This window comes from Mauremys reevesii, linkage group 4, assembly GCF_016161935.1.
Source record: "Mauremys reevesii isolate NIE-2019 linkage group 4, ASM1616193v1, whole genome shotgun sequence".
Lineage (NCBI taxonomy): Eukaryota > Metazoa > Chordata > Testudines > Geoemydidae > Mauremys > Mauremys reevesii.
Window position 1 is genome coordinate 101,362,363 of NC_052626.1, and position 288,358 is coordinate 101,650,720.

Sequence of the window (288,358 nt, forward strand, 5' to 3'; positions counted from 1 at the left end):
ATGCTCCCTACTAATGATTCTTTTGCTGACTTTCACAACAGACTCTCTCATGACTGGGACAGTGTACAGACTGGTTTAGGAAAATCTTAATCTGCAGGGCTGCCTAGTGTGACAACTTAAAAACATGAGCGAGAACATGAACAACATGGAGTCCAAAATGGTATCTAGATTTTCCAATCTGAATGCTGAAATAGCTGTGGACACTTGGCTGGATGGCTAACCAAATAGAGAAGCTATTGAGTAGTGTACAGTCAGTCATGCACTTCAGAATGCTTAGGGCAGTGGCTCTCAACCTTTCCAGACTACTGTACCCGGGGCTGGCTCCAAGTTTTTTGCCGCCCCAAGCAAAAAATTTTTCCCGTGCCCCACGAGCCCTGCCCCAATTTCACCCCTTCCCCGCCCCTTCCCAACCCCTTCTCCAAATCCCTGGCCCTGCCTCCTCCCCCGGGTGCACCGCATTTCCCCTCCTACCCCTTCCTCCCAGGCAAGCCTGGGAGGGAGGTGGGAGAAGCGGAGCGGCAGCATGCTCGGGGGAGAAGGTGGAGGTGAGCTTTGGGGCGACCGGTTCCTCTGCCCCCCCCCGGGTTACTTCCTGCGGCCCTCCTCGTGCCCCCCACTGCCGCAGCTCACCTCTGCTCCACCTGCTCCCCTTAGCGTGCCGCCGCCGGTCTGCTTCTCCCCCCTCCCTCCCAGGCTTGCCGCTAAACAGCTGATTTGCGCAGCAAGCCTGGGAGGGAGGAGGGAGAAGCGGAGCAGCGGCACGCTCGGGGGAGCAGGCGGAGGTGAGCTTTGGGAGGAGTGGTTCCTCTGCCCCCCCCAGGTTACTTCCTGAGGCCCTCCCCGCGCCTCCCACCACCGCAGCTCACCTCTGCTCTGCCTGCTCCCCTGAGCGTGCCGCTGCTTGTCTGCGTCTCCCCCTTTCCAGGAGCGGCGCCAGAGTTTTTGGCACCCTAGGCGGGGGTCCTTCCACGCTCCCAGTCGTTGGCAGCAATTCTGCGGTGGGGGGGTCCGTCCGCACTCCTGGTCTTCAGGACACTTCGGCGGCGGGCCCTGGAGCGAGTGAAGTACCCGCCGCAGAATTGCAGCTGAAGACCCGGAGTGTGGAAGGATCCCCCGCTACCGAATTGCTGCCGAGGGCAGCAAAATGCCGCCCCCACAAATCCTGGTGCCCTAGGCAACCGCCTAGGTCGCCTAAATGGAAGCACCGGCCCTGCCCCTTTCCTCCCAGGCTTGCTGCAAAACTGCTGATTTGCATGGCAAGTCTGGGAGAGAGCGGGGAGAAGCGGAGTGGCGGCGCGCTCGGGGGAGCAGGCGGCAGTGGAGCGGAGCTGAGCTGGGGGGGAGCGGTTCCTCTGCCCCCCCTGGGTTACTTCCTGCGGCCCTCCCTGTGCCCCCCCACTGCCGCAGCTCACCTCTACTCAGGGCCGGTTCCCAGCTTTTTGCACCCCAAGCAAAAAAAAAAAAAAAAGGAGCTGGAGTGCTGCCCCTTGGAAAGTGCTGCCCCCAGCACATGCTTGGAGCGCTGGTGCCTAGAGCCGGCCCTGACTGTACCCCTTGCAGATGTCTGATTTGTCTTTCATACCTCAAATTTCATCTCTCTTACACACTGATCAGATCGAAGAGTTCCCAGTCAGCTATGCTGGGTCCTCTCTTTCTTCACACAGATAACAACAACTCCTCTGCTGAGAGAGCTCTGCATCGTTGCAGGTGCCAGGAGCCCGCCCGATCCAGCCAGCCAGGATTTCAAAGTGCCCCAGACAGGAAAATGAATCAAAATTCTTCCGGTCATTTCCGTGTGGCTGGTCAGAGAATCCGTCTCGACTGCTGTGTGGTTAAAGTCCTAGTGTAGACCAGGCCTTAAAAACTACTTGCTTACAAAATCAGATATAAAAATTCAAAAGTGTCACAACACACTATTACTGAGAAATTGCTTATTTTCTCATTTTTACAATATAATTTTAAAATAAATTGATTAGAATATAAATACTGTACTTACATTTCAGTGTATAATATATACAGCAGTATAAACATGTCATTGTCTGAATGAAATTTTAGTTTGTACTGACTTCACTAGTGCTTTTTCCATAGCCTGTTGTAAAACTAGGCAAATATCTAGATGAGTTGATGTACCCCCCGGAAGACCTCTGGGTACCCCCTGGGGTATACGTACCCTTGGTTGAGAACCACTGGCTTAGGGAACTTACTTGAACAGATAGCTGCCAGTCTTGCCTAGCTCATGCAATATAAGAAAGTCAGCGACACAAGGAGATAAATATGGTGCTGTCAGTATCCTCTATCATTACTTCTCACACACAATAACTACATCATTCACCTCCAAACCTCTGCCAACCTTCAGGTGATGTAGCTTCAGTGTGACCACTGCACTGCATTCAGTGTCCAATCCATGTATCTGTTGCATTCTAGCCCTGTGGTACATGACCACCCTCCTACCTCCCTTGCAGTGTTTCACTTGGTAGCTCTCTTAGGCTTGTCCTGCCAGTCTCCCATAGGACAAACAGAAATCTGGCATCTTAGGCTTTGAAGGTTTTCAAGTATACATGCTAGAGGACTGCCACAGACATTGGTGAAAAGAAATCAAAGTGAGTGGCAACCAGACTGAAGCTGCTGTCTCTGAGAATCTGATGTTAGCTGCAGCAGGGAGGCGTCTTTGTCTTAATACAGGAAGATTATTAAAAAAAAGTGAAAATCAATATGAATGATTTAATATGTAGCAACCTTCACAAAACTGGTCATCACAGTTCATGGTGACAGAAAATATTGTTTTGAAAATACCTAATAAACATATTGTGTCTTTGTATCCAACTATTGGCTTCATGATTGCTTGTAGATCATGGAACGTCAGCTTAACATTGTATAGTGGACTTCTGGATATATTAGTTGTCTGGGAAATTTACTGTGAATCCCACCCTGTGAGTTCTGCAAAGATACTCTATTCATTTACCTACCGTTGGCTTTTCAGCTAGGATGACAGTGAATGGGTGAGAAGGGGGAATTCTATATCCAAATTTTCATTAGAGAGCAGAAATGACGTTCACATTTTCCTCATTATTTGGCTTTGTGTTGGTTCTCGTAGTCATAGTAACAGGTCAGCATTGATTTAACAGGACCATTAGCACTAATAATTACTGAAGTGAGTTGCTCTGGTGTTTTATAGGTCCTTGGCCATAAGGGGGTTGGAATGGGACTCATATATTCAGAGAATAACAGATTGTCAAAGGGCTCCTGAGCTTGATGCAAATTCTGGCATGGCTATTTCAGTTACTATTCAGCGCTCTTGAAATGCAAATAGTAGAATACTTATCACAGACTCTTCCTGCAGATACCTTCCTTCCTTGGTACCAAGTCCATTTGTTTTTTGACCATCTGCTACAACCCGAAGCTGTCAAGGATTGCTAAGGTTGAATTTGTCTTGTCTTGGAATGAGACAATGGTGTAATACCTGCTTGGGATGAGTTTTATACACATACCTGTCTGCCTAACTAATGGGGTCAAGCAGATCTACCAACAATAAATAGATTCTCTTCTTGATAACATGTCTGTAAGAGACACAAATATTCAACCCCTTAAATAAAATGCAGTCAGAGTTCATACATATAAATATATTTATGTTATTGTTTAAAAGTAAAAGTTAACTCTAAAAATACCACGAATTAGACCATATGAGTATGTAGGCTATTCCATAGGCAGGAGGGCTGGCTTTGCCACATGGATAAAATGTTCTATGATGCTCACCTTATGTGCATCATGATAGCTTTATGCTCCTGAAATCTGGTTTCTATCTGTGGTCATTAGGCTTTTCCCATGCGTTCAGAGGGACAAGGTCCTGAAAATGACCTTCTCATAAGCAAACTAGGAAAATATAGCCTAGTTTATATAGACAAAACTACTATAAGATGGGTGAACAACTGGTTGGAAAACTATACTCATAGTAGTTATTAATGGTTCATTGTCAAACTGGAAGGGCATATTGAATGAGGTCCCACAGAGTTCTGTCCTGGGTCTGGTTCTTTTCAATATCTTCATAAATGATTTGGATAATGAGAGAAAGAATACACTTATAAAATATGTGGATGATAGCAAACTGGGAGGGATTGTAAGTGCTTTGGAGGACAGGATTAGAATTTGAAATGACTTTGAGAAACTGAAGAAAGGATCTGAAATAAATAGGATGAAATTCAATAAGGACAAATGCAATATACTACACTTAAGAAGGAACAACCAATTGCACAAATAGAAAATGAGAAATGACTGCCTAGGAAGGAGTACTGCACAAAAGGATCTAGGGTTATGGTTGGATCTGGGGGGTGGGGGACATAACAATCATCAAGTATGTAAAAACTTGTTTTGAAGAGAAGGGTGACAAGTTGTTTTCCATATCCACTGAGGACACGACAAGAAGTAATGGCCTTAAATTGCAGATGTAGGTTAGACATTAGGAAAAACCTCCCAACTGTGAGGGCAGTTAAGCACTGGAGCAAATTACCTAGGGAGGTTGTGGAATATCTGTCATGGAGGTTTTTAAGAACAGGTTAGATAAACACCTGTCAGTGATGATCTAGATAATACTTAGTCCTGCCTCAGTGCAGGAGACTGCACTAGATGATCTATCGAGTTCCCTCCGAGTCCTACATTTCTATGATCTTCTGGGACAGCACTCATTAGTTTCGGCCTTTTGACCAATAATCCCACATGGGGAAGTGTACAGATATGCATCACTACTCAGTTTAGGGTAAACTACAAATGTCTGTGGAATCTCTAGACCTAACATTTACAGCTGAGTTTCTTAACTCAAGTTAATTGACACATACAAGCAGGACTTCAAGCTCTAGTCTCGACAAAACCTGGGAAAATTGATCTTCTCATACCTCCAATGTTGTGTTCTTCCTGAGACCTTTAAAGGCCACTAAGGTTATTTAAGACAGTATAGGCAAGCTGAGAAACTGTCTCCACCCAGCAACATGTGGCTTCTGGGGAGTGTTGATTAAAATTCACCCCATCCTAGCTTAGCATGCAACTGTGTCAATCATTTTAGTTTTGATTTTGTAAAAAATAAGAGAATATCACATTGCAGTACGAGCATATTGATTTCTCTATTGTACAAAAGTCACTGGCTTATTTCACCTTTAAATACAACAAATACAAACATAATATGTTTACCTAATAGCAAGTCAAGCAGTAACATAGCACAAGTTGAGCATTTATAGGAGTTATCCAGTATGCAATATTTGTGGCATGTTGTGCTTGTGAAGAGAGGCCAACTTTGAAAGGTTCAGATTCAAATCTGCACACACTTGAACCCCAAAACATCTTTAAACTATTTCAGAGCAGTTTAATATTTTATTAAATGTTATATTTCCCAGGAAAAGCTTTCATTGGGAATACTTTTACTTTTTGTGTTGTTTTTAATTAATTTCTGTTTCTAATTTCTGTCTGTTTCCAGCCTCTCTTCATTTAATTCATTTGCTATATTGACCTCAACCTGTGTGACTTGTTCATTGAAATCCTCTAGGGAGGATCAGTATCAGGTCTAATAAGACTGCTGTCACTTTACACCAAGCAGAAAGTAAATGTTTCATTTGTTAAATGGACTGGTAGAAAACATTGTCTATTTCTACCATCCTCATTATTCTTCTAGGCAAAATGTTTTACTTTTATGTGGCTGAGAGTGGATAAAATAGATTTGGAGCTGCAGATTTTAGTGTCTTGAATGAAGACTTACGTAAGACTTTTCTCTTTTTTTATGTATCAGTTGTAATGAAATATGATCAGAGCAACAGAATAGGGTCTAGTTGTAATGAAGTTTCTTGTGTTTCCACTAATAAGATAAGTGATACAGTATATAAGAGACAAACTGTGAATTTCTGTTCCAAAAGAAACTGCAGAGGAAGATATAAAGAATGCAAGATTATTAAATCGAACTGTAGACTGTTAATGTAGGGCCCAATCTTGCTACCACTGGTCAATGGGAATTTTGCCATGGACTTCGTGGTCAGCAGGATCGGCCTTTGTATTTTTCTTTGTAGTCTGTTACATATATTTACTACTTCACTTGTATTTTGTGATCTCAGACAAATGGCTGCATTTAATTGGTGGATTCCATTTATAAATACGTTTGTAAAGTGCTTTGTGGTTCTTCTGGGTGAAAGATGCTTTGTGGACAGAAATTATCATCATTCATGGTTTTAATACAGCATCTTACATTGTATTTTATTTATGATTTTATATATGAAAATGAAACCTGGGAACATCACAAACTTTGTAATAGAGTATCATATTTGAGTATTTTAAGATTTTTTTTCTAGAAAAAGATGAGACTTAATGTTTAATATGAATGAAGCTAAAGGATGTTTTACTTTTATATCAACTCTACTTGGTAATCAGTTTGGGCCAGCTTTTCAGCTGCACCAAAGCAGCACTCCTCACAGGGTGAGGTGCCATGCAAAGGTGGTTTTAAGCCACTCTTCTCAGTGCTTAATTTGTAATGAAAGAGGTGCTCAGAGTTCAAGCAATTTGGTTGCCATGGGTCATGCAATTTTTTTACTTTCATAACTTATGCGGCAAACCAAGAGGTGCCAGGGCTATGAACTGCCACCCCTAGAGGTGCCTGGGCTCAGCCCTGGTAAACCCTGGCACAAAATTAATCACTGGATCTTCCTCTGATTCTGTGGCTAATTTATGGTGGCATCAGACAAGCCCCAATGTGAAGTAGAGCAGCCTCAGGGCTGCATATAAAAGCCAGGGCCGGTGTTAAGGGGTAGCAAGCCAGGCAATTGCCCAGGACCCCATGCCACAGGCACTGTGAAGTTAAGTTGCTCAGGGCCCCGGACTTCAGCCCCATGCAGTGGGACTTCGGCTTTCTGCCCTGGGCCCCAGCAAGTCTAACACTGGTCCTGCTTGGTGGACCCCCGAAACCTGTTCGTGACACACCCTGGTTGAGAACCACTGCCTTAAACCAAAATGAACTTTTTAAATGCATTCACTGTATTATATGTGTCCCATTATGGTTTGAGTACCTCTTAATCTATATGGCACTTTTTACTATATATAAAATAATGTAACTACAGTGAGTGCATTTAAAAAGTTCATTCTGGTATAAGGGATATTACATCTGCTAGCAATATCCTTTCTAGTTAAAATTATAAATATGGGAAATACCATTTATTATTTCCATTATGGTAGCATTTAGAGTCCTTGATTGGGGATCAGGGACCCATTGTGTTAGATAATATACATACGTTATAGAGGGAGCTGGCAGCAACACTCATATTCAGGTTGCCTAATGTTTCCCATTACAAAACATTCTGACAACCTTTTTGTTTTGAGAAGCTCTCACATCTCCATTGTTTGAAGCTGGCTTTTGAAATTTGGCTGAAGAGAAGCCTGCAGGGTAAAAAATGACTTTTCTTTGTCCCATTAAATTCTGTTCAGGTTTAGCTGAGTTGTACACTGTTAAAAATTACATTTCCCTTCTCTTGTGCCTGCCATTATGTTTCCATGCACAAAAATCCACATTTGCACATACAAATTGCAAGTGTATGTTCCCATTTGGGGTTATGTATGCAAATAATTAGGCAAGGAAAATTGTAGGGTCTGGTGCACATCTAGAGACCAGTTGAATTACTTTGGAATTTTTGGAATTTGTACAGTGATCAAATAGCGTTTTAGTTTATTAGTGTATTTTAACAAAACACAGAATAGATGGATCGTAAAAAATTCAGACAGAAACCTGGAATCTATTTCATGTGAGCAGGAAACTCTAGTCAAGAATTTTCTTGGGATTGTTACAGGTGAAAGCTGTTAGCTAAGGGATCTTGCATTGTCAGTCAAGCAGAAGACTGTAAATTCACTTGGCCGCTTCTATGAATATTTAATTACTTATACAAAGTGGAACAGTTTCAGCAGGAGACATTTAGAGCAAGTCACCCAGAATGCCATGTAGGTCTGTGGTTCGGGCACTCACCTACAATGAGAAAGATCCCAAATTAAAGTCCCTGCACTGAATTAGGTGGACTAATGACATGAGCCCTTGTTTTCCATATCTCAGATGAGTGGTCTAATACTAGGTCTCTAGATTATAAGGGGAGCTCCTCCTCCTCTGACTCCTGTTTTGTGAATGGTGTTACTAGATTTCCTTATCTTATAATAAAAAAGCTGTTAAAATGCCTGATATCAGAACATGTTTTGTTTGACCTAAAACAATTTTTTTGTTTGTTTTGATGAGCAAGCAAAAATATTTTCTGATTGATCTGAAACAAATTTTTGTTTTCAGTTCAGCCAGTGACCCTAAACATTGATTATTTGCACAGCTCCACTTCCAGTGCTCCTCAGCTAAGGAGCAATGAGGACAATCATGCTATTCTCTTCCTTCAGTTTGGTCAGTAAACTCAAACACAATGCCAGGTGTCTTGATTCCCCACAGTCTTTTCAATGTGTCATGCAGAGCAATGGGGAGGACCTGGAATGGAGGGAGAATGAAATGTTTTTGTGAGAGTCCCAGTTATTTTGTATAAATTAAACAATGTAATATCTCAGATTTTGCTTCTGGAGGCGCCAATTCAGGAAAGCACTTAACTGTGTACTCCAATCTATGCTTACTAAGATCCAAGAGTGGGTGTTTAAGTCTCATTGACTTCAAAAGCTGTTAATCATGTTCTTAATGTTCAAGCATAAGTGTTAGAACTGTCTTGACTATGAAAGTTTTCTGAATTGTGGCCAAAGTTGTGATAAGTGGGTTTAAAACAAGCAACACTTTGTAATATATATATTTTCTTTTTTTAAATAACACCATCAAGACAGGTAGGCCTAAAATTTAACCTGCCATTCATATGTTGATTCATGGAGCAAGTATGATACAAGATTGGAAGGAGGTCTCAAGTGGGGTTCCACAGGGATCCATTCTGAGTCCAGTGTTATTTAGCATCTTTATTAATGATCTGGATGTAAAATAGAGAGCACAGTGATCAAATTTGCAGATGACACAAAGCTAGCAGGGGGTTGCAAACAGTTTGGAGGATAGAGCTAAAATTCAAAGGGATCTTGATAAATTGGAGAACTGGTCAATAGAGAACAAAATGTAAAGTGCTACACTTTGAGAAGAAAAACCAAATGCAAAAATACAGAATGGGGATAACTGGCTTGGCAACAGCACTGCTGAAAAGAACCTGGGAGTTGTGGTGGATCACAACCTCAACATAAGTCAACAATGCAATGCTGTTGCATAAAAGCAAATGCAATTTTGGGTTGCATTAACAGAAGCATAGCATGCAAGTCTTTGGAAGTGATAGACTTCTCTACTTGGAGCTGATAAGACCTCAGCTGGAGTACTGTGTCCAGTTTTGGTCACCAATGTATAAAAAGGAGGTAGAGAAACTGGAAATGGTCCACAGGAGAGTGACAAAGATGATCAAAGGGATGGAATGCAAGTCATATGAGCGAAGGCTGAAGGAACTGTGTATGTTTAAGGAGATTAAGGCGGGACATGACAGTGGTCTCCAAATACTTGAAAGGCTGACAAAAAAGATGGAGAATAGTTGTTCTCTCTTGTGACAGAGGGCAGGACAAGAGCAATTCGTTCAAACTACAGCATAGGAGATTTAGAATAAGTTTCAGGAAAAACTTCCTAATTGTAAGAACAGTAGGACAATGGAACAGGGTGCCTAGGGAGGTTGTGGAAGCTCCTTCACTGGAGGTTTTCAAAAGAAGGCTCAATAGCCATCTGTCTTGGAGGATTTTTTGTGTCTAAACCATCCATCTTGGCAGGGGGTTAGACTAGATCAGTGGTTGTCAACCTTTCCAGACTACTGTAAACCTTTCAGGTGTCTGATTCGTCTTGCGTACCCTAAGTTTCACCTCACTTTAAAACTCTCTGGCCCCCCAGCTCTGAAGGCAGAGCCACTGTGAGCAGCAGCACAGAAGTAAGGGTGGCAATACCATACCACTCCACCCTTACTTCTGCACTGCTGCTGGCTGTGACGCTGCCTTCAGAACTAGACAGCCGGAGAGCAGTGGAGTGCTCATGCTGTTTGCGGCTCAGCAGGACTATTTTTTTAATCCCACTCCTGTCCCATCCCACAGTACCCACTCCTGCTTTGTTCATTGAATTTTCATCCTGCTTCCGCTGTTATGGCAGTGGGTCCTGCAGGACCTGCGGGACCCCAATCCTGCTGCAGGGCTCTAGAGCCTGTTGTAAAACTAAGCAAATAAGATGAGTTGACGTACCTCCTGGAAGACCTCTGCATACCCCTGGTTGAGAACCACTGGACTAGATGACCCTTGTGGTCCCTTCTAACCCTATGGTTCTATGATTCTAAGTGTCCTCCCTCTCTTAGCCTGCTATGTTGTTGTTAACCAGTAGGATATTGAAAGCAAAGTTGGTGCATGAATCACCTGAAGCATATACTTTTCCATGGCTTCTCTGCTTGGCAAACCTCATTCTTGTGCTAAATTAGCCCCCAATCCAGCATACACACACACTTAATTTTACACATGTAAGTAGTCCCATTGGCTTCAACATTTGAAAAGTAGGATTCGTAGACATTAAAATCCTGCCTGATTGCAGTAATGAAACTATTAGGCAGAACCAATTGATACTGAGACCCTCAGTATTTTGGTTGCTGGGTGGTTTTAGTAGCCTGTGATAGATAGGCAGTCAGACTAGATGATCTGGTGGTTCCTTCAGGCCTTAAACTCTATGACTCTAGCCACAAACGTTCAGCAATTGTGAGTCAGGCCCCTGAAATGATCAGGAGATAGACTTAAAACTCATGTAACTAAAACCAAACAATCATTGGCTCTGTTCTTTCTGTTTGCCTTGGGTTTTTTTCCCCAGCTTTTCTCCACTACCACAATGGTTAGAACCTTTTTTTTTAAAGATGAAAGCTGTAATGCTCAGATAATTGCATGATTTCAGGAGCTAAGGCTTTAAAGGCAAATATTGTGAGACTTGCAATGTAAAGAGCTGGCAATGCTTCCCAAAGCTGTCACATATGCATGTTTTGCATCAAACAGAAACCCATCACTTTGGGTTTATTGTTAGCTGGCAATGTGTCACAAAGGCCCTAATTTTCAGGAAATAGAGGTCCACTTACTTTGCTCATGCAATAACTATGATATATAGTACTAAAGTTTCAAAAGGGCTGAAGACTGGTCTCTCTTTTGGAAGGCTCCTATTGCCCTTGCAACCCCCCCCCCCCCAAAAAAAAACCCACACAAAACCACCAACCCCCACCCCCCACAAAACCAGGCACAATTGTTGTATGCACTTGGGCTTGTCTACACAGGGAAGTCAGTGCACAGCAAGCTAGAGTGTGAATTTACAGCACACTGGATACTCTGCACTAACTCATAAGAACATAAGAATGGCCACACTGGGTCAGACCAATGGTCCATCTAGTCCAGTATCCTGTCTACCGATAGTGGCCAATGCCAGGTGCCCTAGAGGGAATGAACAGAACAGGTAATCATCAAGTGATCCATCCCCTGTTGCCCACTCCCAGCTTCTGGCAAACAGAGGCTAGGGACACTGTCCCTGCCCATCCTGGCTAATAGCCATTGATGGACCTATCCTCCATGAATTTATCAAGTTCTTTTTTGAACCCTGTTATAGTTTTGGCCTTCACAAAAACATCACTCACCATATGGACACTTACTGCGCAGTAAAAGTGCCCGTGGTCAGTTTAGCTTAGTATGCTTTAAAGTGTATTACTGACGATTGCCTGAGTCAGCCTGAGCTTCAGTCTCCCACCAGCTGGACTCCTGTGGAGCCCCACTGGAATTTTCAGTTCACTCCTGGAGAGCGCAGGTTATGTTTCTATTCCTGCCTTTAAGATAGAAAGGGAATTCCCCTGGGACACTGCAGCCGTAGCTGATGCAGTAAAGTGCAAATTACAGGGCTTGATCTTGCTCAGAAATAGAAATTTTCTTTTAAATCAGAATCCTCCCCCCACCACCACTATTTTGTTACATCTTGGCACCACGAGGGCAGAAATTCAGCACTTGGCAGATCTGTATAGTGGAGCATAAAGTTTTACTCTAGAATGATGGATTGCATCCCTTTATGTCAGTATGTGTCTTTTGTGTTTGGTTGCTTTCTGTGAATGGAGAACAGCAGTAATGTGCTGGGGGAGAATGGCATTCATGTCTCCAAATCCATTTATACATGTAGGATCGCACTTTGAAATAAGGAGGCCTGAGATCCAGGTGCAAAAACATGTACCCAGCTGTATATGTAACCAGGTGTTTAAACTCCTACCGGTACACAAATGCAGAAACTGCAACGGAATGCACATTTTTGCAATTACAAATGGGCATCTGCCATTAAAACTTTGCTCCATCATGTCCTTTGCTGACATAGAACTGATTTGGTAACAAATGCAAGCTGCACCCAACCTATCTGTGTGCTGCCAGCTACTGAACTTTCACACACAAACCAGTGCAGACTACTTCTGAAATATGAAAGCAAGCTGCATAAGATAAGAAATATTCTCTTTTGATTGTAGTCCTGCTAATGGAATGTCATGACCCCCTCTCCCCACTGTGATATCCAAAAGAGAAGAATCACAGTTTCTAGTGGGTTCTGGCCACATTTTAAAACATTTTTTACCCACAAAACTACTCCTCAAAATTATTTGCTTTTTCTACAGGACACAGTCCAGATATCATTCTTGTAAATTTAAGAATATTATCCTGCTTCTGTTGGTTTGTGGGATGAGCATGTTGTCTACATACTTGGTAAAGGCTCCCCCTCAGAGCTAGGTTGGTTTATGAATGCCTGGTAAATGACTGGCAAACTAGTTCCATAGAAAGGATGATAATCCTGCCTAGAGAAGAAATAGAATAATGGTTCAGGGCTAGATTGTGACTCAAATTTGGCATCAGTGAGAAGGAATCAGAAACCTTATTGACTCCTTTATGCAGGATCCCTGTACCTGGGGTCATCCTTCTCCAGGTAGGTATCTCTTGCAGCCGTCAGGGACTGTTTTGAAAATTTGAAATGATCGTCTCTTTAATCTTTGATACCTTTGTTAGTGTTAGAAGATGTGAAACAATTTACATTGTTGCTTTTGTATCTGTTTTTATTATAATTTTATTTGCCATTTAAAATACCTGATTGCATGAAATTGGGTAAAAAAAAATAGTAAATAAACAGTATTTAAAACAAAACAAAAATTACTTAGCACTGTGAAATTACCTACCATTCACCAAAGGCCGGCCACAATCTAATCTGCTTGAAAATAGAAACATTAAATTAATCAGATCTATTTCTATGGAAAATAAATGAGGCAATTATTATCACATGAATAGATTGTTCTTTTAGAAAATTGTTTTGCATCACTGTTGAGTCAAGCACTCATTTATGTAATCTCGTAATGAAAGGACTCTATGAGCAGCCAAAACACTGATTTTAGAATAGGCTGAAAACTTCTAGTTCTTTTTATAAAAGCAAATGCAGTGAGTCGGAAGGGAGTGGAGAAGGAAGGGATTATATCAGGAAAATAGTTAAGAGCTAGAAATTTTTTTGGTCATTTTTAATGAATAATAAGAATAGTGAATAGGCTGGTGAAAAATCTGATAAAAGGCCTGTACATGAGGAATTTTCACACTGCCTCAAGTTTTCTTTGTTAGAAATATAATCAGCTAGGCTAGAAAGTTCTTTCCAATTTTGACTGTATTACATTAACTTTCCCCCACCCCCACCCAGTCTTCTAACTAAAACTGAGGAAATGGGCACATAGATAATTGGCCTGAAGAAAATGAGGTGAGGCCACGAAAGGGGATGGTGTGTGTGTGCGGGGAATAATACACTGTACATACAGCACTATCTTAGTTTAAAGGTTTTACCACCTATTATATTTTATCAACTATTAAATACACTATGTAAATATAAAAATGTTAAACTACAAAACTCACAAAAAGTACTCAAGTGCGGTGGGGTGCACCTAATTTTCTTCTTTGAGAGGGTTACTGGCCTACTGGATGAAGTGGGGTGGGTGGGAATGTAGACATGATATATCTTGATTTTAGTAAGGCTTTTGACACAGTCCCACATGAAATTCTTCTAAGAAATCTAGGGAAATGTAGTCTAGATTAAATTACTATCCGGTGGGTGTACAACTGGGTGAAAGACTGTATTCAAAGATTAGTTATCAATAATAGTGTTTTTAAGTAAATTACTTATTACAGACCATATACTGCCACCCTAACTCACAAGCATTGTACCTGATTCTAGGTTGAGGTGACAGAACTGGTCCTATGGTTGTGACAAAGTATATGTATTGTAGCATTGGAGGAATATGAGCATAAGAACAGCCATACTGGGTCAGACCAAAGGTCCATCTAGCCCAGTATCCCGTCTTCCAACAGTGGCCAATGCCAGGTGCCCCAGAGGGAATGAACAGAACAGGTAATCATCAAGAGATCCATCCCCATCGCTCATTCCCATGAGGTGAGAGCACATTGTCTTAAAAAACAACAACACCCCAAAAACTTCAGTGCAGCCAGACCCTTCATAAGCAGTGCCTGCCTCCCTAATAGCTGCTACAGGCAACCTCACCCCAACAGAACAGTTTGTTTCAGTGTCCATTCCCCTTGCCTCTCTCTCAAATCACACCACCTGCAACCCAACTAATGGGGAAAGGGACTATTTAGAAGGAGGAACATGTGAAGTTCTCTATATCTTGGTTCTACAGGTTTTAAAACATGGAGGCCATAGTATTTCATGCCTAATAATAGAAACAAAAGCACACTGATATTTCAAAGGAATTAACACGATCTTTTAACTCTTTGATTACTGTGGGTTTTAATTAGCATTCTTGAATAACCCAGGTATTGATGATACTTTGCAATTGTAGTGGCATCCATTAAAAAAAATCCACTTTTCCCAACACTTGCTGCACCAGAGCATCTGACCTACCAGTTATATCCATATACTTAGAATGGGGAAATAAACTGTGGTATGTCAGGTACTGTAGCACAGGGCGTGTTAGGAAATACATTGGCATTTTTATGGTGGCTGTTGTCCTGGGCTAAATTCTCCTGTGCCTGAATGGAGGATTTGACCCTCTGAAGTGCCTTCAATTTGGAGATCTCAGAATGTGGCAAAATTTAATTAAAACTTAATATACTTTCGTGAGGACGTACAAAGACACCATAATAGAGGCCCAACTTCAATGTATACCCCAAATTAAGAAACACAGTAAAAGAACTAAAAAAAGAGCCATCGTGGCTGAACAACCATGTAAAAGAAGCAGTGAGAGATAAAAAGACTTCCTTTAAAAAGTGGAAGTCAAATCCTAGTGAGGCAAATAGAAAGGAGCACAAACACTGCCAACTTAAGTGCAAGAGTGTAATAAGAAAAGCCAAAGAGGAGTTTGAAGAACGGCTTGCCAAAAACTCCAAAGGTAATAACAAAATGTTTTTTAAGTACATCAGAAGCAGGAAGCCTGCTAAACAACCAGTGGGGCCCCTTGACGATCAAAATACAAAAGGAGCACTTAAAGACGATAAAGTCATTGCGGAGAAACTAAATGGATTCTTTGCTTCAGTCTTCCCGGCTGAGGATTTTAGGGAGATTCCCAAACCTGAGCCGGCTTTTGTAGGTGACAAATCTGAGGAACTGTCACAGATTGAAGTGTCACTAGAGGAGGTTTTAGAATTAATTGATAAACTCAACATTAACAAGTCACCGGGACCAGATGGCATTCACCCAAGAGTTCTGAAAGAACTCAAATGTGAAGTTGCGGAACTATTAACTAAGATTTGTAACCTGTCCTTTAAATCGGCTTCGGTACCCAATGACTGGAAGTTAGCTAATGTAACGCCAATATTTAAAAAGGACTCTAGGGGTGATCCCGGCAATTAAAGACAGGTAAGTCTAACGTCGGTACTGGGCAAATTAGTCGAAACAATAGTTAAAAATAAAATTGTCAGACACATAGAAAAACATAAACTGTTGAGCAATAGTCAACATGGTTTCTGTAAAGGGAAATCGTGTCTTACTAATCTATTAGAGTTCTTTGAAGGGGACAACAAACATGTGGACAAGGGGGATCCGGTGGACATAGTGTACTTAGATTTCCAGAAAGCCTTTGACAAGGTCCCTCACCAAAGGCTCTTACGTAAATTAAGCTGTTATGGGATAAAAGGGAAGGTCCTTTCATGGATTGAGAACTGATTAAAAGACAGGGAACAAAGGGTAGGAATTAATGTTAAATTCTCAGAATGGAGAGGGGTAACTAGTGGTGTTCCCCAAGGGTCAATCCTAGGACCAATCCTATTCAATTTATTCATAAATGATCTGGAGAAAGGGGTAAACAGTGAGGTGGCAAAGTTTGCAGATGATACTAAACTACTCAAGATAGTTAAGACCAAAGCAGATTGTGAAGAACTTCAAAAAGATCTCACAAAACTAAGTGATTGGGCAACAAAATGGCAACTGAAATTTAATGTAGATAAATGTAAAGTAATGCACATTGGAAAAAATAACCCCAACTATACATACAATATGATGGGGGCTAATTTAGCTATAACAAGTCAGGAAAAAGATCTTGGCGTCATTGTGGATAGTTCTCTGAAGATGTCCACGCAGTGTGCAGAGGCGGTCAAAAAAGCAAACAGGATGTTAGGAATCATTAAAAAGGGGATAGAGAATAAGACTGAGAATATATTATTGCCCTTATATAAATGCATGGTACGCCCACATCTCAAATACTGTGTACAGATGTGGTCTCCTCACCTCAAAAAAGATATTCTAGCACTAGAAAAGATTCAGAAAAGGGCAACTAAAATGATTAGGGGTTTGGAGAGGGTCCCATACAAGGAAAGATTAAAGAGGCTAGGACTCTTCAGCTTGGAAAAGAGAAGACTAAGGGGGGACATGATAGAGGTATATAAAATCATGAGTGATGTTGAGAAAGTGGATAAGGAAAAGTTATTTACTTATTCCCACAATACAAGAACTAGGGGTCACCAAATGAAATTAATAGGCAGCAGGTTTAAAACAAATAAAAGGAAGTTCTTCACGCAGCGCACAGTCAACTTGTGGAACTCTTTACCTGAAGAGGTTGTGAAGGCTAGGACTATAACAATGTTTAAAAGGGAACTGGATAAATTCATGGTGGCTAAGTCCATAAATGGCTATTAGCCAGGATGGGTAAGAATGGTGACCCTAGCCTCTGTTCGTCAGAGGATGGAGATGGATGGCAGGAGAGAGATCACTTGATCATTGCCTGTTAGGTTCACTCCCTCTGGGGCACCTGGCATTGGCCACTGTCGGTAGACAGATACTGGGCTAGATGGACCTTTGGTCTGACCCGGTACGGCCGTTCTTATGTTCTTATGTACCAAATGGGTCAACTGAAGCAAAAACAGGTTCAGTGATGTGCCCAAAGTCACTAACACAGCTGGGGATAAAAGTCAGGACTCCTGATGCCCAGTCCTCTGCTCTAATTAAACAGCATTCTTGAATGCTGAACTTAGAGTAAGTAAGTTTGTAGTTAGACTAACTGCTTGCTGGATCTGTTACTGCAGCATGCTGCTCCTTTGTGAGTTCTCAAATAGGAAAGAACATGCTGCAATATTTTTTTCTGATCTGCTCTTTGACTTCATGGAATTTGCAGAGAATAAAAATTAAAACATGTATATGTGACATCTGAAAGCAAAACAACAGTAATCCCTGCCTTTCCCTTATGTCATGAGTTTATTGTTTAATTTTTCAGGCAATGTAAAATCTGTATGTGGCACATCGAAAGCAGAGAGAGGTGTTTCATTAGTGTCTGCTTTCTGATGTACTGATCTTGATCATTTGAGGGTAATGGGAAATTCAGGGCATTTACAGATGGATTTGGATGTGGAAGAAGTGAGCAAAAATAGATATAATATAAAATACACAAGAGGATTATAAATCCCTATGCCTTTTACTAGCAGACTTAACTGGGGATGTGCAAAAGTCATGCCAATCTTCACTTTGCTTGAAGCCATACAAGAGAACAACTAGCGTTAAACCTTTAACGTATACAGCTTTCTACTCTTGTGGATGGGTTAAGTCATACTAGCTTTTTTTATTTTTATTTTTAAATAAGAGATGATCTTTGGTTATGGATGTTGATTTTACAGGTCAGTGTACACATGTAACAAGATTACTGTACCCTAGCACCCCAAAGGTCTGAGGGTTCATGTTCTAGAATCATAGAAATGTAGGCAGGAAGTGCAAGAAACCATCAACTCCAGCCTCCTGTGCTGAGGCAGGACCAAATAAACCTAGACCTGTCTTGACTAGTGTTTGTCCAATCTGTTTTTAAAAACCTCCAATGATGGGGATTTGACAACCTCCTTTCGAAGCCTACCCCAGAACTTACCCACCCTTAGAATTAGAAAGTTTTTCCTAATATCTAACCTAAATCTCCCTTGCTGCAGAGTAAGCCCATTACTGCTTGTCTTGCCTTAAGTGTTAGTAAAGAACAAATGATCACCACCCTTTTTAGAACAACCCTTAGCAGTATTCTTTTCTCAAGACCAAACATGCCCAGTTTTTTAACCATTCCACATAGGTCATGTTTTCTAAACCTTTTATCATACTCTCTCTAATTTATACACATCTTTCCTAAGGTGAGGTGGCCAGAACTGGACACAGTACTCTAGCCGAGACCTCCCCAGTGCTGAGTTGAGTGGGACAATTACCTCCCTGGTCTTACATATGACCCTCCTGTTAACTCAGAACACTAGTAGCCTTTTTTTGCAGCTATTGACTCATATTCAGTTTGTGATCCACTATAACCTCCAGATCCCCTTCAGTACTAGCCAATTATTCTCCATTTTGTAGTTGTGCATTTGATTTTCCTTCTTAACTGAAGTACTTTGCACTTGTCTTTACTGAATTTTTTTCATGTTGAATTCAGACCAGTTCTGCAAATCATCAAGGTTGTTGTAAATTCTAATCCTAACCTCCAAAGTCCTTGGTGCCATCTTCACCTTTTATAATCATACTCTCCACTCTATTATCCAAGTCATTAATGAAAATATTGAATAGTACTGGACCTAGGACTGAGCCCTGCAGGACCCCACTAGATACAGCTTCACAGGTTGATAGCCAAACATTGATAACTAGTCTCTGAATACAGTCTTTTAACCAGTTGTGAACCCACCTTATAGTAATTTCATCTAGACTACATTTCCTTAGTTTGATACAGTCAAGTGAGACTGTATCAAAAGCCTTCCTTAAATCAAGATATATCATGTCTACTGCTTCCCTCCTATCCACTAGGCCAGTAAGCCTGTCAAAGGCTGGTTTGGGACAATTTGCATGGATTTATCAAGCCATGCTGGCTATTCCTTATAATTCTGTTATCCTCTATGTGCTTACAAACTGATTGTTTTAATAATTTGGTTCAGTATCTTTCCAGGTATTGAAGTTAGGCTGACTAGTCTATAATTCCCCATGTCCTCTTTGTTCTCCTTTTTAAATATTTGTCCTTCTCCAGTCGTCTGGGACCATACCTGTCCTTCCTGAGTTCTCAAAGATAATTGCTGACAGTTTTGCAGTTGCTTCAGGTAGTTCCTTAGGTATCTTAGGATGGATTTCATCAGGCCCCGCTTACTTGAATACATCTAACTTATCTAACTATTATTTAACCCTATTTTGGCTTCCATTCCATTCCCCCTTGTTAGTAATATTATTTGTGTTGACTATGTGGTCACAATTAAACCTTTTACTGAAGACTGAAGCAAAATAGGCATTAAGCACCTCAGCCTTCCTGATGTCATCAGTTATTAGCTCTCCTTTCCTGTTAAATAGAGAACCTACAATTTCCTTTGTCTTTCTCTTTCTCCTATTGTATTTAAAGAATCTATTATTGTCTTTTATGTTCCTTGGTAGATGTAACTCATTCTGAGACTTAGCCTTTCTGATTTTGTCCCTACATGCTTGTATTATTCTTTTGTACTCCTCCTTAGTAATTCATCCGTTTCCACTTTTTTAGGATTCCTTTTTGATTTTCAGGTAATTAAGGTGCTCCTGATGGACTATACTGGTCTCTTATTATTGTTCCTATCTTTCCTTTGCATCTGAGTAGTTTTCAAGTGTGCCTTTAATGTTGTCTCCTTGAGAAACTGCCAGCTCTCCTGAACTCCTTAGTCCTTTCATTTTCTTTCCCTGGGACTTTACCTACCAGTTCTCTGAGTTTGTTAAAGTCTGCTTTTTTGAAGTCCATTGTCCTTATTCTGTAGCTGTCACACCTTCCTTTCTTTATATCATTTCATGATGACTTTCATCCAAATTGCCTTCTACTATCTGATTTGTTACCTATTGGTCCCAGTTGGTCAGAATCAAGTCTAAAATGGCTGTCCCTCTGGTTACTGCTGCCACTTTCAAAAAAAAAAGTTGTCCCCAATAGATTCTAAGAACTTACTGAAACTTTTGTGTTTTGCCGTTTTACTTTTCCAACAGATGCCTTGGTAGTTAAAGTTCCCCAATGCTACCAGGCCTCATGTTTTTTGTTTATGTCAGAAAAGATGCATGGACATATCCACAGACATGCTCAAACATTGTAATGTCTTCTCAAGTGGCCAAAGACTTTGACTGTTTTCCTTTCCCTCTTTTGAAGGTAGAAACTTTCTCCTGGATAGTCAATGAGCTCTTAATCTTCTTCAGATTAAGAGTCAGACCCAAATCATAGTTGTATTTCAACAATATGCTGTTAATTTAAGGAAGGATTTTATTTTATTTATTTCCCTATGTGTAGCCTGCACAAAGCCTGGCTGTGAACCCTAATTAACATGATCAGAGACAGGTAGCAAATAGTCCTTTTAGAAAATCCTCTTTCTTCTTTTCCAGGGTTGCACTTTGGAGCTCACATCTGTCTTATTTCTCCAACCCCCTATATGATAGCCCCTCCTCCCCCTGAAAGTAGCTGGGACTTTCATAATGAAGTTATCTGATATTTACAAATTCTTTTTCACTTCTCCAGTGTCCAGCACCATTATATCCCCGACATAGATTTGTCCTGCTGTACTTTTGGGCTGTGCTAGATGCTTGCATGCTCCCAGGTAGAAGAGAGCTTGCAGATGCCTTGCAGTGCTGCAGTCCCACATGTGGGGATCACACATAATGTTTTACACTCTGATGGAAGCCATGTAAAACTGGGTTAAATTTAGCCACCCCTCTAGAACTAGTAAAAACTAACGAATTATTTTGATTGAATGGGAGCCTCGTTGGCAGTGTTTACTGTGTGCTAGTATTCTATATAGCCTTCTAATTTTTATGGCAAGAAAAACAGGACAAAGAATTTAAGATCTCTGTTCTGTAGTTGCTTTAGTGCAGTGACCCAGGGCAGCTATGTGGTACTCCTCACTCAGGGCCAATAGCATTATTATAATCTCACCTTAAATGTTGTGCAAATAGGTCAAAAAGCATCGCATGCATGAACTGAAGATACAAAAGGTGTTAGAGGATATTTGACAAATATGAATTCTTACAATAAATCATACTCTTCTGAAATATAATAAAAGTGTAACAGCTTTTGGAAGAGAAAAGGACTTAGGAGAAAGTCAGAAGAGTTTGAAGACTGAGCAGCTGATCAAATTTAGCACAAATCATCTTCATCAAAAGAAGGCCTTCCTAATTTTGTGATGGATTTCAAGTCAATATGTTCAGTTTATCTTCTGCAATAAGTGCAGATCCAGGGATTTTCAGGCTTGAAACAGATGATTAATATTGGTATGCTGGAGTTGGTGTTTACAGCACAGAAATAAATATTTCAAAAATAAGTTCAAGATACTGCTTTAAAAATTCCTGGATGTAAGCTTGAATAGTTTTAGTTTATCACAGCTCTATTGTGGAACAATACAATCCAAACTTTAAAGTGATTAAATGTGCTGTCAGAAATTATTCATAATACTGTGTGACTAGATCAGACACTTTTAAACAAATGTTGCTGTTATGCCATTTGACCTTGTGCGAGTAGTCCCATGGAAACTGTACCAGGGTGGCTTGCCCAGGGGCTGGAGAGTTTGGGGCTAAACCAGCTCTGATTACAGGATGAGCCTCACCTGGATTGAATCAGCTGCTCCCAGGATAAAGAGAGTAGGCAGTTGCTGGGAAGTTCAGGAAATTGTCTTTAGGGTGGTAGAGAATCAGCAGGGGGAAAAGAACAGGAAAGCAGAAGACATTTCTCCAGGTAGGGAGTCCTAGGAGAGACCCTGCCCAAGAAGCAGTGGAGAGATGCTGTTAGGGAGGACTCTGGGGTGAGGGTTGCATGAATTTGTATTTTGTTTTGAAAGCCTTTGTGTTGGACTACTGGAAAAGAGAGAGAGAACTAGGGTTGGGGCCTGCATAGCCTCTGTGTACCTGGGATCCTAGTTAGTCAGTCCTCTCCTGGGGGATGTTAGAATTATTTTGTGAATTCTTAAGGGGCCCCTGAAGAAATGGGATGGCCAGAGGGGTAGTGTTCACTAGAGTGATCTCTGCCCATGATGGGGTGCTCAATAGGTAATCAGTGGCCAGACATAAGGAAAGGTTTGCAAGTTTGTGACCTTTGTACTTGTTCTGCTTGGCTTCTTGTGCTTTGTTTTGTTTTTGCTAGCACTATAATACCAGTGACTAGTGCCATGGTCTGCTGATCACTAGTGTAATATTAAATAATATGTCCCTGTTGGGTGGGTAGGTAACATTATCTCTACTTTACATTGGAGAAACTGCTGCATAGAAGGCTGTGACTGCTTTTAGCATCAAGGGGAGTCAGTGCTAAAACTTGGTATTAGAACTTGGGGCTTTCTGGCAGCTTCCTTGTCTTGTGCTCTGATCACTAGATATTGTCTTGACTAAATATGTAGGCAAACAAGGCTTTTGGCTGTTACAAAACTGGGAAAAACATGGAGAGGGAGAACTTTGATTTTTTTTTCCATTTTATCGTAGTTTTCCACAGAAGTATCAATTGCCATTGATGTATTGTCCAAACATCACTTTTGTCCAAATAACTTGTACAGATACAAACTTTCAGGGTTCAAACCCTGAATAACCAGCTTGTCAGCAATAGTGTTACTTTCATTCCTCCACACAGAGGCTTGGCATTGCCTACATGTCTTAACACACTGTTCTCTCTTCTCCCCTCTCCCCTCACCCCCGAGACACTTTGCTGCTTGTCCTCTGGCCTTGTTAGTAAGTGGTCCAAGGAAAATCTGTAGAGAATTTATGGGCCAGCTGCAGAGAACAAAACACAGATCACCGGAAGCATTTCCGGTTTGTCCTCCTATGTTTCCTTATTTTCTCTTCACTATGAATTGATTGTGAGATGCTGAACACTTCTTCTGTGGTGCTCAGTGCCCTCAATTCCCATTGACATCAGTGCGCTCTGCTCTCCCCCTTTATTTCTTCTGCTCTTTATCTCAACTTGTTTTCCCTTCACCTTCTCTCTCCTCCTTCTCTTTTCTCTCCTCCCCCGTTAGTTACCCCACCTCCATAAGACCTGAATGTGCCATCTGTTTTTAAAACACATATTTTATTCAATTTCTGTTCTGGACCCCAGATGTGGTGGTACTATGAAATTATGGATTGTGCTTATGCCATTAAAACAGTGGGAAGGTGTGGAAAACATTTCTATAGCTCATTTCATATAAAACAAAGTGAATTGCTGCATCTGACCTTTACATAGTTTTTGTGAAACTTGATTTATCCATGTTTTCACATCTTGTGGTGTTCCATTTACTGTAATGGTCTTATCTGAGAATTATGTCCAGACATGGTGGAATAGAGAAATCACACATTTGGTGTAAACTGGAAGTTAGTTCTAATGCTGTGAAATTTTTGAACTTGGTGAAATCTTGTCTGGCAAGGTCTTGTCCGGTAAGCAGCTGTATAGTTCTGAAAATATCCAGTGCATTTGCCAGTCTTGACAGTCCAGGGAATCAGATTTGTTCTAGCCATAGGAGAATGTGTGTGTCAAGGAATATTGAAAAGCAAGAAATGTTAATGAAAGGAACTTGATCAGTTGTAACCCTTTTAAGACGATAGAGCAGTCAGAGTTGCTGAATCCTGGCTGATTTCAAGGCTAGGGCATGTCAAATTAATAATCAAAAGGGGGGAACAAGGGCTTACATACCCATTCGCAAAGCAAATGGATTACAAACTGTATTTTGTAATACATTAGAATTTGCTTAACTATTACAGCCTTGTGGAAACTTGCCAAACGATTATCCTAACTCTCAACAGGTTTTCATACTTTATAACAATGCCCAGGCAAGGGATATAACATATGCACAAGACAGGATTAAGATAAATCGGTGTGCAGTTATCTGCAGTAACACCCAGAGGTCACAAATGAAATTGGAGTCCCATTGTGCTAAACACTGTAGAGACCCACAGTACAAGAAAGTCCCTGTCCTGGAGAGCTTGTAGTTTAAATAGACAAGACAGGCAAAGTGTCAGAGATAAGTATCCCTATCTGCATTTTATAGATAGGAAGATGAGGTACAGAGTGGCTAAGATTCTGCTTTTGCTGCATTGGAAGTCCTCTTTATTCACTGAAGAACATGCTTGAATCTCCTTGAAGTAAATAGGACTTAAGTACCTGGTTACATGGTTTATTGCATAAGCACTTTGATTTGGGGCCTAAGTAAGTTGCCTAAGGTCACACAAGAAATCTGAGGTGGAACCAGGAATTGAGCTCATATCTTCTCAGTTCCAGCCCAGTACTGTAACCACAACACCAGTTGTCTTCTTGATTCTGGAAGATACTGAGCACTCTGGTCCAGAGGTAGATTTACAGTGAAACACAGGGTGCCCTGGCAAGGCCAATGACAGGGGACCCCAGGGCCGGGCAGCTGCGGGGGCAGAAGCTTGGTCCTGCTGGCTCCTGCTTCAGGCTCTGGCCTCACCGGCAGCCAAGCTCCCCCAGCCCCTGCCTCCTCTCCTGAGCCTGCTGCATTCCCACCCCTCCTCCGCCCTCCCTGTACTGCTCCCGCCCCCAAACAGCTGTTTGCGGGAGCTCAGGTGGCTCTGGGGGCCACAACATGCTCAGGGGAGGAGGCGGAGAAGAGGTGGGGGCGAGGCCTTAGGGAAGAGGGTGGAATGGGGGCAGGGCAGAGCAATGGTGCAGCCCCCGCACTCTCCCTACACATACCCGCCCTCCTGATGTGAGCTGCTCAGAGCAGGGGGCTGGGGTGGGGCAGGAGGCTAGGAGCACCCCCATGACTCCAGCACACACCTTCTGTCCTGACTCTTGCACCCCCTCACTTGCCCCCTGCCCTCCTTGACTTCTGCACCCCTCTCACATCCCCATCCCTGAGCACTGAAGTGGAGCTACTGCACCCCTCCATGTTCCCACCTGTACCCCTCACATCAAATGGGAGCTGCCCCAGGTAAGTGTTCCCCACCTCAACCCCCTATTCCAGCCCTGAGCCCCCTCCCGCACCCTAACTCCTGGCCAAACCCTGTACCCCAACCCCCAGGCTGCTCCTGCATCATAATTTCCTGGCCAGACCCCACACCCCAATGCTTTTTTTACTTTTTTTTTTTTTTTAAATAAAGTGATCTTATCCAAAGCACTTCACAATAGCTAGCTAACGGTACAAACAATATTTGGAAAGATCACTAAGTGGTCTGCCAAGACCCTCAGCGATTTTTTTTTTTCAAGTGGTCTGTGGAAAAATAAGTTAGACTACAAAAACAATCAAGGTACCTCACTTTATTTTCATTTACTTCCTATTAATTATAGGAGGAGGAATGAAAAATGGGGGCAGAGGGAGATGCGGGAGTGGGTTTTTTTTCTTCTTGGCTGGGTCCCAAGGAGAGGCCCCAAAAACAAAGTTGAGCACAGGGCCCCACTAACTCTAAATCCTCCACTGCTCTGGTCCCAATCCAGCAAAGCACTTATGAAAGTACCTAACTCTAACCTGAGTAGTTCTATTTGCTTTGCTAGGACTGTGCACATGATTAAAGTTAAAGGAAAGTGAAGTGCTTTCCTAGATTCAAGCTCAGCTTCTTATAGGACTGAACTCCAGGAGATCTTATAACCTGATTCAGTGACAATTAAACCAACTCTAGATATGTGCTATTTATTTTAATTATTCCCTCTCTGAATCCTTCACCTCCTTCATAACATGAACATACCATTTTCTTTAGTTTTTTCCCCTTCTTTTGAGCCTGAAACAATTTAATTTTGTACAAGATTGCAAACAGAGTGAAGATCCCCTGTTGCCTCTCAATATTTTTGACATACAATCAACCTGATTCAAAGTCATAATAAAAAGCCGAAAAACACCACATAACTGATGAGAAATTCCATAGGGAGAGAACTTTTTGTTGTTCATATTGCAATTCCTTCTCTATACAGGCTTATTGAACAATCTGGGAGAACAGGAACTAAGCTTATGGACTGATTGTACTGCCTCACTTGTACTTAATATGAAGCAAAAGAAAAAATAACACAAATCTACCAATAATTGATCTTAGTGTTCTTTTTCTGAAACAAAGGTATTCAAATAGAGGCTTGTAGCAAACCTTCATAAATGATGCATAGTCATGCTAGAAAATAGGTGCTGTTGTACCTGATTCCTCTTACATTTTACTATTCCATTACCCAACCTCCTATGTCACAGAGTGACAATACCATTTTTCTTTTGTGAACGTCCTTCATTGTGTGTATGTATTATTGAAGAAGGCATCTAAAGATTGGATGATAAATACTGTATGCAATTAATTTTTCAAAAGGCATTTGTTATTAGCATAAACTAGTTGGATTAAATGTCAATAACCACTGAGTGACTCTGCAACATTGAGAAACATATGTTCCCGCTGTGCTGCAAGGTTGGAAACTGGACCAAGGATGAGGCAGCTCTACAAATTAGGGAGGAGAAGAACTGGGTCAGAGTTAGGCTCTCTGCTAGTTTGGATGGAGCTTCTGAGCCTCCCTACTTTATTCATCTCCTACCCCACATCTTCACAAAGTGGTTGAGGGTCTCCTTGGGCCAGGAAGGGGGGTGGGGAGAAAAAGAGAGAGATACAGTAGTTTCCCAAGTGGCAGAGGAATATTAGCCAGCTGAATGGATTTTTGTGCCAGCTTTTGGCACTCTTACTAAATAAGTATCAGATCAAAAGATTGATGGACTTTAGATTAACAATTCCCTATTCAGAGGCTGGTCCAGTGAAGAAGCCAAAAGGGGGCCTGTGACAGAGAACGTGTAATTAGATGTGTAAATATATATCTATTAAACACTGATCTAGTAATCTGTAGCCAGTTGTACACACACCCATTTCTTCCCTCATTTGCCCAAAAAATCAGAGTCCAGAATCTGATGAGTGGCCTTAATCACATTACAGAGCCGCCTGTAGTTTGCGTTGACATAAATATTCAAAAGGGATGAATTGGGCCTTGCATTTCTTTTCTAAAATTGTGCTTCAGAGTGTAAGAGCAACCTTGAGACTGCTTAAACTTACACAAGGGGCTAGGAATGCCCCTGGGTGGCATCAGATTACAATGAGTATAATGGGAGTTTAAAGCCATTTGCGTCCCACGTGCAGGGCTATTGTTTGAGGCTAGCTCTACATTGGTGGGTGGGGTGGCGAGTCGACCTAAGATACGCCAACTTCAGCTATGCAAAAAGTGTAGCTGAAGTCGGTGTATCTTAGGTTGATTTACCTGGCCATGAGGACAGCGGCGAGTCAACCGCTGCTGCTCCCCCGTCGACTCCGCTTCCACCTCTTGTACACGGTGGAGTTCCGGAGTCAATGGCAAAGTGATCGGGGATCGATTTTATTGCGTCTACACTAGATGCGATAAATCGATCCCCACCTGCCAGATCGGCAGGTAGTGTAGACATACCCTGAGAGTCATCACATCCCTTATGTATAAATGAGGAAAGTGCTGTTCTTTGTTTGCTGCTAGGTAATGCTGCTATTTGTATTTCCGAAGTATTGCCAGCCTGAGCCTCTGTAAATCTGTGGTAGAAATTAATAGTTCTAAAATTAAATAAATAAAACCCTGCAACCTGGGGTACGTTCAACTAAGGATTAAGGGAGGGGCGCAGGTAGGCAATGAAGTTTGTTTGAATCCAAAGAATATTTGCTACTCCCTACTCTTCCTATTACCAATGGAAAGCTGTGTGTTACAAGTTTGAAACCTGTATCAAATACTCAGAGGGGAAAGAGAGGGGGAGAGAAAAGAGTCTTAATTTTTAACAAAGTGCAAATGCATTCATCTGCTTCCTGGCATGTTTGTTTCTTTGGCAATGGTGACTGTGTCTCACAACTACTCCTTGATATTACCTTTATAGCTACTCTTTCATGTTCTCCCTCTTCAGTGGCTAATGCAAAAATATTTGAACCTTCTGGGCTAAATAACTGCTAAGGAGTTGAGTGGACACCATCAATGCTCAAGCATTGTGGAGAGAGGTGATGTGCCCATGGAAGGCATAATGCATCCTGGGGAGAGCATGCTGGGCAGTGGCATTTGCTACATCCACCTCTTCCACAGTGCAGCCCTGCCAGTGTACAGGGAATGCATGAGGGGAAGAGTCCACTGAAAGCCCTACTGACTGCTTCAGAGGCAGCCATTGTGCACTCCCAACCACAGCGTCTGTTTCAACACATCTTAACCGAGATCATAGTGGCTCACGGGATAAATGCCTGGTTGTTCAGTGGCCCAGTCTGAGCCTGTTTAGAAAACAGATTGCTGGGACGATGCAACGTCTAACCCACTAAATGACAGCAACACTTTCTGTACAAGGTAATTCAGTGTTGCAACTGATGCTCTAGCCTGTGCATATGTCAATTTAGTTTGGAAACAGCTGTGCATGGCAGCTGCTAGCGAGAAGCATGCTAGCTTCTCTGCTGGTTTTGTTCTCTGACTCCTAGAAACTGTTTTTTGTTTTAATATAAAATTAAACATTTTGTTTCAGACAAATCAAATATGACTTGTTCATCATTAGTTAAATAAAAGAATCTTAGAACATAAGAATGGCCGTACCGGGTCAGACCAAAGGTCCATCTAGCCCAGTATCTGTCTACCGACAGTGGCCAATGCCAGGTGCCCCAGAGGGAGTGAACCTAACAGGCAATGATCAAGTGATCTCTCTCCTGCCATCCATCTCCATCCTCTGACGAACAGAGGCTAGGGACACCATTCTTACCCATCCTGGCTAATAGCCATTTATGGACTTAGCCACCATGAATTTATCCAGTTCCCTTTTAAACATTGTTATAGTCCTAGCCTTCACAATCTCCTCAGGTAAGGAGTTCCACAAGTTGACTGTGCACTGTGTGAAGAAGAACTTCCTTTTATTTGTTTTAAACCTGCTGCCTATTAATTTCATTTGGTGACCCCTAGTTCTTGTATTATGGGAATAAGTAAATAACTTTTCCTTATCCACTTTCTCAACATCACTCATGATTTTATATACCTCTATCATATCCCCCCCTTAGTCTCCTCTTTTCCAAGCTGAAGAGTCCTAGCCTCTTTAATCTTTCCTCGTATGGGACCCTCTCCAAACCCCTAATCATTTTAGTTGCCCTTTTCTGAATCTTTTCTAGTGCTAGAATATCTTTTTTGAGATGAGAAGACCACATCTGTACACAGTATTCGAGGTGTGGGCGTACCATGGATTTATATAAGGGCAATAATATATTCTCAGTCTTATTCTCTATCCCCTTTTTAATGATTCCTAACATCCTGTTTGCTTTTTTGACCGCCTCCGCACACTGCGTGGACATCTTCAGAGAACTATCCACGATGACTCCAAGATCTTTTTCCTGACTCGTTGTAGCTAAATTAGCCCCCATCATATTGTATGTATAGTTGGGGTTATTTTTTCCAATGTGCATTACTTTACATTTATCTACATTAAATTTCATTTGCCATTTTGTTGCCCAATCACTTAGTTTTGTGAGATCTTTTTGAAGTTCTTCACAATCTGCTTTGGTCTTAACTATCTTGAGTAGTTTAGTATCATCTGCAAACTTTGCCACCTCACTGTTTACCCCTTTCTCCAGATCATTTATGAATAAATTGAATAGGATTGGTCCTAGGACTGACCCTTGGGGAACACCACTAGTTACCGCTCTTCATTCTGAGAATTTACCATTAATTCCTACCCTTTGTTCCCTGTCTTTTAACCAGTTCTCAATCCATGAAAGGACCTTTCCTTTTATCCCATGACAGCTTAATTTACGTAAGAGCCTTTGGTGAGGGACCTTGTCAAAGGCTTTCTGGAAATCTAAGTACACTATGTTCACTGGATTCCCCCTTGTCCACATGTTTGTTGACCCCTTCAAAGAACTCTAATGGATTAGTAAGACACGATTTCCCTTTACAGAAACCATGTTGACTATTGCTCAACAGTTTGTTTTCCTATGTGTCTGACAATTTTATTTTTAACTATTGTTTCGACTAATTTGCCCGGTACCAACGTTAGACTTACCGGTCTGTAATTGCCGGGATCACCTCTAGAGCCCTTTTTAAATATTGGCGTTACATTAGCTAACTTCCAGTCATTGGGTACTGAAGCCGATTTAAAGGACAGGTTACAAATCTTAGTTAATAGTTCTGCAACTTCACATTTGAGTTCTTTCAGAACTCTTGGGTGAATGCCATCTGGTCCCGGTGACTTGTTAATGTTGAGTTTATCAATTAATTCTAAAACCTCCTCTAGTGACACTTCAATCTGTGACAGTTCCTCAGATTTGTCACCTACAAAAGCCAGCTCAGGTTTGGGAATCTCCCTAACATCCTCAGCCGTGAAGACTGAAGCAAAGAATCCCTTTAGTTTCTCCGCAATGACTTTATTGTCTTTAAGCACTCCTTTTGTATTTCGATCGTCAAGGGGCCCCACTGGTTGTTTAGCAGGCTTCCTGCTTCTGATGTACTTAAAAAACATTTTGTTATTACCTTTGGAGTTTTTGGCAAGCTGTTCTTCAAACTCCTCTTTGGCTTTTCTTATTACACTCTTGCACTTAAGTTGGCAGTGTTTGTGCTCCTTTCTATTTCCCTCACTAGGATTTGACTTCCACTTTTTAAAGGAAGTCTTTTTATCTCTCACTGCTTCTTTTACATGGTTGTTAAGCCACGGTGGCTCTTTTTTAGTTCTTTTACTGTGTTTCTTAATTTGGGGTATACATTGAAGTTGGGCCTCTATTATGGTGTCTTTAAAAAGGGCCCACGCAATTTGCAGGGATTTCACTTTAGTCACTGTACCTTTTAAATTTTGTTTAACTAACCCCCTCATTTTTGAATAGTTCCCCCTTTTGAAATTAAATGCCACAGTGTTGGGCTGTTGAGGTGTTCTTCCCACCACAGGGATGTTGAATGCTATTGTATTATGGTCACTATTTCCAAGCGGTCCTGCTATAGTTACCTTTTGGACCAGCTCCTGTGCTCCACTCAGGATTAAATCTAGAGTTGCCTCTCCCCTTGTGGGTTCCCGTACCAGCTGCTCCATGAAGCAGTCATTTAAAGTATCGAGAAATTTTATCTCTGCATTTATCTCAGTCTTTTAGTCTGATTAGCTTTTAGTCCCATATGCTGGACACGCTTGCAATCTTTGCAATGTGAGGTCAACAGTAAAGTGAAATCCCAGTCTATAGCACAAGAAAAATATTACCTGCTATCACAGTTACTTTGTATTTTGTTTCAGTTTTCTTCAATTAAGAGCAATTAGTTTTACTAGGACAGAAATGAAAGTGACACTTACTAATTAAATATTAATTGGTTTTGAAGTTAAAAGTGCCTTCTTTGATCAAAAGCAGCCATCAGTGTTTTGCCAATTTGTCATGTTTACTTTTGGATGAAGTGGGTTTTTTTTGTTTTTTTTTAATTCTATTTTATTGATTGACGTCACAAACATAATCCACAAGACAGATTAAAGATTAAAACAATTGTTATGCTGCATTTCCTCCATTTAAAAAAAAAACATTTTACCAACTACATACCCGTCAAATTGTACTCCACTGTGAAAACAAACAAAACCCAATGGGCTTTGTTGCAAGGATAGGTTCCTGGGTTAGTGTTTTTGTTGTGTTGTGTGTGGTTGCTGGTGAATATTTGCTTCAGATTTGGGGGCTGTCCGTAAGCAAGGACTGGCCTGTCTCCCAAGATCTGGGAGAGTGATGGATCGTCCTTCAGGATAGGTTGTAGATCCTTGATGATGCACTGGAGAGGTTTTAGTTGGGGGCTGAAGGTGATGGCTAGTGGTGTTCTGTTACTTTCAGCCCCCAAACCTGAAGCAAATACTCACCAGAAACCACACACCAAAAACACTAACCCAGGAACCTATCCTTGCAACAAAGCCCATTGCCAACTCTGTCCACATATCTATTCAGGGGATATTATCATAGGACCTAATCACATCAGCCACACTATCAGAGGCTCATTCACCTGCACATCTACCAATGTGATATATGCCATCATGTGCCAGCAATGCCCCTCTGCCATATACATTGGCCAAACCGGACAGTCTCTACATAGAAGAATAAATGGACACAAATCAGAAGTCAAGAATTATAACATTGAAAAACCAGTTGGAGAACACTTCAATCTCCCTGGCCACTCGATTACAGATCTAATAGTCTCAATATTACAACAAAAAAACCCTTCAAAAATAGACTCCCAATTCAGCAGTCTCTCGTTGAATTAGCTTGCAAATTGGACACCATTGAATTAGGCTTGAATAAAGACTGGGAGTGGATGGGTCATTACACAAAGTAAAACTATTTCCCCATGCTTATTTCCCCCCCCCACACACACACACAGTTCCTCACATCTTCTTGTCAATTGCTGGAAATGGGCTATTTTCATTACCACTACAAACAGTTCTTTTTCTCTCCTGCTGATAATAGCTCATCTTAACTGATCACTGTCCTTATAGTGTGTATGGTAACACCCATTGTTTCATGGTGTGTGTGTGTGTTTTTATATATATAATATAAAAATATTCCTACTGTATTTTCCACTGCATGCATCCGATGAAGTGGGCTGTAGCCCACGAAAGCTTATGCTCACATAAATTTGTTAGTCTCTAAGGTGCCACAAGTATTTTTTGCGGATACAGACTAACACGGCTGCTACTCAGAAAATGAGTTAGAAATCATCAATAAATGTTAAGAAAATGGTGAGGCAATGTCATGTACTGGCATCACTTGATTTTCTGGCTACAAAGTCTGAAACATGTCTGTCCTGAGCAATGCTTTGGGGCTGACAAGGAAGTAGAAGGGAAGCTGGTGGGAAGCTGAGCTTTCAATGATTTCAAGTGGGTACAGTACAGAAGGTAAAAAAAACTTGAGAGAATATTTGTCTCTGGAACCTGGCATTTTGAAACCCAGGATATTCCATGGTATTCTTAAACTACAACCTTCCTATTCTCAGGCTAACCAGCTAGGAACTCAGATGGTATAAAGTGGCATAGGAGCTGTCCATAAATTGCATAATTTTTGGTGATTTTTAAAACCGCCCACTTCTAACATTTTTATAACACTGAAACAAATGTAAAATTAACAATCCACCCACCTCTGAAGGTGGTCCATATTATATGGACAGCCCCATAGTTCTGACTTCTATTTCGGAATGCAACCTGGTGGCTAGCAACGTCATATAATTAGAGGGAGGCTGTAGACTCCCCATAGGGTTGATTCTTGCCTTCCATTAGGAATCAGACTCTTCTTTTTTTTGGCCTTGCACTTCCACTTCAAATGTTGTATGTGTGGTCTGAGATACTTTGGTAACCATGTATTTATGATGTCTGTTTTTCCTGAGTCATAGGTGTTAAGCACACCTAAAATATACTTCTGATGCTTTTTACCATGTCTTCTCAGAGAAGGCTTGTGTTAGAAACTTCAGTTTAGATTTATATGGGTCTGTTTTGATTTGTATTTTTGCACGACCTTGTGCGTGGGACCTATTCTGATTTTTGAGGAGCTTTTTTGAGACATTATTAACTGGTGAATTAGGAAGAGCAGAATGATCTATTGGGTTTTTAAAGAGCCCCCAAGGACTAGCAGAGACCTAATCTTTTATTGCATATGTTCAAATGTTTGTTTAATGCTTAACTCTAAATTCTTTGTTTTCTAATGGTGGCTTTTTGATTAACTACAAAATTCTGATAGGATTCCACCCCCCTATTCTTGAAGAATACATGAGGCACTTCTTAAATTCCAATCTATTGTTTGGAGTAATGTTGCAGTGGTGGCTACTAGATAGAGATGGAGAAGACCTAGTAAACTAACTTCTGTATCCTTGAGGGGGCCACTTAGGGATCTGGGGCAAAAATTGGTCCTGCTAGTGAAGGCAGGGGGCTGGACTTGATGACCTTTCGAGGTCCCTTCCAGTTCTAGGAGATTGGTATATCTCCAATTATTACCTTATTACCTAATTACAACTGGTGAAGCAAGAATATGGAAACAGGAATGGTCTGAGAGAGCTAAAGTATTTTTTCTGTTTGTTTTTGTTTTCAATGATCAGAATCTAATTCATGTGTTCAGTGCTAAGATTTTTCAGATCAAGGATCTATACTGTCAAGCACACACAACGTACAGGATTTCAGTTGCTGTGAGTGCCGATAGGGCAATCATCATCTTACTACAAACACTCTTATTGAAGATCAGTTTAGATGAAATGTTTCTCTGCTTTTTATGGTAGTCCACATACTGGAATAAACAGTTTATGGCTGCTGGAGTCTGGAATTAGTTACATCCCAGAAAGTTGCTGGACTGGCAACCCAACTTCCACACCTTCGAACACCTTTTTACAAAAACTGAACTACTTTGTTTTATTGAATAGACGTAACATCCACTTATTATTCTAAAGTTTCATATGTTTTGGAAATTTGCCCGCATTACAGCCATCATTGGCTAGCTTTTGGTGTAGCTGTGGCAGTATATTCCCCTACCAGAATAGGGATGGGCAGCAGCATAAAACTCTGAGATAGTGTAGGCAGGCAAAGCAGCTACTAGCATCAGAGAAGCTTACCCTTGCTTGAAAGAAGAGTAGGCTGCACCTCTGCTTGTAGTGGCAGCTACACCAGTGATTGGTCACTGATGGCTGCGATCCAGGGCAAAACCAAATCTAAATCTTTATTTGAGCCCATGGAAAATGCAAGAGTTCAGAACAGTTTGTGTACAGCTGAGATAGTCATGTTGCGAGGAAAAAGGGAAAAACCTGAAAAATAACAATTAACCCCTGGTCTTTGGCTTATTTGATCTACAGCATCTTGAGAAATGCATTATTTAGAGTTTTGGTCTGATTTCTTTTTTCCCCTAGCACTGTGCCAGTCCCAGAGCCCCATGCAAAATGAATGAGACAAATTAACTTGACATGTCAATACTAAGGAAGTGGTTTCCTTAGGCCTTGTCTACACTACAAGACTATTTCGAATCAACTTAGTTCGAATTTGTGGATTCGACCTTATGAAGTCGAATTTGTGTATCCATACTAAATACACTAATTCGAATTTCTGAGTCCACATTCACAGGGCCAGCGTCGACTTTGGAAGCGGTGCACTGTGGGAAGCTATCCCACAGTTCCCACAGTCCCCGCTGCCCATTGGAATGCTGGGTAGAGCCCCCAATGCCTGCTGGGGGGAGAAATGTGTCGAGGGTGGTTTTGGGTAAGTGTAGTCATTGAACCGTCAATCACAACCTCCCTCCCTCCCTCCTTGAAAGCGCCTGCGGGCAATCTGTTCGTGCACTTTTCTGGTCAGTGACAGCGCAGATGCCACAGCACTGCAAGCATGGAGCCCGCTGCGATCATCGCCGTTTTCTCCTCCTTGCACTTTATCATCCACCTCTTCCACAGTCAGCTGCTGAGAAATTGGGCTACTTTTCAATGGTGCTGCAAGCACTGGGGGACCATAGGGGACGTTTTACAAACATCAACGTCGGGTGGCCGGGCAAGGTTCATGATGCGTGTGTTTTCAGGAACTGTGGGCTGCTCAGACGCCTGCAGGAAGGTAGTTTCTTCCCGGACCACGAAATAACTGTTGTGGATGTGCAGATGCCTATAGTCATCCTCGGGGACCCAGCCTGCCCGCTAATGCACTTGCTCATGAAGCCCTATACAGGTGCCTGGGACAGCGACAAGGAACTCTTCAAATACCAGTGAGCAGCGTGACCTGTGACTGTTCAGTTTCTTTACAGAGAAGCTGAACCTGCCCCTGTTTCTTTACCCAGTTACTGTTGACTCTCCGGTTACATACCCCGTTCACCCCGTTACCCCCACTTCCAGCACACGTGTAAAAATAAAATACATGTCCCATTATTACTTAACAAAGGTTTCTTTATTCATGACTTTTCATGAAAGAGTTGAAACTGGGACGCAGGCTGTGCTGGGTAGGGTGCGCGGTGATGTAAAGACCGCCTTTAAACTCAAGGAATGACAGGCTCCTGCTCCTAGAGCGGTCCGCAGTGCCGGAATGCTTCTTTCAACGGAGCCTGCCATCCCTCTTTATGGAATTCTGTGTGTGGGCGGATATGTGACCTTGTGGTGGAGGAGGACGGATACAGATTCCTCAGCTGCGTGACTCAGCGGTCCAGGACAAGGACCGCTGTATAAGATCTGTAACCGCCCTCCCCCGCTGCAAAGTCACATCTCCCCCGCCCACACAGATCCTGGAAACCATCTCCAAAAACCGACCAGGGTGCCTACTGACTGCACCGTGTGTGTGACCCGCTGCTGATCCTGCCCCCGTGTCTGTACCCTGGGAAAGGTGACTGTCCTATGCAATTAACCACCCTCTTCCCCACGCCCCCCATTCAAACACAGTCTTCTTTGAAAAAACATAACGGAAACAGTAATTAACAGCAAAGCATTTTTATTAATTAAGTAGACAGTTAGGGGATGGGACTGGGATTGGGACTACTGTGAGTCTGGAAGTGAAGGACTTCGGCAAATGTAGGGTATGAGAGCTTTTGGGTACTTGAGCACTGTGCTGTGGTGCAGTGACAGTATTCACGTCCCCGGCCGCCCCTCCTCCCGATTATTTTCAGTGAGGGGGGTATGGGACTTTGTGGCAGGGGAGTGCGGTTGCAGATACACTGCAGGGTGTCTCTGTCCTCCTGCGGTCCTGCAGAACATCCACAAGGCGCCTGAGCATGTCCGTTTGCTCCCTCACTAGTCCAAGCAGCGTTTCAGTCGCCTGCTTGTCTTCCTCACGCCACCTGTCCTCCCGTTCGCTGTGTGAGCGCTGGCACAGAGAGACGGTCTCCCTCCACTGGCTCTGCTGGTCTGCCTCTGCTAGGTAGCAGCCCATACGTTCCTTGAACATCTTGTCCCTTGTCTTTTTCTTTCGCCGCCTAATCTTTGCCAGCCTCTGCGAGGGGGATGCTGTGGCAGGTCTGGAGACAGTGGAAGCTGTGAGATGGGAAACAGGGAGTGAATTCCTTGCAAAGATACATTTTTGCGAACAATTAACTGAGTCTAGGCTGTCTCTGTGAATTCTGGATTGAGACCCCTGTGCCTGCTGGGGCACAAATCATTTTCGCGGTGGATTCTGGGTAAATGTCGCCAGTCATTCCTTCCTCCGGGAAAGCAACGGCAGACAATCATTTCAAGCCCGTTTTCCCAGAATTGCCCTGGCATACGCCATAGTGTGGCAACCATGGACACTGTTTTGCCTTTTGTGTATGTCACCGTATGTGTACTAGATGCCGCTGACAGAGGCGGGCCAGCAGCGCTACACAGCAGCATGCTTTTGCTTTTGCATGACAGCAGAGATGGTTACCAGCCATATTGTACCATCTACCATACCATAAACTGGTAATAAGATGGTAATAAGATGGGCATGGTTACCTGTCCTTTTGCACTGCACCATTTGCTGCTGTCATAAGTGCCCCTGGCCGAGCAGCCAGGGACGCAAAAGCAAAAATTGGGAATGACTCCCTGAGTCAATCCCTCCTTTTTGGTATCTAAAAATAGAATCAGTCCTGCCTAGATTATGGGCAAGTGTACTAGAGAACCACTGTATCATAGAACCAGAGAGCACAGCTGCTCTGTGTCCAATCCTGCATAAATTATGAGCTGTATGCTATTCACAGGGGGTGCTCCTGCAACAACACCACCTGTTCATTCCGTTCTTACCCCAGTCTTCCTGGGCTACCATACCATTGTCCCCCCACTTGTTTGATGAAGTAATAAAGAATGCAGGAATAAGACACAGTGACTTGTTTGTGAGAAATGAGTGGAAGGAAGCCTCCAGCTGCAATGATAGTCCAGGCAGGACATTAAGGAGTGTGGATGAAGGAGCCCATCATCCCTCTGCTAGTCCAGGGGCAATTGAATCTTTTATTTACAATGAAGGGTGGGGGCTGATGGAGCTCAGCCCCCTGTTTGCAATGATGAGGACGGTTACCAGCCATATTGCACCATCTGCCATCAAAAATTAGGGACAGGCGCCCTTGATCGACCTTACTGATGCTAGTCGGCATGGTTACCAGCCCTTTTGCACTGCCCCATGTGCCAATAGGCTGATGATGAGGACGGATACCCATCTTTTTGTACCATCAGCCATCCATAGTGTGGGGGGAGCAAGGATGTTGGTGTTGAGTGCTGCACCATCGCGTCTATCTGCAGCATTCAGTAAAGATAAGGTGACATGTAAAAGAGTCAACAGAGGATTGTTTTCACTTCTGGTGGTGGGTGGGGTGTGTGCGCAAATTGCCGAACTATGCTCTGACCCACCGCAGACACTGTGTTTGACCCTAGAAGCATTTGGACCTCATCCAAGAATGCAAATACTTTTCGGAGACAGCAGGAACTGTGGGATACCTTGCGTCCTCATTCCCCCCTCCCTCCATGAGCGTCCATTATATTCTTTGGCTTTCCGTTACGCTTGTCACGCAGCTGCGTGCTGAGTCTGTGCTATGCCGTCTGTCCGTAGATTTTTTAAAAATACTTTGGACCAGGCGTAAAATTACAGTAATTACCCTAATTAGATGCAGGAGTCTCCGAGCGAGATCACCCTGAGGAGGGTCACTGAAGGAGATAGAGAGCGCATGCTGCGTGAAAGCTAGCATGAACCAGGGCCCGATGCAGCCGTGCTCGGGGAGGCAGTGCTCCCTGAGTACCTCATGAAAGCCTTGCGCGGAAAACTGTGCTACCACGGAGCACCCAATAAGGCAGCTCTCCCCAGGAACCTCCTGCTGATGCTTTTCGATTAACGCAAGGAGAGCTTCGTGGAGATCTCCAAGGATGATTTCTGTTCTATCCCCATATCTAGAGAGACCTCCTTTTCACACAGTTAAGATTCCTGTTATATTAAGAATAAAAGTTAACATGGTTAAAGCACTTACCGACTGCTCCTTCCCCTGATTCAGGGTCTGGGTTAATGGCCGGGGAGGGTTGTTGGGGGATCTCTGTGACGGTGATGAATAGATCCTGGCTGTCGGGGAAACCAGCGTTGTAAGCGCTCTCGCCTGCCTCGTCCTCCACAAACCCTTCCTCATCTTCCCCATCCGCAAACATCACCGAGGAACTGGCCGTCGACACTGTCCCATCGTCAGAGTCCACGGTCACTGGTGGGGCAGTGGTGGCAGGCTCCGTAGCATCCGTTTGCCGCTTTGATTTTTTGGTAGCCTTGTCTGGGGTCCTTCATTTTCACGTGGTGCTGCGTTGCATCCCGCCTGTATCCTCTGTCTCTCATGGCTTTGGAGACCTTCTCGTAGGTCTTCGCATTCCCTGTTTTGGAGCGCAGCTCCGAAAGCACAGACTCCTCGCCCCACACACCGATCAGATCGAAGAGTTCCCAGTCAGTCTATGCTGGGTCCCTCTTTCTATTCACAGATAACATGAACTCCTCTGCTGGAGAGCTCTGCATCGTTGCAGGTGCTGCGGAGCTCGCCCCGATGTCCAGCCAGGACGTCAGATTCAAAGTGCCCAGACAGAAAAATGAATTCAAATTTTCCCGGGTCATTTCCTGTGTGGCTGGTCAGAGAATCCAAGCTCGGACTGCTGTCCAGAGCGTCAACAGAGTGGTGCACTGTGGGATAGCTCCCGGAGCTACTAAGTTCGATTTGCATCCACACCTAGCCTAATTCGAGCTAGCCATGTCGAATTTAGCGTTACTCCACCTGTCGGGGTGGAGTACCAAATTCGAACTAAAGAGCCCTCTAGTTTGAATTAAATGGCTTCCTGGTGTGGACGGTTGAGCGGTTAGTTCGAATTAACACTGCTAAATTAGAATTAAAGTCCTAGTGTAGACCAGGCCTTAGAAATGATAACCATATGAAAGCTATAAATGCTGAGACCCAAAAGCTGACTTGAATATATGGATGTGGGCCCAGGACAAAGAGAAATAGGATGTGTTTACCCACTAAAGGAAAATCAGGCTGCTTCTAGGCAGCTGGCTGAAACACAAACTAAGAATTCCTATAGATATTCCTTATTTTTAAGCACTATGTGAAGCTCCTGGTACCTGTGAACATAAGGAATCTGGAAGAGTTTATTACAATTGCTAGTTTCATACTTAATCATCCTCATAGCTTGAAAGATTTAGGGGATGCATTTTCAAGAGTAGCTTTCCTTTGGGTGGTGTCACCTGTGCCTGTAGTTTTATACCACCGATCACTTGTGGGTGCAAATCTGAGTTGTTGGCATGGGTGGCGACTACTATAGGCTGGGAGAGGCTGTGCATCCCCAAACAGCCAGGCGTGGCTCTGCCCATACTCTGCCACCAGATCCCCTCCTTCTGCTTCCACTCCACATGGCCACTCCAGTCTCTCTGTGGGGTGGCCCCGGCTCAGGCTGCGCCACTCACCCTCCTGACACTCCAGAGCTGGGGGTGGGGGCAGTGGTTGCACTGCCCGCCCTCCCATCACACTAGGACCACGCCACCTGTTCCAGGGCTGGTGGGGGGGAGGCTGGAGGCACTTTGGGGCTGGGAGGGGCTAGCCTGGGGTGGTGGCTGGAGGCTTCAATGTGGGAGGGCTCTGGGCTCCGGCGGGGGGGTGCAGGAGTGGGACCTCAGGTGGAAGGGATGGGGCTGGGGGGCTAGTCTCCCCCAGCCAGCGGTTCACATGCCCTCCCCCACCCCATGGTAGTTGAACCTTTTCTCTTCTATTCCATTCTATATAGGTGGTTATACCACACTCATCACCATAGTATCTGAGTGCATTCCAATAGTTCAAGCAACATGACTACATGACTGTCATGTGGTGTTTGTTCTCTCATCTTCTTGCCAGAGGAAGAAGCATGTAGAGTGTCTTATTTTGGACTCTCTCTCTGTGTATCTGATTGCAGGTGCAAATTAGTTTATACAATTACTCAAATGTGTGTCCACAATTTATCTTGTAGGTGCAAAAATGGAAGTACAAATTGTGCCTGTAAACAAGGAATTCTGGCTTTAGCCTACTTGAAAATATAACCTAAAATGTATACTGGATAAAACTTGGGTGCCACACTGCAGGAAACAATCCTGCACTAATTTGGCATTGGGACTAGATGACTTACTCTGTTAGTTTTAATCTTCAGCTTCTATAATTCTGCTACCTTCAATACACATGCATAATTTCCTTGAAGGGGGAAAAATATAAGCTCTACTCTTATTACTTTGAATTCGACTAATTGCCCTTTAACTCTCTCAAATGAGTTTCAACCCTTTTCTGCTGTTTTTGTACTGTCCCCAGATCTTGCTGAAGCCGGATAAACTGATGTACAATAAATATTCAGATTTATGAAGATTCTTTATTAAACAGGGATGTTTGGTCCAATTAAAACACATAATGTACTAATGACTGTAGATGATGAGGAGGGCCTGCAGGCTACATACAGTGTTATATACAATAGTCCGTGGTTTCAGATTTTGCCTTAAGATTTGAGTTCTTAGGGCCAGCAGGACCTGGAGGAATCATGGAAACAACATATTCAACCTTCAGTGAGAGGGAGAAACTTGCATCAGCTTCAAGTGACCTCCTCTCTTTGGCTGAAGGAACAGAATGGATGGCACTCCAATATAACTGCTTCAATATGGGGCCTTTGTGGGAGAGGATGGACAACAACAAAGGCATAGTGGCACCACTCTTTTAAACAGCCTTTGAAAAGTGTCACACATCTCACATGAGGTGCATTTGGTAGCCCTGTCATACCTGTTTATACCCCAGGATAGCCTCACGTTTTATGTGGTATAAGATGGCTACAAGGGAAAAAACCTGCAGTTGGCGATCACACCACAGCCCACTGTGGCACTATGTTCAGAGTGCCAGGCAATCTCTCTGCTTCTCCTCTATCTGCTCCCCAAAGAGGTGGAGGTAATCACTGGTAGGGAGCAAAGGGCAGGGACACAATGGGGGAGACTAAAAAATATCCTAATACGAGAGCCCAGTCTGTCTTAAACCACAGACACTTGCAAGGGAGAACAGCAGCAGGCTGCAAAAAAAAACAAAAAAACAAAACAGGTGCCAGGCTTCCATCTTAGCCTGTGGTGGAACTCTTAAAACATTACACAGGCTTCTAGTGGCTAAACCCCAGAACTGCAAGTACGGTAATTATAATTAAAAATAGGGAGAGGCTAAGGAGTGTTCCAGATTCCTACACACCTCTGCAATCTTCCAGATCTCCTGTTGCCTCACAATAACCTCCCCTAAGACTGACTCTCTTCGTCACCAACAACAACCCTCTCAGATTCTCCTCCCCCACCTACTCTCACACAATTCTCCCATGCTGTCCCCTACCCCAATTGTCACTCTTTCACACTCTTTCCTACAGCATCCCTCTTCCCCAGCCTCTGATGCCGCAGCTCCCTTTAGTATCCACTCGCTTCTGAGGCATGCAGGGAACTGAATCTTGCCTCCCCCACAGCTGCTGGGGAGTCTGAGGAGAAATTCAGTTACATTCGCTCCATCAAGAAATTCATCAGCTCTGTTAAAATCAATAGTAACTTCTGAGTTAGAATATTTGAAACAGCTTCTCAGCTGCTTGAGGGAAGATCAGTAAACACTCTCTATAGAAAGTCCTGTGCTACCTAGTAGAAAGTCTGCTCCAGTTAATTACAAACCACCAGGCAAGCTTTACAGTTGAAGCAGTGGCTGTTCAGTATAAATGTATTAAATTCCCTTCCAGATAGCTAAAATGCTAGACACTGAACAGATGCCAGGTATGGACCAAGTTCTAGATGGACTACTTCTAGGAATGTTGGATTCTTCATGGGGTAACTTATTTAGGTTGATTCTCAGCAGTTTAGAGAGCAACTGATATGGAAAATTATCCAATTTTAATAGTAATATTAATATCTATGGATGCCATAGGTGCCAACCTTTTGAAGGCAATCCATAAGGACACTTGGAAGGAAACACAGGGATGTGTGTAAATATATTAACCATTGAAATGCACTAGAAATGGATATTTTTTGAGAGGTGGTGTGGGGTAGAACAGAATGATAAAGTTAAAATGTTTGCTTAAGATATGGATTTTTCCCTAGGAAAAAAAGGACATGTGCATCTATATATTATAAATAGTTAGGGGCTTATCTTTATTTCCAGTAGTTAATTTAGTGGTTGAAATTTGCTCCAGGCTAAAACTTGTAATAGAACATCAACATGTAAGCACTTAAAAAAAACAACAACCCCCCACCCCCCCAACAACTGCATGAAAAAACAAGGAAAGCTGTTTGGAATGTAAAAATCATTAAAATACAGGCTTGATGCATTTTGCCCTTCTTTAAGGCCAGTATGGTTTGGGATTTTCAGTGTGGGTTTTTAAATGACATTTAGCATGCTAACTGTGGCTGACAGATGCTCACATAGTTGCTAAAATCACTACCTTGGGATAGGAGTGGACTGGCTCAGTCACTAGCTAGGATGCTACAGTAGAAGTATAGAATAGAAGAGTCTTATCTCTTAATACAGATTCCACCCCCTTCCACTTCAGACCTGAACCATGTTCCTTTTCAATGTAGATATCTTCCTCTAAGCCCTCTCTCCTCCCAAGTGACCAAGAGCATTTAGGCACCTTCTTACCTCCAGTGATTAATTTATAATGAAAGAGGTGTTGGGGCTCAAGAAATTAGGTGCTGGGACTCAAGCAATTTTTTTACTCACATAACTGCCCTGCCAAGCCCAGGGGTGTCTGGACTATGATACTGACAAGCCTAGAGGTACTGGGCCTCAGCCCTGGCACAAATGAAGCACTGATTACCAACAATGCCAACAAATACTCATTGTTCCCCACTGTAAATGCTGGGTGGGTGCAGATAGGTGGTGCTAGCAAGTGGTGGCTGAGAGGACGGACATTGGCTGGTAGTGAGCAAAATGGTTGTCTGCTTGTTTTAGGGATCTGCAGTCTAGGGAGTAGCTCTTTAAAACACAATTAAGCTCCAGTTTAGTGGGAATTGAGATTCTGCCCCATTGTCCATTTAGGTTTTTTCTTTTCTTTTTCCATTGACGTTCTTTCTGTAGGTTGTTGGTAACTAAATATAGCCAGACCCAGTAATTTAGTAAATTAGGGAGACAGCCTAAAATGGGACAGGCAGTATTGTATAATTAGAGACATCTTATTATACAGATATAGGAGCTTTGCCATTAGCCTCAACGTTATGAAAGCTAGAGAACAACTTAGTTAAAAATCTTGTGAAAAGAAAACTTATACTAACAAGCAGAGCTTGACAATTTATATTCATCAGGGGTGTGCTAAACATCAATAAAGGAGTCTGTTCTCTATATGACATGGGTGAATCAGCCCCTCTGCCTCCACTAATGTTAATAGGAACATTCGTTACATACCCGCATTGGAATGGAAAAATAATTTAATCCTACTTTGTACTTGTATAGAACCTTTCAACTGAGAATGTTAGTGTTTTACAAACATTGATTAATTATGCCTTAAGTCTCTTTAAAGTAGGGTAGATGAGAAGTAATGTATCTATTTTAGCAATGAGAAACTGAGGCATAGCAATGATAAGTGCTTTGCCCAGGGACACAGTGAATCATCAGCAAAGCTGGGAATAGGAATTGTGACTGCTCTGAAAAGACTGAGTTCAGCACCCTCTCTGGCCCCTTGAGTCAGGAGAAGATGTAGACTAACCCCAATCTAAATAATCCATTTTAAAAAGCGATATCTGTGCTTTTGAAAATGTTTACATGCTGTATTATTGGTTAGATTCTCAGCTGAAATTCTGTGGCAGAAAATAGCTAGAAAGGCAGAGTAATTGGCCAATTGACGATTTGCCCAGCATAGGGAAATCTCTGATCTCCTTTTGGGCTGTGTGTTCTGTGCTGAACCTCCATGAGTCACAGCACAGAATCACTCCTCTGTGAGCACAGTCCAGTTTGAAAAAGGACTGTATGGAACACCTAAACAGCTCCCTTTCAAAACTTGTGTGTGTATGTGTATGTGTGTGTATATATATATATAATAACGGAATGTGTAGTTAGTCTTTTAAACACAGTTTGCATATGCAAATCAAATTAGTTATTTACAATTAAATCTTAATCCCTCAGTTGTCCCATAGATCCCTGTGGACATCTGGAGCAACTTCAAAATTAGGTAAATAGGTTAATCATTGGGTGGAATTTTTGTGTGAAATACATAATTAAAAATGTGAAGTGAAGTCTAAGGCTGTCTTTTTCTCTTTTTTTGCTATGGTGTTTTTGTTTTTCCGTACAGCACTAAAAATGTACTTTTTATGAAAAACTAACCAGATGAAGAGTGAGTTTGCAATTTGGTTCAACTCCAATGCCTTTCAGGCAGGTAGCTTACTAAAAACAGTAACTGTAGAAAACTTCAGAGGATCGTCAAATTTAAAAAAGCTAACTCAGAAAGCCACTTCCTCATGCACTAAAGGACATGTCAGCAGATATAGGATATGTTTAGTCTCAGTGTAGTAAAAAGAACAAGGAAGACATTGTGTGGACAGTATAATTTGGAGAAAGCCACTTCACAGATTGGAGGAACAGTGCATTTTGCTAAGGTCTAGTAACAGTTACTTGAAAATGAGGGGCTTTTGAAATTCTGGAGACGGTAACCGAGCACTAGATCCTCAGCTAATGTAAATGTGCATAGCTCTATTGACGTCAGTGGTGCGGGGCTGGTTTACTCTAGCTGAGGATCTGGGCTGGGGCTCCAAACTGAACTCGTTGCTTCTGGTAGAGCTAGAGACTAGAATGAGAGAAATCCTTCCTAGAAGGAAAAACCAAGAGGCAAAAATAAACTATCTACCAAAAATAAATAGTTGAGGCCCATTCAGAGCCAAAGCACTCTTAGGGACAAAGTTAGAGACTGCGAGCCCATTAGTCTTGTGAACAGTGTGACAAGTAGTTTTGGACTCCTGCTACTCAGAACAACAAAGCGCTAGCACAATTCACTGTAGTCTTATTTATCACAAGCCAGGATGAAGTTAAATATATCCATATGGATAACCAGACTGTGGAGCCCTTACTCACCTTGGTGACCGTTTGCTCACACAAATAGTCCCATTGAAATGAATAGCTCTACTTGCAGAAGTATGTGCCCACCAAAGATGTTAGGGCTCCACCATCAGGGGCGGCTCTAGGAATTTGTCCAAGCAGGGCGGTGCGCCGCGGGGGGCGCGCTGCCAGTCGCCGGTCCTGCGGCTCCGGGGGACCTCTTGCAGACGTGCCTGCAGGGTCCCGCGGCTCCGGTGGACCTCCCGCAGGCATGACTGCGGAAGGTCCGCTGGAGCCGCCTGCCAGCAAAATGCCGCCCCAAGCACGTGCTTGACGTGCTGGGGTCTGGAGCCGGCCCTGTCCGCCATCATGGCCCTATGTAAAAACAACAATGAAGTGGATAGAGAAATTAACCAGTCCAGACTTTTGTGTGTTTTTTTTTTAACATCCACCCTTGGACTGGTGAATGAAGCCAGCTGCAATAGTAGTTTTGTGGTCTGTTGCCCCAGTCACTGGACACCTTGTCATTTTTCTGGCATGAACAGATGCAACTCCCATTGACTTAATGAGAGTTGCACCTGCTTATGCAATTGATGAATTTAGCCAGCTACCTACAGCAAAATTAAATGCAGTAACAGTTCAGCCAAAGACAAAGTGTTCTTCCATATGATTCTACATATTCTACCCATTCTACAGCCCTTCACCCTCAGAAACATGCATGCTTGGCTTGGGCTTGTTCATGGTTTCCTCTTTGTCAGGGCTGGCTCCAGGTTTTTTGTTGCCCCAAGCAAAAAAAAACCCCAACCAACTAAAAAAAATAACCGGAGTGCCGCCCCTTGAAAAGTGCTGCCCCAAGCACATGCTTGGAACGCTGGTGCCTAGAGCTGGCCCTGCTCTTTATCAGTATATTAAAATCCAGAAATAGTCAAACATTTGCTATCCTAATTTATTCTGGGTGATGGTTACATTGTGAAAAACAGATTTCCTGTGCCTCCCTCCAAAGCTCCATTGGTTGGATGCTGACTTGGAATAAGTGTCTGCAAAAGGGAGTAAAAACCCTGCTTATAGCCCTAGAGGAGCTATCTTGGATCCAGGTGCAGAGGAATCGGCAGGGCTACTCATCCACTTACTCTCTTCTGCAGAGCAAGTGTGTGAGGGCAGGGCAGGAAGTGGGCAGAGCCTTGGTTCTAGCCCCTCTACTTGCTGGCCACAATAGTTGAATCACTGTGTGTAATGGTGGGAATTGCAGTTTACTTGAGCCACCCCTAGCCTCTCCAGGAGCAAGAAGGAAAAAGGGGAAGAACTGTGACAACATCCCTTGCTCAGTGTCTAAAGTCCTGATCCCAAAGCAGCAATCCTTCTGTGGCTTTTATTGAACACTAAATTGACCTAGAGCTTGTTCAGAATTTTTTTCATCTGAGGGTGGTTTTTTTTGTTTTGTTTTTGTTTTCTTGGAACCTCCTTCATTTGTGAGCCAAACGAAGTTGACCTTGTCTGATATTTCACAAAGGAAGTTTATTTTGTTTTCTCTATTTCACAGAGTAGAATTTTTCAAAAGTGCCCAAATGATTGTCTGTCTCATTAGTCTCATTTTCAAAAGTGATATAGGACATTTAAGAGTCTAATTCTCACTGAAAATCAGTAAAATGTAGGCTCCTAAGTGTCTGTCACTTTTGAAAATGGGACTTAGGCACTTGGGTTAAAATTTTTCAGAAACATCTATGCATTTATTTTAAAATGTTTATAATAAAGCAATGATCTAAGATAATTATTAGAATCCTCTTTATATTATGGCATCTTATTTTTGGAGTGGGTAGAATTTATAATACAGAAACAGAAGTCATGACATTTCAGTGTCTTACACAATGTTTACAGTAATAATCTGATGCTGACAACTATTGTGGAGTGTATTAAACAATTGATTCTGAAAGATTGAAATCCCCACCTAGTTCCTTGCACACTCCTGTTTTGCCATGTCAAACAAAACAAAATAAATACCACATTTCCTTTCATCTAATTGAATAATTTACTGTAAATAGCTGTGATTTACTTTGAGCAATAGGGGATCATTAGCCAAATGGATGTGAGTAAGTCATGGCTTTAATGCGTTAGAGGGTCTAAAATGGAATCATCTAAATGGGACCATCAATACAGCATGCTGAATTAAGTCATAAGCACTTAAAACTTCAAATCCTCTTTCTTGTAAATTACATATTCCCTCACGGAAAGAGAATTCAGAATTCACTTAAAATATGGCATCTTTGTTTCAAAGCTTTTTGATGAATAAGAGTACAATTTATGTGACGTGACTGGTAGGTGTAACATTGTTTTGGATTTCCCTCATTGCCTTTGCTTTTGCCACTGAGGAAGATTCTTGCTTGTAAGCAGATACTTGTGCTGACTAATATTGGCTGGATTCCCTAAGTAAGAAGAGATGTGCAGGTAATAAAATCTTACCTTGACTTTTATGGGCTAATTATCGGCAAAGTTTCAGGTTGTGTTTGTATGTATGAAAGAACCTAATACAAGACAGGTCCCAGTCGATTTACTTAACTCTTGCCATGCAAGGAGTTTTGGATCCAATTTGGCTCCTATTGAAGTCAATGGCAAGACTTGCAGTTGCTTTAATGAGAGGTCAGACTGGCTTCCCCCATCCCTCCAAACACAGGTTTCTGGTTTCCAGTGCAAATAGCATGAGGCGCTGTTCTTGTGGTATTTTCAGCTAGAACTGGATGCAGAAATTTTAGCAATCTCTAGGAAGCCTAAGCAGGAGAAGCCGGAGTCAAACAGAATTTTGAATGATTTGGCCAGAGTTCCTTTGAGGGCTCTGGACCAAAAGTATTAAAGAACTTCACTCAAATTTCAGTTTCAAATTCTGAATAATAAGCCATTAAACCATATGTAAAAGTTTTGAGGAGCATAGAAACATAGGAATTACCATACCTGATCAGACTCAAGGTCCACTTAGTCCAGTATCCAGTCTTTAACCATGGCAAGTACCAGATGTGTCAGAGAAAGGTGTAAGAACACTGAGGTAGGAAGACGTACATAAGACCTCTTCCTGATCTCTAATAAATAGATTGGCTTAAGCCCTGAAACATGAAGTCACTATCCTTTCCAATTTTTTATCATTTAATTGTGATAACTTGGGGTATTCTTATTCATGATCCATTTTGAATCTTGCTATGTTCCTGGCATCAATAATATCCTGTGGCAATGAGTTCCATGTCTAATTACTCACTGTGTGAAAAAGCATTTCCTTTTATCAGTTTTCAATTTCCCATCTTTTAATTTAATTGTCCCCTTGTTAATATGTTACAAGACAAGGAGAACAGAAGTTCCTGATTTAATGTCTCTCTACCATTCATTATATTGGGTACTTTTATCATCTCCCCTCTTATGTCTTTCTACAGTAAACAATCCATTTTTTCAATCTCTTTTTCATAAGTGAGTTTTCCCATGACACCGATCATTTTCATCTCCTGTTTCTTAACCCCTCCTAATTTTTTCATTAAAACTTGGTCAATTTTGAATAAGTAGTAAAACATATTAAACTGATGTTTGTGGACTTCCTGTGACCTGCGGGGGGAAAGCATGATATTTTTTCCCTAAATTTCATCAACTTCTCTTAGCTCTGATATGCAATTCTACTATGTCATTTGGGTGGTGAGAAAATAGAATTCTTTAGGAGAGATGCCAGAGTACTATCACTTAGTGTAGAAGCATAGAGAGGTTAACTAACTTGTTCAAGGCCACATAGTAAATAGTGTGAAAACTAGGAAGAGAGTTTTAGGACCCCTCATTCTCAGTCCCTAGCCCTAATCATTGACCCATGTTTCCTGTGGTTGATTTTTTTCTTTCTTTCTTTTTTCTTGTTGATTTGCCTTTTCCAGCTGAAACTCTCCAGGTTCTGCTTTTGAGCTGCTTTCACATTTATTGGATGAGTCATGAGTCAAAAGCTCTGACTAGTAGTTGTATCATGAGTAATGCTTACCTCTTTCTTTGGCTCTCTTTTAGTGGGCTTTTTAATTAAAAGAAGAATCAGTTTTTGCTATTGTAATGGACAGTTAGATGGCTGAGTCTCAGAACTGATTTACGTTTACCGCTGCAGTAACTTTAATGTTTTCTTCAGTTTAAGGATATTCTTTCTTGCTAGCCTTTATAGGTCATAGCTGTCTGTTTCTGTTCCTTAAATCAATAAGGACCAGAAATACCATGTGAGAGCTGAAAATATTTCCAGTCCCATATGCACAATGGGGCAAATCCTGAAGCTTTTAGTGAGGCAAAAAACATTTAAGTCCATACAAATTTTGCATGAGTGAGTATTGAGTAAAAATGGAATAATGACTTCTAGATTTAATCAGTTACACTTCTGATTTTTTTTGTCTTTAAACTAGGGACCAAAGGTTGTGGGGTTTTTTGTTGTTGTTTTAATCTAGATATGCTGGAAAGTCAACACAATAACTTACACGATCTTATAACAATTATGAGTGAGGCACATTGTAGACCTGTTACTTGAAACTATCCTATTAAATATTCCACCATAATATTGGGTGGAAGTGAAAATAACTATGAAGTGATTTCATATTCTAATGAGAGGATGGAGTGAAAGCTGTAGAATAAAGACAATGGATTACAAAACAAGCAGACTTTAACAGACTCAGAGAACTGGTAGATAAGGTCCCTGTGCACTACCTTGTGAAGGACAGAGGAGGTGGGATGCCTGAGGATCTAACTCTTTGGCACAGACTTAAAAATATAAATGAAGTCATATTATACTTTATATAAAGTAGAGTTATAACCACTAGGAAATGTCAGTTTTGCTTAGAAGCTCTCTGAAGGAGAGGTTAATTAAATTAATAAATGAAATGAACAAGAAATAAAAATAGCATTTAAATGTTAGCTGTGGGCTCAAACATTTACATTCATATGCTCTCAAGCAGATTCACTAATCTTGTCAGGTTTTTCTTCCTTACTCTGCCATTGCATGGCTGTGAATTGTCAAGTTTTTCCCAACCTAAGAGAACAACTTTCTGTACAACTAACTCATTTTGCTATTTCACATTTACATATGGCATCCTGTAAGGCAAGGTTAGGGGGGTGTTTATATTGGATCTTGCTGACAAAATCAATTTCTCCAATGAATCCCTACTAAGAAAGTTGGTTTCTTTGCAAGTGTGCAGCATGAGCTCTTTATACCTGTAGAAGTGGGTATGGAAATTCGGGCCGTCGATTAATCGTGATTAACACACAAAAAATCATAATTAAAAAAATGAATCTATTTTTAGTGGCACTGTTAAACAATAGAATACCAATTTAAATTTATTAAATATCTTTGGATGTTTTTCTACATTTTCAAATATATTGATTTCAATTACTACACAGAATATGAAGTGTACACTGCTCACTTTATTTATTACAAATATTTGCACTCTAAAAACGATAAACAAAAGAAATAGTATTTTTCAATTCACCTCATACAAGTACTGTAGTGCAATCTATCATGAAAGTTGAACTTACAAATATAGAATTATATACAAAAAACCCTCCTTTTTTATTTTTCAATATAAAATTTTAGAGCCTACAACTCCACTCAGTCCTTCTTCTTATTCAGCCAATTGCTAAGACAAACACATTTGTTCATATTTATGGGAGATAATGCTGCCCACTTCTTATTTACAATGTCACCAGAAAGTGAGAACATGCATTTGCAAGGTATTTATGTGCCAGATATGCTAAACATCTGTATGCCCCTTCATGCTTCGGCCACCATTCCAGAGGACATGCTTACATGCTGATGACGCTTGTTAAAAGAATGCGTTAATTAAATTTGTGACTGAACTTCTTGGGGGCGAATTAAAACAGGAGTACTTGTGGCACCTTAAAGACTAACAAATTTATTTTAGCATGAGCTTTCGTGAGCTACAGCTCACTTCTTCGGATGCATAGAATGGAACACACAGACAGGAGATATTTATACATACAGAGAACATGAAAAGGTGGAAGTATGCATAACAGGAAAAGTCTAATCAATTGAGATGAGCTGTCATCAGCAGGAGGAAAAAAAACTTTTTGAAGTGATAATTAAGATGGCCCATAGAAGATGTGAGGAGAACTTAACATAGGGAAATAGATTCAACTAGAGTAATGACCCAACCATTCCCAGTCTCTGTTTAGGCCAGAGTTAATTGTATCTAATTTGCATATTAATTCGAGTTCAGCGGTTTCTCTTTGGAGTCTGTTTTTGAAGTTTTTTTGTTGCAAAATTGCCATCTTCAAGTCTGTCACTGAGCGGTTAGAGAGGTTGAAGTGTTCTCCCACTGGTTTTTGAATGTTATGATTCCTGATGTCAGATTTGTGTCCATTTATTCTTTTGCGTAGAAACTGTCCTGTTTGGCCAATGTACATGGCAGAGGGGCATTGCTGGCACATGATGGCATATATCACGTTGGTAGTTGTGCAGGTGTATGAGCCCCTGATGGCGTGTCTGATGTGATTAGGTCCTGTGATGGTGTCACTTGAATGGATATGTGGACAGAGCTGGCATCGGGCTTTGTTTCAAGGATAAGTTCCTGGGTTAGTGTTTATGTTGTATGGCGTGCGGTTGCTGGTGAGTATTTGGGGGAGAATTGTATGTCACCAGCTCTATTTTACCTGCTTTCATATATAATAGTCTCGGATGATGACTCAGCACACGTTCATTTTAAGAAAACTTTTGCTGCAGATTTGACAAAATGCAAAGAAGGTACCAATGTGCGATTTCTAAAGATAGCTGCAGCACTCGACCCAAGATTTAAGAATCTGAAGTGCCTTTCAAAATCTGAGGGACGAGGTGTGGAGCATGCTTTCAGAAGTCTTAAAAGAGCAACACTCCAATGCAGAAACTACAGAACCCGAACCACCAAAAAAGAAAATCAACCTTCTGCTGGTGGCATCTGACTCAGATGATGAGAATGAACATGCATCGGTCTGCACTACTTTGGATTGTTATCAAGCAGAACTTGTCATCAGCATGGGCGTATGTCCACTGGAATGGTGGTTGGAGCATGAAGGAACAGATGAATCTTTAGCGCAGGAAGCATTAGCTCCTGCAAATGTAAACAAACTTGTTTGTCTGAGCAATTGGCTGAACGAGAAATAGGACTGAGTGGACTTGTAGGCTCTAAAATTTAACATTGTTTTATTTTTCAATGCACTTATTTTTGTATATAATTCTATATTTGTAAGTTCAACTTTCATGATAGATTGCACTACAGTACTTATATTAGGTGAATTGAAAAATGCTTTTCTTTTTTTTTACAGTGCATATATTTAATCAAAAATAAATATAAAGTGAGCACTATAGACTTTTTTTATTTGAAAATGTAGAAAACCAAAAATATTTAAATGGTATTCTATTGTTTAACAGTACAATTCATCGTGATTAATTTTTTAATCGCTTGACAGATCTAATGGAAATAGATATCAGATACATCTCTAGGTTCCTTTAGCATTAGGAGGAAGGATCTTAAAGGGAATAAGGAGCTGAATATCCATTCGTGCTTCATGGTACATCTGCATTGCTAGCCATTTGTTGTATTAACAGAGTAAGAGTGCCTGCAGCCAAGGAAGGAATAAAGATATAGTGCACATGTTTTTCTTCCATTGTCTACTGCAGTTTTTATAAAACTGAAGTTTAAAAACTTGGTGGCTTAAAAGTTCCCAAGTCTAAATGCACTGGGTTGGTGGTGGTGTTGCAAATGTACAAAGCTAAAACTCCTGATGACCCTAATGTTGTGGACTCTGATGATTTAGTCACAAGTCTTGCAACATTTGGTGTTTTTTATTTTAATACTCCAGCTCCCGGAGGAACTTCATTAGGCAAGAACCTGAGCTTTCACTTTTTAAAAAATGTAAAGTTTCTAGCTCTCATGGTTGTGGAGAAAAGCTTGAAAGTATGACCTCAGTGCACCATAAAGGCTAAGAAACCAAAGATGGTAATTTTTAAAAAAAAGTATTCTCCTTGAAACTCTTATGACTTTTTTTTAATCCAATCATGATTTCTTTTTTTGCAGGTGGGGGGCAGATTCATTATTTTTGCTTTCTCATATGTTGAACATATGAGCACTGGAGAACACAGCTGTGTGTTAGTTTATTCATATGAACCTGCCATTCTTTGGCTCAACTATATCTAGTATCTTTTGTGGTAATAAGTACCGGTGATGGCCTCTTACAACTAAAAAAAGCATCATGTCAGTATTGAAGGCAGCTATCGTTTTCATTTCCTAGGCCATGAACTAAGGTTTTGAGCTTTGGAGGCTCTCGGTACATGTCACTTCAGTGTCTTGATTGAACTGGTTTCCTCTTGTCATTAAATCTGATTCCTCTGAATTCAGCTGAAATGTCTTATTAGCAGAAGGTAACTTTTTGACACTGATTGTATATTTTCTTCCTTATTAACTTGTGAAGAAAGTCTCTGGTTTTTTTTTCTTTTCCTTGCTTTTTCACACTGAAAAGAAGAATAAATAAAACCAACAACAAAGGCACTGGAGTTTATTGCTGGATGCAAACAACCTGTTCTATTGATACAGTAAACTGCTTTTAGCCCTCCAGCTGGTCTTCCTTACCATATTAAGTTTTAGGTGGATGTGTCAGTATTTGGTCTGAGACTTATTTCAAGAGTTTTCAAGCTAATATCAAAAAGGAGCAATCGGATATTAATGCTGCAAAATGAAAATATTTGTGATAGCTTGCAAATATTTTTAAAATGCCACCACTATTTACCATGCAATACCATGTAATACTTCCAATAAAGACTGTGGAGGGGGACTGTGACCTGAATTAATATAGTATTATTTTTTCATCTTTTAAAAATCTGTCTTAAATGTCAGATCATTTTCAGTGTGTTTAGAGGAATCTGAATGTAATCAGGAAGGATGTCTTTCAGACAGCATCAGTGAAGAACAGCAGCTGGTATTAAGTGAGCTGAAATCTTCTGATTATGCATGATCCCCTTTCTGTGGAGAGATGCAGGGGCATTCCTATCCTCTTTGCTTTGCAGGTAGTGAGCAGTTCACATAGGGCCTGATTCTGCCATCCATATTTATGCTGAGAAAGAGGCTAGTCTTGTGGCTAAGGTATAGGAGATTGAGATTCAGGAGAATTTGGTTTCAGTTTCTGACTTTCAGAAGCTTCTTGTGTAATTTTGGGGGAAGTCATTTAATTTCCCTATCTCAGTTCCTCTGAAGTTTTTTTTTATTGCATAAAAAGTTGTGGGAGCTTAAGTGACTTTATCACAATATCAATAAAGCCATATTAAAAATACTCACTGAGATACTTAGTGATATTTAGATAATTCAGTTTTAGTTTAGGAATCTCATATCAGCAATAGGTGACATCAATGAATTATAAGGACAATATTCTGTTGATTCCTAGAAGAAAATGAGAGGTGTAAAATGTGAACTAACGTGTATATGTTTTTATTTTATATTACAATAGTGCCTAGAGGCCTCCAATGAAATTGGGCTACACTGGGCTAGGTGCCGTACATGTACATGGGAGAGACCGTCCCTGACCCAAAGAGTTCACAGTGTTAACAGAGAAGGAGTGAGAGGCTAAACAGACTTGTGTGCAGTCACTCAGTGACAGAGCTGGAAATAGAAGCCAGGCAGTGCCAGTCCTTCACTTCTCCCAAGTGGTTGTCCCTGCCTTTTAACTGATATCTGTCATGGAGGGTGCAAGGATCCATCCTCCCCATTCTTTTCTTGTGCACCCTACACAATGACCAGGGAGAACTGCAGTCCCTGAACTTCAGACATTTCACACTGTTGTGAAGAGGGTGTCCAAGTGGAGCATGGTCCCTCCTCCCTCCAGGCAGAGTGCATGCGCTAGGGGACAAGTTGCAAGTGTTTGGGGTTCCTACTTAGAGCTCTGGCTAAACATTCTAGTTTAACCTTAAGTGACCATGTTTCTAATACTGTTTCTCACTATAAATCATTCTGCATAAGTTATTCCAGTACAAATGAGGGATCTGAACTTGTCAGCTCAGTGTTTCCTATGAGGCACTCTTTATCCTCAGCTTCTTTTGTTTCCATGTAAGTTGAGGGTAGACAGCACCTAATATTTTATAGGTCAGAGACCTAAATTCTGCTATCTAGCCATATCTCTGGGAATTTTTATGGCAGAAAATATAACCCAAGTCAGAAGATTGACAGTTTGCAAACTTCAGCTGAGAGAAAGGGGGTGCACGTACCTGCTGCATGAACCTCTTTCAAAGTAAGAAGCCATTATCTAGAGTAGAGTTGCCCTCATTTTGAGCTTTAGTGTTGGGAATCATTATTGAAAGAGGTGATGTCAAAAGAACATACTTATATTCTTCCATTAAGATAGAAAGAGGAAAGCATTATACAGTCAATCAATCACAAGGCAGTGTGTTGCTAGAAAAAGCTGCACAGCTCAGCACTTTCTGAGAACAACCTATATTAGTATAGGTATGAAAACTAATAAACACTTTAATGCAGTGATTATTGAGCACTTAAAAAAACAAACAAATGCAGCAGCAAGTGGCAATCTATTTATTTGATACTGAACCGCAAAAGTAAATTCTTTGTCACTGAAATTTTAATTACTAGAAACATGGCTGGTAATCATTCCCTCCACTCCCCCACATTGCTGTATATTTTATAAATGTGTATACCCCTCCTAGTAGAGGAGATCTCTCTGAGTAATGAGCTAAAAATGCCAAGGGAAGAAGCTGAATTTACTGGAAGTTTTGAAGTGTGTGTATGTGAGGTTAGGGCTCTGGCTCTTTGTCTAAATTTTTTTTGCTTGGACAAAGATGCAATATGGAAGAAGTCACACACATCCCTGTTTCTTACCATATTAAAATATATTTAATATCTGGAAAGCCTATTATAGAGACATTTAAACCTAAGCTATATGGAAAGGAAAAATTGTGTGCTGGCAAAGGAACTGACTAGATGAGATGACAGGCCTTTTTTTTGTCTGCAATATCTATAGACATAGGCTTAGTTTATTATGTTAGGTCAGGCAATCTGGGCCTTCACTCTTACTGGAATCAAAAGGCAGCATGAACCTCTTAACTTTCACTTTTTTTAAAAAAAGGTAAACCTTGTGGTTGCAGTGGAAAAACTAGAAAATGTGAAGCGAGAGCCCTGTAAAGGCTCAAAAACCAGAAGGCAAATATAAAGAATCCAAACTTATTATTTAAAACCTCATTACTTTTAGGCCAATATTATTACTTTTGGGGGGGGGGGTCTGCTTCACTACTATCTTTCTAATGCTCGGGTTTGTTGATATTGTACTTCTCAACCCAGTGCAGGATCTGGAGGTATTTGTTTCTTGTGTGTAATTAGCAGGATGACCTGTTTCTGTTGTGCTGGATTTTCTCTGCCTCTCTTCTTTCTTTGAGTCCTCAGAAGAAAATATCTAATTCAGAACCCCAAACACAGAACTAACTGTGCAGAACATCATCAAATAGTGTTCGTTTCTCCATTTGACGTTGGAACGATGGTGTGTCAATCAATGAAGAGTCCAAAAATGCTTGCTACAAGTTTGGTATAAGATCTGATACTCAAGAGGCATGTTGATAGGGTAATTATTCTCCTGTACAAGTTTCTAATTTATTATCCTGTTTACTGCCTACTTGGCAGCGGAGAGCCAGTCCAAGGCCACTTAGCCTCTAACATACCCAAACATGCTCATGTGCCAAATTCCCACAGCATGTAATGAAAGAAATAGTGGCGGTCCAGAAGAAATATGCATGGTGCAGGAGGGACAAGGGGAGAAATGTGTTGTGCCCTCAAAAGGTACACTGCCATTGTAGAGGAATAATTAATCTTTATGCAGAGATTGACTTGTAATGTTGCCAAGGCCAGTGCAAGCTTGGTTATTGGTTTTGAAAGTAATTAATACTGCTAAAGATCTATGTAAACCTGACACTGTTCTTCTCCCCTTCCCTCCTTTAAAAGTGTGTTTTTGCATTCCAGGGAGTGTCTGTGTATATATCCATGTTCTTGTGTGGCCACCATCACTATACCATTTCAGCACACCTTCTGCTGGACCCTCAAGTTTTTCTTGTTTGTTCTTGATTTTATTCCTCCTTATATTTTGTGGGCTCACAAACTGACTTATTCTGTTTTTGCTTTCACCAATGGAGTTATTCCTCATTTACACTAAAGTAAATGGATTCACAGCAGTATAAAACTGGTATGAACAGCATTAGCCAGTACTAGCATTCTAAGTCTTGAAGTGGACAGTAGAAAGAACTAATGATGAATCCTATCTATTGTTACAGAGGACAGAATGCATACATACTTTCCTCCACCTCTCTGACTAATTTACGCAAACTAACAGTACATAAGTACTGTCACAATACTGCCCTTAATTTGATTTGTGGCATTCTATTAGCAGATCTTCTTCTGTGTATCAGGAGAATAGTGACTAATGATTCCCAGATTTTCAGTAGTATAAAAGGAGGACAGACACTCTTTAGGATTTTTCCTTTATTATGATGTAACAACCATTCTGATTAATCAAATGATATCTGGTCTACAATGACTTTCAGCTGTGGATGAAGGCTTGTTATCCCCAGGTTAGCCAGGCTCTTTATGAGATTAGCTTCCTACAAATCCAAGGATATTAATAACGGAGGGTGAAAAAATTGTTCTCTCTGAAAATGAAGAATGATGCTCTGTATTTTAAAATACTCTTTTTAATGTTGAGGTTACAGCTGACACTGGAGTTCATGGACTTGACTTCTGATTTAGGTCTTCAGAAGGGTGGATGTCCTGGCATTGTGACTTCAGAAATGGCACTTAATTGTATCAGTTTCAGTACCTCCACTTTCCAGCACATCCTTTTGAGAGGGGAGAACTTTCTTAAGACTATTTCAGTTTGAGGAACTCTCTGCCATAACTGTGAGAAAGGAACATAAGAGTGGCCCTATTGAGTCAAACCAAAGATCCCTTTAGCCCAGTATCCTGTCTTCCGACAATGACCAATGCCCGATGCCCCAGAGGGAACGAACAGAACAAGTAATCATCAAGAGATCCATCCCCTGTAGCCCATTTCCCAGCTTCTGACAAAACCAGGACCTGATTACATTTCTGTAGTCTTTTTTCCTAAAATAGAATCTAGATTATTAGATTCTTTCTAAATTTCTAGTTGATCCCTCAGTGTTCCAAGCTGGGAGATTGCCATTCTGAAAGCCTTTATTTTTCCATGTTCTCTCTTGGATACTGTTGTTTATCAGCTAATGTTAATGGTCAAGTTTTGGGCATCTCTCTTCTGAAGGACCAAAACAGTAATTCAATCAACTGCAAAAAAGCCATGATTCCTAGTTCTAGCTTATCAGCTATTTTTAGAACAAGATTAATCTCATGGTAATCAACTTAATGTACTATATTTATCAACATTAGCTTATGTTGGGATACTCACACTGGCAAAATTATATTTCTAACCTTGGCATAAATATTGCATGATGGGGAGAGAACTTGTACTGGGAGATGTGATGTGCTGCAAGTTATTGAGTGAAAATAATTTTCCCCTCATGTTTTTGCTCTACCTGTAGTGTAGGAGACATCTCTGGTCTGCTAAAGCCACTTGGTGCTGTGTATGCTGCTACACAGTGCTAAATGGCCAGATAGTCCCAACTGAGAATTTCCATTGTGTAGGGAAATCTCTGCTGCCATAGAACTGGTAGAGGTTGCATAGTTGCCTCCTACATGACTTCCCCTTATGCTAGGGGTTTGTGGGTGGCTAGAGTGTGTTAGGGGTGAGGTAGAGCTTTGCTCCCCTGTGCCTATTTCTCCACTGGCGCTCCAGCTCTAACGTACGTATGGGCTGGGGGACCTTGAATCAGGAAGTTGTATTTGGCTTTCTGTGGCTGCATCTCTTCACTATATAGGGCCTGAATGCTTTAGGGCAAACACGCTACCTGTCACTCTGCAAGCACAAGACTAGAAGGCCAAGTCTTTCATTGATGATTGAGTTTTTATAGGTGATTTCTATGTGCTGTCTATATCGTTTTCTTTTTCATGATAGTCTTTTTTTTCTTTGAAAATACTTTAGCTGACAAGTGTTTGATGGGAATGCAATGTGGCTTGTGATCTTCATATTCCCATCTGTTAGTAAACATGAGGAAACAGTGTCTTACAATGTTTGGCACTGAGGTCACATCTACACACACAGTTGCGCTGAAATAACTACACCGGTTGTAATTCACACCATGTCTTATTTCAGCACAAGTCTGGGTGTGGACACTTATTTCACAATCCAAGTGTCCTATTTCAGTGTTGGTAAGTCAATCTTTTACTTTTACAGGGAGTCCTTGGACTTGCGATGCCCGACTTATGTCGGATGCCACCCACGGCGCTTTTCAATTGGCTGCCTGTTTTGCCCCTAACATGCTTGTTTCGCCCTTAAGATGCTCAATTTGCATAAAGTTCTCTTGAAATCACTTCCTGGTTGCATTTATACTGGTATGGAGCTGGAAGGGGTCACTTCTGATTGGCTTTGAGGCAGCAGGGCAGCTTGTTGCAGAGTAGGATTGCCGCTTGTTTTTGATTGACTGAGCCCAGGGCCAGGAGCCACTCAGAAAGCCTGAACAATGATTGGCTGAGGCTCAGCATGTGTGCTGTCTCCCTGGCTTTCTGAGCCTGTGCTGCCGGCATTCTGAGTAGCATACGTGAGTTTGTTTGTTTGAATGCTGTTCACAAATTCAGTGTACAGTAAATACATTGTTGCAATATTAGTCATCTATAATTCATTTAGTACAAAAATCTGGGTTATTATGGTGAAAATAGTGTATCAAGCCTTGGTTCAGGAACCAATTCCCCCTTCATACCATTGATTCCTATGGGAAAAGCGGTTTTGACTTGCAACATTTTGACTTACAACGCAATTTTGAAGAACAAATTGTGTCATAAGTCCAAGGACTCCCTGTACTTTGACTGTGAAATAAGTGTCCACACCCACACGTGTGCTGAAATAACAAACGGTGCGAATTACAACCAATTAAGTTTTGGTGCAAATTTGCAGTACCCGTTGCAGTCAATAGAAAGCCTCCTGTTGACCTCAGTAGGCCTTGGATTTAAGCCTGAATGAGTGTATGAAGTAAAATGTTTCCTAAGTATCCTGCTACAGATTTAATGTTTTTTTTTAAAAAACAAGATTTGTGAATGCAGCTCCACTTTGCTATTAATATTAGAAACACTGCATATTGTAGGTTTTATTGGTTCAGGAAAGCACTTAAGCAGATGCTTAAGTCCCATTGAAATCATTGAACTTAAACACATGCTTAAGTGCTTTCCTGAGCCAGGACCTTAGTATCACAAGATGTTATATGAACAGGAGTTATCCCATACTATGCCTCCAGTAAAACCTCTAATTTTCAGTGTTTCTAGTATTAGTAGTAGCAAAGTGGAGAGACGCTCCATGAATCTTTTATTTATTTAAAAACACTGTAGCAGGATACTAATGAAAGTGGGTCTAAATTATTTTCATCTAGTTGATTATATCCATAGGACAGATTATTCTACAATGGTTAATAAAGAGAAAAGACCTTTAAAATAAAAAATAGAAAACTCTACAATTTGTTTATAATAAATCTTAAAGCACCACTGAATCCCAAGTTGACAGATGGGTGTCATATACACAGATATTAAGGTGCTTAGAAATTTGTTCCTACTATGATAACATATTATCAATATAAACATGACCAACAAGACAAATAAAAAATAATTAGATTAGATTAAGAATATAAGCATTTATAGGACCTTTTCAAAAAGACAGCTAGGTACTTAAAATGGTTTTATTTCTAGTAGTATTCTAATTTTGCCTTAATGAAATGTTAACTTCCAGTAACTACTTTACTCATTCATAAGAAGTGGCAGCACATCTGTTAATATCACAAAGATTTTCATACAGGTGGGATGTGTGTTTTTTATTTATATATATATATATATTTATTTATTTTGTGGTAATTATGAATAGATCAAAAAATCACAAGAACAACTTTCAAATGGACTTTGGGGAGAAAAAACATTGAAATGGGACTTCAGGCACTGCTTGCAGACCAGCAATTGTGAGTGTTATGAAAAATCGCCCCAGGAAGCAGAGGGGTGTGTGTGTGTGAGAGAGAGAGAGAGAGAGACATTTTTAAGTTGAATTTAGTATTAGTGAAAAGTGCTGGATTGTCAACTCTGAGAGGAAACAATTTCGCAATTGTGTAGCTACAGAAAAAGCCAAGACATCAACAGTGCAAGCATAGCAGAGGCAGGACAAGTTGCCCTGAGAATGTGTTTCAGCCTTTCAAAGAAATACAGGATGTGTTCTTGACATGGGAGATAATGCGTACATACATTTTTGCTAGCACCACTGCATCTGTACCCTTTTGTGCCTAGAGTCTTTAATTCAAACAAGATTTAAGTGGGTGGGGGGTGTTAGATTTTTGGTCTTGATTAGAGTGTTTAATGTATAAGACTAAATGTTTGATATGCTAAAGGCTCTCTGGTTATGGCTTGGCTTTAGGTGATATTTCTGGGGACATTTGCAATGCCATCCATTTTAGGAGATGTTGCCTTTAGGATTACAGCTGGTCAGAATGGTTCCTCCTCCCCCCCATCCTGCCCAAGTGGGAAAACTTCAAAAATATTTTTGTTTACTTTTTAATTAAATCAAATCCCCAAAGATTTGGATTGGGAAATAGTACTGTGGTATCACATGGGAGGTGCAGTTTGGGTGCCTCAAGCTCGCATTCTCTTCTGTGGGTCAGGCTTCCCAGCTGGACTTCATCTCCCATGATGTGCCACAGCTGGGGGACTCCTATGAAGCATTATAGTGAGCTAGCAAAAGGTGAGACCATGTTTCTTCATGGGAGATGTAATCCAGTCAGGGAGCCTGAGCAGTAGAGGAAAATGAATCATAGAATATCAGGGTTAAAAGGGACCTCAGAAGATCATCCAGTCCAAAGCAGGACCAATCCCCTGACAGATTTTTGCCCCCAATCCCTAAATGGCCTGCTCAAGGATTGAACTTGCAATCGTGGGTTTAGGAGGCCAGTGCTCAAACCACTGAGTTATTCCTCCCCCCAATGTATGAGACCACAGGAGACACTCAACCTACTCCTCTCAGGAGGCACTGTGGTGGCATTTTGGAGTGGAAACATTTTGGCTTTTGGCCAAAACCAAGCCATTTAGATTTTTAGCCATAAACCAGAAACTTTCCAATTCTTGAGTCTTCATTTTTTGTTGAAAACATGAAAATTTCCTGGGTGAGCAGATGCTTTCAGCAAAAATGTGTTGAGTGGAAAACCCAATTTTCCTTTGAAAAACCAGTTTTGATGGATAATTTCTGACCAGCCTGAGGGCTGACATGCAGGGCCGGCGCAACCCATTAGGCGACCTAGGCGGTCGCCTAGGACACTGACATTTGGGGGGCGGTGATCGCGGCGGCCGGATGTTTGGCCGCTGTGGTTGTTGGCGGTATTTCGGGGGTGGGACCTTCTGCTGCCTCCGTCGGGGGCGGGACCTTCTGCTGCCTAGGGCGCCAAAAAGGCTGCCGGCGCTCCTGCTCACATGACATAAAGCACAGCTAACAGCCATTCACATTGTGAAGGGACAGACTACATTGTAGGTGGCAGAATATACAGCTTGCCCACGGGATTCTCAACACTCCATTTGTATGGAAGTAGGAGTATCACTCACGTGTGTTCAGCTCATTACTCAGAGATTGTAGAATTGCCTGCCTGCCAAAGAACTGTAGCTTGTCACATTAAATCATGACCTGTGTATGCATTTTTATTAAGGCTTGAATTAAGCATTTAACCACAGCCCAGTGTAAGGGGTCATCTGGCACTTCACCATCCCAGGAGAACAATGAGGCACAATCCCTGTCAGGGTTGCTTGGAACACAGGGGAAATGCACACCCCGAAGCAGCTCATGGGACCATGCAGCATGCTCCCCTTTCCAAACCTGGCCAATATTAACTTGAGCTTTAAGACATTTTTTTTGGTCTGGGGATAGGGGCTACATTCTAGTGATATGTAACTTGATATACAAACAAGGATCTCTTTAAATCTGTGAAGTGCTCGGGGATTCTTTAGGGATCTAGAAATAGCTTTTCATTAAAGACTCCCAGGGCATGATCTAAATATGTATTTTGTGGATGGATAGCTCAAATGTTTATAGGTTTTTAATGTCTAAAGAAAATTAGACTGCAATGACCAGGTCTGTGTCTATGTATGTATGTATACATATGTATATATCTATGTATGTATATATAGCTGATTACTGCTAATGGACTAGATCAGAGCCTCTCGTGTGTGTAAAGGTTCCCTCCGTTGGCTGAGCTAATGAAGCAGCTGCATTAGCTTGCCAGACAGAGGCCTTTGCCTTTGTGTTGGGAGCCAAAAAATGCGAATTCTATTTCTGATATCCATAATGTGAGTTCAGACGCAGTCTGTTAGAAAAGGGGTCTCTCAGTTCTTTACAAATGTTTTTAGTATTTAGGTTTATAGAGAGGAAACTTGACCTTGAAGATCAAGATTTTGAGCAATATTTTATTTCCTTGATTAAAAATGTGCTCAGCACCAATATGAATGAAGTATTTCCAGTAAAACTAAATTTACAGTTATTTATATTAGCTGTCCTTAAATTTGTTTTGGTTGAAGAGGTAAAAATTACTAAACTCTTTTTGTATTGCTAAATAAATATGATTGGATTTTTTTCTGCACTTTTCATGGTTGTATGGCAGAGCCCCTAATGTCAAAAGACTCATTAATCCTGTTTCCCAAGTCAAGATATATCTCAGAAGAGATTTATGTTTTAATATGTATGAGCAATGTAGGGGCAGCTTATTAAGCTTTAAGCAATCTTGTTTTAAGATGGAACTTCTTCAGACTGACAATTCTTTAAAATCAGAGTATTCAATAATAGTTAAACCACTGATTGTTTTATGCTATTCTATTTGCAGTATATTCCTTTGCCATCTTTTAAAAGTAGACTCATTATTTCCAGGAAAAAGTGTGTGTGTTAAGTTACACAATACCACAGATTGTTTGGGAATTATTGGATGAAGTAGGTGAATCACTTTGGCTATAACTTTTATTGATTCAGGACAATATTTGTGGATTTTGCCATACCAATCCTGCATAAAGCAAGGAAATGCATTAGGAATGAGATGAGTTTGTTAGGAAAGAGGCTGAGGCCCACACTTAATGTCAATTAAGAGCAATTTGGAGTGGCAAGTTTTGTAAATGCCAGCTGAACTTTATTTACAGAGCATAACCAATAACCAGCTGATGTGCTACCAAAATTCCACTAGGGGATCTTTCAAATGTTTTGCGTTAGTTTGTGAATACATATGACATGCCTTGGGTAAAATGTTTTCTACCTGACCAAAAGCCACCAATCCCATATCCTTCCCTGGCACATCTCAGAAAATGCATCTGTTTGTTTCACATTGTTTCTCCCCCACCCCAATCCACCAATGTTCACCCCCCGCTCCTTCTGACCACCATTCTTCACTCCCTGTCACCTCAAATAGGCTCTTCTATGTGGTTTCCCAAACAGCAGCAGTTCATCTTAGGCCTCATGAGTTTGATGGGGAGTGGGTTCCCTCTAGTGGTGGGTTGGATGGTTACTTAGGGTTATATGTCTCTCTTGATTCCTGAGTGGGGCAGACCTCCTTTGACTGTTGGTAGTCTCACCTAGTCAGAGACTGGGGGGGAGGGGGGGACTGTCTCCCCCTTCTTTGCAAAAAGCAAACACTTCCTTTTGCTTTCCCTTTTTTGCACAAGTATCTGTAGACCAATGTGGAATTGGCCCTAGTATGATTTTTTTTTTTAAGCTGCCAGTTCCCCCATGCCCCTCCCACCCCAAATGATGAAAAACCATTACAAATTGCTAAACCACTGTGTATGGAAAGAAATGTAACAAAAATACAAGTTGATAGTGTGGCCTGTTTTGGGGGGTGGGGGAGGAGGAAGGGCGGAGAGAGCATGTGCTGAGCCTAGTGGCCTGCTAAGCAAGGCTGACACTTTCTTAAGGAGGCTTTGGCCCCTCATCTCTTCAGGAGCCCTTAACTGGGGAGGAGGGGTTACTCAGGGAGAAAAGAGATGGCTTTTGAAATCCCTGAAGTGGCTAGAGGAGCTAGTGGCCAGGAGAGAGGACTCCCCCCAGTTCTCTCTCCCCCTGCAGCAGCACCCTGGGACTCTCGTCTTTCATAGCCTAGCTAGGGCTACAGAGAGATGGCCGCTGGGGCTGGGAGAGACTTGCGTCTCTCCTTGACTGCCACACACAGCCCAGCTGGGGCTGGGAAGGATGCCCCAAACTTAGTCCCCACCCCCACCTGACACCACCCACCCCCTATTTCCACCACCACCTCACCTTCTATGTCTTCTCCAGGGTCCAGAAGACACCTAATTAGTGGAGCCATGCCTGTGTGGCTCCACTAATTAGGTGCATGGCCCTACATTTCCTCTTGTGCGGCCACTTAGGCACAAACTTTAGAGAGAACATAGCTGGGGAGAAGCTTGTGATCCTGGTACACTTACCTTTCCCTATTTCATGGGTACCTAGGGGAGAGGGACTAGAGTCCAAATTTAGGCTGCCAGGTAAGAAATTAAAGTCCAGGACTCCCATGGTACATTCTCTGAAGTGCTTCTAGTTCCACATTCAAGATAGGCAGAGCCACAGAGTCTCAATGTGTGGCTGATATGATGATATTTGGAGGAGGGATTTAGGTTTATTAGGAACTGGGAAACCTTTTGAGAAAAGAGGAGGCTATACAGGATGTGTGGGCTCCACTTAAACCAAAATGGAAGCAGATTGATGGCATGCAGAATCAAAAAGCTCAGAGAGGAGTTTTTTAAACTAAGGGCTGGGGGAAAGCTGACGGGTGCTGAGGAGCATGTAGTTTGGATAGAGAGATCCCTTAGGGGAGGGCCTATTTATGGGGATTCTCTATATCTTAATAAAGAGGAGAGGATAGAAGTTTATAAAATACAGGTAGGGGCTTAAGAGAAACAGTCAAATGAAGAGTCCCAGTCATCATATGAAGGCAGACAACTAAATATTGACACATTTTATAAGTGCTTGCATACAAATGCAAGAAGTCTAAATAGTAAGATGGGTGAACTTGAGTAACTTATATTAAATAATATTGATCTAATAGGCATCACAGAAACTTGATGGAATGATGATGATCAACGCGACATGGTAATACCAGGGTACAAAATATAATAGAGTAGTTCATGCTGGTGGGGGAGTGACACTATATGTGAAAGCATTACATTGAATATAGTAAAAATCTTAAACGACTCAAACTATACCATAGAGATTCTATGGGTAGAAATTCCATGCTTGAATAATAAGAGTATAGCAGTACGGCTACACTACCGACCACTTGACCAATATGGTGATTATGAAATGCTGAGGGAGACTAGAGAGATTATAAAAATAGAACTCAATAATGATGAATTTCAAATATTTTCATATCGACTGGGTACATGTCACCTTAGAACGTGATGCAGAGATTAAAAGTTCTAAACCACATAAATGACTGCTTCTTGAAGCAGCTAGTCCTCAAACCACAAGTGGCACACAGGATATCATCGAAGTGGTGAATGTGGCAGGGAGGGAAGGAATACTAAAGAAGCTAATCTCAATAGCATTTAACTTCAAAAAGAGAACTATAAAAAATGAGGACGCTAGTTAAATGGAAATTAAGAGTGAAATGCCTGCAAACCGCATGAAAAGTTTTCAAAAACACCATAATAGAGGCTCAAATTTGAACCTATATTCCAAATAAAAAAGCAGACCAAAAACATGCCACCATGGCTGAACAACAGAGTAAAGAAGGCAGTTAGAGGCAACAGACATTCTTTAAAAATTGGAAGACACATTCTACTGAGGAAAATAGAAAAGAGCATAAACTCTGGCAAATGAAGTGTTAAAGTACAATTCGGCAGGCCAAAAGAGAATATGAGCAGCAACTACCAAAAGACAAACTAACAGCAACAAATTGTTTAAGTACATCAGAAGTAGGAATCTAGCCAATCAATTTGTGGGGCCATTGGATGATTTAATGTGCTAAAGGAGCACTCAGGTAGGCAAGGCTGTTGTGGAAGCAGCTGGCATTGGTCACTGTTAAACGATGGGATACTGGGCTAGATGGACCATTGTTCTCATCCAGTATGGCCATTCTTATGTTAACACTTATCATTAGACGTCAGGGGCCTATCCTACCCACTCCTTTAATACGTACAAATGTACATATCTATGCATGCTGCTAAAACAGTGTTAACATACTGCCTGAGCTGATCCTTCACACAATAGCCTGATGCATTGTAATCGGAGTCCGCTGTCTCTGGGAGATCCTGGGATGTAATTTCTGTGAGGGAGAAGGGGGGCGGCTGGGTAATGGCCCTGTGTCACTTCACAGCCCCCATACTAGTATAATGTTCCTTACAAGTAACTCTTTGTGCTGTGCAATAATGCAAGAATCTCATGAGCACAGTAATCCTATGTGTTCTACAATGTTATGTACTTTCTGGCCTGACTCTCTGCCAGAGCAATGCGAAGCATTCTTAGTGTAGAGGAGAATCCGGCCCTTTGAGTTGTTCTCAACGGATTATTTTGCTACATAATTGAATATTATTACTGTATGCCAAAAGAGTGGTTTGACACTTGATTGTACCATATCAGTCTGACTTTCTGCTGTTTTGATTTATTTATTTTATTTTAGATTTTCTGGCATATGAAGAAGTACAGACTGAGAAGCATGGCTTGTCAAGGTGATAACTACTTAGATTCCCTTCCACTGCCAGTTCAGCGGTAAGAGCTGATGTAATGTGTAGTCAGTGCTTTATTGTGTGATGTTATAATTAACATCTAAAAATATATAATATCTCTTCTATGCTAAATAGAGTTAAATTGTAGGATTGTGGAATATAAGATTGATCGGTAGTTAGAAGGGATAATTATGTATTAGGCATGTAAGTAAGTAGGGTTGAAACGCAATGCCTACAGGGTGAGGCCTGTAAGATTTTTAGCTTAGTCATATTAGGCCACAGGATTAAGAAATGCTTGACGTAAGTAAATACTAAAGAATGACCCTATGCCACAAGATTACAGGGGAAAAGACGTACCAATGGATGATATTGCAAAAAATGAACAGAGTAAATTTTTGTTTACAAGATACCCACTAGTCACATTTTTCTAATAGTGCACCCTGCAGTTAGGGTATATCTGTGCATAAATGCTAGTGAGGTATAGTCCTATGCCATTATAAAAAGAGGGTGCCCAGATTAGGAAAATTGAACTTTGTGGGGAAATTCCTGCAGGAACCATCCTGCTACTGATGACCAATCCATGAGACCCATCAGACCCTAACGCTTAGGGTGACCAGATGCCCTGATTTTATAGGGACAGTCCCAATATTTGGGGCTGTCTTATATAGGTGCCTAATAGCCCCCCCTACCTTCCACCCCAATTTTTTCACCCTTGTGTGGATGTGAGTATAACTATATTTCTAAGTTGTGCATAGGTCTGTATAGAATTTCTATATGTTTGTAACCACTTTAATTGTAACTTTAATGAAACTTGTAAAATGGACTAAACCTTGAATTTGTGAAATGTATGTGTGGTCATTATCCTTGCTTTTTATGTGTTCCTAGAGACGCTAAACCTGAAGCAAGTAGCAAAAGTGTCTTTCACTCTAAGCTTGAAACTGTAGCCACCAGAGCTGAACCCATGGTGATGTAATACCACATTACAAAATTCACTTAAAATAAAAGAAAAGGCTGCAGATGTCATACACATGTGAGCTAAGATAAACACTGAGTACTATATCTGAAGTCCAATTGCTCTGGTTTGGCTCAATGAGTTTCTCTGTGGATCAAAACATCAGAACTTGGACGTTAATTTGGTTTTGTGGCTCCAGGTTTAAAAAAGCATACATACAAAGAGCTGAGTATGTATGTGTAATCTGGGTTGCATTCATGCAAAGCTATTAGTAAATCTCCTATTCCATGTGTGCAGTTTGGTGTTTTGAGCATACAATTTGGTTGCTTATAAAGAGAGCATGAATTAAGTTTTTTTAAATGTCGGACTATATTTGTAGCAGTAATATAGCCGTTTCAATTACTTTATAGTATCACAATCTGATTAGTGGCTCATAGTGATGAAAGTCACCATAATGAATGGTACCCTATTTAGACTGCTGAAAACCCAACTATAGAAGTAGTTGATCATTCCTAACCTCAGTGAAAATGACATTGAATTTGTTCAGATATTTCTTGTATAACCCACACCCACTCAGTGAGTGCTCTGTCCTCCTCTAATGGTAGCTGAGCCAAATGTAGAGGTGGTTTAAGAATCCTGAAACAGTGAAACTCTTTCAGAAATGTCTGGTCTCTTGTGTGGGTTTTTGTTGGTTTTGGGGTTTCTTTAAACGTTGCTGATAAGGTTTGTTCTGGTAAGAAAAAGGAGAGGGAGAGTATGATGGAGGAGGGAGAATGGATTGCAGTCTGTCATAATCATAACAAGACCAAAAGAGTGGCAAGTGTTTCAAAGGATGCTAAAGTAACACAAAAGACATACATAAAATGAAAGGCGAATGTGAAAGAAGGGGGTTGGTATTGGGGAAGGAAAAATACTGGGTGGGTGGGTGGGGGTGGAGGGAGGAGGGCAAACAGCTCATACTACTTACTCATGTGTGTGGGTTGAGTGCACAATAAGGTCCAAGGATGGTGCAAAACAGTCTTCCCAATTTGAAAACCACAATATAATGGCTTTAATGGGTGGGATTTAAACAGAGTTGTGAAACAATTGATGTGGACTTGTAAAAGGATTAATATAGACAGAATAGTGTTAAATGAGGACTGAGTCAGGTTTCAGAATAACACTTAGTTCACTAATAAGAAATAGGCTGTTATAACGAGCCTATAGCCTGGTTTGCATGCCTGTCTCAGGATTCCGGCTTTGTATTCGTGTGTGTGAGAGAGAATTGTGTTAACCAACAGAAAATGTGGCACTGTATTGTGTTATGTGAGGCATTTTAAAATAGAAATATGATTTTTTATAAAGAGTTGAACTCTTTATAACCCAACACCCCACCAGGAGTCTGTAAGACCGCTTTTTAAAATGTATTTTGTTTCCACAATGGTCAATTTAGTACTGATATTCTCTTAAGGATAGAGAATACCACGTCCAATCTTTGTGCATCCTCAACTGCTATTAAAGTCACTAATTACATTGAATGTGCAAGAATTCAGGACAGGCCCTTAAATTGTGTTCCTGTCCTGTTTAAATTGTTTACTCTGTTTTTCACTCCACTATGATTTTGTGGGAAATCACAGTTTGGTTTGGGAAGTCCCTGGTGTATTGAGTCACCTCGGTAGTGGTTTTCTAGCATACTGTTAGACCTATCTTCTCTAATTGACATCTGGTTTGATATATACAATACTTTGTGTATAGTTTATCTCCAAAGAAAACCTAAAAGAGAAAAACAAAACCACTATTATAGAAATCTATTTTCCATCTCTCTAAGTTAAGAACACATAGTGACCAATATGAGTTTTATGAGCGAAAACATTCAGAAGTAAATTTTAATGATCCCTCTTTCAGTTAGCGTTGTTTAAATGGTTTACAGAACTATCATTAGGTTTAATATGAAACACTATTCCTTTTAAGGGAATAGAGAAAAATGTTTCATGCAGATGCCATTTTCAGAGTGATAGTCACGGCCAGTTCAATACAGCTTGTTTTTGCTGTATATTCCTTAAATATGCTTGATAGACTGCTGTAATGTCTCAGCTTAGCTTTTGAAAACTCCTGATTGATGGGAACTATTTTCCATCAATCTTTCTCTCTCAGAAATTTTACTGCATTTGAATTCTCTCCATGTTTCTAGGGAATTCTTCCAAGTAGGGAGGTATTGGAAGATATTGATTTTCCCCCCTGCCCACATGGTAATGAAGTAAAATACAAAAGGCTGATTAAACCTCATGCTGCAGCCACACTTTTTCCATCATATCTGTGGCTTTTTGCAAAGCTCCTTATGGATGGTAAACTGTTACCATGAGCTCAAGAGATTTAAAGAGGACATAATGTCAGACTCACTGGTGGTTGTTAGCATGGCAAATACAGAATACCTAAACATACTTTCATGTTATAAAATGCATAATGAGAAATTGCCTACATTTAAAAACAAACCCAAGAAACCTATTTTGTGCATTGGAACCTCATCTGCTAGGATAGACTCTTTTATGTTTGGCCTCGGCTCTCCTCACAGAGGCTAATCTGCTTGTATTCAATTTAAGCAATTTAATTTCATAGGGTGTAATCTTCCCCTGGTTGGAGATCCTCACTCCTACTTTATGCTAAAATGGTCTATCGGGGCCCTAAAAGCCCTGTATCTGACTGGGGGAAGATTCTCCAGGTGTAGGAATCATGGAAGACAGCCATAAGGCTGCTTCCGGAGGACCCAATCCCAAAACCTGGTAGGAGGTGTCTTGGTAGTGTGGCTGTGGCCCACAGCACCATGTAGATTCTGGGCAGTACTGTGGCCCATAGGGTCGGCCCAGGGAAGGCTTAGACTGGGGCTGCCTAAATTACTTTAGGGGCCTCTCCAGACCTTTGAACAGCCAGGATCTGGAGGATACAAAGTGATTGAAGCTATGTTGGCCTTTGTCCTCCTCCTTGGAGTGTGAGTTCTGTTCTGCCCATTTTAGCTCCCCTGAAATTCAAAGTGGGTTGAAGGCACTTTGCCTTCCTGACTGCAGAAACTTAAGCAGTTCAGGAATGTTTAATACAAGGTTTGAATATGCTTTTAGTTCTAAAAATGAAATGTGACCCTAGAGATGAATTAGTCATGTTTGTACTTTGCTTTGGAATTATAAAGGGCAATATATTGTATTATATAAATAAAGAAGTTTTATTCAAAGGTCAGGAGTTAGTGTGTGAGTACTCTGGCCAGAAAAAAAAACTATCCAACACCCATGGGAGCAGGTGGCATATCTTCATTTTGCAATTGGTTTAAATCTTGGCTCTGAACACCATGTTATAATACCGTTTTCAGTCCATAGTGTCTTGCACCTGAAGCTCTCAAAGCACCTTACTAATATGAACAAATGTAAACTTCAACCCTGTGACTTAGATGAATATTGTATCCCTGCTTTACAGAGGAGAAAACCAAGGTTCAGTGGACAATCATTTTATATTTGGGTACCTAAGGTTAGTTAGTTAACTCTAATGACTTCTGAAAATCACGCTGCCTTTTCCTAGATGTAGTCCCACAAATGCAAAAAGTTTACTGTTAAGTGATTTGCCCAGAGTCACAAAGGAAGTCCATGGCAGAACCAGGAATAGATTGCAAGTTTCCTGATTCCCAGTCCTCTCTTTAACCAAAAGGCAATCCTTCCTCTCTTTGTTGGATGTTCTTCCTTTCTTTGTTAGACTAATGAACAGAGCCCTAAGAAGGAACAATACAAATAAGGTCACTCCATGCATATTTATAGCCTTGTGCTGCTCTCGAAAATGTACTCTGTACCAGCAGTATTCTGATAATTTATCTAAGGAAGCTGCTTAAGCATGATTGGTCTTATGACAGAATAGTTAGTTTGGCTCTCAGCTCTTTTTAAAATCTAGAGTTAATGCTTTAACTTATTCCAGTTATCTTAACTTATTTACCTGGGTTTTTTTCATGGTTGCATTAGAGTTTATCTATTGGTGTTCCCTTGTATGTTTATACAGTAGGTGAATGTAGCTATATAAACTTAATTTATAAAGAATCTGTATTAATTACTAGTGAAAGGAGCTATGTAAACTCTTAGTGATGATAATAGATCCATGGCTGTATGTCACATAATGCCAATCACCAAAAACTGTGAGCTTGCTGGAAAAAACAGGAGGAACATGCCATTAAACGTTAAGACCTTCATTATCATGGATTGTGCTGAATTAATGGAAAACTTGGCCCCAGGAGTTTTCAGCCACCTCAACTCGGTGTCTAAAATTGTACCCATAATTTTGCATGTGAAAACAAATGCTGGATCATTTCTCGTATGGGCCATGTCTCGCGACACACCTTCAGTCATGTGACTTCCAAGATGCATCATGCAGCTTGGTCAGAGGGGAGCCTACACTGAACTATGGGCCAGATGACCCAGCTCATAGGCAAGAATGGGGACCAAAACTACAATTCTCATGAGACAATGTGGCACAATTGGGAAATGCAGTTTAATGCTGAACTGACTTTTTAAACAAAACTTTTCAGGTCAAGTCAAATGTAGGGATAGACCTTATTACTAATGCCAAAATGGTTAATAAAATTATAAATTATTGTAATGTTAGGTAAAAACAAGATTGCATTTGCACTTACTGAATTTTAAAAGATACTTACGATTACTTTCATGCAGATGATGTTTGGAAAATGTTAGCTCACATTAGCATGTCTTTGGTTCCTTACTTCATTAAATGAAACGTTTTAGCTAATTAAATAAATTTCTAGAGAAATCTCTGCTTTCTGTTAACAGGTATCAGATGTTAACAGGTGCAATGACAGGTATCAGAAATGTTTGAGGATAACACCTCCTTAGCCATAAATCCATATTTTTACCTCCAGTGTATTTACATTGATTCTGAGATATAGCCTTTATATAATTCTATTTTGCTTAATCATTCTATATTTCTTTTATACAGTGTTTGCAAGATGTAAATAAGTGTTTTTCTTGTACAAAATGGGAATAATGGTAAAAATCTGAGATACAATGGAGACGGGGGCAGTATAAGAACCTATATAGAATAGAATTTGCTAATTCTGTTTGAGTCAGAGGCCTTAAGAATTATATAGTTCAAATTCAGTTTAATGAACTTGGTGCAGCCTGTGCACACTTGAACAAAGTCTTTTTTCTCTCTCTCCTGAGATCATTGGATTTGAGAAATGAGAAACCTAATGAGCCTTCCAACAATGTGTGCTTGACTCTGCATTCCTTAGCAAACATAACACATGGTGTAGGGAAATGGAATGGTTCTGTCTTTTGCCCTTGCCATCTTGGTATATAAGCATCTCACATAAAAGTGGATTTATGTAGTATTCCCTCTAATTTTTCCCTCCCATGTGTGGAATGAATTTTGTGATGTGCATCGATATGGAGGTGATGTGGAGGTGATTGGTGGAATTCATGTGGCAGGGTGGGTCCGAGAGGTTCAGAGTGTGGGATGCAGGGGAGGGAGTGAGGGATCTGCCTGGGGGTGTGGGCTCTGGCTGGGAGGGAGGCGGGGATGAGGGGATCAGGGCTGGGGCAGAGGGTTGGGGTATGTGTGGGCTCTGGCTGGGGGTGCAGGGTCTGGGGTGGGGATGAGGGATTTGGGGTGCAGTGGGGCTCCCTGGGCCTACAGTGGGGAACCCCTCCACCAGCTCTCTCTCCCCCGGCCGCGGCAAGTCCAGGCTGGGCAGGGTCAGGGCCGAGGAAGGGGCACCACAGCAGGTCTGGGGCTTGGGGAGAGGCATCTCTCTTCACAGCCCTGAGCACCTGTGAGGCGCTTAATAGGCAGCTGCATGGCTGCATGGCTATGCAGCTTAGAGGGAATTTAGGAACACCCTTGTAAAGTAGGGTAGTACTATGTTCCCTGTTTACTGATGGAGACCTGAGACAGAATTAGATGATGTGACTTGCCCAAGGTCACCCAGAAAATCTGTGGTATATTAGGATTTGAACTAAGGTGCCCTGCCTACTAGTCCAGTGCCGTCATTACAAGACCATTCTTCCTCATAGCTATTACTTATGCTGTTTTCGTGTTCTGTGCATAAATGTAGGCCTTCACTTTCTAACACCATATTTCCAGCCTTCGAAGCATTAAACTTGCTTTTAAAAGAAATTGTTAATGAAATTAGAAATACTTCAGGTGTTTGCCAGCTGCTACAGCCTCTACTGAAGACTAGTGATTCTGCATGTGCCATGCATTGGAGCATTTTCTGCTTGTTAGGAGACTAATATGGTATAGATGAGAGGGGAATTTGACATCCTGAGTTTCTACACCTGCTGCCCGGGTGGAAATAATTTGCAGTGTTAGTCATTGTAACAGTTGTTTGTCTGCTGTGCAGTCACTCTCCAGGCCAGCACTTGATTCATTCTCTCTTTTTTTTTTTTTTTTTTTTTTGTTAAAGTATAGTGAGGTTTTTAAAGTTGGTTTAGACCCTGATAATGTCTCTTCCTTAAAACGGGAGGCAACACTTTGTTCCGAAAGCATTACTGAAAAGTTTGAATGAATCACCCTATTCAAACACCTACCAGTGTTGTTTTTAAGTGGTTGCATATTCCCAGCAGACAGATTTTCTTCAGACATGTATTTATTCCAACCACTCATCTTTGCTCACAGCATTATATTGGACAGGGGTCAGCTGAGGTACTGAGTCAAAAACCTTGTTTAATCCAAGTGTGCACTTTGTCACATACTGATATCTCAGGCCAGTCCATGTTTTTAAACCAGAATTTTCTGGTATTTTAATATGACTATATATATAAACAACTGAAAATACTAATTTTAAAGGTCACCTGAAAACAAAAATTTGCCCTATTTTGTAGGCCTGAGAGGGTTTTTTTATAAGTCTTTCTCTGCTTGTTCTTAACATTAAAAATTCAGGTCTTGGCTATCCTGGAAGATGCTTCCTGGATCATAGAGGAGATGGTTGGATTATGAAATCAAAAGTGCCAGGGAAGTGATTTAATTGAAGGGGAAGCAAATTTTATAGACTGTTTAAAATTATTTGAAACAGATCTTCAACTGGTGTAAATCAGCATAGCTCTATTTAGTGCAGATACATTAGTTTACCACCAATGAGGATCTAGCCCTTTAGGTTTTTGTTTACACCTCTTTAACTACAACTGTTGAGAGATAATTTTCTTTGTTAATTTCAATACAGCCCTCAAATGAGAGCTGAGAACTTCAGATACACATTAGAGTCATCCAAGAACTATTGATGGTCAAATTTAAAAAAGGCCGGAGTATTCATGTTAGCTCAGACAAATTTCCAAAATATCAGGTCCTTAACTGTGGGTTAGAAACTGCATGGGAAGCATCAGAAAAATAAGCTCTCACAGGATTTCTGGTTCTTATTCATTTCATCCACATCGAAAATAGTGATTTTTTTTATGTTGTTTTGATCCTGCCTCTGCAGTATCTATTTAGGGTTGGGACACATGAAATGGCAATAAAAACAAACACCGCCTTTTAAAAGTGAACTAAGTCTTGTTGGAAGTTTTGCAGAATTTTGGGCAACAGGTTTTTTTCGTATCTTATTTCTTCCAGACATTCCTAGTTCATTCAGCTAACTACTTTCTTAGGGACCAGTCCCACAACTTTCAATCAATGAGTAATCCACACTGACATAAATTGTCCTGTTAATTTTTGGGGGACTATTCACAAAAATAGGGGTTTGCAGGATCAGGCTCATGGTGTGTATTTCATTCAGATATTCCTCATCTTTGTCCCTTCCCCTTCTTTTTCCTCACCACCAACTCCCTTTAGAGGTTGTAATTCTCCCATTTACTCCATCTCTGTATGTCATTTGCACTGAGATACTATTGCTCTGTTCCTTGTGCCCCTTCCCTTTATCTTTATCCTATCCCTGAAGCCCTGTCCTTCTCTCCAGCCCCCAACTCCCAAGAATGTCCCAATGATTCAGAAAATATGCAAGCAAATGAACAGTTTGATATGTTCTGAATTCTATCAATATTCAGCAAAGCACTTATGTACATTTTATATACAAATACATGCTTAAGTGCTTTGAATCAGGGCCCATATGTACATACAAGTGCTTATAAACCTATTTCAGCCACCTACTATAAGCGCTTAATTCTTTTTGAAAGTTCTATAGCACCCATTATTGTAATAAAGTGTTTTCAGTACCTAACATTTTCACCCATGTCTGAAACTTAGGCTCCCTATCTCAAAAGTACCTGTGTGTATTTGCTATCTGCATTTTACAGGCTAGTTATCATGTGTAGTTGTTGTCTAGCTAATGAGAGAGCAGAATCCCTGACCATCAATACAGCCTTCCCTTGGATAAAATCAGGGATGAGTATTTAATGATTTTTTAAAAATCATTTTGTATGAATATGTAAAAAAAATATGAGACATACACAGTGTATAAAGTAAAATAGATTAGAGTTGAAAGCAGCCTAATATTTAGTATTTTTAATATTGTATTTTATTTTAAAATGCTGCATAATCCCCATTCTTTTTTGATGTAGTAAGATTTTTGTTATACAGCTCTGTTCTGTTGGTTGTTCTGTTGTGGTTGTGGTTTTAAATACTGTTCAGGAATAAAATGTTTACTTGAGAATTGAAAATGTTCTTGCAAAAGCCTATTTTGTAATAAATCCTAGAAATAGTATTTCATAGGAAAAAGAGGATACTATATTAGTTACATGACAGCTATGTTTTGGTGACAGGAATTCTGTTCAATTATAGAATGGCTTGAGTGACTAATGAAACAAGGATAAAAGGTCATTGAATGAGGTATCATTTCATGTTGATTTATCTTATAACAATTCCAACTAAGAATTTTATAGCCACAGAAAGGGAGCTTGATTTATAGTGAATAAAATTTTTCCCATTCCAAGGATTTAAAACTCACCTGCAACAAAAATATGAAATCCAGATCATGCTCTTTTTTTTCTTTTGCTTTTTTTAAAGTTTTACATAATTACCCATATATGCACCCTTTTGGAATTGCAGTGTGTAGTATAGCATGTTTTGTGAAGCCAGAGGAAAAGTTAAACAAAGTAGAGACCATGTCAAGAGATCCTCCATTGGCTGACAGGAAGCTGGAAAAAGAGACCATTTTCATCCATGGGTCAAATGTCCCAATCAGTAACTGTATTCAGCATTTTAAAGTTTAGGTCAGCATCTTGGCCTATGGGCAGTAAATAATTACCTTTCACTGGTACTGACTGCAGTTTTGGTTGTATCAAGTTGCCAGACAGTAGGATTTTTCCTAATCTTGTCTTTTATACTTATACCCCTATAACTTTAAATCAAGTTGCGTAACATAAGTTGTTATGGAAGCTCTAAGAAGTAATATGAGATAAAGCTTAAATGATGTCGTACAATAGAAATCACAAGAATGCCTGGCTTTTAATTTGAAGGTTGAAATCATCAATGGTTAAAACTGAAGCTTAAGCAACTTTGTCTTTTCACTCATTAATTAATTCCATTCTTGTGGAAAGGTTCTCTTTTGTGTTAATTCAATTCCTCTCATCAGGTTTACATTCATCAATTTTTTTGGTTATTTGAGGTAAATTGATCTTAAAGGGGAAAAAAAAAAGTTAAACCAAACACTAACTTTCATTTCAGATAACAGAGATCAATTTTACCCTGAAATCCTGTGGTCAGTGACAATAGCACATTTCATAGACATGTTGCAGCAATCAATTTAACATTGGTATGAGCCATATCATGTTATTTTGTTGTCTTCAAAACATACCTTCAGAAATGTGGAAATCTATATATTTCTTTTTTTCTTTTTTGTCCTACAAACAATGAGGCAATAGTAGCCTTGATTTGCTTGATAAACTCGATTCTAGCATGAACCTAGTATCCTTTTGAGAGTTATCCCTGAAATTTGTGGCTCTCAAACTGTGGTCCTCATGGTTTAATAATTGATTCAGTATTTTAACTGGCAGGTCTCTATTCAATGTAAGTTCATTTTGTTTTTTTCATATAGGTGTTTGTCGTGACACTTTTTTTTATCCCTTCTGTAAACACCCTGGGTGGTATTACAGATCTTTTGCACTGAAGTAGCAACACAGTCTTGTCTAAATAAGCTTTTATGACAGGGGTCTCCTTGAGTCTCTCTTCTGGCCATCCTCATCCTCTGGCTTTGGCTCAAACTGTAACTTTTAGAGCACACAACTTCAAATTTTCCTCAGTAGCTTCATGAGCTTTCTGAAGTATCCATACATTATCTGTGGTGTTTTGCAGTTGTTTTCACCCTCATTTCCCTCATATTTGCTTTTCAGTAGCATCTTTCAGGAAGGCTCTTGAACAGGTATCTAGACATCAGCCACTCACACTGGTTTTCCTTGTCTGTGTGCTATTTTCAGAGCACAGTTTTGCAACCAGATCATTAACCTCTCTGTATGGGGTTATGCCATGTGTGGGATTTCTCATTATTGTTTGTGTCTAATATTGTAGATGACGCACTACCTGACACAGATGCTTTTCATTTTTTTTCAGTCTTTCAAATGCTTCTGTTGTAGTTAGAGCACTATAGATTTCATATCACAGCTATTCTGTGAGGCCTTTGGTAACACAAAGGCATATGGAAATAGTTTTGGGATACATTTAGTTAGTCACAGATTTTTTTTCCCAATTTTTTTATGAAGTTGTATTTGTCCTCTTAAATTCTTTGCTTTTAACTCAAATCTGGTTTGTCTTCCCTGCGTAATTATTATTGTAAGTATTTAAACTTTTCTTACATCTGTGTAGCATCAGGAGTTAAATGTTTCTTTACCTCTTGTTTGTTCCCAGTGCCACTGTATCCTTAATATATGTAAGGAGATCTCTCACATTGAATATGAAGGCATAGAATGAAGAAACCCTGTTGGATATCACAGAATTAAATTTAGAGACAATTGTGTGTGCTTGATTTTGGTATATTGGTACCGTGTGATTTCTCTGTCCTATACAGCTTCACTGCTTCAAACTCCTATTAAATTCTGAATCCTGTAATAAACACAGTGATATTCAGTCTCAAAAGCACCACAGCCATACGTGGCTCTTTCGGGCCATGAATGTGGCTCTTCTATAGTGTAGTGAGCACTGATTGCGGGAATGCTCCATTGGTCTTAATGTGTTAAGTGTAGTGAGAGGATGTGCTGCTTCTTCAAGGAGCGATAAAGGGCTGGAGGTAGAGAAGGGGTAGAGTAGCAAGAAGGCACAGACTATCTTCATTGTGAAGCTTGAGGCTGTCTTGTGATAATTTTTGTTGTGATCTGTTATCAATATCTGATGATGCAAAATCAGATTGTTGCACTTTGAATGTTTGTGTGCCTATAGAACTTTAGTCAGTGATCAACTTTTCCAGGCTTAACACGCAGTTCAACAACAATGGTTTTAAAAACATCCAGGTTCTAGTGAACAGCGCAGGACTCTTGACACCCAGACCTAGATACTACTCCTTTCTCTCCCACTGTATCTAACCTTGGGCAAATCACTTAACCGCTCTGTTTGTTTTTCCCATATGTAATACAGGGATAATAGTTGCCTATTTCACACGGTTGTTGTGAGATTTGCTTACTGTCTGTGGTGTGCTCTGAGATGCAAGTGCAATAGAAATGAATACTATTCTACTGGCAAGAAACTGTGTGCTATAGTTCCTTCTATCTTCCTTTAAATATAAAGAATCATATTTCATTTGTTGCCTTTATCAAGCTTAGCTACACTGTTCTTATCACATGCTTAATATAATTGAAATAATGCTTGACTGTCTGTCTGGAATGATCACAGAGCACCATGATTTCTCTCCTGATCAAGTCACTTGGAGTGTTGCCATTGATTTCAATGGCTCCAGGATTTAGGGTGACCAGATAGCAAGTGTGAAAAATCAGGACGGGGAAGGAGGGTAAATAGGGGTGTGTGTGTGTGTGTGTTATATATATAATATATATATATATATATATATATATATATATATATATATAATATATATATATATATATATATATATATATATAAAACAAAGCCCCGGATATCAGGATCATCCCTATAAAATCGGGACATCTGGTCACCCTACTGGGATTTCACTCTGGTTTTTAGGACCATGCCTTGTTTGAGCAGTTGACACTGGCCTGGAGATGGCTGCACAATAGCTCTCCACCTTGTAATTTTTAAGACACATTATTCCACTCTGATTCTTAAGATCTCTTTGGAGATATTTTTAATATGATTTGTCCTACTTGTCATCTCACCTATTTATTTATTACAAATACTTGTACTGTATTGTGTTAAATAGAATATTTGTAGCCTTTAATTCACATTTTTCCCTTTAGGGAATGGCTTCCTGACATAATTGCCTGATCTCTCTTAATTTGGCTCATTTGCTGGCTGGGGATGGTGAGGAGGATCTTTATAATCAGTTGTTGAGTTACCTGTAATGAGCAAGTTTAAGAAAGAGATGAGAGAACAATGCCACAACCTTGTAAATGGGTTTCTTGCTTTTTCTCTTTTTCACAAACAGGCTAGTAGCCTTAAGAAATGTGTTGGTTTGACCCCATTTCTAGTCTCATTAAATTCCCTGGTGTCTGTTAGCTATTGGCTTTCCCAGCTCATATTACCCCTTAGGGAATTGGAGTGATGGACTAGATAACACACAGGAGTTTAATATTAACAGAAATGTGCTAGCTACCAGTATCATTTCATTGTATTTGTTACTTGCAATATTTAGGGTATGCTGTGATGAAGAATATGTATGTAGACTTGAATAAGACTCTCTGTGTGTGTGTGTGTGTGTGTGTGTGTGTGTGTATGATTATAGAAGCCTGGTTTTAAACAAATGTTTGTGCTGTTGTATTGATGTTCACTGTGCTTTCTCCATTAACTAGAATGGGAGTCAGATCAGGAGCAAAACGAATGCTTGCTAGATAGGAACAAAACATGTGAACAAAATCTAACACATGGAAAAGCTTCGGTGGAAGAGGGATGGAAAACATCACTGAAAAGCAACGTGGGATTCAGTGGCTAGTTAAATTGTTGTAAGGCAAAAAAATTCTCAACTTCATTGTCAATGAGAACCTCAGCTGGGCACATGTAGGGCACAAATGTTTGATTCTTCATTTGTTGTATCCTGTTTAAAAATAACGCTCCACTTCACTTTGAAACACATGATTTAAGAAGTAAATGATATTGAAAAATGCAAAAAAATTACTTTGATACTCACTGGTGGGTTGGGAAAGACAAATGCATCCGGTGTATCCAGGTAGTCAAATAAAAGAAATAATCAGAAGGCAAGATGCACTTCCCCCACAACTGTGAAGGGTAACTTTTATTTGTAAATAGCTTTTATACAGTTAGAAACAAAGCTCTGAACACTTGGATTGAATACTAAACTTTAAAGTTTCAGTGTCTTGGGACAGCTCGCCAGTTGTATCAGAGTTCTCCTTGGTGCTGCTGGTGGGAGGGCAGAGGTGGTTTTAAGCCACTGTTAGGGTCTCCAATCCCTGGGCCTGCCAGTGAGGGGGCCCTGCAGGGGAGTCACTGGAGTACTGTGTGCCCTGGCTATGTCCTGATAGGCCTCTTAGTGCCAGGTCTATACCAGCTTGATATTCCCTCATACCGGGGGGAAACTCAGCTGTTCTCTTAGGAAACCGAGTAAGGATGTTGCCCTCTCTAGGGTATTTGTTAGCCGTGTGACCAGAGCAGGTTCTGGGAGTCAGGAAATTACTTTCTTTTGAAAGTATGGCACTTTTGTGACTTCATAGTTGGAAAATAAGTTCATACATGTAACAAGCCTCTTCTTTGCTGAGTGCAAAATTATTTCAACTTCTAAACACAGGAAATGCCTTCTAGTGTATCAGCTCAACCCCTTGCAAATGTACATTCCCCTTAGTACATTTTGTTCAGTCTGGTTTTAAATATCCTAACAGAGCTTCCATCACTTCCCTTTGGAGACTATTCCACATGTTAATTGATTTTACTGTCCAGAACTTCTTCCTGATATTCAGCCTATCTTTTCCCTTCATTTCACTACTCTGAACTGTCTCTGATTAAATCTTCACTCTCCTTAATGGCTATGCCCTTCAAATATTTATAGACTTATCTTGACCTGGGTTGATCTTGAGAGAGAGAGAGATATTTTGATGCATAGTGTTTTAGCTTATTGTGTCCTGGGTCAAACTCTGATGGGGGTGTGGGGAGGGGACTGACCCAAAAAAACCCATGAAGAAAAATAAATAATTGTTCTCAGTGTTTCCTAATTTCAGTGATTCCAGCTATGAGGATCTCCTGAAGCACTGGGCCTGACCTCTGGTCCAGATGCCTGAGTGAGGTGCTTCAGAGAACTTGTGGACCTTTAATACCTAGAGTTGAATAAATGATGGAAAGCAAAACATGAATAATTTTTTCAGTGAATTTTGTGATTTTTTTAAACTGAAATATTCACAAACTTATTTTCATTGTTTGCTCAGCTCTAAAACCAACATTTTTCAAATTTGAGTGCATAAAATCTGATGCCTCAATCTTTTTATTATTGAGGCATTTAAATAAGTGATCTGATATTGAGAGGTGCTGAGCATTCATAGCTCCCAATATAGTCAATAAAAGTTGTGGTTGTTTCAACACCTTTGGTGATCACAATATTTTTGTTTAGGTGCCCAACTTAGGCACCAATTTTGAAAATTTTGGCTGAAGTGCTTAGATCTGTAGTTATAAAGAATATGCAACTTCCAGTCTCTGGTCATGATCAACAATTTTATTATCAGGGCATGGGGCATTTCCCTCTGAACTAAGGATGCTGACATGGGAATCAAAGTGCTTCCTTAGACTTGTTTTGTTTGTGTTTTTTTTAGTTTTAGGGATTTATTTTAAAAAAAAGCAGCAGGTGCTAATTTCTCCACTCATCAGAACTCTGCCAGTGACACTGAAAACTTGAGCACTGGGTATGTGTGTTATGCTCTGACAGTGAACCAGGCAATGATTAAACCGGAATGTACTCAGGGCTTTGGAGGGGAAAGGGTCTAACATCATGTCACTCTCATCTAAGACGCTAGAAATGAACTGGAAACAAATCTTTTCAATCTGTCACTGTCAAGATAAGTGCACGAATCAATCCCCAACCAGTTCCCTCTCCACTGAGAGTCAGTCAGACTGTGCAGCCTTCTGGGGTTTATTATCAGATAGGAGGCTGGTCTCATTAATTTTTCATAAGATATGTTTTGTGGTTTATCTTCTCACATGTGAAAAGAGTCTGCCTGAGTTCTTTCAAGTGGACTGCTACATGACCCTACTATAACCTATGGTGGCAATGTGAAAGTCACATTGTTTTTTTATTGTTTTGGTCAAAGCATGTATTCATCTTAACATTGTATTAGTAGCATTTATCTTAAGCTGTGGTCTCAATTTCCAAACACAAGCACTTAAGCAGGATCTTCAGCTATGGCATTTGAGCATTTAAATTGACATTTAGGTATGTAAATGGGCTTTTACCGATTTTGGGATTCTAGGATAAGTGTGTATTTGGGCTTCCATTTAAAATGGAAGCCCAAGTTGGAGAAGCTGGGCCTAATTCATCACAGCACTTTGCCCCATCACACTAACTGCAAAGCACCACACGTGTAAGGAACCTGGAGAATATCCCCATTGCTCGGTGCCTTTATGCCAGCGAAGTGCCATCTCTGTGGGCATTCCGAGGTAGGCGTGGCTGGAGGCAGCATGTCTGGGGATTTGACGTCCCTGAAATGTCCCATAGGGGCTGCAGCTATAGTGGGTGCATGTTAAGGCAGCTGTTTGGGCTACTTTAGCTTATTTTGAGCTCTGAGCTGGCCCCCAGCAGCTCCTCAGTAGAGAAGGCACAAATTCCCTCCCCTCTGTCCGTGTGCTGGTGATAGTGCAGGGATAAATCTGGCCCCACGTCTTCATGAGGTCAGATGCTGGAGTCATAAAACTTACTATCCCATGTAATGCTAGACAAGAGTTATAATTATAACCATCCCTCTCACAGTCTTCATTATTTTTGTGAGCTTCTGCAGTGTGTGTAAGATGATATTGCTTTCAATCTACAAGTGAATGCCCACAGATTTCTGTGTATAGACCCAGAGCAGTATTTGAGGCCTTTAGGTAGTTGTTTTGACAATTTATTTTAAATTAACGAAAGTAAGAAATATCACTTCAATATTTTTCTCCTCTTTCTATTTTGATGTAACACAGTTGTATTTAAAGACAAGACTCCAATACATTGTACAATACTTCTGTATAGGTTCATTCATACTGTAATAGCACAGGTTAATTGCAATCAGTGCAAGCAGCAAAATCTGTGTGGGGACTTACAAAAATGTAAATCATGTGTTTCCAGAACAGCTGCCCTGAGCTTTGACAAATGAGTGTATAAAAAATAGAAGATTCCCATGCCCTCCAGCAACCTCTACCAAACTCTTCCTCCAGCCCTATTATCCACCTTTATCTCTTGTGTTTTCATTCTTACTTTGAGGGATTCATTCTTTTCCATATTCTCCTTTCTTTTCTTTTGGGTTTTTGATCCCAACCCTCTGCCAGGGAAAGTTTCTGTCTCTCTCTCCTTTTGCAGCTTCTTACAAGTGATAGTTTTGCTACAGACTTAGACTGATGGATTCAATTGCTGAGAAATGGTTTATAAGAACAAGCTGAACAGCGTAACAAAAACATCATATATGGATATGGGTTGTGTATATATTTCTCTCACTCACACACTCTCACACACACACACAGTTAATTTTCCCTTGAGATAACCTTACCTAGTAATCTCAGCATTTGCAATGTGTTCTATAATTAGTAAGTCTGGCAAAAAACTTCAAATGAAATATTTCCCCCTCTCGAAAATGGGGTGTTGTTGAGATTTTTCTACTCAAATTGTTTTATAGCAGAATTTTCTATTGGGGGTGGGTGGGAAATACAAACAATGTTTTTTTGTTTGTTTGTTTTGGGTCAACATTAAACTGTGTCCACCTGAGCTGTAGTTCTGGGTCTCATGCCCCCATTCTCCACAATGGTCATTGTTCCCCAGCTTGACTACATCTCCCATGATTCAATCTGGTCTTTCTCTGTGGCTGAGCTGAGCAATCATGTAACTCCTAGTATGTGATGTGGTGACACTGGCATTTTTGACCAATTCTACTCCTGACACTCTCAAACATATGGTCTCTCAGGCACACTCAGTGTCTGCCACTTCCTGCCCCTCTTTTTTTTAATCTATAGTTCTGAGTGTAAGGGGCAGTTCCACAAAGAGCTTTGAGACTTATTGCCAGTTGTTGTGGGAATAATGTCTAGTGTTTAACTTATTTGTTTCCACACACAGCTACCAATCACACTTGGATTAGAGCACAACAGCATTGTACTCCCAGAATTGTCTTTATAATTTATTTACATGCAGGAGAAATCTAAACCAGTTAGGTTTTAGATCTCCTAAAGCTTTAGCAATGAAATCAGTCTATTATTATTAGAGGTCTCTGTATCTCCTGGGAGCTTGTTAGGACAAGCTTTCAGACTTCAAGCAGATAAATATGTCATGGTTTAGCTAATTGACTGTGGTTACACAAAAGAAGAAATGTTAGGTTTAGGACATCAAGTGAAGCCTTTTCTGTCAGAATGTCAAAGATGGTGTATCCTCTAATAATATGAGCAATGTAAACTGACAACATCTGCAATGCTCCTTGTTCTTTATACCACTCTCTAAGTATGAAGACAGGGCAGACAAGTATAGCGTCTATGCAGCAAGACAATATTTCCAGAACTGAACAATGTACGACTAAGACTAGCTCCTTACTTGGACAAGCATGAATAAAATGAAAAGAAATAGTTATGTGAGAATTATTTCCAGGAAAAAAATTGCAAAAACATGATGGGAACCTTAGTGCGCCCCCCCCCCAAAAAAAGCTGTACTTCATACTCTTATGGGCAAGGGTTCTGAACTATTTGGTATCTCATTGGCCTAGTGTTCTCTTCAGTTACTTTCTGTGACAGGATGCTTGATTCTTCTTTTGCATCTAGAAATAGCTCAGTAAGCTCAGGGTATAAGAGTCATGCCTTCTTGTTTTGGGAACACTGCTTTAGTATTCATTTAATACAATATATATTGTCTGTGTAAAATATATTTATAATCATTCTAAAAAAATTAGAAACACCAGAACGTAATACAAAGTGTGTGTATGAGTGTATTGCGATAGGAGGGGACAAAACTGGCTTCCTCTGAATAGAGGAACAGTGCACCTCCCTAACCCTCTCTTCAGCAGCAGTAGGACTGGTAACATTGCTGCTTAATGATGCATGCTACTTTACCTTATTTTGGGATATAACCTGAATAATGCAGTCTGAGGCATATCAAACCTTTTTAAAATCTTTGGGCATGGCTATACTTGCAGATGTAGAGTGCTGTGAGTTAAACCCACCTTCATAGAGCGCAGTAGGGAAAGCGCTGCAGTCTGTCCACACTGACAGCTTCAAGCGCACTAGCGTGGCCACATTTGCGGCACTTGCAGCGGCATTGGGAGCGGTGCACTATGAGCAGCTATCCCAGCATGCAAGTGACTGAAATGTTTTTTTCAAATGGGGGGTGGGTGGGATGGAGTGTGACAGGGAGGGTGTTGTGTGTATGTGGGGGGACTGGGTTTTTGGGGTGCTGAGAGTGTGTCAGCATGCTGTCTTGTAAGTTCAGACCCCTCTCTCTCACTCGAAGCAAACAGTAAATGTTTGCTTTCTCTCGGAGCTGATCAGCAGCCAGCTTCTCCGAAATGGAGCTTTTGAAAGGGCATTTCTGCAGCCGATTTCACAACAATGACAAGAATGGCCACTTGACTTAAGGAGATTATAGGATGTTTCTGGAGGCTGATCACAGCGCAGTAACACAACACCTCATTCACACTGGTGCCACAGCGCTCCAGTCGGGGCGCAGCAAACATTATTCCACTTGCCGAGGTGGAGTACCAGCAGTGCTGTAGTGGTGGAGTCAGTGCTCTACATGCCTTGCCAGTGTAGACAGGGATTGAGCAAGGGCACCCAGGGCTTCTTTATTGCGCTGTAACTCACAAGTGTAGCCAAGGCCTTTAGTGTTCAGATGAGACTTGCCTAAGGTTTGATGGGGCAGGAGAGAAAGGAAAACTAAACCAAAATTCCATGTTGTGTATCTTTGTCAGACAGCGGGCAAAGTACAGGTAGAAGACATAAAATGAGGTTTTTACAGATTCATAACAGCACAGCACACCACGCTAATTTACTGACCAACTCCTATACAAAGTAGCAAGTGAAACTTAAAGAGCAGTAAAAATCCACTGAGATTTTCACTGTTGTACCTGCTGCTTTTGCCATATTTGTGTAATTGCCTCTCTGTATCCTGCCTTACAAATGGACATTTAAGTTTCTGCATTGTTGGCTACTGGAAATTGACTGAATTAATATCCCATCGCATTAGGACTGAAAAACACTTCTTTAACCTCTCCACCTCAAAACAAGCATTAACCTACAGATGACAACAGAACAATACTAAAATGCTAGTGAAATCAGTGCTATCATATAAGTAGAAGAAGAAATTACTTTATTTCAGTCATTATGATTCACTTCTAGAATATTGTTGTAGGAACTTGAATATCCTCATCAAAATATGGTTTACGCAACCAGTTCTCTTCTCTTAACTTTAGAGCAGGGAGATTCAATCATCTTGTTTCTTTTTAGAATGGTGGCTCTTTCAAATGGGTCACCCATATGTTGGGTTTATTTTTAATGCAACTTCTCTTTTGATCGGATTGGAAAGTTCCAGGCCATCTCGGTTCTAAGCTAGATGGGCCTAATGCTCCAGTTGCAAATGTTCCCAAATATAGTTAGATTAGGAGTCTGGAGGGTTTTGTTTGCTCCATATAGAGAAATAGGTCAGCAGACAACTTTGGCTCTGGATTGCACAGGTGGGCAGAACTTGGCTTGCAGGATCTGGTGATGTGTGAGCTTGGCTTTGAGACCCCAGATTGACTTTGCAGGATTGGCAGCTGCAGAAGAAACACACAGAGCATTTTACTTGTGAACTGAAAAAACTTTGATCTGGAATCACTGAGAGACTGTAAGCTTGCACTTTATGAAGTTGTCTTTGTATGAAATCACTTAGTACTGTACAACCACACTTTAATTGTCAATTCACATACTCAAATGCAGAAAGGGGACTTTAAATCAGAGGTACACAAACTTGAAAACTGGGTCCACTCAGTGTCTTCATACAATCAAACCAAATATTATTTTATCTACTGTTTGCATTAGGGTAGATCCAAGAATTCCCAACCAAGATGAAAGGTAAGCACACTGCAAACATATAGTCAGATGTTTCCTGCCTTGGATCTTACATCCAATAGAGAAGACAGGCAAGGGGTGGGAGAAAGGAAGTATTACTATCTCCATTTAATAAACCATTAAATTTCTTTCACTTGTCAATTATATTAACTTAAGATATATTTCAGGAAGCTGCTGCTTTTATTTACAGAATTTTAAATAAAAAGATTCCAGTAGCTAAAGCTGCCAATATAATAAATTTAAAGTTATAAAACATTCCCCTGCTTCCAGCTGTTGTTCATTTTCACATATAGCAACACAAAATCCCAGAGCCACTTATTCCCTAATTGTTTTTAATGCAAAATACAGTTCTCATAGAAAATACCTGTTTGTTTGGTGTCAGAGGCTAATTCATTGAACCTGATGATGTATTGTTGCAAGACAATGGTGTTCACTACAACTTCGCTCCTCTTTGCTGCTTCCGAGGTCCTTTTTATGGGCAGTAATACAGAATTTATTATAACTGCATATATAATTAGCAAGGGATAATTGTCTTAATTCGTATACTGCTTCCAGAATATTTTTTCTGAAAAACATCATTGTTCCCTTTTTAATGTGCTACAGAATGTTGAGCCTGCATACCCTTATGAATCATGGATAACTCATTTGTATCAGAGATTCACTGAGAATGACCCAAACCCTGCTCTTGCTAAATGAAGAGGAATAAATAGATATGTCGCTTCATCCTGCTCACTAAGAGGAAAGCCTCCATTCTTGCTATCGTTTGAAACATTTCCCTGGCTCCCCATAAAGACCACCTGGTTCTGTCCTCATTACATCAGTACATTAGTCCCTACACCCACTCCCTTCTGAATGTAGGGATTGGCACCCACACTGCAGGGCTCTTGTCATCAAGATTTGTTCTTTTTCCCCTACTCCAGTGCTGCTGCAAATAGCAAAGAGGTGAAAAGTCTTCACTAATGAAATGCTTCAGAGGAATGAGCAGTTTGAGGGACCCCTCTACCACCTACCTTTTGCTTTTACCAGGTAAATGCCAGCCTGGCATTGCTTTCCTGATCTCAGTGGATTCTAATTCTGAACCCCGTTGAAGAACAAATTATGCCAGACCAACCTATTTTCTGTCTTTGACAGGGTTACTGGCCTAATGGATAGGGGGAAAGCAGTAGACCTTTTAATAAGGTCTTTGTCACATTGCCATCTGACAAACTAGGGAAATGTGGTCTAGTTTGTTATAAGGTGAGTGCACAACTGCTTGAAAGAACATTCTCCAAGAGTAGTTGTCATTGGTTCACTGCCAGACTGGGAGAGTATATGTAATAGGGACCCACAAGGGTCAGTCTGGGTCAGTGGCTAGTCAATATTTTCATTAATGACTTGGATAATGAAGTGGAGAATATGCTTTTAAAATGTGTGGGCAACAGCAAGCTGAGAGGGGTTGCAAGCAATTAGGAGGACAGGATTAGAATTCTAAAGGACCTGGAGAATTGGTCTGAATTTAACGATGAAATTCAGTAAAGAAAGGGGCAAAGTACTTCATTTATGAAGGAAAAATCAAATGCACAGCTACCAAATGTGGAATAAATGGCTTAGGTGGTGGTAGTGCTGAAAAGTATCTGGGGATTGTAGCGGATCACGAATTGAATGTGAGTCAACAGTGTGGTGCAGTTGCGAAAAAAGCAAATATCAGTCTGGGGTGCATTAACAGGAGTGTTGTATGTAAGACACAGATGGTAATTGTCCCACTGTACATCAATAAGGCCTTGATTCAGCAAAGAACTTAGCCATGTGCTTTGCTGAGTTAGCACGTATATGCTTATTCTAGTGGTGCTGCTGCTCAGCTAAAGTTAAAGTTCTTAGTTCACCAGAGGTTACTACACCAACACTTGGGGACTTTTGGGATGCTAGTTGTCTCTAGTTTACCTTGTCCATTTAAATGCTAACACTCTTCTAACAGCTTTTAAAAATACAGAGAATATCTTTATATAGCTACCCTCTTTGCTTTCCTTCAATTATTTATTGGATACATTTGATCAGGGATGTTGACCAGCAGATGGGGATGAAGCTCCAAACCCATTCTGGTCTCATCTGTAAACTCTACAGACTTTCTGTAAACAGGGCCAGTCCTTCATTCCTTAAGGTAATTCAGTCTTTACTTAAGTAACATAAGGTTGAGGACACAAAATGAGTAAAAACCGAGAAGTGAGCTAATGCTGACACTCATAACTCATGTCATTATGCTTTTAAAAGAAGGCACGAATTACATTATTGCTGTTATAATGCTACAAATGAAGGTGGATAAAAAGAAAAGTCAGGAGGGGGGGCATTTGTAGCAAGATTTTGTAGGAGCTTTTGTAAGTTTCTAAGTGGGCTCTTCTTGGTGATATGACTGATGGGCAGCCCCACAGTCTGAACCTCCAAACGTTGTACAACATTGTCCCCCTTTCTCTCCCCCACACAATTCCTCTCCCCCTCCTGCACACAAAGGGGTTTTCTCTGTACCTTAAGGCATGTTGTCTTTGTGGAGTTACCAAGTGACTTGGCTCCAACTGTTGCTATTAGCTGATCACCAATAGGGGTGGTCAGGAGATGTGGTCCTCTGCACTGTTGCTAGCTGCTCTATGAGGAGAGCAACTGGATGTTCTTCTCTTCCTGTTGCTGGTCTTGCAAATCTTTCCTGTATAATGTTTGGGGTAGGAGCAGCTACTGGCTGGTAGGTCTTCGTAGCCTATGCTGAGCTCTGATTTTTTTTGCCTGTCCCTTTTATGTGCATGTAATAAACCTCTATCTGTGACCACATCTGGTAATGATACTCAAAGATTTTCAACCACAAGACCTGCCTTGCAATGTGCCCTGAATATCATCAAACTCTGACGCTGATGAACCTTGTGGGGAACAGATTCTGGGGTCCACAGCCTTCCACTTTGCCTGCCCTGGCCCTAGCAGCCAAAAACAAATCTAGGACTGGGCAGCTCCAGTATCTCAGCCGATATCTACTGATGACTGAAGGATGAACAGAGGGGCCATCTTCCATTTACATGAGTAGCCCTATGTAGAACCCATTGTAATAATCTGGTCTCAAGATGGCAAAGATATAAAAAAAACAAAGTCTGTGTTCTGAGTAAAGTTAATCATATGCATAAGTCTTTTCAAGATTAGAACCTAAATGTGGCTCTGTTGTGGTCTACTCATCAAAGTGAATGAATTGAAAATTCATTCTTACAGTGTCTCTTCCTTATGTTCTCCAGTGAGCCAGTGATTCTCTAATGTAAACTTTTCTGGGGGGAATAATTTACAATGAAGAAGTCACGGAAAATATAAAAACATAAGTGCTTTAAGGAGAAAGTTTATAAGTTGTAATAACTGGAAGAATTATCCTGAAACTCACATATTTTGCAGCAATTAGTATTGAAATAATGTAACCAAAATGATAACTTATCTATTGCCTTTTGGATATATGTAATAATGCTGTATTTAATTTGACACTGACATGTATATGAATGGGGTTTAATGGTTGAATAGTTTGCTTTTCCTTATAAGCAAAAGAGTCCTAGAAAATGTCTCACTGCATAGGTCTAGATTTCACAATCAGCTTCTTAATTTGGTCTCTTTAGATTTGATTAATAACACTATAAATACTGCATACATCAATCCCCCACACATCTCAGACCCAATCTATTAGGAAGCTTTTATAATAGCTGTTATACAGCTACAGCTTTTATAATATTTTTTTTCTGTAATCTTTAAGAAAACCTTGATAACAAAAAATAAAATTGGTTTGTCTTGACATACACTGTGGTAGTGATCACACCTTTGCTGTTTCCCACACTCTTAATAGTGATTTAAGCCTACTGCCACATTAAACAATGGTGTTAAAGGGTAAATGGTATTGTCATTGACTAACTTAAATAATGTGGTGTTTACCATCTACCTCAAGGGACTCCTCTGATTTCAAAGCATCATAACCTTTCAGTAAGTGCTGTTGTTTTGGGAAAAGGTTAGCTGGTTCTTATCTTTATTGCCTTTTAATCATCTCTCTGAATAGAGGCCAGCAGACTTAATAGATATAAGGAGCAAGCAGCCACTGAGTCAAATAAAAATATATTCATACATAGGTATGTAAAGGATGGACAGCAGTGTCTCATTTAAAATAAAAAATAATTAATAGATGCTAATAATCAGCCTTCAAGACCAGAAAGTATCTCAATTTACCTTTTTTTCTACAGAAACCTCAGACCAATTTAGAGTTACATAATGCTGTGCGGTGAGTTGACAAACATGTTGAAGTTACAGCTGGGTGGATATCAAAATGTTTTTTTTAAACAAACTCATTTGATAAAAATAAAAACAGAAAACCCAATCCCTGTGAATTTGCTTTGGTGGTATTTCAAGCCCCTTTCTTTGCTTTTCATGAACATTCAAACAAGGGGAATTTTTGTTAGCAAGGATAATCCCCAAAAGAGGTGTCAGAAATAGTTGTATGGATGCATTTGCACAAATATTCATAATGAAAATTTCTATAGCCATTTCAGCTTTCTTTGCTAGGAAAAAGGTATATTCTGAACTCCAAGGTTAGCTAACTTGAGTTAACTAATATGAGGTAAAATCCTAGTGAAGCTGAAAAAGTTTAGTTTTCACATGAGCTCCCACGTCGAGTTAAAGACTAGGAGAGAGAAAATGGGTGAAGTAATAATTTCTATTGGACCAACTTCTGTTGGTGAGAGAGACTAGCTTTCAAGCTTACCCAGAGCTCTTGTGTGGACAAATCCCTCCACTGGATCCCAGTCTGCTTCTGTTGCCGGTACTAAGGCCTTAATTTTCAGGGCATCAGCAGGTCAGAATCTAGTTCTATCCGTCAATGCCTGCATCTCCAGCCATGACTCCCTGAGATGGCTACACTTTCTCAGAGAAACGTCGCTAATGAAGCCTAGAAGAAGCAGATGAGAACCTAAGATGTTGGAGAATGCTACAAGGGTGTTTGGCCATTGAATAAACTTCCAGAGGAGATTAGATTAAGTAGAGTCTGGGCATTTTAGGGAATGTTCTAAGAAGCCTCCTCTCCATTAAAGCTTTCCTATCACAACCAGAATGGTGTTAAAAACTATAATAGATCTAAAACCTAACAGAGCTTGCAGTAACCAGAGAAGAGAGGGGACCAGAAAACTCCATGAAGTCTACTAGAGAGATCTGCTATGTGGATCAATTTGCCTGGCAAGTGCTTAGATACTGCAGTGAAGTATGCTATAGACAATGCTTTAAGATGGAAGGGGGACAGGTACAAAAACCACATACAAACAAGAGTAGTCTGAACTGTACATATCAATCATTCCAATAGGCATGATTACATACTCTACCTGAGGATCCATAATACAAACAAACTGTACTAAGCATAACCAAACTATACCTCACAGCAACTTTTGGTTAGTGACATCAAATGCAGTTGGGGTACAATGACTTTTGCCTTATAAAGGTTTCCAGTATTAGGGCTAAAGAATAGTCTTCATAGGAACAGTCCCACTGAAATTAGTGTGATTACTTGTGTCAAGAAAATGAGCAGGATTTTGCCCCCTGTGTGTTCTTAAGGATATGTTTCCCTGAAAGTAATAAGTGAAAAGTTTGCTGTTCTTTATCTCCAAGTAGCTACTAGGTTGTGGTTTTTTTTTACAAATCCTATTTTTAAAATTTATTTTGACATTATTTTAATTTCCATGTATATAAATTTAAGAACTAGCAGTAATGCAAGCTGAAGATCTTTCCTGATGTAAAATCCAACCAATTTACATATTTACAGTGTGATTTTTTCAAAAGCCTAAGTGTTGGCCAGCTTTGCCCTCACTGAAGTCAATCAGAATTTTATCATTTACTTTAATGAAAACAAAGTTAGGCTGATGGTGAGTGCTTTTGAAATTCCCACCACTTTACATAATTTTCCTCTCTTCCAAATGGATGATTTATTTTCTGTTAAAGAGAATACGAATGATTCTCTGTTTTAGCTGACTATTTGTCATTTTCAGGTTTCGTCCCGTGAGTGCAAAATGTAGTAACAGTCATTTGTACTCAGTAAAGAGAAATTTAATCAGTACATTCTATAGTCCAAAAAATGAAAAATGCATTTTGCAGGTCAAATGAACCTGTACTGTGTGTCATGCAAATGACTTATGTAGTTATAAATCAAACTTTTAAAAAATCATTATTTTTGTCAATTAGGATGTCTTTATTCATATCTAATAAAGGAAAGAGAAACTATACATAGTAACAAGAATAAGAAAGCCACAATCAACCATGTGATGCAATTACACAATATTCAATTCAAAGCTGAATAAAATGAAGATCTTAAACAGCAGCAGACTGTAAAGTCTAAAATTAAAAAGCAGTGGTATTAAACGTGGCAATGTGGGAATTGTGATAGAACAGATCAATAATTTCTCTCTCCTGGTATCTTGTTTCCAATACTGGCCTATATTGAATAATTCCAGGGCGACTCTCCTCCCAATACATACATACCTAGTGTACCAGGTTGCTTATGCAGCACTGTTATACCACAGTGGAGGACACTTTTTTTTCCCCTGAGTCCAGCTGCTGATCAGCGTATACCCTGAGGCATGAGAATTGATGATGGTCATGTCATTTTTATCTTAGCTAATGTAATTGCAGATTCTAGTCTTACAGCAAGACTTTATGTAATGACAGTGCGGGGGCATTCATATTTTGATGAGTGTAGTATAAATGCTTAGATAGGTATATAGCTAGAAAAAACTACAAGAGTTAATTCAAACTTTCCTTAATTATTTCTAGGGTAGCAGCTTCTGAACACAGCCAGCTGCAAAATGTAACCAGTGGTCAGACTAGCAAGGAAAGAAAAATGGTGGGGCCCTCTTGAAGTCTCCATCAAACCCCAAGAATAGGTACAGGAACTCCTCACTTAAAGTTGTCCTGGTTAACATTGTTTCGATGTTACGTTGCTGATCAATTAGGGAACATGCTTGTTTAACGTTGTGAAATGCTCCCTTGTAACATGGTTTGGCAGCCGCCTGTTTTATCCACTGCTTGCAGGAAGAGCAGCCTGTTGCAGTTAGCTGGTGGGTAGTTGGAACCAGGGTGGACCAGCAGCCCCCCATCAGCTCCCCACTCTCCTAAATTCCCTGCACAGCAGCTGTCTCTCCCCCCACTGCCATGTTCTGCTCCTGCCCTCTGCCTTGGAGCTGCTCCCAGAGACTTCTGCTTGCTGTACGGAGGGGAAGAATGGAAGAAGGGGGCTAATGTCAGGGTGTCTCCCCCTCCCCCCTGCTCCTGCACCCTCCTTACCCCATCTTCCATAGAGCAGGGGGGGACACACAAGGGAGGGAAGGAGCTTCTAGGCAGTAGCTGCCTTCTCAGGTCTCAGCAAGTTGATTTAATTAGCAAGGCAGTGTACTTAAGTCTGGGGTCAGCTACTTAAAGGGGAAATGCACATTTTTTTTTCTCTCACACACAGGTGTGTGTCTCTGCCCTCCCTCCTTTCCTGATGCCTTGTAGAGTGTTGAGAGTTAACCTTTGAGGGCTCAGTCAATTGCTAGTTCATTTAGCAGTAAGGCATTCCCTGGGAAATATCCCATCCTCTGACTCCTCCACCTCAACCAAGCTTCACAATCATCATCACTGTGTACCACTATTAAACTGTTTGTTTAAAACTTGTACTGTGTGTGTGTGTGTGTCTTTTGACTGGTAGAAAAAAATTTCCCTGGAACCCAACCCCCTCATTTACATTAATTCTTATGGGGAAATTGGATTCGCTTACCATCATTTCGCTTAAAGTCGCATTTTTCAGGAACATAACTATAACGTTAAGTGAGGAGTTCCTGTATATGTTTCTGATAGAATTGAAGTCTCTGTGCCTCATCAAGTCCAATCTGGCCTGCACTAGAAACAGAACTGAGGGAAATGCAGTTCTGTTCTTGAGACAAATCACTGAAATATTTAGGGACCAATCTTTAGCTGGTGTGAATCAACATAGGTCTAATTGACTCCAGTGTAGCTACACTAATTTGCCTCGGCTGAGGAGCTGACCTTTATGCCGTGTAAAGAAGCGTATATTTTGAAAGTGTGTTATGTAGGTGAAATTTTAGGTTCAGTTAGCTATGCCAGTTATAGGTTCCTGTGTTGCTTTTATAGTTACAAAAATACAATCTGCAGTGCATTGTCCAACCATAATAGTTATGAACAGGGCACAAACACGGTTGTATCCTTTTTTAAATATTAGAATGTGGATCTGTGCACATTTTCAAAAATATACATTTCTTCTCCTTTTGTCTTTTCCCAGAATATCTTTCATTCAGGTTATTATATTCCATAAAATAGCTTTTTACTGCCCTTGTATATTTAAATGTTTTGAAATTGACTTGTTTTTCAGCTCTGTACCTCTGTTCTTACTTTTTAAACTTGCTTTGGTGGTGCAGGGAGTTCCATGCAGGTTTCTTCCCTGCTGGTTTTTGCTAAAATGCGAATTATTTGTTTCTGCAATCTCCTCCCCGTGTGGTGATGCCAAGTGGTTGTCTCTTCCCCATGTTGACTTGATGGTCTTGTTTACCTTCTATTAAAATTGCTCTCCCATTGTCTCATTGTACACTAGAAATACCTTTTTCAGGTGACAGAACCACATTCCTTTGTTTGGGGTGGGGTACCTTCAGTGCTGCCTGGCAGACACACTTTGATAACATAATTTCCAATATAGCTGTAATCTTGAATTTGAGCTTCATACCTACACCACCCAATAATATTAATGATCAGTACATTGTTAACTATATCTAGAAGGTGTCATTAGTAAGTTGGGATACACTGAACTGGTCAGGCCAGCTGAAACTTACTCGCCAATATCAGTGAGCCTCTTGCATTGGGCTACTGCTAGAGTCATTTATACTGATCAGGACAGTGAAGACCCAATGGTGTAATGGTGGATCCTGGGGTTCCAGGAAACAGTGGGGCTGCCAATGGAAACCACACACTAGGAAACCTTTCCTCGAGCAGCCATAATGGTGAAGCTCACACTTTTCAGTCCACTTGCTCCCATGGAAAAACAATGTCCAAGAAAGGTGTGGCAGTCTCAAGCCATCTGCATTCACCAGTCCTAAACACATTTTGGTAATTTCAAATGTAAACATTTCATTCCACTTCTAGAATCTTTTATCTCACTGTTGTAACAATCCTGGATTTTACCAGTAGCCTCGAGGACCCCCTATCCCACTGCTTTTAGCCTAAACAATTCTGTTTGTACCAGATTTATCTCCAATTTTTGCTGAATTTCATAAACAATTTTATGTAGCAGGCTGAGGTGGACTCTTGTTGCCTTGGTCAACTTACAGTATAGGCCTCTGAACAATAGCAGTCCCATTGTACCTCAGTGAGATCAGAGTAGGATACAGTTTGATATGAGGAATAGACTCTGTCCCTTATCGATTTTTGTTTTCTGTTCTTGCATGTGCATTAGTCCAGGCTGTATATAGTGAAGTAGATGGAAAGCCCCTTAACACGCAGTGCTTCCAGTCTACATGTAAAATCAAGAGACCCCCACATTTGTGCTCAATCCACACGCATTGCTACCACAAAACTGTGTAGGTATCTTTTATTTCAGTTTCCTATGCCTCCATATAAACTCTCTCAACCATTTTTCCAGATCACATAGAAGCCTTTCAGGTTTATTTCATGACTCATACAGAAGCATTAACCTGCTGACTTGGTAATTAGTGAAAGAAGCAGTTGTTTTTAATTTGCATTGTAAAATATTTTGTTCATAATAATTCATCAGGTATTTTGATGTGTATACAGCTTAGTTATACTAATATATAATGGTACAGCACTTGTGGTACATCAGTCATATCCATTAAATGTAGGGCCTGATCCTGTTTCCATTGAAGCTAGGCAATGTGTTACCATAGGGCTGGTCCACACTAAGAAGCGGGGTCGAACTAGGGTACGCAAATTCAGCTACGTGAATAGCGTAGCTGAATTCGAAGTACCCTAGTTCGAACTACTCACCCGTCCAGACGCCGAGGAATCGAAGTCCGCGGCTCCAAGGTCGACTCCGCCACCGCCTTTTGCAGTGGTGGAGTACCAGAGTTCGAACTATCGCTTCCGGAGTTCGAACTATCGCGTCCAGCTTAGACGCGATAGTTCGAACTCCGAGAAGTCGAACTCACCGTGTCGACCCGGCTCGTAAGTGTAGACTAGCCCATAGAGAGAGTACAGTGGCACCAGGATCAACTTCATAGTGGGAAGCTTTCAGAAACATCTCCAGAAGGATATTTGAGGAAGGCAATCTCTTTTAAAACAATCATTAGACATTCGTTCCTCCTATGCCACTTACACATTGGGCAGTCCAGGTCCTGCATTGATCAGTCCCTCGATAGCTGTGGTACTTTTCCCCAGGTGATGCCACCATATACACTATCCTCTGCCACTGTCTTCCACCAATTCTCTCATCTTCCATACAGTGTACATGTCCCAGTCACGTGAGCATTTTTTCTTTATTTTCTAATATGTCCTGCTCTGCCTGCTCTTACTCTCACATTTATTATTTTGACTTTCCATGAACTGTGTAGTATCTTCCTCATCCATCTGTGATGAGCAGCCTCCACTCTCTTTTTGTTAGTTACTGTCAGTGGCCAAATCTCTACTCTGTACAGTAGCATGCTCAATACAATAACAAATGAATTTAAAACACTGGTGACATTCAAAACTGTAAATTTATTATTTAACAGGCCAATATTTTTGGTTCAGTAATTTATTTGCCCAGGAAAGCTTGGCCAGGGTGTAAAATGACTTGTTTTAATTGTAAGCCATGTGTCTGCCTCTATCATACTACAGAGTTCACTGATGCACCAAATGAAGTAGCTTCACCAAGGACTCACACAGTGAATCGACTGTTTTACAAGAGGCTACGGCTGGCTTCCATTATTTTATTCTGTAACTATTACATCCTGTGGCCTCCATGCTGTTCCCGTTACCAGGAGATTTCTGCCTCTACTGAGAGTCCATCAGTGCTCTTAAGAAGACATATTTCTGAAATGCACAAAAGTCACCATAGTAATTGTTTTAATTTATAAGTTTTCACTATGAGCCCTTTTGAAAGGATCTAATTTTAGATGGGTGTATCTAGCCAAATACTACTAAAATAGTATTCAGCTGCCCAGAATTGTCTATTTTTATGCAAAATGTATACAATTTTGTGAGGGGAGGGAGGACAGATTGTTTCAATTTCTAAGGAGCATACATTCCACATATGATCCATATTTATTTGTACTTTAGCTACGATGTTTCCTTTAGACTTAACACATCTCACCTTGAGCTGTTTGGTTTTTTAGATCAAGGTTTTTTATTTACTAGTAGGAAAGTCCACATATTCATTACAATGGGTCTTACACCTGCTTACAGCTTACTGGAGGCAGAACCAGACCTGTCAATTAAGGCAGGTTGGTATTGTCCACACCCTTGAAGACCCAGCCAGATTAATTTGCCTCTCCCACCTGCAAGAAGGCTTTAGCAAACCTTCTGCTTGGAAGAACGAGAAAACAAAACCACTGAAAAGACGTATCTTTCATTCTCAATGTTGAGTTTATTGGTGGTATGAGGCTGTTATTTAACCTCAGGGGCTCTACAAAAAGATTGTTGGAAGCCCTCTTCTGATACTGTGGTGGCTGCCTTGCTTCTCAACTCTACAGCAATGGGGAGAAATCCCTCCTGAGACCTAAATCTTGTACTGAATGCCCTGACTAAGCATCCTTTATCTAAACTTATGTGAACATGCCCTTTTCTCTAGTGGGGAAGTCTGAAGATGCAACCCATGAGGCACAAAGATTATAGTTCTGAGGAACACTTAAACAGTCACATTTTCCTTAATTTTCTTCATGGGCACTGTGTGCGCATGTGCAACATATGTTTTCCAGTATCTGAGGTGAAATTTGGTAATTCTATACATTTATTTAGTTATCTAACTTGAAGTAGTCTTCCAAAGCAACCCTTGGTGTTAGTTTTATACAGCTTTCTTCAGTTCACATGGAACACTGGAGTACTCTGTTGCTGCGTTATTTTACATAAACTAGTATTAGTTGCAAGGCTTTTGTTAGCTGAAAAATACATGTCTGACAAAACACTTCAGAGTGAATGACTGACAGGTGTTTTATTATAGTAAAAAGTAGGTAAAAATGCAAAAACAAAAGTAAGATACAAAAGCTTAGTTGGCATGTTACATTTCTTCAATGATACTCTTCAGCACAGCTAATCCATTTAAATTCTTCTCATTATATTTGTATTTCAATATCTTTTCACAGATGTCTCTAATATTTGATTTTTGTTGCTCCTAATTGTATCCTTGAATCAGAAAGGTGCAGAGCACCACCAATCGGAATTGAGGGTGTTTACCCCTTCTTAGGAAGAGCTAAGCATCTCATAGGACTGGACTCTATTTTTATACATCATCTAAATCTGGCTTCTCTACAAATTTACTTTTGATCTCAGTGTTCTAAGGAATGTATTTCTCACCTGCCTCCATTCCCCAAACTTTGTTTTGTGTGTATGTAGGTCTCATGAAGATTGAGAGTCTAACAGCTCTTACTTGCTATAAGACAAGTATGGACTTGTATTGGTCTGTATCAGCCTATTGGTTTCACTTCTGAGAAGGCCACTGCTTGTCTGTTATTTCACTAATAAAATAACTTTTTGACTCTAATCTTAATTTCAGCTAATAATAGAATAGTATACAGTAGTGATTTCAGCTAATGCCCGGCTATAGACAAATCATACCCCCCTTTGGAGATCTGTATGACTCTAATGTGGAAGTGGTTTATAGGTGGTCAAAATCTCTATTTGGAATATGAAACATGTCACTTTCATAATGCAGCCAAATTAATTCTTCTTTTAGTTGATTTTTTTTTGAGATCCATCCTTATGGGAAGTTTTATCCCCATATTCTATTCATGAAGGCTGTATCTAAATTGATTCAGATCTTTCATCTGATTGTTTTCTTTTTCACTACACTTTAGCATGCACTTAATTCAGGTGGATTCCGTGCAGCGTTGGATGGAGGACTTGAAGTTGATGACGGATTGTGAATGTATGTGTATTCTTCAGTCCAAACCAATCAGCACAGAGGAGGATGCACAGAGTGAACTTATCCTTTCATCACAACATAGTGCATATGATAACTTACAATTATTGTTAAAAAGAGCTTGGATCATAAGCACGGAGTTGACCAGGATTGCTCAAAAACTAGAGAAGAACAGATGGCAGAGAGTTCACAGCATGACAGTAAGAGTCAATTGTCACGTACGTTCAATGATAAATGAATACAATAGCTTCACTAGAAATTCCTCAGAAGAAATGCACCAGGTACGACTATTTCTTCAATATTGATTTGTTTGTCAATTTGAATTTATAAACTATATTTAGAATTTGGGAGTGGATCGATCTGGTGAGGGCAACCTTTGTATTTTTTTATTACAATAATGGCAAATCATCTGAACAGTGAGAGAGACTCCATATTTCAGAACCATCCAATCCCCCTGTGGGTGTGTAAACAAACATGTCTTATGTTTGGATCAGTGTTTTTATGGGCCTGATTCTGCCACCTTTACTTATGTCGAGTAGTTCACTCCATGTGGACTACTGAAATTGAGTCTTATTTTCAGTTAAGATGTAGAAAATGTTCTTATGGGACTGGCTTAGCTTCTGTTTTTATCTCTATTACAATTAACCACAGGTGACAATAAAAAGGGAAATTAAAAAAATTGGTGTTCACAAAATATCTTCTTGACTATTTCTAATTTACTGTAATCAAGTGTTTTTCTCTTATTGAAAGAGGATATATCTTGGATACATTATTTCAAAAATATTTTTGCCTTTTTTTCCCCCCCTGCAGTTTGAAAAACTTTTAATTGAAAAATGTTCGGAATTTACAGCAGTCACAGAAAGGTAACTTAAATTTCCTGAACTGGATAGTCAGTTTTGCTTCCTAATTATTGGTTACAAGTTGTGGCAATTTTAATGAGGGAGGCAAATCCAACTAACACTTATTGAACGTTTAATTGAGCATGTGCAGCTTTCATTAAAAAGCCCTCTGATTATTGGGCCATCGGTGCCTTGAGTTAGGTAAAAAGCTTTTTACAGATGCAGACTAACATGGCTACCCCTCTGATACTTAGCTATATCCGTATTTAGACCCTGATCTTTCGTTAGGATCTGTTGCTGAACAGGAAACTTGGCATAGCACAAGGATCAATGCAGTGTATTGTGATGCTTTACACCCTCAGGGCTTTAGGCACTGAGGGTGAAAAACTTGCTCTATTGAAATCAATAACAAAACTACCATTGACTTCAGTTGGACCTGGATTTCAAGCTAAGTTTTAAATATGCAGTCCTCGTTCATGTTTGAAAACAATGATACCACATGTTCATGTACTGCTGCAAGTTTTTTTGTTAGTCTGTTCCCTAAGCACAGATATGCATTCACTTGTGTTAGTTAAATTAGAGTCACTGATATAAGCACCATACAACATTGTTAAAGTGAGAGTTGTGAAAGAATTCTTCTCATGCTGATGCCCTGATTCTAACAGAACTTTCCTTGTTTGCACAGTCGTGCCAATCAATAGTCTCATTTGATTTACTTTAAACACTGAGCCTGTCACTCATCTTGGGGCATCTTTGGGAAAAAACCATAATGTATAATTACCAGAAAATAGAAAATGTGTTTCTTGAACACTGTTGTTCTTCATGTGTGTCCTAGAGCAGGGTTTCTCAAACAGGGGTCTCTGCTTGTGTAGGGAAAGCACCTGGCGGGCTGGGTCGGTGTGTTTACTTGCCCTGTCTGCAGATTCAGCCAATTGCGGCTCCTACTGTCTGCGGATCACTGCTCCGGGCCAATGGGAGCTGCTGGAAGCAGCGCCTCTGATGGGGTAGACAAACCCCACACTGCAGCGCAAGGGATTAAGGAACAGCTTTGGGGCCCAGGCAGCCCTGCCCAGACATATCTGCAGGGCTTGCACAAGCTGGAGGCTGGGCTTTAAAAGGGGGAGCAGAGCAGCTCGGAGTCAGGCAGTGGAAGGGAGCAGACAGCTGATCTGAGTAGAAAGGACTGCCCAGGAGCTCACTGCCTGGGACCTGACAACACAGATCTGTGCAAACACACAAAGGAGAAGCAGGAAACAGAGTGTGCAGGTCAGAGACTTGATTGAAGTGATTTAGTCTGGGAAGCTGAAGGAGACCAAAGTAGGAAGTGGTCAGGGGAGGCAGCAGCTTACCTCCCCAAGGTGTTGGGTGTAGCCACCCCTGGGCTCCCCTACTCACTCCAAAAGAACAATACAACAAGAGCCTTCACTTCCAGCGAGAGGGAAGCTGGAAAAGACACCGACTGTTCAAAGGCCCAGCCCCGAATGCTCCTGTACTAAAAGGAAGGACTGGAAACCATTGGGGTGGGGGCACTGAAGGACAGGACTGTGCTTCAACAGGGAAATGTAGTGTCAACTATCACCTGGCCACTAGGCCAACTGTCAGTTTCAGTTGTTCATCTTCTACAGCCCCATTGACTTCAGTCAGAGCTGTAAATGTTGAGCACTTCTAAAAATCAGGCCATTTGTGCATCTGCTTCAATTTATATGGGCTATGGGTGGTGGATGGGAAGTGGTGAGGTTAAAAGAACTGCTGAAGGGAGTGGAAACAGGGGTGTTGAATGACCGAACTGTTTATTGCTTTGCTTTTTCTGGGTTTTGTTGGTTGCATATATGATCTACCAATCTTAATTCAAGTGAATGAGGTTTTTTTGTGGGAGAATATTATATAACCCCCCTGGCCCCTCTGCCAGCTGCTTTCAGACCTGAACCCCCTCCTGCACCCCAGCTCCTTGCCCCAGGTCGGAACCCCCTCCCATACCCTAACTCCCTCCAAGACCCTGCTCCCCAAGACCCTGCTCCCCAATGCCCTGCCCTAGCCCCGAGCCACCTCCTGGACCTCAAACTCCTCATATCTGGCCCCATCGCAGAGCCCACACTCCCAACTGGAGCCCACACCCCATTCTGCACCCCTGCCCCAGCCCTGAGCCACCTCTTGCACCTCAAACCCCCCATTTCTGGCCCCAGCCCAGAGCCCGCACCCCCCAGCCGGAGCCCTCACCAGCTCCTGCACCCCAACCACCTGCCCATTCCCAATGAAAGTGAGTGAGGGTGGGGAAAGCAAGTGACGGGAGGAGGGAGATGGAGTGAGCAGGGGGCAGGGCCTCAGGTAGGGGTGGGGTGAGGGTGTTTGGTTTTGTGCGATTAGAAAGTTGTCATCCCTAATCCCATCAGATTTCATAAGATAAGCAGAGTTGGGCCTTGTCAATAATACTCAGCTAAGATATCCAAAGACAACTAAAGTGCTCTAAGAAGTTGTGCGCATGATCTGTAGATCTCTCTAGTCTTTGTCTGTATGAAAATTATGCCCCTCCACAGTGCTAGGAGGAACTGTACAAATGGAGGTGCAATCTTTTAGATTTGATACAAAATTGAGACCCTGACTATTTGTGGCTGTTCGAATATCTAATGACATATTAGACAAGAGTAAGGATGTTAACCCTGGTAATCTGCCCCAAATATTTGGATAATATTTCTTATTGTTGGCATAAAGAATGTTGTTGTTGTTTAAAAATAATTTGGCTACCTAAATTCTCCTTGTATGTGTAAAAGTTATTCTTCATCTTCCCTCGTCAAAACTGTAGACAAGTATCAGAGGGGTAGCGTGTTAGTCTGGATCTGTAAAAGCAGCAAAGAGTCCTGTGGCACCTTATAGACTAACAGACGTTTTGGAGCATGAGCTTTCGTGGGTGAATACATCTGACGAAGTGGGTATTCGCCCACGAAAGCTCATACTCCAAAACATCTGTTAGTCTATAAGGTGCCACAGGACTCTTTGCTGCTTCTGTAGACAAGTGTTGTTGGACACAGAATGGCTGTTGCATTCAATCCTTGAGGTTGCTATATTTCCGTAGTGGTAAGAGGGCTAATTTCTGCTCTCAGGTACACCATTTTAAACTCAGACTAACTCCATTGACAGGGACAATTTGACTCAGACTTATTAGGGCCTAGATCCTGCTTCCATTTAAAATATGGGAAATTAAACTTATTGTGAAAAAATGTGGCTCTGCAAATAGAGGATGTAAGTACCTACAACTGAAATGCAGACACCTCAGGGTGGATCGCAGCAGTCATTTGATGCACAACACCACTAAGCTTTAGTCAACAGTGGGTGGAGTTACTTTGGATATATCCCAGTGTACTTGAAAGCAGAATTTGTCAGTCTATGAAGTGCATTATGAACCTGTTAGATATTAATTTATAATATTATCATTTTGCCTTCTTCCTTACCTTCGACAGACAAGACTTTGCTAAAAGCCTTTTCTGACGTTAACTATAATAAGGCTGCACCTTGATTTGAACAGTTGAATCTTCATTATTAACATTTGTGCAACATAAAGTGCTTGGTTGGCTCAATCAGCTAGATAAAGGTGGTGCCTAATGTGTGTATTTTTCTCATTAGTTTCCTTTCCATTCTTTTCAGGTGCATACAAACTGAAGACGAGCGGACATTACAGTCCATGAAATCTTGTATTAATGAAACATTAACCACAGTCGCACAGTATTTCGGCCAGTTGATAGAATTGGCCTTAACATATGAGATACAGGTCAGTAAAAATTGAATGCGTTTTTTTAAACATTGTATTGAAGGTGAGTGTTTTTTTGGAATGGTGGAAGTAAAATATTTACAGCCCTCAGTCCCTACAAACCTGAGGTTGGTGCTTCAAGCATCCTGAAAACAGTTCCAATTTTGTTTTGAGACAGAACATCCCACAGGCCCTGAAAGTAACCTATTCAAGTCTTCACATAGCCCATCACTGGTCAGACCCTTCTTTGATTTCATGCACACTTAGTTTTTCCAGAGCACCAGTATCCTTCACTTTCTCTGTTCATTGATCTGGTTCTGATGTCCGCAACAAAATGATCATGTGGCTGCCTGAGTTGATCACAATCTGCTGTCAGGCTCTCTTCAGTTTAAAGGAGCTGACCTCTGGGCAGAGTCCAAATAGTGATTCCGTGCAATGGATCTGCTTCCACTCTTGTTGTTGTTATGCTTATTACAATAGTGCCTAAGGACCAACCAAGAATGGGGCCCCAATGTGCAAGGCACCGTACAGAGTAGTAAAAAGGGTAGAACACACAAGCAGAGTAATATGAGGGGTGGGCTTAGGAGTGGATCAGCTAACTAGAAAGAGAAGGTAGATGAAAGGGATGGGGAGGGGTTAAGAGGGGCAGGTATGGAAGACAGGTGAGGAGACACTGAGGGAGAGGGGAAGATGGGATTGGTGAAAACGTCCAATCGGCACAGGACAGTCAAAACCGTGGGAAGTTCTCTGAATGTCCCTGCATTGACTGTGTCTGCCCCTACCAGACGGAATCTTCAGCTCCTCTCTGCCGTTTTTTTCCTCACGGCCATGTGATGGGAAGGTGGGGAGGTGCCATGTGGGTCCTAGTGCCCCCAGAGCATCCATGGTCTCTCCTGCACAGTTCTGGGTCAAGGGGGGTGCTGGGGAGGAAGACTGGCTCCAGTGGGGCCCCATTTTATAATCTTCTGCCAGGGGAGCAGTCCCTGCTTTTGGCTCCTACTGGCTGGAGTTGCTGGCTGGCTCCTCTCCGCAGGTTTTCCCCACAAGGCCACATCTGTCCTAGACTTTAGGCTCTAGTGAGTGAAATATGTAATTGTGTATGAGATAAACAAGCCCATTCTTTCTTTTCCCTTCCCCATTTAATCACCTTTTGGAAATATAAGGACTGGGACTCTGGCATTGGACTGGGATTACATAGTTTAAATCTAGGGTAAATAAATATGTATTGTAGTATTTGTGCATACTTCAGAAGCTGATGCTAATACAGCCCAGAAACATTATGTTTTCACTGCAGAAAAGGAACATGAAGGCTGAGAATGGAGGAAATAGTTATAGTACTTTGAATACTTTGCCAAAATTAAATTGCTTCTGTGCTCTAATTTAGAGCAGAATTTAACTTGTTGTCTTAAGAGATTCAAACCCATTATGGCCTGTTTGTTACATTCCTCTCTTTCAAATATCTTAGTTTTAAAACAGATTGTTGCCCAGGAAAGGGGAAGCTAGAGAAGCGATTTTCAGCATCCCAGAGCTAAGTCAAGGTAACAAGCTGCCTGTTGTTGAGCTTTAGTTATGGTTTATGGGAACCATACGTAATGCCACAAATGATTCCAAGCATAAATAGCTGTGTAAATAATTTGTCATTATTTCAATTTAGCAAATAAAGTAACTAGCAAATAAAGTAACTCAGAGAGGTGTTTGCAGCCTCTGTGTGATTCTACAGCTGGTGCTCCCTACCTGTGTGTGTGTGCTGCCAGATGCCAGAAAGCCTGATTCAGCAAAACAGAGAGAGGGAGACCAGGCTAGTGGAGCAGGTGGGCTGAATGAAATCCCAGTGCATCAGGTAGCATCCCAGAAGGGGGGGTCCAATCCATCACAGTTAATGTTAAATTGTAAAATAATAGGTTCTGTGGCTTTCTAAGAAGACTTTTTGGGCAGTGGGGCTAAAAGTTAAAGACAGAAATACAGCCTGTTGAAGAGAAGAGAACTGAATTTTGGCTCATAAGCTATAAATGTGGGATTTTTCTCTGCACTTCTTCCAAAGATATGAGAAAAATAAAAATACATAGCTCCTTTCTTAAAGACTATTATCAGTGTGTATTTCTTCTTTGTAATGATAACATGCACTGGTGGAGAGAACAACATTAAATGTAGCATCATGGAGTCTCTACTCTTTTAACAACCCCCTTAATCTGCACAAATGCAATGGTACACATGCAAAACCAAGATAACAATTTAAAAAGAAAATGTGTATTTAATCAATTACGTTTACTGGAGACTTAATCAGTGGTTTTTCTGTCACAGGGCCATGCACTGACCCGTGAGACTTCCTTCATAGTTTGAGGGTAGTTAATAGATCTTAGCAGAATCCTATTTAGAACTGTGGAGCCTAGAAGAGGAAAAGACCTGTTAGGTCAGTAGTCTGCAGCATTACTCTGGCGTAAAAATAGGCGATTCATAGCATTATGTCAGTTATGAGCTAAGCAAATTAATCACCCTTTGCAAATCATAGAATAATTCCATGCTAAATCAAATAATGTTCTCCCAAATAATTGCAGTGCTCTTTGCTCAGTATGTTAAATGTATTATTTTCATTAATAGAGATCTACATATAAAGAGGTGTAGAGGCAAATTCTACCCTCAGTTCCATCTATGCAGTTGAAATAAATATGGTAATCCAATGTTAATAAGGGCAGAATTTGGCCCATACAATGTCTTCCTCTCTCTGTCCCTTCACTGTGTGATTAGTAACTTTGAAACTGGTTAAACTGACTAGATTCAGTTACTCCAACCTAAAAGAAAAACCTCAGCTCTCCCCCCTTGATTCTTCTTATTGGAAGTAACTGGTGTTTATTATCTTTTTGTGTTGCACAGAATCTTGTGAGACAAATAAACTCATCAGATAATATATATATCACAGAATCATCTACCATTGGTTTATTCAGCCTTACCCAAGAGGGTGCTCAATTGTGCCGCATCATAGCTAAGGTAAGGTGCACACAAATTCATTCAATGTAGAGTTAACTGGCTATTTTTTGTTATAGTTGCAATGATCCAGAGGTTTCCCAAGTATTGGGGGTGCAATGTTGGGGAAGCTACTTCCTGTTCTTAGAGCAATCCAGAAGTAAATCTAGAACTAGATTAATTACCATGTATTATGGGAATGGTTGGTTTAGAGTTACTAACTGGGCATTTATGATAAACATACTGTACAGATTGTAATATGAAATTTTATAGTGCAGCAGGCTGGTACTTTTTATTTCAGCGAATCCAGTTTAATGAAAAAAAATTTTACTTTAAGAAACCATGTTTTTCTTCTGTTATTTAAAAATATCAAAAAAGACAGACATACAGTGGAGTGTCAGCTGGGTAGAGGATGGCACAGATGCTGTTGCATTGCAGGTGTCATGGAACATGTGACCCTATCTCAGTACTGACATTTTAAGTGTAATTGTGGTATTCATAATATAGCTATTTATGTAGGAGTTGAATTTTTCATGAGGCGCTAATTCAATATTTTCCCCCTTAAATTTCCATCTGTGGGGCTAGAAGAGCTAAATGGTAATGATGTAATTCTAAACCTTCCTGAAATAGGCCATGAGCCAGTCTGAACACAAATGGAGCACAGCATGTTCGTTAAGGGGATAATTAGATCACATCACTGTGTTATGATGTCAACCCAGAAGAACCAGCCTTACTGGGGGGGAGGGATAGCTCAGTGGTTTGAGCATTGGCCTGCTTAAACCAAGGGTTGTGAGTTCAATCCTTGAGGGGGCTATTTGGGGATTGGTTCTGCTTTGAGCAGAGGGTTGGACTAGATGATCTCTTGAGGTCCCTTCCACCCCCAATAACCTATGATTCTACTGGAACCCAGCCTTATTACTGGCACATGAATTGGCTAGAGAGGGCTGGCTGCTTTCCTGTATGGCTAACCTTCTGCTGTCTATTCTCTAGGGATAGGCTTTTGTTGAGTTACAGGTTCTTTTGGGCTTCTTAGTAGTGTACACTCCCATTGTCACCACCCCAAACACTGTGTATTAGGCATTAGAGTGACCTCTGTAATTTATAACATACTGTCCACTGGAATTTTATGCTTCAGTGCCCTTATTTTACTCCAGTACAGCATTTTGAAAATTCACCTTGTGCCATTCAAAAAATCATATGCCATATACAACCCCAGTCTATACACAACTTCCATTGCTATCAGTGGGAATTCTGCCATGGACTGAAGGATATCTGAGAATAAAGGGATCTGTTGTTCCCTTGATATTCAGACCTAGCACCTGTTAATATTTATAAAACTTACATGGATGTACCAAGAGGAGAAATTAGCTGTGGATATCTTACATTTATTATGTGTTTTGCTTAACTATTTAATTCCATAAGCCATTACAAGAATAACTCCAGGCAGTTTTGTAGTAAGTTATCTTTTGCTACATGACAACACTTGAATTCCAGTTGGATCAAGATATTTTTTCTTATCGGGTATAAAAGGAGTATCATCTTCTTTTGAGACATATTGATTGATAAAACTCTGAATTTCTGGATGTATGTCTGAATTTAACTGATAACATCATTTTCAACATGAAAGGGCAATAGACATATGCAGAACTCAATTTTATCTGTCAATCATTTTAGCAGCTTTTAGAAACATTTGGCATCAATAAAGAGTAGGCTTAAAATGTTTAGTTTTTAAAACTGAAGATGCATTGTAAGGTATAGATACTAGAACTCTACTTGAAGTCCCAAAAGGAGTTTCAAGGAAGAGTGCTAGTTTATGACTAGAGTGAAGACCAGTATACTGTCAAAAGAACTAAAAACCTGTATTTATAAATTTGTTCTCAAATCTACAAGAAAATTAATAACCCCAGGAGAAGATATGTCTTTTAAGAAACTCATGGCCGAATCAATAATACATGAACCCCAAAAGAGTTTGAGTGACTTCAAATTAAAGTAAAAACAATTACTGGTATAGTTTATCAATGAAAGTGGAGGCTTGAGCTATGTATGTTGATATCCTATGCTATTTGTAAAATTAATTGATGCCAATTTCTCTAACATACTTGTTCATGATTTGCCAATATTTATATGGATCCTGAAAAAGTAACTTAGGGTCTGATCCAAAGCTCACAGACGTCAATGAAAATACTTCCAGTGGGTTGGGCACTAATAGACTTTACAAAAAACAGTTTTATTAGTTTTATTTTGTTAGCCTCATTGCAGTTCATTTTCTCCTACAACCTAGTATAATATACTTATCTTGTATCACTTAATTAACTTTATTTAAATGCTTGAGTTAAATGTTTAACTCAATAGCTCTGCAAAATATCAAGAGGAACATGTGTGCTAGTATATTTATATGAACATTGAGCAACATCTTTACTTTAAAATGTAATGGAGAATAGTATCCCCTCTGCTCCCCAAAATTGGCAAAGATGCATCTGCATAGAGCCCAGTGGAGGGATGAAAACAACCCATTTCATGCAGAATGGCTTTTTCACACAAAGAAGATTCTATTGGCATGTAATAATACTAACACCTAACTCTCATACAGCACTTTTCATCAGCAAATCTCAAAGTGATTCACAATTTTTTATGTGTTTATCCTCACAACACAGCGCTGTGAGGAAGGGAAGTATTATTATCCCCATTTTTACAGATGGAGAACTAAGGGCTTGTCTCCACTTACCGTGGATCAACACTGTGTCGATTGATCCACAGGAGGTCGATTTAGTGGGTCTGGTGAAGACCCGCTAAATCAACAGCTGATCGCTCTCCTGTCGACTCTGGTACTCCACCGGAATGAGAAGCATAAGGTAAGTTGACAGGAGAGTTTCTCCCATCGACCCAGCACGGTGTAGGCACTGCAATAAGTCGGCCCAAAGAGTACGTTGATTCCAGCTATGTGAATAACATAGCTGGAGTTGCGTAACTTAGGTCAACTTAGCCCCATAGTGTAGACCTTCCCTAAGTTAAGGCACAGAAAGGCTAAATAACTTACCCAAAGACACAGGAAATCTGAGGTAGATTTTGAGGGTGAAAAGAAACCTTATATCTACTCTAAATGAGCAGCCAAGCATTCCCTCAATGTGAGGGAATCCCCAGCTGATATAAGCCAGCATAGCAAACTACGTCATCTCCTCCTTCACTTCCTGGGGCAGGAATTGTACTGCGAGTGGGAGAAGATGTTTCACGGGCTGAAGCACACTGTGCTCTGTAGATTGTTACTGTCATAATGGCCTCTCAGGAGACTTATAAGCTGGCTCAAGTGCCTCCTTTGGCTCCTAGCCAGTCCCAGGATTATTGAGCAGAAAGTTAGCTTAAAGCCACCTTTTGCCTTCTGTCCTTGTTAATGAGAATTTTAAGGTTTTCTATGGTGCTTCTGGAAATTCTGCTGTCATTTAGCTGCCTCAGTTCAGTCTGCTCTAACTAGAGATTGTTTCTCTAATGAACATTGCAGAGCATATTAGAACTGAAGTGATTACCTGCAGCTATCAGTATTAGTTATTCAAGGGATAAGAGGGCAAAGTATGTCACAGCTTTATAGAGGAAAAGCTGCACACTCTAAAATGCAGCCATTTGGCTGGGTTTCAAATGCAACCCAACATTTGTATGTTACTGTGATGTACTCAATGAATTACTCAGTCCAATGACTGTCCATCCTTTAAGGAAGCAGAACCATTAGTATGGTCTGATCTAAAAATCCATAGTTGAAATGTTGCCAAGTTTGTTTTAGTAACCTATCAAATTATTTAGAGATCTCCTGTAGACAGCACTAACTGCACATTGAGTTTGGGCTTAATGTTATCAAAATAAACATTTATTTTAAAAGTCCAATCTTATCTCTACAATTGTGAAAGGAAATGCTAACAAGATGATGCAGGCACATTTAGTGTAATGTTACAAACGTACATTGTACGTTTGGGCTGATGCGGTGTTACTCAGCAGTTACTTCTACTAGTGCAAAATGGCTGTAAAATGATGATCTTCAGTTTTGGTAGCATTTGACACCCAAATTGCACTGGTGTTAAAGACTACACAAGGTGCAGGGCAGTAGTGAATCGGGCCCTGTGTATGTTCACTTAAAAGAAAAAAGTGTTATGAATGTCCCCTAATATATAGTAAATACAGCAATCTGAATACCATATAAATTTTTAAACCACGACATGCACACAAATATGTGCACATGTATTAAAAAGGGCTAAAGTGCCATGGAAGAAAATAAAATGTCAATTTACCAAAAGCTAAGATGGATATATAGTGAAAATAATATTTCTCACATAGTTGTTGTTTGTATTTTTAAATGAATTCACTTTGGCTTTATTTGCACCCCTTTGTGTGCCATTTACTACTACAGATACTCATGGAAAATGTTTTTTAAGCTTTTGTGTTTTGAATACTCCCGGAAAGCAAGCCATGGAGATGACTGAATATTTCAAATAGTGAAGAAATTAGAGAAAATCTCAGTATGTTTGTATAAATGCTGTGAATAGAAAAGGAAGCAAAACTGATCAAATAGTTTTTCACTGATCTCTACCTCCAATGGTAAGATGATGATCTTGAACATGCACAGGTGGACAGAAAGGGAGATGAAGGAGAGTCTTTCCTCCACTCTTTTTTCATTTCTGCAAAGGCAAGCCACAGAACAAGTACTTTCATTTCCTGAATGCAAGGACAGTATGAGTTTGTTACTGACACTAGAATGAGACTTAGCACATGGTTCCACATTGGCCAGCAAAACTTTCCCAATGAAGGTTGGGGAGAACATGTATCATCCTGTAGAAAGGTGGCAGAGCTCCCACTCTGTCTCTTGGAGCTCTGGGGATTAGAAACTATTCTGAGGCAGCCAGAATGCTTCCTGGGACTCCCACTGATTCCCTCTATCACAGGCCCAAGATTATACAGACTCCATATAAAAAAGAATCTCCATCTACCCCTGAAGTGAAGGCACGCTGTGTGTGTGTGTGTGTGAAATGCCACAGCTGTTTAACAGTGCACTGCAACAACATACAAACCACAGGGGAGGTGAAGGCAGGTAGAGTTATTACCATGACCTGAATGTTAGGTTGAGTGCTATGGAATTTTTAATTTCATGAGGGTCAGGGCCTCTGCAAGCAATTCCAGCAGCCCCTTACATGATGCTGGCCCTTGGTTCAAAGAATATTGACTCAGAGGAAGAAAGGAAGCCCTGTACGGGGAAATCCTAGGAACAGCTAAACTAGTTTTGTGTGTGGTGGTGGTGTTCTGAATAAAGAAAAAACCCAGGATTGGGCTGTAAGTTTTATAATAATACATGGTCTGCGTGTGTGTGTGTGTGTGTGTGTGTCTGCGTGTGTGTGCATGCGCACACACACATGCACATGCTATGGTGACAATGGGATGGAGACCCTAGTAATGTGTATATACTTTTAAAAGCAAACAGAATTAAAGCAAGGGCTCGGCATAAGTTATTGGCTGTATCATTGTCTGGCCGTTGCAGGGCTATTTTCACAAAATTCTTCTCTTTATTACAGTATGTCTATTATATTTTTGTTCCCTTGGACCTTCCATGTCAAGACCCATTAATCATAGAACGATCATTAAAAGTCAGTCATTAGGCTTTGAGATCATAGGGAGACCTCAACAACCTGAGTTATAAATCTTAACCATGGAGTCTAGCACTTGTGGAAAATTGGTTTATGTGAAACAGATTGTTTCTAAATTAATTCTGCTTCATGACAGCTAAAAGAACCAACAAAAGCCAATAACAAATAAATGGTACATAAATAAAGGAAAAATACCACTCAAGAAACAGACCTTGCTGTAAGTGAATCAAATTAGCAGATGAACAATTAAGGGGTAATGCTAATGGTTTGTGATTTAATACTATGCTAATAGTCTCCTTAGGAGAGAGAAATGCTAAGGCTGAAACTGCCAATACTGGGCTTGATATTCTAATTCAAGCCTCTTAATTATGCCCCAGAGTGCTCAGTCCCTACAGTGCTCAGAGGAATTGAAGGCAATATAAGACGCAATTCTGATTGCTGGAAAAATTCAGTACATTTAGTTTGGCTCAGGTTTCAAGCAAGAATTTGGGTGGGAAAGGGGGAAGCGGGCTTAGATGTGTCAGAAGCTCTTGGGAACAGGCACAGCTCTGTGAGGTCAACTTCTTTGTTTTCTCTGAATTAGTTCAAACATCTCTAATTATTATGTATTTTAATATCCATCAGGCTAAATCCTTCTATAATCATTATTAAAGGTGCAGATACCTGTTCTTGCAAGGTTCTGAGTGACTCCTGGAAAGTGCTGAGAGTCTTCTTGAAGTCAGTAGCAATTGAGAGGTTTTTGGTTTGGTGTTTGTTTATCTCAAACTTCAGTACAGAAGCAGAAATCTCCTTTTTTGGCTTTTCTAGATTCATTACTTATGATCAACTCTTTACAGCTCAATACAGCACATAGGTATGAAACAAATAGGTAGTATCTCCTGCTGAGCAAGTTATCAATAACTCACTTTCTGTCCATGTTAGACAAAAGCAGGATGGCTTTTATCACACAGAAAGCTTGCAATAGATGTGCCACCATTGTTTGGGAATTAGTAGTGTCATCCATTCTAAACGTTCACTTATTAAGACTGAAGTACAGAAATAAAGATCTTCAATGAAGAGCAATGTTCAGTGTGTCCTCTTTGTATCTGACAAACTGCAAGGACTTTAAAATTGAAATAATTAAATGCCCAGTTGCACTAGGGTTAGAAAAAGTGCAGTGCACCAACTCTATTGTATCTTTTTCATTGGTGTGTTTTGATACTTACTTAATTAATATTTGTAAAGCATTTTAATGTCCTTTGATGGAAGAAAGGTTTGATTGAAACATAAAGCAATTTTGTTAGTATATTGCCTTCATTAATTTTAGAGATACAGTAATGAGCTACGTGGTAGGTTGTGTGCTACTGCTGTGTATATGTTATGATGATTGTAGGAGCAAATTCTGCTCTCAAATACATGCATACTTCTTCCATTGATATCGGTGGAAATTACACATGCATAGCCAAAGGCACAGAAAAAAATTCTACCTTGAAGATTTATTCAGAGCTCATCTTTCAAAATTCAGATTTTTTTTTCAAGTAGTATCACTTTGTTAAATCTAACATACTCTAAACAAACTCTTCTACTGTTTGTATTGTTTTCATATATAGAAAATGCAAAATCATACAATGATTTCTGGAATGAAAATAAAATAATGTTTGATTCACATTCATGCCATAACCCCCATGCCAATAAAGCTCTGTGTATATCAGTATTTCTAGGCATCACAAATGGTAAAAGAAGACAAAAATGAAAACAAAGAAGAAAACCACCCCAAAGAGACAGTTCTGTGAAATTGAAAAATATCTTAATACCTGGACTTTTCAGGTGTATTTAGGAAGATGCCTGAGGATTTCTACCTTTACTGAATGTCATTTGGTTCATGTTTGATTATTTTTTAATTAGTTCCTGGAATCTCTGAGTGCTTTAGGCTAAGCTCTTTCATCTACTGTCAACAAAAGAGAGAACACATTTCAAATGCTTCCATCTTGATTATGTCTTTGCTTTTACATAATTGAAGGCAATATATAGTGTAAGCACTGCCTTAACATTTGAAACAAATTAGTAAAAATAGGATAAAAACATAGAAAGTGAGTGTATGTTTGGATTTTTTTTAAATTTATATTTACATTTATTCCTCTTTATTAATTATGTCATTCATTATGTCAACTATACCCAGAAGAATGGAGAAACTCAGCCAATTTCTAAAGTATTGAAAGTGCATGTATCTCTCACTGAAGTCTATAGGAGTTGTAGGTGCTCAGATTGTGTCAGGATTTGTCTCCAATTGAAGATTTGTAAATGGTAGGATTTAATAATACTGCTGATTAATTTTTAGGAATCAGTGAATGGATTAGCATTTATCTCTTGAATTTGCAACATTATCCGGAGTCATATGGGATGTGACTCTTATTTGTTTTATGGTAGCACTTACAGACCCCAACCAAGATCTGTACAAATGTAGTCAGAAACACTTTATGCGTCAACCTTATCATGTAAATAGACAAGACAGAGTAGGAGAAAGAAGGTGTTAGTTTCCCATCTGCAAAATGGAGATACTAAGTCACAGAGGGAGGGAGGGAGTGACTTTGCCCAAGGTCACACAAGCAAGTGTGTGACAGGACTGGGAAGTGAGCCTTGTTTCTCAAGTCCAAATGCATGTGACCACAAGGTTAACCTTTTTCTCGTAAGCTTTTCTGTAGCAGCTCTCATTAATCTCTATTTTAACAGAATGTCGGTATATATTTTCATGAATATCCTTTTGGGGTAGTTTAACCCTGTGTGTGTGTGTGTGTGTGCGCGCGCGCGTATCCACTTAGTGAAGAATGGACCAAGAGACGTGGGGAGAAGACTGACTGCCCCAAAGCACCATCTGTATGTCTGAGAGGTGATTATATACATGATTATGTTAGGGATGGGAAAACTTGTTTAGGCAAAGTAAGATCTAGGGCTTTGCCCATTGCCCAACCGGAACCAGATCTTTGTTCAGGTTTACATAATTTCATCAGAGTCTTCCCCAAATCCAGTCACTCCTCACGTGCAATTTTCCTTATGGATTATGCTCCCCCTTACTTCTCTAACAGCTGTCACCATTCCTAAAATTGTTTTGCATGTGTTTAGATGTTATGCAAGGAGGTCTGTCTCCTTGCTGGACTTAATACTCTAGATCTTCTCAGTCATTTGTTCCTCAGAATTAAGAGCTTGCCTCTCATGTGAAATCCCAGAATTTGAAAGGTGGTGTTTACCTGAGTAGTCCTTTGGAAAAGTGCCATAATGTTATCTTTTTCTAAAGGCAAAATTGGAAATGTCTGAGGGAAGCTCATTGTATGGATACACACATACATAAATCTCTAGTGCATCTCTGTAACATTTTGGCAACATATGAGGCCAATAATGTGTATGTGAGATTCAGAAATTTGGAAGATTGTAAAGTATTTGCAGCGGGTCTCTTATTTTTGCCCTAAAACCAATATTTACTGGCAGAACCTCTTCTTTTCCTCAGCTAAATTTTTCAACCAAATATTGCTACCACCACAAGACTGGAAATTCTGATGATAATTCCGTGTATAATTTTCACTCGTATGACAAGTTTAATTAAAATGGTGTTTGTAAATGGTAAAAGTCAATAGTTTAAGCACACCTCCCACTGAGGCTACATTACTCTTTCATCTCCTAATTTATAAGCACTAATCAATTTGATGCCTCTGTGCGATCTTAACACCTTTTTTGTTTTTGTGGCAGTAGTTAATTTGGAGAAATTACTGAAAGAACATTTATTATCCCTGATCTTTCAAAAAGAACAATAAAGTGCAAAATAGTAATTAGTGTTGCTGACTTGAGTTTGCTTTCCTCTTACAGGAAGGAGGTGTTGTGGCTCTCTTTAAGATCTGCCGCCAGGATTGTTTCAGGTGCCTTTATCCCCAGACTCTCAGAACACTGGCATCCATATGCTGTGTGGAGGAAGGGATTCACCAGCTGGAAAAGGTATTGTTACTTCAATGCTCTTTACAGTGATTGTTCAACAAGAACAGTGTAGTCTAATCGTTAATCTCGTCTAGTAATTGGTAACTTGGGAATGTGTTTGGATTCAGTTCAGGCTTGTGTTTGATACCCTGCTTGGTGATGAGCTCAATTTTCCCACACTGAGCACATCTTCAATGTTTACTCCATTAGTTTCAACAATAACATTATCCTGTTCAATTGTCTGTACAAATGATCTCTCTAAGTAGGGATAATTTCCATAAAGCAAGTAGATGCATTGATGGCTGTGTCAAGAAATTATTGAAGTAATTACCTCTGGACTTGTTAAAGTCTTTGTTTAGAAATCCCAGTGTTCCAAATAACCCAAACCCTTGAAATGTGGAGAGCTTTAAACATGTTTAAGCCCTTTTTTCTGACATCCCTGCAAAGCACCTCTGTAGTAATGAGGCAATGTATAAGGGGTATAATTGCACTAGTATAGAGATAAATATAATAGCTGAATGTTAGGAAGAGGCTTCCACCAATAAGCAATAAGTCATGTAGAAGACCATTTTAACACTGATAGCTGACATGAAAACATTAACCCACAAAATTATTTGGACTGCTTATACTTTAATCCAACATCACCCACAAAAGTACACTTCTATATTTAGGAAAATGAGCACTTCTACCAGTCACTAAATCATGATCTCATCCTTTGTGTTTCATAAAACACTCATCTTCTACAGTTGAATAATGTGCCTCTTCAAGTTAATGATAAATGATTTCACTGCTACTTTACATTGACATGTCTTGTAATTTACTACCCAGAACTCAAGCAAAGTATGACAGCACATCTGCAGCAAAAATTAAGTCTGTAAGCCTAGGTTTAATGAAGATAACTTCTCACATTTTTGTTGAAATAAGTATTAGTTCAGACTGACACAGGAAGAAGTCTCAAGGGTTCACCCATTAAATCTGTAATAATCATGGCAACAAAACTGCTAAAGAGGGGAAACAACCTGTTAGATCTTGTCTAGGCTATTCCCTGGCAAAGTCAGGATGTAGTCCCTTGATATGGGACATACAAAATATTAAGATGACATTACAGAAGTCCAAGAGGAAGCTGTTGTCCTTGTGCCTATATGTCTATGGGCTGATTGTAATGGGGAGAAGAGGTGGGAAGAACAAGTTTGGACAAAATCAACTCTCTGCTGGGGTTTGACTATTTTTAATTGAGATCTTTACCATTGGATTCACCAATTCATTTGTCAATTGGGCCTTCAATCCCTAAATCCCTAAAACCTTCTCAGAATCTGTGCCTTGTCCATTAAAGGCCAGAACTGGAGCTGAGAAGTTTTGTTTCCTACATCTGGCTAAACAGAATTAAGGTTCAAGACAGGAACATTCAATTGTTAGTGACGTAATGTGTGGCAGAGGCAGCTATCTTTGTTTTTTTTTCCTGAGAAGAAAGGAGGGAGGTGCAGCTGGAAAAGGGGGAAGCTAAAGAAAAGCAAGACATCTAAACAAATGTTTAATGGCAATTAAAGAGAATAGATCTATACTAATGATTAGTTAGGCGGATATGATTTAATGAGGAAACAGAAGAGTTAATTCACGCTGATAGTGGAAAAATGGGACAGCCATGAGGAGAGCCTCCTTGGGTGATAGTTAATTTGAGTTATATTTGAGAGAGCTTAGGAAATGGGAAATAAAAAAGAAAATGACAGACGAACTCCTATACCAGGGGTTCTCAACCTTTTTCTTTCTTTCTGAGACCCCACCCCAAACATGCTATAAAAACTCCATGGCGCACCTGTGCCACAGTAACTGGTTTTCTGCATATAAAAGCCAGGGCCAGCATTAAGGGGTAGCAAGCAGGGCAATTCTCCGGGGCCCTATGCCACAGGGGCACTGTGAAGCTAAGTTGCTCAGGCTTCTGCTTCAGTTCCAGGTGGTGGGGCTTAGGGCCTCATGCTTCAGCCCCATGCAGTGGGACTCCAGCTTTCTGCCCGGGGCCCCAGCAAGTCTAACACTGGTCCTGCTTGGTGAACTCCCTGAAACCTACTCGCGGCCCCCCAGGGGCCCTGGCCCCTAGTTGAGAACCACTACCCTATATTAACCTTAAATCAGCCGTCTATCACTCTATCAGCTAGGATTTTGTGGCTGTTGAGGATGTGTATATGTTTATGGATTTAGTAAACTGTTCCTGAAGGGAGGAATGCGTCACACATCAGAAAGAAGAGGGGAAAATTCAAAATAAATTCATATTGAAGTGAAAAATGGAAACACTTCATTTCAATTTTCAAAATGTTTTTTTTTTCCAGCTGAAACAGTTCAGTGAAATGGACATGATTTTTGCAAAGCATTTTGGTGTTGCCAAATTTGCGTTTTTGCGATGGAAAAAATGTTTTGGCTGAAAAAAGTAGCCCAGCCCTAGTTGGGATTTAACTTGCTGTTCTGTGCATCATCATCAGACCATAGGAAGGAGGGCATTTAACACCAGAAGGAGAGCATTAGAACTTCAGCACACTTTACTGTACTTTTAATGCAGAAAATTCATTAAAACTGAAGATGCATTGTATCTAAAACAATTTAGATTGTCAAATGTTATTTTGTCTTGAATTATCCAATTAGGCTTCAAAGCCATTAATGCTTGTAAAGAACCACCTAATGGAATATTTAGTGGGGAACTGAGCTAACAGGGAGTGGTATACTCATGGAAACAATTATAGGGCTTAGTGACTGGAGACATTAGAAATATTTTCTTTTATTTCTCCAATTTCATGCAATCTCACAAATTCAGTGGTAGAATAAGAGTGTCTGGGCTGATGTAAATGCTATTAAAGTAGGGAAACCACCAAGACAGTGTGGTGGTGTTTACAGGAGCAATGGGAGTACACTTTAGTCTGATGTTTTTCATGGATTTTAAAATATTTGAACACTAAAGTAGTATAATTACATTATAAAAAATTTCTAATATGAATGAAGCTATAATGTAATGTCTAGTATTTACAGTAAAGCAAGTTTTCTGTTTTGTGTCTGCAAATGTTATAAGGACAAAATTACTCATAGACTTTAAAGTCAGAAGGGACCATTATGATCATCTAGTCTGACCTCCTGCACAACGCAGGCCACACAATCTCACCCATCCACTTCTGTAGCAAACCCTTTGCCTATATCTGAGTTATTGAAGTCCTCAAATTGTAGTTTGAAGACCTCAAGCTGCAGAGAATCCTCCAGCAAGTGACCCGTGCCCCATGCTGCAGAGGAAGGCGAAAAATCTCCAGGGCTTCTGCCAATCTGCCCTGGAGGAAGATTCCTTCCCGTCCCCAAATATGGTGATCAGTTACACCCTGAGCATGTGGGCAAGACTCACCAGCCAGCACCCAGGAAAGAATTCTCTGTAGTAACTCAGATCCCACCTCATCTATGATCCCATCACAGACCACTGGGCATACTTCCTGCTGATAATCAAATATCAATTGCCAAATGAATTGCCAAAATTAGGCTATCCCATCATACCATCCCCTCCATAAACTTATCAAGCTTAGTCTTAAAGCTGGATATGTCTTTTGCCCCCACTACTCCCCTTGGAAGGCTGTTCCAGAACTTCACTCCTCTGATGGTTAGAAACCTTCATCTAATTTCAAGTCTAAACTTCCTAGTGTCCAGTTTATATCCATTTGTTCTTGTGTCCACATTGGTACTAAGCTTAAATAATTCCTCTCCCTCCCTAATATTTATCCCTCTGATATATTTATAAAGAACAATCATATCCCCCCTCAGCCTTCTTTTGGTTAGGCTGAACAAGCCAAGCTCTTTGAGTCTCCTTTCATAAGATAGGTTTTCCATTCCTCGGATCATCCTAGTAGCCCTTCTGTGTACCTGTTCCAGTTTGAATTCATCCTTCTTAAACATGGGAGACCAGAACTGCACACACTACTCCAGATGAGGCCTCACCAGTGCCTTGTATAATGGTACTAACACCTCCTTATCTTTGCTGGAAATACCTCGCCTGATGCATCCTAAAACTGCATTAGCTTTTTTAACAGCCATATCACATTGGCGGCTCATAGTCATCTTATGATCAACCAATACTCCGAGGTCCTTCTCCTCCTCTGTTACTTCTAACTGTGTTACTTCTAACTAATTTATAACTAAAATTCTTGTTGTTAATCCCTAAATGCATGACCTTGCACTTTTCACTATTAAATTTCATCCTATTACTATTACTCCAATTTACAAGGTCATCCAGATCTTCCTCTATGATATCTCGGTCCGTCTCTGTGTTAGCAATACCTCCCAGCTTTGTGTCATCTGCAAACTTTATTAGCACATTCCCACTTTTTGTGCCAAGGTCAGTAATAAAGAGATTAAATAAGATTGGTCCCAAAACTGATCCCTGAGGAACTCCACTAGTAACCTCCTTCCAGCCTAACAGTTCACCTTTCAGTATGACCTGTTGTAGTCTCCCCTTTAACCAGGTCCTTATCCACTTTTCAATTTTCATATTGATCCCCATCTTTTCCAATTTAACTAGTAATTCCCCATGTGGAACTGTATCAAATGCCTTACTGAAATCAAGGTAAATTAGATCCACTGCGTTTCCTTTGTCTAAAAAATCTGTTACCTTCTCCAAGAAGGAGATCAAGTTGGTTTAGCACGATCTACCTTTTGTAAAACCATGTTGTATTTTGTCCCAATTACCATTGATCTCAATGTCCTTAACTATTTTCTCCTTCAAAATTTTTTCCAAGACCTTACATACTACAGATGTCAAACTAACAGGCCTATAGTTACTAGGATCACTTTTTTCCCCTTTCTTAAAAATAGGAACTGTTAGCAATTCTCCAATCATACGGTACAACCCTTGAGTTTACTGATTCATTAAAAATTCTTGCTAATGGGCTTGCAATTTCATGTGCCAGTTCCTTTAATATTCTTGGATGAAGATTATCTGGGCCCTCTGATTTAGTCCCATTAAGCTGTTCGAGTTTGGCTTCTGCCTCGGATGTGGTAATATCTACCTCCATATCCTCATTCCCATTTGTCATCCTACCATTATCCCTAAGCGCCTCATTAGCCTCATTAAAGACTGAGGCAAAGTATTTGTTTAGATATTGGGCCATGCCTAGATTATCCTTAACCTCCATTCCATCCATAAAACTGACTGTAAAGATACAGTATATGTAGCATAGTTGTGGCTATGTCGGTCCCAAGATATTAGAGACAAGGTGAGTATGTTAATTATTTTTTTGTTTTGGGACCAATTTCTGTTGGTGCGAGAGACAAGCTTTCAAACCACAGAGAGCTCTTCAGGTCTGGAAAAGGTTCTCTTTACTGGAGCATCACCCCATTAATGGGCCACTCTACCTTGAATGGTCTCCTAGAATATGCACTAACTGCTTAATGGTAAACAATCTGTTCCACCTTGCATTTAGCTGTGAAGTTTGGTGTACCTTTCCCAGACCTGAAGAGCTCTGTGTTGCCCCAAAGCTTCTCTCCACACCAGAAGTTGGTGCAGTAAAAGATATTACCTCACTCACTTTGGCTATGTCTACACTACGAACCTTACAGCGGCACAGCTGGACTGCTGTAGCTGCCTCGATCTAAGGTCTCCCATGTAGCTGCTCTATGCCAGTGGGAGAGAGCTCTTCCGCTGGCATAATTAAACCACCCCCAACGAGCAGCAGGAGAGAATCTCTGTGCACATAGTGCTGTCCACACTGGTGCTTTTGTTGGTGAAACTTAAGTTGCTTGGGGTGTGGTTTTTTTCACGCTCCTGACAAGTTTTGCCAACAAAACTGCTAGTGTAGACAAAGCCTTTCTGTCTGTAAAGAAATATGGAATTCAACTTTTCTGAGTCCACACACTCTCAGGAGGAGTAGGCAGGGCTTAAGTGATAATTTGGATTTTTAGATGCTTTTCCTGGCTCTATAAACCTATTTAGGGTGACCAGATGTCCCAATTTAATAGGGATGGTCCTGATTTTGGGGTCTTTTTTTTATATAGGCTCCTATTACTCCCCCACCCCCGGTCATCCTAAACCTAATCCAAGTTAAAACATTAATTTAAAATCTAAACGTGTTGAAAAATGCCTATTTCTTAAAAGGGGAACATTTCCCCAGCATTTTGTTTTTGAAGAATAGTTCTTCTGACCAGATCCTACCACTTATACATGCACTCACCCTATCACAGTTTAGAACTGCTTTGTAAAAGCTTGCACTCCCATAAGACAAGATAAATAATTAATTAATTTTTTTTTACAGTGGCTTTTTTGTTATGATAAGGGTGAGCAGGTAAATGTCTTTGTCCTGAGCAAGTTTAAGCCACACTTGCTGTGTAATGGTTCAGTTCTCTTGTAGATTAAGTCAGCTGACCAGAGATAAAATATTGCAGCATGAGTCAGTTCTGAAGTGATCTGGGGTAATTATCACTTTGCTTGAAGTACAGTAAAGATATTTGAAAATGTAATGTTGGTTAATTGTACAGACTTGAACTAGACCACTCTGGGAATCTGTCAATATTAAATTGTTCAAGCTTTTCAAGTAGAAGCCATCTATTGTAGTAAGACGATTATGGAAGCCACCTGAATTTTGTGATTGTGGAGTTGTGTGTGCAGGAACACAGTGCTGTATAACCATTGCATTATAATCATCAGATAGAACATGGGCTGCTATCACTTTACTAAAATAACAACAACGAGGAGTCCTTGTGGACTGCTGATACACACTAACACGGCTACCACTCTGAAACCTATCACTTTACTAGGCACTTTATAATCTTGTGGAATTTTCCCCTAACCTCTAAAGGGAATTATACCTCTTAAAAATGGGAAAATGAAGGGAGATCATAGCCTCAGCTGTTTGTTAGGAAAGAACAGCATTTAAGGGCAAATCCAACCCCCTGCCCCCTCTTATGTGGATGCAGAGGTCCCCTTAGCAGCAGAAATGTTACAGGGTAAAGGGTTCTGGAGACTGTCCAGTGGTGTGTGTACCCTCATGTGACATGGAGCCCAGTTCCAAAGGGCCTGCTTGTACAGCAGTATGCAAGGGGCGTGTAAGGGCCTAAATGGGCTATTTAACATCATAGTGAAACACTTGAGCTGTGATCTTGCAATGGTTTCCACTCATGAAGCCCCCTGTGCTACATTAATGTCAAAGAAGTTCTGTGTCTGCATAGCTTGTTTGTAAGGATCGGGGTCTAAGGCATGATACTTTTATACTTGTACATTTTTACTGCAAAAATGTAACACTTACACCAAGGCTCAAGTGTGTGATCCTTACTCAGTCAAAACAAGAGGAAAAGATCTGCTGGATCAGGCCACAAATGGCTAATTATTGCAATATAATATAATATAATTAATACCTATGCTGTGTGAAGCATTAAATAATGCATTTAAAGGCTGCAACTCTCCATGGATCTTGAACTGAGGCAACTACAACAAAAACAAATGATCTTCACAAATATTCATTCAAACAGCTGCCCAAATATTAACATTGACCAGTACATATTTGTTTTAAATATTTAAAATGGCCCATGGAGCCAGACACCTGGAATCTACTCATTAAAAGGGAAATGATTCCAGAGAGAGGCTGATGACAGCCCTTGCTACTTTAATAAAACATTTGCAAAAGGTGGGGTGTACGTACAAAGCTTTTTAATATTGTACATTATGTAAAATTGCCCAGTTATGGGCTGTAAATTGCTGTGAGTCCCTCAATGAAAATACATGATTTCCAATGAGGTATTACTGCAAAAAGAGAAGTTTAGGAATGGGAAAACAACTGTGAACTGAAACTTTTTTTGTGAAACTGAAATAACTTTGCAAAACCCCTTTAAATGTCAGGAAAAATCTTAATGGTTAATATTATGTAGGGACCCTGCCTTGGAAAGAGAGAAGCACATTATAACTTTACACATGGGTCGTAATCTTTACAGGACTAGAATATTGTCCAGCAGGTTAGACAAAATACAAGAGTTTTTAACAATGGTCACTTTATATGGGGGTAGGACTATGTGAAATGTTTGCTGCAGAACCTGAAACCATGTAACATTTGTACATAAGTTTGAGCTAATGAGAGCTGATTTATTGATTTTGAAACAATTTCAAACTTTGTGGTTTTGACTGAGTGTTGTTTTGAGTTTCAGATTATTAAAGCCAAATACATGTGGTTTGAGCCCAGTGAAGAAAAACATTGCATGAATCCTTGTCAGTTAAACTCCCTGAGTTTTACGTAGTTCTGGTGAGAGGCAGAAATTGGAGTCAACTTTAAAAGTTTGGGTTGAGGATTTATGTGACTTGCTATAGAGAATAAACACCCAATGAAGTTGATGGAGGCTGTGCCCAATGCAGTCAATGGCAAAGGACTGGCCCAATAGCGAGTCAATACTTTAGCTTTTCATTCTTTAATTTTCTGTAAATAAGTCTGAGTTTGTCCTCACTAGAACTAGTCATGAAAATCAGAGATAAGATAAAGAATACTCATGTCACTTATTTCAGTTTAAACAAAAAGCTAGCTCCATCTAGATAAGGTACAGTAGAAAGTTGGAAACCTAGGAAATGATTTTTATCATAAGCGAGCAGTGGCTTGCTACATTGCTGCTAGCAATGAGCAAATCTCATACAATTCAAAGGTTTGTTTCAAACCATCTGTAGTTTTTAGATGCTTATTCAGACACGTTGGGTCTGTTATATTGAGCTAGAAATCTTATGAGAATGGGCTTTCTTATGAAATTTCTGTTATTCCACTTGGGCAATAAGAACCTTTAAAGTGATATTTCAGCATTTTTTCATTTTAAGTTTGTATCAGAATGGGAAAAGAGAGAAGTGCCTAAAAGGGATATAACCGCTAAATCACATTTTTTTCAAAACTTTAAAAAAATTATGTTCAAGAGATGAGCAACAATTCAGTTTTATTCCAAGCAGGTCACTCATTTCAAATTAGGAAGAGGGAAGGTGAGGTACAGTATTTTTAAGGGAGAGGGCTTTAAAATTAGCTATTCATTCATAGAGAAGTAGAGAAGCTTCCAAAATATTAATGAAATACACTCCCATAGCTCATTGAGAAACAACCCTTTGTTCTATTTCTCATGCATATATAGATATCAGAATGTTGTGATCAGTCTCAATTTTTCATGGGTCATCTTGACCAATATTTTCACATCATTGTCCATTTTGCAAAGTAGAGATCAGTGTTCATGCTTAAAAAATGGTCTTTTGGTGAAAGAAGAACTTTGGGAAAGTGCATGAATGGGAACACAACTTCTTTAAAGAGAAAAATACTTTCCTCAAGAATGTTTAAAAGACAGAATGCATTAGTTTATGGGCCAAGAGCATATTGGGTTACTGTAGAGAAAGAGGATTTAATCCACACATTCTCTTCATAAGATAATGAATGCCCTATGGCTCAAATGCCATCTCTGATTGTATTTTCTATTTCTAGTTTGCACATTGACCTTTATTTTGCAGCCAATAGGGCTGACATGGCACTGGACCCATTTCCTTAGCTTGGTCAGTTGATAGCAGGGCTTTGTAATAATTTTTCATGAAGTTACGAATAATAATTAGGAGCAGATAAAGACACTTCTGTTCATCTAATCATCAGTGAGGAGAATGACCTCTTCTGTGAAAATGAGACAAGCTCAAACAACTAGTTCACTTACATGTCTAGAGTTTTCCATCTAGAGCTGGTCAATAAATGCTATTGTTTAATTTTATAGGTCACTGAGAATATTGTTGTAGCAACAAAATGGCAGAAGAACGTTAAGCGATAGTTAGGGGGAATAATGTTTCCAAAAGCTGTGTGGGAGCCAGGCAAATCTATTTCAACATCTGAGTTCATGGCACAATTAGATAATGTAAAGTTCTAGACTTGCAGATCTGATTTATTGGAGTGTGCTTCTCAATAAAGCAGTTTTAATTAATTGGCAGTGGAAAATGTGCTGGCTTTGGCAAATTCCATCTTTGTCAAAGCCCCAGCAAGATTCATTAAATCCTGTCTAAGAGTGCAGGGATTGCCATTTTTTTCTTTTGGCTTCATACACGTTATTTGGTGGCTACACTTTTATCTTGTGATTACATGACTATCCATGCATTATTAGTATATGCATCTCCATTCAACAAGTTTTCATGCAAGAGCAATAGGACTGTTTAAGTAACTGCAAAGTTTATGTTGTACTTAGAGTATGAAGGGAATCCTTTGCTGATGAGGTTGCAATTATAGTGAAATTTGCTTACTGAATCATTTATCACCTTGCTAGCATGGTAAAAGGGATGAAATTTGGCAGTAAAATTGTGTCATCTTTTAATCTGTTCAAACCTAGCACTGGTTATAATTGATGAAAAGTAATCGGATTAATGGGAATACCTTTTTGACTATGTCAGGAAAATACAGCGCATACTTGCCAGTCTTGTTCAGGATACATAGATGTTGGGGGAGGGGAGGAAGTGCCTGTTAGGTTAGGATTGAAGGACTTTGCCAAATCTATGTAGGGAAACCTATAGAGTACCTGCCTGGGCTGGGGCCACTGCTATTATCCCTATTCCACTAAACTAATTTCAATTACAGATTTGTAGAAGGAGGAGAGGGGGAGCTAGCATGCATGCCACAAGAGATGATTACGTGAACAGATATAGGACATTGTAAGAGTAACCTAATAAGCTAGTGAACACCTGCCATTATAGGGCATGATTTGTTTTTTGCCAGTAGATCACCATTTAGATAAGCTAGGTCCTGATTCTGCAAACACTTGCACATGTCCTTATCTTTGAGCATGTGAATACCTCCATTGAATTCAATAGGACTATTCATGTATCTCAAGTTTTAGACACATGTATAAATGTTTGTAGGATTGGACCTTTGAATTGTAATAAATTTCACAAAGCAAGAAACTCAGATATTCATCGTTAACCTTTTTCTCTGTTTTGCAAGACACAGGTTGTTCAAGCACACCATTGGGTGATGGTAGATAGCATGGATGCTACATTAAGGGTTGTGCAAAAGTTTTGTAAAGAAACCAGGTGAGCTTTATCTGGTTTGGGTTCTGACAGGTTCACTAAAGCCTGGTCTACCTTAGATTAGAAAATTGGCATTGTAAGCACCTGCCATGCTCAACACACCTCATCCTGCAGCAGTGCACAGGTGTTGCATTTGCTCAGAGCAAGCTTCACTATGGTTCTGTCTTGAGTTCAGCCATGTCTTCGCTAGCATGGCAATGTAGCTAAAGAGCTGATGTTGTAGCTGTACCATGGCAATTCGTCTGTCCAGCAGAGCCTCTGCAGTCCCCTCAGTGACCACTCTATGGTATAATGTCTTGATTACCTTCTTGTTCTGCACCACTGCAGTTTGTCATTTGTGTATGCACTTTCGTTTTATAAGGTGCAAATTAGATAATGTGAAGATTTTGCTTGTTTAGAAATTGAAAATATATCTTAATACAACAATAATGCAATTTAAGGTTGCAAAATTCACACTGTTATATGTTGTAAAATGCTTAATATTGTATACAGTTTGTTCTTTAAAATAAAATTGGAATTGCAACAGTGGATTGCCACTCCCACAAATCTGAGTTTGGGGACAGGCATCCACAATGCATTGGTACTTCTAGTTATAGGTTACGCTCAGTTTTTGAAGTCTGCTAAATTAGTATCTCATGCTATTTATTAATTTTATATGGTACTAAATACTTCATTTGAAGCATTTCAAATAGCTGTAGATTTATGAATCAAAAGTCAGGATGTTAACAGAATATTGTGGATGGAAAAATAACTTGAAGACACCAGACAATGTTTGTTGTTTAGGGATTTATAGTAATCCATAAAATGATAATGAGGTCTATAAATGATCCATGAAGATCATATAGGAAATCTGATAATTACATGGCTAATGACAGATTAGTATTTCAGTTAGGGAAAATCCATCTAGCAAGCAATCTCTCTTTTAAAATGAGTGAAAGTGAGAAGCTTGGTCAGCTTCTAAGCTGAGGGCATAGTTTAATGAAAATCAATGGAGACATTTAAAAAGAATGCAGGAGGAGGGAGATTTAGAGCAGCAAGTCCAAACATTCCCCCTCCCCTGCACACACGGAGGAAAGAAACAAGGAAGAAAAGGAATTGAAAAGACATCTATGAAAAGAACAGCTTAGCTCTCCTGGGTACTTTCTGTCCCTCTATCAACAGGAAACGTTAACCTGTAGCATCTACACTGGCCTGTTGCACACACATGTTGAAGTGTTCATTAGTCAACTGCAACCAGAATGGGTGGGGTGGGAAGGATTGAAAATACTTCCTCATAGAGACAGAGGAATTAAATCTTTCCTCCCCCTTCCCCTACCCTTACTCTCTCAACAGATTCTGTATTGGAGGCAGAGGGTAGTCTAAGTGAATAATCTCACTGACATTTATACTTTGTCTTTCCCTACTAATAGTGCTGTGTATGTGTAAAGTTACTTCAGTGCTTTTTCCCCTCTCAATTCCAGGGAGTTCTGACTACTCTGAGCCAACTGCTAATTCTTACAATGGGTCTAAAGTGTTTTCAAAGTTCACAGCAAAAGAGAAACAACAGCAGCCAATGCCTCCTAACCAACCAATCGTTGCCAACTATTGTGATATGCACAAAGTCATATTTCTCAGAGCGGTTGAAGCTAATGTGCAGATGATGATAGCAGAAGTGGGGGCTTGTTTACGTGCACAGCTTAAGGTTGTTCAGTCAGGTTTGCTTGCAGGAAACCACTCAGATGTGGCAATCTGCCTGACGTGTTCTAAAACTTTCATGTGTGAGCTTTTTTTTAAAGAGCTTCTTCAAGAATATCTCAATAACAAACTATTTTTTAAATGACATAAAATAACTTTGTTTTTGCAAAGCAAAGCATTTGACAGCAATATTCATAGATCTACCCATGCATCTCTAGCCTGCCTACCGTTACAGCCCTGTACAACAGCCTTCTGACTGTTCTTTTCCGTCTCAGTATTGTCTTTCTATAACATTTGTTTCCCAGTGAACCTGCCTCAGATTCCAGCCAGCCTGTCCCTCTGTCATACTTAGGGATAGGCATATTTATATATGGGGGGGAGGTTGGGGGTCCTACTTTTCAGATGATATTTAGACATTAGTAACTGAATGGGAGTTGGAACAGGTTTATTAGAGTTGACCTATTGAGCCAGATGTGGGTCAGTGACCCTGAAAATGAGAGGTGGGAATAGCTTTCCGCAAGAAGGCCATGCCCGCAAAGGAGGCTCAGGCACTGGGACTCCAGAAGGAGCCAGGCTCATGCTTGGGGGTTTAAGTGGTAGTGGTCTTAGATTTGCTTTTTGGTGATCATCTGGATCTCAGAAGGGGGTGACTTTATTTTTACTATAGTAGGTAGCTCTGTGTGGAGCTGGGTAGAGACTCCACCAGGTTACAACTCTCAGATACAAATATCTCAACTGGAGTATGATTATGACATTATGGCATAAGACCATGTATCAGAGGGGAAAATGGCAGGAGGAGGAGATCTCTAGCAGCCCTCGCTTGGCCTAGTGTGAAAGTGGGGTTTGAAAACTTTCTGCCATCCAGCAGACCATCTTCTAGCTTCAGCCCAGTGAGGAAGGGGAAGAGGTTCCCCCCAGAAGCCTTTCCATGACCTCTGTGAACAGGGAAGGAATCTTCAGCAGTGTAACTGAAAGCAGAATTTCCCATGGATGACTGGTTGCCCATGCATAGGATGGAGCCTGCTCGACTAACTTCAGAGTCTCTGAATACCAGTATCCTGGATGCCCTTACTCCCTAGAGTAGTTTGACACAGCTACTCCCTAAAATGAGGTAACTGGAAAAATAGGCTTAGACCCTTGTTTCCAGGAATTAAGTCCTCCATTCCCCACTGCCCTCACTTGTGCGAAGACCTTATTTTGTTTAAATCTTGCATCTCTAAGTTACAGAATGCTACTAAGTGGCATTGCACAGGGGCCCTCTTAAAAGTGGCATCATCCCATGATTGCTAATGACTTGTAAGTCTTAGTCTATGGTGGGGCAGCATTGCAGACCTTACTGCTTCTGAATTGAAATAGATCTTATTTAGTGCTCCCTACATTTCTCAGTCTGCAAAATTATAGGAGGGGAAAAAGAGAAAAGCTTACCACAGGAATAAGCAGGTGGGCTGGTGATGTAGTGCTTAAAGGTCTGTGTAGCAGTCTGCCTATTTTTATATGAGGGAAAGAATTTTAAAGTTAAAACAATACCCCTTTGAGGAGTATTTTAGGTTATTGTCAAAAGGCAAGTAGGTTCTATACTGTGGTGGAATAGAAAAGTATCCAGAAAATGTTTACCCTTAAAAGTAAGACTAAAGACCATATGACTTCAGCCCTGCTGTATAAAAGGAGCCAATCTCAGGCTGTTATTTCAGTTCTGACTGTTAGTAGAAGCACAGGGATTCTCTAATTGTTCATAATACATATATTGACTTGTGGACCACTTCCCCTTCCAATTCATGACTGCATGAGCCTTCCACCCCCATTCATGTATGCCTAATATCCCTGTAGCAATTCCACTAAATAATATGTAAGCAATTGCTCTATCTTGTAACTGTTTTTAAATGTGATTTTAGCTACTGGACATAAAAAGGGGGAACTATACATGTGACGTCCACTTTTCCATGGGTCACTAGTGGCCTGCAGACACAGTTTGAGAACCTAGGACAGAGACACGGAACATGGAGCTCTGTTGCAGGGTCTGAAGAAGAGTGGCTGAATAGTGTTATTTGTTGTTCCTGTCTTTGTTTTCTACTAAAATATTTTTGTCTTCTGTGGGTCAGCCCACAGTAGTACCTGACAAGCTGAGCAGTTTGCCTGGCCTAAGAAAATTATCTGCTTTCTTTTAAATAAATACAGCCTCTTGAGAGTTTCTCAGACTCAGAAATGAGCAGTACTTCAGTGTGTTAGGCTTTCCTGCTGCTGCAGGCTTATGCTAACTGGGTATTCAATGGTTGGTAGTGTCCCTCAAAACTAGAATGTCCCAGCTGGTTGTACAGAAACTGGGGATTTGTTCCACATTCAATACAGCTGATCATCTAGAGGTCAGCCACCATCCATCCCTAGCCCCTTGCTCTACCACTTCCTGTTGCAGAGCTTTTTCCTCTGCTTAGTACCATAGCTCCTTCTGTGCTTTAAAGGTGTTTTCCACCAGACCTACTATTCTCTTCCCCTCCTCAGTATCACACACCAATGTCTCCCTTTTAAAAGAAATATTTGATCAACTGTTGCAACCATAAGTGTCTTATCAGTTTTGATTTGAAGAATGAGATAACTTTGAAGGTCAGTGTCTGTAGGAATTTCTTTGCTATTTAATGCCCCAGATGATGGGATTTAGACTCCCAAGTGGTTAAATGCTTGAAACTGGGATTTAGGCTCCGAAGTCAGGCATTGCAACACTGAGTGTAGCAAAGTCTAAATACCTTTACAAATCTGGGCCTGAGGTGGTTGATGGTCTTCTAGTAGCCAAGGCAATCGTCACATGGGAGGGATGGGTGAGTGACAGAAAAGATGAGCCATTATGAAGGGAGGCTCCTGAACCTTAGCTTCATTGTCTGTAGGAAGTGAACCAAATTCTCACTGAAATTAATAGGGTTCTACTGGTATAATTTAGAGAAGAATTTGGCCAAATGACACCAATTGAGAGAGGCAGCTGTAAGATCACCATATAATATAACAGCAATATTCTCCTTCTTCCTGTGTGAATGTTGTATAAGTATAGTGCAAGCTGTTCAGAGCTTCCCTGACACAAAGTGGAAAACATAAATCTTGTTACATGGTTGTCAAAAAGGGTTGAGAGAATAGGGAATATACAAACCTTGAAGGAATATGACCAGGAGGATGGATTGCAGGGGGTATTCTATACTTTGGCAAAGATTTTCAAAAGTGAGTGGTGTTTTTTTTTGTTTTTAATTTTTTTTCGATCTGCAATTTGAGGCATTGAATGAAGACTGATATTCATCAAGTGCTTGACACCCACAAGCCATTAAGTCACCTTTATAAATTAAATCCAGCCCATAAAACTAATATTTACTTCACATTAAATTGCAAAGGATTGATGAGAAATGGGCATTGCAGTGCATTGCCATTATAAATGTGCAGCCCTTTCAGTTAGATGCAAAAATTGAGGACTAGACTAGGTGAATGAGTGAATATATTAAAGCCCACTAGGTGGGTTTGTGGCAAGGTTCTAGCCATAATTGTTTAAGTAAATTTGGCCCTGCATTACGTAAACATAATTATCATAGGCTGATTTTAGAAGCAAGGCAAGTTGTGATCATCCTTAGAAAGTTTAAAGAAAGTGGATCATAAGGGGTAGATAAAGTGATCTTTGGTCAAGCCTATGATCAGATGTGGAGCAAGAATCCTATGAAATCATGTGAGCCAAGTCTTCTATCCGACAGGAAGGAATATTTGTGTACAATAGGAAAAGGAGTCTTACTTGTCTTAGCAATTGTTAAGGTTGCTGAACCAACCCTTCACATGCAGCTGCTCCAGGGGAAATTATTCTCTTTGGATGGGAGTAATTCCTGCCTAAAACAATTTTATTGTGATATTATAGGGACGTATGAAGTAAATGAGTGATTAGTTTGAAGATTCAAATGGGCAGAAATGCAACTACTTAAATTTTGTATGTCATTTTTGTTAATTGTGGTTTCCTGTAGCATAGCACATACCTTGGATTGTGCAACAGTGTCACCCAGTGGACACTGAAATTATGACAGTTGCTCAGTTTATAATTATTTTCTCCCTGTGGATTTGTAACTAAAGGCCCCAGTTCAGGAAAGGATCCCTGTTCATGGCAGCATTTAAACACATGTTTAAGTGTTTTCCTGAATCAAGGCTGTAGTGACTCATTTATTGACATAGAACTCTTATCTTCCAACTTGCAGAACAGTTTTGCATCTTGACCCAAGTCACATATCTGTTTACCAGAAATAAACGTTTTGGGACTCCTTTGATTTTTAAAATAATTAGATTTGTGTAAACAGAAAAACTCTTCCAAAGAGTTGAATTTAAACTTAGAGTATCTATTTGATTAAAGTCTATATTTAACAGTACATCAATCTAACCTCGCTTCGTGTGTAATCTCAATGCAGTACTTGGAAAGTCTCCATCCTTCTCCCTTTAAGAGGGTTAGCGAGCCAAAATAGTTCGTGCTATTGCTCAGTACTAATCAGTTATCTAGCATCAGCCTTGTCCTGCTCTTGTTGAAATCAATAGAAAAACTCTATTTTTTTCAATATGAGCAGGTTGAATCTCATTATCCATGAATGTTCAGAAATGCTCTAGGGAGAATCCATCCCTTCCCTATAGCCCCTTTGTGCCAGTGCAGCTGTAGAGCAGACATAGCTCCTGCCAAGCATGCAGGATGAGAGGTGTAGCAGAGCATTCTGGGGTGGGCTGGGACAGGAAGAGGTATGGTCAGGACATCTTTACACCCCAGTGATTTCCTCACTGCTGCTATATTTTAAAGCAATGAGATAGTGAGGGAGAGTGAGATGAAGCAGTCTTCAAGCTGCTCTGACCTGTATCCTCATCCCAACCAGACTCCCATTTTCAATCTAAAAATCAGATTTTAGTTCAGGTTCATGGCATGTAGTATATGAGCTGATGGTGAAACACGGTTAACTTAGCTCATAAACAACTTCTGCTATTCTGCTATTTCATTTCACTCTGTTAACAGGTTTAGGACTCTTTATTTACCACATTTCATTCTGAGCACCAACTCCCTTTACATTGAGGGGTATGTGGAAATTATTTCATTTGTAAACATTGCTGACACCGATACAAGTGACTAGATACAAGAAAGAGTAATTGCTTTGCAATTGGCAAGGATGTTTGAAAGCATGGCTGATAAGTTTAGGCAAATTTATGCTGTCTACAGATGCAACAAATTTTAATATGTGATGGGTGGTGGGAGAATTTGTCTGGTCTACAGGGAGTATCATGTAGGGTAGTTCTGAAAATGTAAGACCATTTATTATGTGCCATATTCTGCCACTCTTACACTGAGTAATATTTTACTTTGCAAGTAGTCCCATTGAAGTCAGCAAGACTGCACTCACAGTAAGATACTACCAAGTAAGTAAGAATGGCAGAATTTGGCCTTATGTATTTTTGCAGAAATTACTGTTTGTAACCACACCAATATAGTGCTATTTATCAAAGGATGTTGAAGCACTGTATGGAGGAGAGTAAATATTATACCCAATTTACAGCTTGAGTGCTGATGGGGGGGAGAGAAATCAAGCCAAGAGAGGATAAGAGAACCAGAACAAGCCAATGACAGACTCCACGTCTACGAAGAATAGACTCCAAGTCTCCTGATCTAACCACAAGACAATATTGAATCTCAGATTTAAAAAAAAAAATCCAGGGGAAGAATAAAAGGAGTCATGTGTGTTATACATAGTGTTATACAGCCCATAGCGATCCATGACTATTCCTAATGTGGGTGTGCAGGAGGATACTGGCCCTTTTCTGTGCCCATGTTAGGGTTGCTCACATCACAGTCCCTGTACTTGGGCGAGAACTGTAGCTGCATGTCAGATGCTCCCACCCAGGAGCAACTGAGTGGGGAGTGGATGAGACCATTTCTCCTTTTCCTCCTCCCTACCTCACCACATGGTCTGACCAGCAGAGATAGCGGGAGGAGTTGCAGGGAGTATACTGCATCCTTCAATGGGCTGTAATATATCACTTCTCCCCCACACTCTACCCTACAGTTGAGGAATCTCTCTGAGGAATTGTGCCTCAGAGAGGTTAGTGCCTACTGGGTTATATCAAAAAGCAGAGTCTCAGTCTTTAATTGTATTGGTTTCACCACAATAATTGTGCCATAGATAAAGTTGATGTCATATGGGGTGAGGACCATTATCCTGAATGCTGAACACCCTTCATTTCATTTCCCTACACTCTAAGACTTCTCTTTTCAACAGGGAAGAAAGCTCTTATCTCATTTTTAACACACCCCATTGACTCCCTGTGTCTGTGATGTAAGGACTCCCTTTGTGTACAGTCTGTTCAAAATGGAGGACAGTCCATGTGTTTGTATGCAAAGCCTCTTATATAGTGTAGATCCCACACAGGAGGACCTAGGGCAGCTTGTCTGAGGAGGCATCGGGAAACGAAACTCCAGTTAAGTGGATGAAGTGACTTCCATCCTGACAAAGGGCAGGTAATTGAGACACACTCACATAATTATAATTGATTTTTCTCACAGAAAAAAAGACAACATATGGAAGATGCTGATACTGATAATGGAGAAGAAAGTGATTTAGAGTGTACTGTAGCTGCTTTTTGATAGCATAAAAGTTACAAAAGTCCAGAAATCCAATTCAGAAAGAAAACCAATCAGGATAGTCCAATAATCCTACCGTAGGAAAATCATCCGAAACCCAGAGAAAGGGGTAGTGTGAGACAGGGAAGCATGTAGCATTTAAAGACCCTGTAATTTAAGTGGATTAAGATTTTAAAGTTGGGTGAAAGAAAATCATACCCATGAAAAACTGAGTAATTTGTAAAAAGCATACGTTGAGCCAAATTTCAAAAGGAGAACACGAGTGCACCCACTGTTCAATTGCAAACCCGAGTTTGCAAGTGTGGTGCAGATAATGGCATTCACCAGGACAGTTTTTCATGGGAGTAAGAATTTTGTGGGTGTGCAAAAACAGAGCCAGATGATGCCTTCTTGATCAATGTATGCAGCCTTCTCCTCTTCTGTGTGTAAGGGATGTGTGTTTCTGAGGGTGAGGAAAAGACAAAGGATGTTTTCAACAGCAATAAGTGGTAGTTAAAAGATGTTTCTGCTAAAAAAGGTAGTGTGGAAAACCATCCACCGCCTTTTTGATGTCTGAATAGTGCCATTAGAGCAATTTGCAAGAGTTGCATAAGCTGTGCCAGAAAAAGTGAGGGGACACCTATCAAAATCTGTGATGGTTTAATGGCCAAATGCTGCAAATGCAAGGGAGGACCTAGTAATTCTGGGTCTGGCAGATGCCCAGTCAATAAAAATGCTGATGAGGTGCATAGCTTTGATAATATTTTGTATGTCATGTCAACCAAGTTTGTTCCACAGATCTTCAGGAAGAGAGTCACTGAGAAGAAAACAAAGTAAGAAATGAGTGCAAGGGATTCTGTGACTACTGCTGCTGTCTATTTGTGTTGTGGTAGCACCCAGGAGCAACAGAAGCTCCCTAAAACTGGGGTGGGGGGGAGAAAGAAAGCGGGCACTGGCACCTGAACTGTGGCCATGCTGCCCTTTCTCCTCAAGCTCCTATCCTTGTACTGCCCCTTCTCCCCCTGAGGCGCCATCCCTGGTTGCTCCTCTCCAACCCTTCCCCCATTTCTCTCCCTTATGGACCATAACAAGTGGGAGGGTATAGCCTTCACTTTTTAAAAGTGATGGGGCCGTGGCCTCCTGGCCCTTCCCCCCATTCCGGTGCCACTGGTAACACCTAGGACCCCTAGCCATGGACCTCTGTGTACAGCACCTAGAACAATGAACAAAAAGGATGATCCATGCTTTCAGGGGCACATACACATTTTTGGGATCCCATGAGCAAAATTTGACATTGCAATGTGCTACCCCTCCCCCCCCCAAATATAGTACCTCTGAGTAATCATACATGCTGATGGAAGTTACAGTGCATGTCGAGAATGATGTGGCTATGGAATAGATGTTGAGCATTGCTACAGGGGAACCCAAATTTTACTCAATTAGGGCTTGATTCTGTGCCCATTGAAATCAATGGTAAAGCTCCCATCCACTTCACTGGGCAAGATCAGACCCTTAGGGTATGTCAACACTGCAGCTCGGAGCGTACCTCCCAGTCTGGGTAAAAAGACTAGCTTGAGCCCAGCTTGTGCAAGTGCGCTAAAAATAGCAATGTGAATGTTCCCTCTTGGGTTCTCAAGCCTATGGGGGGGTCAGGTGGGCTTGAAAGCCTGAGATTCCGTCTGAGCTTCCACGCCGCATGGGTCCCACTCCCACTAGTGAAAATCTGTCTACCAGAGCTGGGAGACTTGCTCAGTGTAGACATTCCCATAAGGGCCACATCAACATTTTCCAAGTAGCAGGAAGGCCACAGTTATTTTGCATGAAATGGAGCAGGCTGTATCAGCCTTTATCTTTTAATATGGAGGTGCAGCTCAGAGCCAGTGGACCTTGGCACACCTGGTTGTTTAGAAACACTAAATGGCATGTAACTAATTATATTGGTGGGACATAGATCTCCTTGCTAAAGATGAGGGCAGCTGAGGCCATGCATTTTGATGGCCTATGAATTGGACTTTGGATGCCTTCATGCTAAGCAGAAAGAGATCAAACTAATGATGATTTGCAGTGGAATGTATAGAGTTTACTTACTTCCACACAGTAAAGTTAAAAGAAATCTTCATATTGAAAATTAGCCAATGTAAGAACCATGCTGGAGGAAATATGGTAAGTAAAATAATTCAACAACCTTTATTCCTAAGGAACCAACAAGTTCCATGGCAGGAAAAATGTGGTTTAAAAAAAATCACTTTTCAAAAAGACAGGAGGATTATGCGTACCACTCTGCTTGCTTTTTAAATGTCTGCTTGTTCTGCAAGGCGATGGAAACATTTTCATTAGCTTCAGTGGGCTTTCGTTCAGATCCTGAAATATTCATTTCAAATCTTTAGTGTTTTTTATTAAATTTAATATTTATAGTTGAAACATCAGAAAGGAGTACAAGTTGTAGAGAGATATGTTTACAGTGCTTTAGCTAGGTGAAATTCACCTTGGGTGAAGATAGGGCTTAAATTGGATGGAGCAGTGCAAAGACTGGCCTGCTCCATGGGGTGAATTTCACCCTCTGATATTATCTCAGCCTGGGTTTATGTGCTGCACTTTGTCTGAGACACACACATAGGCAGTAAATGTTTTAGCTCCACCTGCTGGGCCATTAAACGATAAAAAATCACAAACAGCTCTAATGCTCTGAAAATAGAGTGTACTGTAGCTAGAGCTGGTTGGAAACATTCTGTCAAAACTTTTCAACAAAAGATTGGAAACCTATTTTGAGAATTTTCATGACCATTTTTCCCACTTTTCATCAAGCTCTATAGCTGATCAGATACTATTTTCATTGTAAAAAGTTTGTTTAAAATGTTTAATTTTTTTTCCTGTTTTCAACCATTTCTAATATCACTTTTGTCTTTAATAAAATGTGATCACTCTGTCCCTCCAGAACACAATAAAAAAACAGGTCCTGATCCTACAAGCTGCTCTGCATTCTGGAATCCATACACCTGGGCAGAACTTTTTTTATTTCAAAGGTGACCAGTGGTGGTGTAAGAGTCTGCTTACAAAGAAAAGCTTACAGAATCAAAGCCCCTCGTTAAAAATGCTAAACATTAAACTAGGAATGGATGAACTGGTTGAGCTAAATTAAGACTTGGCTTTAATCTTTGCCCAGGATGGAAATGGAACCCACATTCAAACATTTTGGAGGTTTGAAGGCATTTAAGATTTTGAAACATGTATGTTTTGGTTTCATACAGTTCTGCACTCTGCTGGACTCAGTCTGGAAGAAATACCCCAAGAGAGGCTGGTCTTATGATATGATATGACCTGGCCAGAAGGAAGGAATACAAAAATCTTTCAGTGAACCCCTGATTATGTGAGATTTCCAGCCCAGTTTTGCTGACTCGAGAGTTGAAAATACTTTGGATAAGGAGCCATATGTTTTTCATCTTATTTTAACTAAAATGGTGTTTGCCTATTCCCATTGAGTAATCATATTTAGCACTTAAAGCCATTAACTACCTAAACCTCATAACATGCCCTGTCAGGTAGGTAAGCAAGTATTATCCCCATTTTAAAAAATGAGTAAGCTGAGACTTGGATTAGTTAAATGATTTGCATAAAACCATGCAGTGAGTTACTGGTAGAATGAGGATTAGAATTTAGGGTTATCGCAACACCATGCTCAGTCTCGGATTCATGCTGATCATCAGGTAAAATATGATGAAGATGCCGAGGTTTTAATTTCACTGCTAATAGCATAAACAACACTGAATTGCAAGATATTTCTACATGAAATATTTTTTTAGCCAGAGGAGATCCTGAGCTGTTTTTTATCCTGATCTGAACTTCCCCAAAGTCTGAGTGGCTTCTAATTTGGTGTTCTTGCCTGTGCCATCTTACCAAAATGAGCCTTAGTTGTAAAATTTTGATTTGAGTCCAGATCTGAACTGTCATTATCAAATAATTGTGATCTCATTTGGAGCCATCTCTGCTTCTTGATGCTTGGAGAGGATGACGACAAACTTGGGACACGATTTGGGAAAGCACTTAAGCATGTGCTTATGCCTGACCCCATACCTTCCTGGTTATGCATCTGACTTGAGGGCCTAGTGGCAACGCCGTGGGGCTACTCATGGTGGGGTAGCTCCTCTAAAATACCACAATGTTGCAACCTTCAGAGTAAGGCGAGTATAGGGCACCTTAAAATGTCTGGCCTTTGGACTCTGTCTCAATGGTCTTAAAAGGGCAGACTTCTCTCTACCATACTTTTGTCTAGGTGTACACATCAAAGGTCTTGGTGTGATGATCACAGGATTCCGTAAGGGGCATACAGAACCTGAGGCAGCTACCAAGGCATAGAAAAAGTGGGCCAAAAAAGCTGTGCTCCAACCCAATCTATCCTGGCCAAAATAAAGTGACTTGCATGTTGGAATGTTCAGACCATAACCCCTGGATTTGATTTGGACTCTGATTTACGAAATTAGGCACAACTAAACTACAAATTGGTTGGACTCTGACTTTGCTACATTATCAGAAACTCTGCTTTCAGATACCATTCTCTTGGATAGAACCTGTTACGCCATATTCTGGCATGGGAAGCCAGTAGGAGAAAGGAGAGAGAAAGGAATAGGTTTTGCTATTAGAAAACAGCTTACTATCTTCCTGTGAAAGCTCCATTGCTATATCTATTCAACCTATGATGCTCAGAGTGCACACACAGAACGGTTTCATCACGTTGTTTAGTGTCTATGTGCTTACCTTTCAAGCTAGCAATGAAGACAAGAACGTTATCTACCAATGGCTTGAAGTGTTTGAGAACTCACAGAAATTAGACCATTTTAATACTTGGCAACTTTAATGCAAGAGCTGGATGTAGTTTTGAGAATTGGCCTGGGTATTCTGGGCAAACACGGAATTTGTAAAATGAATGAAAATGGCCAGCCAGTGTTACCAACACCTACTTTGCTGGGAGAAACATAAGAGAGACATTATGGAAACATCCAAGATCAGGAGACTGGCACCAATTAGTTCCAGAACTGACCAGGTGCAACATGAAAAATCTTGCACCATGGGGTCTTATCACAGTGCTGACTGTGGTGATGATCATGCCTTAGTCTGCTGCAAAGTCAGAATCAATACCAAAAACATCCATTGCAGTACAACTACCAGTTGCCGTCAGATTGACATCAGCCAAACTAAGATGTAGAGAGATGCAGCTATTCCATAAAGAAGTTGTGAAAGTAGGTTTTTTTTACCTAAGAACTCAGCTACTGAGGCTTGGGAAAACTTAAAAACCAATATGTACAATGCCGCTGTAACAGTGTTTAGCAAAAAATGTAAGAAAAATGCTGTCTGGTTTGAAGAGTAGTCTGGAACGCTTCTATCACTTGTTGAGAACAAAAGGACAGCACTAACTATCTAAAATCTCCCAACATTATAACCCTGGAACATTTGAGAGAGGCTGAAAGAGCAATGCAAAAGGAGGCTAGGAGGTGTGCCCAAGATTTTTGGTTGAAACTCTGTTATGATATTCAAAAAGCAGCTGATGCAGATGATAGCTACAGAATGTATGAAGGCATTAAACAAGCAATTGGTCTAGTAAAGAAGAAAACATCTCCACTGAAAGACTTACACAGAAATATCCTCACTGATTAAACAAAAACAACTCAAGTGTTACCTGAGCACTATGGAATTCTACACTCCAGTGAAACTGAAATCAAACATGAAGAACTTGAAGCATTACCGCAATTTGAAGTTGTGATGGATTTGGATAACAAGCCTGCATTAGAAGATTTGTAGACAGCTATTAAAGTCTATTCCTGGAAACAAGGCTTCGGGCAATGACTGCTTGCCTGTTGAAATCTACAAACAACTAACTACTCCATGAAGTTATATTACTTTGTTGGGAAGAGGAAGTGGTACTGCAAGATTTCAAAGATGCTTGGTTTGTAAAATTATGCAGACACAAGGGGAATACAAGCAACTGAGACAACTACAGAGGTATTTCCCTGTGGAACATCATTCGAAAAGTTGTCACTCGCATTATGCTCCCTACGCTGCAATCTCTAGGTGAAAGCACTATCCTGAAAGTTAGTGGTTTTTTTCACTCAGGACACTCCACCATTGATATATTTTTTGGTCAAGCAGCTGCAAGAGAAGTGTAAAGAAAAATGAACCCCACTATACATTGATCTGACAAAGGCCTTGGTCAACAGACATGGCCTTTTTACTGTTCTGAAAAAGCTGGGTTGTCTCCCCAAACTGAACATCATTTGCTCATTACATCAAAGATATGAAGGCAATTGAAGTGTATGAAAACAAAGAATCAAATGCCTTTGATATCAACAATGGGGTGAAACAGGTGTATCATAGCCCCTGTACTCCTTAACATCTACTTTTCATTCCTGTGTCTTTGCGTATTTAAGGACAGCAATGATGGCGTTATCTTTTCACTGACTAGATGGAGGATTGTTCAACATCACAAGGTTTTAGATGGAAAACCAAGGTGAAAGATCTGGTTCTGAGAGATTTCCTGTTTCCAGATGACTACAGCCTTGGCTGCCCACAGTGAATCTTCTCTGCAAAATCTCTTGGGCAGTTTTGCTGTGTCATGAAAGAGCTTCAGGTTGACAATTAGTTTCAAGAAGACTGTGATCACATAACAAGGGATGAAAGAACCAATGCCTGATGCTACTCTGGAGAGTAAATCTCTTGGCATTGTCAACAGCTTTTGCTACTTGGGTTCTACAATCAGCAGGAATCTTGACCTTCAGATTGAACTGACTAACAGAATTGAAAAAGCAGCTAAGAATTTCAGGCCATTACAGGAATGTGTATGGAATAACATCAAACTATTGACTAAAGTGAAGATGCGAATCTGAGACTTTTGTGTGCTGTCCTCCCTGCTTTATGGTTCAGAAACGTGGACTACATCAGGAGACTGAACAGCTTCCATATGAGCAAGATCCTGAAAATAAAGTGGGAAGACAAAATACCTAATGCAGAGGTGCTGGAGTGCACAGGACTGACACATTTAGAAACCACTATTAAGAAGAGGAAATTGTAATGGCTCAATCATGTTAGACGAATGGGAGGAGACCATATCCCCAAGAATATTTTTGTACAGCAAGATTCATGATGGCTCTAGAAAGTGGGGTCGCTCTTTATAAAAATAATATGAAGTCATTCAGCTGCAATGTAGACAGCTTGGAGGTCTGCGCAGAATCCTGTCCAATCTGGAGGCAATATCTGGCACAGCATGCAGCTTAACATGAAGCAGCTTTGACCAGCCGATGGAAGCAAATTGAGAAACAAGAAAGCATACTGTAATTTTGGATTCCAACTCAGACAACGTGTGGATCTGTGAAACGTGTAACAAGCTGTGTCACTCTCAAATTGGGCTTGTCAGCCATAAGCTGATTCATCAGGTACCTGCCTAGACCTCTCGCGTGTATACCATGATCCAATGCTGTCCTGAGGATGCTTTCCTATATCGGAACCTTGATGGATCAGAAAGCAAACAGTATTGAAGGAAGGAAGAGGAAATATTTAGCTGATATGACTTCATCATTGTAGCCTCTCAGCAATATCCTTGCTTCCAACACAAAAACTACATCCCTGTCATATTCAGCATTTTTTTCCACAAAGGAGAAATATCAGGTAATTTCTAAGTGATATAGCTGTGAAATAATTTCATCTGATGGTTCATAGCAGGTCTCTAAATGTTTGTCCAGCACTGATGCTTGTGTAAACAGCTGAATTTAAGCTTGAATCTCACATATTAACCAAATTTAAATACTTTGGTGTAACCACCATGATATAAACTAGTATTTGTAGGCGACAAAAAGAGGAGATTCTTCAGCTAGTCTAAGTCAGCCTGACTCCACTGAAGTCAGTGGAGTTACACTGACATACACCAGTTAACGGTCTAACCTTTTGCTACTTAGTGAGTTGTTGTTGTTGTCGTCATAATAAAACAGCCATGTCCTATGTCATTATTACAACACACACTCTTTTTTATAAAGTTACCCACTAGAAGGTCTATGGTTAAAATGCTGAGTGTTTCCACTATAAACCATTATCTTAAGCCTGTACAACTTAGCTGTAAAAATTCTCTGCAGATGAAACCTGGCATGCACAGGCTCAGGCCTGGAGCTAACTTATTTAAATCAATTTGCTAAGATAATTGCAAGGCCATTTTAAAGGTATGACTGGAACAAATAGAATTTTATTAATTCTTGATGCCTAGTGGTGGTTTTATAATTCAAAAATAAACTTTGCTTTAAAAAGGGAATATTGGCAAGTTTTTGAGCCCATAATATGGGTTTTGTCACTTATGTATATTTTTTAAATTTCATTTTGAACAATTGGTGCTCTATATACTCAGTAACTACTACCTAAAGAAAATATCAGATTGTTACTCTGCATCTGGTTACTGCACATGCTCTCCATTAAAAAAAAGTGTGTCTGACAACTAGAACAACTTTTTGATGTAACTCCGCCAGGTCAGGGAGATATGCAGTTTAGAAGAATTTTCTGCCAAGGCCCAAATTAGGGACATCATGTGTGACGAGTGAAAATGAGGGACACCAATTATGGTTCATGCAGGAAGCTTAAGATGCTGTGGAATTCCTTCCTTTCTCCTAACCTGAGTTTTATGATTCTCTGTTTCTGACGTAAATAATTTTCAACAATAAAAGTGTCTGTGTGAGAGTGGGGGGAGAGAGACAAATTTGCATAGAATGTAGACAACTTTTAGACTAAAATTAGTGATTACCTTGAAATGAGAAACATTTGAGAGAGGTGTTTGGCAAATAGTTATGAATAAGTCATTCATTAATAGAAAATGGGATTGATTCGTGGACAACTTACATACAGGAAAAGCAGGCTGTGTAATGGCCTGCCCATAAATGTGCATTTACAGGATTGGAGCCCTAAATTTGCAGTGAGAAAAGCAGCAACCTCTGGTGTTTATACCTTGCATACACCTGCACTGTTTGTTCTAAAGTACCTCCTGTGCTTCCTGCCACAACCCCTGTGGCATAATGCTCTGGGTTGAGGATGGATTTGTCAGCTTTTACTTAATTGTATATGTTTCTGTTGGTCTGTGTGAGGACTTTACTTTAATGTGGGGGTTTTGGGTACATGTAGGTGTACTACTATTTACTTACTCTATTTTTTCAAATTATCCAAGGATCCTCCCTAACACAATGAAAGATTTGAAGGTATGTGTTTGAATAAGTTCAGGCTTCTGATGGGGGACTTAATCTAAAACTACAGAAAAAATGTGTCATATTTTCTTCTAGGGAAAAGGGAATGTGAAAAGTCAGATTATTTAATAATGACTGCTTCTCTGATGGTGCCCTGAGTCCAGCTCTTGCTGGATCGGTTCGGGGAGGGGGGGGGGAAGAACGACTTCTCATTATTGTAATACACCAGAAGAGTCCTCTGCGAATTTTTTTTCTTACTGGAAATACATTGACAGGCACTTTTTGAGCATAAAATCCACAGTGTCACTCCAAAAGACTCAACAAAAAATTACAAAGTAATCAAATGTGTTGAAATAAGGCTCTTGTTTCTAAATGCCAGGCACCAGGTGTTTGATAATGTGTCCTCATGCAATCAAGTGCCTATGACATTATTTATTTAAAACTAGATGATCGGAACATGTTTTTCAGTGAACACATCTCATTTCCAAGAGTGCCATGCTATCCATAGGCCTAGACCTCTTGTTTGTATATAGGAGTAGTTTTTGTCTCTGACTGTGATCCCCCAGGGTAAATAAAAATGAGGGCTACATGGAAACTGTTAATGTACAGTCCTTGTTTAAACCCAGGTTTCAGGTCCCAGCATCTTGTTCAGCATTATTATATCTTATGTGACAGTTTCTCTCATCTTACATTGCTCAGTCCATTTTTTTTCTTTTTGCGGCTTCATTTTAATGAAATGCAGACCCAGAGCATAAAATGTAAAGCCTTATTCATTATTTAAAAGAAACAGGGCCATAATTTGTGGAATCTGTAATGCAGACATCAGAGATTGCTACAAATAAAATATATATTTCTACAATTTTAAAAATAAACCAGTATATTAAGCCAGAAAACTCTAGGGCTAGATGAGATAGAAGCCTTTTGACTTGGGTTCAATCAGCACTCAGATAGTCTGGGAAATCTCAACCCCAAACTTTATCATATGTAGACAAAAATAGTGCTCCCCATTGCACAAACCCCTGACCCTACAGCTGACCCACACGAGTTCCAGCTGACATACATTGGTGCTGTTCTTTTTAAACCTCCATCTTGGCTAGGAGGGAGACACGGGGGAGGGGGGAGAACCAGACCACTGACAAAGAGCAGGAAGTACAGTACTGACAAAATACTGCCTGAGTACAAACTGGAAATCATTTTAAAATGTTGTCCCATCAGTACTGAGCCCTATGCAAAGCAGTTACTGGTCTTCAATAATTTTCCTTCCAACGTTATAGATGCAACCTAAGAATCCAATATGACAGACACTTAATACCAGCTATAATAGCATAGTATTCAAGCAGGAGGAAGATGGATTCTGGGTGGTGTGGATGTGGGCCCCATGGCACTGTCCCCCCACCCCAGCCCTCCTTGGAACCCACAGCACCCACACTATGGATGTATTGAAGGGCTGGGTCTCTGCAAGGGGTGTAGCAAAGAGACACAGATGCCTTTCTCCTTGGCATTCTCTCCTCCTGTGACACTGGATAATGCATTTTAAAGTAGTGTGGCCTGAAGCCACATTAACTTTAGCCTTGTGCTTTAAGGGGTTGTACAGGCGTAAAGTGCTTGGCCAATAGCAGTCTGGTTCCTGATTTGGTTTGCTGGGGCAAATCAGAGAAGCAGTACAGAGGAGAACACTCTGCAAGATCATGTGTTCTCTTCCTCATAGATTCTTTGGATCTGTGTGGCTGTATACCCTGTCTCTTACCCAAGCCCTTTATCCTTGAAGGGAAGAGTTGAAGGAAACTGCTGACATGAGCCTTATGGGAGTTTGCTGGAGCTTCTCTTTCCTGTCTGCACAAGAGGATACACTGGAGCCTAAAACAGTGCAATTTCTGCTGATCCCAGTGTTTTACAAGTAATCAAGGTGCTTTTATCTGTGAGCAGCCTAGTTCATCCCTAAATACCGAACACAAGGGAATGAGCTGAGTGCCATGATTAGTATATCTATGGTGTCTGAGGGTTAGGACTCAACCTGTTCTTTACCTCTTGGTCCCAATGAGCCCAACACTTTGATGCAGCACTTTAATGAAAATAATAGAAGGGGTCCAACAAAGCCCTCACAATCAGAAATGAAACACAAGATTGTTTTTGTTTTCTTCCCTCACTATTACTGCAAGACCTGTTGCATTAGGGATATCCATTTTTTGAATGAAACTAACTTTCATGCTGTGTGTTTAAAGGCAGCTTTCAGTCCTGTCCTGTGCAATAAGTCTAAGATCTTTCATTGACATACCATATGACAGTATTCCTCAGATAGTGGAGCAGACCTTCTCTTTTCTTTTTCTTTTTTGGGGTGGGGGTAACACCCCAAAACCAAGACCATTCATTGGCTAAGCATAGTGAGGAGTAAATATTCCTTAAATAATGCAGTCACCTTCGGAGGGAAGAAAATTCAAAACTCCAGGCTGGTTTTGAGAACAATATGGGCTCAATCATCAGTTGCTAATTTGAAACAAAATATGATTCATAGATTAATAGATTCTAGGACTGGAAGGGACCTCAAGAGGTCATCGAGTCTAATCCCCTGCCCTCATGGCAGGACCAAATGCTGTCTAGACCATCCCTGATAGACATTTATCTAACCTACTCTTAAATATTTCCAGAGATGGAGATTCCACAACCTCCGTAGGCAATTTATTCCAATGTTTAACCACCCTGACAGTTAGGAACTTTTTCCTAATGTCCAACCTAAACCTCCCTTGCTGCAGTTTAAGCCCATTGCTTCTTGCTCTATCCTTAGAGGCTAAGGTGAACAAGTTTTCTCCCTCCTCCTGGTGACACCCTTTTAGATACCTAAAAACTGCTATCATGATGACAGTTGCCAGCAATTTAAAATCCACTAGGTTTAAATGCATTGATGCTGATCAGCCTAAATGAAATTCCACACCATCCCTTACTGTAAAAAGTATGGGTTAAGTACAATTAATTCCCATGGCCTCTTTGTTCAGGGGTAGCAGTAAAAATCATCGCACAAAGGTGGTGTTGGGGTTTTGCTGCACCCCCCAGCTTGAAGTGGTTTCCATTATACACAATGGCTCTCAGCACCCCCACTATTAAAATTGTTCCAGAACCCCTGTCAATACAACTTTGTTTTACTACTAGATAGTTTTACCATGGTATTCCCTATACTTAAATTAAGGTAAACTAATGGAATAGCACAAACACTGCTGTATAGGTTGCCCGGGATAGAAGGTGACTGGACTCGGTGACCCAGGAAGTTCCTTCCAGTTTATGTTCCTAGCGCTAATTTTTTGGAATGGCATTTGTAAACATTTTAATGGTAACAATTGTATTTAGCCCTTACTCTGTATCCTCTTGGGTTAATAACAGTGGATCAGATTTTTAGCTGGTGTAAATAAGCAGAGCTCCCTCAAAGTCAGTGGAGCTATGCCAGCTGACACCTGCTGAGTATCTGGACAGCATCTCAAACTGGCAACTGCTGAAATATGAAATAGTGCTATATGGAAGGTGGAATTATTTTTTGTCTCATTTCATAAATTTTAAGTGGAAATTGTAGGCAAAAATGTAGGCCCTTTTGCATTTAAAAAGTGCAAGATGAGTTTAAAAAAATCCATAGACAGTGAAGATGAAGCATTATAGGATTATAATTATAGGATATAGTTCCATCTTGATGATCGGGGATTCATGCTCATAAATATCCATTCATCAAAATAAGGATATATTGTATGCCTCTGTATTCTGTTTTGAACAGTTGCAATACAGTGGAAGGTCACTTAATGTTTCATACTGTAGTTTTGAAAAGGCAGTGTGGTCTGTTCCAAGAGTGTGGAGCTAATGATTCAGACATATTTTTCTTCTGCACAAAGGGAAATGTGGTAATTTCTTGCTTCCCCTCCCCCAACAATAATTTTTCAGTATGGTTTATGTTTGAGTTGTAATCCAGCTCTGTAGCTTTGAGCTATTCTGCCTTGATACTGAATGCATTGCCTTTTAGTTTCTCAACTACCATAGTGTTCATCTCATTACCTGTAGCGCCTAGTTATTCTGTTCTGGCTTCAAATTGCAGGTGCTAAACACTAATACATAGCAAGTGTGGAAGAAAGGAAAAACCAAGTTAACCTCAACTCTGATATTCCACGCCCCCCCCCACCATTCCTCCCAATGTTGTACTGTGGGATGCAGTCTCCACTTTCAAACCCAAAATGTGGGACATCAACCCTGTGAAGGGTGGAACACAACTTGAGGCATTTCCCCACACCCCTTGTCTCTTTCCCCTTTATGCTTCTAATCCCACTGCCCTTCCTCTTGTCTGTTTTCACAGTAAGAGCACCCTTTGGTCAAAGAACTTTTCCTCTCTCGACAGCACAGCTCCTCCAGTGAGGCAGTGCCTCTCCTCTACTGGAGTACAGGGAAGAAATTCTGTAAACTGCTGATTCTCCTCAGCAGAACCCAAGTGTGGGCTGCTAGCATATCCAGGGGAGCTGACTATGGGAGTCTATGGGAAAGTGGTTGATACCCATTAAGGATCTTTCTCAGACTGAGAACCAGCATGGGGAAAGTGAATCACATTGGGAGGTCATGTCAGGGAATGGGGGAAAAACCAACATGAAAACTGAAGTGTAAGTAGAAATCAATTTGGTGTCAGTGGAGGATGGGCAGGGAGTGTCAGGTGATCTGCTCTCTGGAAAAGGCCTGTTGCAGTGCACTTGGAGGGCGGGGACAAACTAGAGGATGGTTATAAAGGTAGAAGAGCTCTTGTTTTCCAGTATGGGTTGTAGGGAAGATGAGATTATTTTGCTTCAGGATCTTGCTACAGAAGATACAAGAGGAGTCCTCAATGCTTTAAAGGTTAAGACTTCTATTGTACATAATACTCCAAATCAGGAAATCATTAATGTCATTTTTCAGACATTCCATATTAGCCACCTCATTAAATGCCAGGATTTCACTGGAACCAGTCCAGTTGCTTTTACAAAACCCTGTCTTCATTTAATGTTTTTGAGAGATCAACATGTATTGATGAGAGGACAAGGCCATAAGTGCTGGAATTAGGGTACTGGGGATGCTGCTGCATCCCCTGGCTTGAAGTGGCTTTCATCATATGCAGGATTTACAGTTTGGTTCAATGGCTCTCAGCACCCTCACTATAAAAATGGTTCCAGTGCCACTGGACAAGGCTAAATTTTTTCTCTCCTGTTGTGATAAATGGAAATCATTTCCATCCAGAAGACATCTGTGCATGAAATCAGTCACATATCCCTATCTGTCACACGAGCGAAATTTACATTATAAGGCTGTGCCTTTAAGAATTTAAGCTCCCCGTGCTTTTCCAGTAATCAATATTGAAATATCAGTAATGCATATAATAAAGTGCTTATCAAATAACGTTCCTCAAATGCAAAGTCTTTGCAGAATCTTATTGCATTCATAGAATTCTTTTGTTTGTGTTGATGGCTCTGACCCATTCTTTTGTATTGCCAAGGTGATGAACGAATTTGACATTTATCTGATTACCTCACCAGAATTAAACAGAAAACAGGGCAGCTATCCAAAGTTCCTCTCAGTGTGAAAGCTAATTATATAAATGCTTTGAGCAGCAGTTTCTTTTTGGATGTTTAAGTGCTTTTATTAGATTGTTCTCTTGTCATTTTAAAATTTATTATTGGACACTTATAAATGGTGTTGCTTGCTGGAGCTTTTTTTTTAAATGGTTGCCAAAACCGCATGAAGCAGATCTTGGGCTAAATTTGCTGGCATATTGCATCATTGGAAAAGAAAAAATAAAGATGACTAATCTGGCTTTTATGAGTCTAAAATACCAAGCCTATCATTTTATGGGCCAGCCAGGATATATCCTTCTTATATTTTTCTCGCTATTAAATCAAGCCCCCTTTTCCAAATACAGCAACTCAGCAGATCAAAAGTATGAAAGCAAAAGTCAGTAGCAGACCAAGGGAAGGCCATTTGTCCTTTACATTTTGATACTGGCTTTTAGGTATAAACAGCAAGTACTGGGCAGAAGCTCTAATCGTTCAATTGTATATATCTTTTACACACTATGGGTTGATTCTCCATTTGTCTTGTACCTTGCATAGTCCTTTGCTCCTGCACCAAGTCAGTAGAAAACACAGGCTGATAGACAGCTAAGTCAAATAGGCAATCTGTCTTGGTTTTTTACTGCAAACCATCACTCTGCTACCTGAGCGTTTTCCTCATATAGTGGATAGCAGAAGTGAAGTCTCTAGAGGACTTCATGGAGTCACTAGCACTTTCCCTTTTATTTTTTTCTCCCAGATCACAGTTCTCCACACAGACAAGTGGTAGTATTTTACACCTACCTTGCATGGGTGTAAATGACTATACAAGATGCGAGTCACTGGTGAAATGGACCTAAAGTATGTTGGAGGGAAGGGGGTCTTACACTGCCTAGGAAAGTGTGCCCCTGTGGATGGGTTGGTGGTCTAATCCTGAAGTTTGCAATATTTAGACTCAATGGAATCACAGGTTCAATTTCTCTTGTGGCTGAGTCAGTATATGCTTCCAAGGACGATCAGTTTAGTTACATGAAGTTTCCTGTATTGGGGGCAGGGGAGAGCTTCTGGTCAAGACACAAAGATGCAAGCTGCTGTCTGGGCCATAGAGACATAAAATACTCCACATCATGATTTATAATAGTAGGAGATTTGTCCTGGTGTCCTTGATCTGCTTTCCCCCACCTCTATCGTGTGGTGGTTGCTGCTTTTTAGTGATACTTTACAAAATGTATATGGCTTGCAAAGACATGGGAATGAAATGCAAAATACTGATCAGGAACATTCCTTAACCACTGTGTTCCTAGTCCCACACCTGATGCCACCTACTTGCTAAATGAATAGAAGGACAATGTATAAGTAGCTAGGCTCTGGTGATTATGGTTCATCCTTCTAGATACCTGGACTTGCAAGCCCTTGAGCACAGAAAGTGTTGTGTCTCTGAGATATGTGGCCATGGCTCAAAGTAAAGTATTACAATGGAAACAGGGAATTTACATATCCCCCTTTCTACTCACTCACAAAGCAATGAGAGGCGGGGGAAAGAAAATAAGTCCTGTTAGAGCCCTGCTACTCTTGTGGGTAGGTGGAGTCCATCTACAGTTGCATGGCGCAAGGCGATGCCTTTTGAAGGCCTCACAGTAGCAGGGGCAAAGACAGATTCTGCTGGAGTTCCTGACAGCCACCGTTGATGATGGGAAGCCTGGCTGTTCAAAAAGGATGGGGGAGAATTGAAAAGTGGAACCATGAAAGACCTTGACTGATTATTTTGAAACTCTGATTATAGTGAGTTGGTTTGACATAAAGACACGTGGGTTGTTTTATTCTGAATTCTATTTGGGGAAAATAGAAATTAATGGTTAATAATACTTCAGTGCATAGTATAGATACTCATTAATCCTTACAATGCCCTTCTGGTGTACATAGCCAAATTTTTCAAACCTGAGTGTTTAAAGGTAGGCTCTAAATTGATATGTAGGTATCCATGGCTCAAATGTTTGGCTATTTATTATTTAGTCCAATTATTACAGGGAAGCCAACAATGAGAGGCTACAGTTCTGTCATAGCTTTCTGAGAGGCGGCCATATCTTCTTGATAATATAGCTTTATAATCCCTACTTGCCTGTGAGTTCTGTCCCTTTATGAATGGAGATGTATGATAACTCATGCATGGTCCTGTCTCTCTCTCTCCTCTCTCTTCTCAGTGGTGAAAATAAACACTCCCTTGTACTTGTGTTCACTGCATGCTCATGCATTGCATTTGTAAACATTTGTTTACATTTACAGTGTAAATTATGTAGCTATATGTATTTTCTAAGCAGCAGTTCTATTTGGATTGCTGTTGTATATTTAGTTCTATTTTAGCTCTTCTGAGTCAGTTTTCTAGATGATTTTCATATGGCTTTTCTGTTTAGACGTAACCTAAGATCTCGACATATTTGAGTATATGAATTTCTTTTTCAATGTAAAAGTTATTAGAATGAAACAGGAAACTAATCCTTTATTCATAGAGTAAAGTATGCACAGCAGCTGGGAGGTTCACTCTCTCATTCAAGGTATTCATCCCCATTCAGTCCTGGGCCTTTCTGCTGAGACTGTCAGCAATGGTGCAATTTAGTGCCATGTGCTGTGATGGCAGTTTTGGGAATGAGGATTCCTTTCTATTAACAACTGCACTGAAGTCTTTCCGCATAGGTAGTTGAATAACAGTCAACAGGTCATGACCTTGGTCATTATTGACCTAGGTCTGGTTTGAACCAGTGATTTTAAAGGTGAAAGTCTGTGTGTAACCTGTTACCAAACACTTGAGCCAGTCCCTACTGCAGTATTTTTTGAATGTCTTGAAATATATACATAATTTTTTTCAACTGACTATTGTCATTAGCATTTTTTTCATCCCAAACAAGGTGTGATACTGGAAGGCTTCAGGATGACAAAGTAGGTTGGGTTTTTTTTGCTCACGATGATGTCTAGCACACATTGGCTACTAAATCAGTTTGTGAGGACATACTAATTTTTGACAGAGTTCTATTAATACACCTTGAAGCTAAATGAGTTCTGTGAATCCCCAGTTTCAAGCTGTAGAATTCTGCCATAACTAAAAGAAAATATCTTGCTCTAGGTAGATTAATATTGAAAGCTTGTCAAAAAAATTTAACATTGAAAAGTAATTAATCTCCTCCTGTCATTTTTTGAGTATCTAGTCTAAACACCATTTGTAATCAGTAGGAACACATCCAAAGAGATATTATTTCGTTTGTTGTATTTCCTGATGTTAGTAGGGATCCAGTTGAATATTTATATTTCCCTTTAAAAAGTACATCCCAATGACTGATCTTCAAGATGGTAATTCCTGTTCCCAGGAATTTGATAGATCTTCTAGAGTACAGAAATTGCCACTGCTTACCAAACAACTTAATTTATGTCCCACAGGGACATTTAATTAAGCTAACTTGGCATTGTATATTAATAAATAACTAAAATGGGAACAAGAGAAGCTTTAAACAAACCATTTAGAGATGAATGACTGAACATTAAAAATATGCAGGGTTTAAGGAAACATTGACTGGGTGGAGAGAATGAGACAGCTCCACAAGCCTAAATTGCTTGATTGATGAGTGCATTTGACAAGTCCATGTAGGTTTCCCCAGAAACCCAAGGTAGGTAGGTTGTTCTGCCTTGACTGCTTTATTACATATGGCAGTTGGACCACTGAGAATATGGCCAGTCCTCAGAATTTCAGATTACGCTCAGGAAGTCATTCCTGGCATTGTTCGGCGGGGCTAGATTCTTCCTGACTATGCAACAGGCTGCTCAGATCTTTTCTCTGTCCTGATACCTCTGAAAAGTGCTAAATTGGGGTATTGAGAGGCATCAGAGACTAATCAGAACAACACATCCAAAATCTAAGGCCCCTCTCTATGCAGTCTTCAAGTACTGCCTAATAATTAAAGAGAGTGTGCCCTACATGGCAACATTCCCAAAGCTTCCCATGATGCTAGTGTGCCTCTTTGCTTGTTTTTGATGTGAGTTTGTTGTATTTATCCACACATTTATAAAAATTGCTCTAGGACAGGGATCAGCAACCTTTGGCATGCAGCTCGCCAGGGTAAGCACCCTGATGGGCCGGGCTGGTTTGTTTACCTGCTTTATCCACAGGTTCAGCCGATTGTGGCTCCCACTGGCCATGGTTCACCACTCCAGGCCAATGGGGGCTGTGGGCAGGGCCAGCTCCAGGCACCAACACAGCAAGCAGGCGCTTGGGGTGACCAACGGAAAGGGGCAGCATGTCTGGCTCTTCGGTGGCAATTTGGCAGCGGGTCCCTCAGTCCCTGCCGCCGAACTGCCACCGATCGTGGCTTTTTCCCCCCCCCCGCTGCTTGGGGTGGCAAAAATGCTGGAGCCAACCCAGCTGTAGGAATCGGCATGGGGTAAGAGATGTGCTGGCCGCCGCTGCCCCCATTGGTCTGGAACAGTGAACCGCGGCCAGTGGGAGCCACAATTGGCCGAACCTGCAGATGTGGCAGGTAAACAAACTGGCCCCGCCCGACAGGGTGCTTACCCTGGCGGGCTGTGTGCCAAAGGTTGCCAATCCCTGCTCTAGGAGCTTCACAACACATTTAAAATACAGTGATAAAAGGACTCCCCCAGGGACTCATTTTGTGTAGAAATTAATATATAATCATCACCGAGGAAGTGAAGACATAGTTAAGATCCTATGACCTTCCAGTAGAGTCCTCCCAATCTCTCACAAATAGGTATTGGGAGGATGGAAAGGAAGGGTTATACTTGTTTTCTTCCTTTCTTTTTCCCCTTTTTTTCCCCTTATCATTCTTCTTCAATTTTAGAAACAGTGGGTTGTTCCCAGGAAGCTGCCATATGGGGGTGAGACTTTATGTTTAGGCCTAAATACAAGACTCAGCTCTTTGATAGTCAGGCCTGGACTCAATCTGATGTCCTCTGATAGAGTTTTAAAAATCTTAGAGCATTTTCAGCATTAGAGCCCTACATATCAGAGTCTTATCCGGGAGCTAGTCTAGTGCAAGGGTCTCTCTGGATCATAGCTGCCTTAGAGGGTCATGAAAAGGTAGATTTTTGAGGTATCTTAGACCCAGCCAAGTGCCTTGTAGACTAGAATCTTAAATGCTGTCCAGGAAGGACTAGGCAGCCATTGGAGTTCCAAGTATTGGTATGACGTGCTTACATCTGCCTTTGCTCACTCATAGGAGTGCTGCAGGGTACTGCACAAGCTGAAGCTTCTTCAGGGCAGTCATATTATTCTGCAGTAGTCTAACTGAGAGATGACAAACATCTGGATCACACACAATATTTGGGAGACTATTAAAGAGGGTGTCTTTCCCATAAAATGGAGATATCAAATATTTAGTAAAGGGTATTGTATCAACTAACCCCTATATTTATAATGCTGATTCCAGCTCCAGTTAAATTTTGAGCAAGAAAATTGATTCTCCTCTGAATCTTCCTCTTGGAGGGAGGTCTGCAAAAGTGAGTTATAAAATCTGTCCAACTACCGTGAGCTGATAGAGAACAGAAACCATGTAAAGAAGCAAATGGAAAAAAAAATTAGATTTCAGAGGAGCTTCCAAACAAAGCTTACCAAAGGGGTAATATTTTTTTAACTGTCGGGCTAAATTCTACTGTCCATTATTGAGATTTGTGTGCAACTCTGAGATCGATGGAATTACTCTTGATTTACATGGATGTAACAGATAGCAGAATCTGGATCATTGTGTTCAATTTCTGTGTTCACAAATGTAAAACAGCCTTAATAAGCCCATCTGCCTACCTACATGGCAACATGGTGAATTATTCAGGAATATGTAGCACAGTCAGAAAACAAATTTTCCTGGTCTACAAATACATTGATTATGACATTGTCCATAGGTCTTTCATCACTCTTATCTGCTGGTTATCTGGGTAATAGGTATCAAATTTTTACAATATGACCTGTCACATTGTGTTGGCTGTTTTACATCATGCCCTGTTGTAGCACATCAGTGTGTAAAAGGATGCACTATAACACAGAGTAAGTGTATATGTATGTGTGTATATTTATGCCTGCTAAAAGGAACATACTTTGAAGATATCAGTAATTCCAGATGTACAAGGGTATACAAATCTTTGCTTTGTTTTAATTTCAAAACTTGTAAGGAACTAATAGCTATAGCTCTGGTTTGAGACAGTATGTGCCTATGCTATACTTGTGTTAGCTTCCCAGAAACTGCTGGTCTACAACAATCTTCTTGTTTCTGTCATGGCTACAGGCTGACAATTATAGGCCTTCAACCTGTATTGGCTTTTTGGCATTGTCAATAAGCTCCTCAAGGTTCCACCCATGTGGAGCTCATTGCAATATTGGGTAAGTTGAGTGAAATGACATGCACAAACAAGGACTTAAATAAGACTGTGACATATCTGTTCACTTTAACAAACAAATTTTTATTTAGAGTGGGATTTTCCATGCTTTGTCTGCCAAAACATTTTTGTTATGTTTGAGCAAAATCAACTCAGTCATTTTGAGTTATAAAAGCTTCCTACCCCCTCTCCCCACTCCTGTGCATTCTGAGAATATTTTTTTTATGTTGCACTCAGTTTTTAAAAAGGCTAAATCTATTAACTTTTTGTTTGGTGTATGTCATTGAGTCCTAAGATTCAAGCCAATTTTGAAAAGAAATCAGTTCAGTGGTTTTGTAAGTAGTATACAGTGCACACATGTAAATACTAATTTAGCTGTGAAAATATTTGTCTCACTGGTTAACCTGTATCCAACTGTTCCCCTCCCTCCCCCTCAAGGTTGATGGGATATTGTGCTTGGCTGACATTCTCACAGATAGGACCCATTCTGAAGCCACTCGTGCAGAAGCAGCAGCAGTAATAGCACAAATCACATCTCCACATCTCACTTTCACTCAGCATCTCAGCAGCTTTCTGGAGAATATGGAGGAAATTGTCACAGCACTTGTCAGTAAGTAGATAGGGTTTGTTTTAAGCCTTTCTTGTTAGATTTACTGGAAAAGGAAAAAGAAACTTACGATGAAAGACAGACTTTCCTCCATTAGCAATGTTCTCTAAGGAGTATTTACCTTTCTTGCCACTATAACGTTCCACAGTAGAAATCTATGAGGACTAGCACAATTGTTTTAAATCCTGAAGTTGGAAATTCTTCAATAGTTCTAACATTCTTGACTTTTAGCCAAAGTTCAAATACAATTTATTTGTGAAAATAGTAGCCATTTGAGGCCTAAAAAGTGGGCCTGGCTATCATCTCACCTGCATTGGTGTAAATCAGGAGTAACAATACAGAAGTCAGTGGAGAGCTATCAGTGTAAAACTGGTGAAAGTGAGTGGAGAATCAAGCCGATTTATCTTTTCTACAACTGTATGATACTTTATACAAAAAGTTACTGTATAACTTGTTCTTGTGCATTTAAAAAGTGGCCTTTTCATTAGGATCTCAGTCCATGCTAAGGCAAGAGGTGGAATGTATTGGTGACAAGTACAACATAATGATGAAGACCAAAATGCATCCTCCAGTCAACAATGATATGCTACAGCACATGACTGAGATTTGCCTTTATCTGGGGTTAATGATGACATTCTTGTAAATTAAGAAGCTAGTATGATGGTCTGAGACATCATTCATATCTGTATTTAGTCATTGCTAGGTAGGGGAACCTTTAGTTTTTAATGCTGTTTTCTAGCCTCTTCCAGTACAAGAGTCTTCCGAATAAGTGCTTCCTCCACTCCCTCCATATTAGAGAGATAAATACTTATTCATCTTTAACAATCCATAGTTACATACACTAACAGATACCAGAATCATCAGCTAACTGCATATGCAAGACCTGCAGAATAGATACATAGGTCTCTGCTCTATCGCACCAACACCCAGTCTACTCCACCTCTAATTTACTCAATCCCAGCCTGAAATGGAGTTATAGGGCAACACCCAGGGATGCTCCAATCAGAATTGTTACAAATTCAACAAAGTCCAAGATGCAAGAAAACAGTCCATCACAAACGTTGGCCTGTTGAGCAGCAGAAGCTGAAAGACACCTGTCCCTGGGGTTGGAATAATATGCCAGATGTGGAAAGTTATCCCAGATCTCAAATATGGCAATCATACTATCTTGTCCAATACAGTGAGTATGAAACCTGCTAGACCTTATTTGATATTTTATACTGTTCAGTGTACTGTTCCAGACTGGGCCTGAGCATCGTGTCTGAAGGTTAGAAGCCCATAGCATGCTTGCCCTGGAACCCGTACACGGTGTGTGGGGGAGGGACAGGAAGGGAGCTGGGGATGCATGAGAGTGTGGGGACATATCTTCAAAGAGCAAGGTAATCCAGCTTTCTCAGCTTTCAATTTCCGCTTTATACTCCATTTGTTGAGCTAACTTGCTAGCCGCCAACCAGTGTTTAAGCCCAGCAATCGTGGCCAGCCAGGAATATGCCAAAATGAATCAGTATTCCTCTGGGCAGAGTCACTGAGGAGAAGGCTATTTCCTTGATTGCCACCACCAAATCATCAGTTGATGATGCACCAAGCCTAAGCAATATAAGTTTTAGGAATAGAATGACTCAAATTTGGGAAAGCCTTTTCACTATCCAGTCATCAATTTCCTTGTAATGTTTATAGCTGAGTAATTGAATGACTCTCTCTTCATATTTTTAATTTATAAAACGCACTGAAATCAAATTGCTGGGTGACTCAGACCTAGTTAAAGTAAATGTGTATAGGAAATAAAAGGCACTTAGGAGGTTATGATGATAATAGCTGTGTCTGCAGCGTTTTTTAAGTTGTCTGCAAAATTTAAAAATATACAGGATAGTCTTAGATTATAAAAAAGTTTTAGAAACAGTAAGATAAATTGCAGAATTTTATTCTCATGGATCCATTAGTTTTACCCATCTGCTGACTGCATCTCATTTTGTTTAGGAATATAACATTTATCTTGAATAACATCCAATGGAGAAACTTAAGTGTGATAGCCTAGGTCACTAATTAAGTGAATGCTCCCAGAGACTTGTAGTCTAGATTTATCTTGCCATCTATACCTGCTTCAGTCCAGTCTGCAAAAATGCAAGCGGAAATGTCTAATATTAATTTCAGAGAAATATTTAACTCGTATACAAACCTTTTCATGCTGGAGGAATAAATTATTTATTTTAATTAAATTATTTTCTGCATTTCTAGAATTGTGCCAAGAGGCCTCAACTGGTGAAGTTTTCCTTCTGGCTTCAGCAGCACTTGCCAATATTACATTTTTTGACACAATGGCTTGTGAGATGTTGCTTCACTTGAATGCAATGAAAATTCTTCTAGCAGCTTGCGCTGACAAGCAGATAGTGGATACTCCATATTCTCGAGATCAGGTGAGTGGTTTTTGAAAAAAATGTTATGTTTACACATGCCTATAGCAGTTCTTATTATAAAATGGCTCAATAGTTTCAATTCTAATGTCCAGTTCTGGATGTGTTCAAAACTTCATTTGGTCCCATATTTTCCATGCTTGGTTTCTGCCCAAATTTTTTTTTCCTCTGTCTTTGTCATTTGAACAATATTGAACAAAGTTATTTTGAACATGGCTTTATCAAAAATGGCTGAGGTTTTATATTTGAAAGCATGTATATAATCCTGACTGGGAAAAGGGGCCTTTGCTTTGTGTGAAAACCATGTGTTTTGGTTTAAGAAAATTATGGTTATTAGAAAATTTAATGCACAATAGAAAATCTCCATAAGCCTATAGGCCATCATTTAACATAAATGCAAAACACATCTGTGTGCAGCTCTTTAAGGCTCAAATCCTTCAAGCACTTTTGTGCATGCTTGACTTTCTGCATGCATGTAGTCCTAATTACTCACCTACATGAAGTTAAGCATGCAAGTAAGTGTTTGTAGGATTGGAATGTAAAAGAGTTTGCTAGTTCTGCAAAATAAGCGCCTGATTCATACAATAGGACTTGATCCAAAGCTCAACTAAGTAGCAAGTAGCTTAAACAAGTGAAGTAGTGTTTTTTCTTTATTCATTAAAGAAATCTAAGGAGTTAAATGCAAAGAAATGTGTTATGCATAATTAATCACAAATAGCTCATATGTGCCCATGAGTCACTGGCCTGCATTAGGGTTGTTCGAGAAGAGTACTGCTTAAGTGAGAGCTGTAGTATGAATTCAGCCTCAATAAGATAAAGTACTTTTTAGAGCTCCCAATTTTCAGAAATGCACTCACTGTTACTCATGTTAAGGGAGTACAGAATTATATCCTGTTTTGAGCCTGTCAGCTCTGCTAGCCAGTATGGTAGAGGATGAGGCTCTAACCTCATCAGCTGTCTACCGTTTGTGGGCAATCTAGATACAGCAATGGGGCCAGATCCTCAGCCCCTGTTAAGTCAGTCTCCTTCATGCCACTGCAGCAGCACAAAGGTGACTTCAACCTGGCTAAAGACAGCAGCTCAGAATTGGGATGACATAGCCAGCCCTCTGCCCCCCAATGTTATACTTGGGATGGGAGGGGCACAGCAGAAGCACAGTGTTCTCCGGTGACCCTGGCTGCTGGAGAGGCTCCAAAATAGACATCATCTGATGCGGTAAGACACGTAATCACTGAGGCTTCTCTGACTTGCACCTGTGGCCATTTTGCCATCATCAGAAATAATTGAGAATGGTGGTAGAAAGGTGGTGTAAAATGTAAAAAGCCATGGATGCCCCTTCCCTACTCTGGCATGCCAAGCCCTGCTATGGTGCCCCTGAAGATCTAGGCCGTGCTGTTTGGCTTTACTGTATGCCCATTATTTACTATATATAATTTGTGTGTTCTCGCTCTTTTTTTCATATCCTCTCTAATTATTTGTCCTATGTCTCCTCCTACCAGTGGGCACAATTCTGTTCCCTTTGAATTCCATGGTAAAGTCACTATTGACTTTGGGAGCCAGACTGGCCATTTTCTTCATAGTAGCATACATTCTACTAAAGAATAGGATATTGAATTAAACTAGAGTGCCTAGAGAAATCACCTCCCTATATAAAATAACCTCCTTTTAGCAATAACTGAAAAGGAACTTTTGCGTGTAAATGGTGAACTTGTGTGGATTAGTAACACAAACATCCCTGGGTTTATTGTTGTAAAATATCTATGCTGCCCATTCACACTGCTGTCCAATATTTCCTAGAGGAAATCAACTTGAGCATCACTTCTCTTAATAATAAATAAGATTGTCTTCCATTTTAGAGGGGCATGGATAACTTCCAGGATGCTAGAGTATCTTTAGATCATTTTGTACCATTAGAAAACACTTTGTTTAAAAGATGTAAGTGAAGGGCCCCAGATCTTTGCAGGTATAAACCTAGGTAACTCATGTAGGTAAGAAGTCACCTACATATACCTTTGCATATTCAGTTTAAAGCATTAAGAAGCACAAAACAGGTCTCCATTCCTCAAAAAAAAAAGTATTTCTATTTCCTGTCTCATAAGAAAGCTCCATAGATCAAAAAGCAGCATTTTCCCACAACTATCAGGGGATGCCAAGAAGAAACCATTTCCTGGGGCCCAAAGGACTGGTTCACAGGTATCCAGTCAGGAGCTATGCAGAAGTTGATCCATCCCACCACTCACAACAAAATTCCCTCTTTCTCTCATCCCAAAACTAGAAGCGGGGTAAAGCATTACATTAAGAAGGAGAAAGAAAATTACTATACCTTTCCAGTAGGAACAAGAGAGTTTGTATGCATTAGCATCTACCTTTTCATTAAGAACAGTTATAAAATTGGTATTGGTGTTAATACAGATACCAATGACTGATTAGTAAGTATCAAGTTTAATAAATATCAAGTATCAAGTTTCTTCGTGTTCAGGGACCTCAAACGCCTCCTGTCAGAGAAAGCTGGTACTCTGCTGCATCATGTTGCCTTCATGAATCTTTAGCACTGTCAGATACAGGAAGGTGTAATTGAAACTTCTGTGGGTCAGTGACTCCTATCATTCCATACCATGGGGAGAAAAATATAAAATAAAATCTGTTCCTTCTGAATTTAAAACAAATAAAAGGAAGTTCTTCTTCACGCAGCGCACAGTCAACTTGTGGAACTCCTTACCTGAGGAGGTTGTGAAGGCTAGGACTATAACAATGTTTAAAAGGGGACTGGATAAATTCATGGTGGCTAAGTCCATAAATGGCTATTAGCCAGAATGGGTAAGAATGGTGTCCCTAGCCTCTGTTCGTCAGAGGATGGAGATGGATGGAAGGAGAGAGATCACTTGATCATTGCCTGTTAGGTTCACTCCCTCTGGGGCACCAGGCATTGGCCACTGTCGGTAGACAGATACTGGGCTAGATGGACCTTTGGTCTGACCCGGTATGGCCTTTCTTATGTAATTCCCACTTGTCTTGTCTCCTCAGGGATGCTAGCATTCTCACCTTACCTGTGAAGTTGTGGAACTACAGTCTAACAGCTTTTGGTCTTTCGTTATCCAGGGGGACAAAGACTTAATGTGCAGTGAACCATCAATTTTAAAGCAATTATGTTTGTATTCCTGGTTTAATACCTCAGGAAGCCGTATTCCCCAAATGTTTATGGGAGGGAGGGCCTTTGACTCAGTCCTGGAAACCCATAGTTAGTTAGCTGTTCCTCCTGTTTTCCACATAATCCTGATTTTTTTCCCCATTTTTGCAGCTCCTTGCTGGAGACTTGAAGGCTTTGATGAAATCATAGCCTATCTGCCTCTAGTTTCTAGATAATTTTTTCTGCCTCCTCCACCACTCACTCAGGGCATTTATTAAGCTTTCCTGTTGTGTTGGCCTTAGGGATAACACCCCCCCACACACCTGTAATTTTAAGCTCAAAAGTAGAGGAGAGGCAGATGTTACATTTTGATCAAGGCCTGTAGAATGAGGTTTTCAAAGGGGTCTAAGAGTTAAGTGCCTAGCTCCCAATGAAAGCCAGTAGGAGTTGAGTGCCCAACTCAATTAGGATCCCTTGAAAATCCCACCCTTTATTACTGCATCAGAAATTATTTTTTTTATAATCAGAGCTTCTTGAATATCAGCTGGTTCATTCTTTCTGCGGACTCCTTATCTAGGTTCTGCTCAGTATCATCAGGTTGGTGGCTTACCAGCTTGTTCTCAAGCTGCTGACCAGATGGCCTCGTACTTGGAAGCCAGCATGGGTCTGGATATGTTTGCCTGAGAATTATTAAGAACAGGGGACTTGAGGTGGAGGAATTTGGGCAATGAAGCACTGTACTCCATATTGGGTGCCCTTCACTTTAGTTTGACAGGACTATGTCAAAAATCGTGCAGGGAGAACAAGATAAAATGGTGCAGGGGGAATGGAGGCCCTGAAGACTTTATCTCCATCCTAAGGCTTTGGTGCTGCTGGCAGAGAAAAGATGGGGTCAGGAAACAAAGGTCTCCCCCTGCCATTGCTGCCTCTGATAGTGTGGTGTCTTACTGAAGTCCTAGCAGGAGAAAAGATCCCCTGCCCTGCTGCCTCACAACCACTAGTGCAGTGTCTCTGCTAGAGAAGGACCAGGGGTAGGAAGGAAGAGCTCCTGCCCTACTTGAGACTTCCATGTTTTAACATCTCGGGCTAAGTCACTTGCTCAGTGTCACACAGCCAGCTAGTAGCATAGTAAGGAACAGAAATCAGGTCTCCTAACTCTCCCAGGCTGTATTCAGTCCAGCAGACCATAGCTTCCCCCCGTTCCTTTTATGATCAAAAGCAGGGAGGTGACCAATCCTTCTGACAAAATTAAAGTCTATGTTTAAGCATATGATCAGCCATGTTCTCTCTGAATGCCAATATCCTGTGCATAAGTACTTGGTAGTATGCACCTACCCTTGTACACTGGGGTGGTAAAAGTTATGTACCAAAGATCTCTTAAACGCTTTCTGTTAATGAGAGGCTACATAAAAATTACAGCTAGATCTGAACTTTCTTGCTTTTATGACTTTTGGTTTTTGATGTCCCATTTTCTACTACTGCTTAGTACTTCACACAGCCTATCTGTGGTTGGACTACTCTGGGTAAAGGAACTTTCAAATATGCTCTGTGACTGGATAATATAATACACTAAACATTCTGGCATGACACTGTCACTTATACTAGTGACAGGACTCGCATTAAGAAAACGAATTCATATGCCTTGCTGCATAGTGAGTGATGAGGTAATCTCTGGTGCCTATTAACAAGGAAAAAGATGATAAATTATGGTAATTAAATTCCACAAAATACTTAGGAAATTAAACAAGAAGCCATGGTTGCCAATAATAGATATAAAAATAAGAGCAAGGCCACAAGTCAGGGAACTCTAGCAATGCCATTATATTACTTGTATCCTAATTAGTTTTCTATAAGAGACTATAATAACTTCCCCACAGGAGCTCCCCCCCTCTTTTTTAAATACACCCTCTGATCTCTGCACTTCCATGCCAAATTAGGTTATTTGAACATTGGAAAAAGAGGCAGATAACTATGTTTTGACACTCCAGGAGAAACTTATGTAAGAATATAATTCTGTGTGAAAATCAGCTTTGGCAAGCATAGTGGAGTCAAAATAATGGAGACAAACTCCAGGGCTCCTTTCTCAATCCTTTCTCAGCCAAAATGATCATTATGTCCAGCCTTTGGTCCAGTACTTGGGAGTTAGAAACATGCAAGACAGGCAGCATGTTGCAGTGGATAAGGCACCAGCCAGAATCAGAAGACCTGGGGCAAAATCCTGGCCCCATTGAAATCAATCACAAAACTTCAATTGACTTCACTAGGGCCAGAATATCAGCCCTGGGATCTACTCCTGACTCTATTTATTTGATGTCACCTTGGGCTAATAATTTAACTTTTCAGTGCTTTTCTTTCACCATCTGTAAAGTGGGGCAAACAGTATTTACTCATTGATGTATGGCATCTATGGATGGAAAATGCTATATCATTGTTGCAGTTTTTATTTATTATTACTGCTTGCTGACTCTGCCCTTGCCTGCCACGTTGTCAGCTGATGCAGAAAGTGCAGCTACTTGTCTGCTGTAGAAACTGGAAATGATAAAGATAGGCTATGGGTTTTAGAGTAGTTATAAATTTGTAAGACTGAAAACAATGCAGACACAAGTACGTAAGAGTGCTTCTTCCTTCTGGTTCTCTTCAGTCTGGCAGGAAGCAATAAAAATAGATTTCAAACAATATAATAGATCTCAAACTGCTGCGGAATTTTGATATTTCACGGCACTTTTTCCCTCTAAATAAATATCACAACATGTGGCTAGGTGGTGACCTCAGGCACTGCTGTCAGCAACGGGTGCTGTATAAACTCTGCAAATTCCCTAGTCCCTCCCTGAGTCACAATTCCACTCCTGCATCTTTCTTGCTCCCAGAGGAGTAGTAATTTACGGCTGGTATAGACACCAATAAATTACTACTCCTACTCAGCTGCTCTGGCCAGCAATTGAGAGGCTTGGCTCTGCCCACGCTCCATTCCCCTGCCCACCTTCTCCAGGGAGGGAGTAAGCATGCTTGCTTCTAGTCACTCAGACAAAAAGTCCAGGTAGCCTAGATAGGCAAGTAAAGGGGGATTTCTACACCTATACACTGTCTTCTAGTCCTAGTTACAAGCTAGTCCTGTGTTGTTTAATTCTTTAAAATATTGATATAGAGTGTGAAAAAATATGAGTAAATAGAAATATTCAGTGTCTCCTTTACTCCAGAGGTGAGATGTTTATTTTGTCTTAATCCCTCATGCTGAATCTTATGGTTCCCAGAATAATTCCTCTTGCATCTCCCTGAGACCATCTGCCACAACATCTCCTGTCTCCAACTGCTGCTGTGACATTGCCCGTTACTAACCAGTAAGATAGTAGAAAGAAAATGACCGTTATACACACAGCTGGGTGCTGCTTCCAGACCTAAAAGAACAGGGAAGAAGGGAAAGGGATTCCCATCCTCTGTTGTGTCCTGAATACCAAACATGCTGTGCTGGCTCATATAGTATTGAATCTTCTTCTTTCATATAATACCAGAGGAAGTTCATTTCTGTTCTTTTAGAGGTTTCTTAGGACACTTGATGCACCTCTTAGTTGTCTAAAAGGTCTTGCTCCATAAGTCTGATATCTGCTGTCAGCCTTTGATGGGGGAAAAAAAAAGGTCTCCATTTGCTGCCTCCAGGTAGGTTGACTTTGCTTTGATGTTTTTAATTTACATACGGAAATAAAGAAATCTAAAACTCCATATTGCTTCTTGCAAGTGGCCAGACATGCCTTTATCTCTGCAGACAGGTGTCTGGAACTTTGAAAACTCTCTCTGGCTTATCTTTATTTGATTCATTTAAGTGAAACAATATGCACACTCATAATGTGTAGCAGAAATTAATTTTACTTAGTGATGAATCAGCCTTAAAGGAGTAATTAACTAAGAAGATTAGCAGTTCCATATTGATCTTCTTTGCCACTCAGTTTAATGATTTGGTCATTTTCATTTTGAGCTTGAATTTTTCTACTTATATCAGCAGTATCAGTAAAATTTTATGAAACATGGTGACCTTAGTAACAACAAAGATCATGCCTCTCACCTGTACAGGGCAGGACCCACAAAACGAGGATACTGATCATTGAAGAGCAGGTCACAACTGGAAGGATATCCTTTATTCCACTGGGTCCCAAAATGTACCCATATTGCCCTCTAATGCCTGTCCATTCTCCCTCTATTTCTTCATCTTTCCCTTGCTAGCATCTGATAGCTAGAACTTCTTGGCAGCAGAACTGACCACTAACTGCTGATAGTCGGGGGGCAGAGAGAGGGTAGCGGCTTCAGCAGATGTTACTGAGCATGCTCAGTCTGTGTGAGCATGCTTAGTAAAAGCCAAGCAGCAGCTCTGTGGGGCACCTGACCGCGCGTGTCCCACATATCACCTCCACTAGGTAGCCTTTAGTCTCCATTGTGGACTGAGTTTTCCCAAACAGTAAACAAACCTTCTGGCTATTTAATCCTTTTGACACACTTTGGGTTTACAATAAGGACATTAACTTTGCATTGCCTTTTTAGCCTGTAAATGAATTTTTAATCTGGTCCTAGCTATAACGCAAATACTGTTTGGTACCTTCATTCACTATTAGTTAAACATGCTAATAAATCAACATTTGTAATTTAAAACAAGACACATTATCATAGTCTTTTGTGGTTATGGTCTCCTTGCAATATAATTTCTTCAAGCTGACACGTCTCCATTCACGATATCTGATGAAAATTTCTTTAAAGACCTTTAACTTTATAGTTTCCTCAAATTTCAATCAATCTTTTCTTTACAGAAGATTGATTTCCCAGAAGTGTTTTATTTCTGTAATGTACCACTGACTCTAAGAAAACATGACTTAACATCATTCCATATTTCAGTGTCAACCAGACCACAAAAAAAGACAAAAAGGGGAGTTCATCTTTTACAAATTCAGTCAGAGTTTGTGGTTGGTTAGGTTATTCTTTTTGGGGGCTAAAAACTCCTCCGTTTTGAAAGCAGAAAGCAGTTTTTGTTTACTGTCAAATGACATAATCTGTAATGATACAAATGCTGCCAATTAATATTAAAACTAAAAAATGTAGTTGAAATATCTGTCTAGCTGGTTCTTATATCTCTCTGTGAGGTTCTTGTAAATTTAGATGGTTTCTATTAGATTTTATATACGTGCTGTGAGATATCGAGAGGTGAATTTTATAAATCTATAAGACTAACATGATGTGGCAACAATTGTAAAGATATTAAACATATATTTATTATTAAGCTGTATAAGATTTAAAGAGAAGAGACGTCTCATGGAGTTTTAAAAATACATTGCAGACCTCCTAAGTCACTAATACATTTGTTTAGAGCCTGTTTTTTTCGGTGGTGCTAAGCACCCAGAGTTCTTAGTGTTCAGCATCTCTGAAAATTAGCTTTTAGGCCTCAATTTAACAAAGCATTAACTCACATAACTTTAAGCATGTGAGGAATCCCATTGGCGCCAATGGAATTCCTGTACTTAAGTGCTTTGGATCAGGACCTTTAAGGGAAGTGCTTAAAGTTCTATTCTGAAAAGTGTCTCTGTAAAAGTGGCATGGTGGGTCTCCATGTTCATTATGTCTCACTGATTCTGTGATTGTCATTGTGCTGTAGACTACACCATTATAATTTCACGATAACAAGTAAAATTTTGATTCCCCTGCACCAAGGCATAGCCTCATAGTATTAGAACTAAATGAGAATCTCATTCAGTGGTTGACAGCCTGTGACACATACCTGAACAACTCTGATTTCATGTAGTGGAACAAATACTTGCTGATCAGTTTATCTATCAGTCTGATCTGTATTTCTAGGGTGCCCATCACCATTAGGTCTGTGTGAAGTAATTGTTAAATGATCCCTAAAGTTAATGACTGTATCAGTATTTTGAGATAATATCTTGGGCTGGAGGCTCACATAGTTTCCTGTTGCCTGCTACTGTGATTCTGAGCTAAAGTAAAGTGTTTCAGCTGTTGAAGCTGAGGTATGCATAGCAAATACAACAGGGGGAAATACATCAGAAGACACAATATAAAGACTACATTTTTGACCAAAGAGAGACTGTTAATAAATGCAAAGAACAATACAATATGAAAAGTAGTTAATGGCACATGTGGATTACTTGATGTTCTTACCTCAATATTGTAACTGTTTAAATTGGTTTTAAGGAAAAAAAAGCACCCAAAGGTCTTTATTCAATTTGTAGACTAATGGCTTCAAAATTTCATTTTGAAACATGAAGCTGCTTTTGATTTATAGGAGGATCAAAAAGAATCTTAAATCACAAAACCTGTTTCTCTTTTTCTTGTTTCCCCTTTTCTTTTCTTTTCTTTTCTTTTCTTTTCTTTTCTTTTCTTTCTACTTCTAGAACTTAAAAATGGCAGAACTGATTTAAATCAAATTTGGCCTGAAATACTAAGTTACTGCATGAAGTCAAGTTTCTTTCTGAACTATGAGCCCTTCAAAAATAGTTTCCAATCAAAATTAGTGATAGACAGATGTAAAAAGCTTGAGAGGTTTGGATAATCTTCCAGCAGCTGGGATGCTTATTCAGATTCTTCTTGGGCTTATCCCAGTCTGTTCCATTTGAAAAGCTGGAAATCATCTGAGAAGAGGGTCTCTAGAAATTTCCAGAAATTCCTAGTGTAGGTAGCATTGCTACAGCATGAAAATAGCCTCTCAGAGTATTTTAGTGCTTCTGCTTCCAGCCCAAACCAGGCAATTCAGAGATGTTTGAAAATCCCAAAGCAGGGTAACCCATTGGCTTCAAACCTCAGACTTTTTTTTTTTTTGGTTCAGTTATAGTTTGGCTTTATTCTTACCTTATCCAAGCTGCTTTGCCCATCCCTAAATCTGAGCATGTACTGTAACTGCTACTACTCATTAAAATACCAACTACTGATAAGAAAGAAACAAATATGATTTGCATCATGTGTAGGTACAATGGTAATGAGAATCCTAGCATTTGGATACTTGAATACTTCTAAGGAATTGATGAAGCGTGAAGTTGGCTGAAATTTAGGAATTGAGGAGCAGGTCTTGGGCCCAGTGGAGATGTGGCTGTAAACCACCTTTCCCTTTCCCTGATCCTGCTCTCTGGGTACCACTTCACACTCCCCAGAGTAATTTAGAGCCTCATAGGTAATAGGAAGTATCATTGTAGGAGATTTGTCGTAAATCCTCTCCCCACACCTCTACCCAATCTGATTTATTGTTGTGGCTAGTACTTTGTGGGCAATGTAGTGCAATTGTTACATGCTTATTGAAGAATGTCAGATACCTGTTTATACTGGGTAGAGTGTTACTGGGAGCTAGATGGTGGTTCTTGATATCAGCCCTCCACTGCTGTAATGGTGATATGCTATAAAACCAAAAAAATCCTGAGCAAAGATAAGTTCCATTTGAAATCCTTGAGATACTTTTCAAATATCCAAAAACTACTGCTGATTTTCTCTCTACCAGGAAGTATATAAATAATTCATTTTCCCCCCTGCTATTCTAAGGAAGATGAGTTGGTGTTCCCAATGGTGAGAGAATTTGATACAGAATAATGATTCCTGAGCCAATGAGAGAGTGTATTAGTCTTTTTTTTCCTGTTCTTTTTAGTTATTGCGTTTTGCTCTAAAATCCATACTATGCCAAGTGTACTCTTGGTGATCTATTAAAAATTCAGATAACATTTTCAGCTGCTGCAGCAATCATTGTGAAGATGTGGTTTTTTTTGCATGTATATGTTGTGCCCATCACTAAAAATTTAACTTGTATCTATAGTAAGGGGGTGGGGGAGATTGAGGGGGGAAAGACAAGCATCTTGGTTGCTAGATTGCCTGAAGTTTATGCAAAACACAACCCAGTTATTTTGGTCTGGATATGAATGTAGATTTGTCTGAGGACTTGAATGTACATCTTTAGTCACCAAAGAATGACTTACTGGGAAGCGATAATGCAAGCTCTCTCACTCTGCTCCACCAATATGCCCCAGCCTTTATCTGGATGGCTCACAACTAGGAGTTGAGATGGTTTTCTTTCCCTGCACATTCATGGCCTCTTTGCAGAGAATGCTAATAAGGGTGTCATTGCTTATTTTGTGGTAGAGGTTTTGTTGATGAAGCTGCCTTTTCATGAACTCAGCACAGACCACTGGATAGCCATTGGGTAGTAACAGCTTCCAGTCACAACAGCACTGCACTGGATTTTAACTGGCGACTCTGAGGTGAAATGGTGTATCTATTCCATTATCAATCCTTTGATTCTTTGAGCAATTCAGTTCCTCCTATCGAGAGAGTCCAAAAAAGGTTCAGAGAAATGTGGCTTCCAGTAGACATGGGAGTATTCGAAGGCCAATGAGCAAACAGTGTATTTTGTGGCCAGTACCCTTCCCCGACACCTTATAGTTGAGGTTGCTATGTTTATTGACAGCTTTCCTAGAGATATTATGTCTAGGAATTACACTGTAGTACTGGAAATCCTGATTGGCTTGAGCTGTGACTTTCCCAATGGTCCTATAGAACTTGAGCATAGGCAGATAGTGAGAATGTGGTCTGTGTTCCATTTTCATAGGTATCTGTTGTGTATTTGGTTGTCATGGTTTTTGTTCCTATGGCAACTGAGTTAGATTATTAGGGGATAGCCCAGCCAGCTTCAGCCGGTTGGGTGAGCTCTGTGTCTGTAAATAAAATGGTAGTTTTGTTAGCTGTCTGCTGTCTGGCCTCAAGTGATTTCTTCCTAAACCAGCTGCCCCCAAGGATATAACAGTATCCTAGTCTTGCACTGTCCTATGACACAGAATTCATTGGTTGCTAAAGGATTTAGACAAATTTCAGATTTGCAGCAAAGGAGATTTAGGTTAGATATTAGAAAAAACTTCCTAACTATAAGAGTAGTTAAACTCTGGAATACGCTTCCCGGGGAAATTGTGGAATACCCATCATTGGAGGTTTTTAAGAAAAAGCTGGATGTGTCAGGGTTTACTTGATCCTATCTCAGCACAGGGGGCTGGTCTTGATGACTTCTTGAGGTCTCTTCCAGCCTTACATTTCTATGAGTCTATGAAAAAGAGAAGCATTTTTCCTCAAAATGATGATAATTAGGCTGTGTCTACAGATAGAATTGTGTTTTTTGCCCGGAGAGTCCATTTTTAGTGTTTACATTGTCCTTGGACTTTGGCCTGCATTACAGAGTCTCTCCATTGTATGAATCTTGCTGTGAGAGATAGGAGTTGTACTTATACTAAACTGGTAATACCAATAAGTATATGCTATGTAAGAATAAAGTACAAACACTCAGAGTAGTGTCTGTCTTCTCCCAGTTAATCTGTATTCTATGTTGCTCGTGAATGTAGTTTACATTACAAAAAGGTATGACTTATTTTTCCACTGAAAAATTCTGCTCACTTTGAGTGAAATAATCTGAATTCTTCTCATGCTGTCAGATGGTGCTTAAAGCACCACCATCCCTGTCTATCCTGCACCATTCTTGCATGTTCTCTTATGATAACTACTGTAAGTTTTCCCTCTCCGGCTAGTGTTTTAATGAAGAGATTTTTTTTCAGTTGACCCCTTTGTCATGTTCTTCCAGCTGCCCAATGGCATGTCTGCCATCCTAGGTGCTGTTGGACATGTGTTAAGCATGAAGCCAGATATTTCCATCTTCTTTTTCTGGAAAAGTACTGTATAATCAAGGAAAGCAGAGCTGTCTTGATTGTGCCGAAATTCACCCCTCACGCAAATAATTTCTTGTATTGAAAGATACACAACACATTTTAACATATAAAAATACTTATTAGATAAAATAACTTGCAGACATGAAATAATTGGCATGTATTCAAATTGTGGTTAATTGAATTCATCTATCACTTAGAGCCACATGGGGTACTGACTCTGCACAGAGGAAGTAATTTTTGTTAACAGGATATAATTTAGAATGAAAAAATATATACACGGTGCTTGAAACTCTGTTAATAATTAACATGGAATAAATACCTAGACATATATTGAGTTTCCATTTTTCTACCTGTCACTCTTTAGAGATTCATCAGCTTATTTGCATTCTAAGTAAGTGAATTTATTCAGAGAGATGACACTGTAACACTGCCTTGGAAAGTGGAAGACCTTTATGTCAGAGCACCAAAAATTAGTCACCTTTGTTACTATAATGGCAGAGTGAGATCAACATTAATGGTAATTTGTTCTCATGCTTGTTACATCTGCAAAGGAAGTTTGTTTGTTTGCGAACACAAATCCTACAACCAGAAGCTGTTAGCCAAATGTATCCTCCTTCCCTCCATTATTCCTCAAGCAGATCAACAGCATCAAGCTAGAATAAGGAAAAAAAGATGAAAAAAATATTTTAATGCAATTATGTATTTGTTTTGTAATTTACATATAATAATGGTTATTCACAATCCCTTTACACAGTAATGTCAACATATATGGTTCTTTGCATGCAGCAAGATATGCAGGGAGTTATGTTAATGTTAAATAACAATATCTTTGCATGTGACCCTGAAGCACTGCATCAACAAAACCAGTATAGTGTAGTGGATTAGGAGCTAGCTGTTTCTGAGTTCTAATCCAACCTCTGTCGATGAGTCGTTGTATGGCCAAAGACAAATTGCTTTGGACCTGATTTTGAGAAGCACTGAAGACCACAACTCCTATGGTGCTTGCTCAGCAGTTCTTCCAATCAGGTCCCTAATTTCTGTCACATTCCAGGGTGCAATCATACCAGTGAGAGTTGTCAGCACCTGCCCTGAATGCATGGGTGCTTCACAATGTTTTGCTGTTGTAGCTCCCAACCTAGGCCTCTCACAAACAGGATGCAGGTCACATACGAGTGTCTGTGTATAGCTGCAGCCCTGGTCCAGTAGTTCTGACCCCAGCAGTCTGTCAGCAACACTCCAGTCACACTCTGGCTTCCACCAGCTTTGGTTGCTACTTGCAGGGTGACCCAATGCGCTCCCAGTTCTCAAATTTCCCCCAAACGTGTATCTGCACTGTACAGCCCTCTCCAGGCAGTTCAGATATTAGAGGTCTGTTGTCCCTGTAAACAGTCAACATTCAACTGTTTGCTACTTTAACTGGAGTTACCCTAACAGTTTGGTTTAACTACAACACTAGATTAGTCTTGATTTGTTAAAAAAAAGTTTTTAACTACATAGAGATTAAGTATGTGTAAGTATAAGGTATTAAAGTCAGAAGTGATTACAAGAGAAATAAGGATAAGATGCTTTCTAGTAGCTAAAACTTTAAAAAGTTAGATTTGACTCAAGGTAAAAAATCCTTACCACGTATTCGCACCAACATTGATGACCCAAACTCTCAGATCAGAATCCCCATGCAAAGTCAAAGGGCTGCTTCCTTTGTGCTCTTAGGTGGGTGAGAGAGAGAGAGAGAGATAGGGAGCGATAGCTTGGGGTGTTTTTGCCCCTCAGTTTTATAGTCTAGTCACCTTTTTGAAAGGCATTTTCTGAGGCTACCCTAGATAAAGTTAATTCCAGCTGTGAAGCTGGAGACATGGAGTCTTGTGACAAAAGAGGTTCCATGTTGTTGATTGCTAAAATGCAGATCTCTCTGTTCCTGCCTCTCTTCCTTGCCAAAGAATGGCCACTTGCCAGGTGATAGCTAATCAACTGACACCTGGAAAGAGGCGTTAACTTTCCCTTTGTCTTTGAGAAACTGGTTTACTCACTCCCTAGACTTGTCTGGTAAACACATTGTAGTCATAATTTCAGTTTTTGTTCAGAACTCTTAATATGAATTTTGTACATACTTTCCACAAGAATATTAATCAGTGTTACCAGTTTTTAAATGATGCTTCTCGAGGCATATTTTGCATAAAGATTATTACAAGAAGGTGTAGGGTGTGAATACCTGATTGAGAAGCACTGAAGACCCACAACTATTGTGGTTTCTCAGTAGCTCTGCCAATCAGGTCCTTAATTTGTTTCCTCAGCTGAAAAATGTGACTCTGGCACCAATTCAGGAAAACATTTAAGCATGAGTTTAAGTCCATCTCTGTTCAGGACAACACTTGAGTGCGTGCTAAATCCTACTTATGTGTTATCCTTGAATAGGTATGCTTTCCAGAATCAGGGCCCAAAATACCAACCTCCCAAGGGTCTTCTGAGGATTAATCAGTGTTTCTATCATTGCTTTGAAGATTAAAACTAACTTCTAAGTAGTAGTATTGCTTGGATATACACTGAAGTTTTCAGTACTTACTAAATGGGAGTTGTGTCTGAATTTGAGTATGGAATTCAGGATTTGTACCTAAATGAAGACTGCGAGAGGCTCAATTGTTTGTAGCCCTTCAGCCCCTTTATGATGAATTAGCAGCGTAAAGGGACTTCCATAAAGCATGCAAATCTTAACACCAAGGAAATCCTCTGCTGTAGGAGTAATGGATCCACAACCTCCATCTGGCAACCCCCGTACACGTTGGTGGCATGGCTGGGGGAAAAGAGACATAATTGGGGTCCACTACACTTCAGCTACTCTTGAATGTTATTAACAGCTGAGTGTAAGTTGAGGCAACCTCAGAGCATGGAGAAGTGATAATAAAATGTTAGCACACAAGGATAGTTTTTTATTCTACTCTATTGTTCTGGTTATACTATCTTATTTAGTATGTGAAATAGTGAGTATATTTATCATTTCTAAATTGTCACATTATATTTTATGTTCTATTCTTTCATTAATGCAGGTTGTGACAATATTAGCAAACATGTCTGTGCTGGACCAGTGTGCTTCAGAAATAATTCAAGGAAATGGTATGTATTTGAGGAGAGTTAATGCTGTATTTGTCTGTATGGAATGCATGTGAGAAAAGGAGAGAGCTTGAGAGGTGACCTGTGTTAATCACAGGGCAACATGATCTATGGATGCGATCCAATGCAAATGAAGCCTGTTTGCTATAATTCTTTGTGGAATCTGCATCTGCTGGCCAATACAGGTTGATGAGGGATACAAAGTGAGGTCTGGGAATGGCCTTGTAATTGAAATACGCTGCCATTCTACAACATGATTTAGAAGTCTTCAAATACATAGCCATCCTGCTGATTTAATATTTGTAGTTCACATCATTACCCACAGATGTATGTTGAGGCAATCTGAAGCATTGTGATAGTAACATTTGTTTCCATAAATTAAGACTTAAGATGTTTGAGAAGACCTGTGATTCTCATAAATCAGATTACATCATCTATGTATTGAACTTTGTACATTAGCATCCTGCATTGTTTCATTCAAACTGTATAATGCTATAATAAGCCATTACTGCTCCAAAATGTACAAACAGCAAAAGCAATGCTTTCCCATAGCCCTTTAATTATATTTTTGGCAAAACTTAGTTATTTGGGAAGTGTACATTTTAGATTTGATTTTGACCAACAGGGAGGAATTGATTGCAAATCTGAAGGTGGAAGGCAGTTTGAGTGAAAGTCATCATGAAATGATAGATTTCATTATTCTAAAGAAAGCGCAGCAGAATAAGGACAATGGATTTCAAAAAAAGCAGACTAAAACTGAGAACTGGTAGGTAAGGTCCCATGGGAAGAAAATTTAAGAGATAATGATAGGTACCGTATACTTAGTGGGGAAGGAAAGTTACTAAGTGATATCAAAAAGACTTAGGGGTTTAAAGCTTGTTTTGCTTCAGTCTCCACTAAAAAGGTTAATTGTGACTAGATACTCCAGTGCAATTAATGTTAAGAAAAATGGGGAAGGAACGTAAGCCAAAATGAGGAAAGAACAGGTTAAAGACTATTTATATAAGTTGTATACATTCAAGTCAGGCCCTGATGAAATGAAGTAGTTAGGATACTTAAAGAACTAGCTGAAGCAGTCTCAGGAACATTAGCTGGAGGATGGGTGAGGTCCCAGAGGACTGGAGAAAGGCAAAAATAGGGCCTGCCTTTAAAAAGAGGAACAAAGAGGACCCAGGGAATTAGACCAGTCTGCCTAACTTTGATTCTTGGAAAGATACTAGAACTTATTAAACAATCAAGTTGTATGCACCTAGAGGATTATAATGTTATAAGAAATAGCCAGCATAGATTTGTCAAGGACAAATCATTCCACATCAACTTAATTTCCTTCTTTGACCGGTTTACTGGCCTAGAGATAGGGTGGATGCAGTAGATTTGATATCTCTTGATTTTACGTAAGGCTTTTCACAGTCCCCATGACATTCTCATAAGCAAACTAAGGAAATGTGGTCTAGAGGAAATTACTATAAGATGGATGCACAACTGGTGGAAAGACTTCTCAAAAAGTAGTTAATGGTTTGCTGTCAAACTGGGAGGGATATCTATTGAGGTGCAACAGGGATCAGTCTTGTGTCCAGTACTAGTCAATATTTTCATTAATGACTTGGATAATGGAATGGAGAATATGCTTATAAAAATTGTAGATGACACCAAGCTGGGAGTGGTTGCAAATACTTTGGAAGACAGAATTAGAATTAAAATAACCTTGAAAATTGGTCTGAATTTAACAGGAAGAAATTTAACACAGTTCTTCCGTTAAGAAGGAAAAAAATCAAATGCCCAATTACAAGATGGGAATAGGCTAGGCAGTATTACTGTTGAAAAGGATCTGGTGGTGTTGGTGGATCACAAATTGAATGAATCAAAAATGTGTTGCAAAAAAGGCTCATATCATTCTGAGGTGTATTGTATTTAAGACACAGAAGGTAATTGTCCTGCTAAGGCCTCCGCAGGAGTACTGTGTCCAGTTCTGGGAATTACACTTCAGGAAAGATGTGGACAAATGGGCAGAGTCAATAAGCATGATAAACGGTTTAGAAAACCTGACAGATGAGGAAAGGTTTAAAAAACCAAGAACAAGGTATTATAGGAGACTGTAAGGGCAGGAGAACAGTCCTGTGGATAAGGGAATAGCAGATCTAACTGATTTTAGGGAGGCACCTGGTAGCAGCTCTATAATTACGATTATATGATCTTAAAATGGGGCATAAATTCCTGTTGATCTCTAAAAGTAGATGACTAGTCAGTGACATTTCACACAGCTTTTTCTGTCCCATGAAGCTTTGTTTGGTTTTGCATAATATGTTTTTAATAGAAAGGGTTTGAATTTGAGTTGTGGCTGAAATATTTCTTCAGCAGACCTACTTTTTCAGTGTTGACCAATACTCTTAAAATGATTTTTTGTTTACACAAAACTTTGTAGAAGTGGATTCTGAGGAGAAATGATGCAGTGGTCTGTTTACTAAATATAATTAGATTTAGGGTAATTTTTAGTCATTTCTCATGTTCTAGCTGAAAGTGTTAAGCACACAGACCTGACTGATGGAGGATTGGCACAAATTAACCTGGATTCAATAGGGTCCATGGACACATAAGAGGCTTAGGTTTTCATTTCCTTACTTTTGTGTGTTTGTGTCAGAGGTGTGTGTGTGAGTGTGAGTGTGAGAGAGAGAGCGTGAAGTAAAGCTGCCTTACAAGGAGGTTTTCTTGTATATTGATTACACTATATATTAGGCAAAAGTCTGTGTAGGGTCATGCTGTGTGTAAGTTGATGTATTTTCAATTAGGCATTATAGAGGAGCAGACTCACCCCTGCGGTGCCTCCTGCTGGTGACTTCTGGGAATTAGTTTGTTCCAGCTCCAGAGCACCCTCTGCAGGCCAGTGATCCGCCTGTCCTCTGGCCCCCGTGTCCCTCCCTGGACCCCGGTGCCCTTTTACCTGGGGTGCTGCCCCCGGCAGTAACCCCTCAGTCTTAGGGTCTCCCCTCCCCAGGGAACCCCCATCCATTATTACCTCACCTCAGTATATGGCTACTGCCAGTCATCGTCTAGCCCCACGCTCTGGAGCAGACTGCAGTATCAACCTACTCATCACTAGCAAGGTTGGATTTGGACCTGCTCCCTTGGCCTACCCCTGGGCTGCCCTCTGCAACCCACGGTACCTGTTGGCCTTATGCTAGGCCGCAGCCTGGGGCTTTCCAGGCTGGAGCTCCCCAGCTCCTCTATCTTTCCCCAGCCCTGCACCACTCAGGTACCCTGTCTCTAGCTCCCTGCAGCCAGGCCCTTCTCCCTCTACAGGCAGATGGAGACTCTTGAGCTCCTGGCTCCCAGCCTCTTTATACAGGCCAGCTGTGGCCTGATTGGGGCGTGGCCCAGCTGCAGCCACTTCCCAATCAGCCCAGCTTAGCAGCTCCCAGCCACAACCTTCCCCCATGGGCTGTTTTAAGCCCTTCAGGGCAGGAGCAGGGTAACCACCCTGCTACAGGCATCCTCTAAACAGTTTGTTGTTACAGATTCATCTTGACCTATAATACACCCACTATTCCAGTCTACTCCTCGTAGGATCAAATCCTACAAGGTGCTGAATCCTCTGAGAAGTGATGAGCACTCTCCACTGCCACTGAAGACATTTTGGTCTGATTCTCTTCTCACTCAGATTGGTGTAAATCAGGAGGAACTTTATGGAAGTCAATGGAGTTACACCAATGCCAAATGAGTGAGAAAGGAGAATCAAGCCCAGTTGGAGTGGAGGGCACCTAGCACCTTACAGGATCAGGTCCTTGCTGAATTGACACTGCAGGTTTCAATATATTGTGCGGCAGTTTGGGGATGTGCATGAACATCCACTATAGTCTAAGTTGAGACCACACATGTTCACTTCATTTGTGATGAATAAACCTTATTTGGACCCAGATGCAGAGTGTTAAAATGTTAATGTATTAGCACACGGTGCCATCTAGCCCTCCCTCTTAGCCAGTGAGAAGATGCACGTAAGTGATCATATTAGTCCTGGCACATGTCCTTGTAAAACTTAGACTTAATTAACCAAAGTGTGTTTGTGGTACAATAAAGCCTGCATATTTCCCTCTTGTTGGAAGCTCAGACCAAGGCAGCTGCCTCTAGGCTTGTGAAAAGGGATGAGAGCCAACTTATGCATAATAGTTTCCTATGTCTGTGTAATATGGTAATAATTAGCAGTTGGTTAGAAACCAGAGATACTGATGAGAGAAGAGTTTTTGGAATTGGAAGATCTTGGTTGGGCTCTCTTCTCAACTTTGGTTTCTAGCTCTGATTCTTTTGCTAATTGGAAGCAATTAATATTTTTATTAATTATGTAAATGTTCTAACAAAAATATAAAAATAAAATATGACCATAATATTAAATTACAGATATAGGTACAATAAATACATAGACAGAAGTGTAGAGATTGTTGACATTTTAAGTGAAATCCTGGCTCTATTAAACTAATGGGAGTTCAATTGTAATGGTATTTAATTGGAAAGGAAAAGGGGCTTCATATCCCCTTTAAAATGTTTTTGGCATAGTAGCTATATCTATCTTATCTTATCTATCTATCTAATCTTCCCCTCTCTGCTGTTTTGGTACTGAAAGGGTAGGTTCTGTGAATGATATAATTTTAATAATCTGGCTGTTGTTTTCATCTCTTAATCATTATGTCCTGTTTTAAAAGGAATCATGATACCTGTAAGACTTATACTTAGGGTGTTTTGCTCTAGATATACTGGCAGTGTGATATTTTATGTTTTAGTTATAGATAACTATATTACTAGTGCCCCAGTGGGTGCTCCCCTGTAATCTAGTTCATGAGAAGTTTAGGGGCTGCAAGGAATCTTTTTTTCCCCCTCTTACTGTGTGGATGTGTCCAGGGAGCTGATGGGTCATCAAAACTTCTAATTGAGTACAGTAGCTGCTTCATTGCTGTTTTGATTGTATTATTGTTCCAGATATTTACAGGGTGGTCATCAGTGTAGTATCAAGGCATACATTATACTAGGTACATAGAGGAAGAGTACACAAATAATTTTCCTTTCCCTTGCACTTCTGTGAAGGGTCCATCTCTCCCAAAGTACCAGGACAGAGGAGTCTAGCTTGGCTGGTGGTATGAGAGGTCTGTTGGTGTTGTGCACGGATAAGGCTATGAACCTGCTTCCTATGCACTAGCCAACAGAGCGACTGGACATGGTGCTGTGTGCACCCCTCCCTAGTAACAGAATATAGCATGAACTTGCAGCAATCACAGTGTAACAGGGAACACTGTGCAGCCCAAAGCCTGCAAAATTGGGTAATGCCTTAGTGACAAACTTGCCCTGTGTGTGTGCATGTATACATATGCACATGTGTGCCCCAACTTGTCAAAAAGTGACTAGTGAACCTGTGCTCAACTTGAAACACCTTAAAGGAGCCTAATCTTTAGAGGGGAGCACAGAGGAGCTGCTTCCTAATTTGAGCATCTCCTCCCTGCACAAGACATTGGATGAGATGTTGGTAAGAGGTTTGTGTTTTGCCATCAGACCACCAAGCTAGAGGTGATGAGCCTATGACCTCACTGCATCCTTTCCCATGGTATCAGGCCAGCAGACTGGAAATCCTGAGTTAGTATCCTCAGTGTCCTCTACAGTAACATTAGTCTACCAAGGTAAAGATACTGAACCAAACACCTCACAGCAGCCTGTGCCATGACTGCATTGGCAGAATTTAACATTTAATATCTATTTTAATTTTTTTATCTTTTTTTGTTTGAATTGGGTTTTTTTATTTTTGGGTGTTTTTTTTTTGTTTTTTTTTTTTACAGTTACAGGAAATTAAAGCAGGAGTGGAGTTCGGGTTAGGAGAGTACTGACAGAAGGGTTGTTGGGGTGTTCCCAGCACTGACAGCAGGGCTGCAGAGCATCTAACATCTGATCCCTGCAGGCACAAGGTGTGGGGAAGACTTGTCCTGGTAGAGCAGAGATCCCCCGGCATTCCCAGCTGGTGAAAGAATGGAGCTGTGAGAGCAGGGCTGCTGAGAACTGCCTGCAGTGCCACAGGTCGAGTGACACCCAATCTCTGCAGGCTCATGGTGCAGGAGGGAGATTGCACTCCCTCCTGCACCATGTTACAGAGAGATTATTTTTTTAGTCCATTTCAGTGTGTCAGCTGAAATTGATGTTTACCGATATCTATCAATTTAAATTGAATCCTGCCAAAACTAGCCATGGCCACAGACCAGCAGATTAGATGTGCTGACCCAATAACTTCACAAAATCCTGAGCCTTCACATAAGCCTAACAAGCTAATGTTGCTGAGCCATAAGCACTGAGGCCTGGCAAAGTAAAGGTACTTAGCTAGTAATTTTCACAAAGGCTTTGAGCTTAACATTGGTCAGTGGGTGAGCTAATAACTTCATAGAGGCTTTTAACTTGACACTAGCCCAGCAAAATAGATTTGATTAGTGGACATTTAAAATAATGGCAAATATTGTCATGTTATAACAATTGGAAACCAAGGCACATATCTTGGAGGTTTTTTTGGATGAATAAACTGAAGCATAACATTTTACTGAGAATGCAACAAGCCCAAAAAGGTCTAAAACATGAGATGAATATCTTCCTTCACATCCATGTCTGTGTCATTGAAGTCCATGGGAAACATACACATGTACTTGAATTGAGAAGTCAGTCTATTAGCCTTGATTAAATTGAAACATTAAAAAGGCGTTTTCAAACATATGCGCTGGAAAGGAAAGTTACATACATGTTAGTACATGTTACATATGTTACCTGAAAGATCTTCTAATGTATGTCAGGCCCCTGCATATAGGTTTATCTTGAATTAGAAGTTAAATGTAACTAAGAACTAAAAGCCTTGCCATGGATTTTGAGCCAGATATGATAGGTCAGTCTTAAATCCAGACATCAGTCTGTACTAGAACAATCTGGAGAGAAGAGGGGGAAATGTGAATGTATTTGCTGGTTCCATATGTTTTCTAGTTTTCTGTAGACAACGTATGTTTTTGCGCAGATACAGATTGTGCCTATATTCTGAACAGCAAAATTATCTGTTGCAGTTGTGCATCATTATTCAGGAAAAGCTTGCTTCGCTTTTAAACTACTTTCTTGTATAGAAGTTATTGTTTTCTGGGAGAGATACTAACAGCAACTTTCACTTCTTTGTAGGTGTTCAGCTTTTAATGGAAATGCTCTTTGAAAGATCATCTTCTGGGAATTCAGCAGAAGTCACTGCTTGTGAGCGAGTTCAGCAGAAATCTGCAGTTACTCTGGCACGGCTCAGCCGAGATCCTGAAGTGGCACATGCAGCCATAAAACTCAGCTGTAAGAATTTAATGCTGACCTAGTGGCAAACTGTAAAATATGGAGAGAATGACTTCCTGCTGAGACTAGGGCAGCAGAGGCTCTTGCTGGTTTAGCAAGGAGAGGCTCTCTTATATCACTTGTTAATGGTTGCTCTCTACAGACCACGAGATTCCCTGCACAGCCTGTCCTGACAGTGGATGTGGAGAATGTGCTAAGTGAATCTATGGCTATGGAAATGGGTGCAGCTTCCTCCTACACATAGCTAGGGATGGAGGGGATACGGAGCTTTTACAGTGACTAACTGACGCTGTGACACTTGAAGGTGCAGCATCTACTCTCTCCTCAACTTAAAACCTCACACACGTGTGACTAGTAGGATCCTCCAGCAAAGAGACACAGTAGGGACCAGATTTTTCAAATTTAAAAATTGAGGAAAAGACATGTCTGTTTTGGGGAGCTGGGGGATGATGGATAGGAAGGATTTTTTTAGGTCAGCTCTATTCATTGTAAAAGAGCAGTAGAGGGTAAAAACAATGTATTTGTTTATGCTTTGCCGTTATCTAACTGTGGCAATTTTAAATTGCACAGGTTGTTCTAATGCATGTGTGGAGATTCCTTCTATACCTCTTGTAGAGCAGTTGTATTCATTCACAATTGTATTAAATGAGACAGATAAAACTAAAGAATCCATCAGGCTGATTTTTGGTGTAAAACTAGTGAGTTTTCGATAACAACAAACATTATTTATCTTCATTCTTTTTTACACTTTTAGGTATTCCTCGCCTTATAGAACTCTGCAGATCACCCGCTGAAAGAAATAACAGTGATTCTGTTCTAGTGGCTTGTCTGGTAGGTGCACTTAAGCCATTCTTTTTCTCTCCTGAAAAATGCAGAAATCCCCTTCATTTCAGTGGGATTTCAGTGTGTGTAAGTAACCCAAGTTTGATGTAAATTACATGTCAGACTCATCCCCTTCCCATCTTGGGCCCAGTGCTGAGTACCTTAATTCCCATAAAAATCAAGATTTGCACACCATGATGGGGTGTACGATCCCTTCAAGGCCCCCTGCTCGAGGCCCCACAGTCCACATCCCACCCCAGGAAAGGAAAAATGAAGGTGGGTTCTCTAGGGCTCTCTAGAAAGGCTGCAGAGAAGCAGTCAATCAGAGCCTAGCGGGCTCAAATAAAAGGAACTGTAGGGCTTGCACAGGTCAGTTCCTGGCTGGGACCAGAAGGGTGAGGAAGGGAGCTCTGCTCTGGCCAGAGGAGCTCAATGGGCTGACTTACTGTCCCTGGGAATGAGAGGATCTGGAAGAGTTGGCTAGCAGGTTTGTGTCATCTTCATCCTCAGTGAAGTTACAGTCATGACCTATTTAATGCCACACTGGGAGTTGGTTGATTCTAATTGTACTTTAAAACTCATCCAATGGCTTCTAACCTCCTCCAGTTTCCTAGATCACTGACAGTCAGGCATTGGAATAGGACATGGTGCAAAGACTATGCTTTTTCCTGGCTCTGACTTCCTTTGACTAGAGTTCAAACCTCCATCATACGTGGAGCTGGTAGCAAAGTCTATAGTCAAGGTTGCCTGACACTTTCCATCATAAAACCTGTTTTCAGGTGCTTATAACTTAACTAAAGTTTAACCATTTGGGAGGAGCCTGAAGGGGTGGAAAATTGGTACTGATTGGGCAGAGAGACTGTAAGTGGGATGAAGCGTCCCAGGGGTTAGAGAGACAGGACTGGCACAGGGGCAGGCTGGAGAGGATGTGGACACAATGGATCAGGCTTGTGAGGAAGAGAGGCAGATGGCTCTGTATGAACTAGAGTACATTCCTTTCCATCACCAGGAATTGAACCCAAGATTCCTGAGTCTAAACCTTCCTCTGCTGTTGACAGATATCCATTAAATCCACAAAATGTGTCTCATCCCCCACTAGTCACTTGTATATGTAAAAGATGATAACTTGCTACTGCTATCAGTTACTTTATTAGCTCAAGTGCCAGAAGTCTGGGCAGTGGATCTAAAGGATTGAACTCTGCTGCTGATGCCTCTAGGGGCCAGTATGATTCCACTTGATGGAATTTCTGTATTTTCAGTTTGCTTTTTTAAAAACCCAGAAAATCACACACACAAAGTATGTTTAAAGAACATTTAAGGTTGCAAAGTCAAGTACTTAAAAGTTAGGAAATGCCAAAATTTAAAGTTGCATGTACAATCTTAAACAGCGCCCTGGTGTGCAGGCATTATGATATGGTTTTTAATTACATGATCATGTACTATTTTTTTCTACAAGACCCCTTTTGAGTGCTTGACATGGCAACTTTAACTTTTCTTTAATATAGTTTTTGTGTATAATTGATATTGCTGGACCTCCTTACTGCCATTGATTCTGTAGGATGCTGCTTACGACCTGTCAGGAGAGGGAGAAGCCAGCACTGTGTTAGATTCATTCATTCCTCTAAGATAGATCAGAATGAATCCTGACAGAGACATACTTCTCCTTGTGAAGAGTGTTTCCATTTTGAATGCCACAGGGCTCAATACCATCAGTTCTCTTCTTCAGTAATTATGAAGCCAGAATGTGTACTGTCAAAGTGCAGAATAAGACTCTTGCGCAGGGGGGCAGAGCGCCTTCAGTGAGTAAACATGACTATGGAATGCCTTAGAGGACAAGAGCAGACTGAGTTCCAACTAGACCATGTTCACATCTAAATACAAGGGCTGGTTCTTCAATAAGGCTTTGTCATGCTTCCTGGGGTACCCAGGGTTGTGAGGCACCTTTCTATCACCTGACTTTAGTGTGAGGAAGCCTTGTCTATGCCTGCTGGGGGTCAGCTCCCCAGTTCCACTGGCCACTCTGCCTGTTAGAGATAGGCACACTCCGACCCCTGAGCCTGCTGAGTGTTTCTCTGGAGTGCCCCGCCCCTGGTCCCGTGGATACTCACAGTAGTCACAGTTTGCCTCAGCTCGCCACTCCACTTAACACACAGCATTTAGATATGGTTATAGTGCAAACAAGTAGAAGTTTATTAACTAAGGATAGAGATTCAAGTGACAGCAAGTACAAGTATTGGAAAGATAGTTACATATAAAACAAAACCATAACATGCATTCTAAAACCTAGACTTAATTAATTAGGTACTCTTTTCTTATGTAGAGAAATCTCACACAAAGTCCTTTGTGTCTTACAGCCAAATTGGCTGTGACCTCCATTCATAAGACAAACATGCTGTTAGCTTACTCCTGAGTGAAAGATCCAGGGTGTATTTCTGCACATCCTGATATACCACAACAATCCATTGTATTTACTCGTAAAGAGGATCCCCTCATGCTATTTATTTCATCCTGCAAGTTTCGCCTCTTGAAGATTTCACAATCTCTTGGTGAGCATTCGGCTCGCTATGCAAACAGTCATCCAGTGTGAGACATACAATCAGAGGTGAAGTAAGCTGGCATGGGCCAGTATGGCATATCGGTAAGAAAGTGGCAGCCAGTACACAGCTGATGTTAAAGCAATGTACCGGCAGAGCCGCTGACGCGGGGTGTATGTGGGGGAAATGGGCAGTTGCCCCGGGCCCCAGGCCCTTTAAATCACTACCGGAGCCCTGGGTGGCCTGGGCTAGGCAGCGCTGAAGGGCTGGCTGGGGGAGTCTGGCCCCATCCCCACCCCTTCTGCCTGAGGCCCCGCCCCTTCCAGGGGCCCAGAGCCACCCACCCCACCTTGCCCAGGACCCCAGCTGACCTGCGCACCGGTAAGTCCTTTAAGTTACTTTCACCCCTTCATACAATGCCCAATATATACATGACCAGAGAGAGAAGTGTCTGTTACCTTCTACTTGAATGGAACCTGTCTGAGACATGTCAACTCCTGGTTATCAGCCTTAAGAACATAATATTCAGTACAGTCTCACAACTCCTTAAATATCTATACATATATTTCACAAAATTATTGATGCCCAGTGGGCTACTGACTGTCAATAGGGAAGGGAAACAAAGGCACAGAAAGTGAAATGACTTGCCAAAGATCACACAACGGGTCATGCACTCAGTGTAATGCATTCAAAAGAACAGTTTCATAATCACATTGAGAGAGCGGTTTAACTGGATGAGTGGATAATTCAGTCTAATACATAGGCCCTATGTTGACCCTGTGCATGGGAGGTCAGTTTCAAGTATTGACCATTATCGGTAGGCACTGTATGTTATGGACTCAAAGTGAAGAATTTACAAATCCTTAATTGTACTGTCATTGTTTCTGACAGGCAGCCTTACGAAGACTAGCAGTTATGAGTCCTGATGGCCTTGAGGATTCAGATTTCCAGCAGTTGGTAAAGCCTAGACTTGTGGATTCCTTTTTGCTGTGCACAAATATGGAAGAGAGCTTTGTATAAATGACTAAATATAGCCTCCAAAGCCAATCGAACTAACACACGCAGAATGTTGTAGTTCTAAAAATATTATTTTTATGATTAATTTATTTTAAAACTATTAAAGTCTGGTATGTAGAGGAAAAGAAACAGAAAAAGCAATCTTGTATCAGTGGTTTGAGCAAGTAATCCTTCCCCCTCCCTATTTTTTTCTGCAATACTTATGGACATGTCAACAGAAAAGAAAATTATTATTATAACTGTTGTCATCTTAGATTGGGTTCAGATTTTCCTCTTGATTACACTGGTGTGATGAGATTGCATCATGATAACTAGGGAGAATTTTGTCCCTTGATTTTAAATGTTCTGACATTTTATCACAATTTCTTTGTAATTACAGTACTATTAAGTTGCCCAAAAGATTTATTAGCTTAATGCACTCATGTCACAAACATTGATTCTTAAAAATGCAAAAATAAACTTGAATACAATAGAAACAGTACCATCTGGGCACAAAATTCTCAAGTCTCCATTGAGGTATGCTGATTGCTGATATGTTGAAGATCTGGTCCTATTTTTTTAATAAACAGAACTGTGGAAATATCTGCACAGGATTAGATACTGAAGGTACATAAGAAATCAAATAGCCACATTTTCAAGGCTGAATTTTGAGATTTTTTTTGAGAAGTGGTTTAGGCTGTCTAAAAATGTGGTCCTTTACAGGATATACAGTTTCAGGTAATTTTTTTTCTATTTTAATTACATGAAATTAAAATATCCTGGAAAATGGCAGTTTGTAAAAATACGTATAAAAATATACCTGATTCTGTACAAAATGTTTAGATATCCACAAATAACTTAGCATAGTGGTCCCCAACCTTTTTGTCAGGTGGGCGCCAGACAAAGGACCGTGGCGGTGGTGGAGAACCTGCCGAAATGCCGCCGAATTTCAGCGGCATTTCGGCGGCGACGCCTCTCAATGTCACTTGCTGCCGACAAGTGACGTCATCGAGAGGCATCGCCGCCGAAACACAGCAGAAATTCGGCGGCATTTTGGCGGATGCTCCACCGCCGGCCAGGACGCGGGCACATTTAGATGCCCCCGCAGGCACCGCGGCACCCGCGGGCACTGTGTTGGGGACCCCTGACTTAGCATGTCACACAAGGAAAATGGATTTGCATTCCATAGTCGTACATGACTTCCTGTAGTGCATAAGCCCCGATATATTTTTAGTGATTCAAGCCAATACTTGTTTGAAAGTATGTGTGTATATATTTTAAAAAACAGGTAAACAGATTATAACTCTGACTGAACCTTGAGTTATTCTGTTTACATAGAGAATTTTTTCATCCAAAATGTTTGAACTTTGAAATGTTTCAGTCAGCAATGTCATGGGAGTCTTTTTGCTTCTACGTCTCTCTGGTAACTCAGGAAGATTTGTGTTTTTGACATTTTGTGGTTGTTTGTGAATATTGCTCTGAATAACTTGTGGTAGGCAACTCTCTGGTGCTAGTACCTCTGCGCCCCCTCCCCCTCAAAAAGGTAAAGAGAAACCCTACTTCCTGAATTTACCTCACAGAAGTGTTATAGGCTTAATCCATTACTATTTGTTTAGTGTTTCGAGGTTTGAATGAAAGGCACTGTGAAAGTGCTAAATTGTCGTCATCTTCCCAGTTTTCATGAAAGATGCTTCCATCTTTTATCCTATGTATGACAAAGTCCAGCTCACTTCCAGATGTGTAGGAGCGCAGAAGAAGTTTCTTTGCTGACATCTTCTTGGTGATTCCTTATGTCAACCATGCATTTATCCTGGATAAGGGTTAACATGCCTTTTATAAATATTAGCACATGTGCAGTGACCACTGCTTTAAGCAACCACTCAAAGTTCAGATAAAAATCAGATGCTTTACAGAGATGCTTTTCTTATATGAGTGGAGATTAATTCTGCTTAGTATACCATCACTATTTTGAGGCAGCCCTTTAAGACGTGACCTTGCACTGTAAGGATTGGTCTTTTGTAAAGGTTTCATTGTATTATACCAGTGACTCTGACACTTTCCTCACTAAAAGCAAATGCATATTTGAACTGACACATTAAATGGTGCAATCATTACTGATGATGTAAACCATTAAACTGGATAGCAACACATAGGGTAATAGAGTTTACTACAGGGATCCTATTAAGATGTTGTTATAATTTATCCTCATAATCCAAAATTGCATATAAAGGGCCAAATTCTGCTCTGTTCCACCGTTGTAAGCCTCACTTCTTTGGCTCTGGCTAATGTCAATTACTCTGTATTTGCAATCATGTAGCTAATAGTAGAATTTGTCCCATAATGTGTTCAAGTCAACAGCTGCATTCAAAAATGGATAGGTACAAACTGCATGCCATCGTTCTGCTGACAAACGTGTAACATCCAAGAGGGGACAAAATTCACTAGTACATCTTATGCCTGTGTAACGCCAAAGGGATGTTTATATAAGGACCAAAAATAGCTATCAATAAAAATTAAGTAAATCCATTTCTTGTGTGCACGGACACCACTTTGCGCTACTTTATCAGTCTAACCTGGGTACAAGCGGAATTTAGATTGCCAGAATCACATGAAATAGAACTGAGTGAATAACTGATTTTTTTTTTTTGGTCATCTCTGTGGCAGTTCTGAAAAATTTAAAAAAAAATGGTTTCAGGTTGACCCAAACCAAAAATTTTGGAAAATTTTTGGTGAATTGAGTTAAAATTTTGTTTCAGATTGAACAAAATATTTTTTTTACCTAAAAGAAAATATTTGTTTTTAATTTGAGCTTTCTAAAATGTTTGTTTTTTCATGAAATTGAATTAAATTTGTCAAAGCAAACTTGTTTTGAATTGAAAAACTGAAACATTTAATTTCAAAGATGTCAAAATAAAAAAAATATTTTTTCCAGATTTTGTGTGTGTGTGTGACTGGAATAATTTGGTGAATTTAACACAAATTTGGCTCTGGGAGCCTGTATGTCTACACTGCAATTTTATAGTCCTGCAGTATGAGCCCAGCAAGCCAGCTGTAGGTAGTTTATTGCAGTGTACTCCCAGTATCACACAGGCAGAAGAGTGCTTTGGAGTACATCCAACTCTTTGAAAGTGCAACTAGTCAGTAAGAGCTGATAGAAGGAATACAAATACTTCAGCGCTGACTCAGGGAAAGCAGAAATAATAGTAAAGGTGCAATGGTGAACCAGGACATGTTTATAGTAGGGCATAGTACAAAGGGAGAAAATCCATAGAAAAACACAGCCAAACAACCCTTTACACTAACCACATATTGGATCACAAGTAATGTATTGATTCACAGTACAACTTAGTCAACAGCCCTCAAGATCCTGTACAGCAGAAAACAGGGTGGGGTGGAGGTGAGAAGAAGTGTGGGGGCAGGGCCTGGGGCAGAGCTGGGTTTGAGCACCCATGAGGCTGGAGGAAGCTGGTGCCTGTGGTTTTTACTAAATTGTGTTTCATGTTTTTGTTTTGTTTTTTTGGAAACCAAAACCCCAAACATTTGAAGACAAAACAAAATGAAAACTGTCATTTTCAATTGACCATTTAGACACATGTTTTTGTTTTGTATTTTTAGCTGAAAAGAAACAAAATGGCATTTAAATTCTTAAATTAAACATTTTCATTTAGAATATTGATTCTAAAAAAACCCCCTTTGTTTTGCCTTTCCACGGGAAAAATCAATGCTTTAAATCAGAATTGTATGCAATGTAGTTGTAGCCGTGTTGGTCTTGTCTCTCTTACCAACACAAGCTGGTCCAGTAAAAGATATTATTTCACCCATCTTGTTTCTTAAATAAGAGTTGACAGTTTCCAATGAAAAATTGCAGTTTTAATGAAACCATATTTCTTAAAAGGAAAAGTTTGTGCACCAAAATTGTTACCAGCTCTAAAATATATGTATTCAACCTCACTGAAGTCAAGGAGCTGCAATGGGGTACGTAGGGCAGAACTTAGCTCAGTTACTTTGGAATCTAACAGCTATGCTTGCTAAAAAAAAAATTTCTCTTCATTTCATTTCTCAGAACTGTTTTTTAAATTGTATGTTTTCGAAATGTTGGACAAATGGGCCGTGAACTGCAAGCTTCTTTGTAAGTTGTTTAACAGACCTTATGACTTTGGACTATGAACTGAATATTTGTATTGAAAATTATATTTAGTTCAAGTATTTACAGATATTTTGGCTCAGACATTTATTCACAGAATAAAAGTTTATACTTCAATGTATTGTGTGTCTATTACATTAAACATTATTTACAGTGAAGGTTACTGGTCTGACATTATTTGTTTCAAAAAATGACTTTAGGTACAAAGAACAAGACCTATATTTATAAATCCACCTACTGACCTATTCTGGGTTTTGCACAGCTAGCAGCTGATTCTAACTTCGCCCCCCCCCCCGACAATGGTAGAAAGCATAAAAAGACTGTATATTATAAGGGAAAAATTAAACCACTGATGATGTGTTGGGTTTTTAACCAGAAACTCTAAATGTCTCCAAGAACTTAGAAAAGTTAAAGGAATGGATAAGCTAAGGCAGATGCTCAATAAGAGCATGTCCCATGGTCAGAAACAAACATACCAAAACCCTAGTCACCCACTACCTAAAGGCACAATTTGTGGCATATAGAAAAGACAGAAATTCTTCAGGACCTGGTTCAAAGAGGAACTCCATTGCCAGCTTGAAATCTTAGGGCAGGTCTATACGGTGTCTCTTTGACTTTCTTAGCAGATCTTCACTAACCAAGATGTAATGGATCAGCATGTTGCATGGAAATCCTTTTGACGTCAAGTTATGAGAACAAGACATCTATAGTAGAGGACTTGTATGACGGGACATAACAGGCCTTCATAGCCCCCCGCTGCAGTCTTACTACACCCTGCCCCAGGAAAAGTGCAGCAAAGGTGGGTCCTCTAAGCCTGCCTAGAAAGGCTGCACAGAAGCAGCCAATCAGAGCCCAGCAGGCTCAGATAAAAGGAGTTGCAGGGCTTTAGTAGGTCAGTTCCTACTGGTAATTTAGTGTTGTTTTTTTTTCCCTTCATTGAAACTTTTCACTGGAAAATAAAAATTTCCCAACCCCACTATACTTTGGACAGATTGAAGTTTGTATTGGCAGCCATTGCTGAAAAATATTTTAACCATTGGAAAGCATCTTCTCTTGAGAAAGATCCCTACGTACTTTACAGACTATCCAGAACTGCTCTGAAATGCAGCCTGTCTTGGGGGTGAAGTCAGCGAGGGCACATCAGTGTGTGTGCAGTGAGAGTGTTTCTTCAAGATAACCCTAGCATCTTTATTTTCTTTACTCTTTTGGGTTCCCATCTAATTAAAGACAGACTGAGGAGATGCTGGTAAAGGCATTCATCAGCCCAAATAAAGGGAGAAAGAAGCTGAATAGTTGGCTGTAGTTGTGTATGTTCACTTGAGAACTGAAGGAATTCACTATCTGAGGTACATGCACAACGTGTCATTATTAAGTAAATGTTGATCAAACCTGAAATACCTAAGGCAACCAATCAAACCCTGCAAACAGGTTGTGTGGAAATTCAAATGTCTGTTTTATACTGTAAGCTCTCAAGAACAAGGTCTGGCTCTTGCTGTGTTTGTACAGTGCCTAGTACACTGAGACCCTAATGTTTGCGACCTCTCAGGGCTGCTGTAGTAAAAGGACTGTTAACCATGATAACAGTTCATGTGAAAGTATCAGCGTTTTCTTTGTCTCTTTAATATTACATGATATAGTTCCTGAAAATGTTCTTGCAACCTTTAGCATATCTTGTGTTCATGTATGGTGAATGCTTACTAATTTTACATGGTTTTATCTTAGACTACTGCCTATTCTGCTGTGGTATATTTTCAATAGCAGTGTTCATGAAGTAAGAATAATTGAACGTAAAGTGTACTCCATAAATAAATGTGTTGTATGCTAGCTTATTAGGGAGCCTTTATTATCAGACAGTACTTCTGTTGCTTCTTATCTTTTTCCTTCACTTATTTCCCTCATATTTTCCCTTGACCCTCTTGCTGTGCTGATTTTGTAACGGGCTTGTTAAATTGTATCATCTGTTGCCTTTTCTTTTTGCACATAAATACTCTTTTCCTTTTCTGGTAACAATTTTTGTAGAAACCTATTACATTCTGTACAGGTGATACGGCCTAGAGATTGTCCCTTATTAAATAGCTCATGAAGCCCTACATAAGTCCCATTTAAGCTTTCAAAACAGAGTGGAACTAACCTGGTCCATAGGCTTGTGCTGGGCCAGGGCACAGGGATGAATTTTAATCCATGATTATATTATAGCACCTTTAATGAGACTTAGTGGAAGCTAGAAAATCAGGATTACTGGATAATATTCCATAAATATCTTATTTTTATAACTGGTATGGCTCTCTTTCATTTCATCATATCTAATTGGAACAGACACATGTCTCACCAGATTTAGTTTGGTACATAAATGTCCTTTTTATTCCTTACCTGATTGTTCTTGCTGTTGTCAATCAGTAGTTGTGAATTATCAGTGAAATGTTCAATGGTCCATAAACTCATGGTACATTAACTGTGCGTTACATATTAACTGTGAAGCCAGAACATTTGTACTGCAGTCATGGAGAGTTGAAGAAGAGACATGAAATGTTAATACACTATGAATTCTTGATGACTAAGGGAGGGGAGAGGAGTCACCAATGTAAAGGGAGTTAGAGTTCCTGCTATATGAATGAAAAGCCCCTTTACCAATTTTGGTGACTCAGTATTTTACTGTATATTTGTCAAGTAGTGAATATGAAGAGTTCCCCATTCAATGATGATCTGTTTAGGTTGTAAACTCCTAGGGGCAGGACTATTTTTGTTTGTTCAGTGTTTAGTCAGGTCCTGGTCTATGACTAAGGCTCCTAGGCACTACAATACTACTACTATTACTACTACTATTAATTTATGATAATAGGGGAAGAAAGATAGAGACCTTCATAATTCACTGAAGGTGGGAATGAGAGAAGAGTAATAGGTCCATGTAGTAGGTCCAAGTCTAGCAGGATCCTAGAGCATGGACTGTGGGGATCAGCCCTGATGCTGAGGTCTGTAAGATTATGTCAGAGAAGAGTGATTGTTATGCAAATATTGTTACTAGAACTGGTACAAACAAAGTAGTTTTGCAAAATAAATTGAAATGTAAAAGTTGCTTTCCTTTTGAAGGTTCTATATTGATTTTTGTTTTTGTTCTTATTGAAAAACTTTTGAGGATTTTGTTACTTAATTCCACTCCCCTGCCAATCAAAAGTAATGGCATTATTGAAATTGTTCCTTCGCTTATTTCCCTCACATTATTGAAATTGTTGTTCAAATTCTAAGTTTATCAAAACTGAGTTTTGATAAGATTTTGGGGTCACTTTTTGGACAACTTTTTTTTTTAAAGGCACATTTTTCACAAATTGAAAAAATTTCAACAATGCTGACAATTTTTCAAGATAAAGTTGTTTTCAAAAAGAGAATTTTTTTTCAGAGAAACATTTCGTTTGGCATATTTCAACCAGCTCTACTTATTGCCATACAAAAGCTATTTTAATATAGCTGTAAATTATAATTTAGAATATTAAAATAAACTCAGATCATAACTCCTATTTTAGTAATCCTGAATATAAAACAGATAGGCATAGGAATAATCAAGAGATAAAAGTTTTATTTAGAAAAAGCAGCTTAACATTATTTGATCATTAGCTTGCTTTATAATGTCTTGCAGCATACAAATGAATAGCATTGACTCTTCGCCTATTGGCATGAATGGATAAGTTATGTATTTTAACTGTAGTTCTGAGGCTACATTTTCAAATGTATTGTACTTATTTTTTATGGATGAATTTCTATTTGCCTGGAACTAGAAAAGAGAAAATTGATGAAGGCAAATAAAACTTTTTGAAGTATAAAATATTACTGCTCATAAATTCAGTTACAGCAATCATCTCATTTTAGGGCCTAGTGATTTTTCACTAGAGGAAGAAACAAATCCATGACAACTATCCTCCTGGAGTCGCACTTTCAGAAACCACTCCACTGTTCTGTGAATCTTGGAAGCCCCAGTGATGAGGTCAGCAGAGATTAAAAGATTTTTCTCTCACTTCAAATTGTTGCCACACTGTAACTTGGCATTTTCTTATTAGTTATGTTCCATGATGTTCCAAAACAGTTATTTGTACTTTTTTATCCAGGGTCCAGACTCCAAGGTGTCAGTTATCAAGGCAAAATTCTGTCATGCTTTTTGACTCATAATAATAAAGTTAACAGAAGTCCTGTCTTTTTAATTTAGAGCAGCCATGTAGTTGTGCTCTCTACAAACTGAAGGTCTGTTTTTATGCTGTGGCCAAGTGCCAGGGTATATATGGAGTGAAAGCAAGTGGTTAAGTCTCACCTACAGAGATTTGTCTTGTTGAATAACCAATGAAGCATGCTTCACTTGGGATGATCTTTGGCTCTTAGTGTGTTTACTTGGTGACTGTCTTCCTTCATGTGTCCTGTGGACTTTTTAAGTTTCTCCAAAAACTTCTTGAGAGCTGCCTTCTCCCTATCCACATCAGCACAGCGGAGAGCTGCAGCCCTCTGGATAATTTTGATTTTATCAACACTCCTCTTCTCTTCCCCACGATTTGCAACTCTTGCCCACTGAAGAGCCATTGTGTCTTCAACCTTTTTTAGAGGCATCTTCTTTACCTTTAGCTTATTCATGCTGGACCCTCTTAAAATCCACAAAACAACAATCAAGCGAGCCACAAAATCGATACTTTTCCTCTTCTAGGTACTGTGAGTTATTAACTTTCTTTGAATGTTATTGCTGCTTCTTTCTTGGAAGGCTTAAAGTTAATTATTAACCAATTTTCTCAGAGCAGATTGTTCTTATTGTTCCTTTGTTGTGCCATCCTTTTAGCTGATTTAATAAACCACCTGATAGGTTTTTACTTGAACTACTGTTAATTTCAAGTCTTAACTTTCTGAAAATAATATGTAATTTGAAGAAATTGAAACTGAACAGATTTTTTTTAAGAATTAAAAAGCACTAAAAGGAATCATATTAAGGTCATCTCCATGTCACATTTTTATTTTAAGATTGTTCTTTTTTTGTAATGAAGATAGTGTAGCTATTATTCAACCTGATGTTAACTGTGACTGTTGTATTACAAATGCCAGTGATAGTATTGTTATGAGCTTGGTTCAGCCTTGGTATGGGTTGAGTTGAAACCTCATTGCAACTGATGTGTGACTGCACCTGTCACTAAAACAAGGCATAATGGAGTCTATTCAGAAACTAGCCCCATGTAGGTGGATGGTTCAGCTGGATATCGTTCTGGCCAGGATGGTGGGTATGTCTGCATGTGTGTGAAAAAGAGAAGCTGGGGCTGCAGACAAGATGCACAGAGACACTGAGAGCAGAAAGAGAAAATGAAGCAGCAAGTTGTAAAGCACAGTGCGACCTTGGGAGAAGCCTAAAAAAAATGCTGAGTAGAGGTGCTGGCTGAAAGAAGCTTGGGCCTCAGGAGCTAAGAAACTTCTCCTTTTGCTCCTGTGGTCGCAGAAGCAGGACTTTGAATATTCCTTGTAAATGAACAAGATTGCATCAAACAAAAAATGCCTGGCACCACTATCAATTTCTACTTCGAACCACAACAACCCCAATACCCCAAATTTTGAGTAGCTGCTCAAGTTTAAAAAGGGGTAACAATATGTTAGTCTGTAAACCCTTTGTGATTTCGGAGAGAGATTAAGCCACACGGTGGTTTTAACCCCCTCCAGCGAAACAACCAAACAAAAACCTTCAAAAAATATTCTGGCTAGGAATGCATCAGAAACTCCGGACATTGGAGCCAATTTTTGATATGTTTTATAACATTCTGAGGTAGAGCTTTAGTACTCTGAATTAGAGAAGGACAAAACCATTTGGATGTAAGCCTTCATCCAGATTCACAAGGGAATCTTCTTGAAGTTTTAAAAAAGGTTTAGTAAATCTATAACGAGAATAGAATCTATCATTATTCAGTGTAATGCACCCGGAAGCAGAAGCTATGAAGTACATCCAGAAGAACCACTGCTTTTATATTTGCAGCCTATTGAGACTCTGGGAATATGAAAAATCTCAAAACAAACAAACAAACAAAACCCACATTTGTTGTCCTGAGATTTCTTTAGGAATGAATTTTCTCTGAAATATGCTTGTCATAGATTGAGAATAATATCAACAAACTGTGAAATTCACATCTGGGCAGAGAGTCTCCACAAGAATTCCCCCTTAACTTCTCGAAATAGAGAGGTTTAAGTGCAGAGCATGTGATGTATAAGTCCTTGGCACAGAGGTGGATTTTACAGGTTATTGACATTATTCTCTCATCTATATGGATTTAGATGGTGTTATTTTATAAGAGAATAGGGAATAATAATTTTCTGTTTTAATTTGACATGTAAAAATATAAATGGTGAAAAGTAATTCAGTATAATAGGATACAATGAAAATTTTTACAGCTAGCAGACACAGAGGACCGAAATGAGTGTAAACATGTGGAACTCCATTGATGATGTAGCCCCTTTGCCTGTAGAACCAGATAAAGGCTAGACCTTGTGTTTGAACCTGATCCAATGCCCACTGAAGTCAACAGACTCCCATTGATTTTAACGGGCATTGGAGGAGGTGTGCAAGGGAAGTGAGGGTACAGAAATCTATAAAGGCTGAATGCAGCAGGCCAGAATCATAGTCTCAGCACTCTCCTTTCTAGCTCTCCAGAATGTTAGCCATCACTAATGGGATAAGAAAAAGACACCAGCATGATATGCCCTGATCACTGGAATTGGCAAACCCCAGAGAGGTCTGTTTGCTGCATCTCCTTACAGAATATACCTGGATGTCTGCTCTCCCTGCACTTCTTGTAACACAACAATTGAACACAGTGGAATCAAAATCTGAATTTGTAGAGCTTTTTGTAACATCTCGTCCAGGCAATTATTTTCATCAAAAGGAATTGACGTATTGGAATAGATCTTCAGCTGGTGTAAACTGTCTTACTTCTGGCCCATTCTGTACTTTGTATACAGATACAACAAAGCTGAACAGCAAATCTCAAAGGGCAAAAGCTCAATTTTGTCGTTTGTTTTAGTAGTATGTGTGTTCTTGGTGAAATATGTTCCTGTTATATTTAGTCTCATCAAACCTCTTTCAGTCTATACCTGATCCTTATTTTAGAACCAATAATTTTTTGAATTCCGTATTCTTGGAAAACATCACAAAAGTAGAACTGTAAGGTTTATAAAATAATAGTTTTGCGTTAGTGATATCATTATTTCTTTGCATTTTTTTCCCTTTTCAAACCCCTAACTCAGCCAGGGTTTGGATAACATTATTGACAGGATTTCTATAAGGTTGCTTATTCACTACTGCAAATCAAGAAAACAGATTTTATTGGAAAAATATTTGCTACAACAAATAAATGCAACCCAAAGCAACATAAGTCTCTTAGCATTCTCACTGTATGATACACTGCAACCAGCTTTTTAAAAGCTTCTTATAGATTTACTTAAGCACTTGCTGGGGAAGGTGTGCTGACATCTACTGGAAATTTAAAACACTTCATCATGCATTTCCAAGTCTGCTAGCAGGATGTATTTGGTTTAGGACTAGAGCTGGATGTATGATGCAAAAATGCTTCTACTGATACTTGTGCAAATTTTTAAACAAATCTGCTTCAGACATTTTTTGGGTTATGTTGGTATCATTTTCTGTGCAAACTCCTATAGTAAGTTTTTAATAGTGTGAATACTGTCAGAAAATAAACAGTAAGCTCTCATAATGGACTACTCTCACAAAAGTGAAATTTAAATTTGCTTTCTGAATATTTGCATTCCAAAGCTCATTGAACGAGTTATGTTCACCTGACTGGGGAACAGAAACAAAACTAAGTGATTAATGGGGTCAACACTTGGCCTTTGAATAGCAACCCTTAGTTAAAAGAAAAAATTTAAATAATTCACTGAGTAATTTTGGATAGAGAGGTGAAACTTATGCATCATGAAATGTATTAAGTGACAATGATTTGCTCAGCTCTAAGTAAAACTATATTCTAACCTTAATCCCTTAGTATTTTGGGACTAGATTGTGACTTGGACTATGTATCATGGAAGGGAGTAAGACCTCCCGTTACATCCTTACGTGGGATTCTTGAACCTTGGGTTCAGGTGTGCAGGAATCAGAGGACTGCATGTCTGCTTACTCCCTCCCTGGAGCAGTTGGGTGGGGAAGGTGCAGAGTGGGGCCACAGAATGGGAGGGGGGACTATGCTCCCTGACCCACACACAGCAACTGGTCAGTATGAATCAGTGTGAGGGGTGTCATCACTTGCTGCTGAGGTAGGCCATCAACAAATAATTCCCTGTAGAGCAAGGAAGAATTGTGCCTCAGAGGTGCATCTGAATTACCGTTGCCATTTATACACCACCTTTGCCTCAGGGCTGTGCCTAAAGGCACAAAGTATCTTATAATTTTCCATAACTTACATGACTGAGTTGTATATAATGGTTGTCACACAATTAAAAGTAATGAGGCAGGGCTGTGTGTTCACTTAACTACATGCTCTGTTTAATATTGTTCTACTGGCTCAAAGTGAATATGTTTCACCTGGCATTCCCACACCTATTAAATGTCCAGTCTTTGTATGAACAGATAGAACTGCATGATTTAGAATGTAAGAAAAGCCATTCTGAGTCAGACCAATGGTCCATCTAGCCCAATATCCTGTCTTCCAACAGTGGCTGGTGTCAGATGGTTCAGAGGAATGAATGGAACAGGGCAATTATTGAGTGATCCACTCCCTATGGTCCAGTCCCAGCTTCTGGTAGTTTAGGAACACCCAGAGCATGGGATTGTGCCCCTACCATCTTGGCTAATACCCATGGCTGGGACTATCCTTCATAAACTTATCTAATTTTTTTTTGGAACCTGGTTATACTTTTGGCAATCACAACAACCCCTGGCAATGAGTTCCACAGATTGACTGACTGTGCGTTGTGTGAAGAAATACTTCCTTACATTTGTTTTAAACCTGCTGCATATTAATTTTGTTGGGTGACCACTGGTTCTTTGGGGATTTTATTAGGTGAATACCCAGCATTTTGACTCACAGTTATCCAGTTGGGTCAAACTCCGCTGCAGCCTAGAATGTATGTATCTATTAGAACTACTACAGTAATTAAAGAGACACTTCTCATTTTTCTTTTTTCCTAATGCCCTTGCTTGGACAAACAGCGAGGGCATTAGGAAAAAAGAAAAAAGAGAAGTACAAGATTAATGCATGAGTTGAGTGTGTTTTGGAAATGTGTACTGTGGACTGTTTTTAAAAATGCTTTTTGGGTATCCAATTTGACACATCTTTAAAGAGGCCTGATTTTCACATACTGGGTGCTCATCACTTTCTGAATTTCAAGCCTGCTTATGGTGTCAGGTTAGGCACCCAAGATCACTTGTCACTTTTGAAAATGTAGGCCTGTTAGTTTAATTTTGTTTTAGATGTCTTCAATGAGATGCTTCATTAAGGAAGTGGGAGAAAGTTTGTCAATAATTGAATGTTAAATAGGAATATTTTCAGAAAATTAAAGGGCAAAAAATGATTAAATATTCCTCCTGAAGAGCTGTGAATCCAAACTCCAACTTCATCGTACTACTTAGATTGAAAGTGACTAGAAACCAACTATGAACCAAGAAGAAACAGATCTTTCCTTGTCCAAATGGAGAAATGCAAAAAAGTAGTTTCCCCCCAATTAATGCTGTTTGTTTAAACTGGCTTTCTTAAACTCTCTCAATTTGCATAATCTAAAAACAGTTTGTTTAGTTTTTTTGTTATGTGTTTTTTTTCCATCTAGTTCTCACCCCCATCCCTACTTTACCTTCTATGGTACCTATTTTAGTAAAAACTACTGGGTTGCTGATCCAAGCATTTTCCATCCACCATTTTCCAAAATAAAACACTTATTCTTGGAACAGCTCTGCTGTCATTCATCAAAATGCAAACCTGCTATTTTCTGACTCAAAGGCAAGACAAGAGCAACCACATGGGGATTTAACAGTGGTTTTGCACCTCTGAGCATATGGGTTGTTGTAATATCCTAAACCTGCTACCTGCAGTTCAGCCTTGTGAAAAAGATCACATTCCAAATAGGAACAGTTTCTCCAGTAAAGGGAGATCTTTCTTAAAATGTTGTTTTTCTAGATATGAGAATGTCAGGTGAAACAGATTGCAAACGTGATAGTCCAACTTATGTTCAGAATTGGAACTGTTTGGCTGTCAATCAGCATTAAGGTGCGAAGGTCTGACATGACAGTTTTCTGACTTGTATAAATAGGTTTTAATCCCGCATGTTACCGTGTCCTGACATACCTGCATTGTGTTCCTGGTTTGCTCAGCTGACAGGTTTCTATCAATCTATCCATCTTATTTAGCTGACCTGGTGCAGATTTATCATGAAACAGAAAATACATTGTTTTTCTTACTAAGATCCCCATGGGTGTATGCAAATTCATGTCTATTCACTGCTGATTTTGAGGCATGCAAACACTTACTTTTACTGCAGACCTTAAAGTAAACATGCATTCCTAATATGTATACAAAGATGCTATGTGCATTTTCAGTTAATACTTTTCAGACTCAAACACTTTGCTGGATTAGGCTAGAGTACTGAGCCCCTTGCAGATCAAACCCTGTGTAACATGAGCAACAACCCACTTGCACAAATAAAGGGTTAGATCCTCAGCTGGTATAAATCACATTGATTCTTGGTGCTACAACAGCCTACACAAATTGAGGATCTGGTTCAAAACCTATAATGTATGGTAAAAGGTTTAGGATACATAGTACTAAAATCTTTCCCAGGCAATATCACATGATATCCCATTAGTAGTTACAGTAAAACTGTCTTTTCAAAAATGTATTCCATAATGATCATGGCAATTGTTGCTTTCAATTGGAAAATATAAAGAACACTTACATTAGGAATGGGAATTAGCCTGAATAACACGCTAATTATTTACACTGCTATATTTGGAGTCTGTTAAGGTTGTTAGTAGCATTTTTCTTGGGTTTGGTAGCCATCATGGGGCCCCTTTCTCATCCTTTCTGAACCAAAGCATAAGTGTGGACCATTTTTGAAAGTAAATGAAAGTAACAATTGTGATTTTATAATGAACCACAAGAGGGGGGAGAATGAACATAAATGAAAGGGCTTGACTTGAAGGAACACAAGGATTTATAACAAAATGAATAACTGTTAGATTTAAAACAATATTGTACTGGAGTTTGGTGTTACTACATCAAACAATATTTGTTTGTGGAATGAAGACATTCAAAATAGTGGGGAGATCCCACTCCTTTGTGTGCTGTTTGTTCAAAATCATGCCTCTCTGTGGTCAATGGACAAACCACATTTCCTGTTTGCAAAATAACATGACAATCTATTAATCTCTTGCTTTATTGCCTTGATCTGAGAAAAATGTTAATTATTTGACAAAAATAGAGATCCATATGACCTGAATAATCACTGAAAAGACCTCATGTTCTGCTTTAAAATTATTTTTTCCTGTTATGTAAAAGAGCTTTCTGCCTCTAATAATCTGGGGATTTCTTTCTGGTGTATTGATACCAGGAAAACTAAGTAACACTTCACTGAAGTCGACTTGGAGTATGACAGACAGTAAAATTCCTAGTCCTTTATACAATGGTTCTGACCTTTGTAAGAACCCCCTGACCCTGTATCTCTTCCACCTCACCTTAGGAGTTGCCACTTCTGTTTTCCTGCCCACTCTCTCTTTTTGTTTCTGTCCCTATTACTTTTTCTCTTCATGCTTTATTTTACTTCTTATGCTTTCCATTTTTATTCACTTTCCCTCTTCATCTTGCTTTTTGTGCCCCTCCCCTGGGCCATTCCCCAGCCCTCTACTCAGAAGACAGCTCAGTCCAGTTCAAGGGGTATCATTGGTGACTCTGTGAGCCCAGAACATGTGCACTCTCAGCTGGACTGAATATTGCGAAAACAGACACACAATGTTTTGGCCAGCTACCTGCTCCCTGAACGGCTTGCCCTGGATGTGTAGTGGCTCCTCTGACCAACTGGATTAGGGAGAAGAAGGGAAGGAAGGTGGATTTCAAGAAGCCATGCACTGCTTTCCCCATGCCACATTACAAACCCAGGGTTATGCAGCTTTCTCTCCTCCCTCACTCCTGTGTACCGCACATGGACCAGTGTGCGGCAATCCCTCAGGAGTGAGCACGCCCCTGGGTTAGGAAGGTGAAGGACTGGCAGGATTGGCAGCAAAGCAGCTTGGAAGCCATGACATTGCATTCGGTGGTCACCATTCAGATCCTTACCACTGCTGTTTTGCACTTCATTACCACTGCCCTGATGATCAGAGTATTCTCCATAGGGAGTACTGTTGACCTGTTAGTTACAATTTTGCCCATCTTAATTTCAACCACTGTAGCTGACTGGCACAGGGGGAGACATACAGCAAGAAATTATGAAGAAAGCCAAATTAGAAGACAGAATGCTGATTACCATTGCCATTTGACTAATGGCAACATGATTGTATGCACAAGCTCTAATGGTGTGTAAGTGGTTGCTAGAATGAATGCAATTAATATAATTTATTTGTCAGAGTCCAAACATTATTATACTCAGAATGGGATGGGAGGACTTCATTCTTAGGCTATCATCATATGAATTTGAACAACTTTTCACTAGTACTGATTGTTCTTCCAGCATTCAAAAAATAGTGGATATGATTTCATTTACACTAAGTGTAACTCCATTGATGTCAGTCAGATTAGTCCTGATTTTCACCATGGTTCCGCAGATTAAGTTTAGAAGGGGACAATTGCGATCATTTAGTTTAATCTGCATAATGCAGGCCAGAGCATTTCACTGATTGATTCCTGCAGGAAACCAATAATTTTTGGGTGAGCTAGAGCATATCTTCTAGAGAGACATCTGATCTTGATTTAAAGACTTCAGGTGAGATCCCTAAATTCCTCCAATGGTTAATTCCACACAGTGTTATTTTAAAAAAATGTGCCTCGTTTCTATTCTGAATTGGCTAACTTCAGCTTCCAGCTATGCAATCTTGTTATGCCTTTGCTAAATTATAGAGCCCTGTACTATCAGAAACCTTCTCTCTATTTACATACTTGTGGATTGTGATTAAGGCACCTCCTAACTTTCTATTGGACAAGTTTAAATAGATTGAGCCTCTGAAGTCTCTCATGGTATGGCTTTCTAAACCTCAAATCCTACTTAAACTCTTTCTAGTCCTTTATAATTTTGCAACATTTTTAAATATAGAAACCAAAACTGGAGACCGTATTCTAGTAATGGTCTTGTTAATGCTGCATATAGAGGTAATACTATCTCTCTGCTCTTGCTTATACATCCAAAGATCTCATTAGCTTTCTTAGCTAAATGGCTTTGGGAACTCCTAGTCCCTAGTCAGTTTTTCAGCGTAACTTCTAAGTCCCATTCAAAGTCTCTACTTTCCAGGATACAACCCCACATTCTGTTACATTCTCATTGTTCCTAGATTATGATTGTACATTTGGCTGTGTTAAAATACATGGAGGAAAGCCAGGCCATATGTCAATAGAAAAGCTACCATTGACTTCAATGGGACTAGGATTTCACTTATGCTATTCAAATGAACCCAGCTCAACAAGTGATCCAGATCATTTTCTACAAATGATGAGTTCTTATCACTCCACCAATTATCTTTAAACTTTACCAGCAAAAAGTTTCTTTTCTGCCAGACCTATATGAAAAGAAAATCGGCCATTACAATTTTGTTACGAACTTGAACCTGAGGAATATGCGTCACCTTAGATTGTGGAGGTAGAACCTAATGTGATAGTCAAAATTTTATTAATTTCCCATGAGAATGAGGCATTCCTTCTTTGAAGATACAGCACACCTGCTCCTTTACAGTGATGCAATGTGACAGCTGCTTGAAAGCTTGTTTCTCTCACCAAGAGAAATTGGTCCAATAAAAGATATTACCTCATCCACCTTGTGAATCTTGCTGTCATATTCAGTGTTCTGTTTTCTATTTAAATTGAACATATCTCTTATACATTTTTTTCTTTCACCTAATTTAGAATTTTGGTATTAAAACACCCTAAGTAATCTGAAATGTTAAATAATTACTAAATCTTAACTGAGTGCCTTAGTCACAATAGTCAACTGCATGGGGCCTTTACAATGAGATTATTCTTGGTGACAGCCTTTAGCTTGGGATCCAAAACTTCATTGTAAAGTCACCAACAAAGGTGACCATGGCTATATATATATATGTTGGTGATTATATATATCTATATATCTCAATGTCCAACACAAGCTGAACCTATCAAGCCTGTATTCACTAACTTTTATTTCATTTCTAGTACAGATTGGAGTGCTCTTCCAATGTCAGGTAGGGAAACCTTGTGAATATGGCATGAGGAAGTAGGTTGTCTTTTGGACACCAGCGCTGAATTCTTATATATTGATAATTTAAATGCTGCGGTGTTGTCAATGCTTGTGACCTTTTTTTGGTGAGTCTCACAATAGCTGGTGTTTTTCTCAAAGCCCCAGCTCCTGGGGTCATTTGAATATAAGGGACCCTCATCTTTCGTTTTAAACATTTTCTAGACTTCATGGTTGCAGAGAGAAACTGTACAATAGTGAACATCAAAGGCCCCCCAAACTGGAAAGCAAATAAAAAGAATACAACATTTAGTATATTTTTAAAAGCTCATGATTTTCAAACACACTCATGATTTGTTGGGGCCTGACTCATGAGTTTTGAACACTTGGGTCTGGCAATATTGATGTTATGAAAGTATCTCAGGCTGTGATCGTATTCTCTGCTTCCATGAGTGGAGGCATGCTTAGATGGATTCTCCCCAGGAGAATATTGATGCAGGGAGTGGATGTTTCTTCAGCATTATATTCTTCCCCTAACCAAGTGGAAACTCCTTTTCAGGAGCTCAATGGTGAATGAACTCAGTGGTAGAACTGAGGACAGAAACCATAGGAGCCATTCACTATGGCATTTCATTTCCCCCAGAGGTGGTGAATATTTTCTCTTAAGATGATATTTCTTGAAGCAGCATTAATTTGGGCACAGTAACTGCAGTCACCTCAGGGAGGGGATTTTTTCAAAAGCTTAGGATGGCAGCTCAAGGGCAGCATGACATCTGCAAAGATTACTCCTAACTTCTCCCCATCGTGGGAAACTCCCCGTCATAGGGTCAACCTTATTGAACTTCTTCGCGCTTTATATTCTTCTCATGGGTATTTAGCAAGGGAGGGTTCAATTTAAATGCCCCTTTGAAGACTCCTTTGTGTGATAATATATTAATTGCGCACAACTGTGGGAGTAATTTCCAACGTTGAGGAAAATATCTGAATAGGAGGTAGAATTAACAGTTTTTATCTCCACCACAGAATTTTACACTTGCTTCTCATTATAGCTTCACTCTATGGCTTGGGTACTTTGGTTGACCAAGTAGGAGTTGCCAGACTTTCTATATAATGCTAATTAAATAGAAGACACAAAGCATGTTAAATAAGCCACAGGTGCATTTTACAATATATTTTTGCTATTGATTGAATCTTCATAATAGTTATTGGGGAAGCCGGTCAAAATGTAAAACAACTAATCAAAAAGTAAAATGCTGAAAGTGATTTTTACACAGTAATTGTTAATGTTGCTCATAATAGTAATATTAATGTCTGGAGATGAACTGTATGATGAGCTATGGCTGTTCAAACTATTTGCTACAATAAAGCTAACAGTAAAATGCCATACTGTATGATTACAGTTTAAAGAGACAGATCTTCAGAAGGTGAAAATTAGGGCTGCTCCTTTGTAACAAGTGGAGCTACACCAAGTTACACCAGCTGGCGCTCTGGCCCTTTTTTATCCCAAAGAATTGCTTGACCTACCTGACTAGCATGAAGGCAATGTTATATTTACATTTCTGCCATCTGTACAACAACATCTAGATACAGTGATGTGTTCCAAAGGAAATGTTTGTTTTTGAAGTCTTCCTTTTTCTTTTTGTTTACTGTCAGCTATTGGTTAGCAAAATACACAGAATGAATAGCAAAGCTTATACTAAGTCTCTACCAATAAACAGTTAGAAATAGAACAGCAATATTAGTTTATAAAGTGTACAGTGCTAGAACAGTGGCTTGGAATTCAGCTCTGGCTCTGGAAGGAGTAAGTTACCATTACAGTGGTAACTGGTCTGCTATATTTGCTGAAATAGATAGTAGCGACCTGAGAACTTTCAAGTTCCACATGGGACCTCAGGAAACTCTGACTGCTTCCTTTTGTTGTCTTGATGTTTGGGAAACCCTTTAGGCAGGATGCTAATGTACATTGTAATCTATCTAATGTACATTTCCTAGCTTTTTATCAAATGATAATCATGAGGTGCCCTGAGACTCCAACTCTAAGAAACAAAACTAGATAACCACAAATAGCATTTTTCATTTTCCCTGGTAAGAGCTGTAAAACCCTGAGTTAAATCTCTCTGCCAAAATGCTTTTACATGAACTTCACTTCCCTGTTCACTAGTTGTACTCAAGTTAATTAAGAACAGCACTCCGGTCCTCAACTGCAGTTTCCAGGTTGTTCACTGAAGGGGGTGTGACCACTCCGATGACTGGATGCTGTTGCTTTGCAGCCCCTCAATGGAATGGGTACTCCAAATTGCAGTAGGGGTCTCCAAAGTCTGGGGCATTTGAGCTATAGCCTCTAAAAAGATTCTTGGTATGGAAGATGGAAATACTACACTGTTAAAATAACAGCGGTGAATGGACTGTAGAGCTGGGATGAAGGTAGATGCATTTCACTTGGATTTTATTTACTCTTTTTTCCCCCAAAAGGGGGTGATGATTCTGGTGTGTGGGGAAGGACAAGGTGCAATGCATATTTCAGAGCATCTTTAAGTGGCAGTCAGAGCTGTCCCTTGGGTAGGGTGAATCAGGGCGACCGCTACGGGGCTGGTGCAATTGGCTGTGCGGTCAGTCTCGGAAGAGACAAATCCATCACTTCTGCCCCCACCCTGCCCTGTCCCCTAGGGATGGCCCTGGTGGCAGTTTTCACACTTAAGGAAAAGTCTTCTTGCATTCTGTTCACTCTTTGCTTCTAATTACATTTTTTTGACTTTCTAACGTGGTCCTGTGTGTACTGAGAAATAACAGCAACAGGAATGCATTTAACACCTTGGTAGCAGAGCTTAGTACTCCACTGTGGGGAGTAGCAGGTTCAGCACCAACCCCAGAAGTCTTACTTCTTGGGCTGGCAGAGGGTGAGTGTAATGCATAGACAATGAGCTCATTCTGCAGGTGGAATGTTCAGCTGCATTGATATTATGGCACACCCAGCCTGCTAAGATTTTAGAGAAACACCGGCTCTGATCTGAAAGGAAATTGTGCTGCCATTGCCTGTATTTTTGGTAGTTTAACTTTCAAATTTAATAACATTTAAAAAAAAACCACAACTTTACACAGGAAGGCTGACACAGCTACACAGACACAAAGTAATTTCCTAGAAATGGCAAATACAATAAGCAAAACTCTCTAATCTCTCATCGTGTAATCATATTTTCAGGGAGTCAACCAGCCTCACTGGCTACATTGAGGTCAATTCTAAACTGTGTATTATATATATTAGACATCCATTAATGAAGCATAAATTTCATTGACAATCCAAGCGCCAAAATCAACTTGCTTGGTTGCATATTTTGTATCTGTATTGTTATCTTATGGATCTGTTCCATAACTGAAACAGTGGGATCCTGTAGATGAAATAAGTGGTGTGTATTTAGCAGAAAAGAGTGGCACCATGATCATGTTAAAGTAGCATAAGTCTTCTGAATTGTAACTAGCTGAAATTCTAAAGTTGAGGGAGTCTTACAACAGCTGTTTAATAAAGGCCACCAAAAAGATCATGCTATCGAAGCCAAGAATATATGGGCAAAACTAATTTAATTCATTCCCACAGCTAAGGGTGAAATGAAAGCAGGGAAATATGAAGTTAGGGCTCCACTTTGAAACAGCCCTTATTGGCTGAGGAGGACTGAATGGGAGTCCATTTAAGATCCCATCAATACTTCGCTTTGCTCAATCATGGGGGTCAATGCAGAGCAACAGTGAGGTGCTATGTTCCAGAGCCAAGTATATTGCTTCTGTACTGCTTCCAGCTTCTGCCAGCATAATACTAGGTTTAAAACTTTTTTCCAACAATTACAGGTATTAAAAATGGTTCAAATAGCACCAGAGCCACCTATTACAGAACATTGTTACAAGCTTTGTTTTTTCATGAAGGTAGACAAAATGCTAGTCTACTTCGGAAACGAAGTGTAGCTGCATCTTCTTTTTCAATATGAAAGTTTGGGTTTGATTGGATTTTAGAACTGCACAGTCTGAAGAAAGAACAGATTTTGGCCATTTTTATAGCCTGCAAAAGTGCCTGAAGACGTGTTTCAAAGTAGTAACCAATATAAAAGAAACTCTTAATGGATCAGAAACAGCCTTGTTTCACTTATATTTCCATAGCAGTGCATGAGATTTCTGTATTCCTTGGCACTGGAAAATAACATACCTTTTTTTGAAAACACCAGCGCAAACTTCATCGGTGGCATAAATTGGAGCTATGCTGTTGGCTCCAAGCTGTTTTACGCTAATAAGTTTTGACCACAGAAATGTATCTGTCATTTTAAACAAGTATCTGCCAGAATTTTATGTAAATATGTTTGACTCCTTTCAATTCAACTCAGTATGTAACAATAAATAAGGGACAAAGAGTCCTGTGGCACCTTATAGACTAACAGAAGTATTGGAGCATGAGCTTTCATGGGTGAATACCCACTTTGTCAGACGCTTTGCTATGGACTAGCAGCATAATCTAGCCCTTATTTATTATCAGAGGGGTAGCCGTGTTAGTCTGGATCTGTAAAAAGCGACAGAGTCCTGTGGCACCTTATAGACCTGGTCCAAAGTCCACTGAAGGCCACGGAAATACTCCTGTTGATCTCAATGGGTTTGGAAGCAGGACCAAAAGGTACAGAAAAGGCTTTAAATTTTGGAATGAGATAGCTATTTACACTCAGGTTTATTATTTCCATTTTCCTGCATCTAATAGTGTTACATACTGCAGGCTATTGGGTTTTTTTATTGTTTGGAGTATTTAAAAAGTACCAGATCCTGACTGCCATACCTGGAGTCTGCAGTTGGCCTATTTTTGGGCTCAGATATTATCGGCTCAAGATAAACTGGGTTGAGTCTTTCTGTTCAAATTTGGATTTGTTTAAGAATGTGAAGTAATATTTGTGGACATTTTTTTCTCTGTTTATTCAGTTTTAGGGTGCTGCAGCACATGCTGGCTTTTGTAGATGTAAAACAGAGGTCCTGATCATTGGCGGTCATTAAGGAGCACATGGCATTTTTTACATGAATAGAGGTGTTAGTGAAGGTGGCCTGGCCCAATTCCAGCTCTGGTAATTAGATTTTTTGTGTTGTTGCCTACCTAAATTCCTTCAGCAGTTTCATCTGGCTACAGTTGTTGGGCCTGATTCAGTGTGGTCCTGTGGCCCCTTTGCGGCAGTCCCATGGAAAAGTTAGGGGGGGATGGAGGGGAAACATTATGCATACCCCAGCCCCTTCTCTTACCCAAAACAGGCTGTGTACCCCAATCCCCAGCTATCTCCTACCCTCCTCTGTGTAAATCCCAACCTTGTGGAAAGAGGAAAAGGGAAACTACGACAGAGGTGAGGATTCCCTCTGAACATAGATCAGTGGGGCACAAAGGGACATAGGACAATTGTAACCACCTTTGGGAATATCACTAGTTCAGGGGGCCCCTACAGCAGGTGCAATGTCTTCTCTGCCATCTCCACAGCGACCTATAGCCCTGGGTTGCATTCCAGGGTGGGGGAGGTGTTACAGTGGGGAAGGCAATATTCTTATGATCCAGTGATTCTGCACCCCTGCAGTGGCCCATAGGGATCAAATCCTGTTGTGTCCTGGTTTAGTCTCGGTGGGGTCTGCGTTTCGGTGGTAGACAAAGTGACTTTTGTTTGTGTGTGTTCATAAAGCACTGTAGGATTCTTCAGAATAAGATGTGCTGTATGAATATAAGTTGTTATAGTAACTCTATCTGGGAGTAAAGAAGAAATTCACAAACTGGGGCAGAGTTCTGGCCAAGAAGTAAAATTCAGAATATTCTATCCCTTGACAGGCCATGTCTGATGTCATAATGGAAAATAGGACAGTCTACTTAAAAACTTAAAGCTTTAGTGAGTAACTGGCACTGTTCAGGGTAAGGAAAACAGTTCAGATAATGTAAGAGACTGATTCGTCACCCAAATTATGAATAGTGTCCAAACTGAAATCTGATAGTAATCATGGCCTGTCCTTGTGCCCTCAGCCAGGCACAATATAGCCCTAATTAATTAGTGTAGGTGAACAGACTTGATTTTTCTCCAAGGATTTATTGGCCCCTCAATGTCCGCATGTGGATGGGATTGCTGTCTCTGTAGCATGTTCCCCACTCCCCTTCTGTGGGGGTTCAGCAGGGTCTGAGCTCTGGAGGGGGAAAGATATGATCCTTCATTGTTCTTTCTTCCAGACACACAGGGTTACCACACAAGTTAATGGAGCCCAGTGGGTATTAAAATGCACTGGTCTCCCCTTTTGTGCTGTGTGGTGCCTGTGTAAGCAATGTTCGGAGGAGCAATGGTTGGATGAGCAGCTGGAAATATGGTTTCTGAAAAAGCTGTGTTCCCCAGGGGCCAGCAGGAGCTAGTATAGGGCCAGGCAGCAGATCAGCATTCAGGAGCCTCCTCGCAGATACTCCTTGCCTCATGTAGATTCTAGGGACCTCTTAGGTTTAAACTGGCTCCTGACTTCTTCTGCCAGGATAGAGGCAAACCATGTCCCTCAATTCAGAGAAGAATGAGCAGGGAACTTCATGACTTTAATGAGTAGGAATCTCTGTGACTGGAAGTTTCCTCTTCCCTATGTGGGTTATTCGTGTGTGAAGTGAATGAGGCCCCCAAATTAAAGTCTGTCCAGAAAACCAGGATTGACACCCTGCCAAGCAAAGTGATCAAAGGAGTTCAGGGCCTTTTCACACTTCAGCTAAAAGATAGTACCACCCACCCTACTCTGCTTACTTTGTGATAGTTAACAGAATTGCAGTGCAAAGTGGCAAGACGGGCAGAGTACGGAGGGCTATTTTAATTCATAAAACATATTTGCATACCCTGAATATGTCATGTCATTCAATGAATATCAGTGGGTCCCTCTTCAGATACATGTCTGTGGCACACCAAGGGTTACAGACACACATTAAAACCAGCTTCTGATAGATATTGGCCAAACAAAATACTCTGACATGGGTTTTACTAAGCACATTTTGCCACCTGGCCAATGTTTTTCTGCCAAGGCATTCATTCAGGCCTTTGGTGTGAAAAAGATGTTTAATAGTCAATGGAGTATTATAGTGGGCAATAGTTTATAAATTTCCATGACTACTTCTACTCAGCATAAATGACTGTTTATTGTGCGTCTTTACTGACCCAGCCCCCATCTCATTAACAGTGATTTGCCCCTTCTTCTGTTTTTAATGGAAAATATTCACCATGTCTTTTGCCTCGAGCACATGAGAGGACTCAGTTGAAAAAAGGCAGTGTGGATCAGCACAGAACAGAAGCTATCTTTTTCTAGATACAGTAACTGCACCATTCACTGCAGTAAGCTCAACCTGCAATACAAGACATATATTACAGAGCAAAAAACTATAAACCTTCCTTGTATAAAATAAAGCTGCCAATTTCCTCCTCTTTTCTGCTCTAGGTTTATTAAGAGTGACACAGTCAGTATTATCAGTAAAACATGCCCCATATAATTTTTTTAAATTTTTTAAATTAATTATGAAATATTACTTTTATTTTCTTAATGGAATTCTATAGTACTTCAGGGAAATGTTACATAGTAAGATTAAATAAATTCTGTTAACAAAAAACAGGCCCAATTTTAACTTCAGAGTATCGGCTGTTAGCTCTGCAATTCTAGGGTGACTCTATAGCCAAGAAAGGCATGAACTCTAAAATAAGATTGTTTCCTCATTTACCTCCTGAATGGAAAAAGATGTTCATTGCTATTGCCAAAGCTTAATAAAGTCAATCAGAACAGTCTCATTGGCTTCAATGAGATGTGTCTCTTGAATAAATATTACTCTTTAGTAATATTAAATAACCAATGCACCAGATTCATTTCTGGTGTAATTCAATTGAAGCTAATGGAATTACACCAAGGATTAATTTGGCCCAATCATATTTGGGTCTGCTCCTGTTCCACTGGCTTTAATCAATGGGACAGCTGATAGAAATGAGGGCTGCAGAATCTTTTTTTTAATAAAGCATCCATTAATATGCAGCATCTTCATGATTTTAAAATACAATAAATCAAATGACAATATAAAAACAGAGAAAAACACAAAGAAGGTGGCATCAACAAAAAGGAAGCGACAGTCCTATTGACAGAGCGGTGATGTGGAAAAGGAGACATTTAATAGTCAAAAGAGCACGATATTGGGTAATAGTTTATGATTTTCCATGACTACTTATATGCTGCTCAAATTACTCTTGATTGAAAAAATTAGTTTTGAAAATTCATCCCATTCATTCATTTACTAATGATTTCCCCTGCCCATCAACCATATCCTTGTTCTGGAGGGGGGATCTAGCCAAGTGAAAACTAAAAGGACACTACAGATAAGTTACAGCTTTGAAAGACTTTCCATCATGGAGTTGAAGTGTACTTCTGCATTAAATGTTCCAGGAAGATCTACATAGTATTGAAGAGAACTGAACCACTACTATTTAACAAAAGCCAGTCAAGTTGGCTTGGTTCATACCCACTGCTGCAGGAGGTGTGTGTAACTTACCTGCACCTGATGGGCTCACTGAAAACATCTCCCAGGGGAGGAAAAGCTTAAATCACAGCCAAGGCTCCACAAGAGTCTCAGAAGAGGCTTCCAGGGAATGTGTTGAATCAGTGCATCCTTAGCTGTCCAACGCTGCCAATCTTTGGGGCTGTGATAATATGTATTTCCTTCTCTCTGCTCCTGTTTTCATGGTGTTAAATAGAAGATACAGTTACAGATGTTGCAACTGCACAGAATATGATTTGGGGCCACTATTACATATACAAATGTTTTTGGTGTGACTGTTCTACCCCATGGGATAGGGTTACCAAAGGTCCTCCAGGAACTACTGTGTGTGTGTGTGTGGGTGTGTATGTGTGTGTGGTGGAGATTACGACAAGTCTCTGAAACTGTAAACAGCCACAGAGAGTTATCATCCACCTGGTGAGGCTTGCCTATACTGGTTCAGATCAGGTTTTCCAGAGACCAACAGACAAAGAAAGGGCTTTGGGTATAGGAAGGTTGAATATAAATTGATATAGGGCCTTCTTTCTAATCCAAAAAATAAATGTGATTTTTTTTGTCTGAGGGGCCCCAATGCTGTGGACAGGTTGGAAGGATTTTGGCCTACTAGAGCCCTGTAAGACTAATTGTGTGACTTCCACTATGTTTAGTGTGTGTCTAAATCTGTTTGTTTTTATGTTTTCTTTCAAATGCCTTTACCTTAAGAATAAATGGGCTTGCTTAGGGTACGTCTACACTACAAGACTATTTCGAATTAACTTAATTCGAATTTGTGGAATCGACCTTATGAAGTCGAATTTGTGTATCCACACTAAGGACACTAATTCGACTTTGTGAGTCCACACTAACGGGGCCAGCGTCGACTTTGGAAGCGTTGCACTGTGGGAAGCTATCCCACAGTTCCCGCAGTCGCCGCTGCCCATTGGAATGCTGGGTAGAGCCCCCAATGCCTGCTGGGGAAAAAAATGTGTTGAGGGTGGTTTTGGGTAACTGTCGTCATTGAACCGTCAATCACGCCCTCCCTCCCTGAAAGCGCCGGCGGGAAATCTGTTCGCACCCTTCTCTGGTCGGTTACAGCGCGGACGCCACAGCACTGCGAGCATGGAGCCCGCTGCGATCATCGCTGCACTTATGGCCGTTGTCAACTCCTCGCACCTTATCGTCCACCTCTTCCACAGTCAGCTGCTGAGAAATCGGGCGAGGAGGCTCCGGCAGCGCGGTGAGGAGAGTCGCGCAGACCTCTCACAAAGCAGGGTATGCCGCGCAGTGGAGATCATGGTGGCAATGGGTCAAGTTCATGGTGTGGAACGGCGATTCTGGGCCCGGGAAACAAGCACGGACTGGTGGGACCGCATAGTGCTGCAGGTCTGGGATGAATCACAGTGGCTGCGAAACTTCAGGATGCGTAAGGGCACTTTCCTTGAACTCTGTGACTTGCTGGCCCCTGCCCTGAAGCGCCAGGACACCCGGATGCGAGCAGCCCTGACTGTGCAGAAGCGAGTGGCCATAGCCCTCTGGAAACTTGCAACGCCAGACAGCTACCGGTCAGTAGCGAACCACTTTGGCGTCGGCAAATCTACCGTAGGGCTTGCTGTGATTCAAGTAGCCCACGCAATCGTTGAGCAACTGCTCTCAAAGGTAGTGACTCTAGGGCCTGGTCTACACTAGGCGTTTAAATCGGTTTTACGAGTGTAAAACCGATTTAACGCCACAACCGTCCACACTAGGAGGCACCTTATATCGATTTTAATGGCTCTTTAAATCGGTTTCTGTACTCCTGCCCGACGAGAGGAGTAGCGCTAATATCGGTATTAACATATCGGAATAGGGTTAGTGTGGCCGCAATCGACGGTATTGGCCTCCGGGAGCTATCCCACAGTGCACCACTGACCGCTCTGGACAGCATTCTCAACTCGGATGCACTGGCCAGGTAGACAGGAAAAGCCCCGCGAACTTTTGAAATTCATTTCCTGCTTCGACAGCGTGGAGAGCTCATCATCACAGGTGACCACGCACAGCTCATCAGCACAGTTAACAATGCAGTCTCCTGAGAATCGAAAAAGAGCCCCAGCATGGACCGCTCGGGAGGTACTGGATCTGATCGCTATATGGGGAGAGGATTCAGTGCTAACAGAACTGCGTTCCAAAAGACGAAATGAAAAAGTATTTGAAAGAATTTCTAAGGCTATGACTGCTAAAGGCCACAGCAGGGACTCCGTGCAGTGCAGAGTGAAAGTTAAGGAGCTCAGACAAGCCTACCAGAAAACCAAAGAAGCAAATGGAAGGTCCGGGCAGGTCGAAAAACATGCCGCTTCTATGCTGAGCTGCATGCAATTTTAGGGGCTGCGCCACAAGTACCCCACCCTGACTGTGGATTCCGAGGTGGGGTTGTAATCTCTGCCATGTCTGAGGATTATGCAGACGGGAAGATGAAGAGGAAGAAGAAGAGGAAGACCTCAGAGAGCACACAGCACTCCGTGACCCCCAGCAGCCAGGAGCTTTTATCACCCTGACGGAATTACCCTGCTCCCAGCCCTCACAAGCAACTATTGCAGAGAATGACGCCCTGGAAGGGAGCTCTGGTGAGTGTACCTTTGCAAATAGCAAACAGTGTTTTTTAAGCAAGCCTTTTTTAATGATTGATTTGCCCTGAGGACTTGGGATGCATTCGCAGACAGTATAGTTACTTAGAAAAGTTTGTTAACATGTCCGGGAGTGAGAGGAAATCCTCCAGGGACATCTCGATGAAGCGCTCCTGTAGGTACTCCAGAAGCCTTTGCAGAAGGTTTCTGGGCAAGGCATCCTTGTTCTGCCCACCGTGGTAGGACACTTTACCATGCCATGCATGTAGCAAGTAATCAGGTATCATTGCGTGGCAAAGCATCGCAGCGTATGGTCCCGGGGACTGCTGGCATTCAAGAAGCATCCGCTCTTTATCTTGTTCTGTTATCCTCAGCAAAGTGATATCGTTCAGGATAACCTGGTTAAAAATCAGGAATTTAAGTAAGGGGGGTGGCCATTTTTCTACTGGGTTCGTGGAATGCAGCAGCTTAAAAAAAACACTTTCCTGCACGTAGCGAAGTGGGGGGAGGGGAGGAGTGAAATGCCGATGATCTTTTCTGTTTGGTCACCGGCGAGGCGATCTTCCCCAAGCTACCGGACAAGCAGTGGGTGGGGAGGGGAAGGTTGTTGATTAGCAGGAGCTAGCGTGGTATTAGCCATGCGTTGGGGAGGGGTAAATCACTGAGACAGTGGCTTACCATGGCCGCATGCAAGCTGAATCCTGATGCCTGGACCTGTGTCTGTGAGATCTGTAACCCCAGAGATGCAAGCAGTCACTATTAAGATGAAAAATGCGACCTTGTAGGAAATCACATGTGCTATGTAAGGTGAATAGTGCTTTTCACTGTGAAAGAGTATAACCATTGTTCTGTAAAATGTATCTTTCTAAATATTTATCTCCCTCATGCAGCTGCAAGTTTTCAAGCGTCCCTCCTCCATCCCAAAGGCTAGCACAGATAAGGCGGAGGAAAAGAAGACGCGAGATGAGATGTTCTCAGATATTATGGAAGTTACACGCAATGAAAGAGCTCATCTGAATGAGTGGAAGGACGTGGTTTCAAATTACAGGAAAGAGGCCAGTGAACGTGAGGACAGGAGGGATGAACGTGAGGACAGGAGGGACAACCGAGATGAGAGGTGGCGGCAGGAAGACCGGCAGGAAAATCAGCGGTGGCGGCAGGAAGATCAGCGGTGGCGGGATGCAACTCTGGGGCTGCTGCGTGATCAAACTGACATGCTCCGGCGTCTTGTGGAGCTTCAGGAACGGCAGCAGGATCACAGAGTGCCGCTGCAGCCCCTGTATAACCACCCTCCCCTCACCATGTTCCTTAGCCTCCTCACCCAGACGTGTAAGAACGCGTGGGAGGCTCCGTGCACCCGCCCACTCCACCCCGTGGACAGCCCAACCAGAAGGATGCCGTTACTCTGAATTTTTTTAATGGCCTTCTCCATCCCTCCTTTCCTCCTCCCAAAGCACACCCTTACTTCTCTCCCTCTTTTATAATGAAAAATAAAGAATTCATGCTTTTTAAATGAGAGTGACTTTATTTGCATAAGTAAGCTGTACTCGAAGGGGAGGGGAGTTGCTTACAGGGACTGAGTCAATCAAGGGGTTGGGTGTTCATCAACAAACACAGCAGTCACACTGTACCCTGGCCATTGATGAAGCTCGTTTTCAAAGCTTCTCTGATGCGCACCGCTTCCTGGTGTGCTCTTCTAATCTCCTGGTGTCTGGCTGCGCGTAATCAGCGGCCAGGTGATTTGCCTCAGCCTCCCACCCCGCCATAAAGGTCTCCCTTACTCTCACAGAGATTGTGGAGAATACAGCAAGCAGCAATAACATAGGGGACATTGGTTTGGCTGAGGTCTGAGCGAGTCAGTAATGTGCACCAGCGAGCCTTTAAACGGCCAAATGCACATTCCACCACCATTCTGCACTTGCTCAGCCTGTAATTGAACAGATCCTGACCACTGTCCAGGCTGCCTGTGTATGGCTTCATGAGCCATGGCATCAAGGGTAGGCTGGGTCCCCAGGATAACGACAGGCATTTCAACATCACCAACTGTTATTTTCTGGTCTGTGAAGAAAGTCACTTGCAGCAGCCGTTTAAACAGAGTAGTGCTTCTGAATACGCGGCGTCATGAACCCTCCTGGCCATCCCGCGTGGATGTTTGTGAAACGTCCCTTGTGATCCACCAGTGCTTGCAGCACCATTGAAAAGTACCCCTTCCGGTTTACGTACTGGGTGCCCTGGTGCTGCGGTGCCAAGATAGGGATATGGGTTCCATCTATCGCCCCCCCCACAGTTAGGGAATCCCATTGCAGCAAAGCCATCCACTATGGCCTGCACGTTTCCCAGAGTCACAACCTTTCGTAGCAGCAGCTTAGTGATTGCTTTGGCTACTTGCATCACAGCAGCCCCCACAGTAGATTTTCCAACTCCAAATTGATTCCCGACTGACCGGTAGCTGTCTGGTGTTGCAAGCTTCCACAGGGCTATCGCCACTCGCTTCTCTACTGTGAGGGCTGCTCTCATCTTGGTATTATGGCGTTTCAGGGCAGGGGCAAGCAAGTCACAAAGTTCCATGAAAGTGCCCTTACGCATGCGAAAGTTTCGCAGCCACTGGGAATCGTCCACACCTGCAACACAATGCGGTCCCACCAGTCAGTGCTTGTTTCCGGCCCAAAATCGGCGTTCAATGGATAGAATCTGCCCCATTACCATCAGGATCTCCAAAGCGCCGGGGCCCGCGGTTTGAGATAATTCTGTGTCTACGTCCTCATCACTGTCATCGCCGCGCTGCCGTATCCGCCTCTTACTCGCCTCGGTTCGAAGGTCCTGGTTCAGCATATACTGCACGAGTGCGCGAGGTTTTTAAAACATCCACGTTTGCGGTATGGCGCTGCGCTGGGTCCATGCTGGCTGGGGTTGGGCGTGTGCCCGGTTCACCAAGCAAACCGGGCGCGAAAGGGTGGTCGGCCGCTGTCAGGGAGGGAGGGAGGGGTGAGGCTGTACCCAGAACTACCCGCGAAAATGATTTTTGCCCCATCAGGCACTGGGATCTCAACCCGGAAATGCCAAGGGGCGGGGGAGGCTGCGGGAACTATGGGATAGCTACGGAGTAGCTACCCACAGTGCAATGCTCCAGAAATCGACGCTAGCCTCGGACCGTGGACGCACACCACCGATTTAATGTGTTTAGTGTGGCCACGCACACTCGATTTTATAAAATCTGTTTTACAAAACCGGTTTATGCAAATTCGGAATAGTCCCGTAGTGTAGACGTACCCTAGGAAACGTTGAGGTCGTCAGAGATGGCTTCGCCGCGATGGGATTCCCAAACTGCGGTGGGGCTATAGATAGGACTCACATCCCTATCCTGGGACTAGCCCACCAGGCCAGCCACTACATTAACCGAAAGGGCTACTTTTCTATGGTGCTGCAAGCACCGGTGGACCATAGGGGATGTTTTAGCAACATCTATGTCGGGTGGCCGGGCAAGGTTCATGACGCGCTTGTGTTCAGGAACTCTGGTCTGTTTAGACGCCTCCAGGCAGGTAGTTTCTTCCCGGACCACAAAATAACTGTTGGGGATGTGGAGATGCCTACAGTGATCCTCGGGGACCCAGCCTACCCGCTAATGCCCTGGCTCATGAAGCCCTATACAGGCGCCTTGGACACTGAGAAGGAACTCTTCAACTACCGGCTGAGCAAGTGCAGAATGGTGGTGGAGTGTGCTTTCGGACGTCTCAAGGGGAGATGGTGGAGCTTACTCACTCGCTCGGACCTCAGAGAAAAAAATATCCCCGTTGTTATTGCAGCTTGCTGTGTGCTCCACAATCTCTGTGAGAGCAAGGGGGAGACCTTTATGGCGGGATGGGAGGTTGAGGCAAATTGCCTGGCTGCTGATTACGCTCAGCCAGACAGCCGTGCCGATAGAAGATCCCAGCGGGAAGCGCTGTGCATCCGGGAGGCTTTGAAAGCTAGGTTCCTCGGAGAGCAGGGTAACCTATGACTGTCCACTTGACTTACAGACAAGCTGAACCTGAGCCTGTTTCAGTGACTGTTGACTTCGATCTGCGGTTACATACCCCGTTCTTCAGGTTTCCCCCCTTCTAACACACGTTTTAAAATAAAGTTAATTGAACACTGATTATTAACAAAGTTTTCTTTAATTATGAATTCCTGTTCTAGGGTTGAAACATGGACGCAGACTGTGGTGGGTATGGTGTGCACTGATGTACAGACCGCTTCTACACTAGAGGAATAACAGGCTCCTGCTCCTACAGCGGTCTCTGGGGGGAGGATGGTTGCGGGTGGGTGTGCAGGAAGGGGTGGGTTTGCAGGAAGGGGTGAGGGGTGCCGTCTTTGGGACAGAGTTTGTATGCAGGCTCTGGGCTGGGGGTTGGGGCGTAGGAAGGGGTGAGGGGTGTGTGGGAAGGGTGAGTATGTGTCCGTGGATGAGGGCTCTTGCTGGGGCTCAGGGCATCGGAGAGGATCGTGGCTAGGGTGGAAGGGCATGGTAAGGGCAGCCTGCCTTGCCATTTGTGGATGGCAGGCGCTAGGACCCTCGGGCAGCATAGACCTCACAGACTGACCCGGGGCAGCATACACCTCCCAGACTGACCCTGGTGCCTAGTGACTGCAGTCTGTGTGTGTCCTGCTGTTGATCCTGCCCCCAAGTCTGTACCCTGGTAATGGAGGCTGTCCTATGCGATTAAAAAACCCCTCCCCCCCTTCACACAAAGTCTTCTGACAAGAAAAATGGGACGGAAACAGTGAATAACAACAAACTACTTTTAATACTCAACTACACAGTGGGGGGATGAAACTTGGATTTGGGACTGGGTGATGCAGGAAGGGAAGCACTTCTCAAAGTTTATGGCATCAGAGCTGTGTGGTACATGAGCGCTCTGCTGGGGTGCTGTGCCAGTTTTCACGGCCCCTAGCGCCCCTCCTTCTTGTTATTTTGGGTGAGGGGGGGACAGGACTTTGTGGCGGGGGATTGCGGTTGCAGATACAGTGCAGGGGGGCTCTCTCCTCCTGCCTGCGGTCCTGCAGAACATCTACAAGGCGCCGGAGCGTGTCCGTTTGCTCCCTCATTAGCCCAAGCAGCGTTTGAGTCACCTGCTGGTCTTCCTGCCGCCACCTGTCCTCCCGTTCGCTGTGTGAGCGCTGGTGCTGACATAGGGTCTCCCTCCACTGTCTCTGCTTGGCCGCCTCGGCTCTGGAGCAGGCCATCAGTTCCGAGAACATGTCGTCCCTAGTCTTTTTCTTTCGCCGCCTAATCTGCGCCAGCCTCTGTGAGGGGGATGCCGGGGCAGTTTGGGAAAGAGCCGCAGCTGTGTGATGGGAAAAAGGAAGTGATTTCCTTGAAAAGATACATGTTTGCGAACACTGAACACAGTCTACTCAGTTTCTGTGAACAAGACCATACAGGGAACCTAGTCTCACGAGCTCTCAGGACAAGTTCGAGATTTCGGAAGACGCTTTCAGTGGCTGCGGTCTTGCACCGGAGATCGGACAAGCGGGGCGGTACAGCTGAATCCGTTTATCAGCCAGGCCTGGTAAGCCCTACACTATAGGCTGCTTGACAGTTAATGGGTAGCTGTGCCCTCCCGCAGAAGGCAATCTGGAAAGCATAAAGTCCGACCCTGTTCCAGCCCCTCGCGGCTGGGCCCGGGAAAGATCACTGTATGCTTTTCCTCTGCGGCCTCCAACACGTGCCTGTTGAACGAAGGTCTTTGCTATGCAAAGTAAAAGTCAAGCATTCACAATAGTAACAGTACACTAATTGCCCTACTTAGATGCAGCAGTCGCCGAACGACATTACCCTGAGGCGGGTCACTTGGAGAGAGAGAGAGAGGATGCTGCGGGAATCCCTGCACAGACCAGGACCATATGCAGCCATACTGCTGGAGGCAATGGTTCCGCTTTATGTGAGGATGGCCTGGCGCGGAAGAGTGTGCTTCCACGGGGCACCAAATAAGGCACCTCTCCCCAGGAACCTCCTGCGGAGGCTTTTCGAGCACCTCTACGAGACCTTTGTGGAAGTGACCGAAGAGGATTTCTGTTCAATCCCTATATGTGTGGACCTTCTTTTTATATAGTTTTATATGGACAACTTTTTAGCTAGTTTTTAGATAGTATATATTCCTGTTTTTTAAGAAATAAATGTTTCCACTTACCGACTGATCCTTCCCCTGATTCTGAGTCCGTGTTAACGGCCGGGGAGGGTTGGTAGGGGATCTCTGTGAGGGTGATGAAGAGATCCTGGCTGTCGGGGAAAGTGGTATTGTAAGCGCTGTTGCCTGCGTCGTCTTCCACAAACCCTTCCTCATCTTCCCCATCGGCGAACATCGCCGAGGAACTGCCCCTCGACACTATCCCATCCTCAGAGTCCACGGTCACTGGTGGGGCAGTGGTGGCAGACCCACCTAGAATAGCATGCAGTGCCTCGTAGAAGCGGCATGTCTGGGGCTGGGCTCCGGAGCATCCGTTTGCCGCTCTGACTTTTTGGTAGCCTTGTCTCAGGTCCTTGATTTTCACACGGCACTGCGTTGTATCCCGGCTGTATCCTCTGAGTGCCATGGCTTTGGAGACCTTCTCGTAGGTCTTTGCATTCCGTTTGTTGGAGCGCAGCTTCTAAAGCACAGACTCATCGCCCCACACAGCGATCAGATCCAGGACTTCCCGGTCTGTCCATGCTGGGGACCTCTTTCTATTCTGGGATTGCATGGACTCCTCTGATGGAGAGCTCTGCATCGTTGCAGGTGCTGCTGAGCTCACCCCGATGTCCAACCAGGAATTGAGATTCAAACTGGCCAGACAGGAAAAGGAATTCAAATTTTCCCGGGTCGTTTCCTGTGTGGCTGGTCAGAGAATCCAAGCTTGGACTGCTGTCCAGAGCGTCAACAGAGTGGTGCAGTGTGGGATAGCTCCCGGAGCTAGTAAGTTCGATTTGCATCCACACCTAGCCTAATTCGACATAGCCATGTCGAATTTAGCGCTACTCCACTCGTCGGGGTGGAGTACCGAATTCGAACTAAAGAGCCCTCTAGATCGAATGAAATGACTTCCTGGTGTGGACGGTTGCACGGTTAATTCGAATTAACGCTGCTAAATTCGAATTAAAGTCCTAGTGTAGACCAGGCCTTAGGAAGGCTGTGTTGTAACAGCTGGTAATGCATTGTTCATAGCACTCGAACAGATGCTGACCATTAGGCAGACTGGCTTGGAGGGGATACCACGGCATAAGCCAGGGAGCTGTGCACCCTTAAACTCTGGTCATAAGGGAGTGGGACACAGATCCCTGCCCAGAGGTAAGAGACAGCTGAAGGGGGCACTCCTGGAGTGGACCACAGAGTAGGGGAATACAAGTGCAGTTTCCTTGAAACTGTGAAAGATATAAAAACAAGAAAGTGCTCCAAAATCATCCATAGACAACTAACAACCCAATCCTTCAAGGAAGTAATATTCCAGAACATCCCTAGACTGACTAAACAAACTGTTTTGTGGTGCATAGAATGTGTGCTAGGGTCAAAAGCTTCCTGACCTTTTAAAATTTCTATTCTTGCCACAAATATACTACTCCTAACAGGTAGCCATTACAGGAATTAATTTTTCCTAAATTATGCTGCACACCAACATTAGAGACTGTGATTGAAGAGTTATTTGCATTGTTTTGAAGAAGTCATGTAACACGACATTGTCTTCCTCAGGACCTCAACTTTATGCCTGTTTTATCATTCTAATAATGAAGAATTCAGGGCCTCAGGGTCCTGAGGGTCCTTACTGATTTCTATGATTGCCATTGACTCCAGTGGGAATCAACAGGAATTAGGTGCCTAAATACCTTTGAGACTCTGGACCCCAGTGACTTCAATGGGCTTTGGATGGAACCCCATGTAAGTAATTCTGGGCAAGGTGTCTTTTATTTTTATTTTTGTCTTTTGCCAAACTGACCATTCTCCAAACAGAAGGGCAAATGGGGCATCACTTTTTCTTTTCATGTCCCCAAAATATGCTTTCAAATACAGTACTTCCAGAAATAATACGTCACTGGGCAGTATTGCTTAGATGGCCCTGTGAACTCTTACCCAGAAGAATGACCTTCTGCAGTCAGTTCAACCAGGATTGGTTCTAAAAGACAGAAATTCCCATGGGGATTGCCTGCCTGTTAGTAGGTGAATTATTTATTGTACATGATAATAATGGACAGACACTTGCACTGGTGGCAGATGTAACATTCTTGGCAGATCTCTTTAGTAATTATTTGCTTTTATAAATACCTGTTACTAAAAGCAGGCACAAAGACATTTATACAGAGCAACCCATTGTTTTTCCTAACAAGTGCACACACTGTATGTAAATTGGATTTTCAGACTTTCAAAAATTTTTGTTTTCCTTTATTATAAAACAAAGAGAGAAGGGCAGATCAAGCCATGTTGCTTTATAGATGCTAGTTTATTAAGCTATAATGTCAGTAGCTGTCGAAGGAGAATTAATGCTCACTTTTATGAGTTTCTTATGTCATATAGCTTAAAAACATTTGGTGTAAATATTCATCATATGGCTTAATTGGTTTGATATACTGTAGCAACATGAGTGTAGTCAGATGCTTGTTATGTAGGTCTTCGTGTTGTTTCAAAGTCTTTATTATTATGACAGCAAAGTCTTGTTCATTAAAGTTTCACAATCCATTTTCATTAGGATGAAACTGATTCTGTAAATGAACAGTTGCTCTGGAAAATCAAACCCTTGCAGCTATCACAGGGGAGGTACAAAGTCTGTATTAATTATCAGGAATATGGTGTCGATCGAAGATGTTAATTGCCCTGATGGTTAGTTATTTGGGGAATTGCCATGCATTTCATGCAGGGATAATAAAAATGAATTTTTAAACAAAGAGATCTTAAAATAATATCTAATCTGTAGAGAATACCAACATCAAAGGCTTATCTCAAAGCTTTGAATTTTATCTTTGTGGTCCAAAATGTTAAAGATGAATTGAACAGTATTTCAGTTGGTTCAAGTTTGTGAGAGGAAAACAAAACAAGAGTTAATTAACTGTTATTACAAACCTTTTCAACTTTAATTTGACTTTCAAATATTAGCATTTATCTATGAACTATGCTTCTGGGTTTGACAAATTAGCTTTCACAGAACAAGTTTAATTAGGCTTCATTGTGCTTTTATGTCACTTTGCACAGCTCCAGACAATGAGTGGATTATCATATTAAAAGTCATATGTTTTAAGCATTCAACAAATTCTTTTAAAGGTTGACAAAGTTGCAAAGCTATTGCTAGTCAGGTGTGGGAAAGATGCATCCTGTTTAGGTTTATCCGATGCATTCTTTGCAGAGAACAACTGGCCCTGACATACAACCCTGCCTAGGTGCTGTCAGGTACCCACAGGCTATTCCAACCACCTAGCACCTCAAGAAAGTGTGGGTTTGGTGTTTACTACCAAAGCCTAGTACTTGCAAAAGCCAGGAAAGAGGGCTACAGGTGTGCACAAGCCAGGAAAGAGAGAGCTACAGGTGCGCACCACATGAACAGGTGGCATGTGACTGGGGGATCTGGGATAGTTCTCTATCTTGAATAAAATTATCTCACTATGAACTTTTATGTTTCTGCTATATTTAATTTCTTTACTAGTAGCATTAGAGAGATTCAATATTTATATCTAAGATACCATAAAAGAGGAGATTAAGGCTGCACAATGGGCTGATTCGGTAGAGCAATCCCAAGTAAGAGAGATGAGTGTTAGAGGAAGTATATACACAGATTCTGAAGTTTTTATAAATGTTGATATAACTCACAATTCAATATCTAACATCAATATATTCATCATTAAGTACAGGGATGTCAATACAGGACAGGCTGACCATGTACTTGCTTTTGGTAACTTATTTGAGGAGGGCAGCAAAATCGGGGTAGCCAGATTTGCACTTGAATGTTTGGCCTCCTCTGATTACATCTGTCCCAGGTTCTGTCTGCTCCCTGGAGCACACCAGATACTCCTCCCCCTCCAGTCAAATCTTGCCACTGATCCCTTTCTATGGGATGTAGGCAGCTGGAACAAAGCAGTATCATCAGAAGACATACGGCTGAAAGGTGGTTTCATGGGAGACGTTCTTGACTATAGGAAGGTGGAATGGAATATGGCTGGGGAGGGAGATGGAAAACACATAGGTGTGGAGGAAAGAGATTTGTGACTGGTGAAAGGGGGATATGGGACTTCCATGGAAAGAGTATGATTGGTAAAGCACAGGTAGGGCTAGATAATCTTGTCCAGCTGAATCCTGCTTCGTGCAGAACTGGAGTGGGTGGAAAAAAGACAGATTTAAACAACATTTATGCTCCCTAAAACCTAGAGCATCCAGAGACCAGTTTGGAGACTAGTGTAAATGAGATTATCCCTCAACGCTGCAGTAATTGATGGCTGTCTGCCTATGTTTTCAAGGGTTATTTGGGCCCCAGGGGATTGACATGGTAACGAGATGCTCTGGACAGGTCACCTTTATCCTGGACAAACTCCCGATATCCTCGGGGGAGCAGATCTGCTGGGTTTCTGGTTAGAAGCCAGGATGTATCCTAATGTCTTCTGGGTGGGAGTGTAACTGGGGGTTGTGGGGCAGCTGTGTAGGATAGGTGCAGAATGAGAGAGGGGTGAGTTTGGGAAGTGGAGAGTTTGATAAGTAGATGTGGAGAGAAGAAAGGTGGAGGGAGGTAGTAAAAGAGAAAAAATGAGGAAGATAAGAGAATGAATGGGAAGGAGTGGGGTGGACAGAGTCTGAACTTTAAGGAACAAGGAAGCAATTATTATGTATTGAAAAAATGAAGGAAAGCAGAGGTAGCAAACATAAAGCATAGGACACACTGCTGTTCAAAAAGGACCCAGATTTTATACTGGAACATCATACAGTATAAACCCCCCAAAAGGACATACAAAGAGCATCTCAAACACTCATTAGTCTACCACCCTGATTCCTGTTCTCAGGAATATAGGAATTCAGTACCTTTCAGTGTAGCTACTTTACCTGGTTTCCACTGACCTGTCTAGATTGAATTTGTTCTATTAAACATGCCTTTCCCAGCATTGATTTTTGAGTAGCTGAACCTTTAAATCTTGGAGAAACCAGCATCTGAAGCCCTATGTGGCCACTGTACAAGAGGAGTGAACAGGCAGTATCCCTCCCCCTCTCTTCCAGTTGATATGTATTGTTAATGTGTAATGTTTTCCTATTCACTTATTACTGAAAACGTGGCAAACTCTTGTATATGTCAAGTTATACAATAAAAGTAAAGAAAAAATAGAGTAAGGGGTAGGAGATTAAAAGGAAAAATCAGAGGGAATTCAGAGCCCTATCTTGCTTTTTATTCACTCCACAATCATTCTCTTCAATGGGTGTTGTGTATGCTCAAGTAATGCAGGAGAAGCTCACAGTAAGTAATTTTTAAAAGCACAGTTAATAGAAACATATAAAACAACTGTGTGTATTAGAAGTGGTTGAAAAATAGAAAAAACAATTCGAAAAACTTGGAAATATTAAAGTTGTTAGAAAAACTTTTTTGCAAACTTTTTTGTGGGGGAAAAAAAACCAAAACCTTAGTTCCTCCCCTGTTTTCCTTTTTGCCACTGAGTGCAATAAAGTGAATAATGTCCAGGGATTCCCCTCACCCTCCCATTTTTAACTCTTTTCACTCTGTAAGATTTCAACATTTCTTCAACTTTGGGTAAGTGACAGACTGGCAAAGTCAGTGTTTCCATTCTCTACCCTGTCACTTTTTCAAAGTTGAGGAAGTTTTGAAAAGTTAATGGAAAAAGAAAGTGATGTCCCCCTTTCTCTCCCCCAACCTAGTTATTCATTCTATTACATTCAGTGGTGAAAAAGGGGAAGAAAGGGAAAATTAAAATATCAAAATTTCAAAACATTTTCAGTTTCCAATAAAATCAAAATATGTTATTAAACAATATTTTCCCCATGGAAAATAATCATTTTTGATGAATTCCTGTGTTGTGATGGGAAAGCTCATATATTGAAGACCAGTATTTGGTCTACTTTCACATGCACTATCTCTGAGTTCCTTTGACAATTTTTTTACTCTGTGCTTAGATGCATTTATTTACTTCAGTGAGAGATTTTCTTAGTAAGGATTGATTAAAAATAAGTAAAAACCTCATGATTTGGTCTGTTTATACCAAATAGGGACCCAATACTGCAGAGATTTACATGAGTTTAAGTTTATGCACTATGACTAGCTCCACTGAATTCAATTCTCAGCAGATGTAAACTGTTAGTTCCATTGACCATTATTCCAGGTGAGGATCTGCCTCATTAGGATTAATCACAGTGCGTAAAGTTAAGTATATGCATAAGTCTTTGCAGGATTGGAACCTAAATCCACTGCCTTCCACTGCCAAAGCCCCACATTTTTTATGTATATATATTTTTGCTGTTACATTTCACTCCAAAGGTGTGTGAGTTTCATCTCAGTGATGGAAGACAACCCAGTACTGGTATATAGCATAAAAGGTAATATATAAAGTATGTGATAAATGGTGTAGTGTCACCTGTAGGTTAGTAGGTAAATTCATATCTGGAGATATCCAATTTGTCTGTACAAATTTTGCTATTACAGTGTATGAAATTGTTTGAAGTGCTGTTCAGTTCTACTTTGAAAAGTGATTGTGAAAATGCCATTGTGGGGGCTCTGTGTTTGTGTCTCAGGGCAAGATTTTCCAAAGGCAGTTAGATGCCTAAAAATGAAAAATCCCATTTGGTGCTTATCAGTTGTGTCTAACTACTGTTGATTTCAATGGGACACAGTTACTTAGGCACTTAAACACCTTCTACATCAGGGGTAGGTAACCTATGGAATGCATGCCAAAGGCAGCACGTGAGCTGATTTTTCAGTGGCACTCTCACTGTGCGGGTCCTGGCCGCCACTTCAGCAGGCTCTGCATTTAAATTTAATTTTAAATGAAGCTTCTTAAAGATTTTAAAAACCTTATTTACTTTACATACAACAATAGTTTAGTTATACATTATAAACTTATAGAAAGAGCCCTTCTAAAAACATTAAAATGTATTACTGGCACACGAAACCTTAAATTAGAGTGACTAAAAGAAGACTTGGCACAGCACTTCTGAAAGGTTGCCGACCCCTGTTCTACATTTTTAGGTGCCTAATTTCCTTTGAAAATCTGGCCCTTGGTGACTCCAGATCATTTTTTCCCAGTTTAAAAGTATAAAAATATATATTTTTTAATAACTTCCAGCCCTTCCAAGAACCCAGGGAACATCAAGTTGGGTTCTTTCCATCTTGCATATCACCCCATTAACACCTTGCTTGCAGGCCAAACTCCTGGGGGTCAGTTTCAGCATAAAATTAGGCTGCAGCATAAATCAGGCAGGTAACTGCTTCAAGATTTCTTAAAGGATTCTCTTTTTGTTGCCTGGAAGGTAGATCTTGTTTCTTCACTTAGCTATCTACATTCACTGATACTCTCCTTTTTGATTCAGTGTGGCTAAAAAAAGGGGGGGAAATAAATTTGAGTTTCTACTTATAGAATTATAAATGCACAAAAAATGTGGGAGTGAGGAACCTCAGACAAAGGAACAAAAATACAAGGCTGGTTCCAACCTGAAACCCTTCCATGAAACAACAAAAGCCAAAAAAGTTGACATTGAGGGGGAGCAATTGGGTGTTCAGCACTTTTCAAAATTAGGCAGGTGCCCTAGTAAGAATATAGAAGTTAAATTTTTGGCTCTTATATTCTGAATATATTGGCCAAAGTTAATTTGTCAACCAACTAGTGAGTTCAACTAGGTGAAAATGTGATTATTAAGGCTGGCCAAATTGCCCATTGGTGGATAACTCTTCCATGCAGGGTAGGTAAATTAGAGACTCAAGCTAATCCTTTTGTTCATGAGTCGAGGAGTGTTTTCACACTTCTTTTCTTGATAACAAAATGACCTTGGATAATTAGAAACCATAACCTGTCTTGTAGACTCAGCAGTATATAACCTCTGTAGTTACTTTCCAATCCAAAGCATGGCTACAGGACCCCAGAAAATGTGACTCAAGGCCAAAATCCCAAACAAGCCCTTTCCTCCTGGGAAGAATTATGGACTATTGCTGGAGGAAGAATGTAGTCTCTTCCTCTGAAGTAGTGGTGACTGTGAGTGTACTCGTTCCATGGGGGAAAGAAATTTTCTACATTCTTTTCCAACAGCCCTTCCTTTCAGCCTCAAATTGCTGGGTAGATCTGTGTCCAGTTATCCTCGGCCAGGAAGAAAATTAGAAGAACTGGCCAGAGATCAAAAATTCTACTCTGTGAAGACTTCTGAGGTTTCAAAACGAGATTTTGTTCTGATGCGGAGAAACTCAGTGAATCGAAAAAGTACATTTCAGGTCAAATGAATTATTTTTGCACAGTGGAACAGCTTCAACAGGAGAGTATGAAAGCAACCTATATCCAAATATGCCATAGCCCAGGGGGTCAGAGTACTTTCTTGCAATGCGGGAGATCCATGTTCCAATCCCTTCTCCACATCTGCCAGAGATGGGGAATGGAACCCTAGTTCAATTTCTAAATCATTGCAGCCAGGCTAAGGGAAGCTCCTGCTGCTTTTTGAATGGCCCCTGGGTCCTGAAAAAACTCTATGGCCAAAACTCTTTGGCAAATTCATGTCAATTACCAAATAATTTCAGTGCCTGAAAATGCATTTAAATATTTTTTTACTATTGCTGAAAAAGAAATTGTCCACTTCTACACTGAGCACCAGTAAGCTATTCTTACCAGCCATGTGGTTTGCACGTAGAGTGCTGCCTATTTGCTAAATCAGTTTGTGAAATCTCTAAATCATTGCAGCCCATCTATTCAAGCAGAGGTAACATAATGTGCTTTCATGGTAATATAAAATGCATTAGAAATGAATTGCATAATGCTTACCTCTCAAATTACAGGAAAGACAATGATGACCATATGTGCAAATGCAAATTATGTACAAAAATATCACAAATGAATCTCTGAGCTGTAACACTTGTTGTTCATTTCTATAAATATTAACATATCTGGATTTATTTTGACATACCACTAAGATAAGTGCTAGAACTGACAATAATAATGTATAATTTATGTCCTTCATATTACCTTAACATCACTGCACTTACATTATTACATAAATTAATTTAATGTTTCTGACATTCAGCAGATTATTTAAGCATTTGTTCTTTTGTGTTCTGGTGGTTTGTTTCTGTTTTCTGAATTACAGAATATTATTATACTCTAATGTTTATTTTATGTTTTATACAATTCATAAATTCACTTTAAAGTTCTGCAAGTTTTTACTTAACATTCTGATAAAAAAATCCTTCTATCACCATTGTGTATGTGTTGAGTTTGGGTTAGGGGGAGGAAGGAGAGGAGGGTTAAAGCTTTTGTGTATTAAACAACCTTAAGATGGTGATGCACATTGACAAAAACTAAGTAGTACAAAACCAAGGGTAAGGCCAAGTTACCTACCGTGTTTAGGATATTTTTGGGAGAAGAATGGGAGATGGGGGAAGGGAGGGACACACATACAAACCTTCTCCAAAAGCTTGTCAGCCTTAACTTTGAATCTCTTGGATTTTGTCAGTTTGGGACACACTTGGCATTATTTTGATCACATGGTAAGCTGGACACCTAGTGGGCATGTAGGGTTCCATCTTGTATTGAGCTGTGACATTTTGGGTATGTCTACATAGCAAAGAAAAACCTGCGGTTGGCCCGAGACAGCCGACTTGGGCTCATGGAGCTTGGCCTATGGGGCTGATTCATTACTGTGTAGAGTTCTGGGCTTGGGATGCTCATCCACACATCCTGTTCTGATCATCCATTTTATAGGGATGGGAAAGTATTTTCCCCACAAGCCACATAGTGATTCACCTTGCACAAAAGAGTTGATGCTATCATCAAAATAATCTTTTTCTATGTTGTTAGTGTTAGTGACCACATAGAAGAGGCACTTTATCTGTTTGTGATGATGCATATTAAAGATCTAGCAAGTCATAAAATAAAATAAATAAGTAAAGATTTGCTGTCCAAAAGAGAATTTCAATAGCTGAAATATAAGAATGATGTTCACTTTCATTTTCTCTTCTCTCACTTCCTGAAAAAAATAGATTTGAAGCTTAGGGCGCATCATAATTTTTGGAGCCAAATAGTCTGATCCTGTTTACACTGGTGTAAATCCATGAACATATTTTCCCAAATGAGAGAAATTACTTCCCTAAGCATCCATTTATACATGGAATTCAGCCTCTGTGGCATGGTGTGGTTTTGTGGACTTCTAGGTATTTAACAGGAGGTGGACAGAATTTAGGTTCTTTGGGAGAGATGAGACACTGAATCTTGTTTTATCCATTATATTGTTGATGTGATAGTTAAACAAGTGTTTCTTTAAGAATATTACAAGCTCAGTGAGTAAATTAACTCTAAATTAAGATCTGGAATTGCATGGGTGATATAGACAGAGACCATAAATGAATGAACCACAATTGGTGCATCAGAAATTATACCTAACTGGTGAACATAATAATGGAAAATGAGGGGATGGGCAATTCCATCAATCACTCCCTTTTGGGATCCTTAAACAAAAGAGACTTTTGGGGATGCGGGTATGGGAAGGTGTCTACTGAAATGCTGGCTAATCAAAGATGAGAAGGGGAAGGAGTAAGCTTCACTGTAATTGCTGCCAGTCCCACTACCTGCTAGACCCTGGACCAATGGTGGGCAACCTGCAGCTCATCAGGGTAATCAACTGGCTGCCAGACCATTTGTTTACATTTGCACGGCCACCCGCAGCTCCCAGTGGCCGTGGTTTGCTGTTCCTGGCCAATGGGAGCTGCGAAAGTGGTGCAGGCCTGACCGCTGCTTTCCACAGTTCCCATTGGCTGGGAACAGCGAACCGTGGCCACTGGGAGCTGCGGGAAGCCATGCAAATGTAAGCAAATTGTCTGGTGGCCTGCCAGCGGATTACCCTGGTGGGCCATGTTGCCCACCGCTGCCCTGGACCTTCATCTGAATCCTGAAAGATGTCCTGATCAGACCAGGCCAAAGGGAGCGGGAGATAGATAACATCATCATCTCCACTGGTTTTGCCTAATCCCAAACACTACTTGGGATTTCAGACTTTGTCACCCTCCTACCTCATCCCCCAGTGTGTCCTTTTCCTTCCCCACATTAGTTCTTCTCTTTCCTATCACTCTTCCTTTTCCTTCTGTCTACTAAGTGTCTGTATTAGCCAACCAAGACTGTGTATTTTGCAACACTGCTTGTAAGCCTGTGACCAGAAAAGGCAGCCAAACCAGAGCCCTAAACAGCCTGATGCTTGTACAAGTTTGCCAGGTCTTGGAGTAGCCAATAAGACCCTGTGTCTGCAAGTAAGAATCAACAACAAACAGCATTTTCTTTCATTGTTTTGTTCCTTTTTCCCCCGTTTGTGTGCATTTGTCTTGTTTTGTTTTCTAGGAAATGGAATCAAACTTTAAAAAAACAAACAAACAAAAAAAACCCAACCCAGCTTCAACCCATCTCAGCTAACTTCTTCTCTTCTTCCCAAAAGGACAGTTATTATCATCTTTAATACCATCTAAAGTATCAAATATGGGAGGTTTCCTTCCAAAATATCTCCCGCTAAAAGGAAAAGAAACAAGAGATATGGTAAATATGCAAGTCTTACTTACACATTTCAAATACTTTAACCTCCCTCCTTCTATTTTGTATCTTAATAAAAGGTTAAAAAGACTTTTAATGGCCATGGTGTTTGCCACGGTACTAAGGCTGAGGTCTCTGTATATTAAACCCTGAACCTTGTTCAATACTGTTTAGAGTTGGACAGTATTGGGGTTATGTTAACACCATTGACTCTTTGGGCCCTTTATTCCATCTAAATTAATATCACACACCTGGCATGAGTACTGAATTCACTTGTTTTTTTTAAAGTCTTTTGGAGTGTCAGTATTATTGACTATGTTGGCTGAGATCCTCTGTGGATAAATGCCAGTCCTGTATAAACTGTCCCATGAGTAGAATCAAAAGAAATTGAAAGGATCACCAGGGATGATATTGCTCATTTTTGTTATAGAAAATTGTTTTAATGGTGACAGATGCCTGTGTTTGAAACTTGTTCAGTACATTTGTGTGCATCTCATAACATCTCTTTGCATAGACTTTAGTTTTAAGAAAGCACGGAAGATATTAGTTATTGGGTGAGGTTTGTGAATGATTGGTAAGTTGGTAGAGTAGCACCTGTGCATTTAGTGTGAGAGCTATCGTCCAAACAGATATACAACTGGATATAGAACCTCTTTGGAGGTATCCACCCTGCCACTACCGCATGGCATGTCAAACAACATAGAACGAATGGGCAGGCCTGGAGTCCTATGCTCTTTATGTGGAATTTGTTCCTAGCAAAGCAGGATGGGCTTTTTTTTTCATAACAGATACTGGGAACTGTAGTTGCATAGTATGGTGATTACTACATAGAATTTATTTCACCCTAAATCACAGATCAGGGTGATAATTCTCTTTAAGAACCCATGTGAATATACACCTTTTTGAAAGGAGGCACTATGTAATGGTATTGTGCCTACTGATATATGCAGTGTAATCTTATGAAGCTAAATAGGTCTATTTTAGTATTCAATATTTTAACAGAGAATCCCAGAAAAATGCCTGGATTGGATGCTTGATATTGTGTTTTTAATCTTAATTTCCTATATAGACTTATTTCTAAATATTCCATTTTGATTAGAATCTGTCTGTAGAAGCAATAAAGGGAAATATGACATTCCTAGACTGTTTGTTTGATATAAATGAATCCCTGGCCCTTTAATTGGCCTTTCTTCATCATTGGCAGGAATAATATCCCTTTTCTTTCCTGAATGAGAGGGAAGTGGAATTGTTTTAAAAAATCAAAGCTCTGCTCGGCAGAAACTGAAGCAGAACAGTATCATTTGAGTTTTACTGATGAAATGGCACAAGGAAGGCAATTGTATTCTGTGGTATCTAAACACAAAAGCAGCATTCTGGAAGTAAAGCACAATAGCTTCTTATGCAGTAGAAGCAGCTCTCTTTGATCTCTGTTGTGGCAGCACAAACTGCCTCCCACAGAGAAAGGACAGAAGAGAAAAGGAGACACTGCAAGTTTAAAAGAGGTAACATGAGGTAGGAGAAGAAATGTTAAAGTAAAAAGACATGGAAACAGAAAATCTGGGAATAGATGGTGCCAGATAGATACTTTGAGGAGCAGCTTCATGATATGCCACTTCTGTTACATTGCTGAAAGTTCTTTAGGGTGAGGCCATGTGTCTACAGTAGGAAATGGAATGGATGTGACAACAGTTATTAACTCTAGTGGCATCTGAACATTATTCAGGTGTAAGTGTACACAAGTGCAGCAGTGCACCACTTCATCTAACTGTTAAACTGTAATCTGAGCAAGAAGCCAAAGAGGATGGTGAGGGAATATAATGGAAGCATGATATGCAGAACTGTTAGAGGAGGAGATTCAGCTTTATGTCCTGGACTCAAGCACTTAACCTGTCTAACCCTGACCCAGGTCAATGCCCTTTTTACCTGACATGGATCAGTATCCACTGTCTCTAATGGTTACTCTTACAGGAAACTGCAAGGCAGGGAGAAGGTGCAGAAGTGCTAGAGGCAGCTGTGATGGGACAAGTGACAAGGCAGAAGATAGGGAGCAGGAATGAGGGAAAAGGCAGCCAGGAGGGGAGAAAAGGAGGGAAGAAGCATCTGTGGTAAATTTAGTCTTTCTTGGGGAGAAGCTACAGTATGAGGTACATATACAGACACTTGTTGTGAACTAACTTTATTACCAGCAAACACAGGAAGATCAGTACACAATATTCTGTAATTCATTACATATATAGAAACACCATTAGGAGGTACTCTATAGCTAATTTCAATATACTGCAGCTACCTTTGGAGGGGCCTATTGGGATTTATCTGGGAAAACTGTCCCTGGCAAAAATTTTGGCAATCATGAACTGAAACAGGTTTGGGCTGGGCCAGGTCTACACTTGGAAGGTCTTGACGGTATATGGTATTTGATGCGTGGGTGCACTCTTGCTGATATAGTTTACTTGAAGAATTCCTTTTTCATGCTGTAGGATTATACCTATGAAATCAGCATGCAGAAAGAATGCCAAAAATTAAAATTCCGACTTTTTCCCAGACACTATTTCAATATCAATATCTCTTCAACTTTGCTATACTGCTGTGCATGAAACTGCAACAGATGGCAAGACAGTTACTGCCGGTTTGGCATGCTGTAGTTTGGCTATTGTATATCTGTATGGCTACACTGAAGTAACTGTGACATGTAAATGCTGCAGTAGTCCCTGTCTGTATGTAAAGGAACTTCTGCACAATCACAGCTTCTGGTAGGTTTGGGTGTTTTGTTTTTCTTGAGCAGTTAGTACAGCTTCTCCCTAGGGGCTTTTCTTCACTTCAACAGTGAGCTCTCAAATTACTGCAGTCAAGATGACCTAGCCTTTGTGGATCACTGATAACAGCAAACTGATCCAGTGAAGCAACAGAAGCCTAACCTAGCTCCAGTGAGAGCAATCACACTTCTAAGCAACATAGGAATTATATAGACTGATTTGATTAGCAGAGTGATTGGATTAGCTGCTGCTGAGTTGTAACTGAAGCTGTTGCCTTCCCATTGCATTACAATATGGAGCATCAGCATCATTCAAACTTCAACCCTCTTCCCACCCCACCCCAGGATGGACCAGTTAGCTGGAGTTTAAAGCACTACTTAACCTCAAGCTAAATATTTTTGTGTGAGGATGGGAGTCAAATTAGGGGTAACACTCAAATTATAACTTGAGCTAATTGTGTTGTGAAGACGTACCCTTTGTCTGGCTCCGCTGAATAACTACAGGTCTGCTGAAACTCCATGGAAGGTGATGGTGCTGTTGTTGCAGAGAATTTTAATGTAGATGCATAAAACTCAGCTTTATGATTCGCTGCCAAATCTGGAATTTGATTTTTGTTGTTTGCATTTTATTGTCATGTGCTAGGAAAATTCCCCAGATCAATAAAGTGAAAATAAATGTTGCTGTGGGAGGGAAATAATGTTATAGTCCTTATTCAGAAATACTCTGTTTCATGCCCTGACATGCCCACAGTCACACAATTATTGGTGGTAGTTTACGCAGCCCCATAAATGGACATAAACATTACATGATGACATAAGTCAGGGAGCAATTTCCTATATGGGTTTGTTATGCCAGAATTGGCCACCAAAACACTTCTCATAGTTTTTTACCTCTTTTGGGGAGAGATTATGCTTAAAGTGATGCTCTCCAGTGATGGGCCTGGTACAAAAATCTAGACAGAGGAGAACAGATAGTGAGAAACATTAGCATGTTTGATTGAGATCCAATCTATCATGTGGTCTTAGACCATCTCTTATAAAAGACTTTAAAAAAAAATTACAGGCTATGTAATTTTCTATTAAAAAAATCAGAAAAATGAATCTGTTCAGAAATGGGTTGAAGTTCTGAAATTTTCCTGAAACATCTGGATTTTATTTTAGCGTTCTAGTTTGTGAGGGCATGTATAATCTGGCACTTCTCAAAGTATTCCCATCAACAGATGGTAATGTGATGAGGATCTTTGAATTTACTTCTCTCCATGTTGATAAAATAATCTTGCCATATACAGTACTCCCAACCTCTGATTACAGTAAATAAATTAGGACACATATTTTCTCTTCTCATTCTAGAGACGCATCCCACATGTACATTGTGATTCCTGTCAGTAAGAAGTTTGTTCGGGCAATTATCTTCCTGTACTATTTTGTTTCAGTGAGTAGGAGATGTGCCAAAAAAAAGCTGGGTCTCTTGCATTCTGATAACAGCACATACTGTTCCATGGTATGAAGAGTGGTGTGGTTTTTTTTTTTTTTCTGCTTGTGGAAAGTCCAACGAACCTGCCTTTAAGTTTAAAACAAATATTGATTTGGCAGACTATTTTCAGATAACATTGAGAGACCTAGTGTTCTAAGCTTATGGGAGAAGGCCAAGACTAATGATTGACTTTCTATTGGTTTTTGTGCATGGCGGTACTGGTGGTGTACCCCTTTGAACTGGCATCAATAAAAGTGATCCCCTTCATTTTCTTCTGCTGCAGACTCACTAATTTATCTTGTTTTTTCATGTTGCAGCTCCCACCACCAGTAAAGCAACTTGATGATGATGATGATGATGGTAGGAATACATCAAACACTGTGTTATGCTTTCTTTCTGTCCCTCTATTTCTTATCTAGGAGGGTGTGGCAGTTGCCAGGAGAACTTCCTGGATCTCTGATCAGACCAAACTGATCCTGTGAATCAATAAAAGCTAAGGTCCTTCCGAGCTAGATTGTGGCATTAAGGCTACATCTAAGCTTGGAGCTAGGGGGGTGATTTCCAGCTACCACATCAGTGCAGCTGTGATAGCATTGGCAGCAGCAAGCTATGGCATAGGCTAACTACCCCAAGTACAAGCCTGCCTGGATCCCATTGGTAGTGTGGCTTTGATACTATTTTTAGCATTCTAGCTGGATGAGAGCTAGTGTGAGTTTGTCTATGTGAGTTGGGAATCACACCCCTAGCTCCAAGTGTAAAAATGGAAACTAGGACAGATTACAAAGGATGAATATAGGCAAACAACACAGGAATGCAGGGGAAAGATTAGAAAGGCAAAGGCACAAAATGAGCTCAAACTAGCTATGGGAATAAAGGGAAACAAGAAGACTTTTTATCAATACATTAGAAGCAAGAGGAAGACCAAGGACAGAGTAGGCCCACTGCTCAGTGAGGAGGGAGAAACAGTAACAGGAAACTTGGAAATGGCAGAGATGCTTAATGACTTCTTTGTTTCGGTCTTCACCAATAAGTCTGAAGGAATGCCTAACATAGTGAATGCTAATGGGAGGGATAGGTTTGGAAGATAAAATAAAAAAAGAACAAGTTAAATCACTTAGAAAAGTTAGATGCCTACAAGTCATCAGGGCCTGATGAAATGCATCATAGAATACTCAAGGAGCTAATAGAAGAAGTATCTGAGCCTCTAGCTATTATCTTTGGAAAATCATGGGAGACGGGAGAGATTCCAGAAGACTGGAAAAGTGCGAATATAGTGCCCATCTATAAAAAGGGAAATAAAAACAACCCAGGAAACTACAGACCAGTTAGTTTAACTTCTGTGCCAGGGAAGATAATGGAGCAAGTAATTAAGGAAATCATCTGCAAACACTTGGAAGGTGGTAAGGTGATAGGGAATAGCCAGCATGGATTTGTAAAGAACAAATCGTGTCAAACCAATCTGAGGGCTTTCTTTGATAGGATAACTAGTCTTGTGGATAAGGGAGAAGTGGTGGATGTGGTTTACCTAGACTTTAGTAAGGCATTTGATATGGTCTCGCATGATATTCTTATCGATAAACTAGGCAAATACAATTTAGATGGGGCTACTATAAGGTGGGTGCATAACTGGCTGGATACTCAGAGAGTAGTTATTAATGATTCCCAGTCCTGCTGGAAAGGTATAACTAGTGGGGTTCTGCAGGAGTCTGTTTTAGGACCGGATCTATTCAATATCTTCATCAACGACTTAGATGTTGGCATAGAAAGTACGCTTATTAAGTTTGCAGATGATACCAAACTGGGAGGGATTGCAACTGCTTTGGAGGACCGGGTCAAAATTCAAAATGATCTGGACAAATTGGAAAAATGGTCTGAGGTAAACCGGATGAAGTTTAATAAAGACAAATGCAAAGTGCTCCACTTAGGAAGGAACAATCAGTTTCACACATACAGAATGGGAAGAGACTGTCTAGGAAGGAGTACGGCAGCAAGGGATCTAGGGGTTATAGTGGACCATAAGATAAAGATGAGTCAACAGTGTGATGCTGTTGCAAAAAAAACAAACGTGATTCTGGGATGCATTAACAAGTGTGTTGCGTGCAAGACACGAGAAGTCATTCTTCCACTCTACTCTGCACTGGTTAGGCCTCAACTGGAGTATTGTGTCCAGTTCTGGGCATCACATTTCAAGAAAGATGTGGAGAAATTGGAGAGGGTCCAGAGAAGAGCAACAAGAATGATTAAAGGTCTTGAGAACATGACCTACGAAGGAAGGCTGAAAGAATTGGGTTTGTTTAGTTTGGAAAAGAGAAGACTGAGAGGGGACATGATAGCAGTTTTCAGGTATCTAAAAGGGTGTCATCAGGAGGAGGGAGAAAACTTGTTCACCTTAGCCTCTAAGGATAGAACAAGAAGCAATGGGCTTAAACTGCAGCAAGGGAGGTTTAGGTTGGACATTAGGAAAAAGTTCCTAACTGTCAGGGTGGTTAAACACTGGAATAAATTGCCTAGAGAGTTTGTGGAATCTCCATCTCTGGAGATATTTAAGAGTAGGTTAGATAAATGTCTATCAGGGATGGTCTAGACAGTATTTGGTCCTGCCATGAGGGCAGGGGACTGGACTCGATGACCTCTCGAGGTCCCTTCCAGTCCTAGAGTCTATGAATCTATAAGTGTAGATGTAGCATTAGCTACAGCTCTGAATAAGATGCAGTGTACTGCTGCAGGGGAGGACTTAGGCAAAGATTGTTTTTTTTCCCATGTGTTTCCTCTCTCTGAAGCTGGTCAGCTCTTCAGGGTAGGAAGGGGAATTGGGGTGGAATGGCTGCCCCTACTTTCTCTGCAACCAGTCTGAGGAGACACACTTTTGGAGATGCATGGAGATAGTGGTTTTAAGTCCCTGACTGCTCCTGACTCTGGGGCTGTGTGCACAAAGGAGCGATTATGGCTCTTTTGGTCTCCCCTGTATACCATGTGCTTGGCATGTGATCAATTTGGCTGTTTATAGTCAACAGCAAAGTCATTCTTTTAGCTCAAGATATGCACTTGGGACACAATATATCTGAACAGGGCCCTCTGCCAAAATCTACATCTCCTGCACCAGCTGGTTAGTGCAAATAAAGCTCAGATGCTACATGCCTGTGGACAGATAACACAAGTGGCACATGAGCTTCCAATGTGGGTTGATTCTGAAATTGGAGTGATTGTTGTTGGAGATGTGTTTTTTGCCTTGTTTGCACAGCTCTTTTTAAACTCTCTGTGTAGGACAGTGGTATGAAACCCAGATAGCCTGAAGGCCAAATATGTTATTTCAAAAAGCTCAAGGGGCTGCAATCAATAATTTGGGAAGATTCTCAATTCTGTTCTGTTCCTTTACTTTGCCTGGGCAGTACAAAGGGATCAGAAACCACCCACGGTTCCCCTTCTGGGATTCCTCCTTGGTGTGTGAAAGTCTCCAGTGGACATAAAGCCTCTATAGCCCAGGGCCGCCCAGAGAATTCAGGGGGCCTGGGGCAAAGAAATTTTGGGGGCTCCTTCTATAAAAAAATTGCAATACTATATTCTCCTGAGGGCCCTTGCGGGGCCCACGGCAAATTGACCCACTTGCTCCCCCCCACGGGCGCCCCTGGGAAAAATAAACCTTCCACATTTCGGCACAAACCCAGTTTTGAGAAAACTTCTTTACAAGGTATCACTGGTTCTCAGCATCAGCTAGTGCTAAAAGGCACTAAAGCTCATTAAAAGGGTTGGACAAATATTTTCAATCAAAATTTTTTCTGGATCGAAAACTAGGGGTTTTTAAAAAGTAGAAAAAAAATCACGGACAATGTCTGCTTTCCTTCAAAATTTGTTGTTTTTTTAATTGAAAAGCTGAAATTAGTCTGCCAAAACCTGAACATGGTTTGAGGTTTCAGAAGTGTGTGGCCCAAATATTTGCTGCTTGCTGTGTTTGATTGTTTAAAGAAACAATAAAAGAAATTCTGCTTAAAAAAAAATCCAAAACTTTTGAACCACCTCAGCTTGTAACCAAACACCTGAGCCCATCCAGGCAGAGATTTTTCCAGGTTTCTGGTACTCTGCTGGCTTCCTTGACTCATATCTGTCTCCATAACTTTGGGTTCATTTAGGTTAGAACATAAGAACAGCCATACTGGGTCAAACCAAAGGCCATCCTGCCCAGTATCCTGTCTACTGACAATGGCCAATGCCAAGTGCCCCAGAGGGAGTGAACCTATCAGGTAATGATCAAGTGATCTCGCTCCTGCCATCCATCTCCACTCTCTGAGAAAAAGAGGCTAGGGACACCATTCCTTACCCATCCTGGCTAACAGCTGTTAATGGACTTACTCTCCATGCATTTACCTGTTTCCTAGAGACTGGCTCCATGGGGTCCCTCACAAACTGGAGACGGTTACTGTGGGTTTCTCTTTAGTATAGCGTATGTACATACTCCACGAACTGAGCATTTGAGCTTGTTCCAGAATCTGGGATGAGCCTATGTTGTCAAAACTGAAATGCTCAAAATAGCACATGCATGTGAATGGACACAGGGTGCTAAAATTAAATTAATCCAGGGGTTCTCAAACTGGAGGTCAGGACCCCTCAGGGGGTCATGAGGTTATTACTGGGGGTCGTGAGCTGTCAGCCTCCACCTCAAACCCCACTTTGCCTCCAGCATTTATAATAGTGTTAAATATATATAAAAAGTGTTTTCAGTTTATAAGGTGGGGGTCGCACTCAGAGGTTTGCTATGTGAAAAGGTCACCAGGACAAAAATTTGAGAACCACTGGATTAACCCCTCTGGAGCCTCAGGGAATGCAGGGGAGGGGGGTCTCCCTTGGTAGGGTAGGGAAGGAGGTGGGTGGTGCAGGATATTGCTCTTCTCATGTGATCCCTCCCCCCAGTGGCTAATTTTAAATGAAGCTACCCTCCCCTGACATGAATCTCCCTATGGCACTGAAATTAAATATAAACTATAATTTGGCATTTGAGAAGTGAAAGGGATGGTAGCCCTAATGGAAAAGCTAACAGCTTGGCTCTTCTGGAAGCCTCAAACTGCTGAATGAGCTTTAGGGTAGGGAAGGCTGTGCCTCCCCAAACAGTCTGGCCCTGCCCCCTATCCCACCTCCACCCACTTCCTGCCCCCCGACTGCCCCCCTCAGAATCCCCGACCCATGCTGCTCTTTGTCCTCTCACCATCCCCCAGAGACCCCCCACCACCACCATGGGATCCCACCCCTGCTCCCTGTCCCCTGACTGCCCCAACCCCTATCTACCACCCCCGCTGAGTCCTGACAGACCCCCCCCCCGGAATGCCCACAATCCAACCCCCCCCATTCCCTGCCTCCTGACCGCTCCCCCAACCTCTGCCCCCTCCCTGTGCCCTGACTGTCCCCGGGACTCCCTGCCCCTTAGCCAACCCCATGGCCCCAGGCTCTTACCCCCGGCTCCCTCCTCACCCAGAGCCTCAGCGCATCGCTGAACAGCTGCAGCGTGTCTCCGGTGGGGCCTGAGCCCCGCCCCGCTCCGAGCCGCGTGGTGAGGGGGCGGGGCTGCGAGCTCCACGCCGAGCGGAGGGAGCTGACCTCAGCCCGGAGCTCGCAGCCCCGCCCCCTCCCCACGCGGCTCTGAGTGGGGCGGAGCTCAGGGGCCCCGCCGGAGCCATGCTGCGGCGCTGTCTGAGGACGCCGCTTGATGTGCTAAGGCTCCAGGAGAGGGGCAGAGGCGGGAGCCTCAGCTGTTCTCTTGGGGGCCCCTGCGGAGCCCGGGGCAAATTGCCCCACTTGCCCCCCCTCTGGGCGGCCCTGCTATAGCCAGCTCTTATGCTTCCCTCTGCAGTCCTTGGGAGAGATCATGTCTTGGGGTGAAGAGGGGCATGTCAGAGGGAGAATGGGCAAGTGGTGGGATAACACTACATCCCTGCTTATCTGCAGCTGACATATGGCCCTTTGGGGACCAAAGCAAAAGTTAGAGCAGCCCAAAAGCTGCTCTAACCTGGGCTGGAGCAGAGACTCAGGGAGAAGTGACTGGTTGGTTCTCAGCTTCTCCTCTCTTCCCTTCTTCTAGGCTGCCCTGGTAGCTGTGTGGTGTGAGGAGGGCCATTCTGTGCCAGGCACTCCAAAAGCTTGGGCAAAACTAATCAAGCTGATTTCCTGCTCTCTCTGGGGCTCAAATAGCCGATGAGGAAGTAAGCAGTGGAGCAGCTAGATCTTCTCTCTTTTCCCTCCTCTGCAATGTACAGGCTACCAGGGGGTGCTGCTAAGTAGCTGCCTCAGGGTAGGGACAGCAGCTGCTTACAGTGCTGCTCCAGGGGAAGTAGTAGGAGGCGGTTGAGAAGGCAGTTTCCCCTACCCTCAGTGACAGGCTGATTCAAAGACTTCAGTTAAAAAATCACAGGGCATGGATCAGGAAGCACATTTTCAATTCAAAATTAGTTCCATGTTTTCTTCTTTACATGGTCACCCTTGAGGGCTCCAGTTTAGATTTTCCAGGTCCACAAAGAGTGGTGGTGGTGGTGGTGCATGGGTGGACACTATTGGAGCGCCATAAAAGGAAGACTTTTGAGGCCTTTAAAAGCCACAAGTTGGACATCACTGTTTAAGGTTCTTAGATGGCTCTGGAGTGGGGAAGGTGGCTCCTCCCTATACCAGTCAAGAAGGGGTTAAAGAACTGCTGTGGTCCCAGTTAGCCCCAACCAATGGCACCTGTGCAGCTGTCAGGCCTGGGGATGGGCCCTTAAAAGGAAAGAACTCAGTGCAGTTGGGACCAGCACTCTGAAGCAAGCAGAAGCAGGGCTTCCAGACTGAGGTTCTGTGTTACTGACATATGGCTTGAGAATGCCACCTGCCAGCTTGAGCCCTCTGAGGAAGAAAATAGACCAGTCTGTTTTTTTTCCTGTTGGAAACTCCCAGGACTAAGCCTTGGCCTTTAGCTATACAGGATAGTGGGAGCCAAGACAGTCTGTGGGGCTGGAAAGTCTGCTTCCCACTCCTTTGCACAAGGAACAGGGCCTGACCTCTTGAGGGCTATGGAGGTATTTTTCCTTTTGTTTAGACCACTTCATACCCACTTCAGGCATGGGTGGACTCACTGAGAGGTACAGCCAAAGCTGTATCCCATATCGCAGGACCACCACAGGATTGCTGCTATCCAGAGATCAATGCATGAAGTAAGCAAGGTACCTGTTCTCCCCTCTCACCTACCCCAAAAGGGCATGACCTCAAGACATAACCTTTGACAGGCCCCTAGCCTCTCAGTGTCTGAGCAGGAGAAGAACAAAAACACTATCATCTATCTCTTTCCCTTCCAGCAAGAGGCCTGGGGTTTTTGTTTGCAGCCAGCCCTCACCAACCATGGGAACATTTGTTGCTCATTCAGCTCTCCTAACACAAAGGTACTTCTTCCTAAAGCACAAGTGTAGGGTGTGGAGCAGAGTGCAGATCAGATGGATGCTCACATGTTCTGTCATTCATGTGTATGAAGAGGAATGATGATGTGGTTCTGTGGGAGCAGCACCTTTATACCATGGGATAATGATGGGAATGAGAGGTTCAAGGAAAGGAGGACACAGCTATATGGGAATCATGTTGGGGAGGAAGATGGAATAGTGGGGGGAAAGGGAAGAGTGAGGGAGCTGAGCCTGAGAACGAAGAAGGAGACAGAACAAGGAGCAAGATGGAAGTGAGCAAGTGAGCATGGAGTATGTAGATGATGATGAAAGGGAAAGGAGAAATAAGTGGGGGAATGAGACACTCTTAGAGGAGTGAGAAAAGAAGAAAGCATTGACCCAGCCATTCATTGCCTCTCAATTGCCATAGGAAGACTCATGTGTTGACTATAAGTGAGAGGGGAGTAAAATCTGTTCTTGAATGCAACCTGTACATTTACATATTTTGTTAAGTTAGAGAGAGTTGCAAGATTGACTCTTCTTCCTTGGTTCTACTTTAGCTCATCTTCTATCTACTACAACCCAAGCTCAGCTCAGTTAATTCAAACTCTAGCTATCATGGAATAGAGCCTTTTACAAAGTAGGCTTTTATGGTATACAGAGCTAGCTTGCCCCCCCCCAAAAAAGTGAGTTCTTAAATGGGGATGAGGGGACTTGTATTGATCCACAGGGAAGCTTAGAGCCTCTTTTAATGAAAGTTTTGTATCAGACTCGCAGAGAGAGATAGAGGGAGGCCTTGGAGCAATTGCATAATTTTAAATATTAAGGGTGTAAATTTGATGAAGCCTCAAACCATGCACCAGGCTTAGTTTTTCTCATTTACAAAATGTACCTCATTGTACATTGGATTAAAAAGTTCTTTTTTATTTCTAACTTTTAAAATTCAGTTCACTTTCTGGTGCATCTTTGATTTATATTGCAATGCCCTTCAAAAGCTTGTTGGATCATAAATAGGGAACAAAACAGAAAGATGAGGAATTGGCATTTGATCGCTTGGATGCTTTACTGAAGCTCTGTCCCTTTAAAGGCCTCCCTGACCCACTACAGCCACAATCTTTCAGCGATTCCCCTGCTTTGGGATTAAAGATTCAGACCTACCCTGCCAATTTTGAAGATAACGTTCCTCAGAATGGAGGATGAGGTGGGAGTGGGGCAAAAATTGGGCTTTAAAGTAGAAATTTGATTGGAACTTTAACAGGGGTGCGTCTACTGCTACCCCACAGTGAGAGTTGCCACAATGCGGCATCTTGGAATAAACCAGTGCTCTATGTAATCCAGTATATTTTCTTTGATGGTTGCTGAAGACATATCAATCTCAGAGGAAGATACCTTAATTGTGCAACATTGTACCATGTGAGGTAATGTCATCCTAAGTCTTTCTGAAGATCTTCCTGGCCTTGTAACATGAGAACTTGTTGCCCTTAACATTTTTATCCTACTGCAGTTTACATGCTCTTATTAATGCAGAAATCTAATCTCTCTTTTTAACTTCTGCCTTGGACTGTCCAGAAACCTATGCAATATCAGGGCATATATACATAAATATTCATATTAAACCCAGTGGTGAGCTGGAGCCGGTTCCCACCGGTTTGCGGGAACCGGTTGTTAAATTTAGAAACCCTTTTAGAACCGGTTGTAAAGGGCTTTTAAATTTAACAAAAGCTCCAGCAGCTCCCTGCCCTGCCCCCGGCCCCAGCTCACCAGGCTCCAGCTCTGCCTCTGCCTCCTCCCCTGAAGGCTCCCCCTCCGGGCTTCCCTCCAATCAGCTGTTAGCGCAGGAAACCTGGGAGGGCTGAGAAGGAAGCAGCAGCTTCTTGCAGGTGAGCTGGGGCGGGGGGCACAAGGAGGGCTCTAGGCGCTGCGCGTCTTCGGGCCAGCCCCTGGCCCTGACTCCGGCCGGCCGGGCGGCGTGGCTCTGGGCCAGCCCCCAGCCCCGACTCTGACTCCGGCCAGGTGGCGTGGCTCCTGGCTGGCCCCCGGCTCTGACTCCGATTCTGGCCAGCCGGGCGGTGCGGCTCCAGGCCGGCCCCCAGCCCTGGGCCAGCCCCCGGTCCCCGACTCTGGCCCAGCCCCTGACTCCGGGCCGGCCAGTGGCTCCGGCCTCCAGCTCTGGGCTGGCCCCTGGTCCCGACTGCTTGCTGGCCCCTGATTTCGGGCTGGCCAGCGGCTCTGGCCCGGCCCCCAGCCCCGACTCTGTGTGGCGTGGTCCCCATCTCCAGGCAGTGTGGTAAGGGGGGCAGGGAGCAGGGAGGGGGTGTTGGATAGAGGATGGGGGGTGGATTAGGGTCAAGACTTGGGGCGGTCAGAGGGCAGGGAACAGGGGAATTGAATGGGGAAAAGGGTCCTGGGGGGGCAGTCAGGAAGGACCAGGGGTTGGATGGGGTGGTGGGAGGCAGTCAGGGGCAGGGGTTCCAGGGGCAGTCAGGACAGAGAGAAGGGGTGGTTGGATGGGGCAGGGGTCCTAGGGGGCCATCAGGAGTAAGAGGAGGGGTTGGATGGGGTGGCAGGGGGCAATTAGGGGACAGGGAAGGGGCATGGATAGGGCAGGGGTCCTGGGGGTGGGGTGTCAAGGAACGTGGGGGGGTTGGATGGGGCAGGAGTCCCAGGGGGCAGGGGGGGATGACCCCCTCATGGGGTGAGGAGGAGGGAACTGGTTGTTAATATTTTGGCAGCTCATCACTGATTAAACCATGACACATTTTAGGCAAAAAACAATGTAACCTGGAAACAACTTTGCTGTTACAGTTGTTAAGCGTAAACGATACCCACTTTACAAAAGTTGTTGGTTTTATTCTCATCACTGTAAAAAAATGAAAAATAAAGATTCTGTCTGAGACCCTCATCCTGCAAACACTTATTCATGTGAGTAAATATACACACACAAAACAAATAATCCCATTAAACTCAGTGGCACTGCTCATGTGTGAAAATTTTCTCATGTTTGAAGAAGCAGGGCCTTACCATGATGCTTATATTCACATGGTAAACAATACTATGGTACTATTACAGTGCAGCATTTCACCATACATGTTACATAAAATTAAAAATCTTATTTAAAACCTAGAGGTTTCAATGGATCTGTTTATATCCAAAAATATGACTACTACTAATAAATCCAACAGAGATAAGCAATTCTGTGGCAGTGAGGGTAAAGTTCAGTTAATGTCCAGACAGCAGAATTCACTCCCCAGCCTGGGGCTTCGGTCCCGGCCGCCGGCCCCGTCCCTGGCTGCTGGTCTTGCGCCCAGGGCCCTGTGTCGCGGTCGCTAGCCCTGTGCCCGGTGCCCCACTTTCAGTCCCACACCCAGGGCTCTGCTCTTGGGGCGTTGGCCCCGCAACTGGCCCCCTGCTCCCGGGGCTCTGCTCTACTACTGGCTCCATGCCCGCCCCCAGCCTCAGCACCCCCACTATTAAAAGGGTTCCATTGCCACTGCTCACTCATATTTTTCCTTTCTTTCTCAAGAGCAGTTTTTATTTTGCATTGAATCGCAATGTAGCGTTGGGCAATAAATAGTCGTACCACTTTACATGTGAAACATCCACACATCTCTGTTGACAATGGGATGTGAGAAACCCTGACACAAGTTTTGTTGTAGCTTCATTACAATTAAACCTGCCTACTCTGTAATGCATCTGTAAAGGTTTCATATGGACCCACATATGAAAAGCATGCTGATTTCTAATAACTGAGCAGAGTTTGCACACAAATCAACTGATTCACAAACCCATCTGTTCAGATCAGCATGCTGCGTGCCGTAAATCAGGGTTGCTCATGTAAAATGAAACATTATGTTATCATACGCTGGAAGTTTGCTCTCTATGGCAATTCATATCTAATGCCAGTTCCCTAATCAACTAGACTTTCCCCATACTTTCAGAAGCCTGCAGGCAAAATGGAGGTGAACACCATGGGCATTATGGTCTTGATTATATGGTGTATTCATTTCCATATCCTGAATGTCTGGCCATAGCCTCTGAGCATCGGTGTCACAGAAGCTGGTCTACGAATTTATGAATTTGTTACTCATATCTACAGCCACAATTTTTATGACTTGTAATACTACTTTTGTTAAAATTGCTTTAACAACTACTGTTAGTAATTCATTCCCTTTGAATAGTACATATTGCTTTGTCTAGTAGGAGCTACAGGAACCTGTTAGGTCCCAGCTGTGCTTCCCAACTTCCCTCTTCATTTCTCAGCTCCCCTGTTTCAGCTCATTAGCATCCCTATTGGGCACCAAAGTTGTGCAGGATCCACTGCAAATCTTAGAAGGCCCCAAGGAATAAAGTGCCCACAGGGCACAATATTAGATCTAGAACCACCAAGCGCTGTTAAAAAATGGCAGTTTTTCTTCACAGGAAATTTTGAGAAAAAATTAGTATTTTAGTTTTTGTCAAAATTTTCTGTGAAATATTTCTAACTTTTCAATAAAAAAAATCCTCAAAGTTTTCTATTTCTGAAAATCATTTTGTGACAATTTTCAGTTTTAAAAAAAGAAAAAACAATTTTGTTTCACTTTCTGCTTTTTGATAAAAATGTTGACAATGATTTTTTCCCCCAAAATTTCATTTTTGGTAAAAAATAATCATTTTTCATCAAAATTACTTTTTGATGTAAAAGTTTTGACTTGCTACAATAAACACACATTTTATAACGTGTGCAGTTGGACGTTATTCCTGGCTTTTCTAAAGAACATCCTCAGGGATGCTAATTTATTATGGGGAATAGAAAAGCAATGCGATTTTTATGAGCGAAGGGGGAGCTGTAGAGCAGAAGGAAGACAACTGCAGAAATCATAGGGTAGGCACAGAGTAAGCATTACTTTATTGGGGCCTGCTTTCCAGCTTCCAAGCAGTCACCGTCTCAGCTCCTCTTTGCTCTCCACCACCACTTTATCCCTAAAATGCCATATTTCATTCTTATTAAACTGGCCCCTTCTAAAGTGCCCATGTCTGACGTCAGGAATGGTGCCCCCAGTGCAGATATAATGAACTGCTCATTTGGGCCATGCACAATTTATGAAATAAGTATTGGAGGCATTATTCCTGTGGACCTTCTAAGATCTGTAGACTTAGAAATACTATATTTAATATATATTTCCTTTAAAAATACAAATAAAGTTTATTTTAATGTTGCTACATGACCTAGACTGATCTGACACCTGATTGTAATTCTGTAACCAGTTCAGCATGCACTTTTTGTTCAGAGCAAACAGGACACCCTACTTATGGCCCTGTAAACAGATTTGCTAGTTTTACTGCAGAGAGAGCTGGGAGGAAGGAAGATGTCCTAGAGTGCTTTTTCTGGTATGCTACCGGTGCACTGTGTGCGTGTCCTCTGGGCACTTTATCCCCCTGCTGAGGCACAATATAATGGCTACCCAGATTTTGTAATTTGCACTGATACGAATTTGGGCAGCATGATAAGTGTGGATGCGTAACATGTTGATTCATAACTATGTCGTGAGTAAAGCTGTTTTGTGGGCACAGCTGTGTTGTAACTAGATCAGAAAAGAATCACAAACTGGTTACAAAAATACATTTGTACATGTAGTTAGTCCTTATATGAATGTACATCTCAATGTGGTTACACAATGAATCTGGGCCATTATGGTCATTGTGATTAACCAGTATGGCATGGGTGTACTGTGAAGTATGTTAGATGTTTTCCAGTCCTGCAACAATTGATCCCATCGCACATTATATTTTTCAACATTTGTCTTCAAAATAGCTTTGTTTCTTCTGAGCTGGGATACACCACAAGATCCTCAACCAAGGCACAACCTCTGTGGTTTGGTTTTGTTTCCATTTGAAGTATAATCCTTCTTTTGGCTAATAAGATACCAGTCTTTGCAACCTGTATTTAGTCCATGCATTATGGGGCATTAAAAAGCATTTTAAACAAAACTTGGTTTGCATCCCAAACTTTAAATTCTTATTCATATCACTGTAGTGCATTGGAACCCATTATGCTAAGTGTTGTATATACACATAAGACAGTTCCTGCTCTGAAGAAGTTATAATCCAGTGTTGCGAGCCAAACAAAGTGTGAGAGAAAGAAAGTATTATTCTTTTCCCCATTTTACAGCTGGGGAATGGAGAAACAGAGAGATTAGTTGACTTGTTCAAATTCAAACAGGGAACCTGTGGTAAAAACAGGAGCTGAATTTACATCTCCTTAATCCCAGTCTAGTGCCTTATCCACAAGATGAGCCTTCTGCTTTAAAAAGAAATGGTTACTGAATACCCAGTTATTATCAGTTTGCATAAAAGCTCTTTTTTAATGCATCACCATTTCAATGTTACAGAATAAGGTTTAGTGACTACTCATTTCATGCAAAAATCCCCAGGACATTGTAAATCCATAATAAAACATTGCTGAAGTGGGGAAAAAAAGTATGAAACTAAAAATAAAAAACATACAGTATACAATCCTAGCAATATTATCTGAAAGGCAGTAAAAATAGACTCAATTAGATATTGTCAAAGCTTTTTCTCTATGCAGCTGCCTAACAGAATATGACAATTTATCCACAATATAAAAGTTCAATACAACATATAGTGCATTGTGTCAGAACTGATTAACATTTTGCTACCTTAAAGAGTGTTGTAAAGAAAAAATGCAAGCTTGTCATTTTTGTGTGTGTTCCTTTTGTTTCAGTGACATGTTTGGAATTGTATGCCTGTTAGAGTGTTGTGATTTAAATTTAAGCATCTTAACAGGGATTTAGTAAGATATTGTTTCTCTTTTGCAGACTTCCCTAAGATGAGTGCTACATGAAAAGTGAGACTCAATTATATGCAAGTATAATTTAATTTTTAATTTTTTTTTAAAAAGCCCTTTCATGCAGCATTCCCTCAGGGAAATAGCACTTTTGTAGAGATTTCTTGGCTCTGCTTTGCAACAATATAATTAATTATAATCTGAGGTGTTCCATACAGCATATATGTTGTGTATGTGTGCACGTGCACACATATATTAAGAGAGGGAAGGAGAGATGCCTTTTACGGGTAGCACCATAATAGCTGCTGTATTTATTTTTTCTTTTTTTTTAAAGAAAAATCAAGCCCTTTAGTCCTGGTCCTTCATTGGGATCCGCTAGTGCAGGCCCCCGTATTCATGCAGTATCCTTGCAAAGTCTGTGGGATTCTATACAAGTGAAGGGGGTCCAGGCTAGAAAATCCCAATGTAGGACCAGAGCATTTGATTACAGATCTCAGCCATTTTAACATGTGTCAAGCTAAAATATGAGGCCTGATTCTACTTTCTGATGTGGGAAGTGCATTGCCACATGTCTTCAAAAATCAGCTTCTATGTACGATGTGCTTTTTTTGGCACTATAGTGCTTTTCCTGGGACTGTGGTTATGGTACATACTTTTAATATTATTTTTGGGTCTAGAGAACCATTTGATGTGAAGAAGGCAGGAACAGTCTACATCCCATACTACCCTTTTATGATTGTTGCATAAATATGATGCACTGGCTTTGGGCATGTTGTTATGCTTAACAATAGTTATTATTATTGTGGGCATGATCTACACTCAGCCATATCATGTAGCAATTGTTTTCCTATCCCACTTTGGTTAAATAGGAAAGTTACAGGTAATAATAAGAGTTTCCTCAGTTTGGATTAAGAAAAGATTCTTCCCTTCCCATTCAAAGCCATTGTGTGGGGAATTAAGCAGGGCTGTCTAGGGAATAGAATTCACTTCAGTCCATGGGCAGTCTGTACTACAGGGCTGCACTGCAATCTGTCCCCACCTCTATAAAGTAGTTACTAGTTACCTGAATTCAATTTTCCCCAGCTGCTGACTATCATGAAGTCTCCATCTGTGTGATATGTGAAGAACTCTCTCTGTGGCTGCTCCACTTGTGAAGCCTCTCACTTCCTCCCATGCACAACTGAATCTTTGAGTTTAAGTGGAGCAGAAGGCCTTGTGCTGGGTAAATTTTGCCTTACCTGTATTGTCTATATTTTTTCATCACAAAGTTGGTTTTAGAATGTTACTACTCTTCCAGTTTTGCCAATTGAGGCAGAGGGGTTTCTTTTAAAAGTTAGTCTCCTCAAAGCAACCTTAGCAAGTACCACATTCTTATCATTAAATGTTGTGAGATGATGACATAAAGCTTCAGCTGCTCTATGAGCAGAGAACATACGTGTGCGTCTGCCTTCCATCGGACCCTTTATAATTACATCTATAATGTATGTATATGTATGTGTGTGTGTGTGTGTGTGTGCTCTAATAACACTTTTCTGCCACATCACACCATTGTGTATTTTTGTATATGCAACTTACTTTTTAGAAAAGCTATTTCATGAATATTTGAGAGTTGTTAAAATGTTACTGGGACTATTGTTTTGCCTGTAAAGCCAGGTGCCTGAGAATTAGCATGAATCCAAAAATAGAGGGTTCAGGGGGTACAATAAAAATCAACAAAAAAACTACCTAAATTAGCTTTTTACACACACACACACAAGTTATGATTTAAAGCCTAATATCTCAGGCAGTCCAGGACTAGAATTCTTATTTTTTTAGCAGTGATTGCTGGATCCCAGTGGGAAGCCGTTCTTTCCAATGCTATAAAGCTCCCGTTTTTAATCCTAGAAGCTCCCCAGATATTGGACTTAATAGTCAGACTGCTTTAATGTGTACAAATGCTTTTAAAGATGATTTTTGGAGGTGTTCTACATTTCTTCATTTTATTTTTTTTCCCCATGCATTCCTATACTGTTGGATTCATGGTACTAAAGGAGCCACTGCCAACATACATTATGATTCTGGGTCTGAGCCTACAAGATTACTTCAATGATATTTTGGAGGATACTGTGATATTGTCTGCTCTCACAGCTTGGAAAGTTAGTAATTCTGTAGGATATTTCTAAAGGACAATGAAATACGGCACAGAGTGGCATTGGTGGTTCAGTAGGTGGCGGTCTTTCCTGTGCGGTAGTAATCAACTAGTCCACTAGTAGATTGTAGAAGGATGACTTCTTTCAAATAAGACACATAGCTAAGATTTTGACTTCCTGTGTAATTAGAGGATATATAGTCCTTTAATAAGAGTAAGGGTATTAACCCCAGTGTCCCAAAGAGATTAGAACATAAGTAATTATATTTTTCTAATGAACATTCCCATAATGCTTTCAGTGAATAATAATATTTATTTTTCATTTGGACACAGGCACTCTTAATACCACTAAAGGCATTCTTTGCTTCATGTCATCAGGGGCAGCTCTAGGTATTTTGCCGCCCCAAGCACGGCAAGCAGGCTGCTTCGGTGGCTTGCCTGCGGGAGGTCCCCGGTACCGCGGATTCGGCGGCACGCCTGCGAGAGGTCTGCCGAAGCCGTGGGACCAACAGACCCTCCGCAGGCATGCCGCCGAAGGCAACCTGCCTGCCGCCCTCGCAGCGACAGGCAGAGCGCCCCCTGTGGCTTGCCGCCCCAGGCATGCGCTTGGCTTGCTGGTGCCTGGAGCCGCCCCTGCATGTCATATAGGGTTGTGCAGCATTGCTGTGCCTAGTCAAACAGTTGAAGAATTTCACTCCAGAGGTGGCTGCATTTGAGTAGTGAAGCAACCCTGCAGTTTGTATAGCTGTATCAGTTTGCTAAAACTCTTTTTGAGATCCTTCAAGATGAGATGCTAATACTGATGTAAGATAGTGTAAACATGCAAAATTATTATTTTAATAGTGCTCCAAAAATACAATACAAAACAAAATCAAACAAATAACATTGGTGAATGATGAATGAATGAAGTATGTAAGATAGCATCAATGCGTATTTAACCTTCATTTAAAACTGAATTTTCAGTTTAAAGATGGGAACTTTTCTTCTTGTTTGAAAAATCGAAATAGAAAAATGAATATTGAAATTTATTGGCCTGGGATTTTCAACACAATTTAAATAACTAATTAAGAAAAAGTTGGAGGGAGGAAAAACATTAAAACTTGCAATAATTTATTTTTAATAAGTGTAAAACAGATTATTTTAATTAATACATTAACAAAATTAGAGGGTAAATAAAATGTGTTAAATTGTCATTCAGAGAGGTCTGGAGTTGAAGTACGGAGATTAAAGCTTGTAAAAATGTAAACAAAAGGCTTAATGAATAATGAACGCAAGAGAGAGTTGAATGGATAGACCCTATATTCTGTATGTTGCATTCCTGGTTTACCCCAATCTATTTCAACCTTTAGTGTTGATTTTTAAAAATGAAGAGTTAGGCAGGTGTGGTTCTATGACCTCTGAGATATTAGTATTTTCTGTTTCCAAAGATCTGTAAATGCTTTTAAAATGTTTGTTGTAATGTGTCTGTAGACTTACCATGTAAGTCTATAAGCTATATTTTTTAACCTCTTCCTGACCAGATAGTCTTCTGCTGGCTAATGGCTTTAGGGAGCCAGGCTAGGTCCAACGTTTCTTTCTGGGTAGTCTTTTGCTACTTAATTTCAAATCTCTTCCCCTTGTTGGATGCCAGATTTCCATGGAAGTCCTCATAACCAAGTACTGTCAAAGTCACCCACTACATACTGTAGCCAGTTAGTTGGTTAGACTATGAACTGTGGCTATCCATGCTATTGGATAAAATTCAGATCCAAATGCTAAAAAATCATCTTGATTTTTATAGAAATGCTCTACGTACCCCACTAAAGCTGCTTGAATTAAGTACCTTGTGCTGCAGTGTCTGTGGAAAAGCCAATGCAGTGTAGTGGAGATATATCTCCTCTGTTGCAGTAAATAAATGTAGTATTATGTCAAGTAAGGAGTAAATTTTCCTTTTAGATGTATGCATATGCCTCCTGTTGACTTAGATCTAAAGATGTCTGTGTGGCAGCCACATCATCACACCCATTGATTTTAATTTATGTGCATTCAAAAGCAGAATTTGGTGCATATTTGTCAGAGTTATGAGATCTGTGATTTTTGTTTTTTTTTAAATAAACAAACAAATAAATTATTCGGAGACCGCCGTTTCAGCTCAGCATCTTAGGGCTGCTGAGGCAATGAGCTCACAAAGATCTGTGCCTTGGAATCAGCCCAGAAAGTTAGAGCTGAAAACCTCACAGAGACCTTTGTCTTCATATCAACCCAGCATGCTAGCGGTTCAGTCAGCAATCACACAGGCAGCAGAATATGAAGTAGGAGCAGGAGATTGAGCTGTTCCCAGGCTGCGTAATTTTATAGGATTCCAAGCAGCTGGTGGGCTACACTGGCTCCTAATGGGGAAGAACTGTTGTCCAAGCTGGGAGCCCCATCTGCCTCCTTTCTTCAACATCAAGATTGTTCCCTTGCTAGCTTTCCCTCTCTGCGATGGGGATAAAGAAAGTCTGCCACTTTCAGCTTTCCCTCCCCTAGCTGGCATGGCTCTGTCCATTCCCTCTGCCATCCTAGAGCTTCGTAGAGCAGTGTCTGAGTGGGGAGGGTGGTTGGAACATCATTGGGAGTTTTGCAATTCTATGAGGAATTTTTAAAGACTTGAGGATTTGGCCAGGGTGGACTTGAATGTGCTCACTGCCTATCAGGGTTTGGCTCACAGTGAATTTGGACCTGGAATGACTATATAAATGCTACTGTTCTCTTAATTTGAACATCTGATTTTCATGTTTCTGGTCTCCATTCACGTTTATAACCCTTTATAACTAAAGCTTCTTCAAGTGAGAGACTAATACTGTTGTTACAGGCCTCATAAGACTACAGCTAAAAGGTACTGGAGATTCACCTGCAGTTCAATTAGTCATGTTGCTGGTTTTTGATCCCAGGTTCCCCCAGTAGAGTTAGATTGCTCAGAAACTGAAAAGGCACTGTGTAGGCCATTAATGTGCTACAATGGGACTTGCTTGGTACATTAGTGGGGACTGTGGTGTGCTGCTAAGGGATTTCCCAGGAACTGCTACTTAAAAATTACATGGTGCTACACCAGCTCTGGGACTTGTAGATTTGCATTCACTCTGTAGCTTCATTAACAATTTTAACTGGGATATATTTAGCACTATTCAGAGTGTTATCATTATGTTGTTTTAGTCTTAGAAAACAGTTCATCCTTGTGAAAATAGCACGTGAATTGTAATATTATGTTTAATGCTATGAGCTTTGTTGTTGGTTTTTCCCCTTTAAAATGAAGACTTTTTACAAGTATGTCCTTGCAATGTTGAAACCTACAATAGCGTGGTCATATACTGCTCCTTATGCATTCTTCCATTGATTTCAATGCACCTCTGGAATTGGTCAGATTGCTGCCTTCAGAATACAGGAGGAGAGGAAGACTGGTTCAAGCAAGGGACAGAGAGTAAGGAGATCTGGATTCTGTTCTTGGCACTGCTTTAGATTTGCCACGTGATGTTGTGAAAGTCACTTGATCCCTTTTTGCCTCCGTTTTCCTGTCTATAAAGTGGGTATACTAATACATCCTCATCTCCTGGCTGTCTTGTGAGGCTTGATTTGTTAAAATTGTTTGCAAAAGTGCTTTGAAATCATTACATGGGAGCATCTATAACAATGAAAGTATTATTGTCAGGGTCACATGTATTCTGCCACAGAATCCATTTCCCTGTTGTGTAACCTTGTTCTAGAATCTTAATGTTCATTTTTAAAAAAAATGGTTGCAAGAAAAACTTTAAAAATGTGAACTGGGTGTAAACTGTTGCCTTCCTGAATCTCCAGAGAGTCTGGAACAATAGCTCAGAGATGGATACACTGCCTCTATTTATTGCTGAGTTGTTGACTCTGAAGCCTAAAGATCACAATTGCAGTGTCAATCCTGTTAACTGTTTTACTGCTGATAGTTCTAGCAGAAACATCCATCTAATATGCTTAGCTCACAGTTCCAATCTACGTTTCCCATGCTGATAATTGGTCCCCTGACTACCTTCAAAGCCTCATGCTTTCCACATGACAACTTTGTCCATTGTCAATACAAAATACAACATGAGAAAATAAAAATATGGGGGCCTCTGATGGGGCATCTGCCCCACACTGGCATATAAGGGGTTAATGGAGCCCTAGGGAGGCTGCACAGAAAGCAGCCAATAGGAGAGGGGCCAATCGGGGCCTGACAGGCCCATACAAGAAGAGCTGCAGGGCAGAGCAGGTTCAGTTGCTCCCTGGAGCTCAAGGAGGGAGGCCTGGCTGCCTTGCAGGTGGAAGAAAGCCAACACCTGGATAGAGCAATGCTGCTAACAGGCACTAGGAGAGCTAGGGAAGAGCTGCTGGCTGGTGGCTGGGAGTTGCAGGCTAAGGTTCTGAGGCAAGGACGAAGAAGGTACTGGGGCTGCAGGGAAGTGGCCCAGGGAAATAGACTGAAAGCTTAGAGGGGACGCAGCATGTGGCTGCCATCTACATGGTCCCCCCCCCCCCCCGTACTCACCACTGAGGAAATGGCTGGACCATTGGACTGCAGTACTGTCCCCCGGAAATGGGGAGCACAGAGTGTGGCACAGGTCTGAGTCCTGAAGAGGATGCCACGGTCCTTGAAGTGACATGGGTCCAGGAGCAGAAGTGATGGTGGGTGAGACACCACCGAGAGTCAGTGTACCAACTTGTGGAGATGATCTACAAGACAACACTAGCATGATGCACTAGCACTAGCATGATAAGTCACACCCCATCATAGGGCAAAGCAACTAAATTTAAATCTAGTATGAAATATGTAACACAGGAGCAGCTGAACTAACTTTACTGTTCTCTTTCATATTTAATTTGGGAAAGTTGCCATTTTTTTAGTTTTAATATAGCTTCTACATAATTTCCAGTCTACAGCCATCAGGACCTCAATTCTTCTTTAAAGCCCCTCTTAGTTTCTTTGGCATTCCACTGGCATTTATGCATTGGGGCGCTGATTATTATATGTGGCCCAATGTACCAGATACTCACACAAAGTTGCACCAGCTTTTACTTAAGCATCCAGTGTAGGGTGACCAGAGAGCAAGGGTGAAAAATCAGGATGGGGGGAGGAGGGGTAATTGGCACCTATATAAGACAAAGCCCCAAATATCGGGACTGTCCCTATAAAATCGGGACATCTGGTCACCCTAATCCAGTGATTTACTAGGTGAGCCTCACTAACTTGCCCTTCCCCACCCTAGTTTCCTGTGCTTACATTTAGCAAATAATGACAAGCCTGATTCCCATTTCAATACTTGAATGCTGTGCCTTGCGAGTAGCATGGAGTGAGTACCGAATTATAAGATGGTGAAGGCCAACTTTACATAAACTGAGTGATAGGGAATAAATGCTGATAACTAGGGGATAAGAAAGGCTAGAATAGCACCCTGAAAATGTTGTGTTTACACGGCACTTTCAAGCTGTTTTTACCAATAAAGGATAATTTTGGAGGCCAGAATGCCAGTAAGATTCTTGCGGGTATGGAGTGGATCTGTTATCCAATTGTTCTTCAAAACATAAACTAACAGTAATGTTTCTACATGCTTAATAATTGACTGCATGAATAAAGAAACTGAAATCGTTCTCCTGATCTGTGTGCCTTTCTGGGTTCTTTGTGTTAGCTGTAACTTTTAGCTATATTACAAAACAGATGTTTCTGAATTTCCCAAGAATTTACTAAGAGCTGTGGGAAAGGAACTGCTAGAAACACCAACTCACCTGATTTTGGGGTATGTAAGTTTCTACCCAAACTCATGGATATCATAGAAGTGTGGGACTGGAAGGGACCTTGAAAGGTCTTCTAGTCCAATCCTTTGCTCTCAAGGTAGGACAAAGTATTTTCTAGACCATCCCTGACCATAACCTGATCTTAAAATCCTTCAATTACAGAGATTCCACAATTTCCCTAGGCAATTTATTCCAGTGTTTAACTACATTAATGCCATCTTCATCTGGACCCATGGGAAGGAGGACCTTGAGGAATTCCACCAGGACTTCAACAAATTCTACTCCACCATCAACCTCAGCCTGAACCAGTTCACACAAGAGATCCACTTCCTGGACACTACTGTGCAAATAAACAATGGTCACATAAATACTACCCTATACTGGAAACGTACTGACTGTTATACTTAGCTACATGCCTCCAGCTTTCATCCAGACCACATCACACGATCCATTGTCTACAGCAGTGGTTCCCAAACTTGTTCTCCCACTTGTGCAGGGAAAGTCCCTAGCAGGCCGGACCGGTTTGTTTACTTGTCATGTCTGCAGGTTCGGCCGATTGCGGCTCCCAGTGGCCACGGTTCACTGCTCCAGGCCAATAGGAGCTGCTGGAAGCAGCACGGGCCGAGGGATGTGCTGGCCGCTGCTTTCAGCAACTCCCATTGGCCTGGAGCAGCAAACCATGGCCATTGGGAGCCGCGATCCACCGCACCTGCGGATGCGGTAGGTAAACAAACCAGCCCAGCCTGCCAGGGGCTTTCCCTGCACAAGTGGTGGAACAAGTTTAGGAACCACTGATTTACAGTCAACCCCTAAGATACAACCACGTTTGTTCCAATCCCTCAGACAGAGACAAACACCTACAGGATCTCTATCAAGCATTCTTAAAACTACAATACCCACCTGGGGAAGTGAAGAAACAGACTGACAGACCCAGAAGGGTAACCAGAAGTTACCTACTATGGGACGGGCCCAACAAAGAAACTAACAGAATGCCACTAGCCATCACCTACAGCCCCCAACTAAAACCTCTCCAGTGCATCATCAAGGATCTACAACCTATCCTGAAGGACAATTCTTCACTCTCACAGACCCTGGGAGACAGGCCAGTCCTCGCTTACAGACAGCCCCCCAACCTGAAGCAAATACCAGCAACTACACACCACACAACCGAAATAATTACCCAGGAACCAATCATGTAACAAACTGCGTTGCCAACTCTGTCTGCACATCTATTCAAGTGACACCATCATAGGACCTAATCACATCAGCCACACCATCGGGGGCTCGTTCACCTGCACATCTACCAATGTGATATATGCCATCATGTGCCAGCAATGCCCCTCTGCCATGTACATTGGACAAACCGGACAGTCTCTACGCAAACAAATAAATGGACACAAATCAGACATCAAGAACTGCAACATTCAAAAACCAGTAGGAGAGCACTTCAGTCTTCCTGGACACTCAATAACAGACTTAAAAGTGGCCATTCTTCAACAAAAAAACTTCAAAAACAGACTTCAATGAGAAATTGCAGAACTGGGAATTAATTTGCAAACTCGACACTATCAAATTAGGCCTGAATAAATACTGGGAGTGGCTGGGTCACTACAAAAAATAATTTTCCCTCTGTTGATATTCACCCCTTCTTGTCAACTGTTGGAAATGTACCACATCCACCCTAATAGAATTGGCCTCGTTAGCACTGACCTCCCACCCACCCTTGGTAAGGCAACTCCCATCTTTTCATGTGCTGTTTATTTATACCTGTCTGCTGTATTTTCCACTCCATGTATCTGAGGAAGTGGGTTATAGCCCACGAAAGCTTATGCCCAAATAAATTTGTTAGTCTCTAAGGTGCCACAAGGGCTCCTCATTGTTTTTACAGACAGGAAGTTTTTCTAAACGTACAACTTAAACCTCACTTGCTGCAATTTAAGCCCATTGCTTCTTAACAGTGAAAGTTCAGAGTACTGGGGCTGATGATATGTGTGATACCACTTGCATTGTTAGTGTGCGGTAGCAGGGCATACTTGGGTATTCCTTAAGAGCTATATGCCAAGGATTCTACAACCTCCCTCCTAGCTCATTGTTGTGAAGGCACACCTGGGACATGTACCTACTCTATTCCTCAGTGGTGGGAGCAGAGATCCATCCTTGGTTCTTTCCAGTTAGGTAGTGGTAAAAAAAAGAAGTGAGTGAACTAAGCTAACCTAAACTCCATATTCCCCAAATAAAAAGTGTCTAAGCTCAGTCTACCTGAATTTCCTATCGACTACACTTCTAGTTCTTTCTGTCCTGCATGGGTTGTCCTTGCCTGAGGAACTGGTCTCTGATCTATATTTATGGCTTCTGTTTGGGGGCTTTATTAACTTCATTTTGGGGTTTGAAATTAGCCAAAATGAGTTTATCCCTCTCTACTTTTTAATTTTATCTACTAATCTGTTCTCAGGAGTAAATATAGGAGTCAATGTATTGTAACTTGGCTCCATAGACATATTATATTTGTGCTGCCCTGTCACAATAGGCTTGAACCATTTCTCATCTGGCTATATATCTTGATGACATCAGAAATGTGATAATTAATGTATTTTCTTACCCTTGGGGAAAACATAGCATTAAATGTTCCCTGCCATCCTTGGGGATTGGGATTGGGAGGTATGTATATATGGACATATTTGGTAAAACACATTACTTTCTTTAATGAGTCTGCATGTAAATAACTGTACATTATTTAATAGTCAACTGATATATAATGTTACTATGATTTTTCTTTAAAAAACCCTATAGTTATGATAAAGCACATCCAGTTAACCAATTTTAAAAATAGGATTAGGAGAAATCAACTAGTTTACGAAGAAATGGGTAATTGTTTATTATCTCAGCAAAATAAAATACTGTTTATTCTTTTCAAAATAAATTCATATCTCCAGATCTGAGAGAACTGCAGTCTGCATTTCTAATCATTGCCATTGGGTGGTGCCAGGCAATCAGTATATCAATATTAGACGACTGTTTTCTTTTGTACATATCAGAAATCAAACAAGCTTTAAAATCTGAGCTCTAATAATTTACAGTGCAAATAAACTAAGCAATTAGTGCAAACAGATAATACAAGTTTTTTCACTTAAGATAAAGCAAGGGTCTTATTTCTGCTTATTTTTTATATGAATACTTTGACCTGAAATGTTGTTTTGCCCAAAGGATATTAATGTCTAGGTTTTGATCACATTGAGCTAATGTAGCTTAATTAATTGGGCCTTTTAACATCCCTGCTAATGTTAAGGCTTTTGTTCCTTAGGCTTGTAACAAACATGGGTGTTAGATGTTAAAGCTGACTGGAAACAAATGATACATTTCAAACTTTAAAAAATACCTACTTCATTCATATTTAAACATGAATAATTTACTGTTCAGTGCCCAATGAAAGGAATGAAATGTTAACATTTTAAAATCATAAATGTTTTCTGACTTCGTCTTTTCATATATTGTATTATGTTAATAAAACATATATACCAGATTATATCCTGGAATTCATACTGCATCTAACTCAGTGTCTCAGACATTTGGTTTATAGTAACAGAAAAATAAGTAAAGCATGCCATTAAACATATTTGTTATAAAATAAAATTGCATTAGCTTTGAATAAAAAGTAAAAAAAAAAATCACTGACTAGGAATTCAGGGGATATGAGAGTCTGAGAAAAGCATTTAATTTTCAGAAGGGAATATCACAATGCCTTTTCTCTGTGTGTGTGTGTGTGTATGTGTGTACACACAAATACATCTCACACACATCTTTTCCTATTATCATTTATATTAAAATGAGGGAAACAAACTATCATGTGATTTGTTTATAATTTACAATTTTTTAATAAAACAGTTAATATGAACTGAAACTCACTCTGAACACCATATATTAATGTATGAAATGGTTGCAAATAAAATATGGTCTGTGGCACACAACTGAATAGGCTTAAAAAAAATTGTCTAACTTATATGGGATCATATAGCTCCTGGGTTGCTTGGCACAAAACAATAATCCAGCTGACAAATTCAATTTAATATTTTATATTATACTGGGGTTTTTTCATTATCCTTCTCCTAGACAGAAAACTTTTAAATAAAATCAGTTTTTTTATCTTTTAAAAGTTCTAGCTGACAAGAAACTTCATGTCAAATGAACTGAAGAATTTAAAAGATGCAAGAACTGAATTGGAAGGCAGGAGAGAATAAACAACCAGACCACAAACAATGTGATTCCTTTCTTATCCATACATTTTATCTTGTTCCTTTTCATCTGATTGCAGCAGAGCAAGACCAATTTTGCATCTAAGACGATGTACTGTTTCCCACTTTGAGGTGAAAAGCTTCTAAAATGTTTGTAATAATTTAAATTGTAATTTCTCTGTCTAGACTTTCTTTTTCTTGACTAACCTTTCATTAAAAAGTGAACTTTTTTGCAGTACATAAATCAGTGGCACATGTGCATTTCTGGACTCTCCCAAGTTTTACTCTTGGAATGTTTTACAAAACACTCCCAAACATTGAAATCCAGGAACTGCAAGAAAACAAGTCTTTAATTCAAATTTAAGAACGTTTTTTAAAAACATGAGTATAATTTTCAAGCAGAAATACAAAGTACTCATAAAGTGTCTTAATTCTAATTCTAATAATTAACATCACCAGTGATAAGCTTAGGTTCTTGTATGTGATGCTTTTTGTGAAGTCAAATTTGGTAGACTTTTTTCTGAAGTTCTGTTTCTGTTAATATATATTTTTGCCTTTATTTGTTGTGCCATTTTTAGAGGCTCACCTTAAAAAAATGCAGTAGTCATTTGCAGCATTTATGGTGCTTAAATGTACATCGTTATGCCGGTTTGATTCTACTGACATCTTAACATTCTTAATAATCACTAGCCATTTATGTGTGCTGTGTAAAGGCATAATGTGCTTTTATATAAAACATAGTTATGAGGGCACATTATCGTGTGCAGCAGCAGTTAAAATGAAAATTGAACAACTGCAGACTTGCTATGTCAGTGTTTTAATAAATTTAACAGATTGATCCACAGTCCCTACCTGGTTTTGTGGGCTTATATATCAAAGAGTTTGAGAGCTGTATGCCTAAGTCCCTTTGCGAAGTAGTGAGATCTATGCTTGAAACTCCTCACACTGCTTTAGTAACTTATATCGGAATTCTTGTTATGCAGGCAAGATCTTACTAAGACATGGAATAAATTTAAACATTTGAAGCTAACTCTTAGTGGCATTAATAGTTAAATGGAGTTTACAACTGACCCTTACTTATGAATGGATAACTGGTAGCTTAAAGAGCTGCTGGCCGCAATCTATTTCTGCTAATTTAGTAAACAGTCTGAAGACAGCCTAAAGATCTGGCAGTAATGGAGGATGATCTTCTGAACAAGAGCTCCCAGAGTGATGCTGTGGCCAAAAAGACTAATATGATCTTAATCTCAAGAAGTAGAAGAACGGCTTTTTACTTATGTGCTGGGAATTGGTGTGATTCCTGAGGGAATGCTGTGTCCAGTTCTGGTGTCCATATTTCAGGAAGGATTTTAAAAAAATTGGGGAAGATTCAGAGAAGAGCCACAAGAATGATTAAAGAACTGGAAAACATGCCTTATGGTGATAGGCTCAAGGAGCTAAATCTGTTTAGCTTAACCAAGAGAAGGGTAAAGGTATGCCTGATTACATTCTATAAGAAACTACATGGGGAGAAAGTATTTAATAATGGGCTCTTCAATCTAGCAGAGAAAGGTATAACACTATCCAATGGTTAGAAGTTGAAGCTAGACAAATTCAGATTAGAAATGAGGTGTAAATTTTTAACAGTGAGAGTAATTTACCATTGGAACAATTTACCAAAGGTCATGGTGGATTGTCCATCACTGACAATTTTTAAATCAAGTTTGGATGTTTTTCTAAAAGATCTGCTCTAGGAAATATTCTGGGGGCGTTCTATGGCTGCGTCATACAGGCAATCAAACTAAACCCAGGGTTGTGAGTTCAATCCTTGAGGGATCCACTTAGGGATCTGGGGCAAAAATCAGTACTGGGTCCTGCTAGTGAAGGGGGCTGGACTCGATGACCTTTCAAGGTCTCTTCCAGTTCTAGGAGACAGATATATCTCCAATAATTAATTAATTAATGGTCCCTTCTGGCCTTGAAATCTATGAAGGAGAATTATCAGCTATTGCATGTTTTAATAATAACGTAGTTGATGTACTTCAGTATCTTTTAGTGCAAAAAAACCCCAAAACATGATCAGGAAAGTGTAAGTGTGGCTACTTCACATCACCTTGTATTCTTCTCATCACAATAAGGTTTATTTAATATCATACATAATTTATTATGAATCATTCAGTGTTCTATACAAAAAAGTTTAAACAGTAACTACTGTAATGGGAGAATAAATTCAAAAATGTATGGGCCAGATCCTCAGCTGCTGTAAACCAACATATCACTGTTGATTTATTTGGCACTATATCATTTTACAGTAGCTGAAACTCTGGCCACCTGTAATGCACTTTTAAAACTGTTGTTGCAATGTTTATTTTAAAGCTGAGATAATCCATGACTCACATGTAACTTTTGGCTTCTGAATCTGTATTTATGATAGCAAATTTGTCCTATCAACCTACTTTAGCTTTTCTTTTTTAAAACCAGTGTTCAGGGGCTTTGCCATTTCTCCTTCAGACTGTTCCAGTACTGCTGCACTTAGAGAGAGAAAAATTGCTTTTTAAACAAATTTAATTTTGAAAAATACCAAGGTGTGCAACAATAATCCAGGAGGTTCGGTGTCAAATTACCTTTCTTTATTAAAAAATAAAATAACCAGGAGGTCTAGCACATTATGTCACTGCCTAAATCACACAGTAAGAGGGCCCATCAAAGAATAGTGGGAATTATCACAGCAGCTTGCTCCTTGTTAGAATCATTTACCTCATGACCCTTTCATTTGCCTACTGCCACTTTAGTTTAAGAGTGACAACACTATAGCACTTTGCAATTTTTTCCCCTTTCCCTTTCCCTTAGCACCAGATGCCTTTGTAAAGCAGACTGGTGAAGCAGTGAGCAAAACCTTGTGGGATAAGTCTGACACTGGAAGTTAATGATTATCAGTCGAAACAAAACACTTGTTTACATGTTGTAGTCATTAGAGGTTCCAGTCAGTCATACCTCGGCTGGGATTCCTGCCAAATGTTTTGAGGGTTCTTTCACAAGCTGTGCAGTTTTGTAAATACAAAAGCACTCTTATTAAGCCTTTTTAGTATTAGACTGTGCAATTAAGATTACGGGTAATTAGATTCCTTTATTTGGAGTAGAATGGTCCAAGATACACACACAACTTTCTTAGCCATGGGACACCATCAGATCTGTATTTGGGTGTTCCGTTACAGATCAAGGACTAGGACTTTTTCATATTATGCACATTTTTTCTCTATTACAAATTGCAGTCAAAACTCACAGTTGTATGAATTTTTTTTCTCACCTTAATGTCAGCACCTTCAACATGACCATAAAACTTTCTTTTCTGTTTAGTGTGTGTCAGTTTTCTGGAGACACTTTTCTTATATATTTTTTTCTTAATACTGCTACGTTTTCATTTCAGCCTTATTATAACTAGGATTAGGGAAGTGATTTGACTATGAAAGAATTTAGAAAAGTTTCCAATTAAAATTATCCTTAGTTAAGATAACACTGGCATAAGTGTTGTCCAACTCCTTTGCTAGCAAGTGAATATTTCTTTTAACACCTGTGTATTAGTCCATACCTGTATAAATTAGTGGTTGCTTTCTCATTTCAGTTTAGTATAAAACAGCCACAACAGCTCAGATTTGACCAGATTTTGTAAACACTTTAATCATGTAAGGATGCATTTAATAAATAATCATGGGAGCCATTGAACCCGTTTCACATACTCTTCTGCCTTGACAGAGTTCTCTGAATTCAGCACAATGGTAAATTATTTAAGGTTTGGGAGGCCATATTTTGTAACTGTGAATTGTAAGACAACTGAATCATCCATACATATTTTATCTCTATTTTTTCTTTGCCAAAGAAGATATCAGTTTTAGTTGCTACTATGTAGGACTGCTCGCTTTGACATTTCCCGGTTGTCTGTAGTGCTAGGCAATAATTAAATATCAGGTGCATAAGCTGCTCTTTAATTTGACATGTGTGCTCCAGGCAATAAACACATGCAGTGCAATGTGGGAGTGTAATTGCTAAGGAATAAAATCTTGTACCAAGTGAGATCATTGTATCAGGTACTGTGTGACAGCTCATTTGATCATTATGCCCAGGCTAAAGAGGTTGCCTAATTAGTTTCCATTAAAACTCACCCTTTAATCAGGAATTATTCTTGCATAAAGAATGTCACTTGGTCCAGATGAATGAACAATGGTTCCCCCTTGAGATTCAACTATCTGTTACACTTGGGATGCCATATGTCTTTTCAAACAATTCAACTACAGCAGTAGTCTGTGAACCTGGATCTCATACCACTGAACAGTGCATGCAGTTTCTTAAAACCAGCTAGCATTCTAGAGAAAGCTGTGAGTGGTTGTCTGTAGATACTGTTTCAAACCATACCAAGCGCCATTCAAGCAATATGCCGGGTGTGCTGCAAACTTACTGTCTCTTACTCATGTTGTTTCTAAATACTGCAGTACATATTTTATAGTCGTGAAAAAAATTAATTGTGAATACTTTTATCTGGAGCTGGGCTTTGGTCATGCACCTAGAAATGTAGAGCTAATCTAATGCTTTCATGTTTAAATTTTCAAAGCTATCTTCACAAGGAAAGAGCTAGAAAATTGTTTTCTAGCTCTTTCCTTGTGAAGGTAGCTTTGAAAATGTAAACTGATCACTGAGACCGAAGGGTTGGATGTGATCTTTTTCCCAACACATCACAAGTTATTCTGGATCTTCCGCTGTTCTGCAGTCACAAGACTTGGCTGCTTATTGGAGTCCATGCAACCCACAGACAACAGGGCTCAATTCTTGAGAATATTCGAAGATCAATCACAGCTATATTGCTATAGTTGCTGCAAGTGCCTGCCAGTCCAGCAGCTGTCTGTCTGAAACTGAGCTGGCTCATCTGATGAGCAGAGATTATAACCTTTGGCCTCAAGGAAGGGCAGCTCCATAACATGAGCAGAGCATGGTTTAGTGAAATAGGCCTGGGACTGAGAATAAAGGGCTTGATATTCTAAACCCAACTCTAACATCAGCTTCATCAGGGGCCTTAGTCAAATCACTTAGCATTTCTGCCTTACAGTAATGGTTAATTATGTAACATTTGCAAAATGTTATTGGGCTAGCGTGATCCCATAGAAAAGGGAAATATGTTGTCATGCCATCCCCAGAGCAGCCTGTGAGAAAAAAATTGCGTCTCCCAGGGTATCCCGCTACTGCAGCTGGAAGTGATCGTCCCTCCCTGGGCAGAGAGACTCAAGCTAGTGGGACAAGAGCTAGTGAACAACATATAACAGTGTGGACATTGTGGCTCCTATGGAGACTCAGGGCTAACCACCCAAGCTTGGACACTGGGGTCGGGTGTGCTTGAGAACTTGAGCTGCTGCCCCAGCCACAATGTGTCTGTTGCTATTTTTAGCACACTAGCTTGAGCCCTCTTAGCACGAGTGTGTCTATTCATGCTGAGAGGCTCTACCCCCAGAGTCATAATCTCCTTCCTGGTCTCCCTGCTGCTCTGGAGAGGGAGTTATCAGCAAGTGTCTCTACCTGTCGTAGCATGTGCACCCCAACTTGATGGTCAGCTGTGCCACAGAATGTGTTGGAGGTGGGGAGGGTGCGGAATTTGACTCAGGTTCCTTCCTGCCCACTTGTGCACACTGGGGACAGGAACACAGTATCTTTGTAGAGCCTGCTTCCCCCTGCGTGCAAGAAGTGGTGGTCTAGTGCAGTAGTTTAAGCAAGGAAGGGGGAAGATTTACTCCCCTCCCGCCTTGACCCAGTGCATAGAACGGTCCCTAGTTTGACTCTACATAAATGCCAATACTCACTAAAATGCACACACAACTCTCCAACTGACAAAGACTTTTGTGGTGACCAGGTTCTTATAAATATGGCAGCTTAAGAGCTGGGCTTGTCTTCTCCTGCTGCAGGAGGCTGGTGCTGGCCTAAAAATTCTTAGCCCCTTCCACTGTAGGGAACGGTACCTTTAAGGGGCCCATGTTATGTAACAGAGGCTCACATTGTGTAACTCTGGGGCAGTGGGAACTTATGCTGAATGTCCGAGTGATTCCTGTACCCTACATCCACCACATCTTTTTATATAAAATGATTTATATAAATTTGGGGTACCCAAAATAATGGTCTTGATAGTCCTCCCCTTAATGGTTAGCCCTGTGCATATTGGGGTGATCATAGCAGACATCAGTTGTATACATTGGGATGAGAAGGAGTGAAAAACTTTTGCAAACTAGCCCCAAAATGTTAAGGCAGGATTTAGTATTAGTATTTCTATTGTTGGAATGCCCAGAGTTGGCTAAGCACATTTCAAAAAACAATGGAAGACAATGATTGCCTGTAAAATAAAGAGTAGGGGAAAGGGATACAACATACAGGAAAAAGTGACCAGTGTGATGAAAGACCCATGACTTATTAGTCACACTTCTTAAATTAAAGATCACTGGTCCATCTAGTTAGTATCCTGTCTCAGATACTGGCAAGTACAAGATGCTTCAGAGAAAGTTCAAGTATCTTTTTGGAATAATGTGCTCATCGCAGAAGAGTCTTTCTAACCCCAGATGGTTAATGGCTGTCTTGTGCGCTAAGCATGAGGTTTCATATCTTTGTTTTTTCCCTCTTAACTAGTTGTAACTATGGATATTCACATTACCCCTGTAAATATCTAAACCTTTTAAGCCCCACTTAGTTCATGGCTTCATTGAGTTCTAAAGCTTGGTTATGCTTTGTGTTTTTAACCCCTGACCCCACAGTCCCCCCAAAATGATTCATATAATTGCATTACATTATTGTAAAACTTTGTGATGATATCAAGATACCCCTATTTTCAACCTAACATCATAAATCAGTTTGGGTTCACTCTAAACTTGTCCTAGCTTCAATGAAAAGTTCGTGAACTGAGCAAACTTGGCTCAAATTTTGATGAAAAATTGGCCTGAAGACAGTTCACATTTTCATTGAAACCCTTGCAGCGATTCCACAAATAGTTTAAGTATGTTTAATGATCTTCATTGGCAAACTTCCTTAAAAACAAAAACCTAACCTGACCTGACAAAAACACGTTTATTGTAAATAAATATTTAGAATAATCAGTTCACGTTATAGGTGAATATTTAGAGCTTTTGTATTAGATCCAAACCAGTTTTCGAAATCCAAATCAAGACCTGAGATTTATATCTCAATTTTTCTCTTACAAATGTATACAATTATTTTTATTTATATTATAAAATAGGAACTGTATGTGTATTACCTTTTTGTTAATAATCTAAACAATCTTTTGTGTTTTATTGGGCATCCACTAGTATGGAATCAAAAACATTGTCCGCCACAGAATTAACTCTTCTCATATGCAAAAAACAAATTAAAATGTATTCAGTATAAACTGAAAGCCATCAGAATTTCTCTGTGTAACTTACTGGTACATCATAGTCCTTATTGACCTGAACACATCAACTATAATTCAGAAGCCTTAATAAAATTTCTTAAAATGTTTTGTTTTACAATGATTTTTCAAAATTTTCAGTAAGAATAATTTATTGGCCTCCTTTTAATTTTACTGTGTACGGTGAATGTTGCCAAGGAAAATAAACCACTGTTTGTTTTGTTTCTGTAATGTTCTGTTCTATGTATATGGTCAAATAACAATGTACATATGAAATAACTCCACTGAGTTTACTGTAGTCTTCGTCAAATCTGGCATAATTCCATTGTCCGCTTATTCCAAATTTACACTATTATGATCAGGAGGAAAAACTTGACCTAGTGGATATTTTGCCTCATTAAGAACTGTAGGATTATTCCAAGGTAATATAAAATATTTCTTCTAATATATATTTGGATTTTCTGTTAAAATGGATATATCGGTACAGTGGCTCAAAACTGTTCCTAAATCCAATGCAAAGAATTCAAAATTATAAAATATTCCCAATAATATACCTATACAAAATGGATAACCCCAAGCATTCAAAATTAGTGAATTAGGCCCCCAAAATCACAATGTTGGCTTAAAAATCATGGGATTGGCATAAAATCTTTTTTTTTAAATTTGCCTTCTGGTTAAACCTTTAGGCCTAGTCTACATGGGGAAATTGACTGGAATAGCTATTGCACAATAATTATTACACCAAATTATTCTGGAATAGTTCCTTTTATTCCAGAATAGCCCACATGGAGAGCTATTGCATAATAGTGTATTCTGCAGTAGATATTCTGGTCATTTTACCCATATAGGTAAGGCTTTAGCATGGATTCTGTTCAGTTTTTTTCAAGACTTTCTCTATAACAGTGAAGACTAGAAACTTAACTAAAAAAATAATGAAGCTGAGATTTGCGTGCAATTTTTTTTATTCTAGCAGCTGAGGCTTTAACACTGACACCAAATATTGTGAGACTCATGACAAAATCATGAGATTTAGGAACACAGCCTACAGTGGAAATTTTACAGCAAACAGGATTCAGAAATGTAACTTTTAATGTTGACAACAGTACAATTTGAAGTATGGTGAAAAAGTCTCTTATTTAATAAGTGCTGTGACTTATGATCTATTATTACTGACATTTGTATTAAAAGAATAAACTGCAAATTTATTTTTGTACTGAATTCATTATTCAAAAGGTTGTTGTTCATTCTCTAGCTTTTTAAAAGGCCAGCTTTCATGGGAAGTTGCATCTGAAGTTCAAAAATAGTATGTATTTACAGTTGATTTCATTTTGAAAGCTTTTCCTGTTCATTCTTTCCTATAGAATGTTGAACACATAATATTCACAGACCCTCATGATAATAGGCTCATTGGGACAGGGAAAGCATCTTTCTTGCTTGTTCCATTTGAGTTAATACATCTGGTTTGGGCTCTTGAGAAATCAGGTTGGTATCTGCAACCTCTTGTTAAAAGATGTCTAGATCCCATCCTTGGTGCCCCGTCAAAAGTTATTATGAATTGATCCCTAAAAGCTTTTGAAGAAATTAGGTTTTACTAATGTCTTAAGTTTATTTTAAAATAAATGCAAGTGTCATGTACGATCGTTATTTCTTATGTATGGTAGAGCTGTCAACCGCTAAAATAGGACAGATCTACATGTTAGGTTAGATTGGGAAGTGAAGCAGAAGCACATAAGTTCTTCAAAAGGGATATGGAATATCTCCAGTGCTTTTCTTTACAAAAAAATCCACTAGTGTATGTCCTGGAAAGTAGAGTTTACAGCTTTCAATGGTAATGACTGGAAACATATTTTCAAGTAGACTCAAAACACTGCAAAAAGGAAGATCTGTAGAGAATAAAGGAAGGATCAATATATGTGTGGTTTTTGGTTAACTACAGAATCTACCAAAGTGTTATGATTTTTCCAAATCAAAAGACATGAATGCTATAGAAGAAACTCTGATTATTTCTAACTGAATAAACAAAGGTACTTAAAATGATGACTATATTCTACTGAAAAAAAAACCACATCAAAATTGCAATGTTCACTTTGTTTCTTGTAGAATTTAAGAACTTCTTTGCCATCATGATCCAAATACATAGTTTTCATCCTTGAACCAAAGCATGCTTAAATCTAGAGTTAATCCAAGAATTATATATTTACTATTGTGTATCAATTTTAATATTAATATATATCTGCTAATGTCTCTCTCTTCAATTACAGAATATTTTAGTATGTTTTCAAATTTTGAAATGAAGATCTAGTCTGAAAACTAATGTATTCTTTTGTATCATATATGCTAGTCATATGCTTTAAAAGTCCTTCATTCAAGGTTACACTGGAGGTTAGGTGAAGCCAGCATAAATAGTTTTAATTTTTTATCATATTACATAATGTGAACAAGGGATAGTAAGTTTGTGTTTTGTGGAATTTTAAACCTATTCAGAAAAGCATATGTGGACCCAGAATGTTTAAGGTTCTTGTTATGTGTTTGATTTTGTCCTTTTTGGTAGGCGATCAGGGGAAAGTGAAAGTTCAGTTTCTTTTCAGGTCTATCAGCTTCCTCACTACTAATCTTATTCTGTCTCCTATGGCACTCCAGTCCTCTGTTCATATTCTTTCAGCTACTCAAATATTATTTTATTCTTCTCTCTTTCTCACTATACCTCCATTACTTTTTGAACTGCATTCAGCAATGTGTAGGGTTGATGTTCTCCTGGCTACTGTATTCTATCCACTCCTTTTTCTCAGCTTCTCCACTGCCATTTAATTATATTATCTTATTCATGTTACTCTCATCCTCTCTCTCTGTTCCCACCATCTGCTATCATTGTCTCTCTTAGCTTCATATGATCTCTGGTCTTAATATACAAACTGATAGATATATTCTATTGTATTCCGATCATCCCTGTGCTATGCTTCCCAGTTATAAACTATTGCCTTGTCTCCTTCACACACTGTGGCGGCCTACTCTGACACCTCCTCCTATCCCTTCAGCCATCTGTTTCCTGTGTTGTCACTCCAGTTTCCTCTCAGCTTCAGCATTCTGGATTTACTCTCACTGCATTTGTTCCCTTTTCAGCTCCTTCAGCTGTTTAGAGACACTCCTCCTGCTATCTTGCTTCTTTCAAGATCTTGCTCTTCTCTCATTTTCTTTCCCCTATGCTGCACTGAACTTCTTATCTCTTCTTATATGATGCTACAATCACTCCCCCATGCCAGCCAATTTTCTCCGGATGAGTCCTTGTCCCCCCTTTACATTCTGCACAGGTATCTAGGACCATTGATGGGAGCAAGTTTTCTTCATCGTGAGTTCTCAATGCATTCAGAATTAAAATATTTCCCATGATATAAGCTCCTGTGAGTGAAGAAACAACTCTTCTTATGTGGTGTCTCAGGAGGGTTCAATTGCTCATTCCAGCCCCCACCCTACTCCCCCTATCCCAGCTTGCAGCTGCAATCTTGCCCAGAGTCTTCTCGATCAGCCATTGTGGTGGATTCCACCAGGACACTCTGGTCTAGGATTCAGTAGTATGCAAGAGTCAGCAGCCCTGCTCGTGAAACAAATATACGCTGAAGCCAAACAGCATTTATTGCTTCTGACCTACCACTTGACAAGATACAGGCAAGATCACTCAGTGCTTAGAGGCCATTATTCCAGCAGATGGTCTACCTGTGACACTTGTAGCTGAGATAAGAAATGGACATCAGATGGCTAGGAGGTCTGTAGCGGAATCCAGAGAGCATAGGAAAGAGAGATCAAGCCAATGAGATAAAACATGGCCGTTTTGGAGTAAGAATGCTACATAACTCTTTTCCAGACAGTCCTTTCACTCTATGTATGCTTAATTTTGTCTAAACTAGGAAAAATTAGCTAGTGGCATGTGATATCATAGAAAGATAAGTTCGAAGAATAACTATGCAGTTTGTAATGGATTTTCTGGGACTGTACTCCAGTAGGTGCTAGTATTCAGGAGGACAGAGTACAATACAATCGAATTTAGGCTTTTTTATAGCAACTGATATCATGTTGCAAATGTAGGGAGAGATAGTGTGGAACTTCCTATTTTCCTGTGAGTTGAAAAGAGCAAATCTGTAATTCCTGTTCTGGCTGTTAGTTCTGTGAATGAGATGGTAGTTTATGAGAATCACTTTTGTCATAGCTGGTCTAAAATTGCACCCTCCTCCCCCAATCTTCCTAGACCAAACGCTACTCATAACCAAGGGAAAAAACCTCATAATTCTTTAAGATGCTGAGGAACACCAGCACAACCAAAAATCTGCCAGGAAGAGAAACTCCAGCCCAGGCTAAAGAACAGAGAACTGGCAGCAGCATGGATGCTCTCATTCTGCAGATGCATGTATGGAATCATGCCCTGAACTTACAGAGCTCATCAAAGACATAATTTGCTTACAAGTGGAGATGTACTTATTCAGACAAGAAGTGGCTGGGAAGTTCAAAGGAGTGGAAAAATACTATCTGAAATGAGACAATTAAACCCCCCGGGACCTGAATGGATGAAGTTAAGCAGTGCATGCAATAAAATATTACAAAGATTACCTAGAGCCCAGAGTGCTATATTCAGTCTGCTGCAATTAGTCTCTGTTTAGTCCACAGCTCTTGCTTTCAGGATCTGAGGTTGGCCCCAGTTTGGAATGATGTGTATATAGTCCCAGAATGGGGCTCAGATCTTTTCTTTTCTCCACTTAGCTTCTTAAACACCATCATTTCTTTCTGTTGGTGTATCTGCTTTTCTAGTAATGGAGTTTATTTCCATGAATAAAGTCTTCATATGGTTTTGTAAGACTAAGATGGGGGTTTCCGGTTATTAGGTGTCTATCTAGCTGGAAGGAGTCCAACACCACTTTGCTGTACAAGAAAGGCGATTGTGAAGATCTGAAAGAACTATTGTCCAATATGCCTGCTCTTGCACGTCTACAAGCTGTTCACCAAAACAATAATGAACCGACTCACAGAGAGCAGGCAGGTTTTCGAAGGAATTTCAGCACAATGGACCATATTTTCACTTTAAACCAGCTATTGGAATGCTCAAGGGCATACAAATTCCCTTTATGCATTGCCTTCATTGATTATGAAAAAGCGTTTGACAGCGTAGAGATCAATGCAGTGTTGAAAGCTCTTGCAGAGGAGGGCATCAACAGAAACTACATCAAACTACTAAAGGAAGCAAATTCTTAGTGCACTACAGATATAACTCTGTTTGACCACTCCATTTGTGTGAAACAAGGAGACAATGAAACTCTTCACAGCCTGCCTTGAAATATTAATGAGGTGGATGAATTGGAAGGGTGGAATCAACATCAATGGAGAGCAGTTAAACCACCTCAGATTCGTGGACAATATTGTTTTGATTGCTGAAAATACTATCAAACTACAGAAAATGCTGCTAGAACTCAACACAAAAAGCAGCCAAGTTGGACTGAAAATGAACCACTCCAAAACAACATTTATGTGGTGTGATGCCTTGCCAAAAGCCCAAATAACAGTCAAAGGAGAAAAAAACAGAAGTCATTGAACAATAGGTCTGTTTGGGCCAAGAAATTAACATGTGCCACAATCAGGAAGGTGAACTCTTGCAAAGAAAGAAAGCTGGTTGGCGCACATTCAATTCTATCAGAGATGTCCTCCAAGGAAAAATCAATCTAGCAACACGCGCCAACCTCTTAAACTCAACATTACTTCCGGCAATGTTGTATGGCTGCAAAACATGGGCACTGATGAAGAAAGAGGAGCAGCGACTGTCTGTCACAGAGAGGGCAACAGAAAGAAGAATTCTGGGATTTCAATTCAGGACTGAGTTCCCAGTGAAGTGATCAGACAGAAGAGTGGAGTGCAGGACGTCGCTGAAAGCAAGTACAGTAAAATGCGATGGGCTGGGCATATATTGAGGCTCACTGACAATCGATGGACTGCAGCTTTCACTGAGTCGTACCCTCGGGAACTGAAACAACCATTCAGTCGACCTCCAAAGAGATGGGAAGATTTCATCATGAAAAGACATGGCCACACATGGAGAAGGAAGGCTAGGATAAAAGATAAATGGAAAATATGTTGTGATTGGCGCAATCTACATGAAGGCTGAAGGGACTGATCAATCAAGGTGTCTATTGGATGATGTCCCACAGTATTGCTGCACCCCAGCCCAATGGTGTCCTTAGCAGGAGGCCCAGTTGAACTGGGGGAGAGTGTAGGTTTTTTGGGGGGATAACTTCCAGCAGCGTTTTCAGATACCTAGATGAGAATTACTTTCTAAGCTGATGATTTCAGGTGTGGTTGAATTTAGTTAAATTCAAAGCTTTAAAAGGGGCTGAGCTATGCTAATGAGTGTGAGAAAGTATAGTTTGCTGATGAGAAGCTGAGAGAGAGAGAGTGTGGAGACATAAGTCATCCTGTTTGTGATGTTTTATTTAATTGTGTGTGTATTATGCATGTGTGTGTTTTATATAGATTTTACAGATAGCTGAACTACATGAACATAATGTGGTGAGAGATTGATGGTTAATATTACTTTGGTTGAACAAGAACCTAAAATTCCCGAGAGACATTGCTATCCTTGGTTACTTGTGAACATTTCTCCAGCAGTTCACACCCATCCACAAAGAATTTCCTTGTGTTTAAAAGAATATTCTTCTGTTTTAAAGAACCTTACAATCTAGTCTGTCTTTCTAATTCCCTTATGAATAGCTAGGACTATGTCTTCTTCCAACAATTTTGAAGCAGAGGGACACTTTTCATTTTAATTTTTACTCTCTCCATTCTATTCGTAAAAGTTCTAACTTCTTACTTTTATATATGCATGCTATCACCCCACCAAAGAAATTACTCCACTGCAGTAGGGTAAAAGTCTCAGTAATACACATATTCTTGTCAATATAAAGCTTTCCTGAACCCATTTCTTATCTTTACTTCCCTGAGCGAGAGTGCTGCTTTTAGTATATACAACTGTGTTCTTCTCACCTGACAGTTTAAAAATAACTTTGCAGATGTTTTATTTTTTTGTGATGTACGAAGTATTTCTATGCTTAAAACTTAAAATTAACTAAGCAATGTGCTAAGGTATGTCTTTTCATAATGGACTTCTGGGAACAGCATTCTATGGCCCAATATGTTACTGATATGTAATTGGGTATAGCTTGTATATAACTGTGCTGGTGTGGTCAGAGTTGAAGCTTTGCATTATAATGTAGATATTAGGAATCTGATGTGCGCATTGCATTAATGTATGTGTTGGAGGTGCATGTATTTATAGAGGGATAGAGTCTGTCAGTGAAAGTGGGGAATGTGGTGAATGGGGGTTAACCCTGTAAGTTCAGTCTGTCTCCTGGATGACTTTTTACTGTATTTAATAAATAATTACTTACTATTTCTTATTACATTATGTGAAGTACAGCAATACTAAGGCCCTGTCTATAGGAAATCGAGCACTAAGGAGTTGTCTCAATGGGTCAAACAACGTTTTAAAAAGCTTCTTAAACATGATTTCAACCCAGTTGTAGCCAAATCAGGATATAACATGCTCTAGTCAGACAGTGTGGATGGGGACAATACATGTTAGATCCCATTTTGGCCACAACTCTGCTTAAATTACGTTTAAGGTAAATTGTGAATTGTGGTTTGCTTTATATAGATAGGGAACGAAAGCGTTAAAATCCTGCACTAGAAGATGGACTGGCAAGACAAGTGGAGGAGTCACCTCAGAATAATAGGAATACATTAACTCACACCTCCCATAATAGGGAGTGGTCTGGTGGAGCACTGGGAACTCCTGGAGCCATTGAATCTGAGGGAGCACAATGTCTTCTGGTGGACAGGTGAGTATGGCTGATCTTCCAACCTCTGACAGGAAGTTGTACGCTTCCTCCCTAGACCAGCTTGCAAGGAGAAGGCACAACAATCATTTTCTCACCCTTCCTTGCTTACTTGGAGGGGCTGGCAGTTGGCTGCAGTGTGAGCCTTCTGAAGTCTTTCATTCAAGAGTGTGCAAGAAGTGCTTAATCACACTTCAGGGAAAGGAAATGGGAAAGGAGGCTCATTGTACCCTCTCTGTTACCTTGCCCTCTTTCTATCTCAGCCCCCATTTCTCTTCTTGTTGTTTTCCCCCATTCCTTTCCCTTCCCAATGTGTTACCCCATATTTCTCTCCTTCCTGTCTGTTCCCCACCAGTGGTGATGGGGGAACATTTCTTTCACAACCTCTCTTTCCTAAAGTCCTGAGAAAGATGAGAACTGGATTCAGAGCACCCTGTCACTATAGCAATAAGCTGACAGACAGAGGTCTGATGCTGTCATTGGCTAAGTGGGAGTCGTTGGCTGATTGCCCTCTCTACTTCTGTTGCTTTTTGCCCCATTCTGCACTCGTTATACCAGTCAGCATAAGGCAGTGAGAACAGAGAGAAGGGATTATGAAATCTAACAGCCTTGCTCCTGCCCACCACAGCAGCCCCTACCATTGGAGACCTCCCATCCCCCTCTCAAAATAAAAGAAAATCAAGAGGAGGGTAAACTAACTATCACTTCCCAAGACTGGCTTTAAAAAGTGTAGCAGCCATCGATCTGGACAGTTAGGAGACATAGTCATACAATGAGTTATTGGGAATAGACTCCAGGAATACAGTACTACTGTCTAATCATGAGCTGTAACAAGCACACTTCTCTGCTAAGAACTTTTGTAACTAAGCTTTATAAGAGAGCGAGAACTTGAATTATCAGTGACAATAGCTGGTAACTACAAAGAAACTTTCAGTGTTAGCAGTTCAGGAATGCAGAGAGTTGATTCAGTGAGAGAACAGGAGTTAGTTCTGGCATTTAGTAAGCACCTCTTGAATTGAAGTTCACTAATGAGTAATTCAAAATAGCTGGCATATTATTGGCCAGATCTGAATTTGCTATCAAGCATTGATATTGATGCCTGTTAGCAATGATATAATTAGTAACACTAGTTCTAGGTTTTATGTAAGTCATCTCTTTCAGTGCTTAGGAGATCCTTTCCAGTATTATCAAGCACACTTACAATATGCCTAAATGTTAAGACGTTTCAAAATGATTCACGTTTCTTTGAACATAAAGCATTTTCTGCATGGTTTTTAAACTGACTTGGAAAAAAATGTGCTTAAATTTTACCCAATTCTCCATTTTTGCAGCAGTCCAGATCAACAAATGTGCAACATTTAAAATAAAGGTATGAGGGCATGAAAAATTGCTGTGGAAGTTAAATTCTCTTTGTTTAAAAAATAAACCAAGAGAATATATCCTCCACTAAATTTGCAAAACTCAGAACAATCTACTTAAAGTTGGAGAAACAAGCACGGGGGGCGGAGAGGGGAAAGACAGCTTAAATATCTTATTTTATATTTTAATCTCCTGGCCTTACAAAATATCTCTATTCCTGACGACTTGTCCTCTCCAATAAGATAACTGATTATAACAAATACAAATAGAGGGTCATCTTTGAGGCTTGCTTTTCATTTGATTTTTAAAGGGAGAAAGGTACAGGGTTTGCAGACTTTTTCAAATGAATCTAGAGAGGGTGGATGAACAGAGTAGGACATCTCCAGCTAAAAACTGGATGTGGCTTTAATTTTAGGCAAGTCATTTTTGTGGGTGTATAAAACTGGATTGCAGGGGGCATGCAAGTCTCATTGAATTCAGTGTATGATGTGTGCACATTTATCTAAGAGTAGAACATGGCCCCAGAAGCTCTAAGTGGTTAACATACCACTTAGAAAGATAAACACTATTCATTTCAGTAGCATGTGGTAAGGAATAATTGTAATTTAACATACTTGAACCAAAGTAATTACCTTTCCAGTGTTTCCACAGTATGAAATTATAGTCCACAGTAATTTAGAAATATTAATTCTTTCAGGCTACTGACGTGAGTGGTGTATTTGGAATACATTGTGCAGACTGGGGAAAAAAATAAGTTTTACATCCTTGTGCTCTATAATCTGACTTCCTTATCAAATACTGTACATCAGAACTGCTAGTCGGAGACTGGCTTGTAGATGAAGAGAAACTGACATTCAACCTCTTTGTGCACATATGTGAGGTGCTGGCAATTTTTGTTTGTATTTTGTAAGTTTCCATGTATGCAAAATATGAATGTTCCCAAGATAGTCTTTCTTCCCATTTCTTTCTTTGGATTTTTTCCTATTTCTGTATCTTCTTATTGAAAAAGATCAGTTTTGCATGGAGAATGTCATTAATAATGAAATGCAGTCTGTGTGCTTTTTAAAAGTCTATTTCTTGCTTATAAATAAATGGTAATTTGTTTTAAAGCGTCATTGCACACAGTGTTCAGCCAGTTCTCATGCATTTGATTATTTTAAATAAATGTACCATAAATGGAACAAGTTCTTTCTAATTTGCAAATGATATGCAACATTTTTCAAAAAAAAGAAAAAAGAGGGAAAAACTGTAAAATTTGTTCTTAACTACATCTCATTAATGTGAAGCTGTTCAATGACCTGTAAAGATTAAAGAATTAGTGAATTGGTAAAATTATCAGAATGAAAAATCTGTATAATTTTGATTTCAATTTAAAAATCTGCTAAACAGTCTTTGGGCTTTAGAAAAGGATATTACTTTTTAATATCTGTTCCCACAAATGTCCTGATATCATTACAAATGGACTGAAATAAAGGCAACAAATAGTATGTTTAAATGTATAGTGTTACAACAGTCTGTTTAAGCTGATGATTTTTTCTTTTCATTAAAACAACTGAAGACATTTAATTAAGTGACCACTCTGCTAAGTGGAGCAAAAATTAATATACGCAAATGAATTTATGTGTGAGCAATGATGCATATTTTAAAATATTCTTCAAATGAGGAGCCAAAGAGAAAGAAAACAGTTTAGGAAGAATGTTCTTAAAGACTGTTAGATAATTAATTTTAAATGTCTGAAATACATCGGGTCTACTCATTGGCAGTACTTGAACTAAAAATTGTGACACAATTGCCTTTCAAATACTGGGCCATAGTATTGTAAATGAGTGGGAGACTGACTGCCATCAAAGCTCATCTTGACCAAAAAAATCTGTTGATTGAATATAACACCGATAATGACATGCTGTCTAATATGCTGAAAATGATACGTTGAGGCATGGGTCATCATTGCTAGAATTTGATTCAGAAATGCCTATGGTGATGAGCCCATAAGCAAAAGCCAGACTCACTATGGCAAGAATCCATATTTCTGCATGAAAAACAAATATGGGTTTAAGGAAGACTCCTTTGACACTTGGAGACTATTTTATGCTCATGTAATCTCATTCACCAAGTATATCCAGTTGAGGCACATAAATTCAGCCTTAATATTGAGCAATTGAAGGAAGAAAGCTAAAAATAGAAGAGCGAGCATTCTGCCTTAGAGTGGAAACTGGAGTGAATTGAACCCAATACTCCTGTAGAATATTTTGTTGCAGTCTATATGGCTGCCTATATCCATTTTGGGGCATATGTTTTTTATAACACGTTCTTTACAGATATTTGTCTTGAGGTTTCTTTTTTAACCATCATTCCATTAAA

General features: G+C 40.6%; 1 protein-coding gene and 1 long non-coding RNA gene across 3 annotated transcripts; one reads left to right on the forward strand and one right to left on the reverse strand.

Annotated features, from left to right (window-relative positions):
- The first annotated feature begins 22,126 nt into the window (after positions 1 to 22,126).
- On the forward strand, positions 22,127 to 192,492 carry INSC (INSC spindle orientation adaptor protein). 2 transcript variants are annotated; one of them, XM_039533206.1, is made up of 13 exons: positions 22,127 to 22,190; positions 69,069 to 69,157; positions 103,357 to 103,702; positions 104,232 to 104,284; positions 107,900 to 108,023; positions 110,874 to 110,987; positions 120,422 to 120,547; positions 161,369 to 161,540; positions 163,773 to 163,951; positions 179,797 to 179,863; positions 187,037 to 187,192; positions 187,947 to 188,023; positions 191,440 to 192,491. In XM_039533206.1, the coding sequence occupies exons 2-13, from the start codon at positions 69,081 to 69,083 to the stop codon at positions 191,566 to 191,568; spliced, it is 1,620 nt and encodes a 539-aa protein (XP_039389140.1). In that variant the 5' UTR covers positions 22,127 to 22,190; positions 69,069 to 69,080; the 3' UTR covers positions 191,569 to 192,491. The 2 variants fall into 2 exon arrangements, with proteins under 2 accessions (XP_039389140.1, XP_039389141.1); XM_039533207.1 differs by having other exon boundaries at positions 22,136 to 22,257; positions 191,440 to 192,492.
- LOC120402819 lies at positions 177,318 to 179,416 on the reverse strand. Its single transcript, XR_005597306.1, has 3 exons — positions 179,364 to 179,416; positions 178,379 to 178,460; positions 177,318 to 177,408 (listed from the first exon to the last, which is right to left on the reverse strand). It is a non-coding gene; the product is annotated as an uncharacterized LOC120402819 (long non-coding RNA).
- Positions 192,493 to 288,358: the final 95,866 nt, after the last annotated feature.

Excerpts from the sequence above, each read along its gene's own strand:
- INSC (XM_039533206.1), top strand. The coding sequence starts at position 69,081 with ATGAAGAAGTACAGACTGAGAAGCATGGCTTGTCAAGGTGATAACTAC. Across the intron at positions 110,988-120,421 it reads TGTGCCGCATCATAGCTAAG|GAAGGAGGTGTTGTGGCTCT; the intron begins GTAAGGTGCACA and ends TTCCTCTTACAG. Across the intron at positions 161,541-163,772 it reads AATTGTCACAGCACTTGTCA|AATTGTGCCAAGAGGCCTCA; the intron begins GTAAGTAGATAG and ends CTGCATTTCTAG.